The 254032-nt window shown below is 32.2% G+C and overlaps 1 protein-coding gene and 1 long non-coding RNA gene across 2 annotated transcripts; both read right to left on the reverse strand.

The window, feature by feature from the left end:
- Positions 1-125153: 125153 nt before the first annotated feature.
- On the reverse strand, positions 125154-126647 carry LOC129226042 (5-hydroxytryptamine receptor 2B-like; the record flags this gene model as incomplete). The annotated part of the gene is made up of 1 exon (XM_054860657.1): positions 125154-126647. A coding segment is annotated over one exon (1122 nt), but the record flags the coding sequence as incomplete, so codon positions are not given.
- Positions 126648-126681: 34 nt separating this feature from the next.
- On the reverse strand, positions 126682-243540 carry LOC129234646 (uncharacterized). Its single transcript, XR_008581558.1, has 3 exons — positions 243449-243540; positions 184851-185058; positions 126682-126819 (listed from the first exon to the last, which is right to left on the reverse strand). It is a non-coding gene; the product is annotated as an uncharacterized LOC129234646 (long non-coding RNA).
- Between the last annotated feature and the right edge of the window lie 10492 nt (positions 243541-254032).

Raw genomic sequence — 254032 nt, forward strand, 5'->3', positions numbered from 1 at the left:
GTTGGCATAATATAATTTGCAGGTTTCTATAGAGGTCGGTAACGTACATATCATAGTTTATTCGCATTTTTATCAAATTAGCAAGTATTTACTATAAATATTGACGAGTTTTCGTGAATCGTTTTTTCTCTCTTTCAAAAAAATAAGGCTGGTTTCGTGCGAGCAATTATTTTGATACATATTATTTTTATCGATAAATTTCATTTTTTAACTCTACAAAAGAAAAACTAAGTATACATATTTAGGCTATGGATTTAAATTGTTTCAGTCAATGCAGAATGCGTAGATTTTCAGGTAGAGGGGTGTTCAGTCAATGGGTACGAAAAATTGCGAAAACCCAGTGAATGAACAATGGCAAAATTTCTTTTGATTTAAAAAGAAATTTGAAGTTTCTTTGAGATATTTTCATTTTTGTACTTCTTTGTAATGCAGATAGTTTTATATGCTTTTTTATTTATGTATTTCATTATATATTTCATAATTTCTTTATTTTTGTCTTTGTAAACAATGCACTTTTTACTGAGTTTTATCTTTTATCTATCTATATATCTATCTGTATATTAACCTACCTACCTACATCTATCTTTCTATACCTTTATCTCTCTTGATAGATAGACAGGTAGATAGAGAGATAGAGAAATAGAAATATATATACAAAGAAAGAGAATAGATAGGTAGATATATATGTATGTATGTTTGTATATAGATAGATAGATAGATAGAGGAAGATATAGAGATACATATATAAAAAATAAGAGATAAATAGATATATAGGTAAATAAATATAGAGGTAGAATAGGTAGGTAGATAGATAGATCGATAGATGTATTGATAGATAAATAGATAGGTAGTGGTTAATAGATAGATAGGAAGATAGATAGAGAGACAAATATATAGAAAGCTAGGTAGAGAGACTGATATAGAGATAGCAGGTAGAGATATATAGACAGGTAGATAGACCGATAGATATAAATTGCTGGATAGATATAGATAGGTAGATATACTGATAAGGAGATAGATAGATGGATAGGTAGATAGACAGGTAAAACAGCAGGTAGATAGATATATAAATAGATTGATTAGGATAATAGATTGGTAGATATTTAGATGTACAGATAGATAAATAGGTAGATAGTTAGGTAGATAGAGAGATAGATAAGTAGATAGATATATAGATAAGTGGAGAGATAAGTAGATAAATCAATCGATAAGGAGATAGATAGATAGATATATAGATACATACATAGATAGATAGATAAGTAGATAAATAGACAGATAAGTAGGTAAGTAGATAAATAAGTAGAAAGATAGATAGATAAGTAGATAAGTGTACAGATAAGTAGGTAGATAGATAGATAGATAAATATATAGATAGCTAGATACACAGAAAAGTAGATAGATAGAAAAATAGATAAGTACATTGATAAATAGGTAAATAGACATAGAGATAGACCGATAGATGTGTAGATAGAAAGGTATATTGATAAATGGATAGAGATATAAAAAGATAAATATAGATAGATAGATAGATAGATAGATATAGATAGTTATATAAATAGATAAATAGATAAATAGATATAGATAGTTATATAGATACATCTCAAATAAACTTAGTTTCTTTTTGAATCAAAATTTATCATGTTCATTCACTGGACCAATTTTTGTTCATTTACTGGTTCGAGGTGTTCATTCACTGGGTCGTTGTGCCATTTTTTCTTTAAACACCTAAAGTCGGAAGAAAAAAAGTCGGAAGCTGTACCATTCCCGCGAATTTTTAGGGATATTTACATAGATCAATTAAAATGTTTTAGCTATCACGATCTGTATAGTACAGAATTTAAATTTACTAGGATTTTTAAAAAATGAAATTGTGCTTAACTGTTCATTCACTGGTCGGTCTACCCTAAACGTTGTTATTACAAATCTTAAAAAGCTTTTATTGATATAATATTTTTTTTATTAATATAATAATTGGACAGCTAAGCAGATTTTTTAAGATTTGTAATAACCACGTTTATTACATGCAACGTTATTTACTATAACGTTGCATGTTATAGTAAAAGGTTTTTTCTTTAAAAGAAAACTGCTTTAATTTCTTAATTGGTAACTTCAAGTTATTTTACGAAGGTCATAACCTGATTTTTTTTTCTTTGGCAACATAACTAGTTCTTGATTACAACTCGTAGTACTCTTCATCTACAATTATTTATACTGAATACGTAATGTTCAATAACAAATCCCTTTTATTTTAACTTGCTCGATTTAGTAGCAACACGTATAGTGTGACTTTGATACGTGGAGCTATAACCTTGACAATGCGTCTTTTTGGAATAATAGCACTGAGTTGAGTTAAGCTTCTTTCTTACCAACCCAAATTCGCAGTAATAATTGTCCTTTTTTTCTGAATTCCCCAAAATGAGATAAACATTGTCGAAGTCTTACATCAACTTTTCAGAGCCATACTATGTATATGGGGCATTCCAAGGTATTTTTGACATTTATGTAGAGTCCGTAACGTGAACTTTTTTGCCATAACTTTTTAATTTACTGTTTGATTAGCATATTATTTTATTTTGATCTTTACCAACCAACATATCAGCTCAAATTAAAATAATTTGCAAATCAAACGGTAAATTAAAAAGTTATGGCAAAAAAAGGTCACGTTACGGACTCTACATAATGTCAAAAATACCTTGGAATGCCCCATATACTACATCTCAGAAATAATTAAATTACAATAACATGGACTCTTTAATGCAGAAAAATCTGTTTGTGTTCTGAAACCAATCCATAAGAAATATGAACAGCTTACTCTTATACCCTCAGTTACGCGGATAGCCATTTAGCCTTGCTAAAATTGATGCTATATTTAGAGCTATCTAATGGCTGTAGAGGAACACATTAAGCTGGTATTGCTCTTTGACCCGAGCTCCATTTTCAGAGCCGATCTCTTAGATATTGTAGATAAGAGTAATTATGCAATTGCTTCCATTAGTCGCACACCCTAGAAAATTACTTGAATTAAAAAAGAAGATAATCTATAATACACAGAAGTCAAGTTTAATCTCCTTCTAAAGATCACAGCAATGGATTCGTCTATAAGTATCGGCATAGGCTTCGCTTGAAGATTTAAATGTGTCTTAAATACAATAACTAATTATATCTTTTCTGCCGAAATATGTTTTTAATATATTTTCAGATTTCAAATTAACATTTTCTTTGCAAATTTGTAACTGTGTTTGCAGTATCTGTTGCTGTTTTTTTTTTTTTTTTTTTTTCAAACATCAGATTGCTTGAAAAGAATGCATTCTTCACGAACGAGACATATTTAATTTCATCTTGCTCAAGCCATACCTGTCAATCGCGAAACTGTTGTAAACTTTCCTGTACTCATAGACACCTGACTTGCGAAACGATTAGTTTCATTTTGTTTATTGTTTCTACATACTGATCAGCACCACGCCCTTTCATATATTTTTCAACACTACTACAGTTTCATTTATTAAAACACATATGTACGAATTTGCTTTTAATTTGTTTTTCGGCAGCATATTTTCGGATTTGTGTAAAAAAAAGCATTGTGAAAGGTTATGATCGAAAATAAACATTTGAAACAGCAGAGCATTTAAAAATTTGTTTAAAAATATTTTCTCTGTTTTCTAAACGATTAGCGTCCCGGTTTGTTTTTACAAATACATTCTTGTTCTACAGTATAAGAAGCAATAATTTTTTACTTCTCTTGAAAATGCATCTTCAGTTTATTTTCTTCCCTTAGTTGCATCTGAAAACAGAGTCGTATTGATATTTAATTTCTGTCTCATTAAATTATTTTTGCTTCATTTGTCTGATTTAGTTTTTTTCTTTTTTTTCTTTTCTCAAGTTCTTTAATGGGTTCAAGTAAAAATGAAAACCATAATCAATATTTAAATTCTTTAATTAATAATGCAGCGAACGTATTATGCTGTTTTACCTTTAATTAACGTTGAATTCCAAAGAAGCAATTGAAATAATAATAATAATAACAATAATAATAATAGTAATTATGAAGTGAAAAGAAAGACAATCATCAGATTATTTTGTATTTTTAAGTGTATTATTCGTCCTCTTACCATATTTATTTATGAAAGATTTTGTATGAAATTGTTAAAATGGAAATTGACAATTTGCAATCTAATTTAAGGAATTTTTCTACTTACGTTGCGCATTGATTGCTTTTTTCCCCCTTCTTTTATTCTAACAAAAGTGCAAATGACTCTAGAAGCAAACGCGATAGTAATTTAAGGAAAAGGATATAAGTTTTTTTTCCATATAAATGGTAATGTCATTTAAATTAAAAATGGTAATTTGACTGAAGTTCGGAAAGAAATTGAACAAGAGGTTCATATTAAGTGAAATAAATAACACAAAAGCGTTTGGAAAAGAAAAAATTGACAAAAACTAAGATACTAATATAGAATGAAAAATTGAAAACAAACTATTTGTGATCTTTGATAAAAAAAATATATTATTTACGCTCTAGTTTCTAATTTATAGCTTCAATGGAATTTTTTTCCGTAACAATGAAGCTATTTTCCACTTAGAGCTTTCCATGTGATTATATATTATTATGTTCTATAAATAAAACTTTATTTTTTAAAATAGTTTCTGTTTTTCAACATGCATTATTAAAGTTTTATTGCTATTTTGTGAAATTTTTCTTTTTCATTTTTTCTCCGATGACATTTTAAATGTATAGCAAGTTTTCATATTGAGATTATTTGGTTTTTATCCTTTCTGTTTTTATTGGGCCTTTATATCCTTTCTGTTTATTTTGGTTATTTTTGTTCCTTAGTAAACGTCAAACAAATAAAAACATTCATTTTTTTTTTTACTAATATGAGATTTTTAAATGATAATGTAAGACGGCTTATGTCGTTTGAGGGACTAGTTTAGGAAAAAAAAATCTCAGAAGCTGCATTATTTGTTTCACATAACTGGGTAAGAAAAAACGAGATTTCTTCACTTCAAAAGAGCTTTTTTTATTCTTTTTTTCCCTTCGTTTCAAAATTAATATCTATTCTTCTGTATTCAACATAAAAAAGAAAAAAAAAGACGTTTTTTGCAACATTTTTTCTGTTTTCTTTTTGCCTAAAACCTTTTATCAATTAACTGTAATCCATAGTACATAGTTCTTATCTGATTATGATGTGTTAAGTCCAACTAAAGAGCTAGTTAAGGAAAATAACCTCGGAAACAGCAAAGAAAAAGGTGAGCACTCGAAGCGGAAAAAAATATACAGCCTATCACCGTTTTACCTGCAAGCCCTCTGTTTTCACAATTTAGTGATAGACTTATACTTTCAATAAAAAAAAAAAGGTCAATGTGCAGATTTATAAAATGAAAAGTTAGAAGCAAAAAGTGATAAATAGCGAAAAAATACGAAGTCTACCTTTTTCCAAGGTCTTCAAGTCCCTTACATTGCATTCACGGAACTAATTTTCATTGAAAAACAACAACGTCGCAATAAATTATAAACATTTGCGGCTAAAATTTAAGGATATACTCCAGTTCCAATTCAGTAAGGACCGAGCAGAAGATGAGATAGGAAAATATCGTCCTTTCAGAAGATTGACTAGTTGTCGAAGTAAAAACGGAAAATATTTTAATTTTGCATTGCTGTTGAGAAATAAATGCAAATTTACTCTGCAATACGTAAAAAATCACTACAAAAGCGCATACAGTTTGAGAAACCACACTCTATACGCACAAATAGCTCTATATAAACCCTAGTTAGTCGTTACATATCACCCTAATAGGTATAATATACTGCGAGTGTAAAGTGGATTTCGTCACAAAACGCTGCGTTTGATATCTTGGTGAATACTTATCGTACTAATGTCAAACCGTTTGTGTTAAAATTGTATTTTCAAGCTCATGATTTCCCTAAATGGAATAAAGGGGAAGAAGCAACCATATAAAGTTCAAATTATATTTTTTTTACTACTTTTCTTTTCCGCTTCAAACTTTTAATGTCCTAACTCTGCATATTGCTTTGACAGTACAGTGGACTCTCTCTAACTTGAACACTCATGGGACGAACAAAAGTGTTCAGATTATGGGGTTGTTCATTATAGAGGGAGACTGGGTAATGCATGTGTATGTATTATATTGCTTTAATGAACTATGTTTATAGTACTTTGTCTAGTGAGCTATACTAGTTACTGAGATGCTGTCTAATTCAACGTAATAAGACCTAAACACTTGTATTTATTTCTTTCTTCTTTAAGTTAAAAAGGTTTACATAACATTCAACAATAAAACATTGCAATACAGCTATTGAATTGGTACAATACGAAAAAAAGACTAATTTTACATCTGTTTTTATAATGCGTATTCTCATGCAAGGTACGTGTTATCTTCCAAGTGAAAATGTTTCCGGGTGATTCTCAGCCGCATTTTAATTGAAGATAATCGCCATCTAAGTACCATTCAATCATTGTAATAAAATTGTAAATGCATTTTAAGTTTTTCAATTTGTTTCATTGAAATTTCCGAGAACCGATTGTGAACATATTTCGTATACAGAGAGGTAATAACCGAACAGGGTTAAAGAAAAAAAAATCTTTCATATTACTGGGTTATTCATATTATGGGGTGTTCAGAGTACAGAGAGGTCAGCCTATGCTAAGTCTATGGAGTTTTGCCGGGACTATCAAAATGTGTTCAGAATATCGGGATGTTCACATTAGGGAGTGTTAAGATAGAGTCCACTGTAGTTTCAATTAGCAGTATGCATCGACGACTTACGGTTGCAACAATAAAGGTCTTGCATATTTAAGAGGAACACGCTGTATAGTTCTATTTTCAATATTAATATTTTTTCTTGTTTTTTGCTTATAATACTTAAAAAATTAAGTTTCATTCTTTCTTTATTTTTTCATTAATATGCCTTTTTAATAATTGTTTCTCATCTGAATTCTGAATGATATTTGTGTTTAAAGCCAGTGTAAAAATATATTAATCGTTTTTATTATGTGTTTCTCTTTCAGCTTAGCTATGACCTCTCCGGATTGACTGAGCCATAATCAAGGGCCAAGTGCGATCTCCAGACATTGCAGCTTTGAAGGAGTTGCTTACAATTCCGTCTTAGTTTCGGCCTATTTCGCTTTAGAAACTGTCCTGTGAAAGCAGGAAGGTGCCATATACACGTTTAAGTTTTCACTGAAGTTGCTGAGTTAGTTTAGAAATATCGCTGGTTTTGACTGAGAAGGTTTCTAAACTTTTCAGAAATATTTCAGGCAAATTTCAGGAAGATTACTAATTTTACGCGCGAAACTTTCCTTTTTTTTTTTTTGCAAAATATGTTACTGGCAGAAATTGGGCACATTAGCTGCCCATTATTTTCCAGGATTGTTTCTGAATCATTTTTACAGTGTAGGCGTTATAGCTATTTTTATTTTCTGCAAAGTTTTTTCCATTCGTCAACGTTTTGTCATTGATATTATTTGCACTTCATTTTACGTTTGCCAAATCCAGCTTTACTGAAAACTACCCACCCGCTGTTACAATAATTTTCCTTGCAAAAGAGAAAAAGCAATGAAAATCAATATTTATACATGCATACATAAAGGATAAGAAATCGCATCAGAAAGGGAAAATATAATAAGTCCCACGTGTAAAATTAACTAGATACGTATATTTCTTAATTTAAAAAGTATATATGAAAAAAGAATTGATTTGAATTTTGACATCTGAAGTTCAAATTATGTTTTTCGCAATCACGAATTGTATATATGTAGACTAGAGTGTCCCAAAAAAATGAAAGTGGTTTTTTTCAAAACGCATACCCTCTTATTTTTTTCCTTTTATATCAAAACCGTTGCAAAAAAAGTTTCATGAAATTTGAAGCACGGTAACCCGTGCCGACTTACGCCTAAACGTGTAAATAGCACGTGTATTCATAAGCAAGCGAACGCTGGCAACGCGATACTATGCGAAGCTCAAAGCAGCTGTAAATCGTGCACAGAAAACAAATGAAAAAAGAAAAACATATGTTGGGGGGCGGGGGTTTCCGTGGCAATTTGCAAACCATCAAACGTGTCAGTACGAATACATTCCGGTCAGCGTGTCAGTATATAGTCCTTCCATAGGGAACAAAACATGGCAGTTGAATTCCAAAGTTCGAAAAAAGAGATATTTTTAATAGGAGTCGTGGAAAACACCAAATTACGGGCTTGAAACTTCCCTCTAACGGACAAGTTCTGTCTGTTTTGTTTCATGACATTTAAAAAATAAATTTAACTATCAGTGAAAGTGCAAATCTCGCTATTCGGGAATGCATCATCTTTTGGGAAAAGGCACGCATTCTGACCAAATCGTTGCCAAATTGTGTGAATAAACTTAAAAACCTGTATCAAATTTGGAGAGACTTACAAAAAAAAAAAAAAAAAAAAAAAAAAGCAAAAAAACTGCAAGAAGTATTCAGGCAGTGCCAACAAGAATTTGAGAGTAATTTAAACAATTTATTCAATATTGCACATGCTGATGCACTTCGGTTAATCAAAATAGAGGAAGATGAGATTTTCTTACAACTCCAAAGAGAACTCTGTCGACGTGGTCACTTTAGATGGAGCGGATAAAAAACTGGCCGACAAAGAGGAAAGGGCTCGACTTTGAACTGTCAAAGAAGAAAACAGGCACATTAAATACGATTCCGCTTCAAATCCTCGGAATAGTATGAACCCTGTACAATAAGATTCCTCTTTGAGCTCTAGTGAAAATATTAATTTAGAAGATTTCCCTGAAACATAAATCAGTACCTAGAACAAGTATATTATAACCTGGAGCAAGTATATCAGAACCTGGAACAAGTATTCCAGAACCTAGAACAAGTATTATCAGAACCTGGAACAAGTTAATATGTAATGAGAAGCGATTTTATTACTCCAAAGTCAGTTGCTTCATTGGACAGGTGTCCAGCTGTTTAGTCTTGAAGCTACTACTGACGTAATTGAGTGTAACATTGATGAATTTCCCATAGATTAATCTTCAATTCAAAGAATTTGAACCGAAAAGCGGAAGGAGCACGAGAAAAGAATAAAAATTGGTTTTCAGTACGAGGTATCATATGTAGTGAATATACCTTGGGATATGAAACTGTTGCCTACTTTGGGTGCTCAAAAATCAAAAGAAGATCGCTTATCTATAGTTATTTCATACGATGTGACGAACAACTCATTATTGAGTCTAAACTGGATGATTCTACAGGAAAAGAACAAACAAAGGCTGTTTGAAAGGCAGTTTTAGATTGGAATCTGGAAGACAAAGTTAAAACTCTTTGTTATGATACTACAGCTTCCAAAACAGGTACTTTAAGTAGTTCTTGCGCTATTCATGAGCAAAAAATTGATAGAAGAATGCTTTCCTTTGCTTGCCGCCATCATATATATGAACTGATCTATCCCACTAAAATACAGTGCTATGGAGAATCTGCGGAGTTGTTCCAAACTGTACCCTAACTTGGAAAATTTACTTGACTTTTACCGGGCTGAACTTACTAATATTAAGGTCAGAGATGACTATCTAGAGTTGATAGAACTCCCTATTATATTTTTAGGTGAAGATACAGAAAATGAATTTAAAATAAGACCACCGAGAGTCATGCACCAAGCTTAATGGATGGCTCGAGAGATTTACTCCCTAAAACTATTACTGTTTAGTTCATAACTAAAATTAGATGCGAAAGGAAAATGAAGCATTGGTTGATGACTGCTTGTTTTTAGTGACAATATACGTGAAACCATGACTTCAATGCATTTTAGCAGTCAAAGCACCCAAAAAAGATTTGTGCTTTTTGAAAAAAGTACGAAAATGTGGACCCAATCATATCTAAAGCTGCTCTACAAAAATTCATCCAGCATTTATGGTATGGTCAATAATATTTCATTCCTTGATGTGAAAAAGACTGTCTCAATGCTTATTTAGAGCAGTGAACGATGCAGCTGAAAGAGTGGTAAAAATGATGCAGGACTTTCATGGTTTGCTAATAGCTGATGAGGGACAAAAAGAATTTGTATTACGTTGCGTTCAAGAGAACCGGAAGCTCTATCCTGATTGCAAAAAGCAAACATTGAAAAAAAAAAATGTACAGTAATGTTTCTTGTAGTCTAATATTGTTGTAAATATATGCTTTAAATAAATTGATGTTGCGTGTAGTAAAGACTTATACAGTTAGCAATCTTTCCACTGTAGTCGCCGTACAGAATTTCAGGTCCAACTTTGACCTCAAGTCGGTTCCCATTATTTTATTGCAATAAAACTTTTTTCTCATGTTTTCTGAGGCGAAATGGAAAAAATTTGGAGGGTATGCGTATTCGATTTCACAAATTTTTTTTTCGCCATTATATCTTGGGACACCTTAATGTAGACGTATGTGTTTGTGTCTGTGTGTGCAGGCATGAGTGTGTGGGTATGTGTGTGTATGTGTGTGTGTGTAGGTGTATATGTAGGCGTGTGTGTTTGTGTCTGTGTGTGCAGGCATGAGTGTGTGGGTATGTGTAGGTGTGTGTGTGTGTGTGTGTGTGTGTGTAGGTGTATATGTGTGCGTGTGTGTGTAGGTTATGGACGCAACCTAGAGACGGTTTTCGCTAGAGGAGCAGCATCGGAAGGCCGGTCAACGGTGGTGTTGCAGAGGGAGGCGGGGGGTTGAAAAAGGAACCGGAATTTAAGGACGGTCAAATAAAAACAATTAGCAATCGTGATTGCTCAAAAAAAAAAAAAAAAACGTGTTCATTCATACTTCTGAGCTTTCATTTTTTAACCAATTTTCTACCGTTTTTTTAAAAAACACTTACACACTTTTATACATTTGTAAAGTAGAGTAAAGAATGGGAACTGATTTTTCAATATAATATTTTCTCTAATGTCAAAAATCTGAAATTACAGTAATATTAACAAAAAACAATGAGAAAAAGGAACTGAAATCGTTTTGAGTAAAACAGAGAATTCATGTGCGTTTATGTATGTATATATATATATTCCTTTTACAAATCCATATTCGGATCTTGGCAACACTTAGCAAGAAAGCATTTCTGCCCCGTAGAAAGTTCAAGGGGGAGGAGGAGGTAGTTGAACTTCAAAAAAAAAAAAAAAAACTTAAGCGTTCGATTTTTATTTTAAGACCATAAAATGGCCCTTTCTACCCGAATTATTGATCGTATCGTCTAGATTTCAGTTTAATTGTAAAGTCTGTAAAAATATCCTCTAAGAAAATTTTCTTCCTTCTGCTTGATAACTCTGTGGGCCTAAATGCACCTGAAAAAAGTTATAAGCATTTTTAATCAAGTAAAAAACAATTTTTTAAATGGACATTTATCGTCTGCGTGAGCTCAGTTTTAATTATTATGAAGATTAATTATTTTAATTATTATGAGATCATTGAGAAGAAGCAGCTGAAACTTCTGTTGCAATTGCTTGCTTTAGCGTGAACTAACACTTTTTTTGCTTTTGCATTGTAGCTTTTCTTGTATTAGGGAGGGAGGACTATTTAAAGCTGTCTTTCAAAGAATTTTAAAGCTGTCTTCCAAAGAATATTGCCGGCAGAAGATAGTCAAGAACATTAAAATATTAATAAGACTTTTACTATTTACTTTTATCTAATCGGGACTTTTAGACATGTCGTTAACGTTATTTAAGAATGGCTGATCTTGATGGACTGATGTCAATATTATAATGGGGACCTGTAGAGAATACTGAACTAATTCAAAAGGGACTTTTTTGAAACTTTTGTTCCAATTTGGATGTGTTTTTAAAGAGATAATGTTTATCTTATTTGAAAAATATTTTCTCATTCTGTAAGTTTTTTTTTCCGGAAACATTTCCACATCCAGATAGATATTTTTAGAGGATTGTTGATGTAATTTGAGAAAAAACTAAGCGCTGTTTTTCAGGATTTTTTTAAAGTGATGCTCTTACCCTAATGGGGAATTTTAGGGAGTTTTCCTTCTTCTAACGGAGAGTTTTGGGGAATATTGTCCTTACTTTAATGGAATTCTTTTTGCTGCCTATTGTCCTTACTTTGATGAAGATTTTTATGAGCTGTGGTCCTGACTTAAGTAAAGATTGTGTTTTTTGAATTGTACAGTATAAATTAGAAAAAATATGTTACATAGCTTGGATGCAGAAATTTTCCTGTAGCAGTTATACTTCGTCTCAAATTCAAAGAATGTTTTATTAAAAATTTCTATGTATATCTGTGTTCACTGTAAAAAACGTAGAATAAACGTATATACAATATTTTATACTGTAACATTTTACAAACGATGCGCATTTGATTAATTTTCACTTTATTGTATGTAGCGTGTGCTAGTTTATATTTGAAATACGATGTTGTATTTTGAGAGCCTATTTAGTTATTCTCTTAGTTATGAAAAACATTTTTACTGTAACTATGCAGGTTTGAAAGGCGCTTATTTGTTTATGTTTACGTGTCTGGTTAGGAGTGAGTTTATTTCTGTGAATGAATAAATTGAATTCTAAGAATGAAACAGGAACGCCTTGAGAGATATGAAATCTCTAACTTCAAAAAGCTTATTTTGAAACTAAATATAAATAAGCGTTAGTCAATTAGTCTTAAGCTACCTACAGCAGTGTAACTGATTAGGACTTTAAATCAAAATTTGAATTCTATCCTCATTTTTAACAAGGCACCCAACGTGATATTTAGATTGATGTCCGCTGTCAGTTTTCAGAGTTAACAAATTTCCTTATTCAAGTATTTCATCATCGTAAATAGTAATCAGCTCCTAGCACGCAAATATCAAGTAGCTCAAAATAATTACTGTTACTTGAATTCATCCTTTTATTAAAGTGCAACTTCAGTGTCATTGAATGCAATTAGATATTATTAAGCAGAGTATAGTTTTATACAATAAAAGCAGCGGCTAAAATTAGTAATATTACTGGTTTAATTTCCAGTGACTTTGAAGTATTATTATTTTTTTAATATTCTGTAATACCTATCATCTTAATCAATGTAACAACATGAAACCCACTCAGTGTCAGAAATTAAGCAAATTTACGTCACTGTCACGTTTTAAATTATTAAGTGTCCTGTTAAGTAACTGTCTACCTTTAGTGTGGTTTAGAGTTTTCACACACACATACTACCCATTACGCAATATATTATTTCAAAGCCTTCCTTTATAAACATTTTTGAACATTCTTTTTTTCTTCTACTACTAATTTTTAACTAATTTTTAACTAACTTTAAGACTAATTTAATTTAAACGTTTAAGTTTTCACTATTAAAATTAATTATTATATCATCCAAGTTTTAGATCAGGATACCTTTTTAAATACTGTTTTACAAGTTTTTTTTTTTTTTTAAACGTTACGAGCAAAGGGGTACGCACCAAACAAGTTTTGTGTACCTGAGATGTTTATATTTTGTCTTATTCAGGGAGAGTTTGATCGAATCTGCCATGCGAAAGGGAGTGATAGAATAGCCGAAGCAGGGCATAGAACCACCCATTAACATGTCCAATACTTAAACGTAAACCAGTTATGGTAGATATAAGGAAAATGAGCAAAAAAACAAAATTCTGATTTGTTTTTTTGTAGATCTAAGACAGGAATCTCAGAAAATGATCATATTCTGGGATTCCTGTCAAGCCTACAAACAAAATAAGTACATATTTAGAAAGAGCAGGCTAAAACCTACAAAATAACACTTTTTCCATCAAGCTAGTTGCGTTTTACAACGAGCTATAAGCTTTGAAACGTTCGACACACTCAGAATTGTAATGGTGCCAAAGTTTTCAGTACACATTTTCAAAAACAATCGTTTGAGCTACAATCAGGCAAATCTATCAAAAACTGAACCATTTCACAAGCTTTCAGAAGATAGAACAACAAATCATATTGGGCTTAAAGTTCAGCAGAAATTCAGGTTTTTGTTTGAAACAGTAAAAATCTACATTCGTTGAAAAGGAAAACCAGCGAAGAGTTACGCTTTTCTGTTTTAAATTTTCTTTTTCACGTAAGAATATTCATTTCTGTGTTTAAGAATAGTAATAGTTTTAACATTTTATTAAGTGAAGGAACACACACAAGAGATAAAAACAATTAGAAATAAAAGAAGCATTACTTTCCCATGCTTTTCACAAAGGAAAAATCAATAATAAAAAGTTACACTCAAACATCAATGAGTACATTTAAACAATCTTCAAAATTTACTATAGATGCTGAAATTGGTCGCTACCACATCCGATACTTTTTGCGAATGGAAACAACCGTTGCTCTAAGCGAAATTTCATTTCCAAGTTTCACTACTGTTCCATCAAGCCGGTTGCTCAATTCCTGCAAATTAGCTACTTCTGCTTTGTAAACTTCTTGCTTTAAGAATCTCCAAACAAAGAAGTCCAATGGAGTCAGGTCAGGGGGTCTAGACGGGCAAAAAATGAGGCCCGTACGACCCATCCATTGGGGATACTGTTCAGTCAGAAAATCCCGAATGGCATTAGAAGAATGTGTAGGGGCTCTATCGTGGTGGAAAATGATTTCCGCTCTCCCTGAAACAGGAATAGCATCCAGTAAGCCAGGAAAATATTGTTCAATGAACTCAGAATATATGTTTCCTTTTAGGCTACTTCGAAATACATATGTACCAATCAAAAGATCTCTGATTACGCCAAACCAAACATATAAGCTGAATCGAGTTTGAAACGATGAGCTTCGGGTTAAAAAAGGATTATGTTCAGCATATTGACGCCAGTTATGCAAATTTATGATGCCTCCTCTAGTGAACAACGAATCACCTGTCCACTGTATCTTTCTTAGACATTGGTGTTCTTCAATGTCTCGGGATTGTAGCCATCTGCAAAATGTTACCCGCTTTTCTGAATATGAATTGCGCAATTTTTGTACTAGTGTGAAAAATTAAGGATAATACTTGTTTTGGTGCAATGTTTTCATAACTTTACGTTTTGAAAGTCACATTCCCTAGCAACCGTGCGTGAACTCCCACTTGGGATTTTCGCTACTCGGTCCAGTACGTACTCCTCAACATCGGCAAAACCATGATTCTGGTCTCTTTCCTGATTCTGAGAGAGCAGAAATCATTTTCCAACACAAAGGAGCCCCTAGACATTCTTCAAATGCCATTCTGGATTTTCTGCTTGAACAGTATCCTCAATGGATTGGTCGTACGGTCCTCATTCGTTGGTCACATAGATCACCAGACCTGTCTCCAGTGAACTTCTTTGTTTGAAGATTCTTAAAACACGGAGTTTGCAAAGCAGAAGTAGAAAGTTTGCTGGAATTGAGCAACCGGCTTGATGGAACAATAGTGAAACTAAGAAATGAAATTTTACCTAGAGCAACGGTTGTTTCCGTTCGCAAAAAGGCAAGGCATGTATCAGGTGCGTCAGCGACCAATTTCAGCATCTATCGTAATTTTTGAAGATTGTTTAAATTTTCTCATTGATGTTAGTGTAACTTTTTAAAAATTGATTTTACCTTCGTGAAAAGCACGAAAAAGTAATGCTTCTTTTATTTCTACTTATTGTTATCTCTTGCGTTTCTTCACTTAATAAAATGTTAAAACAATTATTCTGATATAAAGATATCATTTTCTTGAACAAAGAAAGCAACATGCTGACGTGAAGAATAAAATTTAAAACAGAAATGTGCAATTATTCACGGTTTTCTTTTTTCAACTAATACAGAATTTTACACTGTTTCGAGCAAAAATCTGAGTTTCTGCTGAACTTTAAGCCCAATATGATTTGTTGTTGTATCCTCTGAAAATTTGTCAAATGGGTCAGTTTTTGATAGATTTTCCCAATTGTAGCTCAAACGGTTATTCCTGAAAATGGCGAATGAAAACTTTGGCACCATTTCAATTATGAGTGTGTCCAATGTTTCCAAGCTTGTAGCTCGCTATAAAACGCTACTATCTTGATGGGAAAGATGTTGTTTTGCAAAATTTAGCCTGCTCTTTCCAAATATGCACTTATTTTGTCTGTAGGTTTGACAGGAATCTCAGAAATCGATCGTTTTCTCAGAATTTTGTTTTTTTTTTTGCTCATTTTCCTTATATCTACCATAACTCGGTTACGGATAAGGATTGGACATGATAATGGGTGGTTCTATGCTCTGATTGGGTTCTTCTATCACCTCCTTTCGTATGACAGATTCGATCAAACTCACCTTGTGTAACCCTAGCAAGATGAATCAGCAATTGCCTTAATCTGATGTTTGTCACTTTTTGACATTAAAGGCGTTTAAACCACTTGTTATCATTCGAAACTCGTGAAAGTCTTGAGAAATTGTTCTCCAAATAGTATTTCTGAAGTTGACATTCTAAATTAACACTATCTGCCTAATTCAGCAATTCTCAATTTGCTTTGTCCCGTAGACCACCTAAAAAACAACTGTTTAAACAACTTGCAATTATAACCTCAATAAGAAAAAGGCGGGAATATCAAAAACTTTGCTTCGTGCACCAGCCTCTGCCTAGTACTTCTACCTGTCATGGGGAAGGTTTTTTGAGTCTATACATTGAGTTTTATAGGATCAGGAGGCTTTTAAACAATTTTTTCTCATGGGTTCAAGTAGCCCCTGGAGACTCAAGTAGCCCCGCTTTACGGTAATGGAATTGATTCTTGTTTACACGTAGTTACATCTCATGCTACTTGATTTTTCTTTTGTTGACATGACCGATTGCTGTTCTGAACGGAACTGTATGTAGCAACGTTATTCCAAAGCGACATATTTATTTCCAATTACTTGTCTTCTTAATGGCATGTTGTAAATAAACAACCTATGTTGAGGGTGAGGAAGGGTAGCATTTTCAGCAGTTTGAACCCAAAATTCCTACCTAGTGTAGTGGTTTAAGCTACTGTGTTTCATCCAGACGTTCTCGTACTGTCTCTTTAGTCTCCATCTGTGCAGATTTCAAAACTTTGAATAAAAATAATTCATCTATATTCCGCTAAAACAATATTTTTGGATGATTTTCAAAAAGAAAAAAAACGCTAGTGCAAATTACTAGAAAAATTTTAAATAAACGGAATGTTACATATAGCGTAGAATGTGGTAGGGGACTACAGAACAACAGGAAAGAATTGAGGCAATTTTTTTTAAATGAACAAGTGGGAATTTTCTTCAGAGAGTTAATGTACCTGATAACGAAATTGTATTCTATAACAAAACATATTTTATTATAAAACTAGCTGCGTGCCCGGCGTTGCACGGGCTACTTAAAAAATGAAAGAGATGTCCAATTGATGCTTTTGTATTACTCTGACATCAGTTTCTAAAGCGCTAAGGAGTAAATAAATACGCGTGATGCAAGGTTTGCAAAACACCAGTAGAGCATATTTTTTGGCAAAAATCTCTTTAACGTTAATCATAGTTATCAATGATGCAAGTTATGAGTATTTTCAATTAGCACAAAAGATGAAAATATATGCATGATCAACTATAATCTGTGCTCACGTTAAAATGAATTACATCTGATAAACTATATCTGAACTATTTATGTACAATTACAATCAGCTTTTTACATAGAATGACACATACTTTTTGGTTGATTACGTGAAACTAAAGCACCAAGACTAAATAACTGCTAATAAGCATTAATTTAATACCAAGTCATGAGATTTCAATTTAGCTTTAGTTAAAATCCTTAAAAACAATCTCTTTTGTTCAACTCTGTTTCACATAGAAATCCAAACAATCTTAATTTAAAATGTTCTTTTAACGATATAAACTGTATTTTAAAAATAGAAACAGGAAAGAAAAAGAGACTTGTTACAATTCGAAAACTCATCCATGTGACGGGAAAAAGTCCAAAAAAAAAAAAAAAATAGTCGCACATCCTAAGTGTACCAAAATATGAGGCCGGTGAATGATAAACTTACACTACAATCAATAAACATAGCTAAAGAAACAACTTTCATATGCTGAAGAGAGTTAAGAACGTTGACTGTAAAAAATTTAAAAAAAGGACAGACGATAAAATAAAGGCTATGTCCGAATAGGGCAACCAATTTTAAACTAATTTAAAATGAAATTCTAGATGGAAACGTTGTTTTAAGATTTGGACGGCAGCCAAAAAAATCTCTTTTAAAACAATTATTAGGATTTTACTTGCTCACGCGTATGCAAAATGGCAACAGGAAAGAAATAAAAATTCGTGAATAACGTTATGTTAATTAACGTTTTAATTGATATCTCCACTAATTAAAGTCGCACAATTACGAGATTAGTCCTATTGCTTTCTTTGGAAAATTTCGAATTGTTCGGTATTTCGTTTGACTCTCGATTCGCAACGGTACTCGAGAAGATCGATCTTCAGACAGACAGACAGACAGACAGACGGACGCGAACAGATTTTAATATATAGTAGATTCAATGTCTTTTATAATAAATGTATTAGCTCAAATCGTCTGCTGATTACAAAAAATTAACTAAATATGTAATGTCTAAATTCATGTCCAGTTAACATTATGTAACTGTAATAAAAATAACGTAAAAATTCTCACATAAGTTGAAGGAAATTTTGAAATATTCTTTTGGAAAAAAAATGGAAATTTAGAAACTAGAATTAAAAATTATCATTATCAATAATTTACCGGTATCCAGCAGTCAGTAATTTGCTTTTGGCGCATCCCTTGTTCATATCACGTTTTTTATACAAATACATCTCTTACCTCTTTATTGAATATTATTCTGAGGAACCATTAACCTGTTGCATATGCAGAATCCTTTTAACAGCCTGACTGGAGCATGGAAAGATTTGCCATTGTAATTGAAAAGCTATAACTGGCTTTTTACGAAACTTTACATCTCATAAGCAAACTAAAAGTTGTAAAAGAAAAGTAATTTTAACGGAAAAAGAAAACAATATTGAAAATAAACATTTAACGATATCAGACAAAATACTTACAGTATTTTTATTTTTACATTTTTCTTAAAAAATGAAATTTTTCTAATTTAATTTCTTTTTAACTTTAAAATTTTGGTGCAATCTAACTACATAAATATTAGTTTTTATTCTTATTTTCCCCTGGTTTAAGATGCAAAACCATGATTTTTTTTCTTTCACGGTTAGAAGTAGTGTACATAATACATTCATTTTTCTATTCACCCCCTTATATAGCAAAGCCGTAGCATATATCACACTCGTACGTTGTTGTAAACAACACAGTTCCATGGAATGAGAAACTCATACTACTTAAGAAACTGTTTTTCGCTTCAAAAATAAAGTTACTTAAACTTTAAAACTAGTCCTTAAGCTAAGCGTTATATTTCAGACAAAAATGTTTTAAACATAACAGTTAGCTTTGTCATGCTAAAACAAGGGCTTTATTATTTTTCTTTTTCAATTCTATCAAGCAGTTTACCACTATTCTTTTAATCGAAAGCTTTACTGTACCATTTTAATAAGCAATATACTAAACGATTAGCTTAACGACCCAGTGAATAGATTTTTTAAACTTTCATAAGTACTTAAAAACTTTCATCCATAAATTAGTCTTCAAAACAATTAAGGAAAAAAAAACGTAAAATGAATTTGCCTTGCATCAAAATCAATAATCAATTACGTTAAAATATGAATGTTTAAAGTTCTTCTGAAATAAATATATCTACTTCAGTACGAAAGAGCGTTTTATTGATTATTGTAAGGAAAAAAAACGAGTTAAACAAGTGTAAAAACTGATACTCCAATTATTTTATTTAAACTGTTATTATGCCTCTTGAAAGTTGATCGTTAAAGATATGTTTAGGAAGTTTAAAATCCCTCGCCAGCGAAATTACTTCCGCTCTATTTCTACCATTATGGAAGTATTAATTTTTCATTACCAGGAGCTAAAACTCTTCAATTATTATAACAGCAAAAGGTTTTCCTCTATTTAAAAATACAGCTTTATCAGTGAAAAACGCATTTTCTACGGCAGCTTTAGAAGCATTCAAGTTGCACCAAACTGCTAACCACATAACATCATAACAATTTCATCGCATTGTTAGAAGCACAATAATTAAAACGCAGTAAACAAGTGATTCTCGAGTATTCCGGTGACGGCATCTGACTCAAACAATGTATCTGGTGCTCAACTATCTGATGTATTGTTTTCTTTAATCGAAAAGTAACAGTTGTATTTGTACCAACAATAGCATTAACGATTTCGGGTGAAATTTAAGGAGGATAAAATACCCTTATCACGGTTCGTAGCTAATTTTAAGTAGCTGCCACTGTCGGAGTTTAAAAAAATTGATTTGAAAAGCTTTTCAATAATTTAAGCTGTCTTAGTACCATGCCAATAAACACAATACACATCTAAAAAATGTATGCACAATCTTATAGATGACTAGTACAATCAAACCCTTACCCTTTGAGTTACCCTTACCCTTACTGTTGACCACCCTTGTAAGTTGACCACCTGTCTAAGTTGACCGCTTTTTCAGGCACAGAATTAGCCCTTATCATATAACTCAACCTTTGTAAGTTGACCACTTGTTTAATTTGACCACTAAAGTAGTGCACCGCAAGTGATCAACATACACAGGTTTCACTGTAGTTCCTATTTCGGTGAAGCGAATCGATCATTTTGCTGTCCTAACAACCTTTAACTCCTTTGTCGCTTTATTTTTTTCAATTATGTTTTTTCTTTTTTTTTTGTTTAAACTTCTAAATTCCCTTTTAACTATATCTTTTGCTTGAAATATTCCTTGAAGCAATACGTTTTCATTCATTTTAAGTCTTTAAGTAATAGGTAGGTACAACAAATCTTCAGAATGTTGTAGATATTAACAATTGATAAAAATTCTACAAAAGTTCTATAAATTAAATGATGGTTGCATGTAGTGATTGCAATACCTAACCAAAAACTTCAATACCGGTATTCGGTATTATCAAAACGTAATACCGGAATACCGGTATTTTAAATTTCTCAAAAAATGATAGAAAACATATTGTTTCGCTGACACATTTTATAATCTTGTACAAAAATTGTATTATGTATGAAAACGTATTGTGAACAAATATAAAATAAAGGAACATATGTCATAATAAAATTCAATAAAGGTAAAAAACATATGCATCCATTGAATTGCCTCTAAGCCTAAACTCATTTTAGTGCTCAACTTTCCTACAGTTGAAAACATTCTTTCTAAATTCACGCAGGGGTCGGTGGTACTGTTAACATTTCGCGATACACTTCCTTTAATTTTCTAGAAGTCCTTCATATTCAAATAATTCGGTATCCTGCGTGTTATTTTTGGATAAATTCTTTTGATTGAAAAATATGAATTGTTTTGCTGGAAGAAAAAGAAAATAATTTAAAAAAAAATGATGTAAATAAATTCTTAAAAATTATGTAGGGAAGAGAATCTATTTCAATAATTGCTGTGATAACAAAGAAGTAAAAAAAAAAAAAGATCCGAATGTCCTATGAGCAGACGTCCTTATAACCGTAAGAGAACTACAGGTCAAAAACTTTTACTAGGCAAAACAAACCGTGCAGAATAACGTGCAAGATTGTTTTTCAGTGAATGAAAAAGTTTGCGGTATTTAGCAAAAATAAATTTCAGAAAGAAATATAGGGGTTAAAAGCGTTACCACTAGTTGTTGTGATAACAAAAAAAGAAAGAAAGAAGAAAAGAAATGAAACAGGTCCAGAGTGGCACTCGATCGTGCTATGTCTGAAGCACAATATTGCGCTTTAAACCAACTAGGTTAGCGTCGGCTCGTAAAGAGACTGACATTTTAAACTCATAAGGCGCATAGGAGACTCCATGGCAATGTTTAATCGATCTTTCTCATAGCTTTCTTAGTATTGCTTAGTATTACTTCAACCACGTAAGGTACTATGAGTCCTCTTTCACGACAAAAAAGAAAAAAAAATGACGCAAATCTCCGACCCCACGGTCATGCCGTCTCCTTGTAAGATTCACTGATTAAGGAAGCAGTTCAACTTTAGTAAGAATTAATACAAGCTTTTGTTTTTTTTAAATTTAATATGTGTTTTCAAAGAAAAGAAGAAAAAAAATCTGAATTTTATTTGAAAAAAAATATAAATATAAACTGAATTTATTCACAAAAAGGAAAAAAAAGTATCAGTCTTGATGCTGATATGATCTACATTTTCTAAATAAGTAAAAAAATAAATAATGTCCCTTGGAAAAAAAAAATGTTTAGACATAAACTCACTTTGTTGAACGCGAACATTATAACGAAAATCAAGCAGATGTGCACTTGGATTATCTACGCCGCCTCTAAAAATATTGATAACTTATAAAAGCTATTATATGCATTCACACAAAAGCTATAATTGCCTTTCTCCCTCGTGCACTCATTTAAATGCAAAGTCAAATCTTTAATGAAAATGACTTGGATCACACATCAACTTTATCTCAACCCATAATATCTTGTCACTATTCTTAGAAAATATTGAACTTGTCTCGATCAATCAACTAGCTTTGCATGATTAAGAAAACACTTACGTTACTTTGGGGCTATCTGTTTATTATTTTACGTGTCAAAAGAGTCATTAATCACTACGTGTATAAATATAACGTGTCACTATACGTAGCTGAAGGCTGTACTTTTTTAATGACAATCATTACTGCTGCAGTATACGCTGTAGGCGAAATATTTGTTTTGATTTTATATCGCATGCGTATCTCGCTCAAAAATACTGAAACGCAATAAATTGTCAAAATACGAATTTGGTAATAAACTATTCAGGAGCTGCTATTAATGCCATTTTGTTTTGTAAACGAAACTTTTTACGTGCTTACAATTGTATGAAAAATTTTACAAATCTTGTAGCCATAAACATAATTTATTGTAAGTAGCATCTGATTCTTAACAAAAGTTTAAAAATTGCATCCGCATATTAATTTTGTTGCAAAAGTACTTAATATCCCTACATATTGACCACGATTAATACAAAATGTGTACCAGCAAAAATTAATTTTAACTCAATTTGGGAAATAGTTTATCTTGTATGGATATATTGGATGCATTGGAAATCTATATATATATATTTAAATCTCGTGTCAGGATGTATGTTCGGAGTAAATTTCGAAACTATTCAGCTGATTTATATCAAATTTCATACCTATGTGTAATTTAGTCCAACTTAAGAGATAGGATAGTTTTTGTAATTCTTTATTGAAAATTTACTATTAATTATACAATTACAGTGTGTGCTTTTTGTTTAGTTCTAAAAAGTCCTAATAGATGGCGGTGTAAGTTAGTTAATCGATACTACTCTAACGTCGTTTGACTTACTGCTAAAAGCACAATACTAACAAAAAACTCCGAAACGTTACTTTTTAGTTCCGTAGAACGTTTCAGGATGTTACAGGTTATTATTCAATTCCTGAGAAATTCAACTATCTTTATCAAAATAATTCCTGAATTGCTACGAATTGCAGAAACGCAGATTTCTCACCGTTGTGAAAAATATTTTTCGCCACCAGTATGAAAATTATATGAACATATTTAATAAGTGTATCGGTTTCAGTTCGATGATGATTCGCCCAGATTGTCTAAGCTCCCAATGAGAGCGAAAAGATGTCTGGATCACGAAGCAATGGAAGGATTGCAGACGAGTTACCAAACCAAAAACCAAACGTAAAACCAAACTGCAATACGCCAATATTTTAAGACCCGTGTGTAAAAAAATAATAATAAAAAAAAAACCCCTCGTGGTTAGTTAAAAATGACAGCTGTATTTTGAAATACTTCAAACAAAAATAAATGACGTAATTCATTTCTTTTTTTAAAGTATTTAAACTTCAAAACCTTTCTTTTTTTACAATGTAGGTATGCCGGTTTATAAAATCAACCGCTTTATAAAATCAAATGTCCTGAGAACGAATGTGATTTTAATAAGCGGCGGTCACTGTAATAACAAAGATCATTCAAAAAATCGCTTTTTTTATTTAAGTAGAACAAAAAAAAAAAGTTATCTCCAAAACTCCCCGTAGTGTGCAAAAAGTAACGAAGTAAAGTAAGTGACAAAGAAAAAAAAATCTCGCTGTTTTTATTGAATTAAATGCACACAACTATGAAATGTAGCGTAATATCGAAACAGCAAAACGTCCAGCTTGGGGGGGGGGGGGGGAGATGGAAAATGAATAAATGCATTCCCTAAATTAAACAAAGGAAAAAAAAGCAAGCGCTGCCGGAAAAACACGTGGTCATCACGTCACAAAATGTAGAAGTAAGCTATATAGTAAAAAAAAAAAAAAAAAGATTAACATCGTTTGATTTAAGATTAAGATTCCGTCGTAAATATCGAATCGAAATCCAAGTAGTGTCGTCAGAGGCATAGAAGATTGAAGAATGCTTTTTTCGACCGATGCGTAGAAAGATATAATGTGTTCAGCATTAAAAAAATTGTTAAAAAAAAACCTATTGCGTATTTCTAAGAACTTTTTTCTTCTAAAGAGGGCGAAATGTTTTTACTATTTCCAACTTAAATTTTAGAAATGAGGCTTTGATACTTCTCGCAGGATGATATTAGAAAAATGTAAAACCCAGGAAAAAATGCAAATTGAAGGTTTTTTTCAAATATTCATAAAAAATACAAAAATTGCTCTATCTTCAAAATTTTTTCATTCAGCATATTTAAAATTTCATTTCCAACACTATAGTACAAAAATATTTGTGTGGTGCGATTGGTTCGGGGTCTGTGAGGTAAAAAGTACTAAAAAGTGCAAAAAAACACATAAAACATTAAATAACTTTTTTTCTAATTAAAAGAGCAAAAATCGAAGCCCGAGGTGCACTTCTTCGGCAGAAACTGTACCTGTATACCAAATTTCATCTTTCTAGGCCTTACCGTTTTCCTGGAAAGCGCGCCACACACACACACACACACAAACATCTTATTTTATTATATGTACAGATTTCATCATTCCGGTACTTTACCTACCACTTGCAAGCTATTTTTCTCGTTTGGCCGAAGTAAGTACTTACTAAATTTACTAAAAGTAAGTATAGTAAGTTATGTTTTTACAATAGAAAATTTAGTTAGTACTTACTAAACTTAATAAGTTTCTACTTTGGCCAATCACGGCTATTCTCAATTTCCGGTAATTTAAAATAGACTGAACCTTTTTCCAGTTTTGTTAAAAATGTTAGTTTGATCGTATAAAAATAATGAGTAAAAAATATTTCAATTCTCAGCCACAGCAGCGCGTGGCTGGGTCAGCTAGCGGTGAATAAAATAATATGCAGTATACTTTTATTTTACATTAGGCGTTATTCAAAAAATATTTTAAAATTTGAGTCAGCATTTAGAAACAGGAACTTAATTGAAAAATATTGCTATTCATAATTCTTCATTGCTAGGTTATTAAAATGCATAATTGTATTCAATAATCGTTTTGAGGGTTTTGTGCCATCTTTTCGCTTAGATTTTTCCAAAAATAGTTGAGCGTAAAGTCTTTCTATTACTTGTAGGCAGACCTACAGCTTTAATTAGAGTTCGAAGAATCACTGGGCCATGATCAGTGGGAAGTTTTTCGAAGGTATAGTGAGTCAAAAGTCGACCATTCTCGTATCATACTCAAATACGCAGCTAAGCATATTATTTTGACTTTATCGATTGTCGTGCACAATTAAAATTAAAACATAAATTAATGACTAAATAAATTGTTGTTGTTCTCGTGTCTAATGACGTGCAGAGTGCGAAAGGTTTAGATGCCTCTAAAAGTCTTGATAACAAGATCTGCTAATTCTGAAGCCCGATGGCTGTACAGGATTTCAATTGGTGGTGTTCCACGTTGGAGAAGGGAGCGAATAATGGCCCGACAACTAAAAACATGATCCAGGGTGAGTTGTAAATGGGGACAGTGCTTGCAGATGGGATAGGATTTATTATTAGTTGGTAATATCTTCACGTCCTTGAAACGGCTAAATAAATTATTGTTAACTAATAAAATAAATTTTTAGTAAAATACATAATTAAAATTGCAGAACGAAAGATTATCTATGTGCTTTTAGGGTACATGAAAAAGGAGGAAAGGCAAATCATTTGCGGTAACCGAGAATCTTCCTTCACTTCCAGGATATCTGGTTTTTCATCTTTACGTACATTTTCCCCGAACGATAATAATGTGATCGTTTTCTTTTACTATTTTGATTATTCATTTTTACAATATAAATCTTAAAATCATATTTTCCCAATTAAAAGTCAAAATGGATTTACGGGGCATTTAAAGAATAGGCATTTTTTATAGTCACGCATTATCATGAAACACAAGCAATGAAGGAAGTCGAATTTGTTTTCACGTGGATTTAATCTTATCAGCGAACTTGGAGAGATGACTACTAGGAATTAATAAGATTGTAATCAATCGAAAAAATACTGAGGATAATAGGGGGGGGGGAGAGGTCCGGACTTCCTGGACACCCTCTTGTGAGCATCACTGACTATGATCTGTAGAAGAGGTTATTGTTTAGAAACTGATATGCTGTTGCTACAATTCAATCTCGGGCCCTTGAAGTTCAAGTTATTTTACTTTACAGTCATTAAAAGTAACTTTGATTCTCTCAATTGCACTATTTTTACCTCCCCATTTATATTTAAAACGTTTATTACATGTATTGGCATAAAAATGAAGAAAACTCAAATTATTTTGTTACCCAAATAAAAAAAAAAGAAAACAATTCATTAGCTTTGTTTGTTAACCTGGTTGAAAGTAATTTTGCTATTTAGACAGACTTTGAGTCGTGTAGGAAATGTGATATGGAATTAAAATTTCTACTATATATGTGACTTTATATACTACTTTATATGTGATCATGGAATTAAAATTTCTACAAATTAAAAAATTCCGAATCTTATTTCACAGCATTAAAAGGCTCCTTTAATTTGTTATATTACTGGAATTATTCCAAAACTACGGTTCGGTTCACCTTAGCTATTTTAATTTCGCGCTGAATGAAATTACACACAATTTTTATGCGATAATATTAAGCTCCCCTAATTACATTCATGCTCGCGATATTCAATGCAAAAATTGAATCACAAGTTCTACTTCAAACCTTGATCGAGACATAGAAACTTGTTTAAAACTAAATAGTTATTATGATTGCAAGTTAATGACTAAACATTTGTTACTTTACATACGTACATACATTTGTTACTTTACAAATGTATGAGTCCTGTCATAAATCATTCCTCTTGAGAACTACAGGGAGGAACACGCGTGCAATCACCAATTTGGGGTGGCTTCTGGGTCGTTAATGCAACATAATGTAATAGCACACAGCTAAGAGCTGTATAGTGCACATTTAGTGTAAAAGAAAACATAACTGGGATCTAAAAGAAGAAATGCTGCAATATGCAAAATAAGCTAAAAATGTCGATTTTTGGTTTATTTCGTGTGTGTAATATTTATGCCTAACAGTGTCGAATTTATCTTTAGCACAATCTGTGCAAACGTTGAAACTTTATTTTGCAATTCAGGAATTAAATAGAAAACGTTGCATTAAATAATTTCCATGTTAGGAAATACTTTTCGGATTCATACGTTCATTCAGTTTGTTTTCAAAATGTATGTCTGTATAAAACTTCTTCTTTTACCATAAAAATTAGAACACGTACAGAAAAAACTAAAAAGCCCTATAAAACCTCTTATTTAGATATATGTTAACGTAATCAGTTTCGTAAAAATATTACAGGTACACAAAAACTAAAGTAAAATGTTCTCTTTGTAACTTCAGCCGTAAACGATCAGTGAAAAAATTGGCATTTTTTATAGTTATTATACAACATTCGCAAGATGTACAGATTTTTCATTGAAAGGAACTTAGTTCTCTTATTACTTACTACCAAACGGCACGAACTTGAGGGTCACGGATTTGAACAAAATTCTAGATATAGGTCAATTTCCACTAGGTATGAGCGCAGGTAAAGCGGTTTGACTGCATAGGCCCTAGTTCGGCTGCAACGGGGGTCAGAAGTTGATAATTTGGACCTAGAATGCAACAGAGTTTCCTTTAAAATTACCATTTTTATCCATTTTTCTGCTACTGTACTGCAGTATGAGCCATTTGCATGCTTACCTTCGAATTAATTATGTTGGATACTAATATTTAATAAGCGGTTTTCAAATTTAAATTGGTTACTATTTTTAATTTCAATAACTTGAATGCCAAAATAACATAGTTACAGGATATTTATCGTTTGCAAATGAAACTAATTATTTTCGCTTTATATTAATCGTGTGCTAGTAAAAAGTATTTATCGTTTGCTGATAAAAACATTTACTTTAACTGGATATTTATCGTCTGCTATCAAAGATACACCACATTGATAAGCAAAAATGGGAGAGAAGAAAAAGCTCTGATTTATTGCACATGGCGCGCACACACACACACACACACAGACACACACACAAAAAAAAAAAAAAAAACAAGATCGTTTCAATTTTTCAAATAACTTAGATAGTGCCCATAAATAAATACGTGTTCTCTCGTATACTCAATTTACTAACAAAAGATGCCAAAGGTGTTGGGAGATCGAACAAAGTGTCGAAATCTGAAATTCCAATGGAAACGCCATTGCATTTTTAGGGCCAAACTAGCAACTTTGGACCCTCGTTGCAGTCAAACCAGGGCCTATGCAGTCAAACCGCTTTACCTGCGCTCATACCTAGTGGGAATGGACCTATAGCTAGAATTTTGTCAAAATCCGTGACCCTCAAGGTCGTGCCGTTTGGTCGTTAGTCCCTTATTTTTAACTAGTAAAAAATTGAACAAAAATCTACTATTATCTTCTCATTGAATGTAAAATCATTTTGGTCACACGTGTTTGGTTATAGTGTAGTGAGAAACAGATACCTAAGAAAGTTAAATTTATATAATGCAAATCAGGTAATTTATTTTATTTCATGAACACAATATTCATATTTTAAATTATGAAAAATCGAACATTATAGAAAGAAAGGATGATCGATATCTAAGTCGGAAGTTAAGTCCCTTTCTGGAATACTCCGAAAAAAAGGGTATAATTTGCTTTCAGTGATTCGATATAAATAAATAAATGTTCATAATATACTGGTGGACAATTGCTAAGGACGGATGAATATAGCAGCGTTAGGAACCGCAAAATGGAAGGCAAAGAAATATAGATATTAGCATACGTGTGGGATACGGTAAGACGTATTGTGCGTATGAAAATTTTAGATTCACGATGTTGCTCGTCACGTGATAGCGCTGATAAGGGATACAAAGGATTGGTGCGTGACGACCATTGTTGCTCAAAAGGCAGAATTTGACAGGAAATAATCAATTGACCAGCTGGAATTTTTCAGTCTGCCTTCCCGACGTCCCATAGATGATTTTACGGGTGGTCGTGTTGCTGGTAAGTTTGTTGAAGGGCAAAAAGTATTAGTTGTTACCAGGGAGTTCAACGTCATACGCAGGGTTATTTCGAAGGTTTGGAAATCATTTCTAACAAATGGAATGTGTAGTAAATGTAATAATATAAAAGTTGTGTACTCGATACGACATCAGCAGAAGATTCATATATAGTGCTAGCAACAAAAATGGACCGGCGCAACACTGCTTCTAAGGTAGCAAATCCGTTTTCTGCTGCTAATAGCAAGCAAATGTCCTGAAAAACTGGAGAGACGTTTGCAAGCAGTAGGACTACACGCCCGACAGCTTGATTTGTGCACTCCATTGTCTACAAGTCAACGTTTCACCCGTTTGTAATAATGTCGTCAGTATCACAATGTGAACCGGGATCATCATCAATGGCAGTACGTCGCTCATGTGCTGTCAAAAAGACCATGGCTGGCCAGCGATATATTGATGTTGTTCTTCTGCCTCCTGTTTACATGTTCCTTGGTGCTGTGGGCGATAAATTCGTTTTCATGGATGACAATGCAGCATGTCGTCGAACAGCCGCTGTCCAGGAGTTTCTAAAAAGCGAGAAAAGTCAACCCATTGGATTGCCAGCACATTCTCTAGATCTGATTTCCTTTGAAAATGTTTCGAATGCGTTGTGGAGCAATCATGCTGGTCTACAACACCCTTCAATAAACAAAGACACCTTCATCCATGGCTGATAGAGGAACGGGATAAAGTATTCCAACAACCGCTGGATATTATTGTGCAGCAACAAACGACGCGACGTGTAGAAGCTTTCACTGCTCTCCATGGCGGTCATATCTCATATAGACATCTTACGCCGGAACACCTGTGGACGTTAATTACGTTTTTTCACTTTTACGCATTCGGCACAAAATGATCGTTTTTCCCTTTGAACACTTTTCAACGCCTTCTGGATTTCAGAGCACAATACATTATCGTCAATGTAATGTTCTAGTGTTCTGACTTTAGTTCATTTCACTTGGCATCAAATTACACTTACTTTTTTTGCGCGCAACATAGCCCATTGGGGTCCGTCCTTAGCAATTTGCCACCAGTGTATGAAAAAAAAAAAAAAAAAAACAGAGGATGCTCTGATATTTACGAGGAATTTTTTTTCCTCAATTAATTAATCTCCGCAAATATCATTTTTATATTACCAAACCATTAGTTTAGCTTTGGAAGAGCATTAATCTTATATGATTATAAAATAATACATCAGCTAATAAAAGCGTCACAAAATAGTCCAAATTCTGTGAATCTGTTGGCATTAGTCTAAGCAAACGATTTCCAGTAATTCGTGATAAGGTAGATAAGGAAAGGTTTCTACATACAAACGTTTCTTTAGTCTCGGTGTTTAATATTGTGCATTCTTAATTGCTTTTCATTTATTAACGTTTCAGTTTTCTACATTAACTATTAGAACACAAGTTTTACATTTGTCTTCAACTTTTTTCATTTCGTCAAACTTCAAAGGTTTTTGTCGTGTGTCTTTATGGTTAGCTCATTTTTGAAAAAGACGCTTCTTGTAACTAGGAAACATGTCTCCATAGTTCCTATTGCTGTTTTCTAAATTTTCTGTTTGAGCAATTTAAAAGCATAAATGGTGTGCAGAATTAAAAAAATTCATTTCTGGATAAATTCTGAATGTTCTTAATATCAAGAACGCGTTTTAAACATTTTTCATGTATGAATTAAGCAAAAAGTCGACGTAGATAAAAATCAAATTCTCAAGAAAAATACAGCAGACAGGTATTTCAAGGCTACAGTGCAGAGTATTCATCAGTGCAAAAAACTCGTCGCTCAACAAGAGAGTCAAGAGTGGTCTCCTAAATTTTTTGTTGTATAACTATATTTTACTTGAGATCTTGTGCTTTATCTGCTTTTGTTTTTCACTTTATTCATGTTTAACACAAAACTTATTTGATCATTTTCACTTATTTATCATGTGTGTGTGCACGTGTGTATATGGGTTTGTTTCGCATGTGTAGTTGCATGTGCTTCGGAGCATATTTTGTTACAATTAGCCGTTGTTACAAAGAAAAATACCGAACTACTTAATTTAGTTTCAACTAAAGTATAGAAATGGCGAAAGTTTCCCGAGTGTAATGTAATTCAAAATTAACTCAGAATTTTATTAAATATCAAAAAAGTGAACGTACTTAAAACTCAGTAACTTATTTGAACCCTTCAAACTACCTCCGTCTTACTTAACTTCCTATTTTTGCTTGAATTATTCTTCTCAAATCCTTGCTTCTTAAAATAACTTTTGAGAAGAGCCAGGGATTTTTGGCGACACATTTTGTTTACTTACTTTAATACCTGCACATATTTTAAGCACAATGCTGTCTAAAGCATTATGCATATTTCTTTATACAAGCTATTTAATCGCTTCAAGTTTACAAAAGACATCCGTAGCAATGCGGGAGAATGAGGTTGCTTAATAGCAAATATTTACCCTCCAGCATATAATGTTAAACGAAGCAAATTTAACTTAAAAATATACGCTAAATGAAATATTTTCAGAATTTTCTGTGTGTACAACGATTTCCTCTGATGTTTAATTTATGCAATTCCTTAAGTTATCTATGAAAATCCTAGTACTTACCCAAGGTCCCCATAACCAGAGAGTCGATACATTCGCCATTTTGGATCAAAAGAGTCGTGTACTTTTGATCCACTGCCATTTAGCTGGATTATTAAAGATGCCAAACCGGAACGTTACCATCATAAAAATGAGTGACTGTGCCATAGTGAACTGTAATTAAGTACACAGAAAAGGTTTTATCCTTTTAGCGTCAAAAAAAAAAAAGAAAAAAAAAAGAAGAAGAAATCAGGAGAAAAAGCCGACAAGTAAATGATATGTTAGAAACCTGGAACTAGAACTCGCTAGTGGGAAAGATATAAACGTTGCTTATCAACCATCAGTGTAAATTTTGTTTTTACTTGTTCTTTTTTTTTTTTTTTTTTTGCTGTAATCAAATATAAGTCTACTGATTTAAGATTGTGTTTTGCTTATTACCCATATTTACCGGATTTTAGGATTTTCACTTCTCCGGATTTCTTTTAATCGCAGTTAGTCCTGATAAAGGGATTCCATAATTAAAAATTGGGATTTCCATAATTGCGTAGTTGGGATTCTCGCAATTGCCTACTGCGCAGATGCTAGATAGCACCTGAGGTCATAAGATTATTGTCGTTCGTCTAGTGATGACGAGCCATCCTGACCGAAAGCGGTAAAGCAATTTTTTTGAATATTTCTTGACCCCCTGTTCGGAAGAAATTGAAAATTGGCTGTCTTCCTGTAAAATGTATCACTGTGTAGAACAGTGAAATTGTTTGTTTTGAAGATGATCCATTGATCTCCTAATATGTGTCTGATGACAAGTATGAGCAAGAGAAGTCGAAATTTCACTTCATATACTTCTAACTAGTTTTGCTATAGTTCTAACTATTTGTGATTTTTATATACGAAGTATTTTTGTAGTCGTTACTTTTTCAATTCATATATATATATATATATATATATATATATATATATATATACTAGCTGACCCAGCCACACGTTGTGTGGCTGAGAATGGAAATAATTTTTTGTTCATTATTTTTAAACGATTAAATTATTATTTTTAACAAAGCTGGAAAAAGATCATTTGATTTTAAATCACAGGGGATTGAGAATGCTCGAGTTTGGCCGAAGTAGAAACTTTTTAAATTTGGTAAGTATTAACTAAATTTCCTATAGTAAATGCATTACTTTACCGTACTTACCTTTAGTAAATTTAGTAAGTACTTACTTCGGCCAAACGTGCAAAATAACTTAAAAGTGATAGGTAAAGTACCGGAATGTTGAACTTAAGCATTAACCAAAATACAAATTTTTGTATGTACATTTTATTCATCTAAGCTTTAACTATAGTTTTCAATCAATGACTTCTCACAAAATATACCAAATAAATTGATAAGTTATAAAAATTCAACTTTATAAATAAAGTAGATAACATTGATCTCAAAATATTGTTTCGATTGTTTGAAATTATTAAAATTGAAAATTGTCGTTGTACTAATTTATTCACAATATTTTTGTTAATCTGTCTTTTGCTTACACGAATAGATATGACGGTTTTTCCTTTAAAATTTCCCGTGAAAATTGTTGCTTCAAGAACATTTCCGGTGATGCTTTTGATAACTATACATGTATATTTGCAAAATTTAGATGGAATTAAATTATGCAGAAGATTAATTGGTGAACAGATTTTCAGCTGGAGATTGTGTGGTGTCATTCCTGGAATTCCAGAGAATTTAAAGTTCAGTTAGAAACTTTTCGGATTCGTTTTCGTCTACAATAGCATCGATTGATTTAAATTACTTCAAATTAACGGGCAACAAATGTTGCATTTCAAAATTAATTGCGTTTGTACAAACGTTTCTTGCTGCCCAAATAGCGCGATCAAAGAGGCAATTATGATTTAAAAAAAAAAGATGTATCCGGGAATACGCTCTTAATTAGTTTACTTTTCGTCTCAACAGCAAAGCAGAAATTGTGTCCCGCTATTTGATGTACTGTGTATTTTGATACAGTTCAATTTCACCGTTTCCAATACCCAGCAATTGCTTAGAAAGTACTTGAGCGAATAGATAATTGTGCATTTGTACTTGCATGTTTACGGTCAATCGCATTATATCGGCATTACGCTATAAAAACGATTGTTTTAAACATGCGTTGATTTAATCGGAATAACTGGTAATGTCTGCCGGAAGTCCCCAGACAGTATTCAGACAATACCATCTAAAAGTTTATCGTTGCCTTTCAAATCTTGCATACTCCTATTCTCTGCTTCAAATAAATGCGTTTGCTCATGGGCCATAGTACACTTACCCAAAATTATAATTGCACTCTTTTGCAACACTACAGTCATTCCGCGTTTTTTCTTTTAATTTTACACATTGCGTTTGGCTTGTTATATATATAATAGGCAACTTTAAAGCTAAATTTGCTGTTCGTCTACCATCTAAACTATATCTAGCAGCAATGCCTGACAATGCAATTTTCTGTTGCGACCGTATCTTGCCAAGAACTTATGATATCAAATATGTCGTTAAAAAAAAGAAAGAAAGAAAAGGTTTCCGCTCAACTTCAGTAACCTTCCAGAGATTATCCTGCATTCTTTTTCAATAATTCGATAGTTTTCTTGGTTTAAACCGGTTGTGTGTCTGGCACCTTCAGAAACGCCAAACGTAAGCTTAATATAAAAGCTTGGCACTCTCCTGCACATCCAAGAAAGCGCTGATAGCGTTACTGCAATGTTCGCCAAAGCTAAGAGAGAGACTACCAAGCGAGTAGGTCAAATGCAACTCGTCCTTCGCTTTGTGCTCCAGACATTTTTTCTCTTTCAACGGGAGCAACGTTTATCTGGACGAACCGTTATCGAACACAAACCGACACATTTATTAAATAGGTTTAGTTAATCTTGATACTTGTAGGAAAAAAATATTTTTTTACATAAGTGAGAAACCTTGCAATTTGTAGCAATTCAGGAAACGTTTTGACAAAGACAGTTTATTTTACTCAAGAAGTTAATAAAAACCTGTAAAATCCCGAAACGTTCTACGAAATCGATAAGTAACGTTTTTTTTTTATCATAGTGTTTTTAGCAGTAAAATATACAACGTTAGAGTTATATCGATTAATTAACTTACACCGCCATCTATTAAAATTTTATAGAAATAAACAATTAATTCACCTATTATTGTATAATTAATATTGAATTTGCAATAAAAAAAATATAAAAACTATCCTATCTTTTAAGTTGGACCAAATGACACATTGGTATGAAATTTGATAAAAATCGGTTGAGTAGTTTCGGAGTTCACCCCGAACAAACATCGTGGCACGAAATTTTTATATATGTAGATATATAGTACATACATTGGTGTGTGTGAATCCGATGTATTTTTTTCAAAACTTATATTTGAAACATTAGTGGTTCGATGTGTAAACTTAATTTTTATCCGAAAAGCAGAAAAAAGCATGTTATATCTCAAAAATACATTTGCCTTTTGTTTCAATTTAGGCTTCTGATCACGGCATAGAACTTGAAATGCACAAGAAGCATTTTGTATGAAATTTTCGAGCTTGGTGCTTCAATGCAGCCGTTTGGAACAATGTGTTTCTGTAAAAATTTTACGATTCAGCTCCTGAGACGTTGTAAGTTTGTAGCAAAAAATTTAGAGGGCCATCCCGAGCTCCAAGTTTTTCTGATTTAATATATATATATATATATATATATATATATATATATATATATATATATATATATATATATATATATATATATATATATATATATATATATATATATATATATATATATATATATATATATATATATATATATATATATATATATATATATATATATATATATATATATATATATATATATATATATATATATATATATATATATATATATATATATATATATATATATATATATATATATATATATATAAGAAAAAAAACCGTTCACATTTTTGTACTCACATACGCCATTCCTATCCAACACACCATTCCGACTTCAACGCACGTAAAAGTATACAAAAAAAAAAAAAATTATATCCCATTTGCTTTTCAGATACATTTCGAATACGGAAAAAACGAATGTTTATAGCATAAGTTACTAAAATAAACTTGTTTTTTCTGGAAGGAAAAACTATTTATGCGTCCTAAGTTAGATTTCTTAGCGTTCATTTCACTCCTTAACTGTTGCTAAATTGAGCAAGAAGTTTCGTCCAGAACAAAGCGATCCCACTTTCCAACATTGGTATTCTGGTCAATATTCTCTTAATAAATTAGATTGCAAATTACATCAATATATTTTTTTAACTTTTAAAACTGATTTCTAAATGTAAAATGTGCATATGATTTAAAAAATATGCTGAATTTGATACGTAAACAATTAAACGAGCAAATAAAGTAGCAGCATTTTCAAACAATGCTAAAGCAACTAATATATTTGTTTTTTTTCTCAAAAAAAGGATAAAAAAATCATTAATCGGTTTAAAAAAAGGAAGGAAAAAAAAAAACATCGAAAACTACAAAAGCTTATTAAAATTAATACATTTCATCAACAATAAAAACAAAGTGCTTGCAGCTCTTCATTTTGTATTAAAATGAAGCGCGTCGGATTAAACTTTTCCCCGTTGCCAGAAAAGAAAAAGAAATAATAACTTCAGAAAAAAAAGTTCACCTAACTAAATAATTTTCATACTAAATAAAAAAAAATGCAGTTCCCTTTTTCTGTTAAAAATAAAGCACTCCTAATCTCCTCTTACTTTCGTTGGCAAAAAAAAAAAAAAAAAAAAAGTAAATAAATAAATTAATAAAACTTTAGGCTGAAGACAAAAAACAAATCATCTTAACAATCATTATTTCTAGGACTGTGGAGTCGGAGAGAAAAATGACCGACTGCTTCTACTTTACACTATTCTGTCTGACTCCGCACCCCTGCAGAGTAACGGACTGGGGGGGGGGGGAATAGACCGCCTCCGGTCTCGAACCCAAGACTCATACTCTGCAATATTAGTAGAGTAGCAGACTCGGAAAGAAAATGGCCGACTCCGACTTTTGGATTTTTAAATTGTTCGACTCACTACTGCGTTTCTGACTATTTTACCCCCAAAACACTCCAACTCCAACCCTGTGACTCTGATTCTGAAACCCTACTTATTTCACTGTAAAAACATTTGCGCTTTGAATTTATTTTATTTTAATTTAGTAAAATTTACTCTTACTTGTGTTAATGTGAAGTTTACGAGAGATGGTATTTTCATTTTTGCTAATAACTTTCTCCCTATTTCTTGTAACTAAAAAATAAGTCCATATTCAAAATCTGCAATTTTTTCAATATTTTGGCAGGAAAAAAAGTCTATTTTTAATGTTGTTGGTTTCTTAGATAAAATTGGCTGAAAACTCTCTTGTAGTAGTCAATGTAAAAAATGTTTAAAGTTTTTTAAACACTATTCTCAAAATAGATAACTCAAAAGAATATTTTCTAGACATGTTTTTCATCACGCGCTTTTCCCAAAAAATTCTATTAAAAGCACATTCGTCCCTGAGTGCGGGATCTGTATTTACTTTAAATTTTCCCGTAGGTGCTAAAGTTTTTTTTTTTTTTTTTTGTTTTTTTTTTGAACAGTTGATAATTTAACAAAAAAATTTAAAAACAAAAAGTGAAATGTAAGAACGAGGTGTTTTCGTCGAGTCCTTTCGAATATTATGAAGTTTGAAGTTTGTTCGAATCGGACGCTTCACTCAAAAGTTATTAGGAGAAGGTTAGGGCAGACAGGCCGGCAGCCACATTTTCCCCATCTAAATACTTTAATTTCCAAATTTTGAAAGCTTTTAAATTTTCTGTTTTTTGACTTTTTTTCTGTGATATTTTAAAGATGCGTTAAGATTCCTTCAATGTTTTTTAAACAATAATGAATTGCTTATTGTTTTTTCTTGACTGTGAATGGCGTCCGCATCCTTTGATTTGATTTTTCTATTCTTATAATGAAGCCGTCCATGTGACTCGGAACTTAATTATTTAAAAACGGCATGGTTGCGATAAAAGTCATCAGTAGAAACAAGAAACTCAACAAGTCGGGTCCTATAGTAATTCTTGATTACGAAAAACATAATTTGAAGTCAAGATTTCAGAACAGAAACTTATTTTTTTTTTCTTCTTTATTTCTCGTTTGCAGAAAAGTTGGCTTCCCGTAATTGCTTATTGATATTTTCTATTGTTTGATGATATTTTTTATTAAACTTAATTAAAATAAAAGAAAATATATTGTTAGTATTTCTTTATTGATATTTCTTTTATTGACAGCTTATTGCCTACCCTAAGTTGTAAGAGCTTTGATTTCGCTTTTGCCGGTGAGCAGTTAGAGCGTTTATTTTCGTTTTTCAGATTCTAATCTATTTGGAAATCATTAAGCTACTTGTAACAAAGAAAATTATGATAAACTTTGCTAAAAAGGAAACTTAATTGAAATCACATTATTGAAATTTCTACTTTCCAATTGACTCACTTTTCTCTACAATAATAATAATTTACAAAAAACCTAACTTTAAGAAAAATAGTCATTGTTATGCATATAAATAAGAGCAAGATAAACTTGTTTTGCAAGAATAACGTTTAATGAAGTCATAGTTATTACAAGATTCCATCTTATTCACAATTTTTTGCAACAAAACTACTTTTTAGAAAAATGGTAGAGTAAACATTTCAAAGATATTGCAGGAAAAAAGAAAGATTGTGAAATGTAGTGCAATGTTTTAAAAATGTAAAACTTATTTAACAATTCTCTTTTTTATAAAGGTATTGTATTTAAAGAAAAGTATCAGCTACATGGTATCTTGTTTGTAGTCCATCTAAATTAACAAAGAGTGACTCTAGGTGTTTTTAAAAAATGAATCAACATAGATTTAGCAAGGAAAAAAAGAAGCTAAATAAGACTGGGATGACTGGTAAATACAATGTAAACGGCAATTTTGAAAGTTTTTAGGCTGGACTTTAAATATCCAGCCTAAAAACTTTCGAAATTGCCGTTTACATTGTATTTACCAGCCATCCCAGTCTTATTTAGCTTCTTCACTTGTATATTAGTTCTTTTTATTTAGTTCTTTTTATTGTTTGTTATCTTATTATTGTTATTGGTTTTTGTAATTATCAAAGTTGTTCCAGAGAGTGTCGCTTGTGATCTATTCTGTTCCCCCCAGTCACCACATTCGGTTAAACCCTCACCGCGGTTGGTACAGTGGTGATTGGTGGGGTTTAAATAAATAAATAAAGAAGGAAAAAAAAAGAAGCTTTTAAATGCACACATCATATTTATTTGATAAATCTTTTTTACAGCGCATCAAATACCTAGCACAAGAAATCTAATTCGTTCATTTTAAAATTCAAAAATACTTCGTTTATTTGACAGAAAATAAATACAAAATATATTCCCATTTATCAGCACACTATCTTTAAAACGCCCTGTCGCATTTACCTTCCCTATTGAAATTTAAAAAGCTTTGATACCTGATGAACCGTCTTGAAGAAAAATAGGTTCGAGCCAGGGGGCATAGCGTTGCCTAGACGACGGAAAACTTCGCTCCGATTTCTCAGATTTTATTTCGTACATTCGGAATCCCATTAAAGAACTTTCGGTTTTCATTTCACCTGAAGGTTTTGGGAATTCAAGCCTTAATCTTCCGGCGTATAAATCACACACGCTGCACAAGTTCAGTCTTAAAACCGCTCTCAACATCCTAAAAGGAATGCTATGAAATTCTAAGCATCGTAAGCACATGTAAGAACTCGAGGATAATAAATGAGTTAATTTAAATGGAAAAACAACTACTTTGATAGGTGAATGTTTATTAAGCATGTGTTAGTTCTGACTTAAAAAATCACTTTTTCTTATAAAAACTACTTTCTCTTTATAGTTTTGAAGTAAAATAAATATTTTTAAAGAAAGCATTTTATGTACGAGTATAATAAGCATGGGAACAAATTTACTTATTTCTAGCGGATATTAAAAAAAAAAAAAAACATTTGTTACACTACTTTTTGCTTTCGTCCATTACGTCATGCGAATCATTTGGCTAATTTTCTTTCTTTATGACGTATTTTAATGTGATTATTTACCGTTTGTACGTTAAACTAACAGCGTCGCAAGGCGATCACGGTCTGCCTCGGAAATAAAAGCGATGCCGAGTGACCTATGTTCAACCCTCAGATTTGAATAAAAGAAGTGTATCCTTTTACATTTATGAGAACAAATCCTAAAAAATGTAATTGCAGTAAGTGCATTAGTCCCTTATGAATGTTCCCTAAAAGGTACCGTCAAAAAAGAACAGTAGTCCCTAAAAGAAATAGGACAACTGTTCTAAAATAAAGTCAGCGCTGTCTTCAAAAACCCCGATCCCTATCAAAATGTGCTACATACTGCGGGGGCTGTCTCAAATTGTTGCATAGTTTCTGACAGAGAATAAAACGGAGGTTGTGTAACGCATGACTAAAATTCAAAAATAAGGAAAAATATAGCAAAGCACGTAACTTTAAAATAAGTACAAAAGTTCTGAAATATCGTCAACAGAACCTATTAATCTTCATTAAAAAGAAGGACAGAAGTTACCAATAAGGGGAACTCCTAAAAATGTTCATTACTAACCAACCTGTGCTTGAAAAAATAACCCTAATTAACGTGAGAACAACAATTCCTGAAAACCACAATCAGCTTAAAAACACTGATTCATAAATAAAATTACTGTTTCCATTAAAATTTTTCATCCAAATAAAAGCAGTCCTTTAAAATCCAATTAGAATAAGGACAATAGTCCTCAAAACCCTTATTAGAAAAAGAAAACACTTTTATAAAAATCCTCATTGGAATCAGGACATTTGTCTCTATAAGCCTCTGATAGAATAAGGGTAACAGTTTTCTAAAAACGTTAACTCGATAGGGGAAATCGCTCTAAAAACCACATTCAAAGTCAAGAAAAAATTCGAAATAACAGCAACAGTATGTCTTAAAATAAAAAGGAAGTAAAAAAAACATTAGTATTGTAAAAACAACATCAGAATAATTGAATAAGGACAATACATTGCTCAGAACTCTCCACTGGAGATTGGAATAAGGACAGCAATTTCTCAAAATCCACACCAAACTTAGATTATTCTTTAAATCGTTAAAAATTACATTTTAGGTCCCAAGTATTTACAACAAATACAAAATTAATGAAACATTCAAGTATGAATTCAAAGTACAATTTTTAAATATCGCCTCTAGGCTACGATTTTTTTTTTTTAAATAAAAGGGGTAACATTTTAATCTTCTACTAACAGAGGAGCCTAAAAACAGTTAAAGAATTTTATTTGTCCCCACTGAAGCAAAAAAGGCAACATCTAGGCATTTATTCAGCTTATTTCACTTCATAAAAAACATTAACGTGCGTCGACGATTTCAAATGTCGAATTTAAAACCAAAAACCGCATCAGCTTTCACTGTTCTTGAAAAACGTAAAATTAGTCATTTTTAGATCCCAATTTGATTAAATCCAGATTTGATTGAATACAACATTAATGAAAATTTCAATTAAAAATTAAGAATAACATTTTAGCGAACGTCTGTAGGCTGCACAAACAAATAGGCGTTAAAAACCGGGAAAAAAATCAAGAGGGGAAGTTTTTAAGTAACCCATTATCGAGGTAGCCTAAAAGCAGTTGAAATTTTTTATCCATCCACATTTTAATAAAAATGGCAACGATTCAGACGTTGAATTTTAAATTTATTTTCTATGATTTTAACTTTTTTTTTCCCGCTAATTAAGGCCATCTACTAATTTAGACAGTAAGTAGAAAATCTTCCAAGGGAGAATTCTTTCCTTTTTTTTCAATAAAACTAAACCGAGACGATACGATAATTGTTTCTAGTTAAATGAGCAATTTTTGGAACCTGAAGTTAAATTTTGAATTAAAAAAAGAACTATTCATCAAAGCTTTTTTGAAACTCTCAATAAAACTTTCCGGCACTAATCAACACAAACTGAAAATTTCAACAAAATTAGTCCGATACTTTTATAGAGTTTACCCCGGAACAAACATTTGGATCAAGCATTTTATTACTCGATTTTCTTGTAAAAAGTTAAAAAGAAAGAACAATAAGGACTTCCGTCCAGAACTAACCGAGCCGACTTTTTTGTTTACCAACATCGACTGCTCAATATTCTTTTGAAGCTGAGAGTGCAAATTCTGTCCGACATTTGCAGTTGATGTTTAAAAACGTAATAATTATCATCTGATAAAATATATAAGTAAAGAATTAGTAAAGGAACAATTAAATTAATAGCACCTTTAAAGCAAAAAAATTCGGAATCCCAGCAAAATTCGGATTAAATTGTTTAAACTTAAAAAAAAACAAGCCAAGAATTTATGTGTCTTTGATTTTCACTCCTGTATCCCAAATTCAGTCCCACTCTGACTATGCACCCATGGCAGAAATACAGAAGTTTGAAAATTACAGACTCCAACTTTTTTTAATTTTAAAGCCATTGACTCCCGCCACACCAAAATCTATCCAATTTGGGACCCACTACTCCAACACTGTTGATCTGGTTTTTACTGTGAAACAGAATCTGACCAGATAATTTACATTAATTTTCATCTTAAAGTTTCAATTTATCTATTTTATTTTGACAGTGGGAGATAAAAAAGAAATTCGGGGTGCTATGTTTTTCAAAAGACAGAAAAAGCTATTCAGACGATTTTTCTTCTATAACTATTTATTTAAGGGGATATTTTTCTTATTTGTTTATTTATTTTCTAAAGTATATTTATTTATTTCATAGTTTTTGCCCACGGGGAACAAACAAATTAACATGGTCTTCATGGCTCAGAACTCTCCACTGGAGATTGGAATAAGGACAGCAATTTCTCAAAATCCACACCAAACTTAGATTATTCTTTAAATCGTTAAAAATTATATTTTAGGTCCCAAGTATTTACAACAAATACAACATTAATGAAACTTTCAAGTATGAATTCAAAGTACAATTTTTAAATATCGCCTCTAGGCTACGATTTTTTTTTTAAAATAAAAGGGGTAACATTTTAATCTTCTACTAACAGAGGAGCCTAAAAACAGTTAAAGAATTTTATTTGTCCCCACTGAAGCAAAAAAGGCAACATCTGGGCCTTTATTCAGCTTATTTCACTTCATAAAAAACATTAACGTGCGCCGACGATTTCAAATATCGAATTTAAAACCAAAAACCGCATCAGCTTTCACTGTTCTTCAAAAACGTGAAATTAGTCATTTTTAGATCCCAATTTGATTAAATCCAGATTTGATTGAATACAACATTAATGAAAATTTCAGTTAAAAATTAAGAATAACATTTTAGCGAACGTCTGTAGGCTGCACAAACAAATAGACGTTAAAAACCGGGAAAAAAATCAAGAGGGGAAGTTTTTAAGTAACCCATTATCGAGGTAGCCTAAAAGCAGTTGAAATTTTTTATCTGTCCACATTTTAATAAAAATGGCAACGATTCAGACGTTGAATTTTAAATTTATTTTCTATGATTTTAACTTTTTTTTTCCCGCTAATTAAGGCCATCTACTAATTTAGGCAGTAAGTAGAAAATCTTCCAAGGGAGAATTTTTTCCTTTTTTTTCAATAAAACTAAACCGAGACGATACGATAATTGTTTCTAGTTAAATGAGCAATTTTTGGAACCTGAAGTTAAATTTTGAATTAAAAAAAGAACTATTCATCAAAGCTTTTTTGAAACTCTCAATAAAACTTTCCGGCACTAATCAACACAAACTGAAAATTTCAACAAAATTAGTCCGATACTTTTATAGAGTTTACCCCGGACACAAACATTTGGAGCAAGCATTTTATTAGTCGATTTTCTTGTAAAAAGTTAAAAAGAAAGAACAATAAGGACTTCCGTCCAGAACTAAACGAGCCGACTTTTTTGTTTACCAACATCGACTGCTCAATATTCTTCTGTAGCTGAAAGTGCAAATTCTGTCCGACATTTACAGTTGATGTTTAAAAACGTAATAATTATCATCTGATAAAATATATAAGTAAAGAATTAGTAAAGGAACAATTAAATTAATAGCACCTTTTAAGCAAAAAATTTCGGAATCCCAGCAAAATTCGGATTAAATTGTTTAAACTTAAAAAAAAAAAGCCAAGAATTTATGTGTCTTTGACTTTCACTCCTGTATCCCAAATTCAGTCCCACTCTGACTATGCACCCATGGCAGAAATACAGAAGTTTGAAAATTACAGACTCCAACTTTTTTTAATTTTAAAGCCATTGACTCCCGCCACACCAAAATCTATCCAATTCGGGACCCACTACTCCAACTCTGTTGATCTGGTTTTTACTGTGAAACAGAATCTGACCAGATAATTTACATTAATTTTCATCTTAAAGTTTCAATTTATCTATTTTATTTTGACAGTGGGAGATAAAAAAGAAATTCGGGGTGCTATGTTTTTCAAAAGACAGAAAAAGCTATTCAGACGATTTTTCTTCTATAACTATTTATTTAAGGGGATATTTTTCTTATTTGTTTATTTATTTTCTAAAGTATATTTATTTATTTCATAGTTTTTGCCCACGGGGGACAAACAAATTAACATGGTCTTTATTTTTCCCCAGAAAAGCTACAAACGATTGAAAAAAAATATAAACAGCTAAGCTATGAGTGTAAAAAAGAAGTTTTTGTTCTCCTGGAGTATTTAATTCTCCCGCATAATACAAACAGTATGGATTTCTCAATGTGTCATTTCAAAATGTGTTATTTTTTTATTATAATCCATTTACACATGTTGATATTAAAATGCGTTCGCTAATAATTTTTAAACTTGATATTTTGTTCAAACTTATCTGTAATGTTTTAAAATACAAATAAAAAAATGAATTACCTGAAGACAATTAAAAATTTTGAATATTTTTTAATTCGTATAAATATTTTTTTCCGGTGCATGTGAAGTTAGAAAGGCAACGTTTTATCAACATGAAAATTCGAACTTAAAAAAAAGTTTCTTTTTTTTCATTTGGTTTAATACATTGTACTGGTTTACACTTTTAAACGGCACGAGCTACCGTTCTTCAAATAATATGAAACTTTTTTTTACAATTGTTTTGACATAAAAGGAAAAATATTAGAGGATGTGCAACATGGGTTATCCCTAATGTACGTGTTAAGCATGTTTTTTAAATCTTACGGAAGTAAGAAATATTTACAATAATGATATTTAAAAAAAAATCTATATATTTATTTTGTTTCGGAAGCGGGGCAGCAGTGCAAAACAATTGATTGAAGTTATGTGAACCCGATATGAGCCGACAAAGACATACATCTGTTTCTGAATATAATGGTTAAATAAAGCATTCGACAATAAGTACTCCGCTTCCCCTGAAAATAAATTATCATAAATTCAGTTCATTTAGGAGTTGAAAGTAGTTTTTTAATGTAATATAAGTAGGAATTTTAAAAAGCCATTGTATGTCTGTTATTTAAAAGTAAGAAAAGAACAAAAACAATATTTACAAATAATAAATAAATAAATAAATAGTAATAATACTATAATAAACAAATAAATAAGAGAAAAAGTGTATCTTGTATACTAAAGTATTTTCAGAGTTTTTTACACTACATAAAGTATAATTTCACGGTGTGACTGGATTCTTTAATACGAACTCACGTGTGCACAAACTTTTAGCAAAACAACATTAAGATAAACTAATGTAAAACTAATGCAATCTGCCCAACTGAAAGGTTTTAAAAGCACTTTACAGAACCAAAAAAAAAAAAAAAACCTTTGTACCAAGATTAACAATGTTTGTATAGAAAAGTACTCTAATTAAAGATTATGTTAATTTCACACGTTTTTTGCAAGAATCACTTTTCGTTAATGTTCTTTAATCTTCTTAAATAAATTAAGACGCTAGGAAATAAAGCACTGAATGTCAAATAAACTTCCTCAAAGAAAGGAATTAGTGGCTTGTGCTAATTTTCCTATTAGTTTTGTCACTTTGAGTCTTTTCATTTCACTTACCCTAATTATGGTAACTCACTTAGCGGATCTAATAAGTTGCTTTTTGGACAAAACTCGTTTGCCTTTGAGGATAAAAGTCACGAGTTCAACAAGACATAAAATTGTTTAAGCAAATAGAGCTTTTCAGCTTTATCTTTTTGAACAATTATCCTCAAAAATGCTTTTAAGGGTATTTATTTTTACTCATTCCAAGAGTTAAGAAAATGTGTGTTTACACTATGGTTGAAGAGGTGAAATTGAAGATAGGTCTCATCGTTAAGTTGTACGTGCCAATAACTGTCAGGTTTTGTTTTAAATTGAAAATAATTATCAGCATGATGGTCAAATATTCAAAGCAACGCAAGCAGGAGCTCGTTCAAAAAGAAAAAAAAATCCCTAGTAGGTTAAAATAGGTTTGTGTGAAAACATGTCATATAACTTTAAGTTTTCTTTTTGAATTCAGAACTGCTTGCATAAAATGTTCCCAGTAAAGCTGCTAAATTTTTCTTAGATAAATATAGTTAAAAAAAACTTGACGCTTTAAATTTTGAAAACAAAAATTCGAAAGATAAATTTAAAATAAACGCAGTGAATTTACGTATATTTTTCTGTTGCTACAGATTTGTTGATAAATACATCTCATGCATTTTTCTATCCATGGTAGAACGCTTTTCCATAATTGTCCGAAGTGTATCCCCGAAATTATTATTTTATCTCTCAATTTTTAAATAGTGGATTTTTTTTTTCTTCTTTGCATCGAAGGATCGATCTTCTTGGACCCCTTTGGATCGAAGTTGTGATTTTTTCTTACTACTTATATCCATATTTTCTCCTACAGAGAAGTTTATTTTTTCTGAGTAATCAACCTATTTTTTAACGGATTTTGAAAATGAGAATTACAAATTTCAGTAATTGCTACTGACATTACTATGACGTTGCTATTTTAATGGTTCCACCAGAATTTAGTAACTAAATATATTATATAAATATATAGATAAGAGAAGGATTAAACGGACTAGTCGGGTAACATGCTGCAGTGGGATGTTAAAGGGCAGCATCAGGAGACATTCGTTTTTGAACTATTTAAAGAAAAGCGTTTTGGATTGCCTACTGTGTGTATACATAAGGCGTGTGTGAGTATTTTCTTTAAAATTTTTATTTTAAAGTGCAAGCTGCAAGCAAGAAAAACAGGCTTTATACAATGATTGCGTAAAACAATGTAGCCTGAAAAAATGAAAAATGTAGGATGTAGGCACTAAAAGGAGTGAAAAAAGTTAGTCTCATTAAATAGTACACGATGTTCCTCTTTTGCTGTTTTAAAATTTTTCTCCAAAGTAATTACTCTAATACAAGTACTTTACTTATCTTAGATGTGATACAGAATATCGTGAAAAAAATATATATTGAAATAATTTAGTACTTTTAATGTTTATAATGCGTATTTACGTATTTAGAAAACTAATATTGCTAATTCTTACATACATTAAAAACATTAATGATATATTTTTATAGGTATAATACTTTTTTAAATTCATTAATTATCATTTAAAATACACTCTATAACCAAAAAAATCGACGCACCAAGAAGCAATCATCCGATTGCTTTGAAATTTTGTATGCATGAGTGTTTTGACCAGATATGCAAATGATTAAATCTTGGTTCCCAATGAATGAATAGTTGGATCTCCAGCGCAGCCAGCAGACCTATATAAAGAGCAGTTCTTCAACAATTGTTAAAACTTTCGGTTTAAATTTGATTCATATTACCTTTCAACAACTTAAAAATGCTTCGGCACATGATTCGTAGTCATTATCGATCGTGAGCACTGTCAGAGTTTAAAAGAGGTCGTATCATTGGCTTGAAAGAGGCCGGTTGGTCAAATAGGAGAAACGTTCGTCATTTGAGCCCAAGCGATGAGGCGATTCGAAGATGCTGGCAAAGATGAGTGGAAAATGGCATAGTTCAGCGTCAGGATGGTAACAGTCAACCTAGGGTCACAACAGATCGTGATGACAGAGTGATTGTTCGATCAGCTGTCAGAGCACTTTCTTCATCTCGATGAACCATCAGACATTCGACCCAAACACCAGTGTCCATCATGACCATTTACAGACGGTTGGGACAGCGAAATCTACACTCGCGCCGACCGTTACGCCTCCTGCCATTGACGCCTGTAAACTACCGAGCCAGATTACAGTGGTGATGGCTCGATCAGGTTGGAATGACGCCGACTGGGGACCTATAGTCTGATGCGACGAATCCAACTTTCAACTGTATGATGACCCTCAAAGACGTGTTTAGAGACACCCAGGGCAGAGGGAGAATCCTGGTTTAACTTTTGCACGCCACACTGGCCCTCAACAAGGCATTATGGTCTGGGGAGCCATTTCTTTGATAGCTGAACCCCTTTGCACGTAATTAGAGGCACACATACTGCATTAGCAGTACGTCAATGATATCCTAAGACCAGTTTTGCTGTCGTGCCTTTTGCAGTACCCTCGGCTGGTTTTCAGCAGGTTAATGCCAGATAGCATACGGCACGTGTTTCTATGAACTGTCTGCAAGTTTGTCAAATTCTTCTGTGGCCTGCCAGATCGACAGATCTCTCTCCCATCGAGCATGTCCGGGATATGGTGGGATGGCGATTGCATCTGGCAAGAAATGTTGATAACCTCGTCCGACAATTGGAGCTAATTTGGCCGGAGATAACTGCAGGAAATCCTCCGGGAACTTTATCGGTCTTTGCCATTTCGTGCTTTATATTGTATCCTGGCTAGAGGCGGATCAACACCTTATTGAACTTTTTATTATAACTCTGACATAAACTATTCAATAGTTCTGAGAATTTAATCATTTACTATTCTGTACATTGTCTTCCTATCCACCAATTTTCGTCTCAATCGGACTACGCCTTCTTGGTGCGTCGATTTTTTTTGTTATAAAGTGTATTTATATCACGCACTTAAATTAAGCAGTAAAATTTTTAAGAGTTATAATTAGCTTTTAGAAACATTGATGATTTTTTAATATTGTTCCATTAATGAAATCTGCCCTTTCACAATTTATTTTTTGAACTTAACTGTGACATGCTTTCCTACGTTTGATCTCATATAAGTGATGCAATAACCTCGCCCTAAATATAGTGCCTGAGTGATATCTGAGTGTCTGATACTTATAATTTATGCAGCTCGCTCACTGTGTGACATGCTGTGCATCATTAATCTCACGTTATACCGAAGCAAGGGGGAATCAATACCATTACTGATACCCATGTGAAAAAGATAAGTATAGAATGTTTTGTGTTATTGCAGGTTGTAAGTAAAAACATGTTATAACGAAGCACTCTAATTAAGTTTTAAATAATATGATAAATTATCTTAATAACTTACTGTTACTAAACCTTTAGAATATATGCTACTGCTATAAATCTTTGTAGCTATCAGTTTTACAAGGATGTGTTTGCTTTGTAAAATAAAACTAACCAAGTTAAATAGTAAGAAAGAAATAAATATATCGATACTTTTATTTAGGTTTCTTAAATGAACATTAAAGTGCACCTTTGTTTAACTAACATTTTAAATTCTGCCAACATACTATTATATATATATATACATATATACACACATATATATATCATGAAAGATCAAGAAACGAAAAATATCAAAAATACAAAATATAAAAATTGCAATGATATGTAAAATAAATTACCTGAAGCAGGGACTGTCGCGTCATCAGGGGGAAGACCAGCTCTTTACTTCACATGGCGTTTTCTATTTAGCATGGTTTTGCACTTATTGATTATTATTACTATTATTATTATTAGTATTATTATTATTATTGTTTGCTTCACACTTTTAATATCGTTTGTATCTGATTTTGACCATTTTTGCAGTTAGAAGATGTAACAGTTGCGAAAATAGAGGTTTTGCCAGCTAAACTGGGACATGCTGAACATATAGTGTGTCCCCATTTAACCTGTTTTTATTGGTGCATCTGATTGTTGAATGTAGTTTATGTCTCATGTTTACATTATAATGAAAATGAGCAAGCATTTTTACATTTTCAAACGATAAAACAGTTCATATTTGTTCTTTATTGTTTTATAAAATCGGAAATAAATACTCATACAAAAAATATTTAAAAAATTGGCATTTTTAGGTTCTAAAGTTTTTGTGCAGAAGAAGTAATAATGCTGCTTTACTTTTTAAATGAAGTTATATGTTCCACTTCTATCATGTTGTTTTAAAAGAAGAAAAGTAATAATGTCTTTCTTTCTGAAATTATCTGTGCGCTTATCCAAAGAGACCTCCTACATTCGACAATTCAGGAAGAGATAAAACTTCATTTAGTACGTTTATGTGTTCAGTTTTTTTTAAAAGACTCTGTGGAAACAATGCCGAGCAAATTCTTTTATTTGGACAGAGTAAAGCATAAACTTATGTTTAAATTGCAATTACAATGGCGCAGGAGAAAATTTAACCCCTACATTTTCAGACTAATCGAGTTAATAAAACAGCGTAATGTCCCACAGATTTTTTTTTGTTGCCACTAATGTTTTGAACATTTGGAGTCAAAAAAATAACCGGAAAAAGTATTGAAGAGTTTTTCTTTGAAAACCGTGTTTGCAAATCCTTATGTATAAGGATATCTTAGATAATACTAACTTTTATCTGCTTTTTGTTTATAACATAGATTGCAGGATGACGAGAAATAACTTGGACATACTTGATACATTATAATATTCATGCTAATTAAATATTACGATCGAACTTTAAAACATATATGAATACATTATTTAGTCTAATATATTTAAGAATTTTTAAAGTGACTACCTTTAGTCTTAATACAGAGCTTTTAACGTGTCACAAAATTTTCGGCAATGGGCCATAACTCATCTCTAGATATTTTATCCCATTCCTTGTATGATGATTTTTTGAGGGATGTCAAGCTTGTTTGAGGTTTAGCACTTGCCCTTGTTTTAAAGTCCTTCTTGCATCATTGAATAACGTAAACGACCTCAATTTGTAGTGGTTTGTGGTGGGATATCTGCCATTGAGAAAACACCACTTTTTTATTGTTTACGGGATAAAGATTAATCAAAAAGCATTTCGCAAACTCATTTTGGAAGATGGTGTCTTAATTTGGTCGCAAACGTTCTTTAGAAACAAAAGATGGACTTTCCAACAGGATTCCGCACCTATAAACACAGCTAAAGGAACTCAAGATTAAAGAAGACACATCTTCCGGACTTCATTCCAGCTCAAGAATGGTCATTAGGACGGGCCGAAAACAGGAAATTTTCGGTAAGCAACTTCTAATAGCAAAAAAAAAAAAAAAAAGTTGTGTATTGCCATCCTAAACATGGGAAGAAAATTAAAGAACTAATATTTATTTCCAGATCGCGCATTAGCTGCAAAGTTTGGAAAAAAAGGTAAAAAATAGTAACTTTTTGAATATTTTTATGGAAATCTAAATATTTTAAATTTCTGTTCCAATGCCTTTAAAATGCTTCATATTAACACTCTTTTTATATATGTTTGAAAATATTTGCGTCCGTTTATAGTTTTTAGTTCGCGCATAAGTCGCAGTATCGTGAAATTAACGAAAAATTGACGTTTTTTACTGATTCTGCCCATAGCCGTATTTCTTCTTTGGGATCCCCAGTTATAATCTTTTTTTACAATGAATGTGTACCTACTATACAACTCTTTGTTGAAAATGCAATTAAATTTTACTGCATTAGCAACCCAGAATCCACCGCAAGTAGGTCGTGGTTGCACTTTGTGTTCCACCCTGCAAATCTGAAAAATAATAGTTATTTAGAGAACTTATATATTAAATAAAATACATTCACAATAACTATGCTGTTTTAAACAATTTTCTAAGTTTTTGGATAGTATTTGTAGGAGGGAGATTTCGTATGGACATTCATATTTTTTAAGTTTTTTAGCTTTACTAGGAAAACCTACACTCAAAAGATTTGCATCTATGAAAGGGAGCCACGAAATACGCATTCGCATTTTTGAAATTGTGTTGCTATAAAGTTTTTTTTTTATCTCGCTTTTAACCGCAATAAAACTCCCAAATAACAACTTTTCCTGGGTTATTATTAGAAAATAAGAAAATATTATTTAGAAAATTTTAACGCACAAGTTAGTAATGCAAAAATATGCACAATTTAGAATTACCCAAACTGTCATTTATTAAATAACAAATAACAGTCGAATCAATTGGCCATTCATACTTTTTTTTAAAACAAATAGATTTCTGAATATCAGTACTAATTTTATGAGATTTCTGATATAGATCTGCATAGTCATTATACGCAGCAAAGGTCTGCTAATCGCGAATCCTTAAGAATGTTATTAAATCTTTAAAATTCAAATATTTCCGCAATTTTTAAAGCTCTTTCGATCAAAAAAAGATCCTGCAGTCGATAAAATTTCGAACACAATTTTCTAACTATTTAACGAAACTGCATGTATATTTTTTAACAGTGTTTAAAAAACTGTGAATTTAGAGTTCTTGTAGTTCAAACAACGACAATATTGCAATTGCTTTTTTGCTAAATTATTATTAATTTTCTTCCTTCTGTTGCCATGTAGAGATGCCATTTTTCTACTTGTGTTCGTTATAAACAATTTCCATTAAATTTTAACACGTAGCAGTTAGAGAGTGATAGTCAAAGTTAAACTTGTTAGAGCATTTGATTTAAGTACAAATCTGTCATGTTTCAAAATTTAAACAATCGTGAAGAACAATCTGTACTTAAGAAATTATAAAACACGAAAAAAGTAACAGAGAGACTCTGCTTTCTTTATCTGTTCCATTGAATGTTTGTTTAATAAGCTGAACTGCATAGTTCATCCTGAAAGACGGAAATTGATATCAAAGAAAATAGTCGTTAAATCGCTCCGGGCTTGATGTATATAGCACATTAGAGAGGCTTTCTTTAAAAATGTAAATGGATTATACGCAGTTTGGGACAGAATTGTGCTTGTTCCGTATATTTCCTTGAATATTTTATTCAATTATGCATTAGGAAGTCAGTGAATTTTTTAAAGAAAACACACTATTTCCGTTTGCATTTCATATTTTTTCGTCTTTTTTACCCTGAAGGTACACATTATTTTCTTGCAGGAAAACGCTTTGGCAATAACTTGTAAGTGACTTAAGGATTTTCTATTTACATAAACTTCATTTACAGATATATTTTATAGGGCTCGTTGTTTGTTTAGCAAGTTCGTTGCAAAAATCTGCTTTAGATACATATTTATTTTAGCTATATTTACATTAAATTTTCTCCCAAGTATAATTTAGTTCATTACTTCTTTCAATAGTTATTTTAAGGTAGGTATTTTTGTGTTTTTTTTTTCTTTTTTCAATTATAAACGTACCAAAATTCTTATTTTTGTAAATATTAAAGCAATTTACTCTCTTATGTCTGAAAATATGAAAGTAAACTTAATCCATAATGAAAGATGAAGAATCTCCGAGAAACTTAAAATGCACAGAGGTAAGCAAATGTACAAGTTTTATTTTCTATAAAAAATAGAAATAATATTTTCTTATATTTATACTTTTAATATTTTCTTGGCAACACACATTGTTACTTCTACTGCCGAACGAAATGATGAATAATTTCTAAAAATTTTTTTAAAAAATACAGCATTCAATCACGAACATATCTAGTGAAGAGGTCAGAATTGTTGGTTCGTCTTTGCCAATACTTTCAATTTAATGTACGTGTTATACGTGAAATGTTTAATGCAATTCGATAGCAAACCAAACTTAGTCGTGATATCGTATTAAACGTGATCGTACTAAGCGAGTTCAAGTATAATAATACATTCTAAAAAGTAAAAATGCGCATATTTAGGATTAAATTTCTGTTTAGTGTAGTGTAGACAATAAAAAAATACAAAACAGAAGCGTGTTATTAGTATATAGGTTTGTGTTAGCGGATGTATTAACTTCAGGTACAGTTCGAGGTTTAGAAATGAAAATGTTTAAGGTATAGGTATCCGGAATCAAGTCTCATACATGCCAAAATTTTCAAAATTGATTTTTTCCTTAAATTTCAACTTTACGCCAAGTTGTTTAATAACATTTATTCAGAAAACTCATGCAGAATTTCAACTCTAAGGCATTTTATTTAGCTTCTAAAACTACACAAAATGTAATTCAGCTAAGACTAGTTATGTAGTTAGGAGAAGCCTATTATTTTTCCAATGATCTCAAAGGCTAAATCAAGCTTTAGTAACCTCTTTAACCGGTTTAGCTAAGTGCAAATAAGAATTTATAAAACATTTAACTAATTGTTTAGGAAAGGGCTTGCAAAGGTGTCATGCACTGCCTAAAAGTATTTCTACCCCCCTCCCCAAATAAAGAAAAAAAAATGTTAAATCATTCCAGGTAATATTGACAAAGATTGATCCGCAATGTTTATATGACGGCGGCCTGGCATTCTCTCGTGTTACACGTATCCTCCAAGACAAAAACAAAATTTCTTCGATAATTCTCCATTTAGAAATAACGACACGAATATTGCCCATTCTGCAAGTGTTCCTTCCCTTATATCTTACTTCACGTGCGTCGGAGATCTCATTTCACATCATTTACATAATTCAGTGATGTACGTATACTCTAAAATTTGCATAAATTTCTGAACACTCCTTCTTTGTGTTGCATATTCAATGTCAAGCAGTGTATGTACATGAAAAATGAAATTCATGCAATTTTCCGAAACAACTACAGTTGTGTCAAAACAAAATTTTTAGCGGGCTAATGTACAAAAAAAAAAAAAAAAAGTGGAGGGGGGGGATCTCCGGAAAGTTTTTAAATCTGCAGTCTATGAAATGCACTTTAGCTTCGTATCTTTCAAAAACTTGCAATTCCACTTAGGGTGTCACATCACACACGGTTGACACCCGGCGCTGACCACCTCCCCCCCACCCCCGTAGTGACGCCACTGTATATAATGATACATTTCTTAACTTTCTACACCTACACTCCAATTTTCGACCTAAATTGAAGCAGAAAGTTCATTTTTCTCTTTCTCAAAGTTTCTTAGTTCTTAATGGATCTAACTTAAAACGATATGAAAGGAAATGACTAAAGATAACATTTATTTTTTCTTCTTTAGAATGTGTATCGAAATTACTAGAGAAAATGAAAGAATTGTTCCGATACCTAAATTACTATTGTCACCGCCACATATTTTATCTTACGTCTGTTTTGAAAGCAAAAGAAATGAATCTTTATCTTTTGGAAAGCGCAGTCCCAATAACACCTATAGCCATTAGAACTTTAGATAAAACTATAGGAATGTGTGAAAAGACGTTGTTTGTTAAGCACTCGAGTTGCAAGTTAAGGTGTAGATAACATCACCATCGTAGGACGTACCTTTATAATTGGTTGACTTCATGGATGAAATTTTAGGCCACTCAGCTGTTGAGTATCATCGTCCAGGATGCACCACTTGGAGGTAGGTTTCATCACACCCAAAAATTAAGGGTTCGTACACATGCAACGCGCGTTGGATCTTAAAGCGAGAATGCACTGCGTAAGAATTGTGCAATTATTTTCACAACCGTTTGTCTAAATGCATACGTCCAATTGCCAACATGGTTTACATAAGATTTAGGATTTGATATTAAAAGTTTGAAGCAAAAAAATAATTAAGTGAAAAACATGAATGATAACATATTATTTGTTCTTTAAATTTCATATATTGCATTTCAGAAAATTAAAAGCAGGAAAAAATATTTCCGTCACAAAAAGTTTGATAAAAGTGCTACTAATATTCACCGAAATATGATATAGTGTTTATGATTTACACAATTTTACACTCATACGTTAGGGACACATTTTTAGAAACTGAAAATGCTGTTGTTCATTTTTTTCCATTAACGCGTCCAACATATGGATGATATTAAATTTTATTTTCGTGAATATCTTGCAACACAAAATCACAACAGCTTCTGACCAATTTCATAGATTTTCCAAATTTTACATATCTTTTAGACGCAAATTACCCAGAGTGTGCGATATTTGTGACCCGTTTCATGTACGAAAAACCCTTTTTGGAATTATCAAAAGCATTATGAAACATCAAATTGTAAATACCAAAAATAAAATGGACATTTTAACTACAAACACTTTTTTTTTCTTTTTAATAAACCGACTTCGCAAAAATCAACTTATAAAAAAATCTAATTCATATATTCAAGTTTTTAGCGTTAATATTTAAAAACAAACGCAAAAATTTACTAACAAAACTATGTAGAATTTTAAAACGTCATATGGGTGATTCCACGGTCACGTGTAGGACAGTTTGTACTAATTTTTTCTTATAATTTCATTTTCTCACAAACTAATAAGGGCAGTTAAAAAATTTTTGACTCAAGTGAAAGTACTTGACTCGTGCGATTTTCAAAGCAATTTTTTTTTCACATTTTTTTTTCAATTAGTATTTCTTTAATGAAGTTTCCATTTCCCGTGTGGGACACAGTTTTAGACATCAGCTTCAGAGTTCTTGATTCTAGCAAAACATCCTTTTATTCTGTTGTTAAAAATCTATTACCAATATACTTTGCTTTCCTACTAATTACTCTATCGTTATAATTTTAAAAAGATAATTCTTGTACCTAAAAGTAGTTGGCCATTACCCAGAAAATCAGATATTTTCCCACGCTTGACAGCTTTATATTTTACTTCAAAAGCGATATTTTAAAAATGTAACAAACAAATTTTTTACCTAAGAAACCACACATACACGTGCCGTTTCTTCGGCAAATAAATTTGACTTATCCACGCATTAAAACAAAATATAGATCCGTCACGTGAGGAGAAAAAATGTCTGTATTTTCTTGGAATGGCCCATTGGCCTATATATAGTGGGATTTATCATTGGTGGTGTGTAATAATGAAAAAAAAGGTAATGGAGGATAATTAAATAAATGTACACAACACTATCCAAACGTATTCGACGTTGACATTTTAACCGGTATGTGATATTAAGTTTTGTGAATTCTGATTGGTCCGCTTTAAATCAGTTTAAGCTTTCGTCGGTTTCGGAAATCAGGTGGCAAATTGAAACCTCCCAAATGACTCCTCAATTAAACTTTATCTGCTAATCGATTGTTTGCAGAGAATTTAATTTCAACTGAGAAGATCGATTTCGATGAGAGTATTCCACTCGAAGACGCATTCTCACTCTCCTAATATTGACTCCTAATCGAAATAGAAAACATTCTGCTTGAATGAATTTAACAACTTCAAAACCAAATTAGGATTTTTGAAGAGACATGCTGTGCTTAACTCTGCTTGGAACAAATCGGGAAAGCATGGCTTTTATATCCTAATTTCTCAGAAAACAAAGATAAAAAATGCCAGTGAAGTATGTAAAATCTATTGTGTAACAACACTGTAAAACATTTGTATAAGGTTTAAGTATAAATGGCCCTAACTTTACACGAATTCTGAAGTGTGTAGTCTCACTGTTTCAAAAACTCAAATTGTTGGAGGAACCTTGCACTATGGTTTGTGTAAGAATTCAAAGCGCATGCGTAAAAATCAGAATCAGCAAAAAACATGTAAACTCTTATTAGCGAAACGAAAACCGGATTCTGTTCCAAAGTGGGAAAAGCTCTTGCTTTGCGACTTGTCGGTAAGATTCGCGTTGTGTGCTTAAACACCACTCAGGTTATTTGTTCAATAAAAATGTCTTGTTCGTATGTTAAAATAAATAAATAATTAATGTATATTGTGTAAAGTTTCATGTCGCCGACATGTAACTTTACACTAGTTATATCAGTTAAGTTACTCCAGAGCAGTGGAGGCAGCTAAACTGCCACCGAATTTATGGAGTAAGGTAACGCAACATTTTGTTACAATGAATAAAGGCACGGTAAGCTTTTTTAAAAAATGATACCACTTATGCACGAGCGTGTTAGAAGTTCTATTCCTGAAATTTAGTTTTTGTTTAATAACTTTCTATCTTTTTTAATGATTATTCTCTAACTTTCCAACACTTGTACAGAGCAGTAGAGTCTCGTCATCTCTACACTTTTTAATGTGAGCAGCCCGATTTTCTGAACACATTTTAATGGTTCCTTCGAATATATATGAATTATCAAGCCTCTCTCTATAATGAACACCCCATAATCTGAGCATTTTTTTCGGTCCCATGTGTGTTTAGAATAGGGAAAATCTACTTGAAGTACTTGAAAGAGTGTCAAAATTTTTTCGCAACATTTGAATCAAATCAAAATTACAGTTTTTGTTTTAAACTATTGTGTAACAGAAACATAACGTACAAGATAGGGACATGCATGAAATAGGGAACATCAGGTGTTGTCTTCCACGACTTTGCAGCATATACACATTGTTTTGTCGGAATAACTGATTATTCTGCATTAAAGTGGCCTTTCGTTGATGCAGTGGAATCTCCTCATTCAATGCGTGCATGTGGTTTTATTGGTTAAGACCTTTGACTTAAAAAACCACGTAGAAAGGAATCCATTCATGTTGAATAATATGATCTAGATGACCAATTTTGATTACGAAAATGACAGATACACAGTACGAAAATGCCTCATTCTGCATTTATACAGTTCAAAAATGACAATACCGTGTTTTTTTGTGCAGTGCTGCACTTTTATTAACCCTTAGCTGTCAGGTGAACGCTTGTGTTTATACAGTGGTGATCAAAATTATAAGGGCAGAAGAAAAATTCCCATATCTTACCTGCATTTGGTCGGAAATTTATGCAATTTTTATGAAAAAAACTAATGGTAAACGACACTTTTTTAGCACATTTATTGGATATACATAGAAATTTCGTATTGATACGATGAAGTTTGAAGTTATACATCCCTGTTATTTGGCCAAAATTATAAAGACAATTAAATCTGTGCGTTCTGAAAAGCAAAATTTGATTGTCACACTTTATTTTAATACACCCATGCTGTTAGGTACTAAACTTCAAGAATTCGAGAAAACGAAAGTGATTGCTTGAAAAACTGCACGACTTACTGCAAGTTAAATAGCAACAAATCTGAATAGATAAAGATCGGTAATTTAGAGCTTTCTAAAAAATCCCGGCAAATAATGGTATGCAATATCAAAACAAGCAAGAACTTATTTTCTCCATCGAAAAAGACAGGATATAATTTTTCAAGAATTTCTTCAAGTTCCATGGCATCAAATCTAATAAAAGTGATTGAAAAAAAAAGTGGAAATAATTGTGATTACTAGGGTTTTTCAAGGCAAAATGTTCGTTGTACTTATAATTTTGTCCAATTCTAATAATGACATTTTTTATTAATCACGACACACAAAACCTTTACATTTTATATTTGCAAATATTCTGCATTCCACACTGATTTCTAGCATAAAAAGGCACTTTGTGTATAAATTTCACTAAATTATTTCAGAAACAATTTTATTTCTGTAAAATTTTCTGCTGTCCTTAAATTTCTGACCTCCAGTCTAGGGTATCACTTTTTTCGTTGTCAGCTATAAATTAATTAATCTTATATCTAGTTAAAATCTTGCGTACATTTTTGAACACCCTTTGAATACAGGATCGCTAAAAACAAACAGTAGCACCATATTGAAACCAGTTTAAAAAAAAAATCCTTTTTTCACCAAATTTGTCATCGAATTGGAGATATAATGCAAACTTGGCGACCAATGAATTGGCAGTATGTCGCCAAGTGGTAACCAAATTATAACAACACATATGACTGCATAGAAATTAACACTGATTTGCACCCACAGAGGTGTAAAAGAAACCCTTTGGAACATCAAATGAGTACTTTACAACTAGAACCTATTCAGAGTCTGCATACGAAATTTCAACCTATTACGGCATACCGTTTCTGAGGTATGCGACATATATATACATACGCATTTACGTGGGTACATACGCCGTAAGGCACATGCAGACGTTCCGAGAAAAATCATGAAAAGTAACTCTGGGATCGTCAAAAGTGATAGTTCTGCTGTTCATGGGTTCTAGGTACGTATGCACTTTCAACCGGGCCGAAAAAACTACTTAATATTTATTTGTGGTAGAGTCAAATGGAAGGTTTGGTCGAAATTTGAGGGGGAAAATTTTCGTGATTATAATATTTTCTTAACTACGTAATAGGAAGTAATAAATCCCTTTTGAACAGGAGGTAGATAAAAATAAAAAACTCCATTTTGCGCACTTCTAAAGCAAATATAGGCTTTTGAAACAAGGATTGCTTCCAGCATATTTGCTCTATTGTCTGTCTGCAGTCCAGTTACGTTCAAGAAAATTCACTACATGGAGTAAATACCAGGCAAGTTTAGTAACAACGCTTCAACAAATTAAGGTCAACTTGTAAGTTCTTGCTTTACATATATTCGCTTCGCGTGATGCGTGACAAATTGGATTTTTTATATATTATTTTCAGGGCCCGATTTATATAATGGATTACCTTTAAAAAAAATGGAGGTCCTCTGCAGTCAAACCTTTTACACATAAGCATTGATGGACAACCAGGGCTGGTGGTTTTAGCGGTGTTGAGGTGTTGAACCACTCATTCGAAATACTTGTTGTTGAGAGGCAGATCATCTTACAGTTGTACACCTAAAAAGATGAATAAATAATGGAGAGTATCATAATTTTCTTAAATATAATCGTGGAATTCATGTCTAACAGCCTAATAGGTCCGTTTAGAAATTGCGTAGTTAGAAATTTGTACAATACAATAGGAATATAAATTCCATGTTTGTTTTTATCTGATCTATGGATGTAACTTTAACTTATGTCACATATAGTTCAATGTATATCTTAGAAATTTGAGCTCCTGTGCAAAAACTGATGTCATATTTGAAATCAGAGTACCACATTCATACGAAATCAGGTCCAAATACCCACGCACCAAAATGAATATTCCCCAGTTTTTAGCATTGAAATTTTACCTTTATCATGCGAAATCAAATACGACATTAAAAAAATCATCCTTTTAAAAGTCAAAAATTACTTTTTTTACTTAATTAAGAACTTTGCTCCGTTAAACTTTTTAAATATACGCAAGACAATTAAAATTTTCATAAATAAGCTAGAATTTTTATTGCGAAACGAAAGCAAAAAACGCACAGTTGAGGTTTTCTTTGGTGGATTAGTACTTGTGGCGATGAACAATTACTTTAATTAAAACTCTTTTTAAGAAAATAGAAAGTTATTTAAATCCTGTTCCGTTTTTGACTTAATTAAAGTGATTCTATACTAATTAAAAAATGCATTGAAGCATTTAACTGATGGTATAATGTAAACAGCTTCTTAATCATCATGCAAGGTATTGTTTTTAAAGATTTTCGTGATGAAAGAAAAGAAAAAAAGAAGTGCTACTTCATTATCGCAGAAACAAAAAAAAATCTTCTCAGTTTTCTGATATTCATTTTTAAAGTTGTATCATGAAGGTGGACTTAGTTTTCTCTGAGAATAATTTAAGAGTGGAAGCCATTAGAGTAAAAATGTCTTTTGGAATAAATGTTAGTATTTTGCAAAAGTATAACATAGCTCAAAAATCTTGCAGTATCAAAGAGCTTTTGTGTAATTAATGACAACCAATTCATTTAATACTTTTTATCGGAATATTTTCTGATTTCTAAATGAATAAATAAATAAATAAATAATAAAGGGATCTTATTTTGAAAAAAAAAACAGATACACAAACAAACACAGTTACAGCAGGCCTTCGGTTAAATGTTGCATTTCAGTAATTTCAGTTTCCTCAAGGTTTTCTAGAAACAGTTATTATATTCAAGCACAATCTTAATATTGCACTATAAATAAAGGTATTTTAGAATAAAATCAGCTACAAAGGAGAACATTAATGTGCAATTAATCTCGATACGAAACTAATAATTGAAATAAGTATGTGCAATGGTAATAATTCGCATTAATATCATAAAATATTTATTATGAGAACCGAAAACTTATTGCTCAGCCGCATAATGACAGGAACAGTTTTATTACTGCAGTAAATTTAAAGGACTATTCTAAATTAAAATTCTGAATTTTTACCCTTTTTTTATTACCGAGAAACCATTATTCTGTCTAACGAATTTTTTTGCAATTATTTACATGTGAATGTACTGACTAGAGCGCAGTTTATGGGAAAGCTATAGAGAAATAAATGATTTTGTGAAAAAAAAAAATGAAGCAAACGTGTTACTTAATTACCGAAAATTTATTGCTTGGACACAAAATGACAGAAACAGTTTTATTGAAGCAGTAAAATTAAGACGAGATTATAAATTCAAATTCTGAATTTTCCACTTTTTTTATTACTAAAAAACTTTTTCTGACTATCGAAATTGAGATTTCTTGTAATTATTTACATGTGAATCTACTGACAAGAAAGGATTTTTTTTAAAGCTATAAAGAAATTATTGATTTTATGAAAAATAATACAACGAACGTTTTACTTTATTACCGAAAACTTATTGCTCGGGGACAAAATGGCAGAAATAATTTTATTGCAGCAGTAAATTTAAGACACGATTCTAAATTCAAGTTCTGAATTTTCCACTTTTTTTATTTATCATTCTGACTAACGAAATTAAGATTTCGTGCAATTATATACATGTGAATCTACTGACCAGAACGCCGCACAGTGGCCGATTTGCCCGATTTAGGTGGACAAAATTGAATTCTAATTTCAGATTTTTTTGTGTTGGATCTTGTTCTGACATGTCTGGAAGAAACGAAAATGACAATAAAAAGTTTCGGAGTTCGTTCGTTACTCGTGGAGGAACGCGTGAATGAGAGTTTTCGACGATTTTAAAGGCGATTTTGACAAAAATTTTATACTCATAAAAGCTCATCTCCAGGCAGACCATGGTTTAATGTACGTTTGTGGTGAATTTTCTTGGGTTATGTAGACTGTGAAGAAGCTATTCCAATTTTTTTATTAATTTTTTAAACCATCTACTTGAAATCGGCGCATTTTTTCAGTCAAGTTTTTAGCGAGAAATTTTCACATCTGCGACTTCAATTGCCTCGAATCGACGAAAACCAGAAAAAACCAGAATGATTTTGCCACCAAAATTACCAGTGAAACCTCTTTTTTCCAGCCATACTAAACTTTTTTTGCGCATTTTTGCGCTAGGTATTTTATTTCCGAAATTAATTGTCTATTGTTTTACGAAATTATGTTTAATTGTATTCAAGAAATTATGTTTTTATTTATACAAAATAAATAAGGTATACCTTAGTTATTCTGGAAAGAGAGAGAGAGAGAGAGACAATCCATATTATGTTTTGAAATTTGTGAACAGTTACCATTCTATATTCTTCCTACTTGTTATTAAAAGAAATTTCTTCATCTAAATTTTTAATTCTTTATTCAATTTTCCTCATTTTAAATAGATTTGTGAGAACTGTTTATTTTTACCACATCAAATAAATCAGAGAAAATGTTGCAGTAAAAAAAAAAAAAACAGTCAGTCATGCAGCATAACTAAATATGCGAATTTTCACCATTTTCCTTGTCTATCAAATAAGTCGTTTCTAGGTGAATTTAGGGACTAATTTCTTCATCATGTGGGTATCATGTTACATGTATTTTTCTACGCTGAATCGATTGAGACCATCCCTGTCTTCGTAGCTTGCTTCTGGACCGAGATAGAGCCAAAAACGTACGAAAAACAACGTTTTTCGACCTGTAGCGTGCTCTAGCTCCACCGCTATTGGACCTAGAGGGCCCATCTTCGAACTTAGCCTGTTCAATTACCTAAAGAATACGTGTAATTTTTTTCAGATTTTTAAATGCAAAATTGCGGCTTGTAGAGCGCAAAGCTGTACATACATATATACATACATAAATACATACATATATAGAGGTTTTGACAGAGAAAATTGACAAAATGGATCGACTTACAAAAATTGGATATTTCGGTTTCAACCGTGCGTCTTCAGCAAAGTGACGTCATACATATATACATATATATACGTGTATACATACATATATATATATTTATATACATACGATAAAATCGTCAAAATTCACCATTTGATGCTTTAAGGTCTGAAACACATTTTGAGTGGGTCCGCTGACCAGGTGCACCCCTTTTTGCAAACTCGATCAAACGCAATAAGTGAATTTTCTGTGAAAATTCGCTAAAAAAAAAAAAAAAACACTAGTTTTAGTGATTTTGGGGGGGAAAACATGATTTTTAGTGGTTTTTTGGCGAAAAACAAGGGAAGGAAACATTTTAGACCTATGAACTAGGGTATATTCGTGATCAGTGTAAAATTTCCTGTAAGGCAGGCTCATTAAATAATTTTGTCCACCTAAATCGGGCAAATCGGACACTGTGCGCCGTTTAGGGGAAAGCTTAACGTTTATTGAACCGTTTATTTCGAAAAACTAGTCAAGCGAAAAACTCTAAAATTTCGCAAAAGAATTTTTACCTTCCTATTAATGTTTTTCCATAAGGTTTAAAATGTTTTAAACTAAAAGAGATACATATTTAGGAGCATTTCTTCGAATAAACAATGTTGTAATCATTACTAAATTTTTTAATATGGTGATATAGATGTTTTCCTAAAACTACCAATTTTGTCTCTTGACTGGTTTTTGAAATAAACGATTCAAATAATATCGTTAATATATTATTTTAACATCAACGTTTTTAAGCGTAATTTAAAACTGTACTAAGTTTTGAATGATGTATTTCCCTTCGAATACTTTGATTAAGACAGTTCTATTTTTTACTGTCGGGAAACACATAGTACTAAGTTGATTCTCGAACTGACCTCTCCAATGAATTGGATATACAATAGGGTGGGCCGAAATAAGCCAAAAAAAATTTTTTTTTCGAAATCAATTTTTGGATAGCGCGCAAAAGTTGTATGATGAGCTAGTTAGCACTCACAAAAAAATTCTTGGATATTAAAAATAATCTAGCTATTTAACACTAAAAAACCGAAAAAAAATGAGAAAAATGAATTTTTGTCGAAATTTTTTTAAAAAAACTAAATTACAAATATTTTGCTGGAATGCACCGAAAATGTTATATAATGAGCCAGTTCGAGCCCATAAAATGTTTCATTGATTTTAATGAGCATTTAGCCGCTCCTTTCGGACATCAAAAAATTGGAGAAAAATGAAAAAATATTGAATTTTTTTAATAACCATTGTGAAAATTATTTTTCAAAATTAAATCATAGACTAATTAATTAAATAGCACTATTAATCATAGTAATTATTATCACGCAATAATATCATACATTTTCTAGAATTACATATAAAGATAATAAAATTTTGAAAAAGAAATCTTCAAATTTTATTTATAAAACCTCATGCATAATGGAATATTATTTTTTGGAATAATATTGTCCCTTGTTATTAAATGATGGAAGTTCTTTCCTAGCTTGAAGTTTGGCACGAATGTATCCATCTTGTGCAGTTTCACCACGAACTTATATTGCAGCTTCGGTTATTAGTTTCACACAACGTTTCACAGCTTCCGTGTGACAGGGAAATTTCTCGAAACAGCTGTAGGCTGTTCTTTGCACATTTCTTTCAATTGTTGGTCTTTTAGATGCATTGTAAGAGGTGGCTCTGTAGCAACACAGTTTGCCCAATGAACTAAATCAACATAATCAATGGCTTCAAAATGAGTTTAGGACGCTTAAAAAATCGTAAACCATTCGAGCTCTTTGTCTTCCTATTTCTAGAGTTCAGAATGCACCTAACAGCTAATTCCCGAATGTATTTCCTTGAATCAAACAACATTGTCAACAGTAGCTGTTCAGGATGAGCGAAATATGCATTATTTGTTACCTTATCCACTTTTTCAATAGCCATTTTTCTTACTGTCCTTTGATCAATTAGGAATTGTTTTTCTCTATCAGGGACTTTTGCTTTTTTTCTGCAATTACACGAATATAAATCTGCGCATTTGCAGGCACAAACGTCAAATAAAGTCGTAGCCTCTGCTTTAAATTTGCCTAGCTTTGATTGTAAAAGTTGCGTCTTTATATTTTTAGCATTTTTTGTTGCGCTATTATATTCAGAATAATAAGATAAAATTATGGCAATCACCCTTCTTATCGAAACAAGGGGAAGGGAAGCACGCCCCCAAATATCAATAGCTTTTTTTGCAACTACAGCGGCCACACTTGCTGAAGATGGTTGCTTACTTCCTTCTCCCTTTATTTGCATCTTAGTGATTTGATAACATCTGATAATGTCCTCATATGTTGGAAGAAATAAAGCATCGGGAGGAGACAAATCTCTTCCAGGTCCAAATAGAAACCTACTTGTGCTTGCTCGCGTTACTTTCTTTTTCGCGCGTTTCTACATAACAGTCGTGTTGTATACCAAAACAAAGATAATAATGCAATGACATTCGAAATGTCCGGCTCTCGTTTAAAGACTTCAGAGGATCCACATTTTTTTTAATACTCAAGGGCTCTATTTGTCAAACATATGTAAAATAGTTACAACATAATCTTAGGAATAATAGAAGCAGTTGAGCGCCGTTTATTATCCAGGAGAAACAATTGGAACCGAAGATTAAAAAATTAGCATCTTATGTAACTATTTTTTATTTGAGGTTGTGCATTTTTTAAAATTGGCGTACAAATGTCGCATAAAATTGATTGAATTTTCACTAGTTTTTTCTAAGTAACGTATTGCGTAATATTTCAGTATTTAATTATTTTGAAACTACTTTTAATTTTTTTTTTTTTTTTCATTTTTCCCATGTGTCAGTCTTAAAGGAGCGTAGCTAAATATTCTACGAAATGTATAAAAGTCTTTGAGGATTTCAACTAATTCACTGACAGATACTTCTAATGTTTGCTAAAGCTAGCTTCAAACTTTTATTTTTACCCCCCCCCCATTTTCTTTTCTTTTTTTTTTTGAAAAAAGTACATTTTTGCCCTTTTTTCAGTTTTTCAAGGTCAAATAGCGCCGGCTAAATATTAAACAAATTTAGCGAAATTTTTTATGGGTAATAGCGGGCCCGTACAGCAACTTTTCCGCACTATCCAAAAACAGATTTCCAAAAAAAGTTTTTTCGGCCCACCCTAATATACAATCTAAAATATCTGAATATGTTTCTGATGACACTGAAAACATATCTAACCATCTGCAATAAGTATTTCAATTTACTGGATGCTTAATTTACTAGTACAGTGAGCTTCAGAGTGTTAAATGGGTATTACACAGCCACATTTGAAGATAAATTAATTCTACTCTGCAAATATTCTATCTTATACTCCGTCAGATCCATTTCGACGATAAATTAACCTCCCACACATGAAGCGAAATCATGTCTGAAGCAGACTATTCTATTACGAATTTCGTGCAATTTACTGAGCGAAATACTTAAAGGCTAAACCATTAATAACTTTACTATTAAACATTTTAATGACTGAATTAATATATTAGAAAGGAAGGATCTACATTGGCATATGATGTTTCAAAGAACTGGTTTACAATAAATTTGAATAACCTCTGCTATCACTGAAATAGCTGCACGTAAACACGTTTAATGCAGAATAATGCTGCATACACGATAGACTGAAATAAATTCATTTATTTTGTTCTGTACAGTAGTCACATTTCAGATTATAAAATACAATTATTAGCATGATTATTTGGTTGATTTAAACTTAAGGATCAAATCCAGTTTTACGATTTTACAAGCTGAAAACTTTATTTACTGCATCAGGTGCATTTTTTCTTCAATTTTGGTACTTAAATCCAAGCGTAGAACAATTATTCGTGTATTTTCGAAACGGAATTCTTGGATTGCTCCTAAAGCTCGTTGAAAATACAGCATTTTCTCGTAAATGAAAAGTTGAACATATTCAAGAAGAAGTGTAACGGCATTTCACTGTTTTTATGGGTTGCACAGTTGATTTTTGCACTTAAATGATGGGTGAAAAGAACATTTGGAACCTTGTTTTTGAGAGAAACGTTTGCTGCATTCGGTACTGTATACAGATATGTTTCTATTTCAAAGCTGTACTTAAAATTAGATCTAATGCAAATAGGATTTCGAGAGGTGTTTTCATCTTGTTCATATTAGAATACACTTGCCATGCCTTCTCAAAGTCATTGTCCTATCATTTAATGCACTGGTACCACTTTAGCAGTTTAGTACAGAGTCTCTGAAGAAAATTTAGCCAACGCACATAGGGGTATTTGAGCCAGAAAGTTGGCCAAAATTCGAAAATGCAAGCTTAACTAGGCAGCTTTTTGCCTGAAATGTCAAAAACTTAAGATAAATTTAACATTACGTAGAAGTGTTCCCTCTTCACTGACACAAACCTGTCAAATTTAGCAGCAGCCAGAACTTGGCACTTTCGAGATGCGGCTAAGTTTGCGGCATTACTATTTCTGAAAAGAACTTCATTGTGTTTTTTTCACGTTAGAAGTAATTCTAGTGAAGTAATTTATTATGGACGGGGTTGAGCAAGAGTTGTGCACTATCATTCATCAGTTTTTTTTTTGTTTTGTTTTTTTTAAATTTTTAACTAATATTTTATATGTAAATGCGGTTCCTCAAATCTCGCAAAAATTACATTTGTTTTTTCGCAATTTCTTATGTAAGGGAAGGTATTTAAACATAGTGTACTCATTTTCACTAATTGTAAATTATATCCAGTGATAATTCAGAATGTCTATTTTGAGAATCTATATTAAAAGTTAAGAATCTATATTAAGCCAAAATACCATGAAAATGTACGTGTTTTTCTTTTTTTTCCTTCTCTTTAAGTAAAGTTCAAAAAACATTAAATTTCCTACAACTTTTATTATTCATCTTTTTTATAGCTCAAATATTAAGCTCCGAGTATTACGTAGCATAAATGCTGCTTCTGCAGCCTCTTCCAACCCCTAACTAATTGGTTACCAATTAGTTAGGGGTTGGAAGAGGCTGCAGAAGCGAAAAACAGGCAAATTCGACTGTACAAAGAAATGTTCTCCAGAAAATTTTTCATAAAGGATTATAACGAAGACGTTTTGAATGAAATCTTGTTAACTTCTAACCCGTTTTTTGAGTAGCAAGTAAAAGGCAAACAATGTCAAAGGGAGCCTAAAATTTAAAACCTTTTTCACGAAAGATTATAGTTTTTCTTCACCATCTTCCCACCTATGTTTGAAAATGTAAATTTCCCATCAATATGGTCTGTTTTAGTTTGTATATATTATGACGAATAGCTGTTTACTAAACTGCATACTAACTATGCACTTTGATAATTATTTAAGTTGAGTTGTTTTCCTTGTCCGTAGTCGGTAAAAATATAATGGGTTGTGTTTGAGATAGCAAAATTAAGAGTATACACATAACTAGGGTGATTTTATTATTAGCACTCATTGTTAAGTAAAAAATGAGCATAATAATCATCATATTCGACAATTTTGATCAATGACCAGCTTTCTGGCTCAAATACCTGTTTGTGCAGCGGTTCATACATAGAAATTGCAATAAAAATTACATAATTGGGCATGCTGACTAAGATACCTTAATAGTTAAAAAACGCTAAGCGGCAAAAAAAAAGAAAAAGAAAAAAACACTCAAAATGCTTCTGACGCTAAATTTGCTTCCCCTATTTCCTATATATATATTATATATATATATATTAGGGTGGTCCTTATTTAAATGGAAATTTTTTTTTTTCGGAATTCGACAAGTGACGCCCCTAGTTTTGTGACACTATAATAAAAAGTAACGTGTGCAAGATTTGAGCTCGATCGGTCAATAATAACACGTGCCCCTAGGCCGTTGAACTTTAGCACCTTTGATAATTTTCCTACAAATCTTCAGTTTTTACTTCAGACCCCGCACTGCAAAAAAAAAGCTGTTGTTTTTACAGTAAAATACTGGCAGCTCGCATTCCAAAGAAAAACTGCAAAAATTACAATTCTAAACTGTAAAATTTGCAGTAATATACTGTTTTATAACAGACTTTTACTGTGAAATTTACAGCGATAAACTGTAAAATTAGCAGTAATATACTGCTTTTTAATAGAACTGCCCTGTAAAACTTACAGTATCTAACTGTAAAATTAGCAGTAATATACTGTCTTTTAATGGAATTGCCCTGTTAAATTAACAATGATTGACTGCAAAATTAGCAGTAAAATACTGTTTTTTAATGGAACTGCCCTGTAAAGCTTACAGTATCTAACTGTAAAATTAGCAGTAATATACGGTTTTAGGAATGACTTAACCTGTAAATTTAACAGAGATAATATGTAAAATTAACAGTAATATACTGTTTTTTAACGGAATAGCCCAGCAAAATTAACAGTATGAAACTGTAAAGTTAGCAGTATTATGCTGCGGAATCAGCTAAATTGCGCCATAAAAGCAGCAGTAGTATACGGTTTAAAAAATGATTTGTACAGTAAAATTAACAGCAGTAAACCATAAAATAAATAGTTATCAATTTTTATGCAAAAGTGTTTTTTCACCCCATCATTGTTTCTTTTCATAGTCGAAATCACTGCTTTTACAGCTAAAGAACAATTTAGAAAAGTAAAGCAATTGATTTTGTATGTAAGTTGTAGAAATTAGCCTACATACGAAATCGGTTCCTTTTCTAAAGTTTTTCAACAAAAAAATAATGTTTTAGGCTATGAAAAGCGACAAGTAAAGAAATATAAAAGCCTTTTACATAAAAATAATTAACAGCTGTTAAATATATGTTTTATTGATATTTTCCTTGCACACAAAACAAATACCTGTTAAAGAAGAAAAAGTGGCGCATTTTCATTTATACAAAAAACTTTTAGCTCTATTGCAAACTTAAAAATTTACAAATAGAAGGAAATTGCAAAATATGGTCTGAAGCTTTATTTTCAGAGCAGTTATAGCGTTTTCATGAAACAAACCTTTTTGATCCATGAAGGTATTAAAAATTAGAAAGTTTTTTATACATAACTGAAAATACTACATCGTATCTTCACTAAAAGTACTTTTTTCACTTCCAGCATTATTGAGTTGCTGAAATGTGCAGCATAACGTGGGAAATGTTTTGCTGTATGCAATCCATTAAACTTTTAAGCTTATTTTAACTTTATACATGCAATTCAGTGCATTTCTTTTTCTTTTTCTGGTAAAACAGAATATTTTTATGGTTTTCTTTTTTTTAATGTTATAAGTTGCATATGGACCTACTTTATTTCAGAAATACTAGTAACAAATCAACTTCTTTTCACACCATATGTGCAGTATTTAGACTGCACAGAACGGTTTTTATTGTAAACTGATTATTATAGATTAGATAATACTTTATCCTATTAGCCTTTTAAACTTTCATAGATGAAAACAAATATATGACGGTTCAAAATTCCAAAGCAGAACAAAACAGAAACAATTTTTCACTTAGTATAATAAAATCTGTCAGGTTTATCACTACTAGTATTAAGTTAAAAATTGGTTTTACTACTCCAAAAATTATATAACTTTATATTCTGTTATAATGTTTTCATGAGAAAAAACGAAACATTCACACCAATAAAAATTGCCAAATTATTTTATTTCGTATACATCACCTTTGAATATCGATTAGTAGTTTTTACAGTGAAATTGCAGAAATTCATTTAAAATCGAATGCTAATTTTTTCAAGCTCAGCGTTTTTACATCACAAACTTGCTTCTTCTTTGTGACACCTTAGCCGACTTCGGTGCCATCATTAGAACTTATATTATGAAAGCATCTGTCAAAATAAAAAATTGTTAGAATCTCATAAAACTTGTGGACATCAAAAAACATACATGGAAAAATCAAATTACGTAGGTATAAAAATACGCCCTAAAATGATTAAAATTATGACTCTGAATGATCTGAAATTGCCCTTGGGAGTTGCTTTTATTTTGAAACCTCTCAACATATACCTAAATTGTAATTGAACCTTTTATTTCAGGAACCAGTTAAGCGCTTATGCTGTTTTAAGGAGAAAAAATTTTTTTGGCAGCAATTTGCAAGCTAAGCATTTGTAACGGTGGTTATTAATGTCTAATTAAAGTAGACTTAATCTGGATACTTTACATAAGAACTCAAAAAAGAAAGAAAATAATATCTTACATTTTTTTCTTCCATACAAAGAAACGCACTTGTGCTGGTTTCTGAAGTACAATTTAAAGAAAAATCCTTTTAATTTTCGGCATTTTTGAAGGATTTTTAATTACATATGAGACTGTTGATTAGATAATGTTTATTTTTTTTTTTTTTTTTTTGATCGGCTAACTGAAGTGATCGGGAGAGTAACTCCTTCTGTAAGTGAAGAATTAAAAAAAAAAAAGCAGCGGAAAGTTTTCCGAAATGGGACTAACATCTTGGTCTAAAGAAAAAATTAAAATGTTTTAAGGACGATACAACTTGAAACTAGTCTCTTCTTATAATAGGCTCCAGATTATCGAATTGCAATATGTTTACTTCAAAACGAAAATAAGGATAAGGTAGAGAAATATTTTTTTAGAAAATGGAGCAAGGTCGAAGTTTAGGACAACCAATTGGGAAATATTGGGGTATTCATTCAAAACAATGAATACTGTATCTAGCCTCTTTTAGTCCCCCCCCCCAAGTTGCTACAGTAGCATTGAAAACCGTAGATGTTTTTACTTTCTTTTTTTTTTTTTTTTTTGTAACCCATATTCCGTTCCAACACTTGTTAACAGCTCGAGGTATGTTCAACTGATACCAGCTTCATTTTCTTTTTCTTTGACAGCTGCCCATTATTAGAAATCTGAATATTAAACAAAGTGTGACGTAAAATAATTATTTAGAACTCTGTCTGTACTTAATATGAAATATTTTACTTATTTTTTTAAAATTTTTTTTCCTGCATTTTAATCCATAATTGTGTTATTATATTGTTAAAATTTAATTTTTTGGAGATTTTTCCTTAAGTTCAAAGGAATTACTTTGAAGAGTCATTTGAGTTGAAATAAAATAATATCGTAAGAACATTCTATCTTATATATGTCTTAATATTTAAGCATAATTTATGATGTTTCATGTATATTCTATGTCTTTCAAAATGGGGAAGCCCCCCCGCCCCGATCCCCGTTTTGAACCACTATCGATGTCCCCATTTAAGCCACCAGCGGCTTTTTTTTTTAAGTGGCACTTTTTTTGCGAGGATTTAGGCAATTTATCTTTAAGTTTTTCGGAATGTACCTGAAATCTGGAAGAAACAATTCTATATTCCCAAAATCAAAATGGCTTAGTTAAAGTAAATTCAGCAAAAAATGAAAATTCGGTCAGAAAAGTTTAAAGTTTTCAACAAAATAATAAATCGTCAAACATGTCAAAATAGAGTAAATCTGGTAGGGCCAGTTCTAATGATTAAGGAATTGCAAGTCCACATTTGGCCCACCGTCCTTGTTATAAACAATGCTATCCTTCTTGAAAATGCTTTGCCGGAAGACCGCACCACTTTTAACTGTAGATTTAAACATGTTCACATTTGCAAGTCTGAATATGCGAAGAAAGTTTCATACGCTGTAATACATCGTACTTTTAACATTCTGTTTTGGTTCCTTCGATTTTAATAACATGTAAAAACAAAGAATCAGTGTTCCAAAATTTACTGGAAAATTAAAAAAAATAATAATGAAAGAAATTTACGTCTAATTTAGCTCTAGCAACAGAAATTTCTATATTCCGGTGATTCTTGAAGTGATAATATTCAATTACCCGTAAAATATAATATTGAATTACAAATTTAAAAAATTCAGAATTAAATAAATTGTATGACCGATCACATTTTAATCAAAAAAAATTAAATTGAGTTTAACTTCTTCCAAAAGATAGTTCTTGATTGTAACATAGAACCTGACAACGTGCCACAAAAATCAGCTTCAGGTGTCCAATAAGGCACGCAGACCGTCGAATAGGCTTACGTGGCTAAGAACGCTTTAAAAACTCAAAAGCATTGGTAATTACAAATTACATCCGAAAACACAAAAATATAAATGAAAAGAGATACTTATAAACTTCCGTTGCCGGCATTCATGTCACAAAGTGAATTATAGCACATCGTTCAGACTAGAGGCTTATTTGAAATTCCAAGCGGAGCACAACCGCGAACTGTTATCTTGATAAAATGAGACAACCATTATTCCATTCAGTTCTGGTCACAAGTTACATAGTTCTTTACATTTGCATACCACTAAAAATAAAGAAATGATATTGCATTAGTGAATAAATTTAAATGAAGTAAATTCAGGCGGCTAGAATGAAATTTATAGTTTAAATTTTTCCGAAATACCTAACCGCAACCATATCACCAGGCACAAATTCAAAATGAAATCAACTACAATTGTTTTTCCTTCGTGCGCTGGAGGGACAGTAACAAAATATTCGCTAGCAAATTTCCCCCTTCTTGGTACGCCAGCACACCGAAAAAAGGAAATACATTAAGACATGAATAAAAAATTAAAAAATATTATAGTCCATCCGTCTGTGTGCACAAATTATAGTCATTGCCATTCAAGCTTTACGTAAATTTTCCGTACAGAAAGGTTTTGTGAAACAATCAGCTAAATTATTTTTAGTTTCTCAACAAAATTTATTCCAAATTCATTTTCATCAATCAAATTCCGTAGGAAATGGTACCCCACATCAATCTGCTTAGTTCTGCAATTTTTTCTTGCAGAACTAGAAAAATCGATCGCAACTAGATTAATAGTACTCTATACTGTGACAATCAGTCTAAAATACTGAATTCTTTTCGTGGCATTTAAAATTCTTTTTATTCTCATAACTTCCTTAGATTGTTCACTAACTGAAATATACTCTGCTTCTATCGTTGAGAGTGCTACGTATTTTTGTTTGAATGTACACCATATTATTCGTACCCTATCCAAAAACATTACAAGCGCCCCCCCCCCCCGGCATTATATTCCAGTCGTCTTGATTTGAGGCGTAATCTGTATCAGAATAAAAATGATTTATTCAGTTTACAGACAAAATTTAGATTTCAGGGACCGACAAACCCTTTAGCTTGTCTCACAAATCTCTTCTTTTAAATCCGCATATAGATACGTATTGCAGACATCTGCTCGGAAATGGACCCAATGTAACTTATACACAAAAATTGAAAAGAAAGCCTCAACCAAAGGAAAGGAAATTACTGAAGAGAACACTTGCGAAAAGTATCCCCCCCCCCTCCAATAGCTGGTTGTTACCTAAAATTACCAGTCTGGCCTTGAAGCGAATTATTTCGTTCTGCTCATCTGTTCTGTTGCGTTTTGCCAATCTTCCCTTTCTGGCATTCTCAAACTTTGTTTCAAATTCGAAGGAATTACATCTTCGGAAATGTTAGTTTCTAGTTTACTTGAATTATCCCCCCTATCTTCATCAGAATCTGATACTTTTCTTGAATTATCATCAGAAATGAAATCAAAATATTTTGGGTCATATTCAATGTTATTTTCAGAACAATTAACCTCGGTTTCACGATTCGGACTTTAGAATCGTCGTGTCAATATATGCTTTGCCTTGGTATTTCTTCAACCAATTTAATTCTCACAACATGCTATTTCATGATTTTCAGGATATTCTTCTTCTACTTCAGATTTACTCAGAAGTGAAATAAAACGGTATACCTCTGTTTCCCGTTCCTATTTTTTTCCCGCCCAGAATTTATTTTCATCGAATTAAACATTCAGCATTTCTGTCACTTCACTATTTTCGGGATCCCAAATTCTATAACCTTTCATATAAAACGCATATCCTACCATGACTCCCTGTTTAGCTTTCATATCCAATTTGCTTATTTTCTGTTTTAGAAGTGCAATATACAAAATACAGCCAAAAAACACGGGAGTGTTTAATAGATGGCTTTCTTCCCTCAAATAGTTTAAAAAAGGTTTTGGTTCTTCCTTTTAAAACCGCTCTAGTCCGTAAGTAGTGGAAGCACATAGCTGATTCGGCTCAAAACTGCTGAGGCAAACCCGATTCATTAAAAAAGTGTTCTAATTCCATTCATTAATGTTTAGTTATAATGTTCTATGACGCTACTTTGTTAAATGGAGGATTTGTTTGTTTTTTCGATTCTTATGCTTTGGTCGCTAATTTAAATTTCAAACCGGGTGTTCAGAAGTTTCTTTTTGAAATCGAATTTTTCCCCCTAATTTTCTCTGTTCTCTTTTGAAACCTGACAAAGTATTCGAAAACCTCACTTTTTTGAAAAATCGTCTATTATTGTGAAAATAATCCCCCCCCCCTAAAGAACTCAACTGCTAAGGAACCCATCGCATTTAAATGCAAAAGATCTTACCCGGCTTTGGCTTGAATCTCCGTTACAGGTTTAAACGAAATTCTGCAATTTTTCTTTTTACGGGGATAACAATCTGACATATTTTTACTTTTTATATGCAGTGAAAAACAGTGAAGTACAGAATCACATTTTTCAGTATTTTTAATATAGTTTTTGTCTTCATCATAAACGCATTGATACCAAACTTTAAGACTCAAAGGGTTCTTAAAGTTAAAACATAAGGAAACTGACGATTTCAAGGTTAAAAAAGTTTCAAATTCTACTGTAGTTCTAGGTATCTACTTTTCTAAATGAGCATGTCCTTCAAGGCGAAGAAAATATGACAAATCTCAATTTGTCGAACGGAACTTACATATTTGCCGATTAATAAAATACTGGTGCATGCACAAATTAAGTACGCACAATTAAGTACAATATCTAATGAAATTTGGACATTCGAGAATTCAAAAATTTGAATCGTTACAATTATGTCCCCAAATTTTCCGAATCGGCAGACAAAGTGTTCCCAATATGGCAGTTTTGGGGAGGTCATAGTGACTTCCCGTGACCTCCCATCGAGTGCCATTGAATATGGTTTCTAAAATTATTTTTAAGTTCACAAGTTTCAATGCTATTAGTGCATTTTTCCAGAAGTAAAACTTGAATTTCTTACTGACCCAAATATAAAACTTTTAAAACACAAGGGTTTCGTGTTTGTATCTAAAGATGCTTATTTTTATTTATTTTTTAATTTTTTTGGAGTGCTTGATTGATGATTTTTTTTAATTATAACTATTTTAGTTTTGTTAGATAAGTATGAAAGCTGGCACCAGAGTTCAGAGAATTTTGAGTGTTTCAGAGTGGCAAATTCTTCAACAAAAATATCATTAAACTTGATACTGTTTGCATGTCTCTCGGTCACGTTGTTATTTTATTTATTTACATTGCTATAACGTAAAGTTTATCAATAAAATGGTTAAATGCAAACTGTTAAAGAATTTAAAACTGAACATTAGAAAGAAAAAAAAACAGAAGGAAGAAGTCAATCGCGATTCGCTAAAAATTTACTAGAAGACATAAGAATTTAAATTTTAAGTACTCACATGCTATATAACACAAAATATTATCGTAAACAAAATCTAATGTTCTAATAACTTTAAAAACGATAAAGAAAGGAACTGATTTATTTTTAAATCAAATTTGAGTTTCAGAAAATGTTTAAAAACTATCATACGGGCAGTAAAATATTCAGAATCACAACAACTACTCGGATTTTTGCGATAAAGCAATCGCTACAACTTAGCAACTAAAAGAAATTGCAAAGTCAACGTCAACGAATATTGGAATACGAATTATGATTTCAAAATAAATACTGTTATTTTACATACATTATCGATGATAAAAAAAACTACATTTTGAGAAAAGGGAATGAATAATATTACTAGCACTTACCTTTAACTTGGATTACAGCTGAGCAGTCCTGTCTCAGCACACCCGAAAAATAACTAACATGGCTGTCGATACTTTGAATTCATTAGTTTCTCTTCCCGTATGAAAAGAAACACCTTTTGCGCATCGTTTTGCGCAATCTAAAACAGTTTTACAGTTTTTTTCTGTTATTTAGAAGAGCAGTATTAAACTGTAGGAAAAAGTAGTATATTACTGTAAAAACAACAATTATTTTTTGCAGTGCGTACATCGTTTCTCCTGGGTTAACAAAATATTTATACAGTGAGGTAGCACTAAAACTAATCTTTTTAATTACTTTATATCATATAAAGATTTTACGTTGAATAAGAATGAAAATGCTTTAGAAACATTCCTTAATCGTACGCTTTTCTCAATGTATCTCGATAGTGTGTATTTTTTCCGATAGTCTTGCACGGTTTGTAAAATAAATGGCTTTGTGACTCATATTTGGTAAATTAGTTGTGAAATTCTTAGATTAATATTGTGCTCCTCTTTCAGTTGTATCATTCTCAATTTTCAGTATTTCAACGATCTCTCTTGTTTAAATAGCTTCTTTCATTTTGCCATGAATCAGGATCAAATAAGAAAAAATCTTTTAGTATTTATAACTTATCAAACAGTTTTATTGACTCGTAATTGATTCTATAAAGAAGAAGATCTTTACTAAGAAAGTATTCCAAATCATCTACTGTTATCTGAAATTTGTTAAACAATCATCAGACACGTCTTCCTTTTCACAAGCATTGTTTTGGAGTAATCTTTCCCTATCTTCAAAGTTAATTCCTTCATCCAATACGGACAAAGCTACTAATTTATCCCCTAAATACTATAAGTGATTTATGAATTTTCCAATCACTACTTCTGCTGCATGTTTGTCTCATTTTGTACGCTGCTAGTTTTTCAGACATATTATATCATTCAAAGGACCCCTGATTGGGTCGCTGCGAAAAACCATATCTTCATGCAGCATTTAATTGTAAAACAGCTTTGTAAAACAGCATTGAAGAGTTTTCTTTTCATGTAAGGTCAATTTATATTGTTTCCTAAATATAAAAATTTTCAAACAAAAATTCCTTTTACTATCCATGTTTCTCAGGGATAAGCTCAATGTTGTTCCCTCCCTGTAGAAGGAAATTCACCAGGAAATATTATTACAAGTTATTAGAATTCTCCGTAATCTTTCTCAATTCCGCTTTTTACGAACAATAATATGTCTTCAACTTCGTCTTTTAGAATTTAAGTGGTATGTGTACTTGATTGAAATGTTATAAGTTCTGAATGATGGAGATCTTTCCACAAAATTTTTAAGCGCTTAAATAATTGAATGTCTGATTTAGAACTAAGAAAGGAAAGAACTTCTTTAAAGACACACTCTGCAGTACGATTTCAAGTGCATGATTATGGCAATCCAAATGTAATATATATCACCGTTCATTTTTCGCTCTAAAAAATTGCATTCACAATTTATACGGTTGGTATTGCAAGTCGTTGTATCAAACACTACAGCTAAAACAGTTAGCAATAAAGAGCTATCATCTAAGATATCATATACAACTGAAGAAACATCTAAGGAATTCCAAATAGCTGTTCAATATAGGACCTGAAGCTATCACGGTAATCCTGTCGACATTCTTTCTCCAGTTACATCTAGATGTAGCTTTGTATCTCAGTGAATAACTACAAAGTCTAAACTTAAATTCATAAAATTTAATTTTACCTCTCGAAGATTTTCTTTTGCTCTCTTAAGGAATGTGCGATTGATCACTAGGTCATTTGGATTTAAATTTACTGCATCTACATAGACTGTAAATAAATGAACAACATCTTTATCCCTAATATGGCATTTGTCTAACAGGTGATAGGCGAGCAGATATGAATAGTTGTCAAGCTTTTTTCATTGTGGTAGACCAGCTGTAGAAAACAAAAGTGCAACAGGTTAGGATAAATACCCATTTCGGTTTCTAAATCTTGTGAATCGCAAGTATTTGATGATAAAAAAAGGACTATGTACTGAAATAGAAGAAAATTAATTTAAAGTATAAGATTTCTAAATTGTTGTAGACTAAAATGCCTAAAATGTTTTTTTAATGGAAAATACTGTATATTTTTACGTTAGGTGTATCAAGGATTTTTCGAAATTTATTTTTTAAAAATTAAAAATTGCATAAGCATTTAGGTATGTTTATAACTAAAGAACAGCGAATTAAAATATTATTGCAATTACTTATATTTATAGCATTGAAACCTTGCGACTCTATTTGACACACCTATTACATACTCAGGGAATTTTGTTAATCAACACCCCCAAAACCTGGAAGAGGCAATTTTTTGTTGTCAAAGGTCGTTCATTAATGGCCTACGCCACTCATTAATTGCTTATAGAATCTCTTGTATCCATCTTAATGGGGAGAAACGTTCTCCTGCCGCTTGGTTGGAATAAGCGCAGAAGAGCGATACGCTTGACCGAAGGCCATTGGTGTACATTTTATTCTTCGTAACATGTTAAATTTTACAGAATGAAAGTTAGAGAATGGTTGGTCGGGGAAGTAGCAGCGCCTATTGAGGTTTGAAATTACTTTAAATTTAAAACGTTAGAATATTTTTACATAAAAATGAGAAAATGCGCAATTCAACAAGGGGTGTAAAATGATGGTTACGGATTTTTTTGAATTTAACTTATGTTAAAATTCATAAAAAAAAAAAAAAAAAAAGAAATACATTGTTTTCTTAAATTTTTATTTTGCCCAAAAAGAATTGCTGGGCCGAGATACAGGCCGCCAAAGATGGCGGTCCTGTCTTGATTTCTCACTTCGGATTTTCGTCAAAATCTTTAAATAACATTATCTCAGGAAAGGTGAACATATTTTGTTTCGATTTGTTTTATTTCAAAGGATATTTTCTCTTGTTTTCAAAACATATGCAACGTTTTGAAATATGTAATTTAGTTTTTTTTTCCAGTCTTTTGAAAGAAAAAAAAATTAAAATAGTTTTTTTTTATTTTTCTCAAAAATGTCGATTTATATATATATATATATATATATATATATATATATATATATATATATATATATATATATATATATATATATATATATTACAGTTTATAAGTATCAGTTTAAGAGTGGCGTTTTTGAGCTTTTATGAGTAGTTCAAAAACACAGAAATTAAAACGTCAAACGGATGGCATACCTAATTTAGTAAAAAATATTACAGATAGATTACAGCTACGTATGAGGACGGCGAACAAGTTTAGCTTAATTATGTCCATTGGGACGCAATCCAAGCAGTGCGTGACGTGCTCAATTGCGGAATGTAATTCATCAGGAGAGATGTTTTCTATATGTTGTGTTATATAATCTATTAGTTCATTAAGGTTCGCGACGTCTCGACGGTACACATTATATTTAGGTGTCTCCAAAGTCAGAAACCACACTGCGCTAGATCAAGGAGGTCACGAAAAATACCTTCTTATTACTCTAAACTTAGTAAACTCTCGTTGTAACAAATCTTGTTTTGCTCTCTCAGTATGCTCCATCTTGTATAAGAATACTCAGAAGTACACACACAGAAGTTTTTTTGATCTGTAGTCTGGGAACTACAAATATTTGCAACTTGTGCTGGTATTATTGTGCAGTAACCTAACATGTTGAAAAATCTGTTATCTGTAGCTCCGCCAGAGAATAAGGACCAATCAGAAATGACTACTCCTATTTTTTTTTCGAAGATTAAAAGTGTTTGAATTCTTATCACAACTTTTTATAGACTGCGCCACCTATTCGCTATGAAAAGAACTACGTTTCCCTATCCCTCCTATAGATTTCCCCCTTTTCTTGATTAATAAATTTAAAAAAAAAATGTTTCACTTCGATTATTCCTTCAAGTTAGAGACAGTTTGAAAGATAGATATTTATTTTATAATTAGTAAGTAGGATTTAGGACAAACATTAAACACGCAAGCAAAATCACAAACTTCTTAGCAGCATAATGTGCAGTCAATTTCTAAACATAGACAAAAGATTCCTGCAAGTGACAGTGAAGATCAGAAAATCATTGTTGTTAAGATTTCAAAATACTGTTGATAAGCCCGCAATCTACGCAATGTCAAAAGTTGAATAAGTTAATAAGTTTTTGAAAGAAGTCTTTGTGAAAAGTATTAGACTTGAGTTTTGCTCACGCTACAGAAAATAATGAGTCTTAATCAATTTTCTGATAGGGTTGGAAACAGTTTTGTGAGGATCGCCGCTTTTACTTTTAATTATCTAGAAGATAGATATTGAAGGGAAATAATTAAAAACTCTGTAATGTTAACCTTAAAATAACATTTTTCTCTCTCGTTTCAGCTTGCAAATTATAACTCTCATCTTTTTTTCTACAGCTACTCTCTTTTCACTGTTTCAACACTGTTTTAAATTAAATTATGTTTAAATTGAAGAAAGACCAATCAAACCCTCAAAAATAAATTAGTTATTGGACTTTGAAAATTAAAATACTTTTAATATATGTTTTGAGGAAATCTGATTAGAAAGCTTGAGGGTGTTTCAAACACAAGCAGTAATTTAATTTTAATTGTAAATTGTCTTTATGTTGTGAAAGTAATGTTTATAAAAAAACATTTCTTGCACATTAGATTTTTTTCTTATACTTGGAGGTGACAAAAATTAACCGAAAGTTTAAATATACGTAAGTACAGGTTATATTTATTTGATGACTACACTGAAAGTAATAACAATCTTTTTGTCGCTGCTGTATTGGAATGAATCCATCGTTAACTGTCAGCTTTTAAGATAATATCAACATAGAAATTCGTTTAAAAGATTATTTCGCTCGTTGATAAATATTTTGCCAAAGTAGGAAACTGTCGACTGCTTTATACTGTAAGAAATTCCTAAACGTCTCAGATTGTTTTCAGCGAAGTTTCATGATTTCACATGTTTCTACTAGTTTCCAATAAAAAACAAGTATTCGGAAAGCGTCTTAAACTTTTGGAACTGCATGAGGGCAAAATTTTCAATATTGTGAAAAATATTTTTGACTATCCGAGCGAACGAGCGAAGATATACCTTAATTCGCAATTAGGTGTTTCGGCTTCATCCCTGATTCATTCTATTTGTGCTAAAATGCGTTATTAACTTTTCTAGTAATACATGAAGGTAACAAATTATTACTATAACCATTTCCGAGTCTTTTTGTAAGGTTACTGATTTGTTCCAGAAACTTTATGGCTTTCATTGAGAAGGTTTCTGAATTCTTCAGAAAGATTCGAGTTTAATTTCAGGAAGATTACAGACTCTAACGGGAAACTTTCCTGGTTTTAACCAGATATGATACTGGTAGAAGGTACACTAGTTACACTAGCTGCTCAATAACTTCCAGAAATATTCTCATTTTTTTACTGTGAGTTTGAAACACTAATAAACTAGAGAAAACACACACACACACACACAAATCCAATTTTTTTTTTTTTTGTCGTAAGGGAAAAACAAATCCTAAAAAATAGAACTGTTTTATAGCACATAAACTGCCATTTTCAATAGATTGCTATGATTTGTTTCAGTAACTTATGTGAAAGTGTTCCCTTTAAATGATAAAACCTGCATGCTACAGATTTAAAGTTTAAAAATGATTTTAAATTTCGTTTTCGATTTGTTTCAGATTATATCTACGTTAAATTTACAGTTTTCAATTCTTATCTTATACTTGATGTTCATGTTTTCAATATATTCCTAGTAAATTGGCTTATTGGATCCCAGCTTCCCCCTCACCCCTTAAGTTATGAGTTTAAATTTTTTAAATTAAAAAAAAAATCACGATTTATCATCCTTTGCAAACAAATGTAAGTGGAGAATTCTCAAAATATTGGTAAGATAAAACAGCGTTACACGTTTCTATATTTATCACCCGTAAAATCTAAAAATGAAGCGTGAAACAGTACTTTTACTAGGAGCTGGAAATAAACCCATAGTTCAAAAAAATGAGATTGAAGATTTAATTTTAAATGAGTTTACGTCCAGTTTTATTTTATGGATGCTGTATTGCAAATAAATATCGTGCTTTTCTAGACATTGGAAAAATAGTTCTCAATAAAATAAAATAAAGAAAATGTTTCTTATAGTTTTAAGCTTTTTTTAACGAGTTTTTCCCAATCGGAGTCATGCAATAAATTTCGACTCTTAAATTCCTAATTTTTTTTGTTTGATTTGTCGATTTGCTATTTTTACTGTATAGCTGTTTACTGTTCATTTAGGTTGCTTTTTTCTCCCGATAACTTGACATCCCAAAACTCACATTTTTTTTTTTTTTCGTTAAACAAGAATTTTTCGAACCACTGAAGCACGCGTCAGCAACTGTTTAATATTTGTGTGCATCATCACGTTGTTTCTAATGTTTACTTTGTTACACAAATATAATTAATAAGTAAAAAAATATTTTTAAAGCCGTGCAAATAAAAAATCCTTTGTGGGAGAATGTGTTTAAAAGAAATTCACGATTATAATTTAAACACAATTTTTAAAAGTGTGCACTTTTGAGATAAATTGGTAGGAGTTTTAAACAATATACAGGCGTCCTTCGTATAACTCGGTGAGTGCGTTCCGTGTAGTATCCAAAGCGTGTTATACGAGACTTTTTTAAGAATAATTTTTTAACTTACTTTTTACACTAATTAACCATGTATATAATCAAAATCATGTCAATATTTATCGTGTTGTATCGATACCATGTTTCGTGTTATATCGAAACCATGTTATACGAGTCTTAGAAATAATGTAAATGAATGGATGTATAATGTGTTTATCGAAACCAAGTTTCAAAAAAAAAAAAAAAAAAAAACAATTAAACAAAAATGAAATTACATTTTTTTTAAACATAACTTTTTGTTATATAAAAACCATGAAGTTCTAAATTCAAGTTTCGTACCTTGTAATATCGAAGCCATGTTATAATAATCGCAAATTCGGTACCATGTGATATCGAAACCGTATTGTACAACTACCGTGTTATGCAAGGGACGCCTGTATCTGTTAATTAGTCTATCTATTGTTCTGTTCTAAACATACATGCTTATTATTTAGAATGTTATAATAGCTGATTGCATGTAAAATTTTCCGGATACACTATATAGTTTTTGAAGCAGAACAGCTAGGAAAAAATGAGCTAGTGGTAATTGATTTGTATACTATATTATTTAAAATATTCAAGAGGAGCATGCAAATATTATATAAATTTTTAGATGAATCAAATAGAGGAAAAAAATATATATTTACATCATCATGTATATAGAAATTATAAATTTATTAAAAGGCAAAAAACAAGTGAAATAAAGGAAAAAAACCGATTATATACATGTTTTAACGATTATAGTTTAAAATGGTTTAAAAACACTTTTCCCTTTTTTTCTTCTAGATACTTGTTATAAATATCATTAGGAGATTCAAAATAAAATTTTGTGAAAATTCTCAATACAAAACACGTATTTTTTACAGCACTTCTGTCGTATAGTTTCATTAACGTTAAATATGTATATCACTGAAAGTTAATTTTTAACACGTGTTTGCACTCTTTCTTTTTCACTTTACTTTTTTTAAATACTTCATCACATGCAGAAAAAACTAAGCTAAGGATAAATTTAAATGTATAAAACAGAAATTTATCTCCAAATTTTATTTACAATATGAGTCTCTGTTGCTGGAAATTTATGACAGATTATATATGAAAAAATGATAAGGTAAAAATAAGGCTGTGCGGCAAAAAAAAAAAAAAAGCCTTCAAAATGCTTCTGACACTTCGTCGGCTGAATCTTATGTAAAATGACCACCTGAATCCGAATATAACCTCCGTTTCTCCCCTATACGTACCTTTTTTTTTAAGGCCCCGAAGTTTTTTTTTTCTCAATTTTCCTTACTTTCTGAGTATTTTTTTCTTTCTTTTTCTTTCTTTCTTTTTTTTTTTCTTTTTTCTTTTTTTTTTTTTTTTTTTGAGGTTGAAGGTGCTTTATATTAACTGCTAACTTAGTTTTAGCGGGAAAGAGAGGTTCAAAGTTCAAAATCATGAACACCGCTAGATAAAAAAAAGGGAGGGGGGACTTGGAAAGGGTATACCCCCAAAAAATATTAGAAAAATCACGAAAAACAATCTTTCACTTCTGCTTAAAAAACAAAAACAAAAAAAAATGTTAAAAAAAAAATTCGGTACAGAATGAGATTATAAGACTCGCTTCTCTGAATCCCATGCCCAAAAAAATTTTCACGATGTAAAAAAAAAAAAAATATCTTGTGAATGTCGCACGTTGCATATGAGTTGAATCGCAGGTCTTCAATCAAAAAGACATTATTGTCGCTGATTCTTATGTACAATAACCTATTGTTTCAAAATACGACCACCTTCCCCCCCTCACGCCCCCTTTTTAGAACCTCCCCCTCCCTCCTGTGATTCAGAGCCATTTTTTTAATTTGGAATGGGAAAAAAGCATTACAATAACCGTAAACATTATTCTGAATGACTAGAGATATAGAAAGCTGAAAATCTTGTGCATATGTAGGAAAAAGGAAAACTTGGAGCCCCCCCCCCCCCAACGCATTGTGCAGCAAAAAAAAGTCTCAAATGCTTCTGAGATTATTCCGGCTGATTCTTCTGCAAATTGACCCCCTAAATCCGAATATGATCTCTGTTTTCTCCCTACACGTACCATTTTTGTAGAAAAGCCCCCCCCCCCCTCTTTAAAAAAAAAAATCCTTAGTTTTAGATCTATTATTTTTCTTTGAGAGAACCAAATATTTGAAAAATCAGCAAAAACGATGTTTTTATTCAGCTTTTTTATAAAAAGATTTTTTAACATTTCTTTCTGAGACTGTAGGACTCGTTTCTATGATTCCCATGTCCAAAAAATTTTTCGCGGTCTAAAAAAAAAATAATAAAAAATAAATAAATAAATAAATAAAAACCTTTGTGAGTGCCGCACGTACGTCGCGAAAATTTTTTTGGACATGGGAATCATAGAAATGAGTCCTATACTGTCAGAAAGAAATGTTAAAAACATCTTTTGAAAAAATAAAAGCCGATAAAACCGTTTTTGCTGATTTTTGAAATATTTGGGGGTTGGATTTCCCCCCCCCTCCCCAAGTTTCTCTTTTGTTATCAGTGTTCATGATTTTGAACTTAGAGCTTTTTTTTTACAAACATCTGTTTAAAAAAAGCAGAATAAAAAGATCATTTTTCGTGATTTTTATAATATTTTGGGGTGTATACCGCTCAAGTCCCCCCATTTGCTATCGATGTCGATGATCTTGAACTTTGACACTCTATGGCCCGCCGAAACCATGTTAGCAGTTAATATAAAGCTCTTGTTGGGCCTTTAAAAAACACTTGGCACGAATAGGGGGAAAACGGAGGTCATAATCAGATTCAGGGGTTTATTTTACATAAGAATCAGCCGACAAAATGTCAAAAGTTTTTTTTTTTTTTTTTTTTTATTTACCGCACAGTGCAATCAGAACGCATACAACAGAAAAATAAGGTAAAATAGTTTTGTTATACATGTAATTATAAAGTAAAGAAAAATTTATGTTTCTGGACAAAATACATACAAAATTTTAATAAAAGACTTATTAATAACCCTTCAATACTTAAAATAATTCTTTTACTAAAGCAACAATAATAATAATAATAATAAACATAATTACTTTCAAATTTTCTAAAGGTAATATTAATTGCTCAGCTTATGTTTTGTGAAAAGCATCTCAAAGAACCAGTCAAAGTATTTGTTTTAATTACTTTTAATGGTTTCCTTATGTGTCTTTTAACAAAAGTTTTGTATCAAGCTGTATATTACCTGCTATGCAGGAATTTCAAAATAAGTTTTACTTTGTCCTCACTTGGTAAGATATCTTCAAATTTGTTTGCGTATCAACTGTAATGCACAGTAACCTTGTACAGTATACTCCCGATTATCCGTGTGCGGATTAACCGGTTTGCGAATTATCCGTGCATCATTTCGGAATCACACTTTTTTAAAGCTTCTTACAGGGGCTAAAATCAAGGTAATACGAAGCGTACCCTACTATCCGTGCACAGAGGTCAAATTGGACACGTGACGCTGAAAATGTCGAAGAGAGGTTTTAAAGCGACGAAGGTGAATCAGGATTTCAATGTCTAACTGGCGAAAATATCATCGAACTTGTTACTGAATCAAACGCAAATGATGATACCGAAAACGAAGATGAGGAACATGAAGAAAATACAATTCCATTCTATTGCTCAACAATCTGTGGAACATTTGTTGGATTACATGAGTGAAATAGGTTACGATTACGGAGAAATAATTGCAGTAAGAAAAATTCGTACGGACATACGCAACAATTTAAACAAACAAAGAAAACAAAAATGCATCACCGATTTTTTTAAGCAATAATTTTCGAAAAAAAAGTTCCTGGTTTATGTGAGTATATATATATATATATATATATATATAATTTAGTTTTTTCTAATTTCCCCTTAAATAGTTACCCTGCATATTCCTTAAATGATTTTTCGGATTACCCGTGTTTTTCGATTATCCGTGCTACGCCGCCCGGTGATTAGCACGGATAATCGGTTATATGCTGTATATGCTTCGTTATAATTTTTTTAGTTACAGCAGTACCCGCACGGCGATGCTTGTGCTAAGAAGTTCCAAAAAGTTCGTTGAACCAAAAAAAAAAAGAAAAGAAAAAAAAAAAAAGAAAAAAAAATCTACGAGCCCGCCCCTTTCTGATGTGAAATGATCATTTTTCTTCAACTTAAATGCGTTCACACCTTTTCAATAAACCTATTAAAGTATCTTTGAAATTTAAACTATTGGCTAAAACACATAAAAATATTAACAGTAGCTTTAAAACTCAAAATAATACTTTTACTACATAGTTCATCGCTTAACGCGCCAAGCAATCACGCTACCGTAACCTTGCCCTTTAGCGAGTGAAGCGGTTTTTTCCCTGCCATTTGAAGTGCATCGCCAAATAAACAATGCTATAATAAAACGTTATAAAGGACAATCACAATTAAATAATACGACAAATCAAATCATTTACTTAGATAAGTAACTATGTTTAACTATAAGAATAAAAACAAATGTTGAGGAAATAAGGAGAACAAAACACAAAAGGAAAATCCTACAAAATCAAATAATGTACCTGAACATTAAAAAAAAAAAAAAAAAAAACGCTTTCAAACATTTGTTTGCTGATCACAATAGCGTAGCATGGGCATGATTCCTCGCAGCAGTCGTTTCTTTCGGCGCCATCTATTAGGAATTAATAGAACTAAACAATTAATTAAACGTGAGGAGAAAATATTTCCGGGATTATTGGCCGTGGTCTAATTGGAGTAGAAATTCCAGACGTTTCGGCTTGCTTTGCTGCAGCCATTATCAGTGGTTTGAGTTTGGTGAGACTGATTCCTGGCTTCGGTGGCTCCGGTAATTAAGCAAACTGCTTCTGCGCTGCTGGTCCTGATTGGGATGCGTTCTCAAGCCGCTGGTGGAATAAAGTTCCTGATTGGATGAGATTCAAGCCGCTGGGTGATCCTGGTACCTGATTGGATGGGATTCACAAGCCGTGGTGGCTGCCGGTTTCTGATTGGATGGGACCATAGTATGTTTTAGACTGTTGTGGCGAGTGGATCTAAGGGCAGGGTGCCATGTTTTTGGTAAATTGAAATTCTCCTCTTTTCTGTTGAAATTAAAGGGATGTTTGAACATTTCTATAGCTTCGCGATGAAGACGGGCAAAGTAATGAGATGTTGTAGCCAAGATTTCTGTGTCTTTAAATTTGATGTTGTGGACTCCTTCTTGTTGGCTGTGTTCGGCTACGGCTGACTTGTCATAGTTTCCTAAACGGCAATGACGAACATGCTCAGAAAGGCGTGTCTTGATGCTGCGCTTTGTAGTTCCGACATAAACTGATCCACAGGAGCACGGAATTTCGTAAACTCCAGATGTGGAGAAAGGGTCACGGGGGTCTTTCACCGGGCGATAACAATTCCTGAGTTGAGTGGTGGGCTTGAAAATGGTCTTGATGTTATGTTTTTCAAGGTGTTTTCCAATTCAGTCAGTAACTCTGTGTAGGTAGGGTAAGAACACTTTCCCTAATGGTTCAGATGGGGTAGGCTTCTGTTCGTTATTTATGGACCTCCTGGGATGAAGGGCTCTTCTAATTTCTCCTCTAGTGAATCCATTGGCTTGAAATGCTAGCTCAAGGTGTTTCAGTTCCTCCTTCAAATGTGTCTTTTCGCAGATTCTTTCTGCTCGGTGCATGAGGGTATTGATGACAACCATTTTTTGTCTCGGGTGGTGGTTTGAGTTCAGGTACCAGGATCACCCAGCGGCTTGAATCTCATCCAGTCAGGAACCTTATTCCACCAGCGGCTTGAGAACGCCTCCCAATCAGCAGCGCAGAAGCAGTTTGCTTAAATACCGGAGCCACCGAAGCCAGGAATCAGTCTCACCAAACTCAAACCACTGATGATGGCTGCAGCAAAGCAAGCCGAAACGTCTGGAATTTCTACTCCAATTAGACCACGGCCAATAAGCCCGGAAATGTTATCTCCTCACATTGACGCCGGCCGTGAAAGCCTTAAACAGTAATTAATTAAACATTTAATTTGCTATTATAAATATTTCGGATTATATATCTCAGAATATATCAGTCGGATTTTAAAAAAAAAATAGCCTATAGCCTTCCTCAATAAATGGACTATTCAACACAAAAATAATTTTTCAATTCGAACCATTAGTTTCTAAAATTAACACGTTCAAACAAACTCTTCAGCTTTGTATTATTAGTTAATAAGAAAAATAATACAATGTGATACGTATATATTTTTTCTTTACAAATAATTTTTTCATCATTTAGGATATTCTCTGGGAAGTACCCTCAAAATTCGCCTCATGGTTGACTCGAACCTACACCCACTGGATGGCGAAGACCGCTCTTTCATGTCGAGCCACCGTGGCTACGCGTATTCTGCGTTCAAAGCATTTTTATGAATATTCACGTTTTTATAACATTTTTTATTGCTGTTCCATTCTTGTTAGTCATAGCGTGATGTTGTATTGCTTATAGCCTTCCTCAATGAGTGGAATATTCAACACAAAATAATTTTTCAATTCGATTCCTGAGATTAGCGCGTTCAAATAAACAAACTCTACAGCTTTATATTATTAGCATTGATACATCATGTGGATATTTTTAGCTGAAGCTATTTTTTAATCTAAAATATTGATTTTTACAAATAAGTAAAGCGTATTTACTTCAGTGCGTTTTACTCACCTATATTAACACTGATTGGATTTATTAATAACACTATCATGTTTCTTTTGTACTTATATTTGAAAAGACGTAAATACTTTATCTAAGATAAATGTTAAACATGTTTAATTATAGTAATGTTCCTGTTCGTGAATTCGATGGTTCGTGAACCTTATTTAGAATCGATAAGTCAATCCTCTAAAACGAACAGTTAATTTTTATCCCACTTGCTGAATGCTTCATTCATCCATTCTTTTTTAAACTGTCATAGAAAGAGGGTAATCTCACCAGTAAACGAACACTTCAGCACTGTGTTACATTCAGATTTTCACAAGATCTTTAAAAGCTCACATTTGAAACATGTTTATTGATATGTTTCTTTGTTTTAAAAATTTGCAAACTTTTATATTTCTGCTTTCGGTTTTTGGGGAATAAAAATTAAATATGATGCAACTACCCGGTAAACGGACACGCCTAGCTAGTCGACGAACACAATATTTTCTAGTAATTTTCCTCTTTAGGATTGTGTAGAAGTGAGTTATTTCTACTAATATGTGTACTTTTGTTTCGGAAGCTTTGTTTCACAAAAAAAAAAAAAAAAAATCGCAAACTGTGTTTGTTCACTGGGTTTTGTTATTACCTGCTTGTACTATCCGAATAAATAAATTTAAAAATGCTAAACGCTATTTAACTTCAACTAAAAGCGGAGACAAATAATGCTTTTTGTCAAAAAGCATACACGCTAATTTTTTTAAGTATAAAATAGAAAGTTCGATTTTAGTCTGAAGCTGATATTTACTGAAAATATTTCCCTATTTCATTACATAACTGAGTTCTTGAAAATGTGGATGACAGCATAAAAAACGTTTTTGTAAAACAAGTATCTTTTAAAGTGAGTACGCATTTCCCATAGATTTTGGCAGCATTTCCTAGTTGTAGGACATTAAACTCTATATATATATATATATAAAACCAAAGTCAACAATTCCTAAAACTAAATCTTTCATTATTCCTACTAAAGTAATTTTAACAATTACAACATGTAAAAGTAGTAAACCATTAAAATATACATCATCTTTTCAGAAATAACATTTTAACGAAGTAAAAGTAAAAGTTTAACACAGATAAACGTTATCTCCATTTAAAGGAATTACACTTCTTTTGCTTCTACATCAGCCACGATGACTAACTTACGAAAATGAAATGCATTTTTCTTTTCAAAGGGAAACAAGTTTACTCACCTAAAAACCTACTTTTGATGAAGAATTTCAAAACAGTTAAACATCAAAGAAAACATTTTTCTTTATTTACGTGATGCAAAAGTTTCATGCTCGTAAAATATCGTAATTAAATTCAGAAAACAATATTCATTTTTAGTTAACATATAATACCCAAAAGGATTTTACCGGTAATCCCTTTTTCCAAAGTGTTTCCGGAATTAGATTACATTTTCTATTCGTCGTCTAATAAAAGTATAAGTATTTTTCAATATTCTATGCTTTTTGAAAGGATTAAACGCTTGCTGTAATGGGATTAAATGTTTAAATGAAAGTATGCTTTTTTATAAATTCCTAAACCACTTCCCGGGAAATGTGGTGAAATTTAATTCTAAGTTCAGATTAAAAGGTTTAAAATAAAAACAGCAACTCAGATGTAATGATTATAAATGAAAAGTTTGTTTCGTTCGTATATTTAGTTTTTAATCTTTTTTTAGAAACTTCCAGGGATAAAATTATAAAATAATGATCATTAGCTCAAATTTCTAGAAAACTACCCGCGTTTAATATTAAAGAGTGAACCTGTATTTACTAAATTATGGCGATTTGTTTCAAGGCTGAAGATGTAAGAACTTTCTCTAAAACCATGCATGTGCTGGAGTCCATTGTTCTTTCAAAACTAATTGAATTTCCTTATATAATGATAAGAATGGAAGACATGTCCTGTTGATTATTCATTACACGGTTCGGTTTATTTTATATTGGCAACTGCATTATTTGTTATATTTATTTAGACTTTCTCTAACTTAGTGGTGAAGATGTGTTTCTAAAAATATATCTTATTTTCGTCAAAGTTTTTCGTCTGAGTTTTTTTATGATTTTCACAGTTTTCAGCAAAAAACTAGGCACGGAAATTTAAAATTTATTAGGTAGATTTCATATAGAGTAAATTAGTGAAATTACTTAAATTGCTACACCATTAGTGAACAGGGAAACAGGGAAGCTTCCAAAAAGAACCTAGCAAAAATGAACGTTTCTTTTCTTCCAACTTTCTTACTGCTTTACACACCTGACGATTCTTTACTAGTAAAACTAAATGATTGTAGGAGAAAAGGTATTTGATTTGTAAATGAAAATAATAATTTGCAATGTTTCTTTTGTTTCACTAAGTTGCAAAATTCCCATTGTATAAAGATTTTTTAATTAAGTTCGTTGATATTTATGTACTTTTCAGCACTAGGTTTATAAATGTGAACCATGTTTTATCATCACGCAAGGATTTTTAACACAACTGTATATTCAAACTATGCAAAAAAGAAAAAAAAGCAAATATTTGAGGTTTTTAAACAAACTAAAACTTTTTTTTTAATTCATTAATATTTTGTTTTTACTATACATTATTTTATCAAAACAACTTTATGGTTTCTGGCAGACGGTGGAGGTCCATTACCCTTCATGAGTGTGTAGCTTGTAACTATTACCTTTTAATATCTAACTAAAATGGCCAAAAAAGAACCCAATATTTTTCAATGCCTTTTCAATTAATTTATTGGATTCATTTCTCAAAATTATGTCTTTACAAATATCTAAAAATTTTGCTAAGCTTGGTAAGCTTAGCAAAATCAGCGGACACATAATCCTATGTGTTGATTTCTTGCTTAATGTTGTGCAAAATATTGCAAGCTGAAATATAGCTCCCCAATTTCTGATTAATTAATAGAATATATGCATAGTGCTAGCTAAGCAGAGGAGAAAATATTGCAGTTGAAGTTGAAGGAACTAAACCGACAGTTTTAAATGAAAAATAAAGGGAGAAAATGTCAAACTTAGCGAAATTCCAATTTTCATATATAGAAGGGGGAAATTGATTGCGTTAAAGAATTTTACTCTTCACATGAAGAAAAGAAAACCTTCTGCAAAAGTTACCTCTGACATGGTATACTCAATAATTTTCAAAATATCTGTGAAGAATTAACAACAGTGCAAATTTATCGTGAAAAAAATTTTATGATTTTTTTTTTTTTTTTTTTGGCTCAACGACATTAAAACGTTTGAAACAAATTTAACTAGTCAATTTCTATGAAACGGAAGTCATTTCGAGAAAAAACAAAAACAGATTAATGAAAAAAAAAAACATTATACTTATTATTTTTCATCTTAAAAATCGCGAAAAAAAAACATTTTTGCAGTTTAGTGGTCTACTGTAAGCTGTTTTCAACCATAGACATATTTTAATGCATGCTGAAAATTAAAAAAAAAAAAAAACTGCCATATTTTTGTGAACACATATAGTTTTTAGACGTATTATAGCTTATTTTTACCCCACCGTAAACAACGGATACACCTTTCAGTAGAATGTGTGTGTGTTTAGTTTCTCATAATCATATACGATTCCTCGTATTAAACGTACGTTAACTCCGAAGTCATGGTTATTGCTAATTATAATTCACCATATATTACGTATCAAAGTATTGTTAGTGCTGAAGAAAAACCTTAAACGTTCCTCACTGTTTTACTAGATAATTATTTTACTCATTTCTTCCTTTATTTTCGTATTTTATATGCTTGATCTTTATTGTTCACGTTATTTTATGTGACACTCATAAGCCATCTTCCACTGTTAAAGAAACCTAGTCAGATTTTTGCGTTTATGCGTGATTAAATATTTTAACAGCTCTTAGAGCACATTTGCCACAAATCACTAAAGCCAGAATAAGCCCGTAAAATGCATGAATAGAATACTTATAGCTCAATAAAAATTTAAAATGAGACCGTTAGTGTATCAGAGTAGCCATAAAATGAATGGTATATTGCTCTTCTGTAAGGTTGTTTGCAAGTTTTAGAAGATATGTTTTGAAACTTCCGAACTTTTAAGCTTCTACTGGAGTAAATTACGGATAAAACGTGTAAAAATTTGTGCTTTATATCCATTTGCGTGTGTCTATGTCCTTTTATTTCTCACCCAGATTTTTTTGTGTGTGTGATTTATGATAAACACACTGTTTTTCTTATTCTCAGGAACGAAGTACATTTAAAGTTTTTTTTTTTTTTTAATGAATTAGAAATATGTCATGTTAAGATGAAACGTGTAATGAAAAAGAAAAGTTATAACAGTTACATAAGTATCATTAATCAAATGTAGGGTAGACTTCAAAATTTTAATTACAAGAAGGTCCGTCCCAAACTAAATTATCCTACTTTCCTGTATACCAACATCGGCTCTCTAGCATATGATCAATAGTTTTTAACTAGCTAATATTCACATTTTCTAGAAATCAAATATATCTCTTACTTCAATACTATATCTACAGATAAATATAGTTGAAAATAAATAAACAACTAAAGAAACAGTACTTTTAAAAAAGCAATTTAAAAAAAATGATGATTTTCCTACCAAAAAATTCGTTAATTGTTAATTAAAAAAATAAAATAATAAAATAAAGATCATACAAAAATAAACACATTCATCAAAAAAAAAAAAAGAAAAGAAAAAGAAAAAAATCGCTTCGTATCTTTTTCTTTTGGGTAAAAAAAAGCGCCTGTAAGCGGATGTAATTTTTCTCCTGCTGATTAAAAAAAAAAAAAAACTTAATAAAATAAATAGGAAAAGAAATTCCACATAAAGAACTAATTTTCATCAAAAATAACTTAGTTTGCAGCTTTTTCTTTCTGTTAAAAAAAATTACTCTAAACCTGTCTTATTATCCGTTGCCAAAAACATAAATAATTAAACAAATAAAAAAAATCAAACTGCAGAATGAAAATATGAACATATTTTTCCAACTGTAGTTATTTTACAACACAGGAACTTACGTTTTGAATGCATCTTATTTTTATTCAGTCACATTGTCTCTGACTTGCTTCAAAGTTTAGTCGGCAAAACATGTTGTGCAATCTTGAAAGCACAAAGACGAAGAGACGGTAAAAAAATCGAGATATCGAGTTTTCCAGATAACAAAGTCATTATTATAATAAAATAATATTCTAAAAATTAGTCACAATGGTTAAAAATAAGTGGAAACATGTAATGAAAGTGGAAAAAAAATCTTAAAACAATAAAACATTTTAATATTTAAAATGAGCCAAAAATAATAGAGGGAAAAAAATTAAAAGGACGCTCTAGTGAAGTAGAAAAATGAAGTGATTTACCACGACTAAACTTATCTAAGATTTGGATTACCGATTTGCAGAACGGTTTCAAACGGATTTCGAGCGCACCGGAACAGAAGAAGTTGGACAAAGGATTGCACTATTCTCTGTATCTTTAAAGGGGTTTTCCGTTCATCTCCCCTTTTTGGAAATAGAGTCAAAAGGTCCAACAAAATGGCGTGAGAAGGGGGTGAAATGTTTTAGGTAGGTTTTTTAAGATTTCAGGACTTACATTTTCAGACACCCCCGTGCTCTAGAGTGAAAGGGACAGTAGATAAGCTTCTCCAAATCATTCGTAACCTCTGAGAGAAATTATAAAGGGTGTGCAAAATTTTTATAAACATTCCTCGAGTTGCTTCAAGACAATAAACTGCGGTTTTTCCGGTAAAATTACATTTGACTTAGAAAAATATTTGAGATAACAAGCTTTTCATTAAAAACTCTTTGACATAAGAATGAAAAATAGCATTAGATAAATACGTAAAATAAAGAGGAACATTATTTTTTCGTCATATAAAGGTTTTTGAGGCATCGAAGTTTGAGATATTGATAGTATACTGTGTTAGATTACAGTTGAGCCCGCTTAATGGAATAGGCAATTTGCCAGGAAAAGTTATTCGAATAAGCGGGATATTCCATTATCCGGGATAAAAATAACACACATCAACAGTGTAGTACGTTGGAATTTTATTACATTAAGCGGGATATCCTATCATCCGATATTCCATTAAGCGGGCTCAACTGCATTTTTTTTTTATTTATTTGTTTCCACTGGGGCTGCGTAAGAGGGCATTTGGCCATAACCAAACCTAATGCGTTCCCCGACAAGGCATAAGTCTTTCATGTGCCATCATTCATGCGCTGATGAATGACACAAGTAGTTTTTGACGCTCAGTTTCCACCAGATGGAGGCACCTGGGTTCGTTATGATGCAAAATTGCAGCAGGAGTTTAATTTTGCTGATTGAATGCTAAGCCAAACGAAAACCCAAGGGATCTTTTACATGCCGCATAAACATACGACTTGGACGCTGATGATTTTCTGCATCTCGAAAATCAACCGACTGACGACCGCAGGTAGGTTAGAACCCGACTCTAAGGCGCAGTTGGTCAGCGTCTTACCATCACGCCACCAGTCGGCCAATAGATATTATTAATAACATCTATGGTATTAGATATTATTAAAAATAGTTTTCCTATTTCTTGAAAGCAAAAATTGAGACAATGTCAGACCATCTTACTTTTTCTTCAATTTTCTAGTACTAAAAAACAATTTTAGTTTCTTAGATAAAATGTTTGAAAATCACCGGTAGGCACTAACTTGCAAAAATATCGAACTGTTGAAAAATGGTCTAAAAAAAAGCTTTTTTGTGCGAAAGTGTTATTAATTTCTTTTGAAAGTTTGACAGAGCCAATTTAGCATAAAACATATTGAGATTTCAATATTTATAATTTTTAGAAATTCATTTTGGGGGTCAACCCCAGATGGATTTTATTTGGCGGAAACACCCCAGCCTTAGCGATAAGGACGCCACCGCCGCAGCGTTAGTTGGCTGGGCTTAAATGGCCCTGTAGTGATTCCACTGTGTTTGATAGATTAAATATATTTTAAAACCATAGGTGAAAAAACCAGAGTTGAATTAGATATATTTTTCATAAACTCTTAAATCCAATTTGGTGTCACTCCCAAAAGTGCGTCCTATACATATTGCGATCTCCCCTTCCCCTTGTGATGCTACCACGTTTGAGAGAGTAAATATAATTTAAAATATTGAAGAAAATTTTAAGTATTTAAGTTTTTACCTTTCTTTTCTACCGTTTATCCGGCTGGTGGCGTGATGAAGAGGCGCTGGCATTCTTCGCCTTGAACCCGGGTTCTGACCTGAGGTGATCAGTCGATGGATTTTCGAGATGCAGAAAATCACGACCCCTTGAAAATTCATTTGGTTTTGAATTCCCTAGGCAAAATTGAAAATTCCTAGTTCGCATCAAAGAGAGTTCAGTTACTTCCATCTGGTCAAAGCTACTTGTGTATCAAGTATCAGAGCTTTAATGGTGGTACATGAAAGACTGATGCAATGTTTGGGAGTGAACTAGCTCTGATAAAGGCCGAACGGCCTGCCCCACAGGAAACCACCTTTTTTCCACACTTGCAAATTAATTTTAAGTGTCACCACCCAGAAAGATTTTACCCAAAGGGGACTGCTAGCCCCCGCCCCACTCGGCCTACTGTAGTGATTCAACTGTATACTCGAAATCAGAAACATGTAGAAAAGATATCATTGAGTGTGGGACTGAATTGAGTGCAGTTAACTTCCAGAGCAACGTTCGTTTTGTACATTTTTTTTCCTACTTACTACTTTACCTTTTACCAAACCTTTTACCGGATAATATTATTAGCATTAAAAAAAGAAAAAGAAAAGCATTTTTCAGCTTAGTTCGTGCTAAAGAAAAAGAGTTGGACGATGTTAAAAAAAAAGAACGTCAAACTAAGGATTTATAATTGAAACATTTAGTCTAGTTCACTCATTAATTTCTTCTTTTTTGTTCTATACTTTAAGAAATATTCATTAACTTTAAAATAAGGTCATAAAAACTTGATGCATGCTTTCGTAGAGTACTGTTCTCCTTTTAATGAAATGAATTAGTATAAAAACATTTAAGTCTAAAAAAAGAAGTAACGTAAAAGATGTAAATTGATTTAAACAGCAAATAATTCATTTTCAAAAAATACTTTGAATCTTCTTTCCAGGAACAGAACGTGCCGTTACCATAGGAAACGCGAACACTATTTTTTGGGATAAAAAACAAGGCTACAATTCGAGTCCTGCGATGAATATGATGGAACTGATGCTTAAATCGATGCTGAAAATTTTCATGCTTCTGAATGCTCTTATGCAACGAAACAGAAGGGTCATTTCTTTAATTAATGCACGTTTTGAAAACGATACAAAACGGCAAAAAATGCTCGCTTTAACTTGGATATCAATTTAATGAGGCATATCATTTTTAGTTTCGTATACAAATGGTACCGAATGAGATAAAATTACCATCTTTGAATGAAGTTTTTAATTCAATAATCCTTTTTTAAATTAGAAGCTAACATTACGCAGCAACCTACGTTTAATTAGTATTAGTAGCAAAATGATACTCTTATCTCAAAAGATGATTCATTTTAATGTATTGAATTTTTGAAATGTTTGCGATCCATTATGTATTGGAATGAACTTGTTGCGGGAGGGGGGGAGGAAGTTATGCAGTTAAATGTTTATTTTTCAGTGATGAATTCTCTCTTTGCAAGAAAAACGTGTGCACAATTTAATATAAACTCTACAATATTGTAATTATTTTTTAATGAGAACATTAGAATGACGTGACACTTATTGTTGAAATAAATCAATGGAAAATAGTTGGCAAGGTAAAATTTAGCGTGTGATAAAATTTTAGACTGAGAAAAAACTCCTTTCAAAAAAAAGGATTCTTTCTTCTAACTCTCTTCCTCAACAGTAGATTAGATTTTGTGACTACCATTTACTCTCAAGCAATGCGTTAAATAAAAAAAGGCTACTTTCAAACACAATTTTAAAAGACATCCGCATAATTCCATTTTATTTTCTAAAAAACTTTACTAGTTGCTTATTATTACATCATTTGACACACTTTTAAAAATTGCACAGTTGGATGACGTTTTTTAAAAATATTTTTTCTTTTTTCTTGAATATAATCCTGCGTTTTTTAGAGTATCCTCTGACAGTTCAAACTTGTATTAATTGTATTTTTCAAACACAATCTTTAAGATGTGTTTCTTTTACAAGTCTATTGCTCATATTTCGGACAGTAACCTAACTTGGGGCATTTTGAGCAAATGGTAGAATGCTAAATATTTACACCTTTTTGTCTCCTAGATTGTAGATCACAATCTGTTTTTAAAGCCATCAGAAGTTTCTTTTCTCTCTACAGGTATTGACTGAAGTTGGTAGTGGTATTGCTCTTTGATACTGGTCGATCGCTGATAATAAGACGTGATGAGGCCTTTAACGTTGGGGTAGAAACAAAATGAATGGAAGCTAAAAAATTTAGTGACATTTCTTTATAATCCCGTAACAGAGGAGGTGCGGTCGACGTACAAAAAGCAATCGAAAATAAAGCGTTTACAGTATTAAGACAAAAGCAACCACTAATTTCTGAATAAAAAAGTTTTGAAAAAAAAAAGTAGAACCGACTTCAAAATTGCTCTAAAAAGTGAAAAATAATTTTATTCTTTAAACACCATCGATAATACCTTTAAATATAATTTTTGAAGTTGGCGCAAAAACAAAAAGTAAAATCCATTGTAACCACGCTTCGTTCATATTGTTATCAAAAAATCATCCAAAGTTAGGAACGAAACATTTATATCGTTACTCAAATATGCTGTCATCAATGCATGTGGTAGTGAAGAAACTGGGCCTGATTTAATTTATAGTTGTAACTGAGTTATGGCTGTGAATGATTTTATCGATCGTTTTTGCGCCAACTTCAAAAATCATGTTTAAAAGTATTATCAATGGTGTTTAAAGAATAAAATTATTTTTCCCTTTTTAGAGCAATTTTGAAGTCTGTTCTATTTTTTTTTTTCAAAATTTTTTTTTTTATTCTTTTTAGTGTAAATGTATTTCAGAAATATTAAGAAGTTACTATAACGAAACTTTATCTTTTTTTTTTCATAAAAATGCTCCATACTAAAAAATAAAAACACGCCTTAAACTTTAAGCGATTGACAATAAAAATTTATCTTTGTTCCTCACTGGAACTTATTTGTGTGTTAATTTAATCACAACCATTTAAATATTACGTTTTCCCTAACTAATTTACATTTCACAGCATAGTTGTTTTTTGTGCAATCCTGTATCTCCTTACTCAGCCCAAATCATCTGTTATTAGCATATTTGATAACGATAAAAATACTACTATAGTTGAAGCAAACCTAGCCTAGTAGCATTGTGAAGGCTAAGCATATCCTAATCACTGCATAAACCTCGCTTCCACGTTAGGTTTACCCCCACTATAGAGCAATGACACTGAAGAAACTTGATGCTTGCTTCAGAGAAGCCTCCATTCAAAATTATAACCACAATTACTATTAATATTATTGTTGTATGGCACCAAATTGTTGAAGCAACGGGTTTTATGTTTAATCATTTAATAGGGAAATTGCATGAAATTTACTGTTTTTTGACCATAACTTTTTTTCTAACGAACAAATGTGGTCAAACAAAGTAATGGGACCTAAATTGAGCCATCCCCTATCCATCAAAAGAAGAATCATTAAAATCGGTCCACTGGGTGAGACGCTGTGAGTGGACAAACAAACAAAAAAAAAACATACATACGGTATGAACTGATAACCGCCCCCTTTTTGAAGTCGGTTAAAAATAAGCATTGTTAAATAAAGCAGGACCTATTTAATAACATTTATTGCGCAGGATTTTTTTTTTCCTTTTAACCCGTAACAGGGGAGGTGCGGTCTCACAGACCGCTCAAAAGTTCATCCGATCATCCCTCTTTTACTTTCAGTTCGATTGAAAGGTTTTCCCAATAGCTTTTTGTTTTGTAACCTTGAACACCCCCTTGCTTTTCAGCATATTTTGGCAAGTGCATCTTGTTTAAATTTCGTTGCATTCTTTAGAAGTGGTCTGTGAGACCGCGCCTCCCCTTCAGTGTTACTATTTTCGGCATTCGTTGACATGGTGATCCGTAAAGATAGGGGTTCCTTTATCTAATTCACGTTATGCGGAAGAAATGCAAAATATTCTAGTTGAGGTTGAGAGTTGTTTGAAACGTTCACAAAAAGTACGCAATGATGTTTTAGTCACAATGAGGGCTGAATTATTCCTGAAAATACAACGCAAAATACTAAAAGTTAAACGACTGTCAAAATTTTATCGTAACGTGATATAATCAATTTTCTGGTATTAAAAATGTCCTGTATATATTAAACAATTAAAACAAAATCTTTAATAAATAATAGATTCATTTTTATTACGAGTAGTGAACTATTTACTGCAGAACATGAATTTTCTTGAAAAATCTTTAGTCTCTAGTAAAATTTCCTCGGAAAAGGGATATTTTGATTCAGAATTCATAAATATTTTTTCCCGTGTTAATAGAAGTGCTAAAAGCAGTTAAGGGAAATTACAGAAATGTGTCTTAATTACACGATTTTTAAAAAATTTGAAAGTAGAGCGGTCTCTGAGACCTCACGTCCCCTGTTATGTCTTACCTTTTCACCTCCCTGTTACGGGTAACGGAAGTATGCAATTAAGTCTCTAGTTTCTGTTACGAGAGTAGTTACTATCTGTAAAGATTTGTAAACCCAAACCATCTTTTACTCTGAATGGTAGGTACAGTAAGGATGGAGTAACAAACTTCCACTACGAGTTATGCGCTGATCCTCCATAAGTATTCGATGAATTTGGTTTCATAAGGAAGGAAATCCTACATCGTTAAAGCGTTATTACTTGAAGCAAAAGATCCATCCACCATCACAAAACAAACAGCTGGTGTCATATATGTTATAAATGAAAGATACCCTCTCCATCATTTTTTTTTTTCGGTAATGATCTACAAGCTTCAAGGAAATATGCGGGTAATGCAGTGCATATGTACTTGTAAATATGAGAAAGCTAATATCAATTTTGACGGGTATAAGGAAGGAGAAAACACCACAGAAATATCACCTGGCTTCTATTACAACAGCCAAGCCTTCTGCTCTAGAAGACTTTCTGTGCATCATATGTTGTTTGCTCTGAGGGGTTCATTGAATATATAGTGAATGTTTGAAAAGTCTGAAAGTGGACTGAAACGCTCAATTATATGCATTTGTTGTTGCAAATCTCTGGTGTTTAGCAGCGCTAAACCAGGTCTATGAAATTCGTCACTCTCAAAAAATCCAACACCAACATTGGATCCGCCAAAAGATCCAATATTGAAAGTCCCAGACAATTCAGTATATGTTCGACGGTGGCCTGATAGTCGGCACACTTCACACAGGTTGGAAAAGTCTGTTTTCCACTGCAATAAGTCAATGATTTTAGGTGTCCACTAATGAGCCTAGTGATGGTCATCTGATCTCGCCTACCACACTTGAGAGATAATGCACCTCCCGGGCACTTCGCCTGGTACCAATTATGGGTAGAAGGGACAGTCCAGGAGGACTTTGCATCTCTTTTAGCCTTAGAAAATAGCTTCTAGTAAGTCAAGGAATCAGGTGTATATAATAGCTCACCTGTCCCTTTTTTAGCCAAGATATCGGCCATCTCGTTACCGTGTACTTTAACGTGAGATGGAATCCACTGAAAATGCACCTCTCGAAAAGAAGAAATATGCTCCAGTTTGTTAATAATAGAAACACCAGTACCATCACCCACTTTATGCCAATTAGAGAGGTACTGGATGGAACTTCGGCTATCTGACAGAATCCAAACGGCTGAAGAGCCGGGAGAAGACAAAATTGAACCGAGCCCCTCATCGATAGCAATAAGCTCTCTTCTAAAAACTGAGCAACAGTCTGGATTTCTTCTGCTTAATTTTGTTGCATACTCTTGGAATAAAATATGAACACCACTACCAGCGCAGTTACGTTCATCCTTACTACCATCCGTATACATTATAATAGAGTCCTCAGAGATATTGTTTATCACTTCTAAAGCCAATTGTATCAAATAAGCCGGTGCATCGGATTTCTTGTTCACCTGGGAAGGAAGATCCGTGTGGAAGTAGACTCTGTTTAATCCAATTGAGGGATTAATGCTCTGTTTCAAACTATGAATTACATTTTTTGGGGATCAAGTTGTCTGAGTCAGCCAAGCTTAAAGGGCTATTTTTCTTTAATCTTTTATTGTTGGTCCACCCCAACAACAACTCAGACGTTCGATTCTGGGTCCCATAACTGGTGAGCTTTGAGAAATATTTCACCAAATTAGTTTTTCTCCTAAGGCTGAGAGATTGCAGATCGGTCTCATATAGTACTTTCGCATTTGGGCAACTGTTACGAAGTACTGTAATAATACGAGCTTCACTAAGCTGTACCCTTTCAAGCTTTTGCAAGTTGGTGTTTGAGGCACAGCTGTAGACTGGATAGCCGTGTTCTAGAATAGGCCTTATTAGGGCCATGTAAGTAGTTCTGAGAGTTTTAGAGTCGGCACTCCAGTCGCGCCCTGAAATATATTTTAAGATCATTAAGCATTTTTTGCTTTTTTGTATTAAGTGATCGATATGTCTATTGCAAGTAACTTCGCTGTCCAGAACAAAGCCCAAGTATTTAGTGTGATTTTCCACCGCAAGCGGATGAGCATTCATATAGGTTTTTGGCTGATAGTTGAAAAATCTCCTATTTGTTTTAAAGAAACTAACTGTAGACTTGGAAGGGTTCAAATACAATTTGTGACCCTCTGCGAAAATACACACTTCATTGAGTGTAGAGTTGATGCAACGTTCCAATTTATTGATGTCAGGGCCAGAGTCCCATAGCACTAAATCGTCTGCGAACAACCCCACTTCGCATCTTTTCGAAACCTCCCTCTCAAGTCCAGCTATAAATAATGAGAATAGGGTTGGGCTCAGAACAGATCCTTGAGGAACACCCTGAAAAAGCCCAAAGCTCTCCGAAAAAGTGTTGTTGAACTTTACCCGGGTGAATCTGTTTCTCAAAAAGTCGTAAATCCAGGCCACGGCCTTCCCATGGATTCCAAAGGACTCAAAGAGTTTAGTTATGAGCTTTTGCTTCCATACCCTGTCAAAGGCCTTAGTCAGGTCCAGGAAGGCCGCCACAGTATGATTAGTGGGGGTTTTATTATGGGCATCTCTAATCTTTTGACAGAGATAAAGCACTTGATCTGAGGTGTTATGTCCTGCTCTAAAACCATATTATCCCTTCGGAAGAAGGTCGTGAGTATTCAGATAAAAATTTAGTCTCTTTAAAATCATTTTTTTCATTACTTTGCAGGTAATACATGTCAAGGAAATGGGCCAATAACTTTCAGGGGAAGAGGCTTCTTTATTAGATTTTCTAATAGGGATAATAATTGCCCTTTTCCAATCTTGGGGGGAGACGCCACCGACTCCAAGATTCATTCCTGATATCCAAAAGTCTTCGTTTCTCCTCATTTCCCAGGTGAAATAACATCTGGCCGTGAATTCCATCAGGTTCAGGCGATTTATCCGCTTCAAGATCTCCAAGCGCCATCTCTAATTCATGTAAAAGAAATTCTTTCCTAAAGATTGGATTTCCGAGTTGAGAAGAGCGACAACCATGTACGATTTTGCTAGCCCTTTTCTTTATCGTCTTTTCTTCATTTGAAAACTTCAAGATACTCATCTGTTGATAATGAGAGCCTAGCAGATTAGTCGCATGTTTATTATCCTGAGCAATATGTCCATCTTTATCCCTTATAGTATTGCATTTCTCAACCTGTAGCTGTTCTTTACTAATGTTTTTTACTAGTTTCCACAGTTTTGTAACGGATGATCTTGAATCAAGTTCTGTGCATAAGTCGTTCCATTTTTGTCTCTTAATAAGAGCATAAGCACACTTAATCTCTGCATTTATTTTATTTAAATCAGTTCTGGTCAAACTATTGTTGGAATTGACTAAATCGTTCTGTAGCTGTTTTCTTTTTTCCAACAGTGACTGTAATATAGCACAATCGTGAGTGAAGTAGCGCCTAAAGTTCTTAATTTTTCCCCTGGGGATAGATCTCCTAGCAGATTTAGCGATTACTTTTTTCAAAGTGATCGAATCGCTATCGACATTGTTACACATGGGCTTTGACTTTAGTTCATTGTCAATCAAATTAGCAAAATAGTCCCAGTCTGCATTTTTAAAGTTCCAGTGTTTTCGTAAGCTAGTAGTAACAAATGATTTACTGTTAATTTCAATCAGGACAGGGAGATGGTCACTTCCTATACACTCCAAGTCCACTTGCTTCCAGGATACAGGATAGGACTAGATGCAACAATCACGATTTTGCCGAGGATCTAGATACCAAAAAAGATCTTGATAACGAAAACTTCTTGGTATAAGCTTAGGAGAAATCATTTGAAAACTCCAGTTGTCAAAGAGAGTTAATCTCAATCTGATGACGTATTTGAGGCATTCACACACACACACACACAGAGATATATACACTGGTGTGCAAAAATTAAGGATGAAGTCGAAAAATTAGCATATTAGCTGAACGAAGAGGCAAAGCGAACAGAAAGACCAAGCAGGAGATTAAGTAAGGTGATGTACGGTAGCACATGCGCAGATATGCAGGCAGACGTAATGGGGGAGTGTCTGAGTAGTATAAAGTATGTTGTCGGTGTAAGATCAGTATTTCTGGCAAAGAGATTGACGCCGTATAGCAGTTAAAATCACACCGAGTTGCTGCCTCAGAGAGAAATGGCGAATAATCAATCTGTTAGACGACATCTGGATGCTTTTACCCGAGGTTGAATAATTGAGAAGTTGGAGGAAGGCCGCAGTGTGACAAGTGTGGCTGCAGAGTTCGGAATTGCTCACAGCATCGTTTCACGACTTTGGAGACAATTTCAAACTACAGGAACAGCTATCCGGGGGTTCAGTAGTGGTCGTCCACGAGGAACCACACTCGCAGATGACCGATATATTGTCTTACAGGCCAGAAGAAACAGGCGGCAGACAGCGGGAGAAATCGCTAGACACATGACACAGGCGACTGGAAGACCGATATCGCGTTTTACCGTGGCCAGAAGACTGCACGGTGGTGGTCTGTTTGCACGGCGCCCTATACGGTGTGTACCTCTAACGCCTGCCCATCGGAGAAGGCGTTCTCTGTGGTGCCGGGAACACCGGAATTGGAGAGACAATGAATGGGGACGAGTACTCTTTACAGATAAGAGCAGATTCAGTCTGAATAGCGATTATCATCGCATACTCATCTGGAGAGAGCGGGGAAGCCGCAATCATCCCTCGAACATCATTGAAAGGGACAGGTCGCGGTGTTCTCGTTTGAGGAGGCATCATGCTTGGTAGTCGTACAGACCTTCACATCTTCGACGCAGGTTCAGTCAACGGGACCCGTTATTGTAATGAGATTCTTCTTCCATATGTGCGTCTTTTTAGAGGCGTTATGGGTCCGCAGTTCCTTTTCATGGACGACAATGCACCATGTCATCGCACAGTAGCTGCCGAACAGCTCTTAGAGAGTGAGGATGTAGAACGTATGGATTGGCCGGCACGATCTCCGGATAATGTTCCTACTCGAAATGCGCTCTAAAAATTCCGAAAAAAATACTCAAAAGAGCAGTTTTTAGATGCCCCCCCCCCCATTACGAAACCCGACGCACAATGGGGTGGGACATTTTGCGTGTTCTTATTGAGAGGGTATTAAACAATTTGCAACTGTTTTACACTTTTTCTTTAAAGCTTGGGGCCGACTTCTACTTTTACTGTATAAATGAGCGAAACACATGCATCACATTTTTACTTTTCTCCCTCCTTTGGATAGACTCGTCTTAACTAGACATTGGCCAATTCCATATAATCGGTGGTCAGACTGTAATTACCACTTCACTATGTGTCCTTTTCGCTTGGAACTCTGAACGAGATGCTCGTCGAAAAATGGCAGTATTTTGATTATTCTCGTAACATTTCAATACGGTAATTATCCGTTTTCCCAAGATCAGTTATTCCCTGTTGTTCATCATTTATTTCCAGTAATTCAATATTTACCTGAATATCGATGTATGTGCTATTTTACTACGAAGGCATTGTACTTATATCAATACATTTGAAATCGGGAACAATAAATAATTTCTTTCATAATTTTTGGACCACCCTTTTATATGAGCTTAGTTGCTAGGCATCATCCCCAAAGGAAACTTTCTACGCAATACTTTTATTCTCAATACATGACTTTTACCTTAGTTGAAGTAAATCATATTTTACTTTTTGATAAAGTATTGCATGTGATGCGTGAATATTGTAGTAGTTTATGTTCAATTTTCTTTTGAAAGGCTACACGAAAGCCATTAATGCGTGAAATGAAAACAGTTTACCAACTTGGAGATATATTCTTTATAATCTTTGACTTATCAGTTGAGTAGATTTTACGTGTGCGATGATGCTTTAATAATTTCCGAAAGAAACAAGCATTTTATCATTTTAACTGTGTTCTATCTAGTTCAACTCGTGCTTTCTTTTTTTTTTCACTATAAAAACTGTTTTTTAAGCTTCTTCCTTTCTTCGTGAACTAGTAAAGTTACATGCATGCAAATTAGTAAAAAAAAAATATGATTACGTTTCCGTTTACAACTATGAAACAAGATTTATTAATCATAAAGTATTGTGCCTCTAATAAGGAATGTATGTTGAGAGAAATCAATTTTATTTAAGTGAAAAAAAATCACAAAAAAAAAAAAAAATAAAATAAAATAAAATAAATAAATAAATAAATAAGTTAAAAAAATAATAACTAAGCAGCATTGTTTTAATTTCTTGAAATAAATTTGTATCAAGACGTGATGCAAGACTTTTTTTGTTACTTTAATTTTGAAAGTGACAACGAGACGGTTATATTAAGCTTAAAGTTTATTTGAAGGCGTAAATATTTAAGTTCCAGAACAATAATATAACTACACTCCTGTTAGTGAAAATTGTAACTTCACGAAGAACTTACGCAAGTGAGCTTAAAATTGCAGGAAATGTGAAGCATAGGGCATGATATGCAAATGATTAGATTTGAAGACCGGTAGCGCATGCGTATGCTGAGCAGCGCCTTCTGAACTGCGGATCGAACCGAATATAAATAGACGGCTGCAGCAAGGCGTGTATGATTATCGGGTGGTTACACGCTGAAGTAAACGTTAACTGAATCTTTACTATGCTTCTTCGACGAAAGAAAGCGAAATTTGAGCACATTTCGGAGTTTGAACGGTGCAGAATCTTCGGTCTTCATGAAGCTGGATTGTCTTATCGTGCAGTAGCCGGCTCGTGTGCAGCGTAACAGCAGCACAATCATGCGTGTTTGGAAGCAATGGACGGACGAGGGTCGGACAGCTTGGAAATCCGGGAGTGAACTCCGAAATGTGACGTCAGCTCGCGACAACAAACACCTGGTGCGTGTGGCGCTGATGGACCACACAACTTCTTCTAGACAATTGGCAGCACAGTGGTCAACAGCTACAGGTATTTCATTGTGTGCTTCATCAATTCGGAGACATCTGCTGCAACGTGGACTGCGTGCAAAGATTCCTTTATACAGGATTCCTCTCACGCAAAACTATCGCCACCTGCGACTTCAATGGGCCAATGTGCATAGGAGCTGGCGTGCTGATTGGCAGCAGGTCGTCTTTTCTAACGAATCCCATTTCAATTTTTGGGTTCCATGGTGGTTGAATTCGTGTCAGGCGTAATGCCGGTGAACGGCACATTCCGGAGTGCATTATCGAACGCCACATTGGACGAACACCCGGAGTTATGGTTTAGGGTACCATATCATGGACGATCACAATTGTTACGAACTGTGGGCAATTTGAACAGTACTCGATACATAAACGAAGTTTTACAACCCCAAGCTATTCCTTTCCTGCAAGGATTGCCAGGGGCTGAATTCCAGCAGTATAATGCCCGTCCACATGTCGCCAGGACTGTCAAACCCTACCTTGATTCGCAGCAGGTACAGCTTCTTCCTTGGCCTACATATTCTCCGGATATGTCACCGATTGAACATGTGTGGGATTTCGTTGGGCGGCGTCTCGCTCGTGATCCTCGTCCTGTTGCTTCGACAGACGGATTTCGGTTGCGCATGCAAACAATATGGAATACTCTTCCGCATACAGATATTCAAACTTCGTTTCACTCCATGCCGAGTCGTGTAGCATCTCTTATTGCGGCGCGTGGTGGCCACATAAAATATGAATTTCTATCTATTTTTATTGAATATTATATTGAAATAATAAAACCGAAACTAGAGTTTATGTAAATGTAACTAAAATCACACCTTTAACAAATTCACTTTCAAAAACTATAAGAGACCGGAAAAAATAGAGTAGAAATTTATTGAACGAGTTTCAAGGTATTCTTCTGTATCACAGTATAAGTACTACTTCAACTGGAAACTAGATGCAAAGCTCAAAAGCTGCATGGACTTTTGGCACCAAACTTTCGGAATCTTTGTTGCAAAAAGCAAAGCGGAGCAATCATTTTCTAAAATACGCACTGAATTCAATATTTTTCTTTTCATATTGTGTTTCATACAGCTCAATACATGTTTAGTAACGCATTTAAATAATCTATAATTTCTTAAATAAAAATTAACACGTCTTCTGAAAATTAACATGTTTTATGCTTACGATTTGCAGATTTATCTTTGTATTACGGATAATATACAGAAAAATATTCCTTTTAGTTTTTGTTGGCTTAAAAAAAGCTACAATTTAAATCCATTTTTTAAAAAACTTTGCGTAATTGACTATCAAACATTGGAACGGTCACTCTTTATATTGTATTTTGCGAGAACTTACTAAAAACAAATGTTTGTGATGTAGACTTTTGTTACAGTTTTTATACAACTCCATAATCTCCAAAATAAGTCTGAAACAAATATTTTGTGTTCTCCGTTCATGAAACGTGAAAGATTTTAAAAGCCTTTCTTTGCATATTAACCAATCGATTATTTCGGATTTTAAAAATCTGAACGATTCTCCATTGCAGACAGTTTTCTTTAATGAGCATGACAATTTAAGAATGGATACTGGGAAAATTTTCTACATGAAATGATTGACTGTAATGGCTATTTTCTTTTCGTTTCAGCATTAACTGCAACCCTTCCACCATAAATAAAAATATGCGCGAAGGTGTACCAAAAAGTAATATCTTTTCTGCCATAAGAAAAATAACAGCAGCGGCAGAGCCTAGCTGAACTTTCCTCTACACAAAACTATCGTTCATCCTAGTCCCCATGAATTTGCAACTTTTTAAGTCATTCGTTGAACGAACGTATCGTAAACATTTTTGCACCCATCTCTTTTAATGTCATCCTTGGCTTAGACTTAGACTAACCGATTCCGAGTCACAACTGACTGCAACTGTATTTATGTCGAGGACTGCATACTAAGTGCCTTGCCTCCATTATTTTTTTATACCGATAGATGGCAGCACCATCACCGGATCGTACAGTTAATGAGAATTTAGAGCTAGTCCAGGAGCTAATAGCTATCTGGTGCTAGCACCCCCAGAGGTATCGTTTCACTTGGAGGACATTGAGACCACGAGCATATTTAACGGCGCCCAGTCCCCTTAAATGACGACGGTGGATGTCCGACCATCGAGGTTCGAACTCAGGACCCTCCGGCCCCAATTCGACACTCTACCGATCGGGCTACCTGGGCCCTACTTAGACTAAACTTAGAACAAACTTTTTGAGATCCGAAGTCAATAATAGTTTCTTGACCAGAATCTTAAGAACTGCTCAGCGCATCAAGCATTCAGAACGGTGATTCGCCTGACTCTTCGAATCAGTTTATTAGTTCGCTCTCTATTTGCAATTGTGACTTATACAGGATGTTAAAAAACGACCACATAAACTATGCACAGCTAGAATCCTTATTGGGAGTACATAAAAACTGCCCGAAAAAGCGTTCTCGTACGATCCATAGTTTACTAGAAAAATATGAAAAACAAAGTATGGCGTCACTGCAAGGATACAAACACTTTATTGGACATATCAAAAACATTATTTGCATATCTTTCCAGACGATAATATTTAAAACGTCATTACACGTATTTGTTTTTCTTATTTTTCTCGTTAACTATGAACCTTACATGAAGTTTCTTTTTGAAGATTTTATGTACTCCCAACGAGGAATCGAGCTGTGCAGAGTTTCGGTCTCTTTGGAACACCCTATACAGGGTGTTTCTAAACTCGCGGGCAAATCTTTAAGGGTTGATAGTACAAATCAGGACAAAAAATATAATGGCAAAAATAAAGGTTCTAAACGTCTTCCGAAGGAGATAGGCGCCATTAAAATTGAGGGTCTAAAATTTCAAATGATCATATAAAACGGAAAAAAAAGGTCGATTCGTTTGTAGTTTTCACTCAAATTATTCTTTTTATTAGTATTTTCTTGAAAATCAGTTGTGAAGATGTAGTTTAAAAAATGACGATAGACGGCGCTTTAGACTTTGGAGTAACAAGCAACCATTTTTTACCGCTATTTTTAAGTCGCATTCTGTTTTTTCTAATGCGTGAACTTAAAATCAAACTTTCAGCTCAAAATCAGAAACATTGGGGGTGATTAATTCGCGAAACAGAACTGTGTACAGAAGTTGAAATACACTCTGTTACAAAAAAGGAAAAAAAATACATTAACCCAGAAGGAAACGAGCGATCTTCACGAAATTCAAAATGGGTATAGCCTAGGACAAGATAAAGAAATCATTACAAACTCAGAACAAAATATTGTTTTATTAAAAATGTATGACACAATAAAGGTTACAAAACCGAAAGTTGTATAGCCTCATCTAGAAGCTATACATGAAAAAACACGGTATAATCTCGAGTCCAATATGTTACCAATGAATACAGGGACTAAATCGGGATTCATCGTTGAAGATAACATGCCTCCTGTCTGTCACAACCCAAACAATCAAGTGCAGCAAAATCCAATTGATGAAAATCCAATCCATTTCAATGGATGCCGGTTTGAGATACCAGCGCCTTTCAGTCTACTCAGGATTGATTTTTCTTGATACTATCAGTTTCTTGGAAAGTGTTTTACGCATGGAACTAATGTTAGCGACCTTGCTGATAAGGTAGAGGCCGCTTTTATGATGTGCGATCTTTGCGCTCATTTCTGTTTCTAGAATGCTTTAACCAACTGCAATGGAGTGATTCATTTATTTTTCCAACACTAAGCTACTACCATATCACTCCGACCGAGGTGGCGGCAGATACGCATGTATAACCAACCTGCTTCTCTGAGATCTACTATACGTCCCTTTAAAGAGTCCAACAATTGTTCGCATACCTCTAAAAGGTCGTCCGAGTCACAATAGCGTCCTTAAAACTCTACAATTTCGTTTGAAGTGCCCTCTGACACAAGTTTTCACACTTTCAATTGTACTTATCTGCTCATCTTATATGCGCATAGCGCGCTTACTCTTTCGACACTGGCGACGAAATTTAAATCATCTGTTACCAAACTACATTCCTGCCGAGTTTGTTGGTTGCAGCTCAATTTATTCTTGATCGAATATCCGCAATTGAAATTGATGCATTTAGACTGAAAAAATAAAGGTTGAGGCAAAATTTTTGGTAATTCTTGATAACCATTTTTCAATAATTACAAATATTTTCATATTTCTTGTTTTACTAGCAATCGCTAGTTAAGAGGAGTAAAATAACTAACTTTTACAGTAAGTGGCAAAACTAAAAGACAACTTAAAGTCATTCTTTGAATTTGTCAGGGGTAAGATGTTAAGTTTTTTTTTTTTTTTTTTTTTTTTTTAACAAAAAGCAAATTTTTTTTTTGTTTACTGCGACCATTTTCAGTAACATACCTTTCCGAATTCGGATAATCTGAGGTAGTATATTTAAACACAAACATAAATGTCAGTTTATATTGAAAAATCATTCCATTTTCTTTCTTTCTTAAAAACGATGACCTTTACCACAGGCTTAACGAAGGTATTAATAAATATTATATTTATTCAGTAAATTACCGCCCATTAGCCAGGGCTAAAGCAGAAATACGTGAAATACACCACCGACTCAGTCATTTCCAGCCGAGGACTGCAGTTTCGTGCTTATTAGCACTCATCAGCCCGGCATAGGAAAGTGACTGAGCTGGAGATGGAAAACCTCTTAAGGAAGCCAAGAGTGCGAAACAAACTGGTAGCTAATATAGAATTAGCAGACCAGACGAGTGACCGAAGCAATGGTTCGGTTCAACTCGAAGATTGAACGCGAGGCAAGGTATATTCAGTAAATTACCGCCCATTAGCCAGGGCTAAAACAGAAATACGTGAAATACGCCGCCAACTCAGTCATTTCCAGCCGAGGACTGCAGTTTCGTGCTTATTAGCACTCATCAGCCCGGCATTGGAAAGTGACTGAGCTGGAGATGGAAAACCTCTTAAGGAAGCCAAGAGTGCGAAACAAACTGGTAGCTAATATAGAATTAGCAGACCAGACGAGTGACCGAAGCAATGGTTCGGTTCAACTCGAAGATTGAACAGGAGGCAAGGTATATTCAGTTAATTACCGCCCATTAGCCAGGGCTAAAGCATAAATACGTGAAATACACCGCCAACTCAGTCATTTCCAGCCAAGGACTGCAGTTTCGTGCTTTTTAGCACTCATCAGCCCGGCATAGGAAAGTGACTGAGCTGGAGATGGAAAACCTCTTAAGGAAGCCAAGAGTGCGAAACAAACTGGTAGCTAATATAGAATTAGCAGACCAGACGAGTGACCGAAGCAATAGTTCGGTTCAACTCGAAGATTGAACGCGAGGCAAGGTATATTCAGTTAATTACCGCCCATTAGCCAGGGCTAAAGCAGAAATACGTGAAATACACCGCCAACTCAGTCATTTCCAGCCAAGGACTGCAGTTTCGTGCTTATTAGCACTCATCAGCCCGGCATAGGAAAGTGACTGAGCTGGAGATGGAAAACCTCTTAAGGAAGCCAAGAGTGCGAAACAAACTGGTAGCTAATATAGAATTAGCAGACCAGACGAGTGACCGAAGCAATGGTTCGGTTCAACTCGAAGATTGAACAGGAGGCAAGGTATATTCAGTTAATTACCGCCCATTAGCCAGGGCTAAAGCAGAAATACGTGAAATACACCGCCAACTCAGTCATTTCCAGCCAAGGACTGCAGTTTCGTGCTTATTAGCACTCATCAGCCCGGCATAGGAAAGTGACTGAGCTGGAGATGGAAAACCTCTTAAGGAAGCCAAGAGTGCGAAACAAACTGGTAGCTAATATAGAATTAGCAGACCAGACGAGTGACCGAAGCAATAGTTCGGTTCAACTCGAAGATTGAACGCGAGGCAAGGTATATTCAGTTAATTACCGCCCATTAGCCAGGGCTAAAGCAGAAATACGTGAAATACACCGCCAACTCAGTCATTTCCAGCCAAGGACTGCAGTTTCGTGCTTATTAGCACTCATCAGCCCGGCATAGGAAAGTGACTGAGCTGGAGATGGAAAACCTCTTAAGGAAGCCAAGAGTGCGAAACAAACTGGTAGCTAATATAGAATTAGCAGACCAGACGAGTGACCGAAGCAATGGTTCGGTTCAACTCGAAGATTGAACAGGAGGCAAGGTATATTCAGTTAATTACCGCCCATTAGCCAGGGCTAAAGCAGAAATACGTGAAATACACCGCCAACTCAGTCATTTCCAGCCAAGGACTGCAGTTTCGTGCTTATTAGCACTCATCAGCCCGGCATAGGAAAGTGACTGAGCTGGAGATGGAAAACCTCTTAAGGAAGCCAAGAGTGCGAAACAAACTGGTAGCTAATATAGAATTAGCAGACCAGACGAGTGACCGAAGCAATAGTTCGGTTCAACTCGAAGATTGAACGCGAGGCAAGGTATATTCAGTTAATTACCGCCCATTAGCCAGGGCTAAAGCAGAAATACGTGAAATACACCGCCAACTCAGTCATTTCCAGCCAAGGACTGCAGTTTCGTGCTTATTAGCACTCATCAGCCCGGCATAGGAAAGTGACTGAGCTGGAGATGGAAAACCTCTTAAGGAAGCCAAGAGTGCGAAACAAACTGGTAGCTAATATAGAATTAGCAGACCAGACGAGTGACCGAAGCAATGGTTCGGTTCAACTCGAAGATTGAACAGGAGGCAAGGTATATTCAGTTAATTACCGCCCATTAGCCAGGGCTAAAGCAGAAATACGTGAAATACACCGCCAACTCAGTCATTTCCAGCCAAGGACTGCAGTTTCGTGCTTATTAGCACTCATCAGCCCGGCATAGGAAAGTGCCTGAGCTGGAGATGGAAAACCTCTTAAGGATGCCAAGAGTGTGAAACAAACTGGTAGCTAATATAGAATTAGCAGACCAGACGAGTGACCGAAGCAATGGTTCGGTCACTCGTCTGGTCTGCTAATTCTATATTAGCTACCAGTTTGTTTCACACTCTTGGCATCCTTAAGAGGTTTTCCATCTCCAGCTCAGGCACTTTCCTATGCCGGGCTGATGAGTGCTAATAAGCACGAAACTGCAGTCCTCGGCTGGAAATGACTGAGTTGGCGGTGTATTTCACGTATTTCAAATATTATATTTAGGTTTCAACTTAGTATGATTAAAGTAATTATTAGACACACAGCTCAAAAAGGTGGAGCGAGAAAGCAAAAGGTTTTCATATCCTATTCTAATAGCTGCAAAAAATTGTTTTTGATGATAATTAGTTGATATACAACACGTAAAGTGTCATTTACTACTTTTAAGAGATAATGCTGTCTTAAAAGTTCGCCATTGTTTAAGACAAAAAACATTAATCTGAATTTGTTTTAAAGAAGTCAATTCGAAAAAACGAATAGCAACTGCTATTAAATGAATTTATCTTTATATTTACGCTAGTGTTTTTTTCTACCCCATAGACCAGGAGTAAATTTAAATTAGGAGTATTTCTTTACTCGAGAAGTTTTGTGAGCATCGTAATATACAAAAGCATTAAAGGTTGTGCCCAAACAGTATTCAATTTGCATGCGACCAGCTGAATCCTACAAAAGTATTAAAAAATCATTTAAAACAGAAAAATCATGAAAAAAAAATCGTTCTCCAAATTCGTGCAAAATAGTTACAAAAAATCTATTTACGTTGAAATTAAAAAGTTGTGCCCAAACAGTATTCAATTTGCATGCGACCAGCTGAATCCTACAAAAGTAGTCAAAAATGATTTAAAACAAAAAAAGCATGAACAAAAAATTGTTCTCCAATATTTGCGCAAAATATTTATCCAAAAAAAAAAAAAAAAATCAACATTGAAATTAAATCATCTAAAAATAGCAAGAATGAAACACTTAGATGTTTTTATTCATCCCATAGTACATCATATCGTCGCTTTAGAGCAACAGTAGGATATCTTAGTGTTAGTCTTGGGATTAGATGTCTTACTGTAGCTCTGAGGCGATATATGGGATATGTAAAAATATCTAAGTTGCATACCAAAAATTACATATGAAATGAAATTCGTAAGTAAATGTTTTTAGTAGCCTTCACCGTGACAAGTAAAACTGGTTAAAATCAAAACAAGTTAAAATCAGTCACGTTGCATTTCTAGACCTGCTGGAGGGAAAAATTTACGTTCATTAAACTTTAAAAAGGCCGTGGTAGCCTGATCGGTAAGGCATTGGACTCGGGACCGGAGGGCCTCGGGTTCGATCCTCGCTGGTCGAAGACCCACCGTCGTCATTAAAGGGGACTGGGCGACGTTAAATATGCTCGTGGTCTCAATGTCCTCCAAGTGAAACGATACCTCTGGAGGTGCTAGTACTAGGTAGCTATTAGCTCCTGGACTAGTTCAAAATTCTCACTAACTGTTCGATCCGGTGATGGTGCTGCCATCTATCGGTATATAAAAATAATGGAGGCAAGGCACTTAGTATGCAGTCCTCGACATAAATACAGTTGAAGTCAGTTGTGACTCTAGAATAGAATAGAATAGAATAAACTTTAAAAAACAACTTTTTCAGTGTCATCCTCAAACGATGTGACACCGCTTCCAAATGCTCGTTAGCGTACTGAACTCTTGGAATGTCTATATGTTGCCTAGACTTCACTCACCAACAGATTAGTTTCACGAATCACCTGACATGTGTTTCAAAAGAGATTGTTTCCATTAACCGTATGTTTCCATTTAAACAACCCCCCATTCGTTTCGTATTCCCATTCGTTGTTATTTGTTAATTCATAAAACAGTTGGATGCAGGGATACTTTCTGACGAATATATTAAGCAATGAGAGATAGGCCAAAAATTTCATGATTTTAAAAAGTAGGCTCAAAAATGCCCTCTAGTCTAGCAAACAATGAATTTACCGTGACCATTTTTTTTTCCTTTATGTTGTTTTCGCAAATCTACTCATTCGCTTTTTATGCTTTTAACACCCTGGATAGAAAAACAAACAATAAGTACAAAAGGACATAATGTGTCCGAAACAATGTCGACAGAGTTTCAACTGTACCTGAAAATATAAGTTTATTGCAATAGTTTATATTTTCCTTAATTTTCTATTAATTAACTTAAATTTTATCGGAAAAAAGCGTAGTTTCTGTTTGGAATAGTAATTTTTACTTTCTACAATACTGTAAAGAAAGTATTGTAAATGCAAAAAAAATCTGCCTTAAATCAAAATGATTGTTGAGAAATCTTTAATGCCATCGTTTTAAAGGATGTCATTTGTACGTATCACTTTAAATATTGTTAAAAAGTATTACTTATTAAGTTAAAACTTAATGAACCATTCTTAAGCTTCAAATTAAAAATCTCTCACAGAATGGGCTTTAAATTAATTTATAGATTTAAAATAAATTGTTTTCATTTCATGCGTAAAATTAAAGAAGTCACAAAGTGAAATATTGGTAACCAATAGAAATTGCATGTGTTTTCTAAGTGGAAGCTATTTAAACATTCTTTTGATAACTATTTCCAATTAATGGGAATAAATCAATAGGGGAATGACTGTCTTTTACGTTTTTATTTCTAAATAATCGTGGTAGTTTCTTTTAAGAGTTTAAGCATTACATTTGCCTTATATTGCCCATTACATTAAATGGGGATTTTTGTTCTCTCTATAAGATAAAGAACATATGGAATTCCGAAGTAATTTCACGCACATATGTATTTAAATGACTTCATATTTCACTTATATTTCCGTTTGCGCTCTTTACTTCAATTAGTGCGAGATAAAAAAAGTTTCATTAATATATAAGGCACTTTGAGTCTAAATGGTCCTTGTCGCTGTTGATAAAACTAATTGACAGAGTCATCCATCACATTTTTTATTTGGTTGTACATAAGGAGCACATACCTGTTAAGTAAAGGACACTAATTTATCAACAACAAAAAAAAAAGCCATAAACAGAGTTTGCAATTTTTGTTTTGAAATGATTTGCAGTATTGCAGCATCCTATCTGCTCTTACCAAGTGAAATTTTGTTCATCAACCTTTTTGCATTATACATTTCTGAGTAGAGTATAAAAAGTTGAGTAAGATGCTCCTTGGTAGATCAAAGCGGGTTTTTCAAATGTTTGTAAACTTTGATAATAAATAAATATTGGGTTTGAAATAATTACGAAAATTACTTTTTACATTGAAGTTCACGAACCCTGCTAGGAAATAAAACCGAAATTGTTGCGATAAAAATCCAAAAACTACTATTTTCCAGCGTTCTTCGAAAACCTACCCGCTTTGGGCCACCCTCCGCTAACAAGTAAAAACTTTATGTAATAAAATACGCTGTCCATTAATTATTCTTGAAAGTTTTTTTCCCTGTCGATCCAGTGATCAGAACATGCTACGAAACTCAAAAATTTGGGAAGGAGCAGAGTTTTATAGTTAAAAAAAAAAAAACCTTATTGACAGTTACTGTAAAATTTAAACTGAAATAGTAATTGGTACATGCGTATATGTTTTGTATTAAAGAGGTTTTTTTTTGTTGAAATACGAAGCTTGTCCTGCATTTTGTAATCATGTTCATATGTACCTCCCTATAGGGGCACATATGAAAAATTGAAGACATGTTTTAATTTTTTTTTCTTTCTCTCTTTTTTTTTTAATTCCATAAAATTAAGAAATATTTTTTTTAATCTGAAAAAAATCCAGGACATATAGAAAGTATTATTAAACTATGAGGAAGTTTTAACTCTGAGAGGATGAGAATAGTTTTTGAGAAATCAATAGAATAAAATTTTTTCAAATGTGCCCTCTCTTCCCCTATGTATCTTGCATAACTCGTAAACGGTAGGCCGCAAAATGTTGAAATTTTTTATGCAGACTGAATTGAATCCAGTTGTGCTACTCCAGTTGTGCCATTTTATTTGAAAACGTGAAATACTGAAGCAATAACATTTGAAAAATATGCCTTTATCATTAGCTATTTAATATTTTTGTCATTTTTAGTTTTGCATTAGATCGTAAATAGGGCTGATATTTTTTAGTATTGGTAAATATTTACACATAAACTAAAATTATAACATAGATATTAAGTAGTAAAATTTCACCTATAATAAACGTTAAAGAAATAAATTTGAAGAAAATCTAAAAAAAATGAGATCTTTAACTATGACAGGTTTAAAGACGAATTAATTGAACGCTTCTTTTCTAACTTATATAATTCTTAATTTTTTTTAAAGAGAGCACTATTATTGAACTACGACTACACACCCTGTATTATATACAAGATGTGGGTGTCCACTCTGTCCTCCTTACGAAAGTAAAATTATATAAGATATTATCGATGTAATTTTGAAGAAAGAACTGTAATTATTAGGAAAAAAATAAAGAACGAATATAGTTCTTAGTTTCTTTCTTGATATCTTTTTTTAAGTATTAACAGCGTCAATATCCTCATTTAAATAGTAGTCAATGATCGAGTAACACGCGAGTTTCAGCAATGAAACTCGTGCCACGGCTTGAGAATTTGATCATATGTTTGGGTAATGTTTAACATGCAGGGAAAGGCTTTATTGTGGCAAGGATGAACTCGGTCCGAAAACTTAACTGTTTTACTGGTAAGATAGTCATTTTAGGGGAATGAAGAATCAAAAAAGTGGTTTAAAATTAACGGCATCCACCGGAGTTTAGGGCTAATCTACTGGAGTTATGGTCAAAATTTCAAATATCACCAAGCAGGCAATTGCTTCGTTCAAATGTAGAAGAGTAGAAGCGATTTTAATCCGTCATACCTTGACGGACGACTTTTTTGTTAATAATAAAACTTTTATATTTCAGTGTTTTATTTTTGCCTCCCAATTATGAATTTGGCTGCAATTTCTTTAGTTTAAAATTACCTACATGCAAAGGGCAGCACGGCCTAGTGAAATTAATTGATTTTTAAAAATTGGAATTATCATGAGTTAAATTGTATTTTTCAGGATTTCTTGTTCGATGACTAGTTTATTTTCTGTCTGCAGGTACACTTAGCCAGTGGCGGCCTTTTGGCTACTTTCTGAACTCAGCAAACAGGCCGTTTGTGTCTAGAGGGTTCCGGTTTCAATGGAAGCCGGTTAAAAGATCCGCCGTTTTTGGTAATGGCGCGTTAAAATTGTGGTAGTCCTTAAAGTTCTCAGTCCGAATCAATGCTTATGGTTTGCTGGGTCAGGGGTGACTAGGATTTTGCTCGGGATCAAAATACAGGTGTCTTCAGAGCCCCATCCAAACAGTTAAACCACGTGTAAATCCTGGTATAGAGAACCTTGGAATGGTGTAGGGTTTGAAAATTATAATTATGGACATTCCACCGGGCACGATATCTTTACTAACTTGAATGGTCGCGCATGATTCGCAGATATACTATTGTAAATTATGTATTTTCAAAAGGTTAAATGTCAATATTTTGTTGTAAGTAGCTAAGAATTACTACGTTGTTATTTGTGGCAAAAATTTCTGTTTTAAAACACGGAAACAATCTGCCTTACAACTCAAAAACAGAATAAAATTAAAAAATAAATAAATAAAATAAAATAAATAAACAAATAAGTAATAGAAAAAATGAAATTTACATTAAAATAAAATTAATAAAACTATCACTATTTTGACTAAACTATTTGCGTTTGGTAAAAAAAAAAAAGAAAGACAAAATGTACTATTCGTACGCATCTTTCTGATGCAAACAGCGAATGAGCAGACTGCTACTGATGTTAGAAAAGATCCAATGTCGACTAAAAGTAGGTTCAGAGGATGGGACTCAAAATCGTAAGGGGTTCAAGACACAAAAATCGTCAAATTTTGTAATTTTTTTTCATCATTAAAAAAAAGTCTCCTTTTTTTTCTGTTAAAAGAGTAATTGAATCTTGTTTCTATCCTTATTATAGCGAAAGATATAATTATTTTTGTTGCATGCATATAATTAATATTATATTCAGTTTTAAACGCGTTTTTCTCTAAAATGCAATTTTCCCGATTTTTTGCATTAAACTCTTATAACTCAAGAACGGGCAAAGATAATGTAATGAAATTTAGAGCACATCTTTTTAAAACAGTTTACTTTAATTTGTATTCGGTAAATTTGAATAAAACGTTTACTGCAAAAAAATGTGATTTAAAAAAAAAAAATATCTTCAAAATTTTCTTCAAATATTTTTTATTTTCTATTGAATGAATATTTTTAAAATCACCGAATAAAAATTAAAGCTTAGATATTATTTGTGCATAATTTTTGAAAAAAAATATGAAAAATGACCAAGAATATTTTAAGTTTTAGTGATTTAAAGCAACCCCATTGATTTTTAATTAATTAAATGAAACTAAAAATTTTGTTTTTAAATATTTATGTTATGGTTTTTTTCCCATAAAATACATTGTGAATCAGTGCAAAAAAATTTCAAAACTTCTAAACTGTTTAATAAATTTGTCTTCAAAATTTGTCCCGGACCTCCTTAAGTCAGACATTCGTAGCGTTTACCTCATAGTATATCTCTCAAATACGGCAGTTCACTGGAGGATAATATAAAGTTTGCAATGCGTTTAGTATTTTCTATGATAAAGTATTTTTCACTTTTTTTATATGCACACGTTTCATGCTAAAACAATATTAAAGCAAATTGTTCGTTCCTTTTTATAAATAGTTTCTGTACTTGTTCAGCTATATTTGTTCAACTTCTTTCAAATTCATTTATGAAAATATAAAGTTGACATTATAAAGTATTTTCATAGTGTTCAAATGTTCATTCATAATTTAGATAGATACTAAAAAATGAATAATTGGAAACCTATGATTAGAATATAATAAACATTTGTTTCTAGTTAAGCTCTGGAAAGAGTTTTAAGAACCTCTCCGACGAATGAAAATGCTACGTAACGCTTATAATGATTCCCCAATTTATGCAAAATATTGCAACCATATTGCTTTATTTTGTAGTTTGTTTTAGATAAGTTAAACTTTTTAAGCAATAGACAACATGTGTGTATGTTTGTTAATAACAAGTAAAAAAAGTTCTATCTATTAAAAGTAGTTTATTTTTTCTGAACATTTACAAAATCCACATTCTGAAAAGTACAATCTAAATACAAAATAATTTCATCTAGCTCAAAAACAAGTTATTGACAAACAGAGTATTGAAACACTTTATCAACACATCTTCTGTATAAACACGAAAGTAGTGAAATAAATATTTATGCTTTAGTAAAAATTAGCTTTATGAAGTCATCTCAAACACACATTTATCAACCTCGCTTATTAATTGCTTATTTTTTACTTTTTATTGCTAAACATGATACAATGTCATGAATAAAATGTAGATTTTTAAAATACAGCAGTAATTAAAAAATAATAATTCTTCTTTTAATAACATAATGCTCCTAAAAAACAGCAGATACACATAAAATATTTCGTGGCACGATATGTTATTGGTAGTCACTAACAGGTAGTGATACCCAACTTGATTTAGAAAGACTATTAAATGAAATCCCTTACATGATTTAAACTTTTCACTCGTTTTATTTATTTATTTATTTTTTCTCTCCGTCTGCTTGAAACAAAAATAAAACTTTTGATAATTATGTGTTAAATCTGCAATACTTTCTGAGAAAATTCATGATATTTCACGGAAAGTATATGTAGAAAATCAAACAAAAAATTTGAAACAAAACTTTAAAAATCCTGTCTAAAACAAGAAACACATCAATGCAATACAAGAATGAGCATTGTGCTGAGCCCTTTTTAACACGATGTCCACTCAATAATTGTACTGAAGATTTTAAAGACATTAAAAGCACAAATATTTAATGTCTTTCAATTATACCGTGTACATAATTTTATCTTCTGACTTAGTCAATTTTAAGCAGACTCATACGACATTTTTTTTGGATAATATGTTTTAAAAATGTATTCTGATCATGGTTGTTATACTTTAAAAAAATACCTAACTTTAACTTTATTTCATCGTTGATATTGCGGTTCTAAAAAAAATAACAGGCAGAATTAAATTGTGCACTAAGTTTCAAAGCAAACATAAAGTGACATTTATGCATCTGATTCTTTTCTCTCCAAACGATGTAAAGTTAAGAATAAAAACACATACTTTTTAAGAACTTTTAAATATAATTTTAACGTTAAATAATGGTCTTTATTCAGAACACAGAAAAGTTAGCCTTCTTTTCGATTTCATGTGGTTTATAAGCGCTTTGATTAAAAGTTATAATTTTTAGTGAAGAAGGTTGAAAAAAAAAGTAAGACGAATCTGTATTACGTTTTGCATTTTATCTAAAACAGGTTTTAAATAAATGTGTTTTTTTTTTTTCAATTTTAACGGTAATCAATTACGAAGCATTGGGAACGTCCCTACAATTTTTTTTTCATTATTTGTAATTGAATGCATAATACCAAATATTTCATTTTGTATGACAATATCTTGAAATAAATGCATTAATATTGATTGGAATCTAATTCCCCAGTTGTATTCTTCAAGTTCCTGGTAAACGCAAGAATAATATTAATAAAGGCTTTTAAGCAGGAATGTAATGGACAAAACTAAAATAATAATAAAAAAAAATGTTAATTTATTTCTTGTTTATCTTTTTTTTTTCATGTCCTATGTAACTGCTTTAACGACACAATTGAATTTTAAACCAATTGTCTCTTTCTCGCATTGTAGAAAAATATCGATGATTTTTAATGTTTTTAAAAAATAAGGTACAACATATTTATGCTAGTTTTCTTTTGAACGACTAAAGTATTTACAGTAAAATATTTTACATTTCTTAAATAAAATATTAAATTTGAGAATGTGCTTTGACTGCGAGTTTGTCTAAAATACAAAGAAAATCATTGTTTGAGTTTTGAGCATATTTTGTACAATTGATGAGCAAAATACGTTATTTAACATGGAAAAAATTGGAATGAATAATGTCCTTATAAACCAAGCAACCAAAGATCTGTGCAATAGAACATCTTATCAGCACCTTTGGGTTGAGGTTTGGTATCCGCACAACATTCTTTTAAATGCATTTCGAAAATCTGGACTAAATATCGTGTATATGAATGGGTTTAGCAGAGAATTTGCATATCCCAGCCAAAGCAAGAAGCTGAATACATGTTCGTTAGGCTCGCAAGCCTCGCAAACTGACATGAGAAGAGCCATAACGAAAAATGGCAGCCAACAGACGATGAAGACACCAGTTATTACCATTAATGTCTTCGCTGCCTTTCGTTCTCTTTTTGCTTCGGTTGTTTCTTTAGCAATTTTCTTCTCACGCTTTGCCAACACGAGTAGACGACCAACTGGTGCCTGATTTGTAGTCACACCATTTTCTGGAATTTCAGTCGCTAGCTGCAGGGTTTCACCATCAGCTTCTCCGTGTTTGTCTTTATTCTTTTCAACAATCAGTACTGCAGAAGCACCAGGTCTGCTGCGAATTCGTTTCCGTGCTTGCTTGAATATGTTCCAGTACAGAAGCAAAATGAATATAAGTGGAATATAGAAGCTCATGCAAGTTGCAAATACTTGGTAAATAACGTTTTGGCTCACCATACAACGTTTATCTTCTTCAAGTCTGCGGAAGAAATCTGGGTCTTTCCACCCAAACATAGGAGCAAATGAAATGACAGAAGATCCTGCCCAAACACCAGCAATGAGGATATAAATTTTTTTCGGGTCGCGACACCTAGCGTATTCGACATTAGTTACAGCCCAATACCGATCCACGGCAATGGCGAGAAGGTGTAAGATGGAAGAGGTGCAGCATAGAACGTCAAGAGACGTCCACATTCGGCAAAGTTCCGGCCCCAGCACCCATACCTGGTGATAGATTTCATTATACGCACTTAACGGCAATACTAACAGTGCAACCATGAGATCAGCAACGGCCAGAGATAGAATTAACCAGTTGGCAGTGCATTTTAGATTCTTCTCTGTTGCTATTGCGTATATGACAAGAAAGTTTCCAATGAATGTAATCAATATAAATAGCCCGAGGGTGATTGCTATTAGTATTGAACGAATTCCATGCACTGTGTCAGGGTGGATCATATCTGATACATTTGGAAACGATGAGTGTTCTGTGAAATACGGAGCATTATTTAGCGTAATAGAATGGTCTTCTAATTCTGATTCCATCATTATAAAGTCACGATTCTGAAATAAATCGTGTTACATATTTTAGAAGTTGTATGTTAGTAATCAGTCAAAGAAGTTTGTCGCAATCTTTTTATTTACATATACCCATTATCTCTTTCCTTTAATTATGAACCTGAAAAGAAAAAAAATACTTTAGCCATATTAAAAGTTTAAACATTATTAATAAATACAAATCAATAGATTGATTATGCTTTATCATACTGATGCCTCACTTGGCAAATCGATTTACTCAATAAAACAAAAAGTTGAGAAAAAATATGAAGAAGATAGTGTTATCCATAGGAGAGAATCGGCCCTCGTGTTACATTTTCTGCCATCACATGGTCAGAACTGTACTGAGCAAAAACTTTAACCCATAACAGGGTCGGTGCGGTCTCACAGACCGCCCCAAAGTTCGTCCGATCATCCCCTATTTTATTTTCAGTCCGATTGAATGGTTTTTCCCAATAGCTTTTTGTTTTGTGACCTTGAACACCCCTTTTGCTCATCAGCATCTTTTGGCGATTGCATCTGGTTTAAATTTCATTGCATTCTTTAGAAGCGGTATGTGAGATCGCACCTCACCTTCAGTGTTACAATTTTTGGCAGTAGTAGACATGGCGAACCGTTTAAATAGAGATTCCTTTATCTTACCCGCGTTATGCAGAAAAAATGCAAACTATTCAAGTTGAAGTTGAAAGTTGTTTGATATGTTTACAAAAAATACGCAATGATGTTTTAGGGACAATAAGGGCAGAATTATTCCTGGAAATACGACGCAAAGTACTTATAGTTAAAGGACTGTCAAAATTTTCTTGTAACGTAATATAATCAATTTTCTGGTATTAAAATGTTCTGTATATATTAAACAAAATCATTAATAAATAATAGATTAATTTTATTACGAGTAGTAAATTATTTACTGAAGAATGTGAATTTTCTTGAAAAATCTTAAGGCTCTAGTAAAATTTCCTCGGAAAAGGTATATTTTAATTCAGAATTCAAAAATATTTTTTTTCCTGGGTTAATAAAAGTACAAAGAGCACTTTAGGTAGGTTGCAGAAATGTATTTTAATTACACGATTTTTAAAAAATCTGAAAGCAGAGAGGTCTCTGAGACCTCACGTCCCCTGTTATGTCCTACTTTTTCACCTCCCCTGTTACGGGTTAATATAAATTCACATTTCATTAAGCACTATTAAAGCAGAAATGATAATTTTTTTTTTAAAGTGGAGTTAATCGATTTGGTAACTGAGGCATCCATATGGTGCTGAGCTGTAGTTAGAGTGTTATACTTTTTTTAATTATATAATTTTTTAGACAAGGATTTAGAAGATGATGGGTACGTCTAAAACTTAATAACATGTATGGTTAACACGAGCTTTTATTATAGTGATTACAATTATTTCAATTCATAACTAAAACTCAACCTCAAAATCTAGTCTATTGCTTGCGTTAAGATATGTTATGTTACTTCTGGGACAATCCTGACCAGAAGAATGGAATTACTTCTAGAAATATTACTCAATCGAAAGTACATGACCTATCTATTCAGCAATTTAAAATGTTACTCAAAGATTTTCTCAGTAGATTATATCGTTGCGTACTTTAAGTTTGCCACTTCAGTAAGGCACTCAAGTTTTTTACTATTAATATTGCATGATTACTTTTTAGTTCATAATTTACTTAACAAAATATTGTTTGAAACTATATCCTCACCCTAATAAAAAGAATTTTAAATTTCAACTGACGATGAAATAAAAAGAAAATAAAATCAGATAAAAGAATCAGTTGGAGTGTGGAATACTGGTGATATAATGTATTTATCATTACTAAAAATTGAAACTTTTCTAGTAGGCGTAATTCTATGACTGAGCATTAGATGAAATTACTTATTTGAAGATATCACAGATTAGTTTGTCATTTTTTGAAGGGGGAGGGAGGGGTGATGGTACTTGAGATTGAAAGCTCCACTAAACGTAAAGTAAAGAAACAAACAAATAAACACATTTAATGATCCTAAAAAATCCTGTAATGATCTGCCAACTAAGTTAAACGTCATTCACTGCGTTGTTAAATATGAAATAATCCGCTAGCTAAACGCCTGTAGTGACCATTTGAGGTACCTCAAATTGCGAAGCTGAAATGACACTACGTGAAAATAGAATTGTGACTTTAATTTTGTTTAGATTTTAAATATTGCACATACATATCACTTAACAAAATAGTAAGCAAAGAAACTTAAAATGGTAACAAGCAACTCGCTTGCAAGTCGCGACAAGCGTTTTATACTTTTAATCATGCGATACAGATTTGCATTTTCGTGTTGCCACACGTCATATGCAGTTAAAACAATAAAAAATATATCAAGAGGCAAAATTACGAGCAAACACAGACTGCGTGACGATACTTTTCTGCTTTCATCAGGTTAGAAATTAAGTAAGTCACCTCGCGCGAATCTACCTGTATTCTTCATTTTTACTGAAATAATCGGTAAAAATAACAGAACATTTATACATTTTAAGTGCACATGAAAGCACGTAAATACTCCAACATACTGCTTTAACAGTAAGTGATTTTTTTGCCATTGAAGGCTTTTTTCCTACACGGCACTTTATTCAGTTTAGAAACTTATAAAGCAACAGTTTAAGAGACTCGGAGATAAAGTCAATGAATGTATCAGTCTTACAAGTTTCAGGTTGACTTCTAAATTTGCATTCACATATTCTGCCGTGAGCATGTAAATGGAAGTATTTGCAGAAATGAGATTTCGAGACATTTGAAGAAACGCGATTTAGATTCAATTCTAATAACAGGGAAATGTTTAAATTAGACTTTTTTGTTTTTGCGTTTTTTGCAGCGGAAACCAAATAAACAAGCTTGTACAATAAAACTAATAAACGATAAATGACAAAAATTAAAAACAGAGAAGAAATAAATATTTTCAGTAACTGCCTTTTACCTGCCCACGGCACTATTACTCACGAACATTTTTTTTATTTCGTTGTTTTCGTAGTACTAAAAGAATTACTACAAGTGTTTCAATTTCCTCCTATTTTTTCCATACTTTATCTAAAACCTTATCTATACCACTTATCAATATGTAAGTCAAAAATTACCAATTCTTTGAAATTGATAAATTGCTTCCAATTCTAAATACTAATTATTTTAAATTTACTGCAAATCAGAAACAGTAAACCAAACTTTACTCCAGCTGTAAAAGTAATTTCAAAAGTTAGAAAGACGCATCTGAACGTCAAATGGAATAGCAACAAAGTAAAGTGAGGTTTAACGTTAGATTTAATGCCCTGAATTGGTGATAAACTCGTAATATTGGCGATAAACTCGTAATTAAAAGTACTTTAATTACCCATGGAGCAGTTTATGCCCTACTTTTGATTCAGTGCTTTTATTTTTACATCCTAAAGTTTTGTTAATGACTTCGTGAAGCAAAATTTTGTTTTTGGTTTCTCTAATAAAAAATGCTTATACATACGTATATTTTCGCTTTTGTTGTCACCAGGCTCCGGTTCATTTCCGGGAGTATTTTGTTTAGTATGGAAAAGCGTTTAATTACGAACTAAATGTATACTTTAAAAAAAGTAAAGTAAAAGACGTGATAAATTCACCTTATCGTTTACAATGAATTCGGTTTTATTACTTAGTTACAGTGTCTATGAAGAAACGATTTTTTTTCCTGATTTCCAAAAGCGTCGTACGGAAGTCAGCATTAAAGCTCTAAAAATGTTAGAAAAAATCTGTTCGGAACAATGTATATTTTAGTGATTTAACCACTTAAAAAAATCCTTAAAAAAATCTCAACTGGAAGAAAAATGTTATCCCGCTACAAAAGTGATATTTTTCCGAAACAAAACTAAAATTCTCACTAAGTAATTTATATAAAATTATTTTTTTTTTCATCAAAATGATTCATTTTTGAGAAATATATTATAAATATTTACAGAAAATGCAAATGGATTTTTGCTTTGATACTTATTAATTTCTAGTGAATATATTTTGATCTTTAATAAATATTTCTCAGTTTAGTTTTTTGCTAAAGTCTATTCACCTCATATTATCACCTTAATATTCGTAATATCACCGGCAATATTTATTATGGGTACGTATCATATAATTACGTACGTTACTTCATTATGTACATATCGTATATTTACGCATGTTACGTTACATTATGTACGTATCTTATATTTACGTATATTACGTACATTATGTACATATCGTACATTTACGTATGTTACGTACATTTAGTACGTATCGTTCATTTACGTATGTTACGTACATTATGTACATAAATGTATTTATGTACGTTTACCAATCATACTATCTACATGATTGTCGAACAGAAGGGTAGACCGAGGACAGTTGATCATGATGCAAGCAGGTCAGTTACATTTTTAAAAAATACTCGTTATATTCTGATGTCTCGTCAGATAAGTGTGTGCTATTCCATCTCTCTTTCTACACAAATATCATTGTAAAAACATCGCCCAACAAAGAATCTGCTCGAACTGTCGAATTTTCACTTAGTTGCGAAAATTTCATCTTTTACAAATAAGTTCTTAATTTATTAAAAAATTGTAGAACTAGTATGAATGAATATAATTGCTACTACTTATTGCTATTTTAGATGAATCCATCTGCCTATCGAAATCCTTTCAGAATAATTTCTTGCAATCATGAAAAGAAAAAAATAGCGATACGGGGCTAGTTGTCCTGTTTGGGTATTGGTGGGAAAATTGTATTTTATATTTTACTTTAATGTAATGATGAAAATTGTTACGTGGTTTAGAAGTTTTATAATTTGACTTCAGGAAAGAGTGTTGTATGAAAGATATTTTTATCTAGGATATGATGTTTTTATTTGTGCGAAATGAAGTATAAGGTTTTGTCAACACTTGTCCGTTTATTCAACTTCTACATTTCCAAAATAACAATTAAATGAACTGGGCTAACTTACCCCGCAATATGAACAAGTTGGTCAAAGCGACTAGGCGTCAATCTTAGCCTTCCCATACTTGTACTTAAAAGTTATGTTTTGCTATGAACACTTTTTCCTGGAGGCTGAAAAGGTTTTTCTAAATCCCTAATTCTGAATGTTTTAAAACTCTTCTGCAAAAAATTGGATCATTGAGCCTCGGAGTATCCCATAGTTCATGATGCAATGAGAATATAAGTGGAATTTTAATTTATTTACTTATTTATTTTTTGGTATTTTTACACAGCATCATTTTTCTTACTGGTATTGATTCGTTTCTTTAGGTACAGTGTCAGAAATGGTTTTACAAACATTTTTAATAATTTAAAAAATGAATAAATACATTAGCTTAATGCTCTTAATGTAACTATTCATTGTTCCTCCCCAAAAACGATAAATTAATCGAAAATAATAAAACACTTGGTTTCGATCCCATGGAACAATTTAATTGAATATCGTCTATAGTACTGCATCAGTATTAATGCAAATTCATACGGAACTTTTTATGTTTTAATTTACAGCGTAGCCAAGAAAATAAAAATTATCGTAAACAAATCTTTACATAATATTTTGCATTGCCGCATTAAGCTTCAGTTTAAAATGGATGTTGTACGATACTTTACTATGTTACAGATGATTTTTTACAGTACGGTTCCATTTCCACACACAGATGTACTAATTTGGTAAAAAGCACTTTCGATGCAAATAATCCTTATGAAGAGTTAAAACCGTACGGAAAAAAAAAGTTAGCAGCAATTTTTACATAGAATAGAGTAGGCCGGGGTTCGTTTAAGCATTTGGTACGTTTACGTAGTACCTTTTTTCCGAAACGAGATATAAATGGAGATCCAATAATCATACTAGATTAATGCCACTCCTAGCAAATATTCTGACAAGTTTTTGAGCATCAGTCGAGCTTCGGTTTAGCATGCGGATAGAAAAATCTGTACAAACAATACACAGTTAAGCGCAAATAAATATATAAAAAATAGCAGAATTTTATCCTTTTTTTTTTTCTTTTTTTTTGAGAAGTGTATTTGTATGGACAGAAAAATTGTTAAATTCTGTTGCACGTTAAAAATAAATCCAAACTTGCCGACGGGTAGCGTCGCTACTATAGCGGCGCTACTATAGTATCTTAATTAATTAGATCCTGCAAAATATAAGCTTCTATAAAATTAATTTCAAGGTAGAAAGTTAAAGCTTTTCTCACCGGTTTAAAAATATTTTCCTCATCTAAACAATTTTATGTATAGGTATGCCGATGTAAAATTTAAATCAATTTATGTGCTTCCATTTACTTTTTTCAAATAGCCAAATTGCAAAAAAAAGGAATCTTTCAACTTTTTTTTATCCTTTCTTGCAGCAAATATTCGTAAAAATGGTTTAAAAAAGAAAATAAAGGAAGATATAATAATTCTAAGTTTTAGCCCATGCTCAAATGTGTTTGTACGCTTTTTATTTATTTATTTTTAAAAAAGTAGCGAAGTAGCGACTACATTTCAAAAGTAGATTGTAGTCGCTACATTAAAAAAAAGGAAGTTGTAGCTCTAGGTAATTACATTTGTAACAAAGTAGTTGTAGCTATAGCTCGCTACAAAAAAATGTAGTTTTTCGAACTACTGTTTAAAACCGTTGAATGAATTATGTATTGAGCCATTCTATGAAAAAATTGTCATTTTGTCCCACATGTGACAGTTCATACATTTCGATAAAAAGTAACGATTTAAAAAGTTAGGGCGAAATCATTTGCTTTTGAAATCTCACATTCGTTTGTAATTTTTTAAGCAGTAAAATTTTTATCATCACTCTTCTAAATTATTATTTTTAATAAAATATATGAAGCACCACGTAGGGGACAGTTTTCCGTGGAATGGCCCGCTTATGTTTATGGTTGCATAAGCGATCGTAATGTCCCATTTTACTTAATGTGGATGCTCATTTCCTTACAACTATACAGTTTACATCAGAAACGTCTACACTGTTAAAAATTTATGAAACTTTTATTGTAAATATTACTGTAAAATGGATAAAACATTACAGAAAAAAATTACAATAAAGTGCACCGTAAAAAATAAACGATTGAAGCACCAATTGATGCACCACGTGACTTACAGTGAGAGGCACATAACACTATATTTCCCCTCACTTGAAATGTTTCGTCTCGTATGACGGGGAACAAAGCCGCCTCTCAAACCGAAGGTCCAGAGATCGAAATGTTTTTGCGTTTTTTAACTCTCGTTTATTCTACTGTAAAGTTTTCAAGTAAAAAAAGGATTTCACGATAAAAGTCACTGGCAACATGAATGTTAGTAACTTTTACCGTAAAATTTCAGGTTTTTTTTTAACAGCGTAGAGAGTTTAGAAATTTCATTCTTTTTAGAGAAAAAAATGTTAACGTTGAAAATATTCGGGAGCATTGGGACTTCAGAATAAATTTCTTGCACATGAAAAGAAAACAATTTAAAGCTCTTAAACTGCAAAATATACGCATACACAGCTCTATGCGTTCTAAGTATGCAAATCAAAATTATCGCAGTAAACTCCCGATTATCCGCGAGTCAATTAACAATCAGGAGCATGCATTTTCGTAGCAGAAAAGCAAATACCAAAGGCTGCTTTTTTTTCATGTCGAAAATTTGTAAATTTAAACTCGGTTGTTTTTGTTTTATTTATTTACTAGTGGCACCCGCACGGCTTTGCCGTGGTTCGCCTGTATATTTACAAATAATGTATAGGGAAAACCCGGGCAACGTGAATACCTTTAGGTTTTCTTGATTATTGTCGTTCAGTTATAACTTTGGAAAGTGAAACAAATGTTTATAACCAGTCTTCATTTAATGAACTTACTTAATGCAGTAACAGTTTTCTTTAATATTAATTACACTATTAGATATAAGGCCAGTTTTCATCAATGCAAGAATATCCACTTTGCCCTACACCCCGGGTAAAGTGGATTCGGCACTAGGGCAAAGCGAACAACAACATTTTATTTGTCATGAAACTAAACATTAAAAATGAAATAACTATCGAAAATTAAAGGAACCTATCTAAAAAACATTTCTTTGCTACAATGCTAATTATTGTAGTTATTTCAAACAAAGAAGTGGAATTTAAAATGAAATAAAACTCGAAAACTAAAGGAACATATTAAAAAAACATTATTTTGCTACAATGCTAATTATTGTAGTTATTACAAACAAAGAAATAAAACTTAAAAATAAAAGAAGTATTGAAAATTAAAGGCTCATATTAAAAAATATTTTTCTACAATACTAATTATTGCAGTAATTATTATAACAACAAAGAAATTAAACTAGAAAATTTCAACATCAAAAATTTAGAAGCATATTAAAAAAAAACATTTTTCTGCTACAATACTAATCATTGCAGTTTTCACAAACAAAATCATTGCCATTTTCTAATGCTGAACACTCTTTATGACACCACTGAGTAAAAATACGACAGTGTTTTCGGTTGACTGATCATCTTCTTCAACGAACATTTCACCACAGAAAATGCACCTTACATCATCAATTTTTTCTTTACTTTCTTCCTCTTATCGTTCTCTTATGCTGTCCTATGTTTTGTAGCAGAGATTTTTGATTTAGTGTTTTTTGGTAGTGGTCTTTTTAACAGTTTTTTAGATGCTATACTTGAAACATCATCTAGTTATTTATGACAGTCTTTTTTGATTTTTCAAATTTTTATTTCTGATCGTCCTTTGCTGGAGTACTTGTCAGGATTGTAGATCTCTGTAGCTTTCGTTTACGTGTTGTTATTGGTTTAACAGGCTGAGGAATAGGTCATAAAACTGAAAGACTGTAGAAGTTCTTAGAACATCCAGGTTTGGGAGAAGCGGCGGGAACATCGTTGTCTTGGACTTATTCTGTTGTTTCAGATTCCATGGGAGTATAAGTACAGTGTTCATTGGTAGCACTAGCTTGAGATCTTAAAATTGAAGGACTTCCAGGTTCGGATGAAGGGACTGGTCATGACCGGGCTTAGTGAATATGGTATCCACTTTGCCCAATCCGCTTTGCTCTTCAGGAACATTTTTGAGGTTACTAAAAATTACTAAAAAAAACAGAGCATCTAAACTCGTCGTCTAGTTGAAAGCTACATAACCGCACGTCAAATCCTACTCATAAGAAAGAACATGTCACAAATAGTATTAAAGTTATAAATGAAACACTAATATCTGTAAACTAAAACTGTTTTCTCCAAAATATACTTTGTTCAGCCACTGTCGTTGCGTGACGTAAACTCGTCTCGACAACCGTTGCAATGACAACACAGCTGCCGGACAACTAACTATTTAGGAGTTATAGGCAAAATTCGCTTTGCCTGGGGTATCCACTTTAGCCGGGTTTCCCCTAGTGAATTTTCTCGCCAATTGGCTTGTGCCCATGTTACGGTTCCACGTTATGATAATTTCGTAATTTACGCGTCCATCTTATGATAATTTTTTTCTTAAAATTGGAGTAGAAAATGAACCACATCGAATTTTCAAAAAATCGCTTTGAGGTGCACGCCCTCATTGTACAAACTAACTTTGTACCGAATTTCATGAAAATCGACCGAACGGTCTAGGCGCTATGCGCGTCACAGAGATCCTGACAGACAGAGATCCGGACAGAGAGACTTTCAGCTTTATTATTAGTAAAAATTGCTCTCTCTCTTTGTCATACATACACTTGTTCTTTATTGATGTGCAGTTCTGTTGGACAAAAGTACAAAACATTTTTACTGTAATGTATTTTCAGTGTTTATAGAAAGTATTAAGCATCAATGCAGCCATTTTTTTGAGAAAGAGCATTTTTTACCTAATGAATCCCTCATTTTAGCCTTTTTGCGATTTATTCACGATTTTTATTATCCGCAGCACTTGTGCGACTTAATTCTGTTGGTAATTCGGAGTTTACTGTGTACTGCATTTTCTGCTTATTGAATATTTTTTTAATTGCGAGGAAGTTTCACGCAGCAAGAGCAATACAATACGCATTGCAATACTGTCGGCATAATTGGCTTTTCTGCTCATCAAACTAGTAGTGCGATGTGCTTACCTTACATTTATTCTGCAGAGCTACCCACTTTTTTTTAAGTCTTATTGCTTCTGTCAACATTTGCGAATGAAGTCGTGGAACGTTTTTACATTAATACGTTATAATTAAGAGTTTAATATTTTCCAGTTTTGTGTTTAGCTATTGCTGTTGTTTAGGAACATAAACCATTGTACTCCTTTGTAAGTGCTCTTTTTTTACTTCCTTTTACAAAGTAACCGAAGCATTGCATTCGGTAAAACATTTTCTCTCACAAATCGGACATAATTTCAATTTTGCTGATAATAATAATGCCCGAATGAACATTCAGTTTTTTTTTTTCAACCCGACCCCACGTGAAGATATGCGTAAGAACGTATAGTCACTCGAAATATCCATTCTGATGATCCCCGAGTTGATTGCAACGACTTTTCTCGTGACGTCCGTATGTACGTATGTATGTGCGGATGTATCTTACATAACTCAAGAACGGTATGTTATAGAAAGTTGAAATGTGGTACGTAGACTCTTAGTGGGATCTAGTTGTGCACCTCCTTTTCTGGTTGCACTAGGATTTTCCAAAAGAGCTCTTTTGAATCTTTTTTGGGAGAAATCATTGTTAATTTCAATGCAAACTCAAGTGGTGTTATATTTTGGAAAACACTTTCCGATATATCGCCAAGATTTTGGTCGCAAAGTTTTGTCGCCAAGTTAGCGACAAATTTGGCGGATTTTTTCTTTTCTTTTCTCTTTTTTTTTTGAATCTGGTTTAATTTGGCCACTATTTTCGAAATTTAAAGAGTTAATTATTGAATCACATTAAAATTACCGATATTGGGAAAAATAATCTATATATATATATATATATATATATATATATATATATATATATATATATATATATATATATATATATATATATATATATATATATATATATATATATATATAATTTTTTTTTTTGCTTTGGTTTACAACAAACTTGGGGTGAAAGTATTTAAAGTGTTTCGTTGCTTACTTTAAGTCCAAGGCACTATTATCATCAAATTAGCGTAAAGGGAAGTCATGTCATGCACGAATCAGCTAGGCATTTGTGTTAACTCCCAGCATTAAAGGAAGTTTTCAGTTTCATTAATTTGACGGTTACATTTAAATATTTAAAAAATACTATTGCTTTATAAATCTGCTATAATGATATTCAATACTTCGAATACTTTATATTTCAATTATTTTCCAGTTCAAATAAAAACTCATTTGGCCTTACGTTTGTTATGTAAGCTGAATAAACTTGTTGTAATGCGTATATTATTTTATTAAGTATTATTTAGCATTTAATTTGCAACCGTTCACATGAGCAACAAAAAAGTGCAGTATTCTGCACAAAATTTTGAATTGTTGAACAATTCCGAACTAACTGTTCGGAAGCTATTTTTGAAGTTGTTTAAAGTTATCTTTAGGTATTGAAACACTCTCCGAAATATTATAAATCCTCGAAATATTTTTATGCTGTGAAGTACAAAAGGGGAGTTCTTAAATATTTAATATTTTATTTTTGTATCATTAAAGCAAAACTACTTTTACTAAAGTAGGAGAATTTGAGACAAAGTAAAAGAGCGAGTAAAGTGAAATGGTGAAATATTTACTTTGCTTTTAGGCCACCTATCTGGTATTCTAACTATGTAGCAACACATGTTGTCTATTCCACACAGGAAAAATTTTTGTTCTGAAGATCAAAGTAGAGGATATCACAAACAGTTTTTTCATAAATGGATACTGATGTTTCGAAAAACATTGGTAGAGGGCGTTGAAGTCAACTAGCGCGTAAGAGAGACTATAAACTTTGAGTCGTGTTTTCCAATGTCTGTGTAAGCACGCTGAGACCGCTTGGTCTTGATTTAAATCGAATCATGTGGCCTTAAATCTTCATTAAACTCGAAAGGAAATTAAATTTGTTTAATCATTCTTGAAGTCCATTCTATGTGCCAAATGCTTCCTTTCCAGGCCGGTAAAGAATGTCTCAAACGGGAATAAATTCAGGTAAGCGCAAATCTTGATTCAATCTCATTTAAATCAGTTTCTTTGATCTAAATAATTATTTATTTTGAATCTTACATAATTAGTAACAGATACTCAAATTGTAATATTTTGTTGCAAGTTAAAAAATATTTTTGTTATAATCAAAGAATAAAGTTCCTGCTGTTAATATATTAAATAATAATTCAGACCTATCAATATTCGGTGCAATATTTATTTACTTTCTATTAAGTTTATTTATAATTTAAATAGTTTGAACAGTTAGATAAGTGTATGTGGGATAAAGTGGATGGGGCCAAGTTAAATAGTTTATCTCGTTTACTCATTTTACCATTTGCTAAATTACTTACGTATTCACTCATTAATTCAATTTGTTTATCTTTTTTCATTTAATAATTTACTTATTGATTTATTATTTCACTTGCTTTCTTATTCATTCCCTATTTTATTTGCCCATTTGGTTTCCCTAATACAGAAATTAATAAATAAATTTATTTATTAGTTTAGTTTCATTACCTTTTCATTTATTCCTTCATCCTTTTAGTTACCCATTTATTTGATAAAAATATTTTTTATAATTAAATAGAAAAAATTTCATTAGAAAAATATTTCATTTTTCACCTTGCTCCATGAAAAAAAAAGTGAAAATATTCCTCTTTTTTTTAAAAAAAAAAGCACAAATTTTTGCCAAAAATAGGAAATAACTTTTCAATGCAAATTTTATTATCATATAAATTGTTCTTTTTTTATATACTGTAATTTGGGGGGGGGGGGGTACAATTTGTTCATTTTGAAAAAGCAAAGCCATTTTAACTATGTCACTTTGCCCCACATTTCCTTACTTTTTTTTTTCATTTCATTTCTGACGTGACTTAAAGTCACATTAAATGGTAGGATAGCTTTGAAGCAAGATATCAATTCATTTTAAATTGATTACAACTATAATTTTCTAATTTTGGATAACTATTTAATAGTTGATAAGTTTTTCGTCCCCAAAAATCTGCTAAAATATGAATGTTACAGTTTAAAATAAAGAATTTGTGTTTGAGTTTTATCCCGAATGACTGTATATATGTTTCGTCATAAAGCTTTTTATACAGTAGTGGACAAAACTGCAAACTAATTTTCTGAAAAATTATGTTTTACTGATAACTGAATTTAGTTTTATTTCGTTAAACAATAGATGAATAATTCAAAAAATCGCCATAAATTCAGTAAACTTTATAAGATAAGTTAAACAATTAATTAACTTAATTTTTAAAATGTAGAGTTTGAATAATTAAGCAATTCGTGAAACCACTGCAAAATTGAACTCAAAGATAAAAAAAATCCCGGATTACAATAAGATTTAACTCGAATAAGTTCATTTCAATTTGTAACATGAGTCAATGCTATCATTTAGCGAGAGTATGTTGCTTTTTGTTTCAAAATAAATGAAAAACAAAAGAAATATGGATTCAAAAACAGTTTTATAAATGAAATTATACATTTAAGATATTCTCTCATTAAATACAAACGACATTTTAATAAATAGTAAAGCAAAATAAGTAATGTTTTCATCCAAAGCTCCGTGAAGGTACCAGAGTTGTTTCACTCGTGTAACAGCCCTACAGCTCAATTTCGACTTGAAAATGATCTGATGTTAGACACTGTTTTTAAAGCAAATCGTCGATTTTGCTCTTTTATTTTCGAGTGGAGACTTTTGTCCTCTATAAAGAAATAAATTCTTAACGCAGTTTTCACCACTCCTTGGGAACATTTCAAAAAAGTAGAAATTTGACAGTGGGTTTTTTCAGCGTCTCTGAAAAATTTAATTTTGACCACTGCACAAGTAAAAAGCCAAACCCCAAAATTTAGAATTTAAAGCATATAAATTTTAATTTTTCATTCATATTTTTATTTTATGTCATCTATTGGGAAACGAACGATTACTAATAGTATCATCGACTCATGTTACATCTTCAAATTGACTTATGAGAGGAAAATATTAGTGTAATCCATGATTTTTCACTTTTTAGTGTATCTTTTTTTTCCCCTGTTTTCTCTCGTGATGGTAGAATATATTCAAGATATTCACTTTTAAACTAATTTTTCTAATATAGTTTCAGAGATTTATTGAATTCAAAAAAAATTTTTTCGACCATTCATCTTTATTTCAACGAAGTAGAACTTATAGTTATGATTAAACTAAAATAACTAATTTTTTTTTCACCAGTGTGTTTTACCTCAAAACAATTATGATAACAATGAAACATAATTCCTTTATTTTATTTATACACATTTACACATTTTTCTTTAATACGTTTTTTTTTAATTGGTCCCTGCAGATTCTAATGCACATTAACCTTTACCTATAGTACATTTTTTTCATTTGTACGCTTTTTTCATACAGTCCTTTCAAAAACGTATAAACGTGCTTCACTGTACACGATACTTAATCAAAATGATGTAGCTTTAAATTCTGAATTGAATATTATATAATTCTGTAACGTAGAACTATGAAAGAGGAAATAGAAAAATATATTGTGTATTCGAAGTAAACAATCTTGAATCTTCTAAACTATTAGTATTCTTAGTTTTTTCTTCATAAAAGAAAAACTAGAAAAATGAGTAAGAAAAAAATAAGAGAAAGAATAGATTGTGAGCTTCTTGAAGAAATATTAAAATATATTGTATTTAAAATAAACAATCCTGATTGAAAAACATTATAAATATTCCTAAACATAATTTAAATCTACGATTTATATAAGGGATTGTATTTGAAGTAAACAGTCCTGAATCTTCTAAGCTATGAGTTTTTTCTGTATAAAAGAAAAATAAGAAAAAAGAATAAGAAAAAGTAAAGAGAAAGAAGAGATTGTATGCTTCATGAAGAAATAGTGAAATCGGTTGTATTTGAAATAACAATCCCGATTGTTCTACTACATAAATATTCCTAAACGTATCCATATGAATAAAACAAATATATATATATATATATATATATATATATATATATATATATATATATATATATATATATATATATATATATATATATATATATATATATATATATATCATTGTGAATTAAAAAAAAATGAATACTGCTTCTATACAAGCAAAACTACATTGACCCTATTCCCACCATACTTCAAAGCTTAAACTTTTGTGGCAAGTTAGAGACACGTGTAACGATAAGAACTCAAATTTTTTTAAAAAAGGAAAGAAAAAACAATTTTCGACACTCAAAGTTTTTTAAGTTTTTTATCTGTATTTAAATTACATGAATATATGGTACAATAACACCATTCCACGGAAAAACGAATATTTTTTCAAGAGCATGACAGCTCATATATTTCATTAAAAATAATAATTTAGAAGGGTAATGAACAAAATTTTGGTGCTTAAGGAATCGCAAACGTATGTGTGATTTATTAAGAATAAAAAACTTATTCATTACGTTTTAAAATTATTCCTTTTTGATAAAATAGATAAGCTTTCACGCGCGGAACAAAATTGCGGTTTTTTCGTGGAATGGCTCAAAAATGTTGAACTGTAAAATTTGAAAGCTCGCGAAAAACACCCGTAGAGATCATTCACTTCCTTCGAATTTAAAAAAAAGGCGTAAAATCACCGGGAAAAAAATAAAAAGCCACTGCTAAACCTAATGGAACAGAAATTTTAAATCATAAAATTATCGTTTGAGCGATCTCATTTTAAATTAGCGTTCAGAAGGTTGCCACTTTTTTTTTCTTCGGCTGTGACTAATAAAATTTTTTTATTGTTTTGAGGTAAAAATTTCCCCGTTTGAGCATTATTTAGCGACTTATCGTCTTTCTTTTTTTTCTTTTTTTTTTTTTTGGATTTTAGCTGCATTTTTGGAATGTTGTGTTTATTTTTTCTGGAACCTTCGATTTCCAGTTTTCTTTCTTTGAGAATGATTATTTTGACGGGAAATTTCGTAGTAGTTTTTTTTCTTCTAATTGAAGCCTGATTGTTGAACATGCGTCACTTGACAAAACTTTTATTTTCAAGGTAGACCGTGCAAGCCGGGCAATGCAGCTAGTTATATATAAAAGAAGGATGAATTGAAGGAAGATTTTATGTGAAGATTTTTTGTGAAAGAACGAACTCTGACTGAAATGCCTATGTTAAAACTATTAAACGTGAGTTGAAATGAGAAATGCATCCACTTTGAAGTCGAAAATTTGGTACAAACTATTGCATGATACTTTGAACAATGATAAACCGTCGAAACAAACTTTCAATAAGTGTGCATTGAACAGCGATAATTAAAGGAGCTTCTCTTACTCTGACGCTGCGAGAATCCGAGAAACCTCACAAGTCAGATGTATGTGTTCGGCATCGATTTGGTTTCCGTAAGCACTTAGGCGAGAAAGATAAGATTACTGAATGATACGAATGTATTTCTCAGTAAAAATGTACATAGTATAAAATACAGTTTAACTGTCTTAATACGATCACGTTTAATACGAAATCATGGCTAAAACGATCATTTTTTTCGTTAAGTTTGGTTTGCTATCTAATTTCATTAAAAATTTCACTTATAATACGTACATTAAAATGAAAGTCTCGGCTAAGACGAAGAAAAATGTCTGACCTCTTTAGTTCAAATGTTCCTGGTGGAATTCTGTAATTTTCGTTTTTGAAAATTATTCATTATTTTGTTAGGTAGTAAAAGTCCCATTGTGTATAGAGAAGAAAATATTAAAACTTTATTATTAAAATTATTAAACTAAAGCCCGTACATTTATTTACCTGTGGACATTTCAATTTACTCGGAGGTAAAACTGTTCATCTTCCATTGTGGATTACAACCTATTCCGCGATTGTCGATTATCATCTTCCTTTTTCAATGTTTTCCAAAACAATTCATTTGTACGAATTAAATCATTTTTTCATTAATGTAATAATAGTTAGATTACAATGTGTGTATTTGTAGTAATATTTTTTAAATATAGGTAAGCATTTCTTCGTTTTTTCACAGAATCATTCATTCACTGTTGTTAGGAATATGTGGCTAATACGAACAAATTTGTAGATTTTTGAAATTTCGTATTAATTTTTGTATTATTTATTTCGTATTTCCGTGTTCAACTCTATTTCAAAAATGCGAAATACAGTTGAACTTCGAAATTCAAAGTTTTTAATTTTTGGTTTTGTAATGATTACAGCATCAATCCACTTCTATGGTAAGGGAATGTGGGACAAATTGGAACAGTGGAATATTTTTAGTTTCAGCGCCACCTATTTTGCAATATTTTGACTATTGTCTTAAGCATATAGTAGATTCCTCTAAGAAAACAAATAGCTCTTCAGATCAAGAAAGAATGAAACATAAATAATTTAGAAAATTTGATTCACGTAGTATAATATTTTACGGTTTATCAAGAATACTTTGTAATACTATAGAATTATAAAATTTTTGCAATTAGAATTTTAAATAAAAATTAAAATCTCTTGATATCCAGTGCAGTACGCATCTATTCAATATTAGGCATGTTTTAATCAACATTATGCTTAGCAAATTGTCCGGTACACGCGCGGCAAAACTGTTAGGGAAGACTGAAATAGGTTATTTTCTTTACTTATTCACCCGTTTAATAAATAACTTTTCTATGTTTTTTTTTCTTTTACAGCGCTGTAATGCACATCTCTCTCTCTCTCTCTTTCTCTCTCTCACTCTTTCTCAAAAAAAAGGAAAAATAATAATATGAAATAATGCATTTTCAGTATTGCATTTTCTATTTCATATTGAAAAAGTGAAAAATCACCTATTGGACAAAACGTAAAACCACATTAACATTAAATGATTGTTCATTAAAAGATTGAATAAATAGTTTATGGTATCAATATGCATACTGAGTTAATGCTACATTTTTAAAAAACAATCCATTTTTTCCATTCAAGACTGTACACGAAGAAATACATTTCTCTTTTAAAGTTTAGTCTATTGTAAAAAAAGTTTTCTTTCCTTAACACAAAAAAAAATGTAGAAGAAATTTTAGGCAGAAAAAAATCCTAACTTGTCTTTTTTACTATACTTATTACATATAACTGCGTTATACTAAGTCATTTTTATTTTAGTATACTTGCAATTTTACCGATCTCAGTTTCCCACAATGTTAACTAAACATTTATTCGCTGCCTGTCAGAACAAAATAATTGCAATTCGTTTTATATATATATATATATATATATGTATATATATATATATATATATATATATATATATATATATATATATATATATATATATATATATATATATATATATATATATATATATATATATATATATATATATATATATATATATATATATATATATATATATATATATTATACATATATATATATATATATATATATATATATACATATATATATATATATATATATATATATATATATATATATATTAGGGGTGTCCCAAAAAAATGAAAGTCGTTTTTTTAAACGCATACCCTCTTATTTTTTTCCTTTGATATCAAAACCGTTGTAAAAAAAGTTTCATGCAATTTGAAGCACGATAGCCCGTGCCGACTTGCGCCTAAAGGCCTAAACATGTAAATAGCACGTGTATTCATAAGCAAGCGAACGCTGGCGACGCGATACTTTGCGAAGCTCAAAACAGCTGTAAATAATGCACAGAAAACAAACGAAAACAAAAAAAACATATGTTGGGGGGGGGGAGGCTTATACGTGGCAATTTGCAAACCATCAAACATGTCAGTACGAATACATTCCTGTCAGCGTGCGCAGTGTAGTCCTTCCATAGGGAACGAAACATGGCAGTGGAATTGCAAAGTTTGAAAAAAGAGATATTTTTAATAGGGGAGTCGTAAAACACCAAACTACGGGCTTGAAACTTCCCTCTAACGGACAAGTTCTGTCTATTTTGTTTTATAACATTCGAGAAGTAAATTTAACCATCAGTGAAAGTGCAAATCTCGCTATTCGGGAATGCATCATCTTTTGGGAAAAGGCACGCATTCCCACCAAATCTTTGCCAAATTGTGTGAATAAACTTAAAAACCTGAATCAAAATTGGAGAGACTAACAAAAAAAATTCAAAAAAACTGCAAGAAGTATTCAGGCAGCGCCAACAAGAATTTGAGAGTAATTTAAACAATTTATTCAATATTGCACATGCTGATGCACTTCGGTTAATCAAAATAGAGGAAGATAGGATTTTCTTGCAACTCCAAAGAGAGCCCGGCCGACGTGGTCACTTTAGGTGGAATGGATATAAAAACTATCCGACAAAGAGGAAAGGGCTCGACTTTGAGCTGTCAAAGAAGAAAACAACCACATTAAATACGATTCCGCTTCAACATCCTCGGAATTGTATGAACCTGCACAAGAACATTCCTCTTCGAGTTCTAGTAAAAAATATTACTTCAGAAAATTTTCCTAAATCAGTACCTGGAACAAGTTTATCAGAACCTGGAACAAGTATAGCAAAACCTGGAACAAGTATTCCAGAACCTGGAACAAGTATTATCAGAACCTGGAACAAGTAAATATGTAATGAGGAGCGATTTTATTACTCCAAAGTCAGTTGCTGCATTGGACAGGTGTCCAAGTATACGAGATTATGTGTTTATTCTTAAAGCTACTATTGATGCACTGGGTGTAACATTGATGAATTTCCCATAGATAAATCTTCAATTCAAAGAATTCGAACCGAAAAACAGAAGGAGCACGAGGAAAGAATAAAAATTGGTTTTCAGTACGAGGTATCATCGGTAGTGAATTTACCTTGGGATATGAAACTGTTGCCTGCTTTAAATGCTCAAAAATCAAAAGAAAATCGCTTATCTATAGTTATTTTCTATGGATGTAAAGAACAACTCATTGCTGAGTCTAAACTGGATAATTCCACAGGAAAAGAACAAACAAAGGCTGTTTGAAGAGCAGTTTTAGATTGGAATCTCGAAGACAAAGTTAAAACACTCTGTTGTGATACTACAGCTCCTTTAAATGGTTCTTGCGCTATTCTTGAGCAAAAATTTGATAGAGAAATGCTATCCTTTGCTCCGCCATCATATATATGAACTGATCTTTCCCACTGAAATACAGTGCTATGGAGGAGCTGCGGAGTTCTTCCAAACTGTACCCTAACTTGGAAAATTTACTTGACTTTTACCGTGCTGAACTTACTAATATTACGGTCAGGGATGACTATCAAGAGTTGATAGAACTTCCTATCATATTTTTAGGTGGAGATACAGAAAATGAATTTAAAATAAGACCACCGGGAGCCATGCACAAAGCTCGATGGATGGCTTAAGCGATTTACTCCCTAAAACTATTACTATTTAGTTCACAACTAAAATTAGATACGAAGGAAAATGAAGCATTGTTTGATGTCTGCTTGCTTGTAGTGACAATGTACGTGAAACCAAGGCTTCAATGCATTTTGGCAGTCAAAGCACCCCAACAAAGATTTGTGCTTTTTGATAAAAGTGTACGAAAATGTGGACCTAATTATCTCAATACTGCTCTAAAAATATTCATCCAGATTTTATGGTATAGTCAATAATATTTCATTCCTTGATGTGAAAAAGACTGCCTAAAAATGATGCAGGACTTTCATGGTTTGCTAACAGCTGATGAGGAACAAAAACAATCCATGTTACGTTGCGTTCAAGAGCAGCGGAAGCTCTATCCTGACAGCAAAAAACAAACATTGAATTAAAAATATGTACAGTAATGTTTCTTGTAGTCTAATATTGTTGTAAATATCTGCTTTAAATAAACTGATGTAGCATGTAGTAAGGAATTATACAGTTAGGGTCATTCCATAGTGACTAACGTAACATTCGCAGCTGATTTTCAAACTCTTTTTACTTACATCGGAAGTAAAAATAAATGTGTTTTCGTTTAATATACAGATTTAAAATGTACAAGGTGACTATTTTTCATTTCTACCAAGAATTTGAAGCAAAATAAGCACTGGCAGATGTTTTTTCACCAAAAAAGGCATCGTGACTAACGTAACATTTTTGCAAACCTGAGAAACAATGCTTATGTTACGAGGCAAATTTTTCTGAAACTTACGCAGACATTTAAAATTGGCCGATATATTTGTAAGAGGTAAACAATCTATTTTTTAAATCGTACTACAGATTTGTTACAGACGAATCTTTTTTGGCCCTAAATGGTACTTTTCCGAAAAACTGTGTGTGACTAACGTAACGTGACTAACGTAACCATCGAATAGCAAGCAATGAATGCATATAAAAAAATTTTTGTAATTAATTTCTTGCTCTTATATTACTTTTATACTTTTTAGGAACCTTCTTTGTGTTGTATTATGGTTCTTTCTTTACTTTTTTCTATATTAGTGTAAAAAATTGAATGGAAGGATTCAGTTCAATTAACTCAATTTGAATGTGCGAAAAAAAATAAACAAATAAAAAATAATAATTTTACAAACTAAATAACATCATTCTTGGACTAATTAAATCCTAAATATCTATCTTTTAAAAAATTAACTTTTTGCAAGTTGGTAGTTTCACTGAATTCTAGTTTTCTTCTGATGTAGTAGTTATCGTTATAAGAAACTCCGTAGTACTTTTCAATGGCATATTATTTTTTAAGGTTTACTGATTCATCGAACGAATAGTGTTGTGCACCCTTTTGAATTAAAATTTAATATTGAGAAAAAAATATTCGAACGTTTTTGCAGAATGCATTTTAATTCCAGATATCACCGCAAGTGTTTGAATTTTTAAACGATCATTCTTATATTTTCTGAAATATATGGCAGCAGCGCTTATCTGTCTCGTCACTGTATCATGTAACATCTTTAAATGTTTTCCAACGAGCAGCCGTTACTTCATAATAATAATGGGTGGAGATGTATTTTCTAAAAAATAGAGACGTTCTCCTTTGTTAAGACTGTATTTCTATTATCTTACTTCTTAAACTTGGATTCTTGTGTTGAGTGCACATTCAGCAGAGTACTCATTTTGCTTTACTCACTTTTTTTCTTTTTTAATAATTCTTTAAATTGGAAGCATCTTTATAAAGACCTTTAAAAAAGTATTTTTCTAAGTAAACAGAAGGTCTACAATGTAATATTACTGGTATTTTTCACCCTTTATATTTTTAATCAATATAGAATGCCTACATATTCAAAATTGCTCATGAAAATTTACATTAAATTAAATAAGTTTTAAATATTAGCAGTCATTTTTAAAATGTTACATTAGTCACAGGCAAACTGTTACGTTAGTCACAGCTCAAATGTTACGTTAGTCACAGCTCAAATGTTACGTTAGTCACACTAATTATTTTATATCTACTGATACTAAAATAAATATTTTGCACTTTTTAAGTAGATATGACACACATGTAAGAAAATAAAAAGTTCTGTTTGGTTCAATCATCTGGTTTAGTTTTTAAGGAGAAATTAGTACATTTTCGTGACTAACGTAACGTAAATATTTTCATTGAAAAAACCAAACTAATTAAAAGACTTATCTTATAATGTATGCAAAAAGAACTGTCAATTTTATTGGGCCAACATCTATTCATTTAGAATAAACATAGTTCTTTTAAAAATTTGCAAAATATTTTACATTACACAAGAAAACGTAGACGCATGTTTTTTGCACATGCTAAGCCTTTTCTACAACCTCGCACGTTTAGAGCCAGAAGAAAAACACCGAATGAAATTTTTGCAAACTGTTATTGGATTTATGTACTAGAAAGTATGCTGAATGAAATGATAGGTCACAATTAAGGCTTTGTGGAAAAAAAATTTCGGAGGTTGAGGTTGACATTTCTATGGAATGACCCGTTAGCAATCTTTCCACTGTAGTCGCCGTACAGGATTTCAGGTCCAACTTTCACCTCAAGTCGACACGGATTCCCGTTATTTTATTGCAATGAAACTTTTTTCTCATGTTTCTGAGGTGAAATGGAAAAAATTTGGAGGGTATGCGTATTCGATTTCAATTTTTTTTTTCGCCATTATATCTTGGGACACCCTAATATATATATATATATATATATATATATATATATATATATATATATATATATATATATATATATATATATATATATATATATATATATATATATATATATATATATATATATATATATATATATATATATATATATATATATAGCTTTTTTTTTTTCAAAACCTTTTTTAATTTGAAAATGTTAAATTAAAAGCTTCCTTCATGTCACATGAAAGGACACAATACAAATACTTTTTACAAAACTAGCATGGCAAATTTAACAAAAAAAAGGGGGGGGGGGGGTATGCTGTGGTCATCCTAAAACGTTTCTCTGTATATTTCTCATGACATCTTGGTTGCCACGCACAGTCATCTACTAAGTCTTGTCATATTCACAGCATTGAAATTTCAAGTGTTATAGACACCAAACTGGCACGATTTATTGTCTCAGCAGAATTCGTAATTCATGCGTAAACACGAATTAGAATTTGGATAACATTTAAAATCTGTTTTTAAGCTCAAATAAAAAAAAAACAAATTATGTGCATAACTTCCTTTTACACCAATTTAATGATACTAGTGCCTTGGAGTAGGCAAGGAAATACTTTAAATTTTATTGATCATCGATGCTGATTCATTTTATGTATTCACCAAATCAAAATTTAGAGAGAGAATACTGAAATTCCAAAAGCCTTTCCTCTAAAGTAACATTAATTTCAAAATGTGCTTTGTTAACAAATGAAAAATATTACCGGATTATACTTCAAAACATTGAGCTTTTTCTGGTAGTTTTTTAAAAATTAATGTAAATTATTAATTATTAATAATTTACATTAATAATAATAATATAATTATTAAATAATTATTAATAACTATTTATTAATAATGCTTGGTGGGGTAATTATTTTTTTTAACCCACCAAGCATGTGAAACACTTAGAATATTATTCTAAGCGTTAAGAAACAACAGTTCGATTTTAATCTAGATGGCCATTTTACGAACAATCAGCAAAAATGGTGTCAGAGCTTGGTTTTACTTTTGGTTCGTGCAGGATTTCCATTAATAATCGATTTATTGCAGTTAAGAAAAAACTGCACGAATACTGAATTGTCACTGTTGCAATTATGCTCATAGTTATTTCCAAACTAAAAAGGTCCATTAAGAGTGATACGTCATACATTTTCGAAGTTGAATTCAACGATAGGGTGATGACACCAGTAACAGACAAGGGTCCAGTAACAGACAGTCATAAGTTGGGATTTAAATAATAAGAATTTTAGGAGGGGGAAATCGATGTTGCTGTAGCCAATGTATACGGTGCAGTCATCTAACAGTTATCAGAGTGAATTTCATGAGTCAGCATGTATTTAAAAGGCAGTACAGGAAGGTTATGAATAGCTACCTCGAGGTTAGCTTGTGTTTCATGTTGCAGCTAGCTGTTTACGTTAAGAAGGTGAGTGTTTTTAACTATCATTTTGTACTCTAAAATGTCGATATGATTGCATGCTGGAGGTATTTTTAATGTTTGAACTATGCTCTTTTCGGTTTTCACATCGTTTATCACGCACAATCACTTTTAATGCGAGTTTTATCTATGTCTGTTACTCATTCCCCAAAAACTCGTTTTTCTAGTAACAGACACTCAAGTCTGTTATTGGTCCTTGAAGCCTTTTTCATTTTTGCCTCTTTTCTTGCTCTAGAAGAGGTTATTCATTGATTTGATTGTGCCTACAGGTTCAATATTGAAAATGGAACACCGTGACTAGTCTCAGACAGGTTGTCTGTTACTGGTCCAAAAGAATGTCTGTTACTCATGCCATACTTTTTTGGAACCTCAGGATAGAGAAGGCACCTCTTTTTTCAATTCAGGATGCCCCCTCCCTTGCCAGGAAATTCTGTTACTGTGAGGAACAGATGCAAACAGCCTTGTTGGATGTAAATAGTAAAATAGTAATGGTATGAGTGTTGCCGCTTCAGCAAGGAAAAATAGAGTCCCACGAGTTACGCTTTTGAACAAAGTGAAAGTATCCTAGCATAAGCAGGATGGGTCCAGGCCCAGTGCTTTCAAAGGACGAGGAGAAAATTCTCGTTCTTTAGATAGCCTCATCATCTAAAGCAGGGTTTCCGATATTAATAGAAGAAATTTTAGACAGTGTGCGAACTACTCTTAAGGGAACTACTCTTAAAGGAATCGGGGAGAAATAATTCTTTTACTGATTGAAGACCTGGGAAATCATGGTACAATGGTTTTTCTTAACGGAACCGTTCAGTCGGTCATAGGGTCAGTGAAAACCTCACATTGTTCCGTTCAAAAGTAACCACAGAAAGCCTAGGGAACTGGTTCAAGACAGTTTACGACTATTTAAAAGACAACAATTACCTTGGCACTTTAGAAAAGTCAAATCAAATTTTTAATTGCGACGAAACTGCATTTTTTCTCAACCCAAAGGGATCTCGAGTGCTTGCAATGAAAAGTGACAACAATGTATACCAAGTTGTGGACAATGATAAAAAAGAGTGTGTCACATTTTTTTCACTGCAAGCGCTGCTTGGCATCTTCTACCACCAATAATGATCCATACAAACATACGTAAGAATCTCAGATAGCATTAAGTTCAGCATGCCCCAGGGTTGGGGATTAGAAAAGACAGATTTAGGATGGATGTCAAGCAAGACGTAGTTTGAATTTTTGGCCAATGTATTTCAGCCATGGCTAAAAACTCAAAGGCTGAACTCAGTTGAGCAATTACAAATTGCTTATTGTTTTCATTTGACCTTTGAACAACGTTCCTATGATTTTATTCCCCTTCCCCACCTTCCCCTGCAGCACCACCTTTGCCCGGCCCCTCCCGATGCTGCTTCTCTAGCGAAAGTCATCTCCAGGTTGCGTCCATACCCTACACACACAAGCATGCATACACAAACGCATGCCTACACACATAAATGCCTACACACTGTCGCAAACATATACACACACATGCCTACATACACACACTCGAACACCTACACGCACACGCGCGTACATACACACACTCGAACACCTACACGCACATGCGCGTACATACACACTCACACATACACGCCTACACAAAGATACAGATGTCTACGTACACACACACACGCGCGCGCCTATACAAAGACACACACGCTCATGATTGCGAAAAACATAACTTGAATTTAAAATGCCAAAAATTCTTTTTTTTTATTTTGTTTTGTTTTTGTGAAGAAAATTTTCTAGTTGGGTAGTTACTTAACTGTTCTTTATTCGAATGTAAAGGCTTTTGTACTAGAAATAAAGAACATTTGCAAATTTTCAAGAGAAAAACGGAATTTTGTCTATTACTTATTCTGTCTGTTACTCATCCTTTTAGCCTGTCTGTTTGTTACTGGGTATTATCAGATTTTTCGGTGTCTGTTACCGGGGTTCTGAGCTTTCTCCGAAATTCGGCAAATAAAAATTGAATTGACTAATTCAGAGGATCCAGAAGCAGCCAAACGTTGGATGAAATGTTTTTGCATGGGAGAAAAATAGTTTTAAAAAATAAATACATTTAAAGGGTCAGAAAATTGAATTAACCTGAGAGCGATGTCTTAAGCATGTCTGTTACTGGTGCCGTAACCCTATGCTGTCTTATGACATAATTGTTATAGTTGAGACACTTGTAATATTTTCAGTATTTTTATGCTTTTGAATATTATCTAACGTTTTTCTTTTTTCCTTTTTCAGTGTCAGCATGTACGACATACTGCCACTGAGTTAAAATAAAACAACATACTGTCTGACCATGGATTGAAAGGAAAGGCAAACATCCGGTTTACAGGCGGAAATGGACGTATCTATTAGTTGTCAGGGATGTCAGCTTTTACAGATGTATGTTAGTCTCGAAATTAAACTGAGTCACATTCAAATAAGCGAAACACGCGCATCAAATTTTTACTTTACCCCTAATGGACTTGTCTTAACTGGACGTTTGCCAATTTCATACAATCCGTGGTCGGACAGTACTATGAACGTTTATGGAGACACGGCACAGCAACAAAGCTTTTCTTTTTCATAAAAAAAGGGGAGTTGATTAGAAAAGAAATGAATTAAAAAAAAAGTGAAAAACTGAATCAATGAGTATTGTTTCAGAGAAGATTTAAAATCAGTTTGCTGTTATTTGACTAAGCGTGAAAGAAAATTTTTTCACATTTTGCAATCTGGAACCTGAGAAACAAGTTATTTGATATTTAAATTACTTCAGATTTCGTTAAATTGAAAAACGAATTTATTCTTAAGTATATGCAAGCTATCGAGTTTCAAATATAGCATCAATTCTAAGCATGAATAAGCATTCAGAAATAATATTCAGACAAGATGGAAAATAAAAGTTGGTATCAATTTCTTTTACGTTGCTTAGGCAAAGAAAACTGAAGTGAAGTAAAAGTAATGATTAGATTAAATTTTCTACAAGTACCTATTGGATTTCCAAAAATAAAAATCTATACTTAAACACAGAATACATATGCCGGTGATTTTTCGAAAGTAATAATTTTGATATCAAGCTATCAGTCAAGTGTAGAAAGTGCTGTTCTATAAGGAATGAGAAAGGGTTATTTTATTTGTTTAATTGAAGTTCAATCTTCTATTTGAAGACACTAGTGGACCTAAAGCTGAAGGATCACAGATTTTTTAAAAAATATGTGGGTCAATAAAAATTTCTAAGTGACCAATAAAAATGTAATTTTTATTTAAAAGAAATTTATCCTTATGGGGCAAGAATTGAAGATGAAACTTATGCGTATGTGTTTCTAAGTTAACGGAAATAAATATATTTTGTGGAAAATTAAGAATGATACAGTCACTGTCAATAAGAAAATATTTTTCCGATCTGTAAAACTCTGCTGACTCGAATTTTAAAGTTTCGTAGCATGGTTTGAGCACTGGATAGAGTAGAAAGAAACTTATAAGACTAAACAATGCAAAGAATATTTTATAATGTAACTTTCATTCTTGTTATACAGTGCGTTTGTGCTTCATACACAATATGATAATGAATTTTAAAAATTTTTTAAACTTGTTTTCAGTTAAAGGAAAATATTTTTTCTTTGTATTATTATGTTAAAAATTATGAATTATTTAATTTAATTTTCTAATATTAGGGATGCCTAAACATAACATTTCCTGGCAATTCAAAGTCCCTTATCGAAAAAATCTGTTTTTGGGACACTCTAGTGTAAAGTGTTATCTGCATTAAGCAAAACACTACTTCGTTCTTTGAATGGGGGCAAGATTTTAACTAACAAAAGTTGCTTGTATCGAAGCTCTTTGCTTCATAACAAGCCTAGATAAGTCTTGAAGTATGTAGAAATGTTACTCTTGCTTACATAGGAATGTGTGTATCTCTAAGCATTGCAGAAAAACAACTGACTATCCATCAAAAAAGGACTCTAACCATAAAGAAGAGCCTTTTGGAGCTGCAGACTAACCATGTTTCAGCAAAATTTCAAATTGAAAACAACGGCGATATAAGATGAAGCATTGCACTAAGAAAAAGTGTCAGTTCATGAAAAAAAAATATTTAGGACTTTGCGTAGAGTGTTTTTTTTTTTTCCATTTCACACGTACCAGAAAGTTTGAGTGAAAAACCAACAAAACAGAATGTTTAAAATTTTCAGAAAGTTTGAGTGAAAAACCAAGAAAACAGAATGTTTAAAATTTTATGTGCATTCTTGAGATCTCCTTAGCCTGTAATAGTAATTTTTATGAAAAATATTAAGGTTTTCATAATGTGGGAAGAAAAAGTAACTTACTATCGTCGAGTAATCTTTTACGTTGTAAAAAATTACAACCGCCGTACTCTATCGTTAACATCCTAACACCAAATATCACTTTTGCCTTAAAACTTATAGATTTCAGTAATTAATAGAAGAAAAAATAACTTACTGTTGTCGAGTAAACGTTGTAAAAAATTTCGATCACAAGCATGAAAAATCCATCTTGCTTGCTGGTTACGGACAAGCATGAAAAATCCATCTTGCTTGCTGGTTACGGTTCACAAAAAAATCCATTTCGACATCGCTTGCAGTGAAGTTTCTTACACAGCACCGACTAATCAGTGTAAAAAATTACTTTGACAAATATTGATTCCAGTGAAAAAATTAGAATCATGCTAAATTCGTTCACTTTCACGATTTTGTCATCCAACCTTCTTTTATCTTATTTATGTTTGCATTAGTTGTAAATCAGATTTACGTTCAACATCGGAATAAACTTCAAACAATTTGTGAGTCTTCTTTTGATGCAACTCTTAAAAAGTTCGTGCTTTATTACGATTAAGGTAGAAAATGTTGGCTACTTGGTATTATAATAGACAGTATTAGTAACATAATTAAGCCTTAAGTGATGTTTGCTTGCAGGAGAATATGTTTCTCCGGTTTCATTTTCCAGGGTTAAAACTTTGAAACTATTAAGGTAAAATACGACGTATTTAATGCATTTAAAAGTGGAATTCAAGTGAATCCCAACGTGTGCAAAAAGTGCTGAATTTCACGAATTAAACGTATCGTAAAAAAATTATTTTCATATCGATTCATTTTGTAAATGCATAAGCATATCGCATGAAATGGTTAAAAAAAATTGAGTTTGAAAGAAACAAACAACTTATAATGCGTGAAAGAGCGTTTTGGAAATAAAAAATAACATTTATTATAACAATTTCAGGATGGATAAATTTGTGAGAAAACACATGTATTTATAAGGAGGTTATTCAAAGGTCCCTATCTACGTTAATATGTAAAACAATTTCAGACAGCTACAGACGCTCGAGAATAAATGATCGTTTTACAAATTACGTCGTATTAACTAGATAAAATCTGAAAATATCGTTACTCTTTGATGCACGGAAGTTTTCTAACTAGACCCTGGTGAGTAAAAAACAAGACTTATGGTAACATTTAAGAGAATTGTCCAGTCCAATTTTGTCAATTCCCTCTTTCCCTCTTACAGCTTTAATGGTTCTTCTTTTCCGAAGTAATCTAGGGGGTATAAAATAGAGTAATTTGGTCATTTTCCCCTGAACGAACTTGGTGTGAAATTTAAAGTTTCAAGTGAGATAAAAATTGAGAAGAAAGAAAAGTGATGAAAGACAAATTTCACGATACACGGCTGTAGTACTATTGATGAAACTTCCAATTGAGTAAAAATGATTTTAGGTTTTTTTACACACGACAAACAAAAATGCTTAAAATATTAATTTCATCTAAATCACACATGTTAATGTTTTTAAACACCGAGCTTAACTTTATTTGGGAGAAAAGGTTTTAGCAATCGCAATAGCATAACAACAAGCTCCGTACAGGAGTCAACGAGACTACTTTGCCGTATACCAACATCGACTTTCTCGTGTCTAATAAATATTTTCTTATTTATCTAAAAATGCAAATTATGTCACACATAACTGTTTCCTATTTAAAGTTAATTTCTAGGAACAGAATAGGCCTCTCTCATCTGATCTGATCTAGAAACGAAATGAAAGAATAAATAAAGAAGTTGCACATTTTAAACAATGCAGTTAATATAGTTTTTCTGTCGAAAAATTCATAAAACAATAAATTAGGAATAAATAAAAATAAAAAACACATTAAAGTGAATAGAATTTAAAACTGTTTATTCTTCTTTCTTTTTTATAAAAATAAACCGTATCAGGTTTTATTAATTTCAGATGCCAAAAAATTGAAATATAATAATAACAGTAAGTGGAGCGAAGAACCACACGTTATCGTAAAGAATTCGTAAAGAATTTCGTAAAGAATTCTCCCGTAACCGAGTTCAGGCAAAAAAAAAAAAAAAAAAAAAGCCAAAAAAAACAAATTTCTGAGATTAAAACCTTTTTTCTGAAATTTTTGGGAATGCTAGGCACAAATAAGAACATATATAATAAGAACATCTCAAAAATGAAACTTTTTTCATCGAGATAGTTACATTTTTCAGCTAACTTCAAGCTTTGAAATATTCGAAGTACTCAAAGTTAAGTAGACACCAAAATCTTTAAACGGCATTAAAAAAAAAAAAAAAATTGTTTGATTTACAGCCGGTCAAATATACTCAACACTTTTCCACCCCAATTGCTTTCAAATAATATTATATAAATCATTTTGGAGTTCAAGTTTGGCAGAAAGTAAACCTTATGTTTGAAAGATTAAACTCGGTGTTTGTCAAAACAATGGACTACTAAACGTATCACAGCCCCTTTAAGTACAAAATCCCTCGTCAAATTTCTACCTCCATCTGTTTTTTAAAGCAAATACAATTTCTATACATAATTATGATAAGATCATTAAGATTTCGCATTGTTGTTTGTCAAAATGGGCCTGATTCTAGGGGAAACTCGCGTCGGCTTTTTTGATTCTGAGTTCATTTTTTCGGTTTTCGTTTCTTATCGCAAAAACTATTTGCTGTAAAAACAATTTAAGATGAATTAAAGAGCATAAAATTACCTTTAAAAAGGTATTGTTATTTTTATTGTAATTTATAAATTTGTTAGGAAATAAAAGTGCAGTTACTAATTTTCAATGAATATATTTTTCTATGAAATTTTTAATGAATGTTAACTATGTATAATATTGCTCTAATCTTAAGCACTGAAATGTATAAAAGATGGGCATTTAAGTAAGGTAATGTTTGACTTTGATTGCAATTATTATTGACTTCAACTCTTTTAAAGATCATTTTTGTCTCTTAGAACTGCAACTAAAACTATTTTTGGATAAAGAGGGGACACAGAAGTCAAATAATTTTGACTCTTCTGGTATCTGAAATATTTAACTTGTGTTCGAAACCTGCTTGACGAAGGAAAAAAAAAATCCTCCAATACGTAAATATAATGCTTAATAGTTCCTAAGCGAAAGAACAGTTTGAACTCATCAGAGATGGCTTAAATAGTTTTCAAACATCGGTCGTGGGAAATCAATTTTACTGTCTTCTCAAAAGTTGAGAATTTTTTCTCTTTTTTTAAGGGGGGGGGGGATAACTTACCTTGATCCCAACTAGAAGTTAAAACATAAATTTTAAAAATAAATAAAACAAAAACAAAAAAAAATGAAATTGAAATTATTATTTATTTTTGAAACTCTCTTTGAGGATTTATGTACTATAAATTTGCTTAGCAAAAAATAAAACAAGTTTCTCAATTTTAATAGTAAAAAAATAAAAATAAATAGCAGCATAGTAAGAAACGACACGGCAATATTAGTAGCCGAGCGGCACCCCGGAACAATATATAATTTTTTAACGAAAATAATGTTTAAGTACATAATAAGTCCTCCATTGCGTAAACAATGAAAAAAACTTGGTACATATTTTGAAGTCTTTTTTTTTAAACCTTGAAGAAATACATCTGCCGTATCCATATTAGATTCACTTGTTATCAGTTACTTAATATTTAAATGAAGAAAAAAATTGGTCAAACATATTATATATATATATATATATATATATATATATATATATATATATATATATATATATATATATATATATATATATATATATATATATATATATATATATATATATATATATATATATATATATATATATATATATAATCTACATTAAATATAACTTTTCATTACATAACTTATCTCCAATCCCTTTTGCAATTTCAATTTTACTTTTAACCTAGTAAAGAAAAGTAGTTGCAGATAAAGAGTAAAAAACACGAAAGTTTCAGGAAATACTTTATTAAATACACATTTCCTTAACATTTCCAATCAGTTGATCTAAACGCTCCTTTACTGAGCTTTTAAGTAATTGTGCACCGATAACAGGATTTGTATTTTAATTCCATATTAAGCACATAATCCTTTGAGTGCTTAATTGGATGGATTGAAACAAATATGTGCACCGAGAAGCATCGATAATGGTCTCTTCCGTGGAATTATCCTTTTAGAACTACAGATAACTTGATCTCCCCACTGAGCCAAGCTTATCTGATGGGAGCTATTAATTGGATAGATATGTTCTAAAGCCTTTATACACTATTAAAAGGAGTTTCTTAGTGGTTATGCTTCCCCTCCCCCACAGTATGCGCGGAGAAAGGAAAACAACACAACAGATAACGAATAAGGGAGATTTATTAAAAATCCTTTCAGCTAATGCTTTCATAGATAAGATACTAGGAATTTGTTACATCTTTCTTTTTCAAAGTTGTTTGCTAATAAAAATATGAAGCTTTTATTAGTTCTTTTGGGTTTTGCTTATATGTTATGCTTGGGGGGGGGGGGGGAGGAACGGCATTTAATTACTGGATAGAAATATCTGGAAAAAATACAGCTTTAAATTGTCTGGATTATTTATACCAGGGAAAATGGCATAGTGAATACATGCATTAGGTTGTCTTATTTTACCTTAGAGATTCATAATGACAATACACACATTGGTTGAATGCCATTCAGTTTTCGACACGTTTAAAATAGTCTTTTTTTTGGAGGGGGGAGGGTTAATCAACCCCTCTATAATGCTTTAGTAATATTTCTGAAAACCATTGTTTAATTAATGGAGTATATAAAAAGAACAGTTACCGCGAAAAGCAAGCTGTGTGTTTATTTAAAATCTTTGAAATATATTTTTTTTTTCTAATCCGTTAAGACTTATGAAACTAAGCACATTGGTGTATTTAAATTTGATTAAATTTAAAGTATGATGCATGTATGAAAGCTACCAAAGTACAATATATATATATATATATATATATATATATATATATATATATATATATATATATATATATATATATATATATATATATTTAGTTTTAAGTGTCTGTAGTGAAGATAAAATAAAAAGATAAATTGTGAAAGTTTTTAATTTAATTTGTTTTTAAACTTCTCAAAACTTAAAAAAAAAACAAGGTGGACATTAAAAAAACCATAATGGGTTTTTTTAATGTTTTTTTTTAATCCATTGGGTCCAATCTAGCCACCCCAGTAATGATTAGCAGTAATAATTATATTTTGTGCGCACTAGGCTTACATTGTGATATTGTTTTATGATCCTTTTCAAATATTTTCAATGCATTTTAATGTCCCTGAACCTTAATTAAACTTTTGATACTGGAATTTATTTAACGTAAAGTTAAAATGATTACACTGTGAACCTCTTGTACAAATTGAAATATTTTCATTTATCAAACCCTTTTTCCTCACGGTAATCAGCACTGGGCACTCTTCCTGTAGGGGGCATGCATTAACGGAACATCTGTTAGTTTATTTTTCCCTTTGCGCAGCTTTTAATAAACATTTTCCAAAAAAGTGAATTAGGGGAGGGTGGGCCAAAGCGGGCAGGTCGCCCAAGACATGTAGGCTTTCGTATCCCCCCCCCCCTCATGGTGTGTTAGCGGCGATAAATACGTATGTCGTGTTAACCCAAACACCTTCGAGTTATTATCAGTCCCAGTGAAGCAGCAGTGAAGCGGCATGGCGCCACCCTGCTTAAAATAAAAATATATATATATATATATATATATATATATATATATATATATATATATATATATACATTTTTTTTTAAAATGAAGTTGTGTAACTTGTGATTTGTCAAAGACCAGCTAATGTTTATTATTGTCAAAAATACAAACTTATTCTAACACTATGTATACACCTATAAACTACAATGCTCATCCCGTTTTTTTTTAATTTTTAATTTAAGATTATAATTATTGAAAAAAAAAACGCGCCTTTGGGCAAAGCGGGTATAGGATTTAATTATATATTTATTTAACATTTCTCGACTCGTGTGCTGACTTAGATTTTATCTTTCAATAGGATAAGTATGACTTTAAAAAGTTACTTTTTAGGATGGCACACAAATAATTAATATATTAATTAACTCGGTTATTTCTTTATCTTTTATAAAGAAATGTAATGACTCTAAATTAGGTAAGTACAACTGTTTTATATTTTTTTATATAATGGCAGGTAGCTAGTCAACTATTTTAATCATTTATAACTTCATATTTGATTGGGAAATGTGCCAAACCACAATTAGTTAAGCTTACTTGCTTTGGGCTCAATGATAGGGCAAAGCGGATTTATCACATGTTTGTTGAGTTTGATAATAAATAAATATTAGGTTTGAAATAATTCAAAAATCACTTTTTATTTTGAAGTTCAAGAACCCTGCTAGGAAATAAAACCGAGATCGTTACGCTTAAAAACCAAAAACAACAATTTTCGAGCGTTCTTCGAAAATCTACCCGATTTGGGTCAATCTACTCAATTTCATAAACTTCTTGAATTCAAATGGTTTTGTTCCGGAGAAGAATTAAAATTCTAATAATAGCCTGATTTTTATAATGACATACGAGTCTAATTACGTAAAACGTTTTATCGCTCATCGGCAATGATGTCAAAATATAAATTTAAAAAAGAACCAATGATCCGTAGGATAGTTTCTAATATATTATAGTTCAAAACGTTTCTCGGAACTCCATGAACTTCTGGTGTCCTTGAACGAAAAATATTAAAAGTTGAAACATATTATGCATAGTTGCCGTTCTTTTTCAATTCTGTTGGCATACTTCCACGCTCAACTGAAACTTCCTTACTTCAGATTTAAAAATGCTTGGATATATTGCCTTTGATTCAAAAAGCAAGTTCGATAAATGGCCAACTTTATGTCGAACAGAAAATATTCTATTTTCCAGAAATGTACTTTTGCGAAGCAATATTCTTTTAGAGTCATAAACTTAGAGATAAAGAAAAAACAAAGTTAAGACAAAAGTTTAAAGCGAAACAGATGTCTGCAAAGTTCTGGATTCTTGTACTGAACGGAAATAAGAAAATCAAACAAGGAGGAAAGAAGTAGAAAAAAAGAGGAAAAAAGCTCATGACTTTATGTGGAATAGCGGAATCGATTTAAAGAGAATTCCGCTAGTTTCTTCTTTCTCAGGTGCGAAAAATATGAAGGGTTCAAAAAGGCCGGTATCGCGCAAATAAGGATGGAATGTAGGAATTTAGTTTTAAAAGATTTTACACTCGCAAAGACGAAAGCAAACTTTTTATTGTTTCTAGAGCAAAAAAGATTGATTTTGTTTTCTGGGTGAAATTTAGATCTGATGTGATTTTATTCCAGGAATTCTTTTGTATATTTTTTGTGTAATACTTGCACTACTAATACTCATCTACGAATTGTACGTATAGTACATTTGTAAGGAAAATTTTCTTATCAATAAACTAATTACATTTTATGTTCAGTGGAAAATTTTCTCATATAAGTTTGTTTTTACTGTTATTTACAATGTGATTGTTGATTCCATCTCACTATCACATTTACAAACATTATATGAGCAAAACAAACAAGCAAACCAAAAGTTTATGACAAAATTATTGAATCATTCAAGTATATCATATAAATGAAAAAAAAAAAATCAAGTTTTGTGCTGAGAAAAATAGAAACTTTCAAGGTTCGTGAAACGTGTTTCAAGCAAAGTTGAAGAAAAATGAAATCCATCTTGGCGTAATGTCGTGAGAAACAAGTAGTTTTCATTTTAATTGTAACTTTGTCCACGTTGTAACACTTTCGATGCCTAGTTTATTTCGTTTACATAGGTGGTTTCACGCGTTTCTGAACGTAAGCAGTTTAATTTTGGATATTCATTTTAAGCGCCTTAAATAAGCGTAATATGAACAATGTATACAGTTTTTGATTTAAATTTACTGAAATTCATTTCTTGATAATGACCCAAGTGACAAGTTTTAAATTTTTTTATCATAACGTATTCATAATCCATCCAGGCCAACCTAAATGAAAGTTAATGATCTTAAGGATTATCAGCATAAAACATTTTCTTGAGTTCCTGTGGCCCATGTGACCAGTTTAAGTGAAAGAGTCGGGTATTTCTATGCAGTATTTGTAAAATGAGTAGCAATATAACTGATTTACGCAAGGAAATAGTTGAACACAGTAAAATAAAAATAGCTGAAAACCGATGACTGCAAATAAAATGTAGTAGAGATAAATCAGCAAAATGTGATAACTAAATACATGCACCTTGCACATCACTTGGTGACCAAGCTATTTTACATCAGTATCAAATCCGTAACTCAAAGCAATTACCCACTAGAGATCGTAGAGGAGGGTAGAGTAAGCCTCTAGTCGGCAACTAGAAACAGGTTTTTTTTGTGTAATTCTCAATTAATGTGCTGTTGCGCCTCTGAATTTCAATTTAGCTGGAGTGCCATTTTTTTTTTCTTTTTTGGACGAGAAAATCATTGTATTACTCCAGTTGACATGCAGATGGGTGACAAAGTAATATGAACCCAATTAAAAAATAAGGTCCGTTTCAATTAAACTTAACAAGTACCTCACTTTGCACTTAAGTCTGCGTCCTGGTGGTTACGAAAGGTAAGGTATCAGTCGCTCAACAACAGTCATAGGTGTTGCATGCGCTTACAATACGTTCCGAAAAACTGAATAATAAACAACCCGTGCGCCTAAAAGAATGGCATCATTGTTGGAATGTAACGCGGTTTTCATGTCGATGCGTGAAAATAGCACTGAAGAGCAACAGTAGGCGGAAAAGAAAACTTTACTGAGAGAGATGAACTGAGAGAGATAAAATTGAGTTAACACGTATAGTGGTCCAGAAACGGAAGCCTTCTTTAGCCCAAATAACGTCAGAAAAATCTACAGAATCACATCTCAGAAATAATTGTTCAAAGGGAACTTCACGGAATATTTAAGGATTGTGTTGGAATTCGTAAATCAGTGATGACAACACGTAATGCTTTCGAGTGATGACAAATGTGTAAAACACACAAAAACTTGACACACAAAAACTTGACCCTCAGCAGTGGAAACAAGTCAGCTGGTTTCTTGGATCAATATCCGCCATGCTTTTGACGTAATGCTTTCGAGTGATGTCAAATGTGTAAAACACACAAAAACTTGACTCCTCAGCAGTGGAAACAAGTCAGCTGGTTTCTTGGATCAATATCCGCCATGCTTTTAGACAACAGGACTCCTTTTTGTATTTGCAATGCTTACAGAAACCATTTCTGTCTACTAACTCTTACTAATCATGAAGACCGGAGGTTTTAATATGAGTGCAATATCTTGACGTAGTCTTGGGTCGCTTGTTACTCTGCATGAGGGTATAGCTGCTTACTGTATCGATATTCTTTTGAATCATGAGCATCTTTCTGCTCAAACTTTATTTCCTCGATAATTGCTACTTCATAGACGTGAAAAGGTTGCTACGCACACAGTTAAAATTGTCCATAAATGTTTGAAGACCCAGCGGTCGATTCAGTCTCCTGATGTGAACATTTATGAACCCTTGGGGAGAGAATTTCATCCCCATCTACGCTGGAGAATTAGAAATTGTTCTGCCCAGAAAATGATATTTATTCCATTAAATGTTGTTCGTGACCTTTATGAATCCATCTCACGTTGCACGCAATCTTTAATTGAGGCAAATGATAGGTCAACTCCTTAATGATAAAGCTTTTATCTTATTTCATAGGTGTTAGTATTATTTTTTCACCCATCTGTAGTCAAGACAGTAACAGTAAGCATTTGTCAATGAATTATTGGATGAATAGAAATCTAGATATCTATCACGTGACAATGAGGAAAGGGGTGAGTCGTTTCGGAGACTTTCTGTTGATTAGAAAAAAAAAAGGCGCATTTTCTATTGAGTAATTTCCCCTGTTTAGCTGAAGTAGAAAATTAAGATAATAAAAAATTATTAAATAAAAACAAAAAACCCGACTGCGTAAAAACCAAAGAAACTAAAAGGAAAAATGTATAAGCCCAGTAGTTTAGAATGTTATTAAGTACTACTGAATAACTACGCCGTTGAAACAGTTTCATAACCGTACACAGATAAGACAAATCATAAATTCGAAAGCAGAATAGAAGGATCAACAGTCGGGGCCCGTTCCTTTCTGATTCAAGGAACTCCGTAAAATTTGAATAAGCCCCGACTGTTGATCCTTCTATTCTGCTTTTAAATTTATGATTTGTCTTATCTGTGTACGGTTATAAAACTATTTCAACGGTGTAGTTATTCAGTAGTACTTAATAACATTCTAAACTACTGGGTTTATACATTTTTCTTTTTAGTTATTTTGGTTTTTACGCAGTCGGGTTTTTTGTTTCTATTTAATAATTTTTTATTTGACACTTTTTAGTTAATTTTCATTGACTTATAGTTATTATGATTATGATACGGTACATTTCGCAATCTTGTCATTTCATTGAGAGAGTTGTTTGTATCGTGAGGTCTATTAAGTAACTTGCGGCGATCTAAACTACTGACTACTAAGGACTAACTCCGCTTAAAGCTACATGTGCTTGGTCTTCGGCAAAAATGCGCGAACTTACGTCAACCACAGCACAGCTATATAAACAGCCTGTATAACTCATGATGACGCGAAATCGGAAACCCCCCCTCCCCGTCAGTCAAATCTTTCTCGCAAAACTAAAAACGCCTATCGAGAAAGTACACGTCGCGAAACTCAGTCCCTTGAATTAAGGCAAAAACAAATGCACATGTTAGAGATGAAAATCGAATTAGTAGACTTTCTTTCTTTTGGTGCTTATTGCACGGGTTTATTTTGATGAGGACTACAATCTGAGTGTCTTTCCTTCGTTACGCATAATATACTGTTATTACAGTACAGAATACAAATAAAGAACACATGAAAGAAACTACATCAGAAAGAGGGGAAAGTACATCCGGAGCGAGGGTGCCTTGACCCACCGCCTCAAGCTGGAGCAGCAACCGCTTAGATCACTCGGCCACTGAGATCCCAATTAGTAGACTTAGTTAACAAAAAAATTCAGGCAGCGAAAACTACCTGCATTTGTTGTACGCAGGTAGCGTGCGACACAGCGTGCGACACAGTGTGCAACACCAAACGTGTGTCGATCCCGAACTTCCATATTTTGTCAACTGGTTGTTGATATGGTGAATTTTGATTACTGTCATGTGTTTAGTGACACTCCCAAGGTAAAGATAAATTGATTGACGTAAGACTTAACAAAATTGGACAAGGCGTTTAGCCCCTAGAATGCCACATAGAATTGGACATACATACATAGACTGATAAACACATCACCCTCCTGTGCGTCGCGCAAGCGCAGTCGGGTAAAAAAAGGATGAAGAATTAGAATGTCTCCTTTGTTATCGAAAAATTTCTCTCAAGTTGGACAATCTGTTTTTCAAGATCCTTAAAGTTAATTCTAAACATAAACACTGCACATTGGCACATTCCTTTCCATATTTTTGCTTCAGTTGTGTTGTTTGTTTTGCTTACTTCTGTAAAATCTTAATTTGTTATTTCATCATAGTAGTAGAAAAAAAATTCATACTAAAGCAATGTAGTCAAAGATTACTTTAGGTCAAAATCAATCTTAATATTTAGGATGGATCTACAATTCCATTGCTTAAGTCAGGCTCGAAGTCAAAGAGAGCTTAGAAGAGCCACGAATCGTAACACTTATTTCCATTCTTCACAGTGGAGACATGGAATTATAGAACTAAACTAGTGTCTTAGAAAACGATGACTTAAATGGGTTAAAAAAATTATAGTTCAAAAAAAAAAAAAAAAATCTGCTAACATTATTGGCAGTAAGGATAGAGATCACTTCTTTGTGTACCTTATGCAACTCAGCGAAGCAAAATAAAGCACCATAATTGCAATAATTTGCTTAAATTTGTTTTGGTACAATGGGGTAGACTGGGGCGCGTTTACGCGGATTTTTTTCAATGAAATCTCTAATGCTTATGTTTTAATTTAGGAAATTTTAGACTTTGCAGTTTTATGAAGCAGTTAATGCAGTCACAATTGGTGTATTCAGTTGTTGCTCAGCTTGTGTTTTTAACCGTTAAAAAAAATATTTTTGAGTCCAAGTCGGTTGCGTAAACTTGCCCGGACAAGTGGCTCGTTTACGCATACTTATTTTGATACCTAACGTGGTTCTGCTAGTGTTTTGAACATAATATCTTAATAACGCTAAAATAAAGCAAATTTATTACAGACTGAATAGTATATAAAGTGAAAGTTAAAGAGGCATGAAGACAGCACTATATGATTTTAATCTATAAGATATGAAGTGTAACACAATTAGAAATTAAATGGTAATTTTGAAAACCAAATAGCTGGAAAATGCTAAAAATGTTCGAAACAGTTTGGAGCGAAAGAAGTGTCAGGGGCACGTTTAAGTAAAACACTGTAAGAACGATCCTAAAGGTGCTTCGACATTCAACGCGTAAACTTGCCCCGTCGCTAAGTTTGAATTTATTTTTAATGTACAAAAAAATTTAATAATATTTCAGTTCGTACAAATACACTGTAAAAAAAACCGAAACGTTACTGAGTATTTCCGAGTTACGTTTCGGGATTTTAATGGTTTTTACCCACTTCCTGGAAAAATCAAGTATTCGTGTCGAAAAGTTTCCTGAATTGCTGCAAGTTGCACGAATGTAGACTTTTCACTGTTGTCAAAAATATTTTTAGCTCTCAGTTTAAAGATTAACTGAACGTATTTATAAAGTGCATCGGCATCAGTTCAATCACGGCCCGTCCATGCTAATTATGCTTCCAAAGATAGCGAATCAGGGTCAGATTGTAATCAGGGTCAGATTTAGACTTAACGGGGTCCCTGAGGTAATTCAGGCATGAGGTCCCCTTGTAGTCCTAAAGTCACCAACGATAGTCTTAAGTCTAAAATTAAGGACTTTAACAAAAAAACCCAGTTTAGTCCAAACTTTTCCTTTAAAAAAATCATTTTTTTAAGTGTGGAGAATATAGATGTTTCTCAGGGGTGCCGACGAAGGATCAAAGGCGACCCCCTAAATATCGCGAAGACCCCCCCCCCGGAATGTCGCGAAGACCCCCCCCCCCCAAAAGCAGGATTTTCCAAATGAGAAAAATGCCCCTCAAAACACCCCCTCCCCCTTAAAATTTCAAAGGCGTAAGTCTGTGTTCCGATAAACCTGTGTTCCGATTGGTGCAACAACGAGACACACATGCAAGATCAGACCTCTGATTTGTAATAAATAACGTGGGGAAAATATTAGCCTTTCTAACGGACACTGATGTTTTTTGTTGGTCTTACCAAAAATGAGTGAGTCTGGATTTACCTGGTTCTTAGGTCAGGGCCCTCAATTGTGTTTTTCAGATTTACATATCGAAAAATTGCCAAAGTCTTTGAACCTTCGCCATTCCCTCAAAATCACTAAAGATAGCTTAAAACTTCACTATAGAAATTTCTGAGGGTTAACTCCGTAACCCTTTTATCTGCACTACATAGCGTAAAATTGATTTCAGTTTCAGAAAAATATGTCCAGAAGGAACTAGTGTTTCCCCCAGACCAAAAAAGAGGCAGTTCGCTGTTAGAGTACTTAAAAGTAAAAAAGTACTTTTTAAGAGAAGTTTTTAAAAAGGTGCTTCTTTTACGGTTTCGTATACTCGGTAGTGGCTTAGTAAGGATGGGGCGGAGGGGGCGGCCCGCCCCAGACGGTATACTTTTAAGGGCAGCGACTCAGCACGTTTGATGTGAAAAAAAATTAATAAGGAATCATACTTTAAATCTTCCAGTGGAGGCAAAAAAAGAAAAAAAAAATCCTTCGAAATGTAAGTTTTTGCTGTGACTACAACTGCGCTTCTCAGAAAATTAAAATATTTCCGTAGTGAGCCCCTGAACCTTCCTCATTCCCTTAACGTCCTCTAAGAGACTTCAATTATATTTTTAAAACTTAAATTTGGAAAAATATTCAAGAAAAGACTCTGACTTCCTAAAGTCACCAAAGGCTAAAACTGACTTCAGTTTTGATGAAAGTTCGGGAGCGAAGTCCATCCCCCCAAACGTTACTTTTAACTGCGATTTTTGATGTAAATTTAGAATATTTCTACGAAATAGGCGCCCGACACCCTATTCCCCTTCCTTTTTTTTTGTAGGAAAAATACAGAATAAATTAGTTTCTTTTTTCTTCCTTAAATGGAGTTTTCAATTTTAAGTTCAATAATAATTTTCGATGATTTAATGTATTAGATATGTCACAATGAAAGGACAGCAAATACGGCAAACCTCCTCGGGAGGCAAAAACTGTAGCTACAGCACTGATACTAGGTACATACAAAGTTGATGTGTTTTCGATAGTAATTATTTCTAAAATACTAAAAAAACTTTTTGATGTTTAGTTTTAAAAGTAATTCAAAAAACATTCAGATGTATTCTAATCAGATTCTTGTAGGTAAGTGATTGAAACGAGGGAGTGATATTTCAAGGGCAGACTTGTGCAAACCTTTACCTTTTAAAAATAATTTCGCTTTTGTGAAGTTTTCTTTAAACTTTTAAAGGGCAAGTAGGGTTGATTATGTTAAGTGTCAAAGGTTAGCTTAAAATACAAATGCAAATGTGACGACTAGCAACAGGCTCTGGGCCCAGCTAGGCTGATCCTAGTCCCCTCTGACTCTCCCTTGCTTCAGGCTTTACATATTAAGGCTATTAAGTCTGTTCTCATAGTCCAAATCTGTAAGTCCCCTTACTAGTCTAGTAACCCTTCTTTGAACCCTTTCCAACACAGAAATATCTTTCCTAAGATAAGGAGACCAAAACTGAACAGCATACTCCAAAAATAAGGTCTTACTAAACTCCTATATAACGGCAGAAGAACCTTTTTAGATTTAAGCCGTGCCCTTAAAAGTGAAAGGACACGGCGCCCTCCGAAAAATCTTGGGGGAAACACTCGGAAAACTTGTCCCCTTTCCTTTTAATGTTTCCAAATATATTATGAGATTATGTTTTTAAAATTTCTATGTCGAAAAATTCCGAAGGAGAATCACCGGATTCCTTACAGTAACTAAATGCAGTTTAAAATTGGATCGAGTATACTTCAATTTTTAAATGCTTCCTGATGAAAACACTGACCCTCCTACTCTCTCAAACGTTACCAGACAGGGCCATAACCAGACTTTTGTTTCAGAGGGGTTTTACCAATCACATTTTTTGAAACATTTATATGGTCTATCAAATTTGATTTCATGTATATTCTATCGATTTTTGTTACAATAGATTATCTAAATGGAGGGAGGGGATGTTCTTACAAAACGCCATATTGTTACATAATAAATGAGTTTCTCAGTAACTACCATAAACTACCATAAACACACAATGAGTTTATACAATTTTTCAGTCATACTAATTTCATTTCACAAATAAAATTGAAAAAAAAATAATAACAACAATATTATTTTTGTCACCAAAATATTAAGAAATAGCTAAAATAAATAAATAATGGAAAGCGTTTCTTTGGATGAAAAATTTCGGAGGGGGTTTGAACCCTATAAACCGCTGCCTTGCCTGCCGGCCATGAGACCTAAGATAGTTTTGCGTTTTTTAATAGTTCTAAGTCGAAACGTTTTCGTAGAGAGCTCACGAAGCTTCCCTGTTCCATTAATTTTATCAAGGGTAGACTAAAAATACTTTTCTAAAACTTCTCATTTCGGAGAATTTTTGGGAAGAGCTCCCGACATTCTATTGTAAACAAAGATAGACTAAAATGAACTTCAATTTCGAAAAAAAAACAAACGTTAAAAAACAAAATCCGTGGGGGAACCCATTCTTTTCCCTCTTCTGAAACGTTTCCGAAAATTGTAAATTTGCGGTTTTTAACATCAACTTTGAAAATATCGCTTGGAAGGGAACTAGAACCCCTTCTTGCGATGCTAATCTTCTTATAGGCCTATATAGATCAACCAATTTTGAAAAATTTCCAGGGGGGATTTACCCGATTTCTCCCTTTCCTCGTGTTCTTCCTATATCATCAGTATAGACAGGGCCCGATTTAGAAATTTTAGGACTGTAAGCACAACAAACCTGTGGGAGGGAGCTTGACTTGCAGAACCGAAGAACGTGCTCAATCGCACATCCTTTTCTCTTTGCAAAGGTTTCCATCCCCCAAGAAAAATGGTGTACCATCCGAAAAAAAAAAGAAAAACTGATACGCCCTCCCCCCCTCCAAAAAAAATCATTGGTGTAATGGGTGCCGTTGATTTTTTTAAGGTTGACCGAATTGACATTTGCAGTTACATAAATAAACAAGTACAAACATTCAAACATCTTGAAATATTGTAAATCAACAGAAACAAAATAAGTGCCTTAAGCAGTAATAGTGAGCTCCGTACTAACATGGAGTGACATCTGAGTTGTCTGATTCTCATTCTACGCTAAATTTCACTCCAGATAATTTTCTCACTCTATGGAAGAGAATTAATTTTCCGCTGAACTCATAAACCTTCTTAAAACAGAGTTAGCAAAAACAATTTAATTTTTTGACTTACGCTAGGATAAATAATTTTTTTCGAAAGATTTTTTGGCGCAAAACAAATGAAAACATTGATTATGGAAAAAATATTTAACTTTTGGGGGCCCCCAAGATAGGGGACCCTAAAGCACGTGGTTCACGGGCTCACACTTAAATCAGACCCTGAGTTAAGTCTAAAGATGTGAGGATTAAAGATGAGTGAAGTCTAAAGTGAAGATTAAAGATGTGCCTTTCAAGACTTATAAACATCAGTATCCTTCTTCTGGGCACATAAAAATGTGTCAGTGTTTGCTTTATTTTACCTTTCACAATTTTCTTCTTTTAGAACTTTAAAACTTGATTTAGAAACTTAAGGAAAATAGGAACTATAGCGGTAGTTTAATATCTTTGCTCGATTTGGAAGGATCGAGATTCGGCACTGTTTAATTTACATAAGCATATTTACGGAGGTGAGCCAAAATATTATTCTGCCGACTGGACCAAAATCAGCCAGTCCGCCCCTGTATATATATATATATATATATATATATATATATATATATATATATATATATATATATATATATATATATATATATATATATATTCATAAGTACATACATTTTCTTTCACTTTATTTCTTGAGCGTACAAAAAATACAAATACAAATTTTCTACTAAAATCTTTTGATTTTAGCTTAAGTACTTATGTACTTTGAAGAAAGAAATGAAAAAAAAAGTGATTAATATATTTGTACTTAATGTAACTATCATATTGAATCAATTGCATTCATTCGTAGTCGGTGGAGTTTATGCGAAAACATTTCACTTCCGGATACCAGAATGAAATTTCCTACAGCACTTATGTTCATATAAGAGAGCAAAAAAACGCCGGGAGGCAATTGATTGGAGGTCCAGATCCCCCTGTGGTGACGTCATCAAAATGGCCGCCATGTATCGGTGAGTGAGTACGTTGGTTTAACTGCTTAGAACTACATAATAGGACATAATTTTGTAAAATTCAAATACATTATCTGAAAACCGTTTAAAAACGCTCTTCAACAGTGCTTGGTTTTATTTTCTACTAGTGGTACCCGCACGGCTTCGCTCGTAGTAGAAAAATTAAAAGGTCATTTGATTCGCCTGTATATTTACAAACAATGGATGATGAATTTTTCCTCAATTTGCTTTGTTAATTTGCTCGGCCATTTTACGTTTCCTTCCTTCCTTCCTCAGGTGCACGACAGCCCTGGGTGGGCCCTGGCCTTCTCAACAATTTTTTTTTTTGTTACGGTTTTACGTCATGATAATTTTGTAATTTACACAGTCCACGTTATGACAATTTGCTCGGTAAAATGTTCTTAAAATTGAAATAGAAGAAGAACAAAGTCGAATTTTTGAAAAATCGCTTCGAGGTGCGCACCCCATACGACAAATTAATTCCATGCCAAGTTTCGTGAAAATTGGGCCGAACGGTTTAGGTGCTATGCTCATCACAGAGAGACATCCAGACAGTGATCCCGACAAACTTTGAGCTTTATTATTAGTATAGAAGACAAATAGTTTAATCATTAGTACAATATCAACGTGAAAATTGATAGGAGAACAATGACTTTCCTGTATTATGCGATATTGGAGTAAAATTTTTGCTGTTATACCTGCATTATAAAAGAACCTTTCCAGTTTCATTAAATTTAAATTTGTACTTCATATTTTAACACTTTTTGTCAGTATTTTACTTTTATATTGAATGAAAGAAAGGTTAAAATGCAGAAATAATCAAAGTCACCACCCCAAATGGATCGAGAACTATGTGTTATATTATTAATGCTATCGTATAATAAAACAATTTTGTTCAAATGCTTACATTTTAAACATATAAGAGAAATAGACGAAAATTACATGTTTTAATACAAAGAAAAAGTACCTGTTATAACAAAAATCGTCATACGTTTTTTTTAAAGAACGTTTTACGTATTGCACTGACCCTCACAACTACAAAGAAGTGTACAATTCAGACCTGATCTGACGCATCGACAGCGTGTAGACATCTCTTTGCACTTGCATGATATAAGTTCCTGTAATTTCTCCATTGTTATTTCGGGGTGTGCATACCAAAGAAGTTCAAACTCTTCACCGATTTTTACCCATCCCCACTGATATGGGTCCAAGAGTTGAAAATTTTGCTGAAGACATTTTGTTCATAGTAAACACTGCAATATTGCTCTCTTAAGGTGATGCAGAAAAACGTTGCTAGATGGTGGAATACAATCAACTGGTCTGTTTTGCTGATTGAAAAAAATTCTCCTAGCCTCATTTACGGTTTTTACTGGGCTTGATGAATGATACGTCAGGACTACGAAGCGCTGAATAAGTAGGAAATGCTCATCGTCTTCATTGATGCTCTCGGGTATTTTAGTATAGTACAAAAAAACTTTCTCAACATTTCTTATTGCCATCCACATTTTCCATGCAGTACCTAGTTTCACCAATGCTGGCAAAACTAGACACCGTGCGCTCACGTAAAGGTATAGGGAAAAGGCAGAAGATCTGGAACACCTTGTGGAACTTTACGGTGCAAAACGTAGATGGGAAGACATCGCAGATATTCTCCACTTCGACACTCCATCCATAGCTCTTGCAGTTTCGGAACTCGGAACATAGCAATCACTACATCATCACTGTCAACAGTTTTCACGGTGATCTTTGCATGACCCGAGTATTCCGAGTATTCATTCTGCACATAAAGGAATAGCCATGCATCGGCTTCTTCGTGGGATACGGGAGACATGGTTTCAAAATTGTTCTGGACTGAAGCAATTACAGTGTCTTTGTAGGAGCGTACAACCTGCATCCCATCTGGTAGATCCATCTTCACGAGATTTGCTGCAAAAAATTCGAAAAGCTCCTCTTTATTTTCATCTTTCGCAAGAAATGACTTAAATGACTCTGGTATCAAAACATTGGATTTAATACTTTTTCTTGGTTCAGATCCTCTAAAATTGTCTCGTGTCGCTTCTCAAACTTCCTTTTGAATATCGGTCAAAAACTTAATCCACCCTATGAACTTTTTTTAGTCTCATTAATTTGTACGGCTTTACAATCTGATCGCAGTTTTGTTGGACAGTTCGAGTAGACTAAAGAACAAGCATGTGAATCAGTGCAGTCCCATCAATGAACAATGGGTTCCGGAATAGCTGTCAAAACCAGTCCAGTTGATTGGAAGATACAAGAAACTACGTCGGACTTTTTTCTTGGTTTCCTAAATTTGCCACGGTTTGATATAGAAGGTGGACACGAGATGTTTTCATTAGAAGAAAATCTTTTATATCCATTTGAATTGCTTGGCAGGCAACATATAGCTTAGCAAAAAGAGTGCTGCCCCTCCTAAAATCAACAATGTTTTGCTTGTCTTCGGACCTGAACAGAAATATTTTTCTGCTGATCAAGAGGAGATTGTTTCTTTTAATAACATCATGTATGAATAATTTTCTTAACACTAAGCGATCAAAAAACACAAATGTATTGAATTGGCTTGCGCTGACATCACAGAAATGGCATTTTTTTCCTAGAGAATAATTTTGTTGCTGTTTACTGTAGTTAAATCGTTATCTTCGAAAGGATTCCTGTGTTCTTTAAATGTTCCAGCTAGGCCGGGAACATGAGTTTCATACCGAATACAAAAGCTTCTAGTATCTTCATGTATCTAGTATCTAGCTTTTCAGTAGTGACGTCAGACTTCAGGCTTTGATTTTCTTCAAACTCCCCAACCATGCGCACAACTTCCGGTCCAGCAACCTTCCATTGTATTAATGACGCCTTGTGACTTAAACGTGATAGATTAGTTGATGGTTTTTAAATTAATTTGTTATTTTGCTCATGCAAATGGTCGTGTGTCATCCTGAAAAATTTCCTCTCAGTTTTGGAGCCAGATAATGATTTTGATAAATTTTCCCTACGAAACTCCTGAAAAATAGCTGGATGCATCTCTAGTAATTGCTTCAAATTGAACAGAATATTGAAGGCCATCGGGCATAATTTGTATGACAAGAACAAACATCCATGGACATATGTTCTCAAGAGTGAGGATAAAAAGTGAGAAATTTCCTCGACGAATAGTGAGCACCAGATTTAAAAGTATACATTCTAGCTCCATGGTGATCTTCCAGTACTTAAACTGAGGCAATTCTTCTGATCTTCGCTTAACCCAGTCTGTAAATGTTTCATCTATATCTCTTTTCCATTTTAATACGCTTTCTCTAACAGAACTTGGAGAGTAGTTACTGCAATATCGTGAGCGTATCGAACTTCTCTTCACATGCGAAACTTTTAGTATTCTTTCTGCTCTACCCAACGTTGCTACATGAGCTTCTACTAGGAGTTCAGTTCATCCACTTCCTTCAAGCCATGTACCTATTGCAGATGAAACAGCCATTTATATGTGGAGACCACCTGACATGGCCAACATTTTATCTTCGTCATACTCGTTCAGCATAACCCACTGAATAGATTTTAGCAGGGCGAAGGTGGGACCCAGATTACAAACACTTAATTCATTAAATATTTCACTTTTTCAAAAGCACATGAAAGAAATGACTGCAAACTATGTTATTATTTTGAGGTCACATGGATTAAATGAAGGATAAAAATTTATTATAAAAAGTATTGCGAATTTTAAATACGTTTTGTTTATTGAAAAGGACGTAAAGGAATGAATACAAGCTCTATATATGATAATGTTAATGCTAGATGTAACCAACAATTGAAGTTATCGATTTCAAACCGAAATAGAATTATATGACTGATCTGTATTTGATATTATTTGTTACAGCTTCAATTAGTCAAATATTCAGTTATTGAAAATTATATCTGAATAATAAACATATCACTATGGAATTAATTATTGCTGAGAACAGCAGAACTGAAAAGAAACGTGCTAGGTGGACTGCAATCCAAAGTTACAGCTTGTTGACGGAAAAAAATCGAGGAGGCGTTCTGATTCTTGCCGCTATACGGCAGACGTTCGCACTTGCAGGAGAAGTGAATTATTATGTGACAATACATATGTGTATTGAATCCGGTAAGGAATTTTTAATTAAAAGTTTCAGTGCGGGCTTGATGTGGCGGAACAGTTGGAACAGTTCAATGAGAATGCCCCACCCCTCTCGCCCCATGTAGTTACGTTATTGCAGTGAAATTTTTTAAACTATTTACTAAGGGGGAGGGGGGAGAACAAATGCATGTTTTTATAGTTTATTTTAGAGTTTTTATTTAGTGCAGCTATTTTTTACGGAATAATGATTTCTAATGGCGTTTTGAGCAGTTAAACGAAACTTTTCACCTTTTCACGACGGCCATTTTGATGACGGAAATTTTAATAACTCTAAAACTACTTGTCTTAGGAGGAAAAATCAATCTCTCATAAATAGCTCTTTTAAAGCTCTTTCAGATGATACACATTCATATCACAATATAAAGATCTGTAATGTAGTTCTAAGCAGTTAAACGTACGTACTTACCTTTCCAGGCGGCCATTTTGATGACGTTAATTGTAATAACTCTTAAACTATTTGTGATAGGAAACAAAGTCAATCCCTATTGAATAGCTCTTTTAAAGTGCTTTTAAATGATATACTTTAATATCGCAATATTACGATCCATAATAGAGTTCTAAGCAGTTAAACGAACGTACTTTTCTTAATAAGGCGGCCATTTTGATGACGTCATCACAGGGGGTTCATGACCTCTGATCAAATGCCTCCCAGCGGATTTTTGTTCTTAGATGTGTACATAAGCACTGTGCAAAATTTCAGACTGGTATCCGGAAGGGAAATGTTTTGGGTATTTTTGTCACAAGCTCCACGGACTATAATTACTTGTATTTAAAGTAAATAACGTAAATTTTAGGGAAAGGATGTAAGATGGTCACTACGGACTCATGCATGTGGCCACTAATGGATAAAATTTGATGTTTGGGAAAGAATTGATAAAAAACTGAAAAAAAAGTTTAAATTATGACATTTTTAGAAAATGGGGCGATTAAGGAAGAGTTGTGCTATAATACGCTCATTGAGTTTAAAAATTGGTATTGATATTGTAGATCAATACCACAGCTTTAAAAATACACAAAATATGCTTAACTTTGGCCACTACAAGTGCGTTTCCTTCACTGCTCGTGTCACTAGCAGCACCTATTATGTTTCTGGTGCAATGAACGCCGGAAAATTGAATGAATTATTAGTAGAATCAGCCGCTTCAATTCATCTAATTTTCCCATTTCGTTTTCATTATTTAAAATACTGTGTTCAGAAATGAATCCTGAGAGTTATTATTTAGGAATTCTCCGGAATGACTAATAAGTAAATTCCGCGAAAGTGTAAACAAATATGTTGTTTTCTTTTTAATAAAATAATGGGCATAGCTCCCTAAAAGGCAAATTAGTTATACTGCTGCTGTCGTGCTAAGCACATATGTGGTATATGCATATTTTATCAAAATTGAGTTATTTTCACCGGGTGATCATTAGAGTAATTTAGTTTACCTAATTCTAATTTTTTTTTTTCTGGTTTGTGAACGCGAAATATCAAAAAAAGTTTTAGAAAAAAAATAGTATCTGATTATTTTGGGTAGTTTGCTAAGGATATTTGAACGTAAGTGATGAAAAAATAATAAGCCTTTAAATTGGTATATGCGACAGTTGCCTCTTTTTTTTTCTTAGTGATCCCGTAGTTTCCACTTTTGTGCTTTAGTAACGTAATTGTAGCAGATTACTAAAATTTACTTGAAGTATTAATTAAATAGTTGACATAGGTCGATAATAAAAGCTATTATGACCTGACATAAATGTTAATGTAAATATTCAAGTTTTTCCTTTTAAAAGTTTTTTTCAAATGCAAATTAAAAGTTCAATTCAAGTAATATATTCATATCTAATTCTTTTCTACAAAAAAAAAAGCATTTTATTCTACTCAGTGGAATTCGTGTTTAAGTATCGTCTGCTGTCAAAATTTTCTTCGCGCTCAGTGAAGATAATATGGAAAAAAATATTATTGTCTAATATAAATGACTAGTGGTACCACCACGGCTTTGCCCGTAATAGAAAAATTAAAAGGTCTTTTGGTTCGCCTGTATATTTACAAATAATGTACGGTGAATTTTCTCGTCAGTTGGCTTGTATCCATGTTACGGTTCAACGTTATGGTAATTTCGTATCTCGCCAATTGGCTTATGCCCATGTTACGGTTCCACGTTATGATAATTTCGTAATTTACTCGTCCATCTTATGATAGTTTTGTTCTTAAAATTGGAATAGAAAAAGAATCACATCGAATTTTCAAAAAATCGCTTCGAGGTGCACACCCACATGCTACAAACTAACTTTGTGCCAAATTTCATGAAAATCGGCCGAACGGTCTAGGCGCTATGCGCGTCACAGAGATTCAGACATCCAGACATCCTCCTGACATCCAGACATCCTGACATCCAGACAGAGAGACTTTCAGCTTTATTATTAGAAAAGATTATACATAAATTCAACTTGTTCTATTTTGTCATGTTTGTTTTAAAATTATTTACTATCATTTGCTGTCAAAACTAACCATCACACTCAGTTAATGAATATAAAGAACAGAAAATTACTATGAGTTACATATAGTTCTAAATGTCTGAAATTCTGAAGATGGTATTTTGCGAAGGCAGATTCTGTTAGATTTGTATTAACAAAATAAAACGACAGCTAAGTCTCTTAGTCCAAATAAAGATGTTTTCAGAACACTTTAATACTACACTAAGCGAGTTTCAGTAAACTATTTCTGTGGTATCCGTTCAGATACGCTAAGTATGATAGTAATAGTCACTGTCGGTGAAATTAGCCTAGTATATGAAATTGTGAAGATAAAATTTGTTGTAACTGCAATCATTAACTCCAAATATATACTTTTACAAAAATCAGACTTGGGTAGGTTGGATCAAGTATTTACGAAACGACTACTGGGGATTGAACATTAAATTAAGTCAGACGAGTTGTCAAACTTTAATTATGAATTTATCATTTTAGCTTCACTGCAGATTTACCATTTGTGCTTAATACTGCAGTGTAAACATTTTCCCCTCCGCATATACGAGTAAATCCTTTATCTCCCAAGAGCTTTTTCCCGTGAAAAATACTGTCTAAACCAGAAAACACAAGAATTAAGTTTTGCAGCAATTTTGAAGTCCTTTAACTGATATCTTTGGTTTGCTGCAAAACTATTGAGCATTTACTTTTAGATATCATTACTGTTTTATTTTTTTAGACTCGATGCAACCAAACACTTAAACTGGTCTACAGCCAGCCATTTGTCATCCAATCATCACGTCGACTCCAGTCGCTTATCGACAAAGGAGATTATCACCTGTGAAACAAAATCGGTTGGAAAATGTACCACTTTCTTTAACATACAATTTTCTTCCACATTTCAAAATAAAATTATTGATTGAAAACTGACAAACGTAGCGTTTCTTCACACAAGAATGCACATGCAGAGCAATTTATTCTAGATACAATTCTCAATAAACACTAGAAGTAGATGTGTGAGAGAAGACTCGACGAGGATTCCATAACATTCTAAAACTTAAAAACTTATTTTAATCTTTTTGCCCTTATTTTTTCAAGCAAAAAAGAAAACTTTATTTCACTATTAGTGATATTAAATTTCCGAGTATCGAATTATCAGATTAACATTTCTACTTTATGAGGAAAAGGAATTAATTCCGCTAATGGTATCATTTTTGAGCAATGAAAGACGCAAAGCAGTCTGTTAATTATGTGCGTTGAAGATAGAGATAAAACTTCGAAAAACATAGTTAGGGGATAAAAAGTATAGAACATCGTTGTTGTTACAAAGAGTATTTCTAATATTTTTAGGAACCCGATTCACAGCTTTCTAACTATTTGAATAACTTATTGTTGGTATAAATGGAAATATGAAGTTAATGTTTACGAAGATTATTATTTCGTTTGTGGTGAACTTTGAAGCGAAACTATTAGTGCGTGAAAGTTGGCAACATAAAGAAATCATTCTGAGAGCTATTTTTGATCCCAAACGATTGTTTTAATGCCATCATTGTTTGAAGATGACGCTGCGAAAAAAATTGCTTCTTAAAATATAGTTATCTCTCGATTCTTTTTTCACCTGCAGGTCTACGGATGTGAAGTAACGGGTTTCTAAAAGATTTATTTGCCATGTAAAGATTACTAAAAAGAAATTAGTAAATGAATTGTATCCTTTCAGCTATTTTTGCAGTGCAATTTATTTCTTCCATTTACTCCTTATATAGAGAACTCTTGCGCAAGTGGAAAAACTAATTAGTTAACTTATCGTAGTTAAGCGTATCATCATCTTTATCTCATTTCTTTGCAGATTTTTTTGATGGGTAACTTACGCTTTTGTCGGTATCGTTTCCAAATTTAACATATAACTTAATTTCTTGTACGGTTTCACTCTTTAAATGCCATCAGAATACTTTTGAAGGTTTTAGCGGATCGCATGCGATTGAGTTTCGAGCGAGCGGCGGATGGAATTTCGTTGATGAGTATCTTCTGATGCTTCTGAGCTGCTTGTGTACGTTACGGATATCTGACTACAGTAAACTCCCGATTATCCACAAGCGAACTATCCGCGACTCAATCAACAATTAGGAACACATATTTTCGCAGTGAGACGCAAATACAAATGGTTGTTTTCTTTTCTTTTCTTTTTTTTTTTTCTTTTGTAATTGTAAATTTAAACTGAGTTGTTTTTGTTTTATTCATTTACTTATTTTCTGTGCTTTCTTCATCGTACATGCACTTGTTCTTTATTGATTTTAAGCTCTATTGTACAAAAATACAAGATGAAGAAGCTGAAAAATTTACATCAGAAAGAGGGAAAAATACATCCGGATCGAGGGTGTCTTGACCCACCGCCTCAAGTGGGAGAAGCGATCCCCACTCGACCACTGAGATCCCAATTAGTAGACTTAGTAAAAAAAAATTCAGGCAGCGAAAACTACCTGCATTTGTTGCACGCAGGTAGCGTGCGACACAGTGTGCAACACCAAACGTGCGCCGATCCCGAACTGACAAAATATGACAACTGGTTGTTGATATGGTGAATTTTGTTTACTGTCATGTGTTTAGTGACACTTCCAAGGTTAAGACAAATCGATTGACGTAAGAATTACCAAAATTGACCTAGACGTTTAGCCCCTAGAACGACACATAGGAACAGACATACATATATAGACTGATAAACACATTACCCTACTTTGCGTCGCGCACGCGTAGTCGGGTTTTTACCCGACATTCTGTAAAAAAAAATCATCTAACACAACGTTTCAAATAATATAGCAAATTATCTTTTCTTACGTGCAATGTCAACCTTATGCAGCAATGCTCAGCAATAAAAACAGATAGTGTATTTGTTATTGACGTTTTAGTAAGTAAAGCAAAAGATATTATTTAAGCTAAAAATTTTATTAAACTTATAAATGAATTTTAAAACTAATTTAAGTATCAACTTAGTTAAGTAAGTCAGTTAGTCACTAAAAGCTAAAGTAACGAACCCTCTCAATTTGCAAATGAAACATAAAATACAAGTATACAACTGTGAAAATCATCTATTTAAAGCATTTTTAACCAATGCAGCTGTTAATGAACTACTACCGTATTATTCCGCATTAGCCGGCATGCCGGAGAAAAGCAAAGTTGACCAGCATGTCGAAAAATTCGAATTTTCCAGGATACCGGATAATTCAAAGTTTATTTTGCAACAAAACAAAAATCAATTTCCTTATTCAGTTCCAATCAGAAAGCAAACCACTGTAACGAAAAAAAAATTAAATAAACTCCAAAAGTACCGTTCTTTCAAAAAAAATGTGTATTGGTTTTTTATGATAGGTTATTATTAACGGATTTAATTATATGCCCATAATTTAATCAATTCAAAAGCATTCATTGTTCTTGCGATTTATTCATATTTGTTTTAATAAATTATTTTAGATTCCTTTTAGAGAGGTAAGGTTTTTTTTTAATTTTATTTATATTTTTATTTATTTATTTATTTCTTTATTTATTGAATAGCTATGGTAAATTCTTTAGCACTGATTGAAGGGCGGTAACTTACTGCTTAAATAATTGCTTAGATTTAATTTCATTTTTTTCAAAATTATTCGTTATTATACAATATTTTTTTTGTTAAAATAGCAAATAACACTGTTAGCAAATATTTTTTGCAAAATTAAAATATTTATTAATGCTAATAAGATAAGTATAGAACTTATATTAATTTTTAAGGTGAACATATTTCTTATAGTTATTTTTATTTTTTATTCCTAACTTCGATTTTTCCGGCATGCTGGAAAAGACAAAGATGGTGTTATTTAAAATCTGGTGACCCCAAAATTTTGCAGCATGCCGGTTAATGCGGGACAATACGGTAATATATTCGGAACAACAGTTTTACTTTGATTGAGAAGAACTTTTAATTGAAAAAAAAATCAAGTTTTAGTCATATTCTAAGTTCTATTTTAATTTAGTTCATAATTTGTAATGACAATGCTATCAAGTTATTACTGTGATATTATTTATGATTCAAACTATATCATTTTGTTTTCTCATTTGAATCAAATAGTTTATTATAGTACGAACACCGTGTCAACAAATCTGCAATCAAAAAGTTAATGTTATTGAAAAAGAATTATCAAAATTAAAAAATGCATATCTACGCAATATATATATATATATATATATATATATATATATATATATATATATATATATATATATATATATATATATATATATATATATATATATATATATATATATATATATATATAGATATATATATATAGATATATATATATATATATATATATATATATATATATATATATATATATATATATAGATATATATATATATATATATATATATATATAGATATATATATATATATATATATATATATATATATATATATATATATATATATATATATATATATAGAGAGAGAGAGAGAGAGAGAGAGAGAGAGAGAGAGAGAGTTAAAACTATTTACTGTGCAGTTTGGCATTATTCTTCATGACACAATTTTTTTATAAAAAAGTAAATTAAATAAGTCCTTCAATAGCGGATTAGTAAATTTTATACCCCTCCATAAACCAAAACATTCAGCTTAATCATTTTCCTTAAACATTTGCTAAACAAAATTTAAAGTATTGTTTAAAACATAGGTTCAATCATAAACACTGATGTAAAACAAGTGCTTGCTTACGCATTTTAAGCAAGCTTTTCGAAATGTATATAATCTCCTCTCTTTTATATAATACCGTTTTTTTACGTAGTCAATGAAGTGTTGTAATCGCGCAATTTTTTTCCACCCCAATTTCGGCCTTCCATTTTACCCAGTCACAAATAAAGACGAATAGTTTTTTTTGGTCCGTCCGCAAGTGCAGATGGACCTACTAACGTATGGGCAGATTATATGTATTTTTATATTTTGGGGGGAGGGGGGTATTGATAGTCGACATGCACCAGTGATTTACCGTAAATATTCGAGCTTTCTCTGATGTCTTTGTAATGTAAACGTTCGTATTCAGCGACCAATGTCGACAATTACCAGATTATTGACATCACCGTATTAATTATACATACATCATAATATTAAGCAAAAAAAGGGAGGGGGGGTAGCAATTGATTTGAGCTTTAAAGGAGGGAAAAGTGTTTTAATTACAAGAATATCACTAAGATTTTTGCTAAGTGTCATTAAAAACTTTAAGACTTACTATTCATCTTCAGAATATATATATTGAATGGATCTTTCTCTTTTCAGCATCTCACAACATGTGCTGCATCAAACTGGGAGAACAGATGAAACATCCGCACAGCCTGACGTTAGGTGGGTAAATAAGATTAAGGATGCTTGCTCCGTCGAAAGCGCCTCCCTCAGCTACGCCATCAAGAAGCACAGGTGGCGGTGGTATCGAGAATCTCCTATTGGATGAAACGATTCGAAAAGTAAGAAGTTTTTTGCTTAAAGTTTAAAAGACAGTCCATTTGCACCGTTTTAGCATAAAATACTTAGTGTTTGAATGTGTTATAAGACAAAATATATAATTTCCTGCTCATGATAAAATTTTCTGTCTTAGGAAAGTGTTTTCAGTGTTTGATTTGATATTTATTATTTATTTATTTATTTATTTATTTTTTTGGTTTTATTGTAGTTTTAGGCTGTGTGTGTGTGTGTGTTTATGTGTTTCATCTGTCTTAAACAGTTTTGTCTCATTGAACTCAAACAATTAAAGTTCAACTCATTCAACTCAACGTATTAAGGAACAGTAGCATTTCTTCCTTGAGAAAGTAAAGCGCAGTATCTGCAGAAATGAATCTGAGATTTTGGAAAAAACACATTTTGGATTTGATGCTAATGATAGGGAAATATTGTAATTTGATTGGCTTTTTTTTTTGGAGTAATCATGATTGCTTATTGTTCTCACTTGACAGTTTTGAATTCCTATCATTTTATTTTCCCACCAGCACCCTCTGCCAGCACCACCGTCGCGTCGACCGGCCTCACGATGCTGCTCCTCTTGCGAAAACCGTCTCCAGGTTGCGTCCATATCCTACGCATACACGCCTACACACACACGCCTACACACACATACACACACTCATGCCTGCGCACAGACACAAACACACACTCCTACACAAACACACACATACACTACACATACTCATGCTTGCACACAGACACAAACACATATGCCTACATACACACAACACACACATGAGCGCCTACACACACACACAGCACTGCAAACACAACACGCAAACACATGCATACATACGTACACACACACGCACACACACAAATGCGCCTACACAAACATACACGCGCATTAATAACACTCACGCTCGTGATTGCGAAAAACATAATTTGAATTCAAGATGCCAAAAATTCAAATTAATGTAATTTTTTTTGTTTTATTTTCAACGTAACTGAAAAAGCAAGCTTGTACAATAAAGCTTAAGTAAAATAGATGACAAATTCCAAAATAAATTAAATAAGAAAATGAACAAGAAGAAGAGCAATTTTCAGATACTGCGTTTTATCTTACTACAGCAGATTTTCTTTTAGTGTTACATAAATTACTTAATTATTTACTGACGGCAATTAAAGCAAAGAGAAGCAAATGGGTATAAGTGGACGATTTAAAATTTTAAGTAAAACGCGTTAAAAGCTCAGGTCCTAGATAGACTTGCGTTAATTTCTTCGTAAATCATGTGATATAGCAGCACCTATCAGGTTTAAAAGTAGGGGAATGTGAAACAAAGTGAAGCAGAGGGGCAAAGTGAAATATTAACTGTTCCCCCCCCCCTTCTGAAGTATTTTAACCATGTAGTAACACATGTAGTCTCTACCAGTCAAAAATAGTTAATGAAGATCAAAGTATAGTTGTTCCTCATGTAAAAAATATTACATTCATTATGTTATATTTTTTGTCTGTCAAAAATTATTTTTTGATGCTGTAAAATGATAAATTTCTTGTTGTAACAGTTAAAGTATTATTTCAAACTTACTAATATTCGGGATAGTACTTAATTATTTACAATTAAACTAACTTTTATTTAAAATGTCTTGTACAATTAGTCAAGACTAAGCGGGGCAAAGGAAAATAGTTCATTTCATTCACTTATTCAATCAATTATTAAGTCACGTACATAGTCATTTATCTATTAATTTATTAATTAGTTTATTAATTAATTAATGTATTACTATTCTAAAAGCACTTATTTTTGCGAGGCTTCAGTTTTCACGATATTTGCGATTCCATTACAATTACGAAAATTTAAACCTCGCGAAATACTTTTTTTGCCATCACTTATTTTGTTCCGATAAAAGTCACGATATTTTCAGTTTGCGGAATTAACGATAACTTCATTTTCACGAAAATTACGACTCTCGGAAATATGTGCTTTTAGAGTTGTTCATTTGCTTTTATCGTTTAATAATTCGCTGAAATATTCATATATCCACTTATTATCTTATTCAGTCACCATTTCATTTATTATTATTTTTCGTACATTGATTTATTCATTGCTCATTTATTCTCTTACTGTTTCATTATCCAATTATTTACTCATTTATTATTTTATTTACTCGTTCATTTAGTTAAAAACATTTTAAGAATGAAATAGAAAATGTCATTCGAAAAATATTGCTTTTACTTTGCCCAGTAATTTTTTTTAATGAGAATTTTCCACTTTCTTTTTATAAACTACAAATTTATTTCCAAAAATAAAAAACCTGCTTCATTACAAGTTTTATTATACTTGGTAGCGGACATTTCGGCCCAATTCCAGTGAATTAATCTTACATTCCAGTAGATAGCGTTGACCACTATTTGGTTTCTTTATTCTCCTAAAATCAGTCTTAACCAGTAAAATATTTAAGCTACCGGCTCCAGTTCAGCCTTGTCAGAATAAAGCATTTCCCTGCAGGTCAAACAGTACCAAAAAGTGTTATCAAATTGTAAATAACAAACTAAATTTTTTGGAGCTTCAACAATGAAATAGTGCAGTCCCGCATGGTTTGGCGTGAGTTTCATTGTTGGTGATATCAGAATTATTCGATCTGTGATTTTGGCTATTATAAAAATGAAGAAACAATATTTTCTTCCTCATTCTCTCAGTCTTTCTCTATGAACTGTAATTAAGAAAAATTTATTAGGTTTTTTTTTTTTTTTTTTTGTAATGGTAAGTTATTTTATTTATTTCTGTTTGCCTTACATTCCTCTACTGTCTCTTGTCCCAAAACAGAGGAAATCTTCGACTATTCAAACTGATAGTTTCCAAATTTTTAACTTTAGCACTTACATTCATTTGCTTCTCGTTGCCTCAATTTATAAAAATTATGGTATAATCATAAATTGCTTTTTATTTTTTGTTTTTCTTTTTTATCTTTGTTTCATAAATGGTTTACAAAAATAGTGATTCCGCTTTAATCATATTTATGATTAGTGACTATGTCACAAAATCATTCCAATATATTTATCAGTTTCTGTACTGTACATATAATATGCTTTAACCTAAAAATTACAATTTTAAAAAAATGCTGTGAAGTTGCCAAGAACTGTAAAACAGGGATTTATAGCCAAACTATCACAAAAAAGTGGGATATAACGGGTAAAACAGTGGTCACATTTAGATTCAGTTCAACAGCGAGAACAGTGTCAAAAGCGTTTTGAATTTTTTTTTTTTTTGCCCTCGCAGTTTTATTCATGTTTTAATTGATCAGTTATTTTCCTATTATTTCCTTTCCTTTTAACGTTTTCGATATCGATAGGGAAAATGTAAAGGGCCTTTCGAAACAGAGTAAAATCTGTGTTTCGCACTTTCGTTAATGACGAAGGACTTAAGGAAATAGTCATATCTTCAAATGAAAACATTTGAAACTCAAAATAATATTTTAAATTTTGATGACATGAAGCCAACAAAAAAAAACTTTGGACTCCCATGACTAATAATAAATCTTGCAAATGAAATTTGAATCGCAATAGAGTTTTCAAGTATTCAAAATTATAATGCCCGAGATGGTTTTCAAAGTTTGCTATAGTCAAAGTTAAGTTAAAGCATAGTTTAATTACGGTGAATTGGTGTATTTTTAATGTATTTTGTTAAATCTCTGGATGTCTTAAAATCGTCATAAAGAATTATGAACAAATCTGAAATCAAATACTTAAACATTGAATTTCACTAAGAATTCAGTAAATATTTGACATGCTTTACAAACAATAGTTTTCTTTCAAAATTATAAAAAAAAAAAAAAATACGCGAGGGAAAAAAACATCTATATTTATTTAACTGCAATGCACGCTACACAACTTTAATTATTACATTAATAATGCCAAGAAGAATTATTGCATTAAAGTTAGGCTACAGTTCAACGGCAATATGGCAACGAGATTTCCAGGGAGACAACGTTCACGCTCGCCAGAAATTCTTGAAGCAATCCAGATTTTAATATGCATTTAAAAAATAGAGGAAGAATTTTAAATTCAAATGTAAGAATTAAATGGGCAATATATGGGCAAGAGTAAGAAATATATGGGCAAAGCTAAAGCGTTTCACTTTCTGAAGTATTGCTGCAAATGATCTCATTTTGATATAAATATTTTTTTTCAGACTAAAAAGAAAATACTATTTATTTATTGTTATTACTTCATCTTTTGCACCAATGATACTCTCAAACAGTTTTATTACAGAAGAAATGCATAATATTAAGATTTCCTGTTTTTTTTTTTTTTTTTCCTTTTTAAGTATCGTTAAAAATACTCCCCCCCCCCCTCCTTCCTTTTTTTTTTTTGTTTCTTTCTTCCCAATTTTTTGTCTGCTTAGATTTGAAGTTTTACAATGGAGGAAATTGTGTCGTAATTGAGTTCCTTAACCAGTTTCTCGCATACTTCAACCTTTTCTTAATTGAAAATTTTTAACGTATATTTTAGGCATATCTAGTCATTATCAGTTAGAACTTCATAAAACATAAAACCTGTTTGCGACATTTTTTTTTTTTTTTGTATCCCTTTTCTGTTTACGAAAACTTTTATATGAAAAATTCATTTTGTCGTAAATTTAAGTCAGACATTTTCCCTTAAATACCAAGTCGTTTTTCGCCATGTAAAATAATTTTTTTGCGGAGTATCATGACAGACAAGTATAGACACTTTGGCAATTCACACATCTTTCTAAAATGTTCATTAAACTGTTTGCATATAACACTTGTCGTATTTTTAATTTGTCAAAAATTTAAAATTTACTCATAAGAGTCAAGTACCCAATGCGTTTTGTCGTTGTGCATGACGGTCACTCTGGATACTTCTTAAATTTCTTTAAAAATCGTTACTCGAATTAAAATTTAATAAGTGGAAAACTTAATGATTTCTTAGAATAGTAATACCGGGAATCGTTCAGTAATATGTTTTTGAGATATCAGCTTTTGCTGCAGATCTTAATGTTTTTTTTTCTTTCCAAAAAAAAAAATCTGTTTAGTCATTTTTTGCGATGTTACGTGCATAAATTGTAATCAAAATAAGACATACATTATTTAGAGTGCTTTTAATAGATTGCTTAAACAAGTGCGTAATGTAAGAATGAAGGCTTTCACGGCCGGCGTCAATAATGTTGTGGGGTTCCGGGCCTTGGTTTGAGTGTTGTTACTCCACATTGATCACTTCTAGGAAGAGAAAACCTACCATTCGAAACGCAGTTTTGAAGTGTTACAAAAGAAGAATGTCCAACTGTTAAGCTACTTCTAACCAAACAGCAGCGGTCGTCCAGCAGCGTTAATGAGCCAATCATATCCCAAAACGAAAGGAGCTATTCCCACATAAATAGTGACAGCACTTCGATATCTGCATCAGTTGCTAGGAAGTCGCTTCTCTACAAGCTTCGACCACATAAACACTGAAGATGGCTGCCGCCGATGCGGTCGAAACGTTTGGAGTAACAGCGCTCAGACCACGGCACACCAGCCCGAAATCTTACATTATAAGTGCATTTAATTTTTGCTAACTTCAGCGAAAGGTAATATAAGAAATGAAATATTAATAACAACGGCAGCAAGAATTGTAATATTGATGGCGATGATAATAATAATAGTAATGATGATGGTAATGACGATGGCGAGGATGATAATAATAATTACAAAAATGACGATAGTAACAACAATTATAACAGTAACAATAATAATAATAATAATAATAATAACAATAATAATAATAATAATAATAATAATAATGATGATAACGATAATGATAATAAAATAATAATCATAATAATAATAATAATAATAATAATAATAATAATAATAATAATAATAATAATAATAATGATAAATGATGTATAAAACTCCTTCTAAGTTAGTTCTTTTTCATTCAGTACCTTTTAAGAATGAAAGCAATCTGACATTTATTAAATTGCTTTTTATTTGCTTTTGAATATTGTTCAACATTCCTTGATTACATACGCAACAAAAAAAGCGTAAAAAAAAAAAATCTTGCATAAGAAAATATTTTCTTTCCTTTATACATACTTTCATACATTCTTTGTTTCACGTTTCTATATAAAAAAAGAAAAGGTCAATACGTTCCCATCTGGAAACTGTTGTTGTGGTTTCCTGTTTCTTCTTCTCCACAGAGAACAGCGATACAAATTCTCTGGTTGAGAAATTCAAGCTAAGAGATGTTAAAACTACGTGAAAGCTTTCTTCCATTGCTGGAAAAAAAAATGTAGAAGTTCGTGCACGAGTAAAGTTTTCAGGCACTTTTTTTTTCACTTAAATTTTATTCAAATACGTTTTGAAATTATACTAGTTACCTTAATATTGTTGCGAAAACATATGTTTAAGAGTTTTCTCAAAATCATCAGATGCAGAAATATGTTTTTGTCTTCTTAAAATATCTTTGAAAGGAGATTGCTTTTTATCAAAGTTCTTCGATAGACATAGATGAGTTTCTTATTTATATACATCTTCAAATGATTTTACTGAAAAACATGTCTATATGTATAATAGAAAGTGCAGCACTGTGCATAATTTGAAAAATAGACAGTGGAAAACACAGAAAACTCTTAAAAACACATTTCAATTAATTTAAATCATTGCAAAATGGATCTTTAAGTTATAATGTGACAATTCTTATTCTTTAAAAAAAATGCTCTTTACTCACGATTAAAGGTTTTTCAATATCTTATCGAAAAGAGCATTGTAAAGTGAAATGTAAAAACATTTTTTTTAATTGTTGCTTTAAAATTGATTCTGGATTTGCTGTTCATGATTTAGGTTCTCCTCCCTCCCCCCTCCAAAAAAATCTCTCTCTCTCTGTCTTTTTTTAGGTTGTAAATTATAGTCATAAAGAAATTGCAAAAAAAACTTCATAAAAGTTACATATTTATGGAAAACAGGGATTTCGTAATGAAATGAGCTTGCGGGAATAGTAAAACAATTTAGTTTAAAGATAGTTTGAAATTTTAACAAGAACAAGCAACAGTGAATCTCTTTTTTTTTTTTTTACTGCGACCGAAATGTGTTTAAGAATAAAAGCATACCCAAGTCAAAAGTTTAAAGTTTGAAAATATCTTCGTGAAAAACACACGTAAACAGACATTATTCTTGAAAATAAACATATGTATTTTTTTTATTTTGAAAAATGCATATGACAATATTATGTATTCAACTGCACAGAAAAGCATAAACTTTCCATTTTTAGACAAAAAATTAACGTTCTACTGTAACAATTTAATAAAACAGAAGAAGTTTTTTGGTTATCGGTCTTCATTTCAATGAGAAAAACATATGTCTTTGACAATGTCAGAAAACGACATAAACAAACAGCAGATGTTTTTAATGAGAAAATGGAGCAAAATGGTATATGAGAGTAAAATCAAAGATTTTTGGGCAATGTGTAATTTTAGAAAATAGTTCTAAGTGTAACCAGAACTTTTTTGCGCTACTGAATCTTTCTTGTAAAAGTATTATCATCTTCAAAGTCCTTTTCGAAAAGAAAACGTATAGTTTGGTTTATTTTTCAAAATCTGGTAATTTCACTTCTAATGTATCGTATACTAGGGTAATGGAGAAACAACGAACCTTGAACTTTGAAATAAAGTAATGTATGTCATTGCTGAGGGCCAGAAAAAAACTGACTTAAAAAACATTTATCATTTGATAATTTTGACTAATAGATAAATTATCTTATTAGTTGTAAAACAATACTTGGAATATTTTCCTACTGTGAATGCAGTGAAGTGGTTCATACACATAACCAGTTATTTAAAATATTTCATTCTATGCCAATCAGTGTACAAAAGTCAGAATTAGTAGAAGAATAATCGATTTTAGAGCGATAAATCAAAATACTGAAGTACATATGAGTCAGTGAGAAGTAAAAGGATGTAGGTGGACTTTTTCAAGTTTTGAATAAAACGCGTTTAAAGGCAAGGTTCTTCGAAGGCTTCCATTGAAAAGTGTTTCGAAATTATGCTGTATAACACCGCCTACAAGGGCTACTAGTACTATCTCTTGTCCCAAGGCAGAGGAGAGGTTCACCTATCATTTGTCCTGGTTTCTCCAAATTTTTAATTTGGCCATTTACATCCTTTGCTCGTCAATGCCTCACATTTCCTTAGAAACTACCCCGTAATGTGACCATATAATTCTATGAAATAACCGCAAGCAAACGGACATTTCAAGAAAAAAAACAATTATCACTATTCGCTGTACTAATAAACTGTAGAAGGTGCTGCTGTCTCTGTCCAATGGCTGCAGAAAGAGGTATCATACTTACAACTGTCCAATGAGACATCAACGTTGTCTGAGCAAAATTTAAATGTTTTACTTTTTTGGCAAATTTCCGAAACCATCGCAAGGTGTCGTATCTAAACACTAGAATTGCAAATTAAGTGAAGGGATATTGTTTCAGAAATAATAACATAGTAAGAATTTTGTGATTGAAATTGGTAGTTTTTTTATACATTAGCTTTGAACACATTTTGAAATTGACTTTTAGTCCTTTTTAGCTCTAGGAAGAGTTTTCTGCGGTTGTCTTATTACCATATTTTGTGATTAATTCAGGGATTCCAAAATGTGGAACAGCTATGTATTTCATAAATTTTCATCGGTATGTATGTGTAATTTAAATAATCAACTGACTGTTCAGATAAATATTCATACAGAATTAATTTGCTGTTAGTTTTAGGAATTATTATTGTGCATGCTTTAAAATTATAACCTGAAAAAATCCAATGTTTTCAAAATATAGTTCATTTTGTTAGTTATCGAATCATTCACTTGAAGTGCGCCTGGCAAATATTTTTTAGTATTATCAAATTCAAAATGCCCAAATTAAAAAAAAATGAATAAAATAAAACCTTTAATAATTTAATGTTAAAAAAACATTTGTAAATCTTGTAATCGTGGATACAGAAAAGCATATTAAAATTTAGATTAAAAGACATTCAAATGCGTTTCAAAAAAAAAATAAAGCAAACATATGAAATAGGTGTAAACCTTTACATTCATAATAAATTAACGAAAACAAAGTTAATGAGGCAAGAAAAGGAAGTTCAATGCAAACACCTGTTTTAGAATTACAAGGCGGAGTTTTCAAAGCAACAGGAGTGATATAATTTAAGAAAGAACACTTGCCAGACTACAGAAGAAAAAAGAGCTTTTGCTAGACGCTTTTTCATTCATAAGTTCTTAAGTGTTGCATTAAAAAGAGATTTATTGAAGATTCGTAACATGTATATGCAACAGTTTACAATTTTCGCTATTTTTTTAATTAAAAAAAAAAAAAAACAAATAAAATATGTGTTGTAAGATTTAAGTTCCAAGCCTTCAAAAATTGAGTTTCAAAACATAAATATATCAACAATGTATTTTCCATGCGCTAAAAAGTTTTCTAGTGCAACAACTAATGCCAAGTTCATTTGGGATTATTTTCTTATAAATTTTAAAATCCAAAATGTTTAACACGAATGAAGTTGTGATGAGCAAAGGGATGTAAATGGCAAAGTTACAAATTTGATGATAACCAGTACAAATGGTAGGTGGACCTCTCCTCTGTCATTGGGCAAGATATACCCCTGATAGCAGCTCCGGTAGGTTCTGTTGGTCATCATGAGTTAAAAAAAACCTTTCAATGACAGCCTACCTAAGACCTTATCTTTAATCGCATTTCACTCAAAAACTGAAAATGTCCACTTACTTCCCTTTGCTTCTCACTGCCTCAAAGAAACTGAAAAATGTTCAGGCATGCGTTTGGAGTTGTAAGATTGTCAGGCTATCAAGTGCAAGAAAAGGAAGTTATACAAGAAAAAATGCTGTATCTCATTTGTCAAAGTTTTGTCTTTCGGATACTGCATAGCAGGCAAATGCAAGATATTGTCCTTTTAAAACTTAATAGCTTTCATCTTGTGTGAATATGAATATAGATAAAATGATATACATATACCCTCTCCCTCGAAAATAATCAAAAAACAAAAATGTCATAAAGACCCTGTAGACAACAACGTCTAATTTTTTAAAGTTTCAGCAAGTACCATCGCAACATTGTCAAAGACAGCATTCGATCTAAAATTAATTAGACTTATAATTAAAACCGTATTAAAATATCTCTGGGATACATAGTATAAATATCCTTTCCAATTAAGTACACTTCTGGAATTTGTCTAATTATACCTTTTCTTTCTCATGTATACATAATGATATTTATACAATGAAAAGTTTTAAGCACAATTAAACTTCCGTTTAAGTTTATAAAAATATAGAAAACTAATTAGAGAACACCTCTCTCTGAATAAAAGCTTTAATGCTCAGATAAAGGCATTAGAAAAGAAGTGTTCTCTGATTCTTCCGTAAAAAGGGAAAAATCTTTACCAGTATAATCCGGACCTTCCTGAAGCAATAACGGATGCTTTCAAAAGCATTTTTATACCTTTGCTCTTCTAAGTGTGTTTAGAAGTTTTGAGATAAAGCAAGGAGCATTGGGAATATATTACTGTGAAAGCTACGTCTCTTTCAGAAAATGAGTTTAAGTTGAAAAGAATTTTTAGATTGAGTTTTATTGCAATGTTTAGATTCTGATTTCACAAAGTAGGTAAGTAGTTGGTAGTTTTCTGGTGCTTCAGGCATTTTAATCAATCGGCACTTAAAGTGTATTCAAGTGTACTATAAATAAAATACTATAAACAAATGAAAGAGTGATAGCAACCATTTTTGCTAGCTTTCTTACCTGGAAGATCTCCATCATTTGGTTAATCTCATCATCCTATATCAAGATTACGCTGCTCTTGTGGCTAATAATTGAGAAGAAAGATGCTCAAAGATGATGAAAGTGTTTTAATCGCTTCCTCGATTAACTATCCTAAGGAGACATGATTACTCATATAATGAAGCCACTAATTGGTTCTGAATGGTTTTATCCAAACTAGGGGAAATTTTATTTTTCACGGGTGTGTATTTTTTGTCCATTCACTGCACCGACGCAAATCTTTGATGAGAGTCGAAGATTTACAAAGTGTAAACGTAGCAATTGAATGCTACTTTAACACTTAGAGACTAAATGTGAATTTCATTGATTCTGAAAATTTCAGCAAACAATTTGACCTTTGGAACAAAATTAATGAATAGGTTATTTTAACGAAATACTTATAACACATTACATCAAATTTTATAATTCTTGGAATTATGAACTGAGAATGAAAAAAAATGTATGCTTAGTGCTGAAATAAATTATTTTACTTTTATCATCTCAGTTTAAGTTTTTTTTTTTTTTTTAATTTTCTGCTATTTAATCTGAGGTTGTATGCCATGGCTAAAATTACGTTTTGTTCTTAATCTGAAACCAAACGCATTTAAAGCGTTTTATTTATTTATTTACATTAATTAATTATTTTATTTTTTGTTTCATATGCCTCCACATTTAATTATAAGGTTGTTACTACTGAGATAACAAGACACCTAAAAACACGATAAAGTTAAAAAGTTGTTTTACGAAAAAATGTGGAGAAAAAATAATAACTTTACATGACTATTGCTAAAAATGACAAAAAAATGCTAAAAAAGTGGACACAATGAAGAAACAATAACGAAAATAAGCTTTTCTTATGTTGTTCAAAAGGATGGGTCTCCAGGCATTTCGTCAGCATAATTGTTGGAGCTGAAACATTTTATTTGAATGGAAAGTAAGTTTAATTGTGCCTTGTATTCGATGGTATTAGACAAAGGAAACGTTTCTTGAAGGTAATGGAATAATTAAATTTCTTACAACGACATAAAAGTAAATGCATGCAGCAATTTCACTACTATCATAAATACATAATTCTCAGTTATGCTAAATGTATCAAAAAACATGTGTTATACAATTCGAGAATTGCAAAGATTTACATTTCATTAAACAATTAGCTTCATTACAGTTGTCATCGAATTACTTTCTTTGCATTTAAATATATTAAGTGCTCTGGTGTCAAATATTCTAAAAGCAGAAATAATCCTTTTCGCTTCTTGAGCTAGTTCTTACTCAATATTACAGATATGTGAACTTAAAAAAAAAAAATCTATATTGTACTTTACACAACTTTAACAATTATCTCTTTGCTCAAAAAGTTTCCAAACAAAAAGTAACTTCTATGTAAGATGTAGTGTATATCAGCTGAAAAGTGTTCATCATTTTAAAAGTTTTTTTCATATTTTTTTTTTATTTTTATATTCTTATCGGAAGTTTTTAATTAGATTAGAAGATTTTCAAGGATTCATACACTGAGTAGGTTAACTGAGTAGGTTTAGGTTTAAAGACGTTCGCGTTTTGTTAAATTAGTGTTTAACTCCGGATTTGGTAAGTTTTCAGTTACGTTAGGCAGTAGTTTATAAGAGACACCGACTTCAAATGATCATTAAAAATTAAGAGATCGTATATAATTAGTTAGGTAATAAAATAACTCATTGTAATTAAAATCAGTGATTATTTTATAATTGTGTGCTTAGTTTAGTTGATTTTTTGTACTGGAATTTTAAAATAAGTTTGATTTATACGTTTGGGTAGGAAATCGTATGTAAGTATAATCAATTATTTTTTTTACTTTTTCTCTTTGTTTTTTAAAGTCGGTTCTTTTTTTTTATTTAAAAACAATTTTTTTTTTTTTTTGCTTATTAATGGTGTAAATATAAAATAAGTACATTGGGTAGAGTATGTAGTGCACTCAGGGCTGTGGAGACGGAGTCAGAGTCGCTCGAAAACATGCCGACTCTGACTCCGACTCCGGGTTTTTTTCTTTAATTTTCACTGACTCTCCTTGCATTTTTCCAAAAACTGATTAGCAATTAATTTGATTACATGTATAAGGCCTACTACTAAGAAAATAACTGTCATTTTGGCAACCAGCTGACTTGATTGTTTATCGAACTTTCTGTAAGGGCTACCTACGCCGTCTCCAAGTTTGCTTATTTTTCAACTTTATTTAACTGATAGCAACTGTCAAAAAGTTTTGTTGCCTAATATTTTCTAGGTAATCACTTTCAAATAAAAATAATAATGTATTTTTTACCTCAACCTCAGTTTTGAAATAGGAAAAGGAATGTATGTATCGCTTGCGCAAGTTGGGAAACTTCTGAGGGTGCTTGGTAAATTCAAATAAATGTTGGCACGATAGCGCAAATCCAAAAGATCAGATAAAATATAAATGTTTTTTTTTAAATCTTAAGACTTTGTGTAAGAAAGCTTGATTATCACTAAAAAGTACAAAATAAAATCAGTACATGATTTATTGGTTACAACACTCAATAATTGTAGTTAATCCTAAAATCTTCATATTAAGAATAGTTCTTAAGCTGCCAATAAAATTTAAATTAAAAATTTAGTCAAGAAATGTAGGTATAGTAAAAGCTATTCGTACAAAATATATCGCTGTATTTTGTGTAAAATTTGCTCCAGACATATATATGTACCCGACCGCTCAACGCAATATAGTGCAATATTTTTGTTGAAGTTTTTAAGATGAAATGTAAGATTTGTTATTTTTGATTTTTTTCAGAATTATAGTATTTCATTTTTTATAAACTCTGAAAAAAGATTGGGGGGGTTACCCACCAGATGGGTGTCCCCCCCTTATATATATACTGTTATGTGTTGTATATATGAAGATCAAAATATTACTAGAGCTGTTAAATGAATTTCCTGTTTGATTCAAAGGAGTCTTTCTTCAAAATTTGCGATATGACTACTAATGATTAATATAGGGGAAATATTTAGCGGGGTACTCCCCTAAAGCAAGAGTCCCCCCTAAACAGGAAAAATACCCCTCAAAACATCCAAACCCACCGTCTTTAAGGGGCACCCGTGATTAATTTAATGTCTTAAGGTACTTCCGTTAACACTGAGTAAAGAAAAGACCTTTATTTTATGGCACTTTCTTTAACAATGGATTTTATATTTAATCGTTTAATATTGAAATGAAATGAAGTTAATTGTTCTTTGCCCTCAACATTTTTCTAAAGAACAAATATGGTATAGCAAAGGTTTGGAACATATGTTAGATCACTCCTATCGATATTAAACAGGAAAAAAAAAAAAAAAACATAAAAATCGTTTCACTAAGTGGGACGCTATGAATTTACAAACAACAAAGCGCAAGTATGAAATTAGAAGAGTTCCCTCGATTTCTCCAGGATCCCTCATAATCGGACTTAAAAACCATTAAACGACCGGGAGAAGTATACCGTTTCAAACAGAAAAAGAATTTTCCTAATCAGACCAGGTGTCTTATAATTATCGGGGAGCATAGTACATAAAAAATTCCAACGAAGTCTGTTAATTAGTATTGCCATATTATTTTCAAGAAAATACTGATAAAATTAACAATTTTAGCGGAAACCGCAAACGAATTGACCAATTTTTCCGTTTTTTATGATAATTTGAAATTTTGAACCATAAATTTTAATGACGCCTATCTCCTTCGGAAGACGTTTGGGATTCTTATTTTTGTCATTATATTGTTTCCCCAAATGCGTAATATCCCCCCTTAAAGTTTTGCACAACAGTTCAAAAACACCCTACATATGCATATAAATATTACATATATATATTTGTTTTGCACCTTTATTGCTTCATATTTTGTTTTTATATTTGGCAGTTTTATTATTTATTATTCTACTTAGGGTTTCAGAGAACTGATTTTAGTCCTAAATGTTTTCCGCTTCATTTAGAAATAGAATCGATTTATTACTTCTTTTTTGAAAGAAAGAAAGAAACAAATGAGTCTTTAATTCAGCGAAAAAAGTTTCAAAGATGAATTGTACACATGTATTTCGCAGTTACGACGAAATCCTTCTTCAGTTACACATTTCAAATTAATTAGGGTTCAAATATATAAATAGTGACACAATGCATAAAATAAATTATGTCACATTAATATAAGTAAGATCTCGCTAATACAGACATATCAACAAATTTCAGTTATGTGTATTTAAGTTTAGTCATATCGTCTGAGTAAAGTTTCAGAGTAAAACACTTAAAACTTTAATGCTAAATATAACGGTTCGATGTTAAATCTTTAAGATCAGTTACAGGGTGTGAAAAATATTGGTTAAATGTTCAATAGCCCAAGATTAATCTCAATTTGAAACACATATTCTCTAGAAAATTCATTCATTCTTCAATGAAATAAATGGCTGTGCGTGTTGTCTTGATGAGCAATTTAAGCTTTACATAGTTTCAAGAATACAAAGCAAAGCGGAGTATTTATTAAATTTCATTTCATTCGATTAAGCTTAAGAGGAAACTTATAATTTCGTAGTTTACGCTAAATGCTTACAGTAATGTACTACATTTCTCTAGCGATAATTGGCACGCATTAAAGGGGCAAGTTGTTCCAAAAGTTTGGGGATAAAGTTTTATGACAATCAGGGTATTACCTGATCTTAAGCGAACGTTTAGTAACAACGACCTGAGAGTAAATACTATGATTGTTCTTAAGACAATTTAGTTTAATGAAATCGGCCTCTTACATGAATTGGTAACCTTACGCTTATTCGGGGTAACTTTCATCCTACTTGTAAAATTTTAACCTTCTAGTTTATGTTTTAATTTAATTATTGCAGCCATTCGCACAGACGTTTATAAATCATTAATAAATTAAATAAAAAAAAATTGCGTATAGTTTCCAAATTTACAAAGAAGTAACTATAAAAACCATTTTAAATAAGTTACTAACTTATGTAAGGTTTTTCTTTCTAGTTAGGGCAAGGACAGAAAACTGGTAAGATAGCATGATAGCAGTGATCGAACAAAGCAGTTCTGGGCCTACTATATTTTTTTCCCTCTGAAATAAAATGTATTAAAAATTACAAATCCCCCCCTCCAAAAAAAGAACATATAAAAAAAATAAAATGCAATAAAATAAAATCAGGAAAAAGTAACTGAATGGCTCAATTATATCAACATTACTAACTTCAAACATTCTGACTTTTTGCTTCGAACATATGTTCTCTTGCCCAAATACATCTTTTCGAGTCAGTTTCGAAAAACTTAAAGTTTCGCAAAAAATCTATAAACGAGCTGATGTGTACATCACATGACTTCCTTTTACTCATATTTAATGTAATTTCCCCATTACTGGCAATTTTAATGTGATTCATTAGTTTACTCTCTAAATATCACCAACAGTGGCCAAATTGAAATCACATTAAAAAAAAAATAGAAAAAAAAAACGATACTGTCAGCCAAATGATAGCACCGTTTGAGTTTACATCAAAATTAACAATTATTTCCCCACAAAAAGGGGCAAAAGACCCCTTTAAAAACACCCGAAAGCAAACAAAAGGGAAGGTGCACAACTAGACCCCACTAGGAATCTAGGTATCCAATTTCAACTTTCTAGGACATACCGTTCTTCAGTTATGCGACAAAATATGCACATACGCACATTCGCACGTATACGCACATACGTACATACAGACGTCACGAGAAAACTTGTTGTAATTAACTCGGGAATCGTCAAAATGGATATTTCGCGTTTCTATACGTTCTTAAGCCTTGGTTTCCTAGAAGCTAATCGCCGATCTTCGACGTCGCTCATCGACGTAACGCTGAAATCAAAGTCAAGTGGATTCCGACGTGACCACTCAGAACGCCGAATTGGCTCGGGCGCGCATGAGCAGAAGAATCAAGTTTTCGCCTCGGCGAGGAACGACGCCGACGCTAAGCGTGTTCGCTTCTAGGAAACCAATGCTTTAGGCATATCTACGTGTGGTCGAGTCGAAAAAAAAAACTGAACATTTATTCGGGGGGTGAGTAAAATGGAAATTAAGGTCGATTTTTGAGTGAAAATGTTTTCGCGAATACAATACTTCCTTTTTTGTAAAAGAAAATTAAAATGACAGTCAACGTTATGGACGACAGACTCTACACTTTTATTGAATAGCGTAAGCTTATTTTGTAGGATGTTTTTGAAACAACAAACCAAGCTAAGGTTCAGATAAATTTATCAAATCAGCATTTTAAGATTATGATATTCAAAAAAGAATAGCATCTGTCGGCCAGTTCCACAGTTGCAATTTTTTCAAATGCAAAAAACATATTACTCTCTCAAGTATGTTTGAATGGCCAACCTCTTGGCAAACAGCCGAACGCGCTAACCAATTTCGCCACGGAGACATTGCAAGATGAACGGAGAGGAATTGTAAAAAAAAAAAAAAAATTAATAAGAGAAAAGCTTTGCTCACATTCGCTTTGAAGATAGCTTTTGAAACGATCATGTTTTATACAGTTCACTCTGTCAACGTCTCATAGGCTTCAAAAAATCAGCACACTATAAACTTTCCTCCAGGAAAGATTTGTACTTAAAGAATCGTAAAGGAATGTAAGGCAAAGTAAAAAAATGGGGCAGACTGAAAACATAAAATATTTCGCTTGCGCGTCATCTATCTGGTATCACGCAATCAAACATGTTCTTGATTCCAGTCACAAAATAGTTGCCTATGAAAATCAAGGTGCATTTTTAACATTTCAAATATTAACTGAGACCGATGAGAAGAGATAAAATGAAGGGAGTGAAGACTTTCATTTGCGAAGCAAAGATCCCAAGTCACGTGATAGATTTGAAAGCAAAGCATTGGGAGAAATCTGGTTTCTGTCGCTAGTTTCACGCCAACCATGTAAGCCATTCGTCATAGTTGGGCCCCTTGACTTGGAGTCCTTGACTCAGCTTTTGCTAAGCTAATGATTTGACTCGCTCCCTTCATTTACTAATTCCTGTTCTAAGATGCTCGGCACTCTAATTATTAAATGACAGAAGCGTTTTTAGTTCATATATGCTGTAAAACATTTCGAGATCATGAGTGGCAAAGGGGGAGTGGAGCGAAGTGAAATAGCTCATTTAGTTTGTTTATTTACTACTTCCTTTTCATATATATTAATCTATTCAGAGATTATTTTCCACTTATTAATTCATTACTCAGTATTTTAATTGTTTGTTAATATAGTCATGAGTTTATTTATACATTTATTTATTTCACATATATTATATTTTAGAAAAAGTTATGTATGCGTACTTGTATGCTACGCTATCTCTTCGATATTAGAAAAGAGTTACGGTTCGAAACAAGTAACAAAATTTTCGTCATTTTTTAAGGAACCCATTGCACCTGTTATCTTCACTGTGGAGAATTAATTAATAGCAGAAATATTTTTTTGGAAACCACAAAAAGATTTCACTTCTTCCTAATTTTGTTTTCTGCAGCCTTTACACTTAAGTACACGAGTTTTACATAGCGTGATAAATTGTTAAATCAAGTTACTTGGTATTATTTTTTCTTACTTTTGGCAATAAATATTAGTCGTTTCCTTTTTTCACAGGTAAAAAGGTCAGGTTATCTTTCATTTGCAGTCTCTTTCAGGTTTCCTTTGCACGTTTTATTATTTCTGTATTTTGATGAATGAATATTGAACTTTCAACTCTCGGATTCGGCAATTACTACAAATTATGGCCTTTTAAAGTTCAAATGCTAGCCTGCTAGCCCCCCCTCATTGTTACTAGTTAATCTACTAAATGATAGTACAACAAAAATCGTAATCTTTTCTGGTAGCACTTAGATTAAGAGCTTTCAGTTTTTTTTTTCTCGCATTTACGCATTTAAAACCTTGAAATCTTTTTTCGAATTTATTTACCGTCTAATATTGATATTTTTCAAATGTTTCTAAATAATTGTTTCTTTCATCTAAAAGTGTGACGGTAATAAAATTATACATTTATTTAATATCTACAAGGAACAAAAAGAGGTTTTGATTATTAAATATAATAGGACTTAATATTACCTATAACTAACAGTTGTGATTCATTAATTTAAGTTAAATATTACTTCATTTAAAATGTGATTTAAATATGCTGAAAAAAATTTGTTTAAAACCAAGCATTTCACATTTTAAATACTTTTCTTTAATACATTTTTTAAGCTCTGCATTTCAGATTAATTCTATTTTTAATTATTAATAATATTAACGGCAAGTTTTTTAGTACATAAGTGAGGAAAATACAAGATGTGATAAAAGCGAAGAATTTATCCAGAAAAACATTTTTCTTTTCCGTCCCACCATCAAAACATGTTTATTTACAGTGACTGCAAAAATATTACTTGAAGGTAAGTATTTATTTTTAATCTTTTCAAGAATTCTAAAATGAAAGACGATTTTGGTGAAAAGGAAGCATCCTAAGAAATTTTCTATTTTGTCAATAACTTAAACGAACAAAAGCATTGGATCAGGTTTTTCTTTTGAACGTTTTTGCTGTAAACTATTTGTTCTAATATGGTGCTCGAGATGCGTGCACAAAAGAATCTACAGAAACTACGATCTATTAAAAGAGCATTCCCCTTTGGGATGTGTGAAAAGAAATAAAAAAAAAAAATCAAAACTCAAAAATGTTTTAAAACTTTCAAGTTTGATCAAAATCATTGGAGTAGTTGATGAAACCAAGACTTCTTTACAAACTGAATCGACAAAATAAGATAAAGAAAAACTTTTCTTAAAAGTAGAAAGAAAATCCTTCAGTTTATTTCCTTTTCACCCCTTACTGTGATTTAATGTCTCTAAAAGTGCAGTTGATTTTGTTACACATACCAGAAGAAGTATAGTCAAAAAATATTTTTTTAAAAATATTTAAAAAAATCTTGCTGTAAGTAACTTTTCTAACCCTGAATAATAATAAAGCAAATCATCGTTTTTGTAGAATATTAAGTAAACTAAAGTGCCATTACATAAACAACAACTTTTTTCAACTTTGTCCATTCCAGACGTGCTACACAAATACTGCAGCGTATTTCAATTTTTAAAAAGCTTTTACGGTATAGTAAAGCGAAGATTTGTGGCATTGTGGGGTTCAAATAGAAAAGCAGCACTGGTTAAAATTCGGCGTGCGGAAAAGTAATATCTTTTCTACATGATTTCCCTTTACATCCACACAAAAATCGACAGCTGCAATCTCAACAGCAAAGCCCAACGAGAGGAATAAAAAAAAAAAAACTGAAGTGCTAAGATTCTCAAAACCGTAAAAAATGTTTGCCCAAGTTTTTTTTAAACTCATATGTTGCATTAATATTTTGTTTAAATTGTTTGTAAAGGCACAAAGTTAGTGTTTGGTCGATACAGGGTGTTCAGTTTTAACCTGCAAGACCTTTATTTTCGCAACCGTTAGTCCTAGATGTATAACTCCAATTGCAAAAATGTTCAAAATCAGATGCAGAGTTAAGATATTGAAAGTCTGAAGTGAAAATAAAAATGAGTCAAACAATACAAAATTTAACTTTTTATACGGTTTCCAAGTCCCCTAACTTATTATTAGGGAAATAATCTCCATTGAAAAATGATTCCAACACAAAAGATTTGAAATTAGTACGACCAATATTCATCGAGATATGAAACGCAGCATTTTATGACTTACACCACTTTTCCCTCGCCGTCAATAACACCGTTTGGTGGGAAATATAGCGGTTAACAAGTGGTTAAAATTATATGTGTGCATATAGTGTGGTGTTTCAAATTGTTCTAGGTTTTGCAATCTGTTTTTGCGTATCACTGCATAACATTTGCATTAGTTTGTGAAAAGCAATAAAAAATATAAATACTTTGTTTTTATTACTTCGAGGATTAGTCATTGTTCTGAAAGGGCGAAGTTCCAATCTTAACTTCTGTATGGTCCTTTAAAACTTTGAACTGGAATATCTAATTCAGTTTTGGTCTCATAAACGTCAATTTTTTGTGTCAGTAATAGTTTTCAATGGATATTATTTCTCTAAATATTAGTTAGGAAACCTAAGGCCCGTATAAAAAACTAAACTTTGTATTTTTTTTTGACTCATTTTTATTTTTGCTTCAAACTTTCAACATCTTAATTCTGCATAAAATACACCGCCAGCTCAGTCATTACATCCGAGGACTGCAGTTTCGTGCTTTTTAGCGCTCATCAGCTCGGAATAGGAAGTAACTGAGCTTTAGGGGGGGGGGGAACGTCTTAAGGGAGCCAGGAGAGCCAAACAAACTGTTAGCTAATGTCCACCAGTAGCTTTGCAGTATTTTATGTATTTCTGCCTTAGCCCTGGATATAGGGTGGTAACTTACTGAAAAAAAAAATCTTAACTCTGCATCTGATTTTGAAGATTTTTGCAATTGGAAGTAAACATCTAGGACTAACGGTTGCGAAAATAAAGGTCTTGCACGATATGTACCTGTATAAATCCTGAGTAGCACTTAAGTCTCAATGTTGTTTGTGTAGCTAGTAAAACTAGTAAGTATGAGATTCAAACTATAATATACGTTTAGAATATGAGTAGTACAAATTGTCAAGATGTTCCATATAAAAAATGCAACTATAAGACTGCTTAACCAGATTTTTTGACATTATGTACAAAATATCTTCGTATGGATAAATATAGCGTCAATACGGATATATTTCTAAATTCTAAAAACGTTTTTAAAAACAACACACGAGAAAAATGAATTTTAAGAGTAACAAAATATGCTGTTCATTGGATTAAAAAAAAAATACGGTTCTTTATGTCTGAAAAAAAAAACAGTTTTTACATCAACTAATTACTTAAGCATACTCTCTTATATTTTTCAAAAAATGCATGCCTTTAAATTGAATATAATGTTGAAGACATTTTCAATTTCCCTAAATTAACTTACACATTCATTTTACCTGTAATTTAAACATGGAAAAGTTTTCTAGATTCATTATCTTTCTTTTTCTAGGTCAACGGGAAGTTGCTAAGCCAAAATATAATATCGTGAAATAATTCCGTGTCATTAGAGGATTTTCGTTGAATATATTAACGACTTATCTAACATAATGAATTTCATCACGAATTCAGATATACTTTGAGTAAAGCAAAATTGCTTGATTGTTCGAAGTCAGGACGTATATTATCACAGACCGAATGTGTGTGATTGAACTATAAAACCCTCTGTTTCTAATGCCTTTTTTTTTATAAATTAAAAGTGATGATGCTAGTACATCGCTTCTTAACTGAAGTAAATTGGCATAATGCCAATTTCAAATTAAAGTAAAGTATTTCTCATCGTAATTTTTGTGTTTTAAAATTTTCAAATAAGCGGAGTCGGTACCCTGTAGGGCTGCGTCGTTCATGAACGCACGGGTCAAAAAGAACAAATCCTTAAAAGGAACGGATCCGTTTTGCGTTCGTTCACTAAAAAAATAAACCACCGTTCTTTTGAACTGTGAGCAGTTTGGAGCATTGTATTGATGCACTTGTGATAAACTCGCATTAAAAAAATATAATAAACTTCAAATATTCAATTCTTAATCAGTCTCAAATTTCCTTTTTCTCGGTGCAGTACAATATCTTCATTTCGAAAACCTTCTTACTTTCTGCTTTATTCTAAATTTTTCTTTAACCATTGCAATTCATTTGCAATCTTCCGATATATACATTAGTAATGTTTTGTGAAACTTATTTGGGCGAGTAACAAAATGTTTAGACGTTCCACTTCCTGTCCCACGTACCTGCTAAAATCCTTCATACACTTTCTTTCACCAAAGGTATTTCTAAAAATATCTTTTATCACTTTTCTGGCGATCCTTCTATCTTCCGTAATAACGGTTCCCGACGTTTTTTCTCCTCGCGAACCTCTTGCAAAATGAAAAAGAAGTCGGAGTCGGTCAACCCCTTGTTTAATAAGAAATGGGTAAAAAAAAAAACACACACACACACGGAGTAAAATTTGGGAGATACTTATTACAAGAACGAAAACATCATAGCAAAATTCAGATGTACAAATGTGGCTACAAATTAAAATGATGGCTATAAAATGAATAAAAACAAAATCAACAACAAATAAACCCAGTGGTTATTCTTTTTGTGCTTTAATAATTTGAAAAAACTTTTAAATGGGATATTTGTGTAACAAAAAAGCTAAGATCAAAGGTTTTGCTCAAATATCTGAAGTGTAGTCTTGCATTAGGGTTTGCATTTAAGTTGCTTCTGTATTTATATCTGCATGGATTGAAAATCCTTCTTCTCATAGAAACGCTGTCTCTTACAGTACGAATTTATAAAAATCACCAAATTTGTGCTTTGGAAAAGGTCTATGGACTCTAGCTGGTTAATAAGGATATGATGCGAACATTAATCGCTTGAAAGTTGAAGAATTTTCTTGTCCTTAACGCTAAAATTGCGGAATAGAATGCTAATGTGTTATGCTATTATGACCGCTCGTTGCGTATTTTCAGCACACCACAAAAGTTAGTGCGATATCTGTACGTCAAACTCGAACAGTAAATAAACTAAAAATCGAATACACTAGTCAACACCAAAAATGCATCCGGCTCAAATATAGCTATTTCCAAAGAATTTTGCCTCGCTAAACATGAAAATCACCATAAAAAGTTGAGATTAGCTCTAGTTTTCAAGATACAGGGCCAACTAGGAAAGTGAATTCTCAGTAATGCTCTTTTTACCTGGCAAATAGAACCCCCCCCCCCCCCCGGATGGGACTGACTGTCCTCTGAACTTCGACCCTAGGTTAGGATAGAAAATCTCAAAATCAGCCAAAATTTGGAGTTCTAGGTATAACCATCCATTTCTGCTTCCGCCCTTGCTCATTCTATTGGGAATGATAAAGAACTTCGTGAAAGCTATGAACAAAGACAATTTTCCAATACCTTAGACGGAAATTTCCAAGATATATTGAAGCTAAGTTTAAGGGGGGAATTTTTAACGGCCCTTCAAAGACACGAAATTTTAAAAATCGGTGTTTTTGAGAAACAAAAATTGAGAAATAACACCTAGGAAGCCTTAAATGGTATTTCAGAAGTATTTCTAAGCAGCAGAGAAGACTGGAACTAAAAGCAGTTGGTCAAACAATCCCTGCAGAAGTTCTGTGACCATTGATGAATGATTAGTCTTTGAAATTCTATTTTGTTCACTTCTTCTGTTAAAAAAATAAAGCTATGAGCAGTGAGCATGGGAAAAGATTTCACCAAGATATCTTTACAATGGAATGCAGATATCACGGTCATTGTGCTGAGTTAATGCTGACCAACTGCTACTGAACTATTACAAGAGTCATTCTTTAACGCGCAAAACGCAATCGAAAATGAAGCGTTTGTAGCGAAAAGCAACCACTATCTTCCAAAAAATAAGCATTGTTTAGTAAAACAGGACCTATTTCATAACATTTATTTCACAGGATTGTTTTTTCCTTTTTAACAGTACTTTCAAATCAAAGTGTGGTTGCTGCGCATCTTCCTCCAATGGCCTTTCATATATCTTGAAAACAAGAGTTAAAATTTAAAAAAAAATTCCACGACCATATTTGTTTTTCTCGACCCAAAATTAGTAGGAATTGACTATTTAAAACCAGAATGCAGACAAAAATTCTTTTTTGTTAACTAGTGATATTAACTAAATATGTTTCAGACGCTCGAACACACACCAAGTAATGCTTTCATTAAGTTAAGTTGAATTTTCTGATCAAAAGCTACTGAGAAACAAAAGCATTCATAATTCTTTCACCTGAATACATTATATTCAAAAGTGGAACTTCTTCAGCATGGCTTCAATTCCATCATTTTCAATGAAACTGTAAAATTCGCAACTTGTAATGACAAACAGCAAATATGGTAACATTTTCCTTACAGAGAGTATCGTATGTGAGAGAGAACTGAATAAATGTTGAACAAAAAACCACTTGAAATTAAGAACTCATCTCAAACAAGCATCTTAAAATTTCACAATTACAGTATTATTTTCATGAACCCCCTTTATCCCCATCACGAACCACCGGTCGTGAACTGATGTTCTATTACATCAATATCAGTTACCATCTATATAGATTTGGCTTTATTTATAACTTGCTTGGCGACTTCCAAGTAGCTTATTTTACTTTCACTATCCAGAATTTTTTAAGAAGGATTATTACTGTCTAAATTTTTTTCCCATTAAAAAAGTGTTGCGTTTCATTTATTTTTCTGCTCTTATCGGAACTGTGGAATAATTTTAAAGCTCCCTAATATTCAGCGAGTCTTTTTTTTTTAATTATTTTGTACTTCAACTGACCTACCTATACATATATTTATTGTTACTTTTTCGTTATATATGGTTTATTGGTAATTCTTTATGTATATATATAGTGCCCAAGTTGGAAAAAGTTAATAATTTTTTTTTTTTTTTTTGAGATTCTGAAATGGAACCTGCAATTTTTGCAATGGAAAACATATCTTAATATTGAGCAACTGAGAAATATCTTACAAAATGAACTTTAAAAGCTTCATATATTTAAACCTGAATAAAAATTTTCAAATTTTATTTTATAAATATATTTTCTTACTTTTAGATATATAACTTTAGTTACCTTTCCTTCAAAGAATATTGCTGATTTAATGAAACATATTGAATGTACGTGAGTATGTAGCGAAGAAATCACTTGAAACATTTTTAAATGAAGAAGTCGTTCAAATGAACGAGTTGAATGAACGGATCAAAATAACGAATGGTTCTCTGAACAACGGATCATCAAAAAGAACGACACTGCCCGCCTCTAGTACATGCGTAATGTTGAGTTTTTAAAATAAATGTACTACATTTTTCTCAAAGAGTTTTTATGAAAGAAATTTGCAATTGCTACCGTGTTTTCAGGAAATATCTATGTCTACTGAAGTGAAGTCCTTACGCAATTTTGTTTCTTTCATAATTTATTACATTTTAACAAATTGTCAATTTTTCAATGAAAACAGGAAGTCCCGCGTAGAACTAAACGAGCCTGCTTTCCCGTTTACGAACTTTGACTTCCTAGTATCTAATTCATATTTTATAAATAAGCTAAGACTGCAGATTGTTTCAAACATAACTTTTTAACGATTTAAGCTGATTTATAGAAACAAAATATAATACATAAATGCAAAAAAATAAATAAACGAGCGAATAAAATAGTTGCACCTTTTAAATAAAGCAGGTAATATATTTTTTCCCATGAAAAACAAAAATCGTTAATCGCTTCCAAGAAGAAAAAAATTAAAAATAATATGCGCTTTAAAACAAATACATTACATCCGAAAAAGATAAAAATAGTTCGTATTTCTTCCGTTGCCAAAAAAAAAAATAAATAAATATATATACTTTAAAAGATAAACAAAAAACAATAAAACGTAAACTTAAAAAATAGTCGTAATCATAAAAAAAAATCATCCACGCAGCTTTAATTTTAAAACAGAAAAAAAAGATCTGAATTTCGCTTCATTAGCCGCTGCCAAAACTAGAGTAGGGGAGACCGGGGCAAGATGACGCGCCGGGCAAGATGACGAATACCTTAAATTTTTGTGTTTTAAAAAAGGTAACAATATTAATTGGATACCACTGACTCTCCTATCCGCTATTCGCTCAGAAATAGTATAGAGACGCTGAAATTGCCATATTTGTGTTAGTTCTGAAGCTCTGATTGTTTACCGTTGCCACGGTATAACTTTTATTCATATGTAAATAAGCTCTGCTATAGATACAGATAAGATTTCTCGTGTTTCTTTAGTATTTATGAGTAACTTAGTTTAAATACTACCTATGGCCATGAATAAATGTCAATTAATCGCCATCCTTTATGGCAATAGAGACGAATCCGTTCAAACAGGCAGTCCGGGGCACGATGACGGGCCAAAACGCGGGGCAAGATGACTAGCTCATTGGTGATGAAACTGAGAAAAATAGTGCTAATCCTCAGACCTTGGTAGTAGAAAACCAACATATAAACCCTCCAGACGAAGCAGAACTTACGGCAATTTCCGATTCCGATGCACCAAGGAAGCCTGTTAGTGTTTCTGATTTCAATGCATTGCCTACAGCAACACAATAAGAGAGAAAAAAAAGGAAAAAGCAGAAAACTGAGCTCAAACGTTCTTACAAGCACACCCATCAGAGAAATGTCTGAACAAGAAGCAAAACGGAAAGGAAAAAAACAGGGAAAATAATCCCGTGAAGCTAAAAAGGGAGTAAAAACATCTCTAACTAAGTTCCTGTACGTCCAAATCTATACAATTTGTGCCAAGCAATCCAGTTGCATCATTTTCAAAGGATAGCGTTATAAAGGGTGTCCCAAAATTAACGCAAGATTTGAATTTGCAACAATTTTTGCTGTGAATTGTTGGCAGCCACGGAAAAAGAACAATTTGACAGCTGGGAGTTTAGGGTTAGTAAAAATGGAGTGTTATGCTATTATACAGTCAGCGAAACAATTCAATCACTCCATAAGGAATTTCCTGTTCGTGTACTCTCTCGTTTCGGTGATATGAATTGTACCCTAGATCGTGTGATTTTACATCATTAGACTTCTCCCTATGGGGTTATTTGAAGTCAAACGTCTATGTCAGCAATACCACAACCACCTGCGCATTACCTAATTCCGATATCGAGCGCCAATAACAGTAAACTGCTTGACTCGCCCAAACTTTCATTATTTTTCAAATAATTGTTCGATAATGAAAACGCATTATAGAATCGAAAACGCTCCATTTGTAATAACCCTAGACCATCAGTTGCCAAATTGTTCTTTTTTCAAGATTGCCCACAATTTATCGCAAAAATGGCGGGAAATTCAAATCTTGCGTTAATTTTGGGACACCCTTTAGTATGCTCTGCTTGTCCAAAGGAATGTGTGACCATCCAATAGATGAATGGATCCAGTGCTGTAAAAGCCAGGAGTGGTGGCATGAGGAATGTTCCAATTATGAAAATGACATTTTTATTTGTGTCCATTGTTAGCTGCAATACTTCAACATTACGCTGCAATGTATTACGCTTAATTTGATGCTTTGTAAGATGTAAAAACACAGTTATCATTTGTTAAACTAAATAACATATTCAAATCATAAACTATTTTCATCCTTTTTCAATGTAGTCATCTTGCCCCAACGTCAAAGTCTTCTTGCCCCAGTACTGGGGCAAGATGACGATTTGTTAAGGTTATGAAAAAATAAAAAGACCTTTCAATGTTTTTTATTTTAAAAACTAAATGGTAATATATTTAATGCTACAAAGGACTACTCTAACAGCTCATGTAAAATTAATTTTACTATCCTTAAAAATAAATTAATAAACAACGAAAATTTTGAACATAGTCATCTTGCCCCGGTCTCCCCTACATAAATTATAAATGTAGAGTAAAAAAAGAAAAAATCATCAATAATTATTTCACAGAAAAAAAAAGTTGCGAAGTTGGCCCCATAGGCGCTAATGTTCAGTTTTTTTGAACTGTTCAAAATTGAACGAAAATTGTTCAAATCAAAAAGTAAATGAGAATGGGTGTCCTCACTGAGATCTCTCAAAAAAAAAAAAAAAAAAAAAAATCGAATCGGACTATTCACACAAAGGTTATATGGGGGGGGGGGGGTCAGACAGACACAATTTTTCCATCTCAATACCCTACTTTCTAATTTATAATGTTACGATATTCGTTTCATTATTTTATTTATATTTTTTTTTGTTTTCTCCAAATTTTTAGGATGCATTAGGCCTTATTTCATGCTTTTTTTCTTCTTTCTCTGACTTCTTCTGTGAAAGTAGGCTAAAAAGACCATTTTTTGCTATTAAAGCAGCTGATTAGGAAAAAGTGTGCGTCGTAAAGGAAAAATGTCACTGTAGTATATTCTAAGCATATTAATAAAATGTGGTGAATATGGCAAAATAATATGTAAAGCATTTATCTTGGAAAATGAACAAGAGTTTTAAACTCAGGTTTTGAGAAAATTGCAATAAGAAATAAAATTTCACGTACATTTTAATGCATTTCTGTCCCATTAATATGAAAATTGAGTTACTTTTAATGTACATAAAACATGAATTTCGTGAATATTTTGCTAAAAAATGCTCAAAAATTATTTTTTTAATGTTTCAAGGAACAAACTTAGGGTCAATAACTTACCATAAGAACAAGCTGGGTTACCACACTTAACCTAAGAAGAAACATTTTTAAAAAATGTCTTGCTATTAAAAATACACTAACAATTTAAAATGTAGGTGCAGATGAAGCATAAAATTGATTATAATAACAAATATGAAATAATAAATTATTTCCTCTTTTTTTATTTTTTAATGTAGTTTTGAGGCGTATTACCCTGACGTTTGGACAATACGCCTCACACCATCAGGTTTTATGTCCCACATGAAACACTTACAATAATGTTTAATATCATAATATTCTTATCGAAAAAAGTGGCATTAATTACTCAAATGAATGCAAGTCTTCTTATGAATAACACAATCACATTAAAGGATGGAAACGAAACTCAATATTAAAATACTTTACCTACTTTTGTCACACATTTTTGAATTTTAGCATTTTTTAGCCTACTTTACCTAAGTCAGAAAAAGAAGAAAAAAGCATAAAAGAAGGCTTAACGCATGTAAAAAATATCACGAAACACAAGAAAAAAAGTCAAAAATCAATAAGATTAAAAAAAAAAAAAAAAAAAAAAAAAAACAGCGAGAAATTAAAAATTGGAAAGTAGGGTGTTGAGATGGGGGGAAATGTCTGTCGGTCCGTCGGTATTGATCTATTGTGGGAATAGTCCGATTAAAACTTTTTTTTTTTTGTTCGAAAGATCTCGGCGAGGACACCTCAGTCCCATATTTCATTTTTCGATTTGAACAATTTTTCGTGCAATTTTGAACAGTTCAAAAAAAACTAGCGCCTACGGGGAAATTCAACGCGATCTCGAACTTAGAGGCAAATTTTCTTCAAACTTTGTAAGAAAAAGTTTTTGAAGAAGAGCATGTTTAGAAAACTCTGACTCCGTAGCTTTGGCAAAAATTTAGTAACGGAGGGGAAATGACTGATTTCGACTTTTGGAAATGAAAAGACTCCGACTCCTTTTTCAAAAAATAAGACCGTTTCCGACTTCACAAACAATTGCAGAGTTGCAAAATTTAAGTGAAAATGACTGATTCCGACTCCGAGTCTTGGAATTTTTGACTTCCAAATCTGATTCTCTAACCCCAGAGTGAGATTGACACCAACTCCGACTCCGCAGCCATGGTTTTTACTTTGAAATAACTATTGCCAATACGATTTGTTTTTATTTTTACGTTAAAGTTGAAAAGAGTTTGGCGACGAAGCTCGGAGACCTTTATGTTTCCATATAAAGATATGCGCAGACGGTTTTTTTTATGATAATGAAAATTATTTCTTCTTGCTGCCATTTTGTTGCTTTTTTCAATTTATTTTTAAAGCACATTTGCTCTTTTTTTTTTTTTAATTTTTGGCAACAGGAGAAAAACAAACGATTTTTTTCCCTCTTGACGGAATGTATTTATTTTAATGAGGTTATTCATAGACTAATAATAAGAGTAGACCGAGCTTTCTCATTCTTGCTGATAAAGAAAATTGGTTCATAGATGTATCATGTGACTAGTGGAAGGGCTTGGCGAAGACTTTGGCAGCATGGTTGCTAGATGGCAGCATTATCTATAGTTTGGCACTCGATATGTATTTTAAGACAATATGTTTTCATTAAAAAAAACTTCCAGGTGCAGAGATTGAACTGTTTTTCTTTTAGTTATGCATTATTTTGACATTAGTAATAGTTTTTGATCAGTTTTCGGTAACTTTTATTTCATTTGGAGCTGTCAGCGTTGGCGTGAACGAAATGGCGTAAACGTTTTGCGTTAACGCAAAAATGTACTAATCGGTATCTTAAATTGAAATTGTAGGTAAAAATCTTACCGTTTGCTGATTCTTCTTGGTCGCTTGCATCTTTTATTGCTTAGAGAGTTATTGAAATTGACTAAAGAAAATGCACAATACTATCTAAACGAAAAACTCACTATATTAACAAAATATTTACAGCTTAGAATAACAAATTTACAAATTGGACTCCATAAAAGATCATTCTTCCGTGTTCCATCAATTCTATTTATTTTATTTCGCGTTGGCGTTGATCGTCTGCTACGATTAACGCCCGCTGTTGCTAGGATATCCACCAGTCACATGGTTTGGTTTATGAGCAGCAAAAGGGTTGCCATAGCTCGGTCTACTCTTATTATTAGTCTATGAGCTTATTATTTTTAAATCTTTTTGTTTACTTTTTAAAAGCGAACTCCAGCGCTCGAATGCGCTACCTTGCGGTGAGTTACAAATTTAAAGAAAAAGGTTAAACATTGCGTTCCACGTGTGTCTGTTGAGGTAAACATACGCAATTTGTTATGAGTATTTATTAACGCATTCTCGCATTCGATGTATGTTAGATTGCTTTCAGCAACAGAAATTGTATTGACCTTAAATGGTATTCTCGATCTTCTAAAAATAATGTTAATTTCCATTATTTCCTCCTAAAAAGTGAGTTGATTATCGTAAATAGCGAAAGTGTAAACAGAAGAAAACTATGGATTAACAAACTTCGCATTGACATGAAAGTAACAATATATATGCTCGTCAGTTCGAAGCATTTTTTTTTCTTTTGAAAGAGGATAACGTTTTACCAGGTAACATTTTTTTATTGTTTTGTGTGAACTTGTATATGCATGATTTTTTTTTTTACCTAAAGCTCGATTTGATAACATTGACTGAAGAATCAGGCTTTCATCTCCGCCTTATTTAAAAATAATAAATTGAGAATTTTATTGATGATTTGCATAGTATGACAGAATTAAAACATTTAATCGAGAAATAAGAAACTTACGGAACAGAAAAATTAAAATTTACCGATTCGGCAATTTAAGAAATAACTAATTTACAACTGTAAAAAAAATAGCGCTGGCTAAACAAAACACAGATATATCATCTTCCACTTTTAATAATCAATCGTATTGTCACATAATCAAATGACATGTAATTAAATGTTGTTTTTGTCACTCTTTCTACAATGGAAATTTAGTTCCATCAAGAATTGATAGATATTGAATTCAACATCGTGGAAATGGCTACTTTGGAACTACGAACTACGGAATTTGCATTAATTTCTAACATCTAATAATGCTTCTTGATTTCTCATTTCTTTCTACGTGGGCCAGAATTTCCACAGGACTTAAAAAATAAATTTAAAAAGAATAAAACAAAAAAAAAAAATCATACTACAAACAAAAATTACTAGATTTATTAGCATTTTATACGCTACGGCATGCGTTTGTTTTACATTTTTCATCCGCCATTAGACGGCGGCTGCAGTACCCCCTACAGTTTATTGGAGTTGCTAATTGAAGATTTTTTAGTGGAAAAATATATATTTGCTGCTTTGTTTAAAAGGTGCTACTACCTTAATTGTTCGTTTATTTTCTTTTTTTTTTACGTATCTATTTCTTTCAGATGAGGCAGGCATATTTTATTTCTAGAAATCAGGGTAAAATATTAAAAAGTTACGTTTGAAATAATTTGCGATTTTAGGTAATTTTGAGGACATTGATCAGATACTAGAAAGTTGATATTGGTATACGGGAAAGTACACTCATTTAGGTTCTGATGGAACTTCTTGTTATTTTTGAATCTTACCACAAACATTGCAATTTTGCTAACTTTTAATACAGCTATCTGTACAGCTTATGCATTCCACAAATGACTTGGTAGAAAAGCTATCTTACATGCATTCCAAGCTATTTGTTTCACTGTTTGTTACAGGGTTCAAACTGATTAACGGATCTTTTACTGTAAAAAAAAAATTGTACAACCTTACTCCATAAATTTGGTGGCAGGTTAGCTGCCTCCACTGCTCTGGAGTAACTTAACTGACACAACTGGTGTAAAGTTTCACATTGCTTGTAGAATGTTACACCATGGTAAGGAAACTATATCGTAACGTCTCACAAATTTCTGTGTAAGATTACATCAGGAATTTATGTAGGATTACTGAGAAATTGCTTAAAAGGTTACAGATTAGCATGCGTTAAGCTTTCATCTGACTTTCTTGAACGGGATCTCGTTTTTAATCGTAAATCGAATTATACTTCAAGTTAACCTTGATGGTTAAAACTATACAGACATATTAAATGATCAAGTAAAAGTTTATTTTTATACTTTTTTTAATTTAGAGTACAAACATAAATTAGTAGGTTACAAAGCTTAAAATTTCCTTATAACAGTATTAAAAAAAAGAAGCTAGAAACATCTTTTTTTTCGCCTAATTTACAGCTTTTTCTTTCAATCATTCGCTTATTCAATATTTATCAAGTTCGTGCTTTTTCACCAACCAGTATACACTAATGATTTATTTATTTCAATATACAAACTAGACATGTTTATTGCACTAAGAGAGGAAGTAACATTTAGGACATTTAAGTGGCATCTGAATACACAGCACGAGGATCACAGACAGGTCGCAGACGGAGAGTTTTTAGCGCTTCGCTCAATTTTCGTTTCGCTAATAAGGTTTTACCAGTTCTCCGCCGATGCTGATCTTTAGTCATGCGCATTAAATTCTACGACAGCCGGTGGAAACCATAGTTAAGGTTTCCTCTAACAAGTTGAGTTTTAAAACAATGATACTACACACTATAGAATTAGTGTAACGTTTTAACCGTTAATACTGGTAACCTTAAACAAATGTTTTAGTGTACTAGCAGATTCTTCCAAAGTAAACCACAAAAAACTTCTCTGCATAATTCTTGAACTGGCTTTAAAATTTAAAGCAATATTCGGCATTTCACTTATGTTTTGGTTTATTCTCCTATGAAGTTACAAGGACCCATACAAAAACTTGGAGTTATGAAGAGAAATAATAAAATGTCAGTTATTGCTTTAACCCGGGTGCAGTCGGGTGCAGGAATCCCGGGATCCCGCGGGAGTGACTTTATTTTCCAAAAAATTAAATTTTTAGGACAGAGAAAAAGTTGTGCCTTTTAGGATGGACTGCTTTTATTACTTAAAAAAGCAGTCTTCTTGAATTCCGTACAACAATTGTAAAGCACTACAAAGTCAGATCATAATTAGCAACTATTGTTTGGTAAGCAAAAGTATGCCGCTCGTATGAGATGGTAAAGGATTTTTACTCTAAAGATAATGCGCTTCATGAAAACACGTGCTTTGACTCCATTGCAATTGGTTTTACTAAAATTAAGAAATTTTGGACAGTTAGAAAAAGATCCGCATTAACTTCATCACCTTCTGAAATAGATTTTTCTTTTCTTATGCTGGGTTTTTGCTGAAGAACTTCGAATTTCGGACAAAAACGATGTCTGTTGCGTATGTGTTTTGCTGTATCCAATTTAACATGCATTGATAATACCTTTGTTGCTTCATTAACGTTGTTCACTGTATCAGTGAATTTGATTCATTACAGCAAGAGGTGAATACTGCTTGATTTCACTATTTCACCAAGTTGCAGTCTCAGTAAAAGTGTTTGGAGAACTTCGCTAATTTTACCTCTCACTTTAAAGAGGAATGCCAAAAGATGAACAGCTTCAAGGACGCGCACAGGGGGGAGGGAGGGACACCTGTAGGTCCGTGCCCGAGGTTGAAGACGGCCCAATATTTTTTACATGATGGGTGAAATATAAGAGTAAACAATATGAAGGGGGGTCCGTAAAAGTTATTTGTGACGGCCCCAAAATTTCTGTGCAAGTCCCTGAGCAGCTTAACTTACTACACTGTCATGAGAGTCATCCTATGTTTCATACAGGTTTCTGTCACCCCTTTTAAAGTCATGGCGAATACATAAATAATTTCAAAATTTTCATTGGTTTCCTTTTTGGAGTGCACTTTTCGTAATTTTTAGCATATGTAATACACTTTTTAAGCGTTCTTCTTAAGCGTAATTTACTGGATTTGAAATTTTAGTGAAGGTTTTCAAAATGCTTATAAGTTTTACGATTTTTTTCAATTGATGAACGTATGAAAATTGAAACTTCGAATGAAAATACCAATTCATTCTCAGAAAATATACTCTATTTTTATTGTGTTCTGAAGTAATAAATCCATTGTTGGTTATATGAGAAACAGTTTTATTTGTTCTTCTTGCAGATATACGAGGAAGAAGATTCAAATTCAGATGATGTTTGTGAAAATAATCGTTTTATGAGCGGCAAAAGCTGCAAAACACTTGAATGGAATACAATTTGCGGGATTGGTAATCCCGCGGTACCAATCCTGCTAAAAATCCTGCGGGATCCCTTGCGATTCGGGATTGGAAACTCTAGTCTTTTCCCCGTCCTAGCGATCCATGAGACGAAAAAGAATTTTGAAGTGTTTGTTTTACTGTTTGCTTCAGCTAATAGACTTGATATCATTTACAATACAAAAGTGTGTAATGAGGAACAATACTCAAAGTGTATGCTGAAAGAAATAACTGTCGTGGACCTGACTAGGTTATCGTGCTATTGGTCTAAATGACCGACAAACATTTCCGAAAGCTATGCAACCTGGAAATATTGAAAGAAATTCTCAGAATTATGTGTGTGAGCTGGGGATATACTCAAGGTCAGCTGCACAGATGCTCCATATTATCAATGTAAGGGGTGATGTGATAGAGCAAAATATAAGACAACAGGCGAAGAATAGACCAATACGCGTCAACTTAAGGGTTAAAATAATTCTTACCCAACTTCTGTTATAGTTAGGACGACTACAAAAGTTAGGCAGTAATAATGTATGCAATAATATTCCGTAATAGTTAGAATTTAAGTTAAGGACTCACGCATTCGTAAAGAACAGGAAAACTTTGTTTTTATGTAATGTATCTAAAACGATGACAACTGTAACACAGGCTCGTCATTTAAGAGAGTCACGGGCGGTCAATTGCTTCTCCTGGCGCTGAAAAATTATGGTTTTTACTATAAGCGAGTGTGGTTGTTAATATTTTGGAATAAAAATCGTATTAAGTGCACACCCTTTGCCCCCCCCCCCAGGAGAAATTCGAAATGACGGGTCTGCTGTTACGCTTCTATTCATAAAAAGGGAGAAAAATGTCAAATTCATTACCATGTTAAATAAATAAATTACCAATGTTTTAATTCAAGGCCTTGCCTCGCATGACTTTTCATCCAAAAACTCACACTTCTTTGCATGATTTTTTTTTAACCCCGAAACACGTGTCTGCAGCAATTTGCAATTTTTGCGCATTAAATTCAATCATTTTATTTTCTAGTTCAAATGCATTTATTCGTTTCTCATTACCAAGTGTTGGATTCCTTGAAACCCCAACAACGTTTTTAACGCTTAGTTGTACTTTCATAAGTGATATTTATAAAATCAATATATCTCTTATGTTGAGTAATGGAAATAATTAAGTTTAATGTTTAGAATAACTGAATACTTTAAATACTTAAAATATAAATTGATTTTGAAAGAAACTGAAAAATGACTTAATATAAATTTCTATTAACTACCAAACGGCAGGTCCTTGAGAATCACAGTTCTAAATGAAATTCATGATTTAGGTCAGTTCGCACTAAATATGAACCCAGGTAAAGCGGTTTGACTGCATAGGCCCTAGCTCGGCTTCAACAGGGGCTTAAAGTTGCTATTAGAGTCCAGAAAAGCGATGGTTTTCCTTTGAAATTATTTTTTTTACCCTTTTCTTGCATTTATATTGCCGTATATTCCAATTTGCATTCACAATTTGGAACAAATCTTCCGCCTCCCCTTCCCTTCGTTGTACTCACAAGAGTTCGCCGAATATCTTACGAGGGTGTATATTGTTAGAAAGTATCGAATTCCTATTAAAAAGTCATTGCAATTTTGGAGTCCTGAAAATTGGTGTAGTTCAGATGGTAAAAACTCGGGGATCATGAATTTGGACAAACTTCTGCATTTAGGTCAATTCGTACTAGATATGAGCGAAGGAAAAAAGTTCGAGTTTATACGCCCTAGTTTGGCTGCAAGGAGGGTCTAAATTTGCTTCTTTGGCTCCGGAACTGCAACAGTTATTTTGTTTATTTATTTATTTATTTATTTATTTATTATTTTTTTGAAATTTGAGATTTTGGCACATTATCTGCTTTCCTAACATGTATCACCTCTCTTCTTAGTACAACGTACGGGCGGTGGAATTTATTCTACACTGTGGATGCATACAATTGGGCGATGCTGCAATGCAATATCAATAAAAGAGTTAAAAAAAGGTTATTTCAAAAGAAAAGCCATTGGTTTTCAGAAGCTAAACTAGCAACTTTGGACCCCCATTGAAGCCGAACTCGGGTCTATGCGGTGAAACCGCTTTACCTATGGTGGAAATTGACTTAAATCCAGAATTTCATCCCGATCCGTGATCCTCAAAGTCGTGCCGTTTGGTAATAAGTGTGATCTTTCAAGAAAACCGCTCAGCTCAGAAGAACAATAAGTTTGTAAGATTAATTGAAACTACTACTGTTATCGATCGGTACTTTTTTTTTCAAATTTCATTTGTAGAAACTAGCAGTTACTAATTGAACCGTTTATCTCAAAAAACCAGTCAAACGACAAGTTCTAAACAATCGAAAAAGTATTTTTACCTTCGTATTAATGCTTTTCTATAACATTCATTATGTTTTAAACTAAAAGGGACATGTTGTAATTGTCATTAATTAGTTTAATATGGCGATATAAATATTTCCTTAAATTAGCAATTTTGTTTTTTGACAGGTTTTTGAAATAAACGATTCAATTCATCACCATGTCCGTTTCCAATTCCGCACAAATCTCATGAACATAAATTTGCTATTCTTCAGTTAACAAAATATTAAAGAAGACACTTTTTGAGATAACTTTATCATCGCCCGTTTGATGTCCACAAAGCTGAATTTTGGATAATATTTGAATCAATTAGCTTTAGAATGTACCCGATTAATATGATAGCTTGTTACGCATTTATTCAGCGATGTCACACTAAAGTATCCACTTTTCTGTCGTACATTGTTAGTTTGTGGTTAGTGACATGATTCTAGTACATTCAACGAAATGCCCTTGAAGCATTTCCCGTTTCCTAAAGAATCAAGTGCTTCTATCTTAATTTCAATCACACAAACAGCCCGGAGGTGTTAATATCTGTTTCGAAAGCTATCTTTTTCAATAGAGTGAAGATTTTGTTGTCCCACTTGGCAACATGAAAGAACATTTTCCGTTACGAGTTTAAGATTCTCCGAAACATTTTAAAAAGGAGAAGAAATAATGGGATGACATGATGAAAGTAATTCTGAAATTGAAACTCTTATATTTAAGTATATTGCCCTGAGCAAATAAACATTATGCAATTTTAATCTCTTCATAGTAGGGTAACAATCCCAGTAATTGGCACTTTAAGAGTTTGTTCTTAAATTTACCTCTGTTTTCATTTCTTAGAAAAGAAATATTTACTTGTAAATATTTTTGCATCAAAGGATGCACTTCTGTGCATCTATTCAGTTCACTAAAAGCAAAAATATTTGAATAGATATTCTTATTAAAATGTTTGTATAAAAAGGTACCAAAATCACCAGTAATTGACACCTGATACCCCAGTGTATGACACCTTGTGATCCAGTGATTGGCACATGTTAATAAAACTGGAAAATCACTTTATTTTTCAATTTTAGATTACATACAAATTTCATCATCATAAGAAACATAACTAATGTTAATTTAGAGTTGATAATTTTACATACATTAATGTTAAATTACACATCTTAACGTTAAAAACGTATTTTAGAGAAATACAAATTTGGAATGTTATATGAAAAAAAAAATATCGTGATTATTTCTGTTTCATCAGTCGGCATGCAGTTTTGATTTTAAGAATAATAGCTGCTTTCACATGTTGTTGTTTTGTGCCAGCTAGGCTTGGCAATTTGGGGTGCGCTGTTTCACTTTTCCAACTGTACCGTAATTTGGTGTGAAGACTGACTTCCACAGTACACACATGCCATAGGGACCCGTTTATAGGGTAGGAAACCATACACAGCATAACAACACATTCACACAAAGAAAGGACAAGGACAGGAGATAGAAAGTACATCCATGCCCAAGCCGCGATTCAAACCCGGGACCACCTCACTTCAGTCAAACTCCACTAGACAAGGCAGGCAGCAGCTGTATTCACATAAAGAAACATTACACTGATGATTCAAAGGGACCAAAAAAAAAAGAATGAAACAGTTCTCTACAGTCACAATATCTGACTCTGATGGCAACACATATTTGCTTTTTAATTTCTTTTTTTTTTTATTATCAGTAGATCCTGGAGGATTTAAATCAACAGTAGAACCCATACAATATTTTTGCTGCAAAAGTATTAGAAATCAAACTAGTGACTCATTGAACAACACATTAGGGACTATAAGCACGTGTGCCAATTACTGGTGACTAGCAAAACTGAAGCACCACTAAATGGCATCCATCATTTCTTCAAAACCCAAAAAGGGACAAAAGTTTTCGCCTACTCACTCAAAGTAACACTTTTCAACTAAACAAAACTTTTGACAGCCAAAATTTAAAATAAATTTTAAGTCAGATTTTAATAAATTGAAGTGCATGCTTCCTTAAGCCGGAGAAGAAGCTTTTGCAACAAAATTGGCTAATTCGACACAAGTCACAACTGTTTCTCTTTTCTATGCACTGCTACCATTTAGTAATACGAATTCAAGTTATAATCTTTAAAGTAAATGTACATTCAGTTGATATATAACCTTCCACTTTTAAAAGATTGGATATGAATCTTATTTTATGACATTTATGTTGGAAGTGCCAATTACTGGTGACCTGCCAATTACTGGGGATGTTACCCTAAAGAAAAATAAGGTTTCTAAGAAATTCTGGAAGAACGTCTGTGGCGGACCTGCGACCAGGAGACCTCATAACACCTTTAGCCTTGTAATTTTGTACAAAATTACTTCAAGCCCCGGGGGTGTGCACCTGGGGTTTTATTTATTTTTTTTTTTTAAATTCGAATTAGTTTTTTGTACTTAATTTTTTAAGGTCAAATTTCGCGTAAGTTGCCTAATATTGTTTATTAAATAAGTGAAAAATTACTTGCACATATTAATATTACATATCGTTCGAAAGGGTAGAATGTTCCGCGTTCTACGCAATTTGTTTCGGTGCTCCAATTTAAATGCGGCGGGAGCTATTTGTGTTTTTAGCTCGAACTTTTTTAAGCTTAGCTAAAATTTAGGCACTTCTTTCTTCATTAAATCTATCAGTAAAAAGCGAAGGAATTCTCCCACAGTTTCCTTTTTGACACCACTGGAAAGAGCGACTTTTTTATTCCAGATCTAACTCGACCTACGGTCGTAAAACTAAGCTCCTTTCTCCAAAAGAAAAAAAGTTACAAGCCGTTAAAAATCGAGTTCGAATAATCTCACTCCATTAAAATAATTGATGTTTTATTTAGCGTTGCCATACATAGGTCTTTTCAATTCTCATGTTTCTTCTTTCTTAGTTCTTTTTCTACCAAAATATATTACAAGAGACCACGAATATAAAAGTGAATTTTGAAAAGTACAAAACTGCAGTTTTGCAATGCTCAGAAGCCCATTAGCACTTACGACTCTGCAAGTTGGTACAAGATATTTTGAAACTCGGAGGAGGGATGCTCTTTGATCCAAAGGGAGCTCATAATGCGGTTTTAATCTGTTTTTTTCTGATTGAGGATTAAAATATTCGCGAATCAAATAAGATTGCGAAGCAATCTTCGGGGGTTGGCGAGCGTCAGCGAACAGGGGGCAGAGCCCCTAGTTGTATCCTAAATAGATTGCTGGTAAATTGTTATAGATACTGCTCAGGTTCAAAACAAGTTCGGTAAAATCATATAATTAGCAAAATACTTCATCTATTACAACTGCTGCAGTGTACAAGGAGAGTTTAGTTTATTTTGTTTAGAAATATTGGAACCTCTGCTTAGTTTCGCTCGTTAAATACCCCGATGCTTCTTACGTTTGGTACATTTTGAAAATTTTAATATTCAATAATTAGAAACAGGCATTGTTTTACAATCCACCTGCATTTTAATCAATGTTAAAACGATGCACTAGTGCCATATGATGATTTAGCTCCAAAAATTAAAAATAACTAGAAGCGTCATAAACAAAACAATTCCAAATCTAAAGAACTGTTCCAAGGTAACTGACGTCTCATTGATGCACTAAATACTCTATTAAGAAGTAAAGTAAGAACTAATAAAGTTTATTTGCACAAAATTGTAGATTATTGCATACACATGTTTTGGCGTGACTAGGAATCGCTTTTGCAATTGAAAAAATTGAGCTTATGGATGAAAACGTATCCGACAAAAGCAAAGAGGCAGGTAAGCGAGCACCTTAAGAAAAAAAGAAAACAGTGGATTAACCCGCAAAACGCATACACATGAGCAAGGAAGAATTGATTGGAAGAAGATTAAGCTATAAATCTATAATTAAAAAAAAACAAAAAACAATAACCTTGACAAAAACCTAAATGATAGAAATGAACATCAGGAAAAGAAACAAAACACGAAGATAAAGACAACACTTTCTTGCACTTTTTGCATACTTGTGAGGATATTCTTGCCCGTATGTTTGTTAACAAAGGCGTAAAATAAGTATTCCTATTGGTTCTTTATTGAGTTATAATGCTTTTTTTTTTTTTGTCGGATGTCAACGGGATGTCACTTATTTCGTATTGAAAAAGAATTTTCTAGCAAACCTGAAACACGTGTATGCAGTAATATTCAATTTTGTGCGAATAAACGTTGTTATTATTCTGTTTTACTTTTTAAGTCCTAAGGTGTTTATTCAACCCTATAAATACTCCACATAAGATATGTTTTTGCTTCATTCTTTGCTTCATTCATAAACTTTGTGAAGAACGCGGACTCTGCTTCTATATAAAATTCAATTAACTCTTGAATATTTTCGTGAACTTTATTTGAATAGTTTATTTTGCTCAGTAACAGACCTATATTGCAAGATGCTTCCGTCACTGGGCAAAGAAATATTACTTAAATAAAGGTTCTGGAAATCTTAATTGTGGAAAATTTAATTTTGTTGTATTCAGTAGAATATATTTCCTCATTAGTTTATGCAATGAATCAAGAATATAAAATTTTCGTAGTTTATAATGTGTTTTGAGCAAGAAGTGATGATTTTAATAAAATGGAATTGCCCAAAAACATCAATTTTAGCAAGCAATATTGCTTGACTTTAAAGCAGAAAAAGAGTGAAATAAATTTTTGCCACGACTTTCTGGCTCTGTAGCAATTTTTTGCACTGATAAAGAGGCTCCATTGCAGCCATAAAGCAGCTATACGCTGCATTTTTTGAGAATCTGCGCTTTATTTACGTTGTTTTTTTTTTAACTTTATTCCTATTGTAGCACAAAGCTTATTCACAAATTCTTCGTTTGTACCCTGAAGAACCCTTGTACATGTATATGAATGTGTCTGTAAGAAAAGCATAAGTTTACTTTTAGCATTTTTATAACTTAAAGCCAATGGCAACATAAGATATTCAATAAATTCGTCCTAAATCAAATGTCTCTTCATTGTTTGGCGTTAATGACGCACCTTTATCAATTTTCAGTAAACAACGATAAAAACTTAGTAGGTGATAGTTGGGATTAATGGGAAAGTTACATTTATACCAAAATAAAATGTAAAAAATATGATTAGTTTAATTTCATAGATACCATAGATTAGAATCAAGCCAAAGTCTAAAGCTGCTGCATCTATTACACAAAGTAGAATTTTTTTTTGCATATTATTTTGACATAAAAGCAGCCGCCCCATTCCTTTAAACTCTCAATTTTCTGCCTCGAAATCTAGGATTTTTCATTGTTAAAAACTATTAGATTAAAAGACGATGTGGAAAAATATAAAGCTACTATCTAATACCCTTACGGCAGCTCACTAGATGACTACATAAAATGTGGCTGTTTTCCGCACCCACTCTTCACACGTATACCTTTCAGAGAAACAAAAATAACATTGAAAATACTAATGCAACACATTTTTATTATAATCTTTTCTGCCATATATTTCTCTTATAATTGACCGCCTTAATCCATCTTCCCTTTCCTTCATCCTGGGAGGATGCACGTTTGCTGCTCATGATGACAATAAAATGCTTAGTCAGCTGAATTTAGTACGTGACGCGCAGCTAAAAGCTCCACAGCATTTATTTATAATAGAACTTCGCACAAAGTGAGTCCTCGAGGCATTATGTGCCAAAGAAAAGGGCGGCGGAGCTTCTTTATCTGTTTTCTTTGCCAACAAGTTTCATTTTCTCATTATATCAATGACTTATCTACTGTGTGCGAAAAATTTTGAATATAAAAGTTTTGTAAAAGAGTCTGGATCGTAGTTAACTTAGCCGAAACTCTTTTCTTTAGCTTTCAAGCAGTTTTGACAAAATGTAGGTGATGGTCCGATTTTCTTTTCTTTCTTTCTTTTTTTTTGGTATCACAGATTCTAATAGTAAGAAACTGTTAGAGTTAACAGCATGTTAGAAACTGCAGGGAGATTCAAAAATGATGGCGAGGTTTCAAACGGGTATATTTTTAAGAGGAAAATGGTACAGGAACGTACTTAACACTAGAAGGACTAAAAATTTATCTGCACCTAGGAAAGGCTAGCCAGTGCGGTCCCATTCTGATTTTCGGAAACAGTTTCAGTAAATTTCTTCCTGAATGAGTTCATATGCTTCAGATATGACTAAATAAGAACGGAATGCATGTTAATTTTTATAATATTATCTCTACACTCCAAAATGTAAAGTGTTAGTGTTCCTTTAGAAGAGCGGTCTCTGTAATTTTACTGGTAGACAGTCAACAGTAATTCTCATTTGAAATGTCCTCTAAATACGCAAGTAGGAAGATAAAGGCGAAACTAGAGTAAACACCACATTTCATGCTACAGTATGTAGGATAAAAGAAGAATTTCTTTGTTTGCATTGCAAAATTAGTAAGGGGCCACTGTGACCCCTTTCGTCTTTCTTGGTATAACGTTCAATATTTAGACTTCTCTGAGGTTAGTAACTAAATGATTGAATAAGCAATCAAATTCGGTCATATTATGAAAAGTCAAAAAGTCTCATTACCTTCAGCAAGCTATTATTTGATTTATTGAAAAACGCTCCATACGAAAGGTTACACAGGTCCCTTCCGTATTTCTAGTATTAAATCGTTCTAAAGATGTTCAATATGTTCTTCTTCTAAAGCCGAACAATGTCCCACCTACTTGTATTCGAACTCTTGTCATACACAGTGTAGCATGTCAGGAGCCACAGCAGCGATTGTTACTTTGCTCCGAATTTTAAGTTTGACAAAATTAGTTGGTAAGCCCGGAGGGAGGGACATACAAACACAGTACCTTTTACATGTCGCCATAGGGAAAAAAATCTATATTGTTCAGTCTAGTGTGACTTAGAGAGCCAATAAAATAGTCATCTCCCTGTGATTACCATTTTAACTTACTGAACAACAGCAAGGTGAACAAATATATGCAGAAGCATCTAGCAGTAGCCAATTGAAACTTAGCAGATATAACTGCTATTCAAGCTCAACCAAGAGCAGTAGATACATTGTTTCGTAATTGTAGTAGTATAAAACATAACTCTTCTTTTTACATCAGCTTGTACTGATTAGCCAAAGCTGTAATTAGAATCGTACAAATAATGAGGTTAGTTAAAACAGCGGAGCTAAAACCTTTTCTTTAAATTATTTTTTAAACCAAGACTGCACGTCGCATTCAGTTAAATCTTACATGCTTTAAAACAAGTACAATTTAAAGATATTGCCGGTATTTTTACCATGGAACATGGAAAAAAAAATACAAAATAAGTATGATTATTTTAAAAACTCGATTCTTATTTACTAATTCCATGGAACATGGAAAAAAAATACAAATTAAGTATGATTATTTTAAAAACTCGATTCTTATTTACTAATTCGGAGTATAGAAATTTAAGATTTTAACTACAAAGAAAAACATGAAATTAAATGTATCCTCACATAACTTTTCGCTAAGTGCTTAAAATTGTTGTTGTCATCTCGAGTCATGTTTGCATTGTATTTTTCTTCAAATTTGTGTTTCACGAATTTGAGAGAGAGCTTGATACGTGAAAAAAGTTTCAGTTAGCTGAAATTGTTCATCGATAGTTTTTTACATTAACTTGACATTACTTACTCGTTTGCAAAACAAATTTAGCGAAAGTATTCTTAAAAAATGTTTCAAAAAAATATTTTATCATATAATTATTCAAATCTGTTACTATTTTAAGGAAAAAATTTTTTCTCAAAGACATGATTTTGCAACGTGCTATTAAGTTTATCAAAATATATGGCAGAAAAATTCGCGTATTTTCGAAGTCAAAAAAAAAAGTTCCTTCTCACGCCAACTCATAAAATTTTGAACCTGTACCAGTAATGAATGACGCATCTTAGATGATTTGCTCTAACTAAGGTTGTATTTATCTATATTTGTAATTATCATCTTATATTTATGATGTTTAGAAGTCGATGCCTCCTATAAACTACCTAACCAAAGTGACAACCCATCGAACTTAAAGTTAAAAACTAATTGAAATAACACGAAATTAGTTTTTAAAACCAAACTTATTTAGTTACGTAGCGTAGTAGTTTATAGGTGTCGCCGACTTTAAAAGGTGAATAAAAATTAAGAAATGTTAAATAATTAGTTAAGTATTGAAATAGTTTACCATACAGTAATTAAAAGCATTGTTTATTTTATAATTGGGTGTTTAGATTAGTTGATTTTCGTACTGGACTTCTGAAATAAATTTCATTTCTAGGTTTGGGTAGGAAATAGTATGTAAGTGTAAATAGTTCTGCTCTTTGATTCTTAGGGGTTTTTTGGGGGCTTTTTTTTATTTTATTTAAAAGTAGTTTATATGGAAGGATGTTTTCTTGAGGACATTTTTTTAGAGCGTTCTATTAAACTCTTCAAAATGTGTCGCAGAAAAACTTGCATTTTTTTTTAAAGTCAAAAGAAAAATTCTTTATACGCCAATCCATAAAATTTTTATGCTATATATGTAAGGAATGACGCATCTTAGAAGGTTTGCTGTAAGAAAACTTTAAGGGGAGATTGCTTTAGATTAAGGGGGAACAAAATATTTTATTTTCAAGTTCATCAGGCACGTAAATTAGATCTTGTGTAATATCATGAAACGTTAATGCAATGCAAAAAAAAATCCTTGAAAAAAAAGCAAGAAAGAAAGAAAAAGTATTTGATCTCATAAATTAAAAAGAAAAAAAAACACTCAAATTCGAGCACGCTTTTAAAACGATTTAAAAAAAAAGAGCATTGGATGGTAAAACGGTGACACTGAGTTACAGTGTAATTCTGATTGCAAAATGTGTGTTTTGGCCGAGTTTATTTATGTCTGGTTTAATAGAGGCGATATTAATAAACTATGACAATGCCAATGACTTTTATTGACAAAGTTTCCTTACCCTTATTTTAATAAACTATATCGTTTAATTATTCACCCATCCTCTCAGAATCAATGTATACATCTATTAAAAAACACTGGTTTTAATTAGAAACAATATTAGTTCAAAGTATAAACATTTTTGCATGTGTTCTTAAAGTTTTAATAAAAACTTCATAAAGGGCTAATGATACACAGATTAGCAATAATATTGACATATGTTTTGTTGTAATACTAACCCTCTTTACCAGCGCTACACAACTGTGGAGTCACATCGAAATATGCCTAAACTTTTGCCTACAATTTTAAGTTTTTTTGCATCAAAAAATCCCCCTTCCCCCTCTCACTGAAATAAAATAGTGTTGGCTGTTTTGATTGTACTTTAACTTTTATTTAGATGTGCTTTAATATTGTTTTAGATGTGTTTCCTAAAATGGAAAATAAATAAGTGACATTATTTAGAAGTACAAAAAATCCCGCCGTTCTATTTTACTTACAGTGTATTTTTTGAAAGAAATTATTAAAGATAAAACCCTAATTTCCACAAAGAATCTTTTAAAACAAAAAAACTTCTTGACCAGCAATGATGAGAAAAAGTAAGTAGTCTTTTCTTTTTTTTATTCTTTAAACTGATTAGTTATTTATTTACTTATTTCTTATTTTAGACACAAAGATCAAAGAACTTGTTTACTGAATTCTATTAAAGAAACATTACAAACGCCAAAATAAGAAGTTCTTAGGAATTAAAAGGAAAACGAAAACCTTTTAAACAAGAGTCCCCCCCCCCCTTCGTTCAAGCCACTGGTCTGAGAAATGACATTCCAAGGCGAAAAGAAACATCTCAACACAGTTGTTTTTGCTCAGAAAGATAATGGCACTGGATTCTTTCTACCGATGAGAACCGAATATTCCATCATCTTCAAAGGCGAGCAATTTCATGGTTTTCTTTCGGAAGTGGTATTGTTTCTCTGAGTTTATGCAACAGTAAATGTCATACATAGACCAGATTAAAATAAACCATAGTCATTAGGCTAAAAGCTTTTACATCTAAAATATTCCCTAAATTTGAAAATTTAATGTGCTCTAAAATTTTTGTTTCACGGTCAAAAAGTGATTTTTTCGTGGACTAGGCTGAACTTGCGTTTGATGTTTATTTTATAGAAATCACTGGCTAAGTATTTCGACTTTTATGTCTAAAATGAAAATCTTCATCCTCATATATATATAATAACCAATGATCGAGTAACCCGCGAGTTTCAACAATGAAACTCGCGCCACGGTATGATAATTTGATTATATGTTTTTCTTATGTTTAAAATGCAGGAAAAGGCTTTATTCTGACAATATGGAACTGGATCCGGTAACTTAACTCTTTTCATGGTAAGACTGTAATTTCACTGGAATGAAGAAACGAAAAGTAGTCAACAATGAACGCTATCTACTGGAGTTTAGGGTTGATCCACTGAAGTTAAGGTTCAAATTTCAACGATCAAAATATCACCAAACAGGGAATTGCTTTGTTCAAATGTACAAGCAATTTTCCCCCGCTATAGGGGGAAAATTGAAGGGCCATAAATAAATGAAAATCTGGAAAACTCTCCCTTGTGTGTGTTGGTAAAAAAGCTAACTTTTTCTGCAAAAGATGCATGCAGCAATAAATGCAAAAAATAAAAATAAATTATACATGGACCGAATTTAAATAAATCATACCTTTTCTCAAAGCTTTTACGCTTAAAATGTTTTCTAAATTTGAATTTTTAATGTACTCTTAAAAGCCTTTTTCAGAGGCAAAAATTGAATTCGAAGCATTGAGGACAAAAATGATGCTTGAACTGTTTATTTAATTAAAAAAAAAAAAAAACAGACACGTATTTTGATCTTTGTATTTAGAATAAAAAAAAAATAAATAAAATCTAGAACAATGTTCCACATTATATTTCACATTTTAGAAAAATTGTATTTCCTACTATCTGCATTGCCCAGCTTTGCACGGTCTGCCTCGAAAATAAAAGTTATGTCAAGTGACGCATGTTCAACAATCAGGCTTCAATTAGAGAAAAAAAATAATGTGAAATTTCCCGCCAAAATAATCATTCTTAAATAAAGAAAACTGCAAATCAAAAATTCCCCAATAAATTAAACGCAACCCTCCATAAATAGAACTAAAATTCTTAATTATCATCTGATCTTGATTATCATCTAATTTTCGAATATGAAAATGATGTTTCATTTTAGGCTTGAAAATGCTTATATCCGTACTTTCGGTAATTTTACAGCCTTGAATGTTTTTTGAAATTCGAAGGAACTAAATGTATTATAGGGGTATTTTTCGTGGGCTTTCGAATGGCGCTAAATTGAAATGATTGCATAATTATTTCGGGTAGAAAAGGCCATTTGTCATTTTCTGACCCTAAACTTAAAATTCAAACAGTTCGGTACTTTTTTGGCATTTGAAAAACCCCCTACGTTCCTTCTTGGGAACCCAAGTACCTCCCTGTTGGTCGAGATCCGACGTCAACTGTGGATTCGCATAGGGAACATGCACACATAAGTAAATACGTACATATAAATATACACACATATATTCTTTGTTTTATTTATATAGATGTGTATCAGAGCTCGATGTTAATACATTAGCAATAATTGCAGTCTAGAAGTTTTTTTTTTTCTTTTCTTTTCTCGAATGGAGGAAGCGTTGATGCTGTAACTTTTTGGAAGTGAGAAAAATGAACAAAATTTGGCCATTTAAACCTTTTGTGCATTTTTGGACAGTAAAAGTTGCTACTCAATATTTTGTTTCTTATCCACATTTCTATGCTTATTTTATTTAAATCTCTCTACATTTCCAAATTTTATAAAATTGTATAATGTCCCATCAGGTATGATTTATTAATGCTGTAAAAACAGATCAAGCGCACGGGAAAATATTTTGTGTTATAAGGAGATACACGCATTTTTTAACACTTTAGAAATACATGAGCTATCTCTGATCATAATATTTAAAATAAGCCCACATCTGGAAAACATTTACTAAGTTTTTACAGCATTAAAATCTTTAATAATAAGCAGAAAAACAAAATCTTATTTTTGTATCTTTCATTTTTTTTTAATCTCAGCCGGACGAGAGTCTCCCATGTTTATAACTTTGTAGGAAAAATTCTGAAAAAAGTAAAGAGGAATCCAGCTATTCCCCCTGAATTTTATTTCTCTGTTTTCAAAAGAAATTCGAAATAGATTTCCAATAGTTGTTTTTTTTTATTTGTACTCCCAATTTCTACTATGCATATTTAAAAATATTTCAAGAAAGTTTTGGTTGTTTAGTTTCATTTGGCAACATTTTCTACAAACATCTTCGCCTATGAAACGTTTTGTTTTATACAAATAGATTTTTCTTTTATATTTAGAAGTATAAGGTGTTTCTCAATTTTCAAGCACTAGTTAGTACTCCAGTAAAGCTTTGCTAGTTTTAACAACATGTACAAGAAGTTTAAAATGATGATAAAGCAAAAGAAGTGCGTAAACTGAACGATTTCTATCTTTTAATGGCCAATTTAGAATAAAAGGTTGTCCACTCAAAAGCAACTGAAATATTATACTAGCTTGGTATTCTGCTTTATATTTAGTGAAAAAATTCTGGATTTCAAAGCATCATGTTGTATATCTTGGGCCTGAGGTTATTATGGAAAGCAAAATTAATGAACAAATATTTTTTCACATTTACGAATAAAATATTGTGGTAAAGATTTTCAAACATATTTTAAAAAAACAGGTATTTATAGGTCATTTTTATAAATAATAATATACATTTATTTATTCATTTTGTATTTATTAAGATTTATTGCAAGTTTTCAACATTTTTTTATGAATTTTGTTATGTAGTCAAAAATTATTCAATAGCGCTTTTTACTTTTACTTTTTTTTATTGTGACCGCATGTTTTATTTTTCTTTCTTTTCATTTTTTAGCTTTTTATATTGGTCTCTTATAGTAGAAATGTTGTGGTTAAATAAGTTAAAGTAAGAAAACATTTTGATGTTAATTTAACAGTAGTCGAGGGATTATTATGTTTTCTTTCATTTAGAACTTATTCAGGTATTCTATTTTCTATAAATTTCACTTTAAAGCATAAACCATAAGTATATACTCATACTAGGCAAATGTATAACCACATAAAAATAGTTTTTAAGAAATTTTGTCTCGAAGTATATCACAAAGCAAGTACCGATGTTTGGTTTTTGAAAAAGAAATTCAAAACACTTATTACTTAAAAGAATTTGTTTCTAACCCCCGATGACTACCATTCATAGCAAATGTAAACTACATTTTATTGATTTTTCCTCAATTTTTTTTTTACTTAACTGTTGGCATCTTCAAAGAGCTGAACTCTATTTGGTGTCTGAATTCCATGGAAAAGTCGGATTTTACACATGTTGTCAAATTTTCTAGAATCACTTTTGATGTAAATTTTATTTTTTTTTTCCATTTCTACTATACATTTATCATAACCAAATTTTGCTTATTCTGAATGAACTGCTCTTTAGTTTCGTTAACACAGACACAACGAGTCAAATCAGTGTGATGAACGCTAAGATCAACAAATTACATAAACAATGGTCATTCCCGGAAACTTATCACAAGCCATGAGTGATAATTTTAATTTTATTTATTTATGTATTTATTTTATTGTATTTATTTATTTATTTACTTTTTTTTCAATTTAAATAATCACCAGAATTTTTTTTTTTTATTCTCCATTTCTTTGTGTGCAATCAAGTATTTTTTTTTTAACTCATTAATTTATGAATGGTTCAAAAGGAAATGATAACTATGTTGCACAACACTGGAGTATTTACAGCATGCATAAAGAAAATTTTAACAATTTTACTTCTAAAGAAGTAGGAATGTTTGTTCAACAAATCTTATACATTACGTATGTTCCGTATTTGCCGGTGTTTCATCCTCGAAACTGCTGTAGTTTCAAAGCATAACATTGGGAAAAAAAAGGTTTTTACTTTGCGAATTCTTTATTTTAAATGTTTAGTTATTTATTGGTACGCTGTTTAAAAGATCCTTAAACTTTACGGTTGAATAAAAGAGGATTCAAAAGCTCAAAATGTAGCAGCAGGTTCGATCTCGGGATCTTCGTATTGGTAGCAGTAGCGTAGCTAGAGAGAGGTGGAGGGGGCGGTCCGCACGGCACTTTTCTAGGAGACTATTAGGAATTTTCTATTGACCCTTTTGATGTGGAAAAAAATAAAGGTATTTTCCAAATAAGGAAATTATGCTTTTAATCTGTCCCTGCAGGTAAAAAAGAAAATCTCATCGAAATCTAAGACTTTTGTATCACTACCAACCAGATTTAAATTACTTCGATACAAGACAAGTGTTTTTCTTGATAGTATATCAATACAATTCCTTGTTTCCTCTGAAAGGGCCACAGTGGAAAGTCATGGGACCAATGTGTTTTTAGACTGTAGAGGTTAAATCCAGGAAGAGGAAAACAATGAAATTTTCCAATTTTCATTGTAAGAAAAAGTTAACGCTTGATTTTAAGAGAGTTTCCTTAAAACCTCCTCGTGAAACAAAAACTTGCTTTTTTTTTCCTTTAGGAAAATTGTGACAACTGTAAGAAAGAAAGGAGGAGGTGTAAAATGGCGCACGAAAAAAATTATTGCTCTTTACAGGGGCGGCTTTATATGTTTCAGAGTTAGCTTTGATTTCTCATTCATGAGAAGAGTTTTCTACTTCAAAAGAAGTAAAAGGGATTTCAGTATTCTCGCTTTTGAGGGTAGAAAATCTATCCGAAAACATTGTCTATTCCCTAAGAAAGGTAAGCGAATTTCTTTATTTAGTATCTGGTTTGGGCCCTCAAATTGGCCAAACAGTCTAAAAATGTGTTTTAGCGTATTATGTTTCAAATAATTCTAGTTGAGAAACTTTCCCATCCCCACTCTATAGTTTAACATCGCGAAAGATAGCTTTAAAATGTTTTTAGGTGATCGAGACCTCTATTCTATCATCCCTTCCCCTGATATTACATAAGAAGCTTAGAAATACATCTTCAGACCTCAATGTTCAAAAACCTTATGGGAAGGGTCCGTAAACCTGCCTTTTCCTTTAACGTAGCAAACACAGCGGAAAAGTACATATTTAGGCCTTTATTTCAGAAAACTTTCTCGGAGAAAACTCCCACCCTTTCTTCTAAAGTCTCAACATATGAAAACTGCTTAAAGCTTTCACGGCTGCTACCAGCAGCTAACTTAAATAGCAGAGCGACCGGAGCAGCTCACTAGTGCCATCGATCTCATCCACTAATGATGTCAGCCGCAGAGCTTGACGAAACGTCTGGATTTTCTATTCTATTTAGACCACTGCAAATAAGCCCAGAAGTTTTATTTCTTCATCTCTCAACATATAGCCTAAAATAACACTTTTAAAACATCGATACTTCAATATCAATTTGTGAAAACAGCACTTGAACCCCGAGTACCCTTGATCTCCTAACATGGTCAATGATAGCCTAAAATACGTTTTTAGGACTTCAATGTCGGATTTTTTCTGAGAGAGATACCTTAATCGCCCTCCCCCTTCTCACCTCATGTCTCTAAAGATTAAAACTGCGTTTCGAAAACTTTGATTTTTAAAAATTTTCGGGGGAGGAACGTCGAACTCCTCACCCCTTTTCCTTAATTCCACAAAGGTAACCAAAAATTTCGTTCTTAAAAAGTTGTGCGGGTGGGAGAGCTTGATAGCCCTTCCTTCTGCAAGATTGCCTAAAATGAACTTCAGTCTTTTTCTTTTGCAAGTACGTTTATAGAAATTAATTACGTATTTTTTAAAATTAAATTTGTAGTTTTTATTTTAACACCTTTGACAGTTTTATGTATTAGCTATTTCGCAACTAAAGGGCAGCTAATTGAGGAACCGCCCCAAACGGCAAACACTGCAGCTACGCTACTGATTGGTAGGCGGCTTTACCGACCACCATACAATTTGGGACATGGCAAGCCGGGGGAAATACGGTACTATGTGCTTCGCAGTGAAAGTCACGTGGTGTAAAAAGTGATACTGCAATTGTTTATTTTTTCAGTACAATTGACTCTTTTTTTTTTTTTTCTGTATTGTAAACGATGTCACGCCACTTAATCAAACAATAAGCGTTTAGTTGTTATTTCAATTTTCAACACGATTTCAATATCATCGAACTTTGGAGACGTACTACACACTGTTGTAATATGGTGCAAAATGCCGTTAACGGAAAATCAGCTTTTCTCCGTATAACGAACTCTGGAGCTTCTGTTTTACAAGACACCGCCGACTTTGCTTCTACATTTTTTATCTCTTTATATTCACAAGTTGCATTTGAAATCAGAGAAAATTAAGTCGCTACAGTTAATTAGTAATGATGAGTTTTTATTTTTAGATACTTTTTCTTTAAGTGTGAACATTCACTTACTTTTAAATTTCAGATAAACGACTGCAAGTATAACCAAAACTGTGAAGATTAGAAAGTAATGAAACAAGTGGATAGTTTTCCCAAGAGCAAAATAACCATTCCCGTCAATCTTAATATGAATATTATTGCACTAGAAAATCGCCCGTCAAGGTATGACGGGTAAAAATTGCTTCTACATTTGAACGAAACTATTGCCTGTTTGATGATATTTCGATACTTGAAATTTCAACCCTAACTCCAGTGGATTAACACTGAACTCCAGTAAGTAGCGTTCATTTTTGACCATTCTCACGTTTCTTCTTTCGCCTGAAATGACAGTATTACCAGTAAAACAGTTAACTTACCGGATCGAGTTCAGCCTTGCCACAATAAAGCCTTCTCCTGCATTACCAAACCATAGTATCAAATTTTCATGCCGTGGCGCGAGTTTCATTGTCAAAACTCGCGGGTTACTCGATCATTGGCTATTATTTATATGAGGATTATAAAAAATAGTTTAATTTATAGAAAAAAATAAACCATGATGATTCAAAAAAATGAACAATTTAATTTAAAAAGAGATGTATCATATTTTATGTATTCACTTACTTATTCGCGTGTTTTTTTTTTATTATTATTTATCATTAACTATTTTTTCAAAACATTTTTAGAACAAAATTCTTTAAGAGTGCATTAGAAACTTATCTATTAAAAAAAAAGAAAAAGAGAGAGAGAGAGAGAGAGAAAGTTAAAGAAAACCAAGTAAACAAAAGCGCCGGAAGAAACATGCACGTATAACTCGTGTATTACGGATTCTGTTAAGTAAAATTGATATCCCAAACAGTTAAGAAAGGAATTCGGATCTAAACAAACGTAGGAGAAAGAACTTTCGCTTGAACTCATGAAATCGATTTACAGAACATCATCTTCTGTCTTTCCACCTTTCAAGGGGAATTAGATATCACGCAGTCAGTGCAGAAAACTCGACGTTCCGAAAAGAAGTTTTGTGCGGAGAAACTAGTTTTGCATTTCACCGTGTTTGCAGACATCAATTCGAACGAAAAGAATCTTTACTAATTCGTATCACGTATAAAATGTAGAATTGTGGATATTCGAATCTCGGCGGCTGAGAACGTTCCAAAAGAGAATGCGTTTAGTTTTTAAGAAAATGCAATTAAAGGGCACAATGAGGGATTTTCAGGATAAAATATTATTTGTGTTGCATAAATAATGATTTTTTTTTTTTAAATTGAGTAACGAAATAAAACAGTTAAAACGTATTTTGCCGTAAGAAGGCGAAATGCAGCAACTGCAGAAATGAGTTTTTGAGATATTTAAAGAAACGCGTTTCTGATTCAATACGAATAATAGCAATCTTGGCAAGCTTAAACAATAAAGTTTAAGCACAATAGTTGAAAAAAAAAGGCAAAAAGAAATGAAAAATTAAAAAATTGCAGATACTGCCCTTTTTCTTCCAACGGCAGCACATAACTAAGACATAAGAAAATAATAAAAATAAAAAAAGAAAAAATTAATTTGAATTCAAATTATGTTTTTCGCAATCGCGATAGGACCCTACTCATTGGAGTTATTGTTTCTAGAAACGGCTCCTGTCTCCTCCAAGCCTGTCCCTATTCCAGGCACCTCTTCCGTGTTGTGCGTATATGTGTAACGGCACGTGTGTGTGAGTGTGCGTGAATAGGACATGGACGCCACTAACCAGGAGAAGCGGACAGTGCATAGGACCAGAGGAGCCGGTGGGCGGTAGTGCTGCACAGGCTCCTGGTCCAAGCTGAAAAAGGAACCACAACGCCAAGGATCGTCAAATGAGAACAATAAGCTATCGTGATTGCTCAATAAGACAAACTTGTTGTGAAAGGACTGTTACGCGTTTAAGCAGGAAAAGATTTTTCTTTACTAATAATAAAGCTGAAAGTCTCTCTGTCTGTCAGGATCTCTGTCCGGATCTCTGTCTGCCAGGATCTCTCTGACGCGCAAAGCGCCGAGACCGTTCGGCCGATTTTCATGAAATTTGGCGCAAAGCTAGTTTGTGGCATAGGGATGTGTACCTCGAAGTAATTTTTCGAAAATTCGATTTTGTTCTTTTTCTATACCAATTTTAAGAACATTTTTCCGAGAAAATGATCATAACGTGGAATAGAGATTGCGAAATCATCATATCGTGGAACCGTAACATGGGCGAGTCATTTAACGTAGTCAATTGGCGGGAAATTCATCATCCACTGCTCGTTAATATACAGGCGAACCAAATGACTTTTTATATTTCTACTACGGGCAAAGCCGTGCGGGTGCCACTAGTTTCAAATATAATAAGAGAACCAAATGTGTAACTTGAAATAAGTAAACACAAGATTAATATTTCAAAAATATATAATAAGTAAATAAGTATTTGATAATAAATACGTGAATTAGCTTCCAACGGATAAAATTTTTTGAAATCACATATAACAGTCATGTTTCGAAACATTGTTCTTAACTTTTGAAACGTTCCTCATTTCTCTTTTCGAACCTTCTTTCCATGCCGTATGGCTGATTGCTCAATTTTTCTCAAAGTCGTATTTTTAAATACATTTCAGACTACTTTGACAGGTAGATTCATTCATATTAAATATCACATGAAAGGAAAACTTTTTTTATTCAAACAGTTTAAGAGCTAAATCACAACTCATTCACGGAGAAAAAGAAAAAAAAAACAAAACAACTTCATAATTAAAATTTAATCTATACAGTTAATGAAGCAGAAAATTTGTTTGACCTGTTTCCTACACCATGCGAACGTTTTTCATGAAACTTGGCACAAAACTAGTTGTAGCATAGAGGTGTGCACCTAAAATTCGATTTTGTTACTTTTCTTTTTAAATTTTGAGCTCTTTTTTCACATAAATTTGAAAAAAAAGGACGAAATATTGCATGTACATTTTTAAATTTTAAGCCACTTGAAAGCTTGAAATTTTCTGCATAAGATGAAGTTTGTTCAAAATTTCTACAAGCGGTAGGAGAGCTGTAGGATTTTTTATTGAAAACCGGAATTCAAGGCATACCTTTAGTAAGTCGAATGTTTATGAATGATTCTACTCGAGAATAAAAACAAAAATTAATGATAAATGGAATGTATTTCCGGGCGGAACATAACTTTTCGTTTTCTTACCATGAGTCCGTCTTTTAGAAACTTTGTTTCTTTTTTTCCTTAACATTTCTAAACATGTAATGTTTTTTCCTTCCTTACAAAATTCAACCTTGTTGCCTTATTAAAACAAATTAAACTGCAATACTTTGACTTTTTAATAAAAGTCGTCTGCTTTTATTTTCTTAGTTTTCATGGAATTATACTCAGTAAATTGTTAAAATATCGTTTATTAGGCGTAATGGGGTCGTTCTCAAAATTTTAAAAGTTTTTTTTTTTTTTTTTTTTTTCTGAAATAGCATGCTCAAAATATGTTCAAACTGAAATATGTTTTTAAGTCGAAAACTATTTCGATGCTATCAAACGATAAGGTTCTTGTTGTTAACGTTTTAAATATTACCTGGAACCTTCTAATAGATGGGACAGTATTTATTTAGTTAATATTTAGCTCATTTTTAATAATTTTCAAATTTAGTCAAGTTCATGCGGGGCAAAGTGGATGGGCTAAAGTGAAATATTTTATTTCGTTTACTTATTCAATCATTTACTAAATCAATTCAGTATTCATTTATTAACTAAATTATTTACATTCCTTCATTTAAAAATTCACTTATTAATTAATTCATTCATTTATTTTCTCATTCATTTGCAATTTTATGCAATAATTTCTTCCCTCGTGTTTTAATTAATTGATTTATTTTATAGTTTATTGTTTTATTATTTTTTCAACTGTTCAATTATACTTTTATTTTCTCATTAATTTGCCCAAAAATATTTTTCACAATCGAATAAAAAATATTTCATTTTTTTTCTTTTTGCCCCATAAAAAAAAGTGAACATTTTCCACTTTTTTTTTTTTTTTTTTTTTTTTGAACGAACAATTTTACTGCCAAAAAAATGTTTTAATGCAAGTTTTATTACAAAATACAACTTTCTTCCTTTATGTACTGCAATTTTTAAAACAAATTTCCGATTTGTTCATTTTAAAAAATCTGAGCCATCTTAAGTATTTCACTTTGCTTCAGATTCCCCTACTAAACATTTGCGAAAAAATAGCAGCTAACGTGCGTGAAAATATAGAATTTGGTCCAGCAACATGGCCTGAAAGTTTGTGCTAATAACAGTTATAACTCTTATTTAGACTAACAGAAAAGCAATGAAGTTACCTTTTAAGTAGAAAGATGAATTTGTAATTTCAAATGTTGGATTATGTTTTCATTACCAAATGCCTAAAAGAACATTTATTGCGGTTTTAATTAATAAAAGTTCTGGTAGGAAAAGTATAAGCGATTTGTATACATATATTAGTATCGATAGTCGAAAAAAAATGTGACTGAATTTTTAACATTCTTAGGAAGATACGTGTTAATCTATTTTAATAACGTATCGTTTGACAATTTTATGCTCAGAAAAACAATATTATTGAAAACTAAATCTTAAATTTTCAAAGTTACCTCAAAGTGTTTTCTGTAAGCTGTCAAGGTCATAAATTGTAACATAATATATTTCAGGTTCCATTTCTTTAGGCCGGTTTCATGCTGCCGTTTCCGTCCATGTCTAATGGTAAATAAAACGATGGAAAGAGTTGAAAATCTCACTGTCGAGAGTTTCAAGCAGGTGGCGGTAACGTCGATTGCTACCATTGGTTGCATTCTCTGTAAAGCTCTACATTGGTTGGACGGTTATAATTTATTATTCTGAGAGTAAATGTTCTCCCACGCGATAACGAGGTTCGTGAATCGGAAGAAACGAAATTAAAAAGCTGAATAAAGTGCGTATTTCTTGGATTACCTTGGCTTGTAAAGCAATTTATCTTTCAAAATTAAACTGAATCTACCTAATAAATTTATTATATTTATGTACACATTGAAAGCGTTACAATTTGAATTTTAAAGCATCAGCACTAAAAGTACTAAAAGTATACTATGTAGTTATTTTTTTTTTCTTTTATCTCTTTTTTACTCTCCCATGGCTTTTCTAACTACGTAAAGGCTTCCTTAAAATATACGAAGGCAAAAAAAATAAAAAAAAATTTCACAGAATTATTGTTGTAAGAAGTTCTATTCATCACCTAATCAAACAATAGCCTTACTTGTGTCTATTTTAAGAGATAAAATGAAATATTGGGTAAATAATGTTAATTAAAAAGAATAAAAGGTGTTTGAGAAAAATATTGAAATGAATCATTTTTCAATTTAATAGCTATTAAAATATAAATTGTGGATCATAGGAGCAGCAATGAAATAATTGCAGAAAATAAAAGTGTATACACCCTTGTCTAAATTGATGGAATCAAGTTGGAAATTTTTAATTTTCCATTTTTTTAGGTTGTTCAATCTCAGTTTATAACAAATGTTTAGCCTACCGAATTATTAGGAGCTATAACTTACGTTTTTTGTCATAAATATTATGTTTTGTTTAAGTGTTATAAATTTCTACATATGTTGGCTGTTTTTTGTCAATCCGGTCAACTTTTATCTTTTTGTTAGAAATGTTTGAAAAACTGATTTGTGCTTTGCTAAAAACATGGTTTACAGATCAAGAATTCCAAAAAAAAAAAAAAAAAGTGCAAAACTCTGGTTGACTCTATGCCAAGTAGAGTGAAATGGTGCTGGACAAAAAAAAGGAGGGGGGTACATGCTAAGTTATGATTTTGATTTTATAATTAAATAATGTAAATAAAGGTGCTTTTGTAAAAAAATTGGTTAGATCACATCAATTTTCACAAGGGTGTAGTACGCCAAAACACAGCAAAGAAAAATTATTATTATTATTTTTTTTTCGATTTTATTAGAATTATTAACTGGACAAGGATTGCGCATATGTATGCATTCATGATGGGTACCTTGCTAATGCTTAAATGCGTGCGAGCGAAATTTCTTAGATTTTTTTGGTTTAAAACGCTGGTTTTTATTGTCGTTTTTTCGCAAAAACCTGACCGTCTGAAGAAATATTATGAAACAGTATAGTATTTTCTTATTAAAACTTCCATTTTTTTTTTTTTACTTTCAACAAAATTTTTATATTGCTTTTAGTGTACTTTATGATTGCTAATTTGAAGGATATTTTAAATACTTTATTTGCTTTCCCGCTTTTTCATTTTACTTTAATTTATTTTATTGTAGAAAGATAAAGTTTTTGTCAACGTATGAATTTTATCTATCGGCCTTTTTTGGGGGAGGGGGAGCGTGAAAATAATAAATTAAATTATATAATTTTGAAAATAGGGGAGAATGGGGCACCTTCGAAAGCTTTTTAATAAAAACAGAATATTATTCAGATCATACTTATAATTGCTTTCATGGTACATGCTAAAAAATAATGAATTTTTTTTATCATATTGGGTAGAGCAGTGCCCTTTTTTCAAAACAAATAATACCTGAAGAGCCAACAGTCAATACAGATTGAAGCTACTCCCTAACAAATATTCTAACAAGTTTTTGAAAATAGGTCGAGCTTCAGTCCAGCATGCAAAAAGAATAATCTGTTTTCTACTAAGTTGAGTAAATTTTTGCGTTAAACGTTTTGAAGATTATTGTAGAGAAATAACACTTAGTTAAGAAAAAACAAATGTTTAATAAAAAATTGTTAAATAAAAACAAAAAACCCGACTGCGTAAAAACCAAACAAACTAAAAAGGAAAGTGTATAAGCCCAGGAGTTTAGAATGTATTAAGTACTACTGAATTATTACACCGTTGAAATCGTTTTATAACTGTATACAGATAAGACAAATCATAAATTAAAACGCAGAATAGAAGGATCAACAGTCGGGGCCCATTCAAATTTTACGGGGTTCCTTAAATCAGAAAGGAATGGGACCCGACTGTTGATCCTTCTATTCTGCGCTTGAATTTATGATTTGTCTTATCTGTGTACAGTTATAAAACTATTTCAACGGTGTAGTAATTCAGTAGTACTTAATACATTCTAAACTCCTGGGCTTATACATTTTCCTTTTTAGTTTTTTTTGGTTTTTACGCAGTCGGTTTTTTTTTTTTTTTGTCTTTATTTAACAATTTTTATTTTACGTTTTTTTAGTTAACTGTCATTGACTTAGTTACTATGATTATAAGACGGTACATTTTGTAACCTTGTCATTTCATTGAGAGAGTTTGCTTGTATCGTGAGGTTTATTAAGTAACTTGCGGTGGGCTAAACTACTGATAATTATTCCCTCTATCGATCTAACTCGGTTTAAAGCTACATGTGCTTGACCTTCGGCAAAAATGCGTAAACATAAGTCAACCACAGCACAGCTATATAAACAGCCTGTATAACTCATGATGGACGCGAAATCAAAAACGCCCCCCCCCCCCCTCAGTCAAATCTTTCTCGCTTAACTAAAAAAGCCTCTCGAGAAAGTACACGTCGCGAAACTCAGTCCCTTGAATCAAAGCAAAAACAATTGCAACATGTTAGAGATGAAAATCGAATTAGTAGACTTTCTTTCTTTTGGTGCTTATTGCACGAGTTTATTTTGATGACGACTACAATCAGAGTGTCTTGCCTTCGTTACGCATGATAGATTTTTAATTACAGTACGGAATACATATAAAGAACACATGAATTTACATCACAAGGAGGGGAAAGTACATTCAGAGCGAGGGTGTCTTGACCCACCGCTTCATGTGGGAGACGCAATCGCTTAGACCACTCGGCCATTGAGACCCCAATTAGTAGACTTAGTAAACAAAAAAATTCAGGCAGCGAAAACTACCTTCATTTGTCACACGCAGGTAGCATGCGGTACAGTGTGCAACACCCAACGTGCGCTGATCCCGAACTGACAAAATGGCAACCGGTTTTTGAAATATTACTTTTGATTACTATCATATGTTTAGTGACACTCCCGAGGTTAAGACAAATCGATTGACGTAAGAATTACCAAAATTAGCCAAGACGTTTAGCCTGTAGAACGCCACATAGAAACAGACATACATACATAGACTGATAAACACATTACCCTCTTTGCTTCACGCAAGCGCAGTCGGGTAAAAATTAGCAGAATTTTATCCATTTTTGAGAGTTGTATTTGTATGAACTGAAATGTTGTTAAATTTTTTTGCATGTTAAAAATAAATCCAAACTTGGCGACGAGGCACGTTTACGCATTTTCATCTAGGCACATTTATACGCACGTTCTTACTGTGTCTTACTTAAACGTGCGTCTGTCACTTTTTTCGCTCCAAACTGTCTCAAACATTTTTAGTATTTTCCGGCTATTTATTTTTGAAAATTGCCATTTAATTTTTAATTAAGTTACACATTCGTATCTTATAGGGGGCAAATTTACGCAATCGACTTGGACTCAAAAATATTTTTTCAACGGTTAAAAACGAAAGCTGAGCAACAACTGAATGTACCAATTTTGACTCCATTAACTGCTTCATAAAACCGCAGTGTCTAAAATTTCCTAAGTTAAAACATAAAATTTTGAACATTCATTGAAAAAAATCCGCATTAACGTGCTGCAGTCTACCCTAATCCCGAAAGCAAGTGTTTTGAAACTAAGGTAAAAATTTTGGAATGCTTTTAAAATATTTATTGTTCATATTTAATTCATCTCTGTGTAAGGGTACTATTAAGCAATAAATCAATAATTATAATTATACAGTTTTATCAAAAACTGCATATTAATAAGAACTATAAGTTATTCTTGAAAACATTACGCTGCTCAATTCTCTGAAATTAGTTTTTATTATTTAACCAAAAGTATATGCATCAAACTGATTAATTTTCGTAAAACATAGCCTAGTTGAATAGATTATTTTCTCTTATTTAAGGTTTTTTTTTTTGCATAAAACGTTTTGTTTTTTCAAATTTGGAAGAAAAAAAAAGTGTTTGAAAAAAATATGCTCCCAAGTTCATTACTTTATCTTTATCAGTTCTTGACTTATAAGAATTTGAATGCAAAATATCGCGAAAAATTGCATCATGGAGAAAGAAAAACGCGTTTAAGGTTTTGAAATTAAGTATGATATTAGTGAAATACATGCAGCAAAAGTAATTATATCTTTCGTTCTTATTAAAATAGAAACACAATTCAAACGTGCTTTTAAGCAGAAAAAAAAACGAAGAACTTTTTTAAATGATAAAAATAGAACGCAAAATTTGCAAGTTTTGTGTCCCGGAACCCTTAAAAAATGTTTTCAGCTTCAATCAATTTTTTCTCCTGGATCAATTCTAGTACTATGCATCGTCCTTTCTTACGCCCACTTGATTGTTTTTTCTTGGGTCGACTTTCAGATGCCATCGAATTCTGAAGTAAAAAGAGTTGAAGTTGTAAATACTGGAATTACTTTGTTTTTTAAACTGCTATTGTGTGTTAATTGCTCTAGAAGACTTGAATTTTTGGACAATTGTCAGTCAGTCACAAAAGACGTTTAAAAAAAATGTGAAAACTGCTGTGGAAAATGGAAAAATCCTGGTTTTACGAAAACTATATCAACGTAACTTTAATATTAAGCAAATAAGCTTCAGCCTCCATTTTCGTAGCTTTCTTTTATATACAGAAGAGGGCAATATTATTTAGATATTTTCATAACTTTTGTCTTACTTCAATGGTTCTCCAACTGTTAATGTAACCGGTTCAGTTAAATGTCACCCATTATCTGAAGTTAAGCACCATTACTATCTTAAAAAGGTTAAGAACTTAAACAAAACAAATCTTATAAGCTAAATCTGAAATATTTTTTATAATATTAAAAATGCAGTTAGAAATATGTATAAAGCATTATGTGACCAAGAAAAAGGAAAAAATGCAAATCTTTTACTCCGACAAATATGTACACATAAAATATTAAAACTTTGCCTTACTTTTTGCATTGATTCTGTACTAATAACCTAATATTAGAAATGTAACATTTTTTAAAAAGTCAAATATTTAAAATTTTGAAAAGTACCTCCACTTCAAAGATTCCCCCTTCTCCCCTACTTCAATGCGCAAACATTAATAACTTTTTATTTCATTGCGTCTGAGCTATATTGGGGAATGATGATATCCATCAATACAAATCTAAACGGTACTATGTCCTTCTGACTTAAAAACTACAAAAAAAGTCAAAGAAAACCACTTCTATCAGTGCGAAGTGCAGACAATTATACATGGATACATACGTACACACACACACACAAACATGACGGGTACAGGTCGTAAAAGAGTTTGAATCTGAAGGGGGAGGGATGTAGTAAAAGAAAATTATGTTTTTAGTTCCGGTGTGAAAAATATATTTAAGAATACAACACTGTGTTATGTTTTAAGTATCTTTTTTGGTACATCGTAAAATTAAGTCAGAAAAATCTAAGACACGCTTACGTTGCATAAATCAAGCTAATGCATCACAAAATTCTTCGTTAGCCAATATCATTAAAATTTGTATATTACTCAGCGATAAAAATTTAATTTTATCTCCAAAAGAACCTGAAATGAGAGAAATAAAGAATACGAATTCCATCAGATACATAATGCGTATGTATACAAAGCTCTTTCTTTCAAAAACATAAAATATAAATCTACTGATAAGCTTACTGGAACGTAATCTTTTTTAGATCATATAATGAAAAGAAAAGCGTAATATCTTTTGTATCATCGATAAAAATGACTATATGTCAATAAAGTTATTGATCCACCAACAAATTTCGTTGGAGAATTGAAGCGTTTTACCGACAGCATCTCAGCATTATTAGTTCGATTTTTTTGGCTGAAGATATATTTTTCCACATGAGTGGAAACGGCGAAACGAAACTTTCAGATAACATCCATTGATCTTTAGAAAGAAAAATAAACACCATTAGGCGCCATTAAAAGTAATCCTTAAAAAAAATAACTAAATAAGAGATTTCTTAATGTAAAATAAACAATACTATGTTTGTACAGTAAAGGTTTATAAAATTTATAAAACAAAAGATTTATTGAATTAGCTAATTGCTTTTAAACACAGGGTGGTACATAAAAAAGGAAACATTTGAAAATCGAATTAAACCAAGAATGGTGTAAGAAAAAAACTATTAATTCACTGTAATTGAAACTTAAGAACTGTCTAATTAAGAAAGATGGATGAAGTTTATCACGTTTTAAAGAATACATTATATTGCATTCTCTTGTACGAATGAGTTTTGTAATCTGCTGTTGAGACTCTTCAATGACTTTGACGGTTTTTTTGTCTCGTACCTGAAAACTCAAATTTTTATCAGGGGTTCTAACCTTGGAGAAACAATTGGAGAATTTCGAAAAAATGGTAATAAATGGTGTAAACGTAAATGATGATAGCCAATTTTCAAAAGAACGCGAATTTACTTCCCATTTCTCTCTAATACGACACTTAGCTGTGCGCATTGCCATTACGTCAAGGATTTTTATTTCTTTGCCTTCTAAACTGCACATTCCTTTAAAAAAAGTTTTTAAAAAATTCTATGCAACATTTATTTTTCAGGAACATTGATTTTTGGGCTATACAAATAATAATAAAGAGTACCCAAAAAATTAATTTAACTTTTGAATGCAAAACAGGGATTTCTTTTAAGTTATCAATGTAGTATTGAAGTACGATTCCCAAAAATTTTGTGTGTGAGTGTAATTCACACATCTTTTCCACAAATTTTCTTTGACCCAACTTGTTGAGAGTAATTTAAAAAAAAACTACGTATTTTTATGTTTACTGTTATTATATTAAGTGTTTTCTCTCTCTTTTTATCTTGGATTCCTTGTTTTTTGTCAATTTATTTAATCATCGTTTTTCGAAATTTGTTTTCAGTTTGACTTCAGAATCATTATTTTTTTAAAGTAAAAAAAGGCGTCTGACTTTTTAAAAAAATCAGGATTTCGAAACATTTAGGTCTTAAAAAAAAGAATCATTTCTTGTTATAAAAAAAGGGATAAAAACATCATAATTTACATTTTACAATTAAAGTTATTCTGGAGGGTGTGTAATCATTGCAACTAAAAATGAAGGGGGGGGGGGAGAATGTTAGATTAATGTTAAAATTTCTATTTATAATATTATAAAGAGAGAGGGCGAATTTTTGTGTTTATATGTTCGAGGTAATCTCCGGAACCCCTGTACCTATTTGAAAAATTCCTTCACTATATGAAAGGTGCTTTCTTAGTGAGTGACATAGGCTATAATTCGAAAAAATCCGATAAATATTTCTTTTTTTATTCCAACTTAGGCCCAAATTTCACATAAATTTCCGAATATGGGAGTGAAAAATTACTTGCACATATTAATATTATGTATCGTTGAAAAGGGTAGAATTTTCCGCGTACTAAACAATTTGTCTGAATATGTAACTTAATTACGGCAGGAGTAATTTGCGTTTTTAGCTCGAACTTTTTTAGGCTTAGCTGAAATTTAAGCACTACTTTCTTCATTAACATTTCAACAAAAAGTGAAGGAATTGCCTACAGTTTTCTTTTTGAAACCATTGGAAAAAGCGACATTTTTTACTCCACATCTCTCTCGACCAATGGCCGAAAAACTGTCTTTAAAGGAAAAAAAATGTTGCAAGCGTTTTTAAATCAATTTCGAAAAATGTCATTATTGATTCAGGTTCTCAACCATTTTTTTTGCGTTTCTACGGTTACGCTTTTTGAATCCAATGTTTCTTTCCTTATTTTGCATTTAATTTCTTAAACTTATTTTATTTCGTTTTTCCATGGTTACGCTTTTGGGTCATAAAGTTTTTTCATCACATCTTTCTTTCTTTGAATTAAGCTCATTGATCGTACCCTTCAATGTGATTAAAAGTCCAAATTTTTAGATTTTTATATCTTTTGTTTTTTCATTTATGAAACTTTGATTTTTGAAAAGAAAACCTTTTTTTTTCTTGGATGCTTGAACATAAAATGGACGATGACTCAGCATCAAATATAGATAGAAGTATTTGGTAAAAAGCATTTTAAAGTGCATTAATTGCTGTTTAATATGATATTCAGCATGATTAATTTTGTTAAAAATCTATTTTTAATAATTTAAATTTAAAATTTAAATTTCTCAGAAAACATGTAATGATTTTCTTTTAATTCCCAAAACATTTTGTGTATTTAATCATTATTTGTACAAAATTTCAACTTAAAATGTCAATAGGATCATATTTTTATAAATTTTTGAATAAAATTTGACCTAAGAAATAATGATATTTTCTAGATTCTATTTAGTTAAATATGGGGCTATCTTACTAATGATGGTCTAGTGAGTAGTAAGTAAACATGACTATGCTTGATAACAGCTGAGATGAACTTGTAGATTGCTAACCCTCCCCCCCCCCCCCTTCACCACTTTTTATCTTTTTTTTTTTCAAAACTGTTTAAAAATTTGAAAAAAAAACCCAGAAAATAAAATAAAGTTGGTACGTAAGAGTAATAATCAAAACAAAGGCTGCCAAACATCAGAAGTGACTGAGGCTCTAAAATGGGAGTGGAGGGGGGGATCACAAAGACTAAAATTTGGGAAAACTTTAACAGACGAAAAGAACCAGCGGTGTACTCTTGATACGCCGTACGCTATCAAGCATTTTTAAACACATTATGTATATGATGTATACACATATTATGTGTAATGGATTACTGGGGGTATACCCTCAGAAAAATTAATGGGAACATCACTGAATAGAACCCCACTCCCCACACTTGCAGCTTTTTTTTTCCCGGAAAGTAGGATGGTAAAGTGAGGGAGAGAGGCAATCTATACATATAATAAAATAAGATGTTTGTGTGTGTGTGTGGCGCGCTTTCCAGGAAAACGGTAAGGCCTAGAAAGATGAAATTTGGTATACAGGTACAGTTTCTGCCGAAGAAGTGCACCTCGGGCTTCGATTTTTGCTTTTTTAATTAGAAAAAAAGTTATTTAATGTTTTATGTGTTTTTTTGCACTTTTTAGTACTTTTTACCTCACAGACCCCGAACCAATCGCACCACACAAATATTTTTGTACTATAGTGTTGGAAATTAAATTTTAAATATGCTGAATGAAAAAATTTTGAAGATAAAGCAATTTTTGTATTTTTTATGAATATTTGAAAAAAAAACTTCAATTTGCATTTTTTCCTGGGTTTTACATTTTTCTAATATCATCCTGCGAGAAGTATCAAAGCCTCATTTCTAAAATTTAAGTTGGAAATAGTAAAAACATTTCGCCCTCTTTAGAAGAAAAAAGTTCTTAAAAATACGCAATAGGTTTTTTTTTAACAATTTTTTTTAATGCTGAACACATTATATCTTTCTACGCATCGGTCGAAAAAAGCATTCTTCAATCTTCTATGCCTCTGACGACACTACTTGGATTTCGATTCGATATTTACGACGGAATCTTAATCGCAAACGATGTTAATCTTTTTTTTTTTTTTTACTATATAGCTTACTTCTACATTTTGTGACGTGATGACCACGTGTTTTTCCGGCAGCGCTTGCTTTTTTTTTTCCTTTGTTTAATTTAGGAAATGCATTTATTCATTTTCCATCTCCCCCCCCCCCAAGCTGGACGTTTTGCTGTTTCGATATTACGCTACATTTCATAGTTGCATCATTTTCACGCAAAACTACAAATAAATCAAAGCATCAGATCATATGTCTGTCAACACATAACTTTCTACAACATATGGAAAACAGCTGTTTTTTTTTTTTTTACTTTTCGTTATTGCTTGTTTTCTTTTTAATTTCTGATGCAAAGGAAACTAACGCAATGACATCTATCTATACACACATGAAAAGCAGTAACAGATCAAACAAACCTTGCTCTTTTAGGCATAACCTTCAATGTTGTTAAGCTTCATTCCAGACCAGCCGCCTGCGGCGACCAGTTGGTTCGCCTTCTTACGCCATTCACCTTTCCATGCAAGCAGCCACCTACGGCGGCTGTTTGGCTAACTTGTCATTTACCTTTTTACTTCAAGTTTGCCGCCTTCGGCGGCTGTTTAAACAAATTTGGCTACAGTATTAATCAATCCATCTTTATCTTTGTGGTGGATTGATTAAAACTGCAGCCTTATTCTTTTTTGTGCCTTTCACATTTTTACGCCAAGATTGCCGCCTTCGGCGAC

This window comes from Uloborus diversus, chromosome 1 (genome assembly GCF_026930045.1).
Source record: "Uloborus diversus isolate 005 chromosome 1, Udiv.v.3.1, whole genome shotgun sequence".
NCBI classification, from domain to species: domain Eukaryota; kingdom Metazoa; phylum Arthropoda; class Arachnida; order Araneae; family Uloboridae; genus Uloborus; species Uloborus diversus.